Here is a 254,425-nt window from a genome sequence, read left to right as displayed (position 1 = left end):
CCTGCATGCATCATGGACCCGCTAACAAATTACATGGAGTAGCCACTCCGCTTCCCCTCTCACTCAGCTGTCAAGTGGAGCTACTGGAGCATTCTCCCTCTCCTTCTCCTCTCCACTTCCCTCCATCCATCCATCCATCCATCCATCCATCCATCTCGCCATCCAGCCCCCCCCCCCCCCCCCTCACCTCCTCGCCCTCGTGCTCCACCTCTCCTGCTCCCTCTACCCGTCCCTCCATCATGGCCACTGAAGGGATCCCCCTCCCCTCGTCATATCCCTCCTTCGTTCTAACCATCCACCCATCCATCCGTCCACTACTCTCCCGCAGCTCCGCTCTCCACCTTCCCAACCTCTTATTTGACACAGATGGGAGTAAGAAAGCAACTCTCTACTTTTAAAGGCATACTGCGGAAGCCTGTGTTTTCTCCTGCGCTTTCCCCGTTTACAGCTGTTGTCTACCTGCGTCTAGGGTTAGCGGAATACATCCTCTATCGGTTTCTCCATCCAGCTGTTTCACAGTGTGGGGCTTTTGTTCAGGACACTTTGTTGTGCTCTGAGCTAATTCCGCTGCTAAAAGAAGATCGGGGTTCAATTTACTCCAAATTTTCCAAATCTTTTCCGTCTTGTTCCTCTTAAGCCACAGCCTTAATGAAACAGCGCTATAAGTCGGCAGAAGTCGGCTCGTTTCCCTTTCACATACAAAAGCCACTGATTGTATGATGTAAAAAATATGAAAACATTCCTTTTTTTAGCTCACGCTCACGCTAACATGTAATAACTCCGAATGAAACCTATGATTTATTTACACAGCTATAAGAACAATCTGTTCAACACAGAGCTATATTGACATTTTTTCAGCAGTCAATGAAAGTATGTTTCATGAGTCACTCTGGCCGCTGATTAGCCGTCATGTGAGGCTACTATTGGCCCATTGTAATCTCACAATCCGTCTCCTTGGGTGTCACCTGACTGTTCATATGGCAACCAGTTGGGGGGATTTGCTCTTTGAATGGTGGAGGTCTAACCTGACACACAGACATCAAGGCTAAATACAGTCAGGCTCTATTTCACAGCAGGCAGGCAGAGGAGCGAGAGACAGCGCTGCGATTAATAGGCTGATGGTGGAGCCCTGACCTCTGAAGGTCGCCGGGTTATATCCTGTTTGAATAGACGCATGAGAACACACACACACACACACACACTCATAACCAGCGTACAAGAGTGTATCCCAGACTGTATCCCAGGTTTACAGGTGCGACATGGTGCCTTGGCTTTCTTTAGTATGTCATGTAATCATAACACCACACCCCGCGAAACGACACGTAACCGAGTCAACATCGTAAATAACGTGGAGCTGAAGCCTGTATTTCACAGCTAGGCATTAATTGGTGTATCGTCACATCGTCTTCTGTTGAGAGAAGACGGAGGAGAGAGAGAGAGGAGAAGGAGGGCAGGCTCCTCCTCGTCCATAAGTCAAACCAGTGGAGCCATCTGGTCTGAGTCATCATACCTAATGTCCTCCTCAACCTTCACTGACCTTGATGACAGCCATGTAGACCCCCCCCTCCTTCCCCCTCCTTCACCTCCGATATCAAAGGTGATCCGCTCCCTCGGCGCCTCCTTAATAGAGCCGCCCCATTGATATGCATTGCTTTTCGCCGGAGACGAGTCGATCGGGTCTTCCTGTGTGGGGCCGTGGTTGGTGGAGTGGCAGGGGTCGCGACCCCCCCTCCCACCCCAAAGCCAGGAAGAGGATGGGTTTGGTTCAGTCCAATATTTGGGGTTAGCTGCCTGGTATGTGACACCGACCGGGGGGGGGGGGGAAGCAACCTATGAGTGATCTTTCCCTCAGAGATGTGCTTTTACCGGGTATCAAAAGGGAGCGTCAAACCATGTTGGTATTTGGCAGCTGGAGTAACACTGCGAGTCGGTTCAGTTCAGCTACATTTTCCCATGGAGCTCAAACCCATTTGGTTGGTGTTTTACCTGCTGTGTCCCAGTGCTGTTTCAGTTTAAGGTGTTTATTCTTTTAAAAAGTCTTTATTTATCCAGGGGAAAGTCGACTTTTGCTGTTTCACAGTCATACACATTCACACCTGGGAGCTTCCCAGTGCAACCACAGACTTTCTCTGCTGCTTCACTGCAGCAGCTGGGGGGGTTCAGTGCCTTGCTCAAGGGCACCTGAACAGTAGTTGTTGAAGGAGGGGAGAGCGTTCATTCACTTTTCCCCACCCACATCTTCCAATCCAGTTGAGGGATCCGAACTGGCAACCCTCCGCTCACAAACCCGCTTCTCTAACCTCTAGGTGTGAAGCTGAGTTCTCCATGTCTAAATGTAGTGGAAAAACAACAACAGAGTTAATTGAAATCCTTTTAACAGCAACTGAAAAAAAAAAGTTATTTTCAGGTGTTAAAGCATAATTTGAATTTTCTATTCGTGAGTGAGTGGCACTAACCCTGCTACCGGAGGTGTGAAATAACAGCGAGAGCGTGTTAACCCTAGAGCAATCAGAGAGAGGCTGTCGTTTGCCCTGAGGGATACAGACACAAAGATGGCAGCTAAATGCAGCCTCTGGGGCTCCCCCAAGGCAAGAGCCTGGAGGGAACACACAGCAGATGTATTCATCAAGTTTTTTGCAGTTGAGGAAAAGGGCAGAGGAGGCACTTCCATAACTGTACACAGTAAGAGCCTGAACTTTGAGTTTTAACATTGTTTTGCATCACTCTTGGCACTGCACAAGGACCAGTGTGTATGTTAGGGTGTGAAACATAGCCTCTTAAAGCTGCTACGTGTAGCATTGTTACAAGTCAATATAATTGTTATATTAAATGTGATACCTTGGTATAATTACTGTAAACAAATGAGACCATGGTGGAAATGATTGGTAGCCTCTATCTCATGCCAATGGTATCAGACTTTAGGAGTTTGAAGAAATTCCCCATTCAAACCCGCAATAGACATTATCTCTCTCTGCACTCTGCTACTGCTAATAGCAGAATTTCCATATTTTCCATTGAATCACAATGTTTTGTAAGCTATCTTTCACTGAAAATGTAAACTCTATTTTATGATATTGTATTTTATTGATCAAACTACAAATTTGGACATCATCACATAGTGCACTTCTGTCTGAGCGGACTAGATTTTAGCTATATTTTAAACTTAGCTAAATTTGCTAGCAGACATGGCTTCACCTATCCCCTCCCCCCTGGCATCGCTCCATGTGCGTTTGTTTTCTCTTCAGCTGAAGAGGATGAACATGTTTGAAGTGATTTTTCCATTGGCCTTTCCACCATCTGCCATTGCAGGAAACTCTGAAAGTTTTAGCTCTGTGTCCTGTTTTATGCCACAAAGCAATCTGCCTTTGTGCTGTAAAGCAATCCAGCAGATTTCCCGCCAAATCCGACCCGGTGTTAACGCGATGTAAAATGCAGTGCAGAGGCTGCCAGTCTTCTCAGTGACGGTCTCGTTTGTTGACAGTAATTATACTAATGCCTCAAAACTAATGTCATAATGATTTATTGATGTTAAAATGCTACACATCGCACCTTTAAAGGAAGCTGTCAAGGAGTGATACGTGTTAAATGTTGTGTGATTTAAAGGGCATCGCAGCAAACTCCCAGAAGACCCCGCTACTCTAGCAACACACTCGATGACAGAGTGAACTAAATGTGTACGGCAATGACAGGCCCAGACTCTCTGAAATTGCCCAGTGTTCCCTGTCGTCCCAAGATGGCCGAGCCTGTTCTGTACTGAGCTGCAGCTGCAGGTAGTAATTACTGATTAGGCTCTGGAAAGTGGGGACAAATGCACTGTATAATCAGAGAGCCCGTCGACAGTGGGAGCCCTTCACAATGGCTTGTAATTAACAAGATAATTGGCGGGAGATGGCAATGATTTCTTGAGTTCTTCCTTATTTGCATGTCATTTTGCACAGAGTTCTTTATGAGTTTTTTTCCCCCCGTTTGTGAAGGTTGAGTCGCTAATGATACTGTGTCCTACGGTGTGTCTTGCTTGTGTTTTGGATTCAAACTGCGAGAGTACAAGCGAAGAGGCATGTGAAGCAGCATGTGCGGTATGCACCTGTATCCTAACAATATCCAGTATTTTGTTGTGCAGAGTAATCTGAAGTCATTTTGTATAAGAGTGCTGCTTACGCCGCTGCTCATCACATTCAAGTGCGTCGTATGAATGTGGAACGAGCCTTTTTAAGCATTACTTTATCCCATAAGAAAGCCCCAGAAGCAGGGGTGGAATCTGCCTTTCATGCATATGGATGCAAGCTAGGGATGGGATGATAGGCTTGTCACACAATACGATTCAATACACGATATGGGGTTCACGATTCTATACAACCAAGATATGATGTAATAAATAAAGTTCAATGACAACAAAGTCGGGACTGTGCAGAGTTATGTTTATTCTTGAGCCACAAATCTGTGTAGTGATGGCATCGGCTGCTAGAATGTAAACGCAGATTTAAAAATATCATTATAAAGTGCAAATAATATAATTTTGATGGAGAGCTTGTGGAATTGTGATGGTCAAGCCGTCTCATTTGTGATTACTACAGCAGAATAAAATGTAACTTATCGCGAATAATTTTTCTGCCCCGCGATACATACGTAGTCACATTTTTGTATTGCGATATATCATCCCATCCCTACTACAAGCTATAGCTGAGATCTCTGTCTACCCAACCCTGCAGGTCTAAAAGGGCATATATAATGACTTGCTAGCATATTGAAATTACAGTTAAAATTCACAACTGTTATGCTACAGAAAATGTTAATTCCCAGTTTTAGCCAAAATTTGGCGTATTTATTTACCAATTCTCATAAAGTCATGGAAGTGCATCAATATCACAGCAACGACATCATTTCTTTCCACATCTGCCATATTACACCAACCCTACAAATTCATTTTTCTAGATTTCATCATTACAAATTTGCCTTACTGTTTTGGTAAAGGTTACAATATATGCTTATTTGATTTAGGAGGCATTTGTTCCAATATTACTACACTCCAAGGGATTCTCTACATTGTTTGCCACGGGTGCCAGGCACCCACGGCACCCATTCGAATCCCGCCTGTGCCTAGAAGGCCGTCTCTACATCCGAGTTCCTCTGGGCCCTGAGGACACCTCTCCATATGTATTCATTAGTGTTATTCTTACAATGACTCCAGTAATGAGTGCTCAGGCGGCTTCCTTTCGAACACCGTACAGTACATCACACGCTCAGATAGGGAGATGTTTATCGGTCCTTTTCCAATTATATTTCTCCAGATTAAGGTGTCGCCGTGGCACTTGTTTCCTTGACAACGCCGTCGTTATTTCACCCTTCCTCCAAGCGCCCTTAATCTGAGCGGATATGAAAACTCTTCATGTTTTTTTTTTTCCAGTTAGCCACAGTAGTACCGTCTGGCTTACCTCATAAGCCCTACATCATGGGGTTCTTTTGTGACTGACTTAAATGGGTAGTGTAGGTTGATGCTTGACTTTCCTCTCTCTTTCTCTCTCTCTCTCTCTCTCTCTCTCTCTCTCTCTCTCTCTCTCTCTCTCTCTCTCTCGCTCTCCCTCCACTGAAATAGAGTTTGAAGGGCCCCCCTGTTGAATTTCATATGTGGCTATAGTCAACAGGAGCGGTACTTCATATGCTGGATTAAGAAAACCAAGGATGCCAAGAATAAACAATGTGTTTATTACATTTTGTCTCACAAAAACAGAAGAGAGAGAGAGAAAGAGGAGGAAAAAAAAGAATCTGCCTCGGTAAATTGATGAAGCATGAAGGGTGTTAATAATGTATAAGGTTTTCAAAATTCAATCTTGAAAATGTGTGTTGGAAGGAGGGAAAAAAAAAACCCAGAAAGCGACATAGAACAGAGTGTACATTTGACAGGTGACATGATTCTTTTTCATGTAATTGATTTGCTTTGCCATTTGTTTTCCCTTTTTTCATCTTTTTGCGGAACGTAGGAGGCAGCTCGCGTGATAGATGAACCTGGCGGAGTTCTCTTTTTTTTTTCTTTTTTTTTTTTTTCTTCTTCCTCCACACCTCTGGGTACAGGGACAAAGGCGCTTTCCTGTGCAGAGGCAGTAATGTCCCCCCCCCACTTACCGAACGCGCGTGTCATCCAGGCGGCCCGATGGCTCGTATTTTGAAATTTCTCTAAAGCGGGGAGCGAGAGAAAAACAGAAAGTGCCGTCTGTTTTTTTTTTTGTTTTTTTTTTTCCCCAGGAGGTTAGCTTTAAGACGGCATAAACGCTCTTTGATGTTCCGCTGCGGTTCATTATCAAAGACAGAGGAATTTTCTCGCAACTGTGAAAGTGTATGTGTTATTACATGTGGCGTTCAACGCTAATCAAGTCAAAGGCACCTCAGCACATATTGAACTATTGATGTGACTTATGCAAGAAAAAAATACTAATTGCTCTATTTCTTTCTCTTTCTTCCTTTGTTTCTTCATTGCCGCCTGCTGCTTGATGCTGTCCTGATCAGGTAAGCTCCCTCTTCTGCTCAGTCTGTGTCCTCAAGTGTGTGTGTGCGCGTGTGTGAACTCATTGTATTACTTGTGTTTGATCATGGTTGACACTTACATCTGCGCACTAAAAGGCCAAGGGACTGGTGTGTGTGCGATCTCCTCAGAATTACAGGACAACAGATCAGATGCATCCTGATGTGTCAGCTGGAGAGAATCCATGACATGTCACATAGCGGATGTTAGTAGTAATATATATATATCTATGGATATGGCTGTGAGAACACTATACAGCACAGTCTGCTTGTGATCTCTGACTCGAGCACCATCCTCGAGCTCGGTCTCCCTACTTGCCGTCGAATCATCCGTTCAGCTTGTTATCACGCGCCTCCTCTTCTTCTTCTTCTTCTTCTTCTTCTCTTCTCGCCTCACTTTCCCGCGGAAAAGTTTGCAGCCCGTGAAACCGCGGCGCTTTGAACGGGCCGAGCGCTCCGACAATTAACGGCTTGAAATAAAGGCGACGGCAATCCGCACTTCCACTTTTTTTTTTTTTTTTTTTTTTTTTGTCAAACCTCGCGCCTTTAGGTGATCGCCTCGCTCTCTCTCTCGGATTCTCCCTTTTTCAGTCTTTTGTTTTTTTTTCCCTCCCCTCCTTCCCTTCTTCTTCTGGGTTTTTTTTTTTTTTTCCCCTAGAATACTCATTCAATTTTTACAGCGGTATGAGACTGCGAACAGCTTGCGGGGCGGGAGCGCAGTAATTACCACGGTTATGTCAGGCGGAGCTGGGAAACGTAGCCTGGGGAGGAGAAAGGCCACTGTGCGGTGATGGCCCCCCGAAATTAATGGAGAATTGGAAATGAATCAATAGCTAATGAAAATGTGTGTTCACTCTATTACTGCTTTTATGACGGCTGCAGCCTCGGGCGGGGCGCTTTGTCACTCCACTACACGGGGAGTCTCTCTCTCCTCTCTCTCTCTCTCCTCTCTCCTCTCTCATCATATTCGTCTCTTTTACTCATTTCTCTGTGATGCTCGCCATTTCTCTCCCCTCGTCTCTCTTTCCCCCCTCCCGCCTCCCTCCGCTCCCCCCTCTTTTTCCTCTTTGGTCACAGATTGATCGGGGTTTTCATATTTTCAGGGATCAAACGATTGTTTTGGTCGACGCGAGATGTTAAGAAACCGAGACGCTTGGCTCGCGATGATATAGTGCGCCGTGTAAACGTCTCTCGCCGACACGCCGAATCACTCCCGGGGAGCAGGAGGGGGTAATTACCAAGGTGACTTTCAGACATAGCCAGGTTGTAAATGCCCGTCGGGATAGATGCGGCATCCAAACGGTATTCCAACCGTTTTTTTTTTTTTTTAAAGGATCGGGGGGCCGCAAAGACCAGGAAGAGATACGTGAACGGAGGGGGGGGGGGGGGGGACCTTTTATGTCACTCATCCAGGTTGTACAGGGACACAGAGCTCGGTGCACATTAGTCGGCCGCTCCCCCCCAGGATTCACGGATCATTTCTCTTCCCTGACATGGTACATGCAGCGCTGCCCCGGGGTGCCTGACAGTGCGTGACATCGCCTCTGTGCGTGTGTGTGTGTGCGTGTGTGTGTGTGTGTGTTGCAAGCGGGCCCCAGACCTCAACCCGTCACCACCTCCTGCAGACGACAAAACCCTCAGGGCCTCCTGCCATTCAAGTTAGCTGCCTCTCTTTGTTAACACGCTGTATGATGTTAGGAGATAAATGCAAACTAGTCTTCCAGAAGGTTGTTGAGTGTAAATAATACCGCAAGCGTGTTGCTGAATGAAGACAAACTCCGTCTTATCGCCCAGAAGCTGTTCAGATCATGAGTCGATGTAAGGCTGTCGTTGTCGCATTATTTGCTTTCTGTTCCGCCAGACAATGTAAATGTGTTTTATTGTTCCATAGAGTTCTGTTGAGTCACATCAATGATTCCTCATGGTTCAAGTGAATCGGTGTGGTGTTCATTTAAATCGAAAATGCCTCATGTAATCCATCTATTGATGAAATCACTGGAGACCAGTGTTTTTCGGTCTTTCCTGGTAAAAATCCTCTGCCGCACAGGAGGTAATGTGTTTTTATGTTTCTAATTTGTTTGGGATAAGTAGAAGAAGAACTGGGTAGTGAGCATGAGCAGTGATAGCCGCCATGGCTGCACAGACAAAGAAAAGAGGAAGTCAAACTGCATCAACGGAAAATCCAAGGGGAAAAGACGTCACAGTACTGGACACACTGTTTGATTGACAGGTGATCTCAGGTGAAGTGCAGTGCAGAGATGCTTTGTACCCATCGCTCCTTGGGATGTCTGACACTCGGTGTGGGACGGTACAGTGGTCAGGCTGTATGCACGGAGGACAGAAGGAGCCTCGGCCGACGCGCACATCTGTTCCATTAGTATGCCGGTCTGGGCCGGCTAGACCAGAGGAGGCGAGGCACCTCGAGGGGGTCAAGAGTCCCCCTCGAGAGATGAAATTAACCATTCACAGAGAGAGAGAGAGAAGGGGGGGGGGGAGGTGTAGTTGCCTTATCATGCCACAGAAACCTGCAATCATCCTCGGAGGCAGATTAGCGAGCGAGGCGAACCGGCCGAGCCCGTGAATACCCTTCACCGCCCGAGCAGGTGGCCTCCCATACCAAGTACAACACATTAATCCAGTCCGTTAACAAATAAGCAGCCTGGCTAATAGCGCACTGCCAGAGGCTTATGTTTCCTCCATTACGGGGGGACTCGTTTAATTTGTCTCCAGCTTTTGGGGAGAGAGAGAGAGAGAGAGAGGGATGGGGGGGGGGGGGGTGCAGGAGCAGAGAGAGAGAGAAAGGGATAGAAAGCGGGATCAAACGAGGTAGGGAGACAGGGATTGAGGGAGAAAGAGAGGAGGGAGGGAGGGGAGGGAGGGATGGAGTGAAGCGAAGGGGAGAGCTGAAAGGACAAAAGCAGCTGAAAAAGTGCCCAGCTTGGCGAGCGAGAGCGGGACTTAAACGGGCGGGTTTGTGTAGTCAGCAGTATCACACACAGCCTGCTGTTCCCTATGAACGTTCGGCTTGGCTTGTTGTCAGTCAAAAGCGCTGTTAAGTGAACGGCGCATAATGTGTCGTGTAAAAAAAGAAAAAAAAGCCCGAGTGGCACTAACTTGCCACTTGCACTCCAAATATTAGAAATGGACCCGTGCGGTTTGTATTTCAGGAGGAGGGATTATCACTGTTGCCTCTCTGTTTGTCTCTACACACACACACACACACACGCATGATGTAAAGTTATTCTGAGGTGTTAACTAGGGATGGGGCGATATATCGGAATTCAATATATCGCGATACAGAAATGTGACAATACATATCGCGGGGCAGAAATTTTTTTTATTCTAAGCATATCGTCCCATCCCTAGTGTTACCTGCACACTATACCCTGATATAACACTGGTGGCCTTCACAGTATTTACACCCAGTGTCCCGGCTCGCACAGCAGAACCGGCCCGCTCTACAAAGCCAGTGATTTATATGCGGGTGTCTATCGCGCGGCCACCGTTGTCCCCCTCTTAAGTCCTCCCTAATGGCCGCTGACATACGCTCGGCGGTAACGATCGCCCCCCGGGGGGGATTTCCCCCTCGGTCCGTCTCGATGACGGGACGCTGGCGAGGACAAATCAATAACCGGGGGCCCCCCGCCGTCGCCGCCGCCCAGGTTCCCCCCCCCGTTCTCATCTCGGATTTCCTCCTTGATTTGGACGAGCGCCTTCTACCTCGCCGCTTAGGGCCACTTTTCTTCTCATCTGCTGTCGCTCTCCCCCCCCACCCCCTCTCTCTGCAACAAAACGACCGAACAAACAGGCGCGTTCCTTGAAGTTGCTTTTTGGGGAGCCCTTTATTTGAAGCGTGCGAAGTAACTAGCAGCTGTCTGAATAAGCAAGTGAACGTCTAAATGAATAGAGCCAAATGTACTGTAACAGACTCCAGTCTTCTCCATGCGCGTATTACCATTCATGCCTGGGGGTTGTTTTGGCTTATGAGGGTGTAATATTCCACTCCTAATCACTTTAGCTCAATAGTAATATTGTTTTAATTCATTTTCCCCTTTCTGAAGGCAATTGAAAGTAATTTGCTTAAACTACTGTTGTATTAGATTACTGTCAACCTCTTTAGCAAAGACTGAAACTGTAACTGAATTAACAACATGATAATAAGAATAGTTCAATATGAACATTGCATCAATCAAAACAGAAAAAAAAAAAACCCTGCAGAGCTGAATGTAATGGATCCATGCATTTTAAATAAGAGACTCAAGTCAGAGCTACATTACATTGGCATGTTTGCCGACTACGAAATAGGAAATTCCCCCGTCGGTTTGAAGGAATAAAGTGACAGCAATTTTCCCGGAATCTTTCCCGGGAATGTCCGCCCGAGCTGTTTTAGCAATTAGTCGTGGCCTGGCCGTTGATTAGTAATTTCTTTCAGGGCCAAAGCAGGGCGTTCAGCGGGCCCGCTCGAAAATCCCCTCGTCTTCATCAAGCCTTATTCCCCACTAATGAGGTTTATTAGATTACAACTGTACCTCACACGTTTAACAAAAGATTAAATTGGCAGAACTCCGTGGGGAATATGTTTTTATAATACACCCGTAATGAGTGAAAGTTAAGGAAATGCGAAGCGCTAAGCAGGAATAAGTCATTGGACATGCTGAACTAGGCCGGGAGGGCCCCGGCGCTCTGAGTGGCGCGTAATGCTGTCGGATAGCTCCTAAATGAAAGTGACGTGACGGCGTTAATGAGACGGCTTCGCATTACGCGCCACTCCCGCCTGGGGGACACATTATAGCTGACTTAATGAGAGGAGATATTGTACACAGGCACTTTTGTCGTTGAGCGATGGGGGCCGCCGGCTTCGCTGCCGAAAGGTACAAGCCGCCGCGGCAGCCAAGTGGTTTGTTAAAGCGGCTGACAGTGGGAGCAGCGGGGGAGTTCGCCGGCTAAGCGCTCGTCGCCGTGGCGAGGGTGTCAGGGCGAGGACAGGTCAGGGATTTGCTAAAGTCTCATCCACATGTATGCAGGAAACACAGAACACACTGGGCTTATGATGGTTCGAGAAAAAGCAGTGGATGTCAAATAGAGCTGGAATAACGGACATTCTTAAACTTACTATGAAGTACGTGTTTATAGGACATTTTAAGTGCAGTACACCATCTGTAACGGCTATAGTCGGTGGTTCTCAACGTGGGGCCCGGGGACCACCAGGGGTCCTTGAGGGGGTTCCAGGGGGTCCCCAGCAAAATGATGAATTGTTAATCTTCAGCATTATTTCATTTACCAGAAGTTAACACAATTAGAGAATGTAGAAGAATGACTGTTTTGATCATAGTTTCTCTGTTATCTCTCTACCTATAATACAGACAGTCACGGGATTCTGGACAAAATAATATCTAACAATAAAAATATTTTCAGATTTGCGTCTGAGAGACAAAATCTCATCAAAAGGGGGTCCGTGGCCCTAATGTGGACTAAACTAGGGTCCTTGATATGAAAAAGGTTGAGAATCACTGGCTATAGTGATGCGTAAGTGGTTATAGAGCTTCTATAATTTCTAATGTTTTATAAATCATTACTTATAATGGCTTATAGAATATATTTATAATGCATTACAACACCTCCCATTGAAGTTGGGAAATGCTTTGAGTGGAGCATTCACTTAAAGCAGATAAAAAGCTTTATTGTATGCTAAGAGCAAAACATCTGAGGCAAGAGTTTTATGTAAAAATGTCTAAAAATAAAAGCCTAAATCACCAAGTTGGGACAAAAACACATGAACAGCTGGTCATAAAGCTCTATAATACCCTACAATCATAGAGTCATAATGCCCTATACATCCAAGGTGTGATATAAGAAAATTCATCGAACAGGTGGGTGTTGTAAAATGTAATAAACATATAAAGCCTTCATAAGCAAACACTAAACATGATGAATGAGCTTTGTAACCCGTTATAAATCACTCTAGGTTCTTATAGTGTCATAACACATTATGAACACGTTTATAGCCGCTATATAAACACATAGTTAATAGAAAGTGTAGTGATGGCGCTGGGGGAGAGGCAGTTTGGCCATGCGCTGTGTGTTTACACCCCGCTCACTGTGCTCTGGCCAGGGCCCCGCTCCTGTCCGCTTGACTGATAGATCTCCGACTTCTATTGACTGCAGAAGAAGAAGAAGAAGAGGAGGAGAGGAGAGAAAGGAGAGGGGGGTCACGGGGAGGCGAGAGGGGGAGGGAGGGGTATGATCGTCCGTCCGGCTCTCCACAAGACACAAGTCACACCTCATTAGCAGGTAGTGGGGAAAAGAGAACGGCAGTTATGTCTGCAGTGAAGGTACACACACACACACACACACAGACCAACACACACACTTCTACCCCAATTACCCCTATCCTGTCCCTTGGGCTTGACGGGTTGAGTTATGCTGACAGGCACCCCTCTAGAAAGTGTGTGTGTGTGGGGGGGGGGGGGGGGAGGAGAGAGAGAGAGGGAGGGAGGAAGGAGAGAGAAAGGAGGAAAGTGATGGAAGGGTGAAAGCTGTGGGAGTTCAGAGAGAGGGAGGAGAACAGAGGAGGGAGGAGAGAGAGGGAGAGAGAGAGAGAGAGGGGAAAGGGGGGAATCACATCACGCGGCAAGAGGCGGAATGAAACATGTCTCCCTGTCACCTGCCATACACTATAAATGGATGGCCCCGCAATCTTGCCATCAGCGACTTATCTCCCCCGGCCCGGAGCGGGGGAAAAAAGGAAAAGCAGAAAAAAAAAAAAGGAAGAGAGGGAAGCGAGAAAATGGTAGAGAAGAGTTTCTTCCGGCGCAACTCGCCGTAATTTGTTACAATTTCAAAAGACAAATATGACAGGATGGAATTACTCTGCCGCTACGGAGGCAGTCATTTGCAAATGCCATAAACTGCAGGTATAAATCTCCTACCCAGATCCACTTAATCTGAGGCTTCTGGGCTCTTCAGCAGCAGCCGTCTATTCAAGCATGTGTTTACAGCCCCTCTAGTGCTCTGTAAAAAGGTATCCTATAATAGCGGCTGGCGCGGAGCGGTGAATAAGGCTGTCGGTTTTGCGTGGATGCCAGGGAGCGGGGCAGCAGGCTTCGCGGGGGCCCGGCGGGGTCGATGTTGGCCCTCCAATCACGGTGGAGGGAATACACTCATAAGCCAGTGGCAAAAAAATCATACAAAACGGCACTTCAGATAGGAAAAACAAAGAAAAGTCTTCAACATGTTGTTATTTATGGCTGCCATCATTGTTATTGGCAGACAGTCACATTTGGATACCAGTGATTCATCATTGTTTTGGAGCACATAGGCATATTCCCAAATCTGTGGGGAAGCCTGATACCTAATGGTGAAAAGTAGGGTACTGCACTGACCATCTGCTATTGGCTGGTCGTTGTGCCAGGTGATGTCACCACCTGTTGTGCTCTATGGAAGATGACATCACCTGGTACAAAGACCAGCCAATAGCAGATGGCCAGTTGGGGTTTAGCTGCTCTTTAATCCTAAAAACGCAGGGATTTATAGCCCAAATACTTCGGAAAAGTGACTCAAGGAAGTGTCCAATGAATGGGTTGGAGAAATTAAAATTCAAAATCTCAACATGGCCCTCTGGCTTTCCTACTGCTATGGCATTAGCATAGTTAATGCAGGTTCAGCATTGGCAAAGCAAAGAAAGACACCTGCCTTCCATTTCTAAGTTTCGAGAAATTGCTTTTTCATGAGCATTTTCCCTGTAGGTGAGCAATTACAAGAACTACGGAACACGACAGCACAGGTGTTCGCTCACAATGTAGCATTAACAACACCGACGAGTGACGGCCGCACAGCGTACAGTATTATTAGCGCATCAGACAGTGAGTGATGAGTACAGTCGGTGCCTTCGTTTATGCTTTGCTACTTTGTCTCGTCGCTGCCGTTCAGCTCCAAGGATTTTAGGAAGGATGGAAGGAGGGAGAGAGCAGGGGAGAGAGAGAGAGAGAGAGAGAGAGAAATGTGACTGTAATGCAGCTTGCGAGTGGAAGCGTGGATTTTCCACTTCCTCTCTGACCAAATCCCACCATTTCAGGAGATTAACCTCGGCATGCGATAAATGTTCGACTTCTTCTTCCCCTCCAATTTCCTTGGAGCTAGAAACTCCAGAAGCCACCGCGGCATGTAAGATAAAAAATGATCACCTAATTCACTCAAGCACAAAATACAATTCCGGAGAGAGGAGGAAAAGCAAGAGAGAGAGAGAGAGGGGGGGAGAGAGAGAGAGTGTGGCACATGCACAGGAAGACCCCTACCTCGCGTTGGCTGCTCAGAACGCTCCTCGATCAATTATTATTAAATGAAGCACTTATTCAGACGGACCTGCGCATAGCAAATAGGCCGTGGCACCGCGATTGTCTGCGGAATTTCTTCTTTTTCTCTTATCCGCCGGGATTAATCGCGAGTCTGCGGCTCGCCCCCTCTACCCACAGTGCACCTCACATGGCAGCTGTGCTCCGACGCCGCTGATTGCTGAAGGTGCCCTCTGCAGATTGCCGCTTCCACTAAGCCATTTAAATGGAGTTGTTAATAAAAACGTAGCGATGATTGCCTCTACTTCCCCCTCATCTCTGGTTTGGCAGATGGTTGTCACAGGACTAATGCGGGATTGGCGCTCGCCCTCGACGCGTTCACTCCAAAACTATTCAGTTCTTTGGTGAGAAGGATGTACTCGGATGTCAAGGGCGCGTATCGGCACATTCGGGAGACATTTGATTCATCAATTGCGAGCTTTGAAAGAGCGTTTCCCATCAGAGCCTCTTGTCTACTCTAATTCAAACAGTCCACAATGGCCGCTGACATTACCTTACACCATCAGCACTGTGGGACCTCACACGCTCACTCCCTCGCTGACTTGTTGCGTTAACATTTGAATCGCTGCCGCAAGCCTATTCATAGCCATAGATTTTGCCTTAAGGACAGGCTGTGTGCAAAAAAAAAAAAACGTGTTTTGAATCTGTCTTTTGACTGTTTTTTTCTTTAGCCTCCATGTGCCAGCATCCTAGGAGCGCTGGCAGCCGCTCCCGATCCCTCATTTTACACCTCGTTGGGGCCGTTTATAACGCCGAGATGTCATCCAAGTCATTCTCATCAGCAAAGAGCTGACTCTAATGATCCATTAAAGCTCGGATGTGTTTTCCTCGCCAAACTGGCCCTACCCTCTCTTTTCCTTTCTGTCAGATCTTTTGCTGTTTGTTACCGTCTGACTCACCGACAAAGTTTCGTTGTCACCTGAATCATCGCGCTTCGTCTGCCGCTGAAGCCTACGCTCTAGGACTTGACTCGTTTGTCGGGGGAAAGCGCACACCGCCCAAGGTCTCGGCGCATCTCACGCGGGACAAAAGAAAGCGATGCGCGGGGCGTGATTAGCCGCCGAGCGCTTTCGTACGGAGGCGAGCGGCGGAACAATCAGTGTTTTCTTTCCCCGCCTGCCTCCTTACCTTAAAGCCAAAATACCACCTACACGATTGAATAATGCATATGGACGAGCGCTGGACTAATTAATGCCCACCAGCCTACCTCCGCCGCGAAAAAAAAAACCCAGGCTTCCCTTGACACGAAGGCGTTAATGAGCCCGCCGGTGACGCAGCCATCAGCGGTCTGTTGTGGAGGCGGCGAGCGGTGGCGAGGAGTGGGCGGATTATGACGATGATTAGAACCAGCGGGTCAGGAGAGCCTATTGAATTGTCATCAATACCCGCGAGATGAGATATCAGGCTAAAACAGCGCCTCGCCGTACCGCAGGCTCACACACACACACACACACACACAAACACGCGGAGTGCCAGCGAGCGGAGGTATTTGAATATTAACAGAGAGGTGGGAAATACATAAAAACACTCCATCTTGTTGGCAGAGCCTGTTTGTCTGGCCCTGCAGAGTGTTGAACGTGTGCCACGGCTGTGTCGGCCTGCATCCTTGTGATAAAAGGAGGGAAAAATTACACAGGCGCTCTCTTTGGCCAGCCGCTAACATATTCATTAGTGAGGAATGACTGACTGGGCCGGTTGAAATGTCACCCGGGCCGAACCCGCCGCCCCGGACTAATGACCCCCACGTCTGCGTGAGATGAAGTCATAACATTCGGTGTGTGCTGGCTGTTGCCGCCCACCTGACTAAGTAGCTGTGAGGTGGTATGGGCTGCTAGGAGTAGAAAGAGGCCAAGCGGCATCAGCTGACTGATAGCAGAGACATTTCAATTCTAAAATTCAAAAACAGCAAACAGTTCCCCCTCTTTTTGCGCAAACCACGAAAACAAAAACACGCAAGGAAATAGTACTTGAAGTTATATTTACCCCATTCAAATAACAGCTTAGCCCTTTCTTAGGTCGCGTTCATGTCATATTTGGAAGAATGGGATGACATCTTGTTCGATTGAATTAGTGTGAATTTAACTGATCATTTGGATTTTTATTACCTTGGATTGCTGACATCAGGGGGATTCCCTTCCACAATTTGTGATGCCAAGTGGGAGAAACCAAAGCCCACAAAAAGAAAATTCCCTCACATCCTACTTTTAATTACCACTCGGAGGTTGACGTGAATGTGTTTTTTTTCCCAGTTGGCAGCTCCTATTTACGGTAAATCCCATATGGTGTGAGTGTGGCATTAGACCGCCAGAGTCCATAGGTGTAATGTTAATCAACACGCTTCAGCTTCTTAGGTCAGCGTTTCTCAGCTGCCAGAGAATCAGGCGGAACTGATCTTATGAAAAAATAGGAATCTGTTGTACGCGGCTGCAGCCAGAACAACATCACTGGCTTTTGAGTGTCGGTGTAAACCCAAATAGCAGCAGGTTAAGCATAGACAAGTTGAAATAAATGGCTGTTTGCGTCTTTTTCTTTTGAGAGAACTCTTGAGAAGTAACTAACTATCTTAGGTCGGTCTCCAGGAACCAGACCGCGCGCGCCGTGGAAAAACAGCTTTTTGCAAATTGCCCGGGTTATGAGGTGTCAGGCGGCGTGATGAATAACCCTAATGATCAAGTGTGTGTTCTGGGTCACGGTACTTAAAGGCGGTCCCGGTAGAACAGAACGCAAACATGGCCGCGGCTTGTCTCGGGCGACGCGAGCGAGGTGAAAGCGTTTCCGGGGGCCTTCCGTGTTAATACACCTGACAGAGCGCTCCCTCGCTGATGGAACGCTAAAAGCCCCTCAGAGCGAAGCCAGACGGGTCTCTCTCTCCCCCTCTCTCTCTCTCTCTCTCTCTCTCCCCCTCCCTCTCTCCGGCGCGCAGGTGACTGCCGGCTGCCGCTGTCGGCTCCAATCACGGCGCCGCGGTACCACGCTGTTCCTCAAACGCCGGAGCCGAGCCGAGCTCTCTCCCTCTCTTCCCCTCTCTCTTCCCGCTCCTCTCCCACTCCTGTTGTTTTATTCATAGGGCTCAGGGTTCATTTGCCAAGTCCTCTGTTGTAGATTTAAGAAGACAAACAGCGCCGCAAATCCACCAGAACAGTGTTAGACTAAATGACATTTTGCTCCGCCGCCTGGCTAATCGTAAAGAAAACAGTGGCGGATCAGCGCTTAAACCTCGTGTCTTCGGGCAGATATCGCGCTCGGTATCGCGGAGGGATCCTTTGAAGTGTTTGTTGTCTTCCGGAGGGCCCCCGGAGGACACGCTCCCCTCTCTCTCTCACACACACACACACACACACACCCTGAGAGTTAGTTAACAGTAGGGTAGGCATTAAACAACACGCGCCTGTGTGTATTCCCGGTTGCGTATTGGTGGCGCGGATGGTGAGGATCCACTCTGCCACTTTAGCGCTACTATGCTAATGTCTCAGCAGCAGGATTGCATGGGAGGGCCAATAAAAGCATATTAGGCAAGCCGCAGTACACACCAGCAGCGTGCACACACACACACACACACACATACATAGACACGGCAGGAAGAGGAGCAATAAAAGCATATGAGGCAGGCGCTACTGCACATGCAAACACACATGTACATGTCGATAAAGACGCACAGTACCAGACACATATATGTAAATACGCGGACACACACACACACACACACACGGCACCAGGAGAGAGGCTATGAAAGCATATCAGACAGGAAGAAGCCTGCCAGGAAGAGAGCGAGCGACGTGGGGAAGAGAGAGCTGTGGGATGGCCTGCTTATCTTTGGGTGAGACTCAAGCTCTGCAGATTTGGAACAAGAGCTGCTGCTCCAAGAACTGATATTAAACATTTTTTTTTTTTTTTTTTTTTTTTTTGGTCATGGTTGGCCAATTAGTTGTTACTTGTTGAGTCACAATTTGAACCGCTGCCACGCGCCTACTCTTAGTTGCATATTTAGCCTTTCATACAGATCCTGCACGAAAAACAAAAAAACAAAAAAAGTCCTGATATTTTTTTTTTTTTTTTGTTCTCGCCTACCTGTGCCAACATTGTATGAGCGCTGGCAGCCGCACTCAAATCCTCATTTTACACATCGCGGGGGCAATTTATACTGTGTGATATCACTGAATATAGTGATAATAAGCTCAACATACCGGATTCTAAGTGCACTGACTGTCCTAGGGATAACAACCCGCTCCGTCGTGACACCTAAAATCACATTAACTGCCGACCCGGTGACCCGACTGCCGACCGTCTCTTTCTCTTTGTCGGCCGTCCCCGCTCCGTCCGGCGTCTGTCACCCTCTGACTCACTGACAGAAACAACTTTCGTCCCCCCCACCCCCCACCCCCGTTGTTTGTCTGTGGGTGCGCCGAACTTAGCGGCGTCAGGACGGTCACGCATGAAGTGTCCAATAAAGAGATACGGTGCTGGGCAGGTTGACACTCCTGTCAGTAGCCAGCTGTTTGGTAGACTGAGTGTGTGTGTGTGTGTGTGTGTGTGTGTTTGCATTTGTGTTTTGACAGCGAAACGGAGCGGTTGCATGTCCTCAACTCTCTATGTCTCCATCCATCCATCCATCCATCCATCCACGGAGTCATCCATCCACCTATCCATCCATTCATCTATTCATCACTGTTATTTAATGAGATCGCATTGTGCATCAAGGTTCATTTGCTGTGCGCAGACGAACCCAGATTTAATTAGGCCCCACCACTGAAAAAGCTTGGCCTCGCTAGCGAACGCGCCGGCTTCACAAAATAATGACACATTTACATTTAACCATTTAACCTATTTCTAATTAGTCAGTTGGGTTTTGGTTTTTTTTTTTAGGCCGGTGAAAAGTTCAGCAAAATGACAAACAGATGTGTTGCCAATTATCATGCATTCTGAACAGCTCATTATTTGTTCGTTTGTTTTCGCCGTCATTTTTTTTTTTTTTTTTTTTAATCTAGCTTTTTGGCTTTCTGTCTCGTACAAGTGAGCTTGTGTAGCCGAAAGCCTGGCAGGCCCTGAATGCTCCTCCTTGTGTCTGAGCGGCTCCGCGGTCGCACCTCCAGCCAGTCGAAATCAATGGGGGCAGTGGGCGACTGGGGCTCTGTGTGGGGGCAGATGGCAGGAGAATGGCCCTTCCTCCGAGGCCGGGCGCGCTCAGCGACATACAAATGGGTCGACTGCGATCGCCGGTCACATCATGTCACGGTCGAGCGAGCCGAGGGGTTCGGGATCAATCCGCTCAGACATATTGCGCTCAGATCTTGAGTTGTACCGCTAACTGGTCGGTAAAGACTTTGACTGCAAACGGTGGCAGCTGGTGTCCAGCGCGCTTACTGTATCAGGGGGGAGTGACACAGCCAAGTGAGACCGACCAAATTGAAAAAGGGGGTCAGGACAAAAACCGGCTTCCTCTTTACTGCCTCAGCAATCAGCCACGTTTGACACTTAAAACAGTCGTTTAGCACCCAGCAAATGATTTCATGGCTGTTAATCAAACTCTGATGACTGAGAGATGATAGCGGTGGCACGCTGCCAGGATTTCGGTTAAGCGTCTGTTTCCTACATGTAGTAACAAGTGTGGCAGCCGTTGCGGAAGACTCCGATTTGGTTGTATTAAAGGGACATTAAGTAAGATTTGACTTTTGTCCTGAAATTCCAGTGGGTGGGGAGATTTTGTCCCAAAACAGTACAGGCCAGAAAGTGAGTTTTGAAAACCTGAATTCTCAGCTCCTGGTGAAGTAATTGTTGACTCATTTTCAACCCTATCACCCCCCCCCACAGATATATTATGGTCATTTTGTGGTATGGGACAGTAAACATCTTACTTGTTGCCCCCACTTGTAGCCAAAAAACTCTAAAACACCAGCTTGACAGATCATAGGGCCTCTGGAGGCTGAAATGTGAATGAAATTGAACATTTTCCGAACAAAATTCCAACCAAAGATGCTACAGTGGAGAAGGCATGCAGTAAAAAGTGAGTCTTTAAGTACAGTAAGGGTGTTCAGTAACCCCCTAACACAGCTCCGTCATCAGTTTAGAACAGTTTTGTAACGTAATATTTCCCCACCCTTGACCTTTCCGCGGACAGCATTGTAAATCCACATCAATATTTACAAGTACATAATGAAGTAAGGGAGCGTTGCATATGTCCGCCAATGATTTATGGCTTTTCGACCGCGGCTGGGTCTTAATTGCTCGACACGCGTGTTAGTGTCAGCCTCGCCGCGGTGGATGGATGGCTGCCAGCACGACTCTGTCACACGCTCACCCTCATCTGTTTTGCTCTGTTTGTATGTATATTTCTCTTCCCTCGCTCCTCACTCCTCCTCCTCCTCCTCCTCCACCACTCCCAGCTTCTCTTCCCTTCAATCATCTCACTGTTTTCTCCCTGCTTCTTTTTCGCTCCGTCTATTTTTTTTTTTCCTTCTGCTTTTCTCTCAGCGCCTCGCCTCTCTCGACGTGTATCGCTCTCTCTCTCTCTCTCTCTCTCTCTCTCCGTTTCTCTCACTTTTCGCTTTCTTCCTCTCGTCTGTGCAGTCGATTGTCTCTGCCTGAGCAACATGTGGCAGGTGGTGAGAGGAAAAAGCGAGTGGAGAGGAGAGGAGAGGAGAGAGAAGAAAAAAAAAAAAAGCACACAGACAAAAGCTTCTTCCCCCGAGCTTGCTTGTAGCTGCGGAAAAAAAAAACATCAATTACCTCCGTGATTGAATGATGTTAGCACAACTCTGAGGATGTTGCCTCTATTGAGATGAATGGCGCAGCTCGCTCGGCGTAGATTTCTGTGTCGACTTGTGTTTGTTTTGCACATGCCGCCTCGCCATCAGCAATTATAGCACCACGCCGCCGTCTGACTCGGCCTGCCAATCAAATCATGAGAGAGTCACGCGCCGCGACATCCGTGTAGTGGCGGCCGACGCGTCCGACTCGGTACCGACTCCAGCAGCTCCAGCTCCTCTGCAGGGGCCCCGATGTTAAATACATATTGTCATACAGATACTCCGATGCTGGTGGTGACTCTTGTCAGCGGCAGAGAGCAATAGGGTCACATGCTGTTGCTGCATTGCTCCGTCTGACAGTGTACAATCTAAGGATCGACAGAGATGGGTTGAAGGCCGACACGGATACTAATATTTTCTGGATTTAAGCTGCTGCTGATTTCAATGTCTTTAAATTTGACTATTTTCATGGCAAAAAAAATATTCAGAATTTTATTCTTAGGGGGGAAAAGCCCCTGAAACCCCATTTAAACCATGGGACACTAAAACTCTCCATTGAAACCAAAGATACTACTATAACAACTACTACTACTACTAGCAGTACTACTACTACTACCAGTATTGATAATAATAATAGAAAAAAAATCATGCATACTTGGAGGATGCATATGTGGAATCCAATCAAAATGTCATTATAATCAATTCAGGATGCGTTCTTCCCATACACAAAAGTGTAGTTTTGATCAGTCATACAATAAATATGTAATCAATCAAACTGCATCATATCCATCATATCAGAGGTGGGTTACAGCGACTGGATGATATCTGATTTTTAATAAATGGCCAATATCAGCCAAATATATCGGCAAAAAGTAATATCTAACCCTAGTACAATTTAACTGTCGCAAAAGTATAAGTGTGTGTGTGTGTGTGTGTGTGTGTGTGTATTGTCGGGGTTGGAGGGTGTGTAGGGTTAAACCAGATTCTTGGCGCACGTTTCACACGACTCACACCGACTTGCATGTGGATGAGGCGGCCCCGGAACGCGAGACCTGCAGCGACGATCCAAAACCACATGTTCCTACAGATGTAATCCACATCTGGCCAGAGCCGCATGATTCGGGTGACAGACAGAGAGGAGCCTGCCAGCACTCACTACTGTCTGTGTGTGTCTGTGTGTGTGTGTGTGTGTGTGTGTGTGTGTGTGTGTGGGGTGCAAGGCCTCAGCCAAGCTACCTGCTTAGTTACCCTGTGTTGTGCCATGTACTTGCCTTCTCTCCTTTTGTCTCCGTCTCTTTTTGTCTCTCTCTCTCAGTCCTTCCTTCCCCCCCTTTTCCCTCTCGTCCCCATTTGCATATCCTTAGGTACACACCCTTAGATCCCTTTTCCGACTCTCGTATCTTTCCCTCCATTCATCTGTTTGCTCGCGTTCCTTGAATACTTGGCGAGATTGAATGTTAAGTAGCTCTCCTCGCCAAGAGGCTTGGGAGGCTTGGCAGAGATGTCGTCTGGAGATATTTAAGGGCGCAGGTCGGGTTAGCGCTGCGGAGTGCGCCGCGCGGCGGTAATTTGCGGGTGCACGACACCGCGGGCCACTTAACGCCGCACCAGGCAAGGTTTTTATGTAAAAATAAATCCGTCTCATCAGCCTCAATCACCGACTGAGGCCGCAACAGAGGAGGAGAAGGTCCAATCCCCAGTAACTGAGACGCCCTTTTATTCCCAAATGAATTCCCGCTCTCCAGTATGGACACTGGTGGGAAATCTCAGTGAACAGGAGGAGACAAATCGAAACTTTAAGAGCGCAACGCAAAACTGTCTCCTAAAGAAACCTAAAGAAAGTTGGACTCACCAATGATGGCAGAAGAAGACATTTAGTTTACTGAGGTCACATTACATGTTTTCTGGGTAATGAAGGGCTTCAAACTTTCAAAATTTCAAACAATTATCTCTCACTTCTACTTTAACGTGTACACACATGCACAGACAGACCCTCACACTAATCAATAATTGCAATGATTTGCGGTATTTGGGTGTGGTCAATGATAGTGGGGGATGCAAACAAAGTAGCTAATGAAAGAAAATGTATTTAATCCAATCAGATGCCATTATTTATCTCATTAGTCTCCTCTCACCTGGTTATTATGAGGAAAACACTCAATTTCTCTGCTTCCACAATAACTAAGAAAAATGACTTTAATGACACGGAGAAAAATGATATTGAAGTTTATGTTCTGCCAAAGTACAGACATTGACTGTATATTATTTAATAGCAGTTACAGCAATCTGAAACCTAGTCATAACCTTTGACCAGCATATATTTTCTGACACTCTTGCAGTTGATTAAATGAGATTAAAAGGTTGATTAAAAAGTTGCCTCAATCTCCGACCCAGGTCGACGTTCAGAATATGCCCGGGCGAGATAAACCTCATTATTTCATAGACAGCTGCATTGTTTGCCAGAGACATATAGGCCTACCTTTAGCCAGGGAATGACATTTTGCTGTTCTCCGCCGTTATCAATGTGCTAAACGACGATAAGGAAAACATGCATTAGGATGCCGACGCACAAGGTAATGATAACCTATGCCGATCCTAATAGACTGTCAGAAATCTTGATTGAAATCTCCCGGTGTGCTCGCTCTAAAAAGCCAATCAGCATGCCTGCATTTTCCCAACGTCTTTCCTCCCTTTTCCCCCCCTTCCCTATTGCTTGCTTTTCGGAGTATGAATATTTGTTTTGGAATGCATTGTCCATTATAATGGCCTTGGGCGGGATGGGAGGGGATGTCCCGCACAGCTCACAGAGATTTGGTGCAGGTGAAATAGTCCTATGATCGAGCCATAGTGAGAGTAAAGGCACTTTTTTGTGACATTGTCTTTGTAAGGCATCATCAGGAACCATAAGCGCATTATAAGCTTTATAAGAGGGAATGCCACTGTCCACTGTCCATTCCATTCCATTTATATTGAATGTAATTTTCGAATGTTTGATGATTATATTGTAAGAAAAGTGTATCTATTCTTCTAATGAGCCTACAATCGTTTTTCATGATGGCATTCACATCAACTTAATTTTTCTCTCTCTCTCTTTCTCTCTCTCTCTCTCTCTCTCTTCCTCTCCCTCTCTCTCCTCTCTCTCTCTGTCTGCTGTTGCTGACTCGGTGAAGCAGGTAAGACTGTTATTAGCTCTCTGCTTTCAGTTTGTGTGCTTTCGTACAGTATGTGCATGCTCGTGTAGGTGTGTATGTGCACGTGTATTTGTCTGTGTGTGTGTGTATATATAGGTGTGTGTGTAATATGCGTGTGCATGTACTTACCTACGTGTGTGTGTGTGTGTGTGTGTGTGTGTGTGTGTCAGCGATGAGTTTAGCTGAGATGAGTAAAGCTGGGTCACATGCTGTCTCTGGCGCTGCTGATATTGCTCCGGCTGTGGGGGGCTTACAGGGGGCACCGCCGAAAGTGAAAGAATTATGACACACACTCACACACACACTTATTCTCTCTCTCACACACACACACACACACCTCTAATAATAATGGACACTGCCCAGCAAACCGTACACCAACTATTGAACCGTCACAACTGGATCATTACTGAGTTGCAGAGATCGGTGTAACTATAGTGAGTTTGACTGCCTCATTCACTGTTGCTGGGCTTATGTGTGGATCAACACTCATTCTTTCCCATTAAAGTCATAGCTCCTATACTGTATGTATGTACTGGTTAGTTTGGTGTTAACATGAGATGATGCAGATGAAGAAATAGATGCCTGCGACTGAACTGTTTGTTGCTTCCACTTGGAGGAAAATAGCAACAATGGTCCTTTTCACACAAAAAGGAGGAGAAAGAAAGAGAGAGAGAGAAGCTCTGTGAATATGCAGTACAGCCAGTCTCCTTTCTTTAACATCCCTGCTTGGTAGAGCTGTCAGATTTCAATTTAAAAACCGGTGGCGTGCGTTGTAACATTATTTCCCACCATAATAGAAAAGGCAACCTGAGGTTACAATCAAATTCCAATGCAGGCGAAGGTTTGAGGAGTTTTCAACGAGCGGCTGTTATTTCCTAAATGGTAAAGGGGAGGGGGGGGGGGGGAGTGTTTCTTTTCTATTATTTCACCCCCTTTGTTTCGCCGTCGTCGTCTGAAGGTTGCGCATTGGGAAGGACCTTAATTAAGATTTTTGTGCCTGGGGCTCTGTTTGCAAGCTGTAGTACATCAGGAACGAGCGAGAGCCAGATACAGATCATTGGCTGCCCGGGTCAAGTCATGTGATTAGGAGAAAATATTAACATTTTCACCACAGTGACCCTTTTGACTTTGCAATCAAATAGGGTTTTTTGCAAGACAGATGGGGCGAGCAAGCCCATTCGCCGCCCCAGCGTCACCGCTTTCACTGTTTTAGGTTAGAGCGACCTTTAATTTGAAAAATGTGGAAAGGTTGTAGCTTTTCAGTGACTTGAATGTTTTGCTGGCATGCTGCAAAAGGTTAGTGTACACAAAGACGGAAAAGGAAGGACGTCTGCATTGAAAAATAAAACTGCTGTCACATCGATTGGTTGAAGCAACTCCTTGGTGAAGTACTTGTTCTTGCTATGAACAGAAGTTTTAGTTCTATAAACATTTCTGGGAGGCAGCGCTGCTCTGGGGGCAGAAATAATCTCATTGGTTAAGTCAAACCGCAGTGGGTGGAGCCAAAGAACTAACTGCCGGGCACCAGTTAGCTAACTGGCTAACTTGAATGGCAAAGAAGGAACATAAATGAAAATATAAATGACAGTGACTTATTTTTTTATTCAGTCATGACCATGGCATCCATGATGTTGGAAGGTCAGCAGCTAGCTAACTAGCTTACCTAGATAGCTATAAACTAGTATGGCTATAGTTTGAACTTGGAACATCAGCTAAGCTAACTAGCTAACCTAGTTAACTTAGTATGGCCAGGTTGCATGTTTCAGTTAGTAGCAGAGCGCTGGGCTTCATAATATTAGCTTTCTTTTCTTACCTCTTGCCTTTTTCACTGGGCTGCAGTTTAATGTTACTTAAACGGTGGTTCTTTGGTTTGGTTTAACTCAACCAATGAGATTATTTCTGCCTCCAGAACAACAGCTATTCCTCCAAGAAATGTTCAAAAACTCCTATCTGCTATACCTCCTTTCCCATACATTAGTTTTACCCTCATTTCTTACTCCAAACTCACAATTTAGACATTGTCTAGCCTTGTTTCCATGCTGTAAGATGGCGGCACCGGATGCCCCGGTTGCTCATGTGTCCAGGACAGATAAACAGATAAAACAGGCGTCCCCTCCACCCGCGGGTTAATAGAGCCTGTGATTGACAGCTGGATCACAGTATTGATTGAATCCTCTCGCTCCGCCCGAGTTTCTTTGTTTTGCCTTACCTGTCTCTCTCTCTCTCTCTCTCTCTCTCTCTCTCTCTCTCTCTCTCTCTCTCCTCCCTCCACCCCTCCCCCTCCTCCCTCGCTACCCCTCCTGTTTGTTTGGTTTAGTTTTGAAATTCAGGTTGGTTATTACATGGAGAGGAGAGAAGGTTATTGCCTGGTTCGAGGGGGGATTGACTTATGGTGGACACCTTTGGAGCAGCTTATCTGTCTCTCTCAGCCTCTTGCATCCTCAATCCTCTGTTAGCAGGCTGGATTCTCTGCAGCCTATATCCACTTGCATGGAGAGGAGGGGGTGGGTTGCTTTATGTGAATCTCACTGTGAAAAACCCTGATTGATTAGAAAGACAACACTTAATCAGCCTTCTTGTTGAGCAGAATGGACGCATTCATGTATTAGATGGTTGAAATGTAGTTCAGAATCAGCTCTTTTTTCATTATAAATGGTTTTTTTTGTCATCTTTTGCCAGTCGCTTCGACAAACAGTCAACATAATGAGCGATATCCATTGTAGATTTTCACAATGCTATTAGATTCAATAACCAGTGGGGCCAAGTGGGGGAATTAGCTTATAATTCATCACTGGACTGATTCATAAACAGGGCTGTGCCTTTTTTTTGGGTTTGACTGTAATTTACTCCAGCATGATTTTTGCGACATTGTCTAAAGCTTCTGCAAATACAGGCGTAATGGGATGAGAGGTTGAAAAAAAAAAATAGAATGTGTGAAAGTGTGTGTGTGTGTGGAGTGAGGGGAGGGGGGGTATTGGCTTGAGCCTAGCAGAGAACTGCTATTAGCTGTTAATTCTGAAACAAATTATGCAATTAGCTCTGGCATCAGAATGTAGGCCATGAGAGAGGACAGCATAACCTTCATTTGATCTGTTCTGCAGCGAGAGCAGGAGAGAGAGAGAGGGAGAGAGAGAGAGAGAAAGAGAGAGAGAGAGACCCATTTAATGGAAGAATTTCTTTTGCCAGAGCAAAGCGCTTGCAGTATCCATAAGTGCCACTTTAGCTTCCCTTTGAGTGCTTTCTTTTCCTTATTTATGGGGGATTTTCATAATGTGTGAGTGTGTTTTTTTTCTCTTCTTTTTGAGAAATACTCATGTCCTTAAAACAAAGAGGTAATTTGTCTGTGCATATGAGATAATATTGTCTGGGGAGCCGTGCGATTTGCTGCCCCTGCTTGACTATGAAACAGAGGGAAGGTGTTGATTTCAAGGTGTGTGTGTGTGTGTGTGTGTGTGTGTGTGTGTGTGTGTGTGTGTGTGTGTGTGTGTGTGCCACCATCAATAAAGGTCTCAACCAGCAGCGGAACCAATGCTAGCTCTACTTAAATGCGTGTTTGCCTGGTTCTCAGTGAGGATTGGTCGTTACCCTAACACAATCAAATTTGTCCACAGTGAGGAAGTCATTAATTCTAAGTGGACCATTCATTTAATGTTGTTAGGGAGCAGAGAGGCAAGAGTCCCCTGGCATTAGCGATGTGTACAACTCCATTGAAGCTTTCCCACAACAAACAACCACTACATCTAGCCCTTTTCACTTTAACAAGGTTAAAAAACTATGTGAAAAAACAACTCTATAACCATGTATTTTGAGGTGACACCTGACATTCAACCTCCAAATGATGTACTGACTCTATATCAAAAATAACATTGACTTTTAGAAAAAAAATCTCATATAGTGCATAGCTGTTTGTCTAAGGGCCCCAATTATGGAAAGAAATAGTATAAAGCTTAATTCTACAGTATAATAACAATAATGATGTAATAATAATAATGATAATGTACAGTACAGTAGTATAATTACAAAAGGTATTGGTCAGATATCAGCCAGTCATTGTCGTCCACCTCTGATTTGATGGATATGATGCAGTTAGATTGATTACGTATTTATTGTAGAATTGATCAATACTATACTGGTTGTCTATGGGAAGACCTTAACATGAAATGATTGGAATGTAACATTTTGAGCAGATTCCACACAGTATACATCCATATATGTTGTTGTTGTTGTTGTTGTTATTGTTGATGTTATTATTATTATTATTATTTGATGGGTTTTAGTGTCGGTCTATATGCTGTTTCAGAGGCTTTTACACCCTGACAAGAATACAACTCTGGAAGAAACACTGAATACTTGTATGAATACATTTTTTTCCATGAAAATGGTCAAATTTAAAGATATTGAATATCAGCACAACCACTGGCAGCTTCAATCCAAAACTATTGGCCTTGAAAAACCCATATCTGTCAGTTTGCCTGGTGACCAAAACAAAACCAACTTCTCTGCTTTTATATCCATACGTTTTCAACCAGTTTTTGTTCTCTCCCGCAAACACGATTGTGGCACCAACTTCCGACTCCCAACTCCCAACTTGCGTGGGTCCATTTCTAAGAGCTTAGCCCGACACAGGTTTGGGGTAATGAATTGGGATGTTATCGGCGCGGAGCAGGAAAGTAAACAGCGCCGCTATCTCCAAAGGGTTGGCCATATGTTAAATCAGTGGCAGGGGAGAGGAGGGAGAACAGCTGCTTCCCCCCACTGCTATCTGAACACACACACACACACACACACACACACACACACACCTGTCCATGCGCGCCCAATCCCCACCGCTCCCGGAATGATATTGATTATTCTACGTGTACGTACATACGCGTTAGAAGAGAATCAAACATGTCCTGAAAAATAATACACACTTTAATCTGTTACACTTAACGCTCGGCAAATAGCTTGGCCCTTTCCAGCTGGAGGGTCCGACGCTTCCGAGCAGACAGTCACTTAGATTCATTTGAAAAGTGAAGTGCAGCGGCGGTGTGTTCGGGTGACCGTGGTCGCAGCGTTCGGAAAATGGCAGACACACATGTGGGCGAGACATCTGGAAAGCTGAGCAGACCAGTGATCAAAATCAAGCCAATGTGTAAACAAAACAAGGCGGCGATGCAGTGTTAGCTGGCCAGCTGTCAGCCTGAAACTTGCGTAAATTAGTCTCTTTCTGTCAGTTTTCATTTATTTATTTATTTTTTTCGGAGACGGGGAAGATCACGGCAAAAGGAAAGGAAATTTATAGCCCAAAGTATCATTCAGTCATCAATTTCAAATATCAATCTTAATGTTCTTTCTTTATTTTCATAGGGAGGAGTAGGCGTTGGGCGTCTTTTTCTGTAAAAAAAATACTAAAATAATTAGACATTGCACAAAATGAATGACATGCATAATTACTGCGATGCTGTATTTGTGCAATTATCATACTGTTATCATGGAATTGTCTTGCATGTCTTCAGCGTTTTCACAGATGATTATCTAAGTGGCATAAAATTTCACACAGCGGAAAAGCTCAAAGACTCCTATTATGCACCCTCGCTTAATTAAAGTCTCTTTTCGCACTCATGAAATCCTGTCACAAAAACCCCTTTTCACAATTCCTACATGCAGTCCTCGCACGCATAATTGTATTACGGACTGCATTACATTGTCCCGCTTTAATTCACAGCCCGCGGCTTACAAATTGCGAAACAAAGACTCGAGCGTATGTGGGATTCACGATTTTGCCCCGTCTCGACGATCGCTCCCTCGATAGGCTGAAACCCAGCGAATCGCTTTGTCTATCAAGAGCTATGCCCTAAAACGAACTGAGGCCTCGACAGGGAAATCGAGAGGTCATGTCTGAGGACTCGGCCTCCGCTAAGGCCTCGGGTAGCAACATGAGAGCATGAATACACATATAGAAATACACATTTTCCATCCAAATCGCTCCAAATCTATGCCAAATCTATGAAATGTCAAAGTAAACCCTTCTTTACAGTTGTATTCTATTCAGGTCAATTCAGGTTTAAGCTTAAATCCCTTCTGATTGATTCATATCTGATTAGACAACCTTTGTAAATGAGGAAAAATAGATTAAATACTGAAGTACTGAATGTGGAAGATGTCACATTTAGAGTGAGTTGGTAGTGGCAGCTACTGTATGTAGGCCTAGTTTTCCTGCGTCACTCCCCCTGTCCTTCATTTTTCTTTCATCTAGGCCAACATTGCATCATTAGGGTTGGGTGAAGCACCTTAAGGTGGCTTCTTTTCAGGGACTGGGTAGGAAGCCATAGCCTGGTTGTGAGAAGATCAGAAGGGGTCCACAAATAACACTGGAGAAACAGCATGTCCAACTTCTGCAACATAAGACAGACTGGTAGAAATGGTATGTTATTGGGAACCAACAACATTGGTTTGGGATTTTGAGGGGGAAAAAAAACACAACTTTTGAAAACCAGCTCCCTCCTGTAAAACAGTTTGAAAAGCACCACCTCAGAAAGCTGAATCCCCACCTCTTTCCCAATTACGAGTCGAGTCTCAGTCCCTGCCTGCACGGCTCTCTGAAGAACAGCAGACGATTTAACGGTTTGGCCCCGGTACGCGTGCTCCATCAACGCCGCCGCCACCATCCGCACGGCAAACGCACATCTGGCACCTCGGCGTTCGCCACTTAGCTAAATTGCATTACTTCTACCCTAGTGCCTCTAACAAGGCGCCGTGTGTATCCCGCTCGCCGGCGGTAGGGGAAATCGGGAGCGAACGTGGCGAGAGACAAAGAAGTGGAGTAGCTAACGCGGTGTTAACAATTGCTCAGTGAGTTCCTCTGCCTCCCATTACACACACTCTGCACCTTTTAACCTTGTTAGCGGGCCGCGGCAGCGCGCCGCCCCAGAATGCTTGTTCCGTAATTAAGGGTGGCTCAGGTGCTAGATTTATGGAGATTCGCGGGCCTGTGATTAAAATTGAAATTTAATTCTGGTAATCTGGCGGAGGTGGGGGGGTAGAGGAATATTGAAAGTGAAAGGGGAGGGAAGCGCGGTTTGGGTGGCTGGCTAACCGTATATCAGTGGGAGATACTTCACACAGGCTGTTCAAACATGGACTTAAAACAGGCTTATCTCCCCAAAGGTTAATGAGGAGCGGCTGGCTGCGCCCGTTACCAACACACAACAGAGGTCTCATCTTCCACTGTGCAGCGGAGTGTCAGTCAGAGAAACACACACACACACACACACACACACACACACGCAGGCTGGATGAGCCGCGGGCATCACAAGCCCACAGCCTCACTGATAGAATTCTCGTTTCCAATAACATCCTCAGACGACTTAATTACTTTTCCTTTTGATGCGACTCACAAGAATAAGCGGACTTGAGATGGAATCTCTCTTTTCTCTGCCTCTGTCTCTCTCTCTGTCTCTCTCTCTCTCTCTCTGTTTCTCCCTCCTCAGTGATAGCTGATAATTCAGTTGTGGCATCTAAGATGGCTGAGCGTGACGCTAATTCCATTTCATTGAGTTGTCATACAGTTTGTAGAGAACGCAGTTTGCAGGCTAGAGGGAGTGTGTGTGTGTGAATTTGCTCAGGTCGAGCCATGTGCAGAATAGCGTGTATGAGACAGCTTGTCCGCTAGAAGAAGAACTGGGTAGTTAGCATGAGCAGTGATAGCCACCATGGCTGATCAGACAAAGAAAAGAAAAGAGCACCACCTGCAGAAACTTCATCAACAGAAAACCCAAGGAAAAAGACGTCACAGTACTGGCCACTCTTTGATTGACAGGTAAAGTGCAGTGCAGAAACACCACAGCAATCAGCGCTGAGCACCAAAGATGGAGATAAAACAAAAAAAAAAAGAAAAAATCTCGCAGATTACCACTTTAAGCCCCTAAGTGAACACACACACACACTTGCCCTCCTTTGTTAAGTAGGATGCAGCAGGTTAAATGGAGAAAATATGTGACCCTTGCCTCTTGTTCTCTTTATCTAACTCCTGACCAAAGTACAAGTGTGCCACTACGGGAGAGAGAAATGTTCTATTTTACCACGAGGTGCCCCATTTACCATTTTGAACTAACCCTTTTATTCCCCATGTGAATATGCGTTTCAGTCTATTGTTACCCCTAAAATGAATTGAAACTCTGATCCTCGTTCTAGGGCTTTAACACTGTGTGTATACCAGACCTCCGTAAAGACTTGTGTTGTTGCCACAGAGACATGTCATGTGTTGTGTACAGCTGTTCACCTGCAGGGTATCAAGTGGCCTATGTGTGTGTGTGTGTGTGTGTGTGAGAGAGAGGAGGGAGGGGGGGGGTCTGTGTTTCTGAGTGTGTGTATCGGGCAGATGTGTGTTTTCACGCAGGTGTGTGTGTGCGCTTACATGCTTGTGTGCATTTATGTACGCGCTCATGCTTGCACTCGCAGCTGAGTATGTCACCTTTTTATTTTTACCTCTTACATGGGGGAAAAAAAATAAATAAATCTTGCGGGACCTTTTAAAACCCAACCGTGGTCATTACTGGAAGCGTTTTAAAAGGCGTTGTAAAATCACACGTTTTTTTGACCTTTTTAGCGATGTTATGTTTGTACGTGATGGAGTGTATTTTGCGTGCTTCGCGAGTGTGTGTTTTCTGGGACTTTGTTTTTTTTTTTTTTTGCGGCAGCTGCATCAGCATCGGCGGCGGCGTCTCTCTGGCCGGGGTTGTGTCAGCCCGGAGAGATGAATGGCCCCCTGCTCTCGGCCCACTAAGTAATCCAGCCCATGATGAATCGCTGCTCTCACTGACACCCAAATTGGAATCATTGGGTCCGGGAGCCAAAGCGGGGAGGGGGCGGGGGGGGAGGGGAGGAAAAAAAAAAAAACGGGGGGCCTCTGGCGGCGGCGTCTAGTCATCTGTTACCGCGTCGCTCCCCCCCCCGAGGCCGCGCAAAAGGTATTCCCCCCCCCCCCCCCCAACTCTGCGTGCCCAAGGCCTCCGATAAACAGAAAAGACAAAAGGGCCTTTCACAGGAACGTGTCACACCGATATCCTTCCCCGTCAAAATGGCGCGACCGTGATATTCATTCCCCGCCCCGCCCCCTGTTTGGAGTCGTGTGGACCTCTGGTGGAGTAAAGGAAGTGAAGGGTCAGGTGTGGAAATGGTGTGTGTGGGGGGGGGGGTTTTACAGATTTTTTTGAGTTGTTTTCATGAAAATACATACGTCTCTAACTCGTTTTTTTTCCATATGCAAACTTCTCAACAGAGATGCTTCCCACGCTGTGTTTCCTCCACTAAAGCGCAGGACTACATTGCGGCAGCTCTGGCCCCGAGTCTGTTGGTGGCGCATGTAAAACAAATCCCCCAACACGAGGAATGACTTAATGAACTTAATGAGGTTTTCTAATTACAGAGGGGAAGTTAGCCCGTGTCAAATGGGCCTTTTCTGCCTTCCTTGGCATGGATTAACAGCCAGGCTATTAAATCCAGCCCTACATCGCGACAACAGAGGAGCGATCGGAAAACACAATCGGTCATATCTGGCGTGGCGTTGGCCTACATTCAGAGGCACGTTGCTTCATTTGAAGTGAATGAACCTTGTTTTATATTTGCTGCACTATTAGATGAGAGAGAGAGAAAGAGGACTTTGAATGAGCTTGAGGCGGAATTTGAACCTCCACTCGCAAACTCCTTAGGGATGGGGAACGGGGATTGAAAAGCAGGAACAGAAGTATTATAGTGTCTGAACCATGAAAGCCATAATCTTCATATTAATGGGCTTGATATAAAATAGACATTATTTTATGAGTTTTGGCTGCTACTTTCCTCCATTTATTCCCTGACACAAGTTCTTCTTTTCCTCTGCTTTTTACTTATTGACACTGCTTTCTGCTTTTCCTCATTCTCTCTGTCTCTCTCTCTCTCTCTCCTCTCCGTGGTAGGGAAGATGATTTACTTTGTCATCATTAACACATCAAAAGAGCTAAGTGTGTATTTCAAAGTCATCTGATAACTGATACTCTTTAATGGCGCACTGGAACAGTAATTAATTTCAAAAACATCCCATTTATTTGTTCTGGAAGTGAATGCTCCCGCCAAAGCAGCATAAATCCTGTCTGTTGCTGCAGCTCAAATTAATTTACGTGTTGCGTCTCCCCGCATCCTTTGAGAATTTAATTATCTCAGCAAACAGGCTCTGGGTGTGTTGGATATACATTCTATCAGAAGAGTTGTACAGAAGCCAACACGGTACAGAGCCATGTTGTTGTTTTTTTTTCTTCGTTCCGACGCCTCTTCCTCTTCGGTGTCATTCCAGGCAGTCGCTCGCACACGAAAAATGACGACGAAACTTTCCCAGATGGAACGGGGTTATTGTCATGTTGAACAGGACAGTGCAGCGGTTCACACTGTGAAAGCGGCCAAATGGGTCCATCTCTTTCTCCGCCGCTTTCTCGCCCCCCCTTGATCCCAGTCAATCCCGGAGCCTCGATGTTTGGGATTTCTGAGAGTAGCTTTCGGCGAACGGGGGGGGGGGGCAGACCCACTTAGGCGGCGGTCACCCCCGCGGTAAATGGAAGGATGGATACGGAATGGGGTTCGCGTCAGGTCGGCCCGGGGTGGGTTGAGGACGAGACCCCCCCCCCCTGTGCCTCAACCTAATATGGACTCAGGGGTGGTCTTACCATCAGGCAAAGGTAGACTGCCTCGGGCCCCACAAAAGACAAAAATAGAACTAATGTAAACTTATTTTTAATCACTTTATTATTGGAAAAACACCGCTGTTTTTGTCAGTTTTTTAGTTGAAAAGCGAGAGAGTTGAAGTTGTTGTTAGTTTTTTTGTTAAAAAGCGAGAGAGTTGGGATTCAAGGGGGCCCCATGCTTGCCTTTGCCTCGGACCCCCAAATCACTAAGTCCGCCCCTGCATTGACTCACTGACTCAGTTCACATTTGGAAAAGCGGTTTGCTCTTGTCGCCGTCCTTGCTGTCAGACTGAGCGGTGACGTGAGCGTTTTGAAGGCAGAGTCGTGTTCATTTCAGTGGTGAACTGATCAGTTTTCAAACCCGGTGAAGGGATACATCACTGAAGGGCTTGACCTCCATGTCAGAAGCCATAAGAATGCTGAAGGGGTCGTTGGCGTGCTTCTGTGTGTGTGTGTGTGTGAAAAGGTGGTGGTTAACAATAGGGGTTATCCAGATTTGTGGCAGACAAAGGTTGGGCAAAATCATCCAAATGGATCTGATATAAAATGAAACATACACACACATACACACACACACAGGAGTCGATTTCATGCAACCCTGATACACCTCAGTCTGTTTCTCACATGAATTTTTAAATCAAAATCAAATGGTGGCCTTTTTTGCGTGAGTTGAAGTCATCAACTTTTGCGTTGAGCTAGCAATACAACATGCCTTTACTCATTTATCTTTTATTGCATATTGATTTCACCCATCTGGTGTGTGGAAGTGACTTTACTTTACAAGGAACGCACATATTAAATCAGTTGTGAATGATGTATGTTAGTTGAAATAGTACAAATATGACCAAAAAAAACAGAGTTACAACTCCCTGTCATCTTTGTTTTGACAGAAGATACGGGACACACACACACACACACACACACACGCACATGCGGACACACCCAGACAAACAGACACACACCCGCGCGCACAATGTCAGCATGAGTCGGCAGGGATTTTCTCACAAATCGGCCCCCTGAGGGGAGAGAGGCCGGCATAAATCAGCTGGTGTCAGGGCTACAGACACCCACGGCTCCTTATCGCCACACACAGGCGGACACACTCACAGATTGATAGGTAGATAGCGCGCGTGACGGGCAGGACGACAGGCAGCCAGGTAGAGAGGCTTACAGACAGGCGGGGCGAAGGCAGACACAGGCGGACAGGACGGGGGGCATCGGCAAGGGGCGAAGACAGGAACACAAGGACACTGATCGAAAGCTGTATAATGCAATACTTAAGCTTGATATTACCTTGATGCCTATATTTTAAAGTACTAATCTGTGACATTTTCATATACATAAATAGAGAAAAACAGGATCTTGTGGATTACCACTCGGAAGAAAGCAAAAGGCCTTGCCAGCTAAGAACAGAGCGCCCTCCCCCCTTCGCTCTCTATCGCCGTATGGATCTAAACAGACAAAGTCTTGTATTACTGTCAGAGAGTATTTAGGACACACTGTATCATGCACAGCCATGTTGGGTAGCACTGCCAAACTCCATTTGTTTCCACCGATCAGAGTCTACTAGAGCAATACTAAGCTGGTGTTCCATTTCACGGACTTGTCTGTTTTGGGTCATGCACCAGAAGCAAAATGCTTTGCCTACACAGACAGCAGATAACATCTCTGATCCCATTATTTACTCTGTGGAAGACTTACACATTCCCGGTGATAGATGTGTTTTTTTATGTGTCCCCCCCCCCCCCTGTCTTTTTATCTTTTTGCGCCAGGTTACACAAGGGAGGGTATCACGACACGCTGCCTTCGTGTTTCTTTTTAGTGCGGCGACGTAAACAAGCAGAGCCTTGAAACGGCTAAATGTGTGATATCACCCTAGAAATAGCAAGCCTCCACCACTTGAGATCAAAGAAAAAAGAAACCGTACGGTGATTCAGTGCGGAGACATTTCAGGGATGAAACAGGAGGCTGAAAGTGGCGTGTCGTCATGAGCCGTGCAGAGAGTTGCCGGGTGAGTCTGAGGTGTTCTCGCACGCTTCTGTTAAAAATAATAATAATGTGATATGTTGTAGAGGCTTTGCAGTTGCGTCACCGATCTCCTAGCAACCACGGCTGGAGCCCCCATGGAGGTCCAGTGGAGAACTGGCTGTGGGCAAATAATGTCTAATTATAACAACCAAACGGATACCTGAAAAAGACTGTAGTGGTGTGTGTAGGTCAGTAATGTTGTTAACTTAGGGTTAGGGTTAATGTTGTACTTAACAGTTAAGTACAAGTGAATAGTCTGATGATGTAGATTTGTTTCCAAATGTAGGTTACTGTGTCACAGTAAACTGTCTTGTCTTTAGCTCTAGTCTCTACTCCAAAACACTCTGAGTTGTAGCTTGAGAACAGTTAACCTTGCCTGGGTCCAGACCTTTGAATCCGCCCATTCCACAGAGTCGACTGATTCTGGTCTGGCATCGTGACATGAAACAACGGTTTCTCGGTTGAAAAATGATCGGTCCAATGAGGGCCGGGGGAGACTAACGATTAGCCAATGGGCGCCACGGGCGGGACTAACGCCGTTGTCAAGCTGTGCGCTGGAACCAAGGAGTAATGACAACAATGGCGACCGCTATAGACAAGATAGACTCTGCTATCGAGGCTGTTCTAAATAGATTAAAAGTCGTCGTACTTTGTTTTTACTTGGCTCCGTGTTGTCAAAGATGCTCTATACTTTCTGAACCGTCTCTGGTGTTGTCATGGCTACGCATCAGTGTCGACTTAAAATGACGTTAGATTCAGGCGGATACGTTGGTCTCAAGTGATTGGTTAGGGAAAATCGAATCCCCCTCCCCCACGGAAATCGGTTAGAGTGGAGGCAATGTCAGACTGAAGATGGAAATGGAGTGTAACGAGTTGACAATTCTGTCTGATATCAGGCAACAGTTAACCTGAACAAACTGTTATGTTTAGCTTTGTTAGCTAGCTAATGACCCAGTAAGCTAATTTAGCAACAACCAACGTTAATGTTAACAACCACTTGACACTACCAACGTTTGCTTCTATTGGATAGGTGAGCTACAAACCAGATGTGTTTACAACAAGATAGCGATGGTTAGCTAACCAGATACTACGGTTAGCTAGCTAACAAGCTGATATTATGGAAACAGAAAATCGGTTGCTAAGTATTATATATATTATATATAGTATATATATATATATATATATATATATATATAGTATAAGTATTGAGAGAATGATCAGTTCACAGTCAAAAACAGCACAGAAGTTAACCATGTCTATTCAAATCTGTTGAGATGGCCAAGTTATGCGTTAGCTAGTCAGCTAGTCCAATATGGCTGCCAGAGGGTGAGTTATGTCGCCTGAAAGACCTTTATTGACCCCGCAACCTCCAATACACACACACACACACACACACACGCACACACACACACACACACACACACACGCACACACACACATACACACATATACAAACACATCTTTCTCTCCCTCTGTCTCTCTCTTTCTCTCAAATACACCCTCATACACACCATTACACACTCATGCCTGCAAAGAGAAACTTTGTGGGCGAGAAGGCTCTACACAGACACACACACACTCACACTACACTACACTACATCACACTACACTGCAGGCTGCCTCTCTTCCCACATTGCTTCCATCCAGCGTGTGAAGGAGGATTGTAGAGGCCCCTCTCAAAATAGATCAGCCTGCTTTAGCTTCAAAGAAGACGGGAGCGGAAATGAGCAGAAACACCAGTCTCCCCAATACGAGTCAGGTGTGCCGCGCACTTCAAAGTCAAAAGGAGTCGTGAATGCGGCACAAATGAAGCCTCCGGTGTGCCGATTCAAACTTCCACGTCTCGCTAATGACCCGCACTCTCCCCGCGCGACTATTCATCGCTCATTCAGCCGCCGCCGAGGTGGGAAGGTAGCGCTGGTTTGTGGATTCAAGCCTCTCAGAAGGTGATAGAGAAGAGTGTGTGTATGTGTGTGTGTGTGTGTGTGTGTGTGTGTGTGTGTGTGTGTGTGTGGGGAGGGGGGCGGCATGTGTGAATGGGAGCCATTTGGGGAAGTTTGGATATGATGTTGTGATGCCCCCTCAGAATAATATTGTACTTCGGTCTGATCCTTGCTTCACTATGTTGGGCTTCATTAGCTCTTTTTCATCCTTCGTTTAAATATGGTGTAATTGCTGAATGAAAGAGCTTCATCATATCACGTCATCAGTGATGGAGCAGTGAATTGTGATCATCATGAGGCAAACAACTGCCTAGTCAAAAAACAGTTATACTTTCAGAAAAACATGATTTTATGCTTTTTTTCCTGAAAAGACTCTAAATGACTTCTACTACATCAGTTTGACCGTACCTGCTATGATGCATACTGTGAATTTCAGTTCCTAATGGTTTACTTCAGCCTGAACAGGTGGTAAACTCTATTCATGCAAATGTAAAGGTGGGTGAACTGAGTTTTTATGGGTTTACTCTCCACTATATCCCTGCATATTGACACTGAATCCCTACCAGCTCCATGGTGCTGCTCTGTAGCTCACCTCTGACCTCTGACCTTTGGAGGGGGGGCAAGAGAAAAAAAAAATTCCCTCTTGGGGAATAAAGTATCACATTGTTATCAGCTGCAGCATTAGCTAATGCCATGATGCACCACTTAGGGCAAGATACAGGCTACAATACATGGGGACAGAGAGGATTCAAGCCACTGTTACATGATGACAGAGAACACATAAGTCCACCTCAATGGCCTGAGATAAAGAAATACAGCGAAAACCTTTTACCTTCCCTTCGTGCAAACATCCCACCACTCCATTATTCAGCAGACTTCTCAGAAAATAGGTGACAGTTTGAGAACCGACTATATCTTTTCTCTGTCTCTCTCTTTCTTTCATTCACTTCTGCTTCACTGTGCATTCCTCTCATGCGAAGGCTCTGATTTTTTTTTAACCAGCTGTGCATTAAACCAGCTGTGTGGTAATGTGCGCCTGAACGCAACACGCAGGTCATGTGGTGGAGGTGAGTGTGAGAAGGCCACGGGTTTCTCTGTGGGTCGTACCGATGCACAGTTACCCAATGAATCTGAGCAGTGGCCGATGTGTGTGTGTGTGTGTGTGTGTGTGTGGCTGTATGGGAGTTTGCTACATCTATTTTTGCCTTAATCTTTGCATACTCCATTTGAGAGCTGTGTGAATCTGATTAATATTGACTCTAACATGCTCCCTCTGTTAAGTGAACACATTTCCTTCTTGTGCCTCACTATAAAGGCCCTCCATTTTGGACTTTACAAAAGTCAGCCCATTGAATTGCAGCAAATCACATTTCCCCACTCTACCCGCCTCATATGTCGTTTTCAGCTTTCTCCACATAAATTTGGGAAAATTGCAAAATATTTTTTAGCTACTTTGGCCCAGATTTGGCTAATACAACCCTTAAGCAGCATGCCCGAGCTTTTCCCTTTTTCCATTTAAGTAAATGTAAAAATGATATTTCTAAGGCATTGAGTGCTCTGGAATTTTCCTCAAGTCCTTTTGCTGCCAATATTACCACAGCATCATCCTCCCCTGCAACATTAATGTCATTTTTAAGGAGCCAAGGAAAGTGCTCGTCCTCAGATAAAAGCTTTTTTTTTTTTTTTTTGTTCAGAGAAATAGATTTGTGTGCAAGCACCAAGCCATTTACATTTCACTCAAAAGCCCTACTTCCCAGTGCCCCTTTCAGTCATTTTCCCCCAGTGTTATTGTATTTGGGATGAAAAATACATCAGCAAGGGCGTGCATCTTATCCAGCTTATCCCATAGGTTTACTTTCCCCCATATGTATAGCGTGTTCTTATCTGTAAATATTCCCAGCAGTACAGTCTATGGACTGTGGGAGATGGTAGGTGTAAATATGGACATGCAGACCAGCATGTCTATGAACTAGTAAACTACCAGGCTGGCGCTTAATTTCCAAGTCTGGACGCATCAACATCAAACAGTTCTTTAATTGACTCAGAATCACGCTAAACGTAGAGCATGGAATTGGAAACGGGATATTATGAGCTGTCAGATTGCATTCATCACGTTTTTTTCTTTCTTTCTTTTTTATTTTTTTTCCCCCCGCTACGGGATTGTATGGGAAATATGAGGCGAGGGGAAAACCAGGGACGGGGAAACTGGTGGGGGGGGGGTTGTAGAAATTCCCACACCCACGCGTGTCAGCGTGTCTGCGCTGTGAAATGTTGTGGCAGACGAAATTATCACTCTTGTACCAAACCGCAGTCGTGCGCCGCGGCTTTTCAAACCATGCATCAGTCTAATAAAACCTTCTTTAATATATTCTTTATTTTTATTTTTTTTTAATGCATGCTTTTTTTGTGTGTGTGTGTGTTTGGCTGACTCAAAACTGAAAGTTATAATATCACAGTCAAATATCCCATCGGATATATTGAGGCTGCTGCTGCTCTAAAGCGAACAGCCTCTCTCTCTCTACTCTCTCTTCTCCTCCCCCCCCCCCCCCCCGTCCCCTCCTCTGTTCCGACAGTCGGTGTGGCTCGTGTGACTGAGTCCCGAGCGGCCCAGCCAGCCAGCCCGGGAGGGGGGGGGGCCCGCAACTTCTGACTAGCCATGTTCTTCAAACATCACGCCGCAACCAAAGCATGGCAGGATGACAGATAGTCCCTTCAATATATAGTGACAAACAAATTAGTGCAAAGATGCTTCTCGCTGCATACCAGATGTGTTGGGCTCTGCGGTATGGAACAGCCGATGAAAAACTGTCCACGTCCCATCTGTGCTTTGCCGGGACCATCGGTGCAGCAATTTGTGCTGAACAAAGTAGTGCAAACAGCCAGTCTGATTATATGTGTCATAATGTGAGGCATAAAAACGCGGCTGGGGGAAGATCACACGGGAGCTCGGCCGGTTTTTATTCGATGAGAGAGGGCCCATTTAGCAGAGAAAGAGAGAGACGGGGGATGCAGGTGAAATAACGAATGGGGGCAGAGGGAGAGGGGGGAGGGGTAAACAGGATGCGGGGAGGCATAGGTGAAAGAGGGGAGGAAAAAAAAGGGGGGGAATAGTGGTTTCCATCAGCCCCCCCTGCCGCGCAAATTGTGTTTCATATTAATCCAGACCGAGGGTTTTTTTTTCCTCTCTCTCGCACCTCGGGAGTGTTGCTTTCCAGCTCCGGCAGTTGTCTGGGCTTGAGGGGGGGCGGCAAGAACGGGCCAATTTGTATCTAACCTTGCACCTGCCGATTGACTCCCACACACTGTGGAATTGGTGGCTGCGCACTGGGGGGGGGGTCAGGATTTCAGCTCAAAGTGCAGGGACGGGATGAAAGTTGGGTGTATTTGACGTTCATCCTTTGCGGATGACGGCGCCGTGCGGTGTCAGGCTTGCACGGGGAAGTGGAGTGTGTGTGTGTGTGTGTGGGGTGGGGGGGTTGGGGGGGGTTGACTGTGGGTGGGAGATGAGCAACAACACGCTGAGAGGCAGAGACATCCCTGACCTGCTTAGTGTCATTACACCGCAGACTTATCTCCCCTCGCTCTGCCTTGTAAATACACTCGAGTGCTTGTTATCAAACGAGCGAGGCGACAAAAAAAAAAAAAAAAAAAAAACCCATCCACGTTGGCGTCCTTCTTTTTTTTTTTTTCCGCCGCGCGCTTGTAAATGAGTCATTCTCATGGATGACAGCCCGCGTTAATATTCTGTTAAGGAGGGAAGCGAGCGCGCATTAAATCTGCCACTTAACCGGGTAGCGATCGTGATCTGCGTAGCCCTCGCACAGAACTTTGAAGAAAGAAAAAAAAAAAAAGTTGCGTCTGTTTTCTGTTAATTGCCAGGAGGTATTCGCGAAAGGACAGGGGATTGATTTTGCTTATTCCTATTCCCATTCCGTCTCCAGTCCACACTGACATTTCATCTGGGGTTAAGTTTCTGGGGTTTTTATGTAAGTTAAGGCTTTGTCTGAGCGGGACGTCATGTAAGCTTTTCTCTTAACTTCCGCTTCGCTCTTTTCATAAAGCCTCTCCCCGGCACTCTCAGGTAGCGGCATTGTTCGGATTGTGCTATTTCAGCACTAAAAGCTTTCGCGGTAAAAACCATTCGAGGTGCGAACGCAAAAACACGCAATGAAAAATGTATATTTTTTTCATTAGCCCCCCAAAAAAACATCTACTTTTGTACAGCGCCAGCCTGAGATATGACATTGAAAAGCTTTTATCATGAGAGTGTTTTTCGAGTCTTCGCCCCGCATTGTGTCGAGCCCTATAGCATGAAGGCAGGACCGCCACTCAAAAAAGGTGAGTGGCTGAGTAGATGGGAGCGGCGGGGCGGCCGACAAGGCAGCACCTCGGTGTGATAATAAGCCCCCGCTCTGCCGTCACACTCTCTGGCCGGTCCTCTGTGACAATCCACAGCCGTCACACACTTTGAGCAGGTTCCTCAATGACGCTCGACCATGTCAAGTCCCCTCTCAGGAGCGCAAGAGTGTACTCGGTGAGTGTGTCTCCCTGTCAAAAAGCGGATAGCAAAAATAAAAGAGAAAGGGCCATGGAGTCAACTCCCGCTCAACAACATGATTAAGTGATTCACCGGCCGTCGCAGCTCTTCTTCTTGTACGGTCCACAGTGGGATACGCTGCGGTGTTGTGTGGCTTCTTCACTTTCACTCTGCTGCCAACACTCCCTATGACTCCCTCTTGTCTTCTTTTATTGTATTATATAGTGCAGGACAGCAGTAACCCCCCCCCCCCCCCCCCCCCCCCGCAGCAAATAGTAATAGAATACAGCAAAGTAAAATAGAATCTTAATAAGAATAAGGCAAAATGGGACAACGCATTAAGTGCAAATGTAAGAGTAAAAAACCTGAAAAATTTGAATTACAGCAACAAAATAATAGCAAATTATAAAACTTAACAGCTGTAAAGAATACTGAGGCGAAACATTTTGTGTGATATGAAAATAGACAAAAAAAATAAGAAATAAATGCCGTATGAGAAATGAAAACAAATCAAGATAGATACAATATAAATTAGTTGAAATGAGAAAAATATGAGAATATGAAGAAATGTGATTTTATTTCTAGTCAAGTTTATTTGTAAAGCCCTTAATCGCAGTTACAGTCACAAAGGCCTTCACACACCCATGTTTTAACACAATAAAATGAAAAGCGACGCTACCCCAACCGTAGACCCTCAATGAGAACAAGATTTTACAGCATGTGCCTTTTCCACTTGAAACAACATCTAGCATACATCACAGCGTACATCTCTTCTACATCTATCCATCTGAGACAGCTGAAATCCATCTATTTAAACCAAATTCCAGGCATATGTATTCAAGGTCAGAATGAGACGGACAGCAAACTGCTGCGTCATCCAACAACAATGATTCAAGGAGAATCCACTGGCTAAATTCACCCACATTTCCCCACAACCATCCAGCCAACGTGATTGGACCTAAAACTGCTTAGATTATCTGGCTAATTCAATCATGTGTTATGCCATATAAATGGATCAGGCAGCATGGTCCGGACAGACCGACCAGCAGGGTGGTTTAATTGGAAATCCCATTTGGTAGGGTTGAACCCCTTTCGTAGAGTGTCTCCCTTTCTATTTTCAGTTGGTAAGGCTGACTATGAAGAGTGAATCATATCCCTCCAGCACTGATCACGGTTTCATGAAAAAATGTCATTGCAATGTGATTAAGACAATACTGTGAGTAAGGCAAGACCCATGTAAACACCATGCTCTGATTATGTTCGTGCAGCTATGTTCTTAGTTGGAGTTAAGTGTAATCACAGTAACATATGTTGAGTAATCTGATTGTACTGGCATTGATAGAGACCAGTCAGAACGTAACTATGTCACATGAAAAGTGGATCATATGGGGTCTTTATAGAATCATGTAAACAGTTTAATGACACAACGGCAATAGTCATATTATTGTGTGCAAGTAAACAGCCATTGTCTCTCTTCTGAAGGAGTTAACACACTTGGTTTGTGTTTGTTCGGAGGCAGTTCTGGCGTCGTGCACAGATAACGGGCAGGGTGTGTGAGTCTACTGTCTATAGCGTAGGCTTTCTGCCCTTGGCATCCATGGCCAGGCGAGCAAATGTAAAGCAGATGGGCCGGCTACTCTGTCCTCACTGCTGCTAATCAGGTGCTAAATATCCATCAGTCTGCGCTGATACTCTCACTATCCCCCAGCCCCACCTCTCTTTCACTCCCTCCCATTCATCCAGCCTGGTTCCTCTACAGAACCGCCAACACAGCTACAGCAAGTCGCACGGAGTCGAAGTCGGATTCAAGTCGCACCGTGTAAAGCCGGTCTAAAAGTTTTATTGCTAGCGGTGAGCCCGTGGCATACCTGTTTGATGCCACTTGTCACTGTGATGATATACTTGGCGCACACATTCTGCTCAAACTCAAACAAACAGATCTACAGTGAAGCACAGGTGGAGGAGCGAGGCGTAGATGCATTCGCGGCCCTACACACTACTACGATACTGCAGTTAAATACAGTCGTGAATCATGGCGATAAAAGTTACGGTGAGCATGGGGGTTTTTATGTAAGCCCTGGATTTATGTGTTCACAAATGCACACACACACACACACACACACACACACTGGCACAAAAGGCGGGGGAAGACACTTAACACGGCGCCTATCTTTATGTAGCTCTTCTGCTTACAGATCAGTTGAGAGATGGGACAGAAATCAGATTTTAAGTGCCGCGGAGAAACAATGCTGCCTCTCTCATTTAGCGGCTCAGCGGCGTTCAATCGGAGGCGCGCGGGAAGGCGGCGAGAGGGAGATAGAGAGACGGGAGAGAGGTAGGCGGGTGGTAGAAGGAGAACGGGAGAGAAGTGGAGAAAGATGGTGAGAAAGGAGGAGAGAGAGAGAGTCAATGATTTCCCCCAGCGCCTGTTTCAATAGTGTCTCCCGTCGCTCATCTGACCCATTCGTTATGCTGAGCCACGGGGAAATCTGATTGGGCTCATTACCCTCTCCTCAGAACTGACATAGGAAGTGCAAGGAGAGAGAGAGAGAGAGATAGAGAGAGAGACCCTCTTATCCAGCTCATTGTGAATGGGCACCACCGCCAACGTTGTCACTATCAGGAGGGATATGGCCATCTGCCAAGGCTCCCCCTATCTAACCTGGCTCTCCTCTGCCTCCCCGCCTTTGTGCGGTGGAAACAAATGAGTGTTGTCTCCTCTCACTATGTCATGGTGCAGTGGGGGATGGACTTAGTGAACTGAGACTATTGGCTCGCATTGTTTGATTCATTCGGCCTGCTGGTGAATGAGCGGGGTTGGAGGGGAGGCACCGTGAAGGGCACGTAAGGTAACAACGTCCAAGTCCGGGGCGGGGATGTACATTTGCCAAACTTTAAAGCTGCACTAGGCAAGATTTTTATATTAATAATACGCCTGTCTTATCAGCCTGAAGCACAAAGTGAGGCTGCAACAGGGAAGAGCGTCCCATCCCCACTAATTGAGATGCTGTAGATTTCCCCCTATTTGGCCAAATTAAATTCTGGTGTCGGTTGCGATCACTGGCGGGAAATCTTCTCGGCGCACAGAAGGCGACAAATCTAAACTTAAGAACAAAATTTTAAACGCAAACCTCTTCACCCCCTCCATCCACTGAGAAGAAATGTAGGTCCTATGAGTGGGCAGTTTAGTGACGACACGTTAGGACTTCAGGTGACTAAATGCACTCTGCAGGTCCTCAGCTCTTCAGCAACAACAGCTGTGAAAAGCTGACTGCATTTCTGTACAACATGGCCGTCTCAACAGAATTCAAGACATGGTTAATGGTTGGTGCTGTTTTTGACTGGCCATTTCACCACTGATAGTGTCAGCTTGTTAGCTAGCTTGTCAGCTGACTGTCTTGTTGTGAATACATCTGATTTGCACACTAGCTTACAAGTTAACATTAGTAGTGGCTAGTAGTTGCATGTTAACATTAACAGCGGTTTTGCTAAATTAGCCTGCTGGCCAGTTAGCTAGCTAACAATCCCAAAATCCTTCTCAGGTTAACTGGGCTGATCATCTTTGGTCTATAGAACCAACAGGGCCAAGGCTAAAGGGAAGACAGTCTCCTGTGTCACAACACAAATTTGGAAACACATCAACCTTATCAGACTATTTACTTTTATTTGTAACTGAGAAACAACATCCATGACGAATCAGGTAACCAACATCACAGGTAACCAAGATCAGGCAATAGCAGATTTCAATTGCAATGGTTGGTTTTTAACCAGTAGATGTCAACCTGAAAAGTAGTCTCTGTGTTTGTAATTTAGGTTAAGTTAAGCAAATGATACGTTTAGAATTTAGCAATGGCAATGTCTTCTCTTAGGACTTTGTGCTATAACAGTACATCAGTACAACAAAAAAGCAGTAAAGTTGTGCTACAGAATTGTAGAGCACCTTGTTTAACATGCCCTCTACTATTTCAAATTACGAGTCTGAAATATACAGTATATCTCTGAGAAAACCAATCATGCTGCATAGTGTAAACCTCGGACAAAAACTGTTTGTACACAGCTCATGAAAAGGACCAATGTGTACTCGTACCATGTAATGCCTCACAAACCAGACCGTCAACAAACGATCGGAGGAGGCATTTCAAAGATGACCTCCAACCACACTCCTTACCACTGTGCAGTTGATTCATCCTCTGAACGATTGAAAACATCATTACTACTCAAGAGCGACTTCTTGAGACATTTGAAATGAACTGTTGTCCACTGACAGCGAGAAGAATAGTATTTGAGTGTTGCTTTGAAATGATATAGACCTGAAGAGCTCTATACAGAAGAGCACTGTTCAGTCTGTGAGCTGAGTCCTCTAAATAATAAAGATACAGAATGAAAAGGGTCCATTCATCCTTTCTGCAGCTCTACAAGACAACAAGAAGAGGACAGTACACAGAATGTGTTCCTTGTGTATTTATTTGACTTTAACTGGATAATAGTTCAAAGGGCGCTTATTAGGATCAGGCCCAACTAAACATGTTTATAACAAGGGAACAAAGCTTTACTTGATATCATAATCCAACTGACAAATCATCTCTGGTCATATTTGGCAACCAGATGGAAAAAGAGTGCAATCCCACTTTTTGGAGCCATCACCTGGGTGGTTGAATGAGTAGAATTTCTGTTGCTTTTCTTCTGAAATACACTCTACTCAGCTCTGTATTCACCTAAGAAAACTAGTGAATACTTCTCTTCCAGGGGATCTGCACAGCAAAGCGGGTATATAAAATATCAAGCTGCTCACTTCTCCTTTTGTATTCTAAACCTACAAATTTCAATGTTAACAGCATCAACTTCTCTAGGGAGACTAAATCTGCTTATAGTTGCTTTCTGGTTTTTGAAGCCGATGACATATTGTACATACTGTGCAAATCCGTTGGCATCGCGCTCGGTATCTCATCGCCCAGTGGGCCCTTCGACTTGGCAGAAGCTGTTGAGTGGGTGGTTTAGACCCTAGGCACAACAGGATGATCAAATATACATTACAGGCATTTCAGGCCGCAGTGTGAAAGCTTAGGCTCCCGTGTGTTAATTGCCATCCTCGCTGTGTTCTGTAATTTCATGCTTGATGTGGACATTTGTCATTCACGGTCTAAAGGAACTGGATATATTTTGTCTGCGAGTGCAAAAAAGAGCTAAGAGTGATGTCTGATGTACTGTACCTGGGTTTGTAGTGGTTGCCAGTGGCCCCTTAAACACCCCTAATTTTGCCATTTCTGTAAACACACCAGACAGACGTGCTTTTTACTGTAAATTGGCCTTTAGGGGCTCAAAAACAATACAGACTGATTTGAAAATCGTCTGGATAATGACCCTGTTGGCCGAGGGAGTCGTTTAGGGGCAAATTGCTGCTTGTGTCGGTCTTTAGTCCGTAATTAGGTCAGAATGCAAATGCCTGTATTGTGATGTTGGGGCCCATGAGGACCGCACGCACGGCTCCAGCCTCGGTGTTTAGAGTGTATCCATGTGTGTCGGAGTGACTCATTGAGCCCCTCTAGTGCTATCGAGCTGTGAGGAGAGAGAGAGGGAGCGCCGGGGAGACGAGCTCATTCACAACCTCGCGCTCTTATCAAAACGTGTTCATTGCGCCGTAATGTGGCGCCCCGTTTATGCGGAATTCGGCTCGCTGTAATTGTTGGTGCTGCTGCTGCTGGGCTCCGGCATTGGCGCGGGGAGTTTGAGGGCATCTGTGACCTCCGGCTCACCCTCCTCATCCTCTGGCACCCCCCTCCCCCTCCCCTTGTCTTCCTCTTGCGACAGCGCCTCATCCTTTTCCTCCTCCGTTTACCCCTCTCCACCTCCCTTCCCCCCCCCCCCCCCCCCCCCCTCCTCACCTCTCTCTCTTTCTAACTATTGATCATTAGCCGATGTTGGGAAGAGAGAGGGGTGTAATTAGGGAGCCAGACTGGTCTGTCAATTCTGTTCAGCGCTGCATGGCGAGCGCCAGAGCGAGCGATGGCCCTAATAGGGCTTCACACTGTAAACAACACGCACACCTGGACAGCAGCAGGCACCAGGGGGAGAAGCGGGAGAGAGCCGGCGTCCACAAGTTAGCCGGTTAAAGTGAAGAAGTCTTTCACTTGTGTGTGTGTGTGTGTGTGTGTGTCTCTGTGTGTGCGTGGGTGTATAGGCGTGCGCTTGCATCCTCGTATGAGCATGCACGCCGTCTCGTCCATGCGTGAGTGACGGAGACAGAGAAAACGAGAGAGAGAGAGTACAGTGTGCATACGCCCGCTCGCAAATGTTTGGCCTCTGTCCCCCGCGTTGCGCCCGATGCCGATCCGGCGCTTCAATCGATAAAACTATCAAAACATCTCGTCGGCTGCCCTCTTGTTGACTCTGCGTGTCTCTTGTCTCTCCTCCAGAGAAAGTCAGTATGCTGTCAGCATTGATCGCTCCCTTCAAGTACATGAGCCCTGGGACCAGCAGCACAGAGGACGAGGACAGTTTAAGTAAGCTGCCGCCGCTTTTCTTTCTCTCTGTCAGCACGCCGCCGCACTAACTCCCTCAAATGGCAGGTCTAATATGAAAATGATCTCTCTGTCATCCACGTTATTAATTATTTGGGAAATGCGCTATTTGATTACTCGCTGGTGTCAGATTGTGCCATAGTGCTTAAAACCCCTATAATATTATGAAAGCGAGCTGTCAGACATTCATTTAGAATTTTCTGTGATAAATAAGTCATTATGTAGGTACATGCTGCCATCGCTGAAACACAACTGCATGCCTTATCATCTAGTTAAACTACACTCCACTTCTGCCCGCCAGTGAATGTCAGCACTTGATCCCAGTGTCCCATTTCACCATTAACATTCCTGTGACAAGATCTGAACGCCCTATTTTTGTTCATTTCCCATCAGAAATGCAATACACCACCACTTCCCCGTAACTAGGTTTGAAGAGCGTGTCACAACTGTTCAGACTTTTGCGCTCGTGGAGGAGAGAAGTGTGAAATAAAGCAGGCTAGAGACATTTCTTTCATCCTTTCTCGGAACGTCTGCCACTCGATGCAATCCCCCCCCCCCATTACAAATGGGATTGATGCTTTGCATTGGCCACAGGGACAAATGTTTCCCACTTACGCCATAGATTCAGAACCAATTTGGAGGCAGATTATGGAATGATTTAGCAGATAACGTCCCCATTTTTAGAGGATTTGTATTTGTATTTTAAAACACTTAAATGTGATGGAGCCCACGGTATGAAGTGGGCTCGGCTCAGGGAGATGATTGTAGATTTGTTCATTATCATTTCATTGTGTATCAAGTGGCTCAAGCTGCCTTGGGAGATTTTCCTTGGTTCATTTTGTTCTGCGCAGGATAAATGTGAATGTCAGCCCTCACACAATAATGACTGCATTTTTTGGCTCTTGTGTTATGAGTAGTTTTTATCTCTCTGAATTCCAATGTTCCTGTTTTTACTGTTTTTATCGCAGGCACCAGCAGTGCAGAGGTAAAAGAAAACCGGAACATCGGTAACTTAGAGGATCGCTCCATTGGATCCGGTGAGCGGCAATCACTTTTTTGCTCCGACTCGGCGAGAGGCGGGACTTCCGGTCTGAAGAGGAAACGGCCGCTGGAGGAAGACAACAACGGGCACCTGTGTCAACTCCGCCTGATCTACAAGAAGCTGTCCTGGTCGGAGGCACCAAAGAACGCCTTGGTGCAGCTGAACGAGCTGCGGCCGGGCCTCCAGTACCGCATGGTGTCCCAGACGGGCCCGGTCCACGCTCCCGTCTTCTGCATCGCCGTGGAGGTCAACGGGCTGACCTTCGAGGGCACGGGACCCACCAAAAAGAAGGCTAAGATGAGGGCTGCCGAGCTGGCCCTCAAGTCCTTCGTCCAGTTCCCCAACGCCCCGCAGGCGCACCTGGCCATGGGGAACCTCTCCAACCCCTCGGCCGACTTCACCTCAGACCAGGCCGACTTCCCCGACACGCTCTTCAAGGAGTTCGAGTCGTCGTCGTGCTCCGACGGCCTCTCTCTCTGCGCCTCGGCGGCCGAGAGCGAGCTGCTGTCCAGCGAGCTGCTGAGACACGGCCGGCTGCTCCGCCACACCTTGGACCTGATGGTGCAGGCTCAGCAGAGGCTGGGCGGGATCGTTCCGGAGCCCGAGGCCCCCAAGAGCCCCGTGGCGTTGCTCAATGAGCTCCGGCCGGGCCTGCGCTACGCCTGTCTTTCGGAGCGGGCCGAGGGCCGGCGGCTGCGCAGCTTCGTGATGGCGGTGCGCGTGGACGGGCGGATATTCGAGGGCTGCGGTCGCAGCAAGAAGCTGGCCAAGACCCAGGCGGCCCAGTGTGCTCTTCAGGCCCTCTTCAACATCAGGACGGCGCCTGAGGGGAGGACAGGCCTCAAAGCCAGCAGGAAGAGTTGCCCTCATTTACCCCAGGTGAGTACAGACACATCCCCAGCGCCTGTCTTCAGCTTAGCTTCCTTGGCAGCCACTCCACTTCCTACAGGGGCCTGTAATGACCAAAACAGCAGGCGTGCAGCGGAAAGCCAAACACCTTCCAACAAGTAATTAAGGAGGAAGGGAGATAGGGGCTAAGAAGAGCAGGGGATGAAAGGAGGGATGGTGGCGGTGCTGATAAAGGATACGTGTAAGCAAGTTGGCATTTACTTTTGGCCAGAAAAAGTATAGTGAATATGGTGCAAATGCTCAAATGTGTGTGCGTGTTTGTGTGTGCACTTGTGCATGTGCGTTGCAAGGCCTGGGTTTTGAGTAAACAATATCTGTTTGCTGATCTGTTCAAACAGAAAAGCATGTAAATGAAGCTAATTATTGTCCTTTTGCCTCTGACACAAGAGAAATCGGCATCACTCCCAAAATTAGTTTTTTTTCCCCCAGTCTTGTGTGTTTGTAGAGCTGTAATTGGGAGAGTTTTGTAATTTTGCACAATCTCTTGTTTCCTCATGTGTGGCATCTCAGTGTCTACAAACATTAATTCAATCTGTTGCCCAAAGGAGATAGAAAAGCAAAGAGCAAATCGACAAACAAACCACCGAGCCCAATCCTGTGTTCATTTACCCAAATATGTAAATAGCAATCAGAGTGAGGAAACTAGTTTTTGAGGAACTTGTGGAAATTGGAGAGCCTAAAGACACAGTGGCTGGATTGGCTGGCACTCGTTGACAGCCATTTAAAACTTCATTTCAGCTGCAGAATTTCATCTAAAGTAAAACTGCCCTGCGTAGATAGTCACACTGATTTATTCAGTTGTTTACTAGTTAAACTTGCACATTTGTATAAGACAGGAACATTGTATCCAGGCAATCCAGGTCGTCGGCATATAATTTAGCGACTGCAAGTGGAACTTCCTCAAAATGACATTCACTATTCTTTATTTTCCATCTAGTACCCAAAGCATATAACACAAAACAATATAATATGTATAATACAGTATATCAAATGTTGTGTATGAATCTAGAAATTAGACCATACACATCCAAGGCATCCTCCCCTTCAAGTCTTCCCTTGAAGGCTTATGTCGACACACACCACAACGCTGCGCTTCTCCCCCCCGTACTGTAGGCTATGTGTCGTATTAACATTCTTTTCCTGCCTTGAAGCAATAAACTGGCAAGAGTGTCCTTCCCCAGAGCACGACATCAACCCAACAAACCTGCACATGTTTGCCTGGGAGAAACTTTTTCTTTTTCTCCCCGCTGCCACGGTGTCTAAAAGGATTTTAAGAGGATTTGCCGCACCCGTTTAGTTCCAGAAAGCACTCGCTTGTGGAATTTCTTGAAAGTCAGCCGTGCTGTCTGCCAGACAGAGGCATTTTTTTTTTTTTTTTTTTTTTTTGAAGTGGCAAAGGACAAAAGCACACATACACATGCATGGGCGAATAAACACGTGTGACCATGCACCCTGGTTTGTGTGTATGCGGTCTTACATGTCTAAACTGTTGGGCGCTGTAAACCGGATGCCCCCCCAGCTCCAGCTACACACGCATACATGTATGTTTACATGTGCGCGGATCCGCATGCCAGGCACTGATTGCAAGGGCAGCGGTTGACTAGACTGGAGATGTGAGGCACGGCGGTGGGTGGTTGCCAGCTGTAGCCTGGGGGTAATGCTAACGCTATGGTGCTGTGCCAAGCTGCGTGTGCCAGCTAGGTCAGTTCTCTTTCCCAGGAATTCCCTCAGGCTCTACCTGTCGCAGGCCAAAGCTACGCTGATCCCCTACCAAGCACACCTCGCTTTCACTGCGTGTGAAGTATCCCGCCGCCTTGCACACACTACTTACATTATAGCCGGGACCAAGGACTCTCTGCACTAGCATTCGACGAGAAAACCGTTTGCCAAAGGTTCAGTGTGTGGCATAGTTAAACATCAATATATTTTACCTTGGTATAATTACCATAAACAAATGTGACCATTGTTCGAGACGATTGGTAGCCTCTATCTTATGCCAGAAGTATTGTTAGTGCTTCTCAAAATTAAGACCACATTTCCCATAAACTGTGTTGCTTTCTGCCGCAAAGGGGATGTTGCGAACAAAAAAGCGCTAGCTCCATTGGCACTGGAAGAACAGTGCCCTCTTCCTGTTTTGTGCCATAAAGCAATCCAGCAGATTTCCCGCCAAATCCGACTCGGTGGCACACAATGTAAAATGCAGTGTAGAAGCCAGTGGAGGCTGCCAATCTTCTCGGGGATGGTCTTGTTTATTTGCGGTAATTATACTAATGTCTCAAAATGCATGTGGTAATGATTAATTGATGTTGAATTTAATATAAACAACTAACTGCATGCCTGTACCAGTGCTCCATATGAGTCAAATTTCTGATCTAGGCTGAGTGACCAACACCCCAGGGTCTTTCCTAATGGTCATCTGAATGGCAATACTACTTCTACATCACTGCTGTTACTCTGAGAAACTTAATACCAGCCCTATTGTCGAAGATGCACTGCACTAGGAAATAGTCCTGGCTTTGCTAACAGACCTTGCCTGTAGAGACTCCTGCATATTTACACAATAGAATTCCTCCTAGGAGGAAAGGAGGCTACGGGTCATTTTAATCATTCCCTATGGTGGCGGAGAGCTTTCATACACACCCTCTTGACTGATTGGTTTACCTTTGATACAGACTCACGGGGGAAACCACTGGCAAATGTCTAACACGGGGTCAGAGGCGAGGCGAGGGGTTAGGACAATACGGCACCTTGCCTCTTGTAAAAGGAAGACAGGGAGGGAGTGATACAGAGAGAAGAAGAGAGAGAGAGGCTGCACTTGAATGTGGCGATGGGGTGACTAAGACAGGCAGAAGGAAAGGGACCGCTGCATGAAAAGGACAGGGAGAGAAGACAGAAGCAAGGGTCACCTTTTCAGAATATGGCATTAACCCAATAGAGTGGAACATAAGGATGAGGCATTGTGTTAGCCCTCCATCACTGGATGACTAGACTCGGGGCTCAGCTGAACTCCACAGTCCAGCTCCCAACTGAAAAATTGAACCTCACCACGAATCGCATGCCGCTGTATTCTTCTCGCGCCTCCCCGGCTACACATACATAATAAGGAATAATGCAGCAAGCGTACTGGATTGTGCTACATCCATACATGCACTCACACACACACCTCACCCACTGTAATACAGCGAGTGCCTTGTCTTTCCTCCATCCCTCCCACACTCATGTGCATGGGGATTGATTTTAACAATCGCACCAGAAATGAGGCGGCGGGCCTAAGGAGCCGACTGCTTGGCATTAAAGGGCTGTTTATCTTTCCAGCAAGGAATTTTCTTCTTGATTCCTTTGTTTAACCTTTATTTATCCAGGGAAATTGAATGAGTGCGCATACTCTCCTCCAGCAGCACATCATACCTGCCATTCATTACCAGTACAACCACAGTCTTCTAGGGCACATCTACAGTAGTGGTTGAGGAAAGGGAGAACTCTACTCATTCACTTTCCCATCCACATTTTCCCTGCTGGTCCGGGGACGCGAAGCAGTGACCTTCTGGCCACAAGCCCACAAGTCCATCCTCTAGGTCACTGGTTCTCAACCTTTTTGGTTAGTAAAACGAAGTGATGCCAACTCGCAACCCCTCACCACAGGCTGCATATGCAGAGAGGTGAGCAGTTCACCCAAAGAATGATTTTCCCATTCTCATTTGATTATCAGAGGTGGTCTAGAGGCTGAAAACTATTCAGCATTTCACAAGCAAAATAAATTTGTAGAAATATGTTTTTTTCCTTATCTTGCAACCTCCCCAAAATTACACCTAGACCGCCTGGGGGGTCCCGACCTCTGCCTCTAAACCTAACTTTCCTATATGAAACACTTCAGTCAGTAGAAAGCTGTTCTTCAATAAAACCCCACAGCACTCGGCAGTCATAGGAAAACGCCTTTTCCTTTTTAAAGCCGGCACAGCGGAGTGAGAAAGTGCCGGAGTAATCCTGACACCCATATTACCAAGTGGAATGATTACCCCGCTGTTCAGGCCTTGATTGGCCACTTAATCTCTCCTCGCCGTGACAACGCGCCGCGGTGTTGCCAAGTCAACCGAGCCTGAGACTCGAGTGCGGCGCCCGGGGAGGCAGGGAGTCAGCGGGGCTGGATGGAGGGACAGCTCTGAGGTCAGTGGTCAGGATACCGCGCTCTGCCACCTCGGATTAAGGGCCATTTGAATAGGGAAATTTGCTCGGTGGCAGAGCCGAATGAAAATGAGGGTTAATGGAGGACGAGGGGGGAGGAGAGAAAGTATGAAAAGGCATAAGGGACAAATTGCTGATTAAGAAGCGGGTATATCTGTCTATTTTTGGCATTTACAAACATTAGAAGTGCTGCCTGATATGCATTTTTCATGTCCGCCGAGATCAAATGGCACTGTATGTTTTCCTTCTACTTCATCGCGGCTCTATATCATTTGATTTAGCTGTCTCTAAATGCTAAGCGGTGCAGATAGGGCTGGATACGGACTCGTCAAGCGCAGTTATTTCCCTGCCTCCGCCGCGGCAAATTGAATATGATTTCAGACACGTGAAGGTGACCCCTGTCAGCCGCCGAGCCTTTCCCCCAGATTGTTTTCTTTGTCTAATCTCTCCCACTTCTAATCTGTCTCAATATAAACAGCTGTGACAGGCCGATCATTAATTAATATTGCCACAACAAATTAGCGACAGCGATCGCCGGGCCAAGCGCCCTGTCTAAGATAGAAATTTACCCGGCGAGGGAGAGGGAAGAAGGTGTGAACAACACATTAGAGAGGAGTTGATTAACAGCTTTGGAGACCTTGCAGACAGTGTTACAGCCTCAGCAGTTGGACAGCGATGGCAGTAGATACACACTTACAGACAGCTGCCACAGCAGATTTCACTCACAGATCAGCTGTGATTATCGCCATAAGTGGCGCAGTGCAAATAGTGGGGGACTTGATAAAAACATCTGTATTCATCGTTTTTCTTCAGATGCAATCAGATGAGATGCACAACTCGGAGGGGGAGAGCGGGGCATGTTGCAGAGGAGATTGCTGGAATGAGTGATTATGGTGTTTCTTAAGGCAGGATGACACATGATGTAGAAAAATATCTTGTCGGAAATAGGAAAACTTTATTTTTTTTTAAGCATTCACCCTGCTGAAGTGATTTCTACCAGCTCCACTTCGGTTCTGTATCCGATCCTGACCTCCCTGTAGGGGAGCAAGCAACAGGAGAATATCCTTATAGGGATCCATATAGTATCACATTATTTTTATAGTGTGCCAAAATAATAAGTGCAGAAAGCCATCGTTTGCATCTGGACTGTGAATCTTGGCCCGTGTCATGGTGCCCTTTTTAGCAGCCACTTACCTCACCGCTTGGTATTTAAAGCAAACCCACATGGAAGAGTGGAGATTTGTGTGTGAAATTACCGAACAATAATGTTTCCCCGTCTGAATGGGAGCACTTTGTACACGGAAAGGTTAGAATCATCCTCAACTGTCTAATATGTATGCAAAATATGACCTATGAGGCTGCAGGCTGTTGAATCTAATGTACCGCGTCAGCATGCAGCTTTGAGGGAAAATCCCTTAGCAGGGTGGAATCGAAATGGGGTTGGTCGGGTCAAGTCACCTCACATATACAGTAAAACGCCCCTGTAATCTATTCCAAAGGAGCGCGGCGCTCCTGTTTGCACCTCCGGTCACCCTACAGTATCCTGAGTCCCTGGCACTAAGTCTTCATTCTTTCTGACAGTCCCTCCATTCCTCCCTTCCCCTCCCTCCCTCCCTCCCTCCTCCTCCGTGGCCCCTAGCTGCGAGCGGGAGCATGGCTATAATCATTCCTGAAGAACCTCTCACACTTCATTAAAAGCATAATCAAGTTCATTACAATTTCATAGGCGTTCAGGTACCAAATGGCTTCCGATAAATCATGGCTATTGGTCCTGTGTGGCTGGCACGTGTAGGTTTATCTCTGGCTCTCAGGCAGGAGGGCGAGGGGAGGAGGAGGGAGGAGAGAAGAGAGAGACAGAGGAGAGGTCTGGATGTCTGGCCTTTAAATGACCTTCCAGCCAGGAGCAATGGACCGTTCTGACAGTTATACATGCAGACAGGAGACGTGCATGCACCCAAAATCAGTGGGGTTTTGAAATCCGGCTGTTCTTGAACCTTACATGGGGACATGTGTAACCAGACCTGCAGATTTTACGCAAAAGTGAAATACTGCTTCAACATCAACATGCAGGAACCTACAACCCACAACACCCCCAAGACACTGAATCTTTTATTTGTTTGCTGGATTATTTTCAGCATGTTTAGCTGTTAGGATTATTTGTTGTATTATTGTCAGTACTCAGTGCAACCAGTATGGGTTTTGACGGCTTATGCCGACATTTTTGGATTGAAACTTCTGATAGCTGACATTTTGTGCCCATATTCAATGTCTTTAAATTTGACTATTTTCATGCCAAAAGAAACTGTCACCAAAAAATAACATTTTGGTGACAGTCCAGTACCTGCAGCTGAAATAGTGCCAGACTTATTGCCATTTGAAAAATTGTCAATTTGTCCTGATGGTGGTGCTATTCAGCAACTTCTTTTGTGCTTCAAATGGTCAAATGGTTACAAGTATCAAAATTCTGTGGTGTAGGCAGTTTAAATATGCTGTGTGTAAAAAGGCAAGGAGAAATTTAAGAAATAGTTGCTGTTGCAAGGTTGGCCTGTTGGTAGCGCTATGAAGCGCAACCAAATGTGGTCTGTCACACTTGGTCCATCCTAGATATATATGTGAAATTTGGTTGCTCTACCAAATGGTTTGGATTTTCAAAACTCCGTAATCTAGGAAGTCCATATATGCTGTGTACAAAATTTCATTTTGAGCCAAGGAATCTGAGGAAATACATTTTGATTCTAGACTTTACGGCTCAGGAGTTATTGGCCAAATGTAGTAGACAAAAGTTGCTTGTTATAGCGCCACCATCTGGCTGATCTGTGTATTTTTTGTCGCCTGAATAGTGGGGGAGATTTGAAACCCCTCCACCAAATTTGGTTGCTGTAGCACCTACGGTCTCTGAGGAACAGATCGTTTTAGCTACAGAAAATTACGAATAAACAGAAGAATCAGCAAACCAATATATCGGTGTAACCCTAGTACACACACATACACAAATCCCTTGATAGTAGTTGTCCCCCTCCACCCACTCACATGCCTGGATGAGCATTTGCACCCACTGGGCTCCCAAACCCTCCAGAGATGTTTCCCCAGGGTGCCCCCCCCAACCCCACCCCCACCCACACTCCTCCTCCTCCCACTCCCAGGCCATAGCTGAGGCAACATGTCTTGTTTTTGTTGATATGCTCTGCTTGGCTCTAGAGGAATTAAAGCGGAGGTCTTTCTTATGTTAAAATACTTACCTTTGCATTATATTTGCTAATAATTGTCTCTTTCAAATCAGTTATTACAGTCTCTTCATAGCGTAACTACATCTTAAAAACATGAAAATGGAGGCTTTTGGAAGCTGTTAGTCTGCTGCTAACTGGCGTTTTCAAGCCCCATATCGCAGTCTGCATATCTCAGCATACCTACATACTGGAAAAACATGCAAGTCTCCCATAGGAGTATAATTAGTACAGTACCTTGAATAAATATAACAACAGCCTTGCGTTTTCGCTGTTGATTAAATCGCCCTTAAGACGGCAAAAGGAAAAAACATACACCCCCAAAAAAACAAAAAAAAACAAACATCTGTTACCTCTGTCCTGCTCTTTGGGACTGTACCCTGCCTCCCTTGGGGGAAGACAAAATGGGAGAGGGTGGAATAAGGTTTGTGTGTGTGTTGGAGGGAGAGGGGGGGGGGGGGGGGTGCATGAAAGCGAGCTGGCAGGGAAGGATGAGAGCCAGGCCGGGCTGAGGGAGGCGAGGATGGATGGAGTGCAGTGGGGGGAAAAAGAGAGGAAAACCTCAGCGGAACAAAAGACCTTCAGGATTAATTAGGCGTCAGATTGGTTGCAGGGCACAGCGGGGAGAGAGAGAGAGCGAGAGAGGGGGAGAGGAGAGAGAGAGAGAGAGTTTAGCATTCTGGGAAGACCTCTTGTCCTCAGCCCTCATATTTCAGCCTGCCTGCCCATGAGTATACAATAGCTACCTAGTTAACGCCTGTGCTGTGCCGGAAACCACTGTCCACCGGGTTATGGATGGAGCCCGTTCCCCCGTCTTCATGTATTTTTATGCTCTCCCACCGGGCAATGTGAGGCAATGCAGGGGGGTCATACATGTAATGCATAATGTTTACATGATGCTTTTTCCATGCTAGCTGTAGGTGAAGGTTTGGTGTGCAATCACAGCAAAATAGCACTCCGTATAGCAGCATTTTCTCCATGCTCACCATAGCTGAGCTCTGCCAAATTAGAGTATACATGCACGAAATAAATGCAGCTGAACTCTTACTGAACTCAACTGAATTCTTACTTTCTCTGCCCTTATCAGCTGATTTTTTTATTTATTTTTTTGTGTGTGTGTGTGTAACAATTGCCTCCAGAACAGCTGAATCGCTGATTCGGGTCACTCGCGTCACCTCTAAAATTCGAGAAGCGGACCCGGAGCCGCTCCGTTAATACCGGCCCCGTCGTCATTGTCACCGTGGGACGTTTCGGGGGCCCCGACCTTTGATGCCACTTCTTCCCCTCCAGTACAGGAAGTGCTGAACTCCGCATACAGATGACAGCCGGGTTGCCATGAGTCATAATATCTCCTCCCCGACACCGACTGCTCGCGAAAAGCACTTAACAGATCAAATAAGAGCCGTTCTCCAGGCTAGTGCAAATCATGCCCTCGGAACATTTGCACCAATCATTCACATCGTCCCAGGGGCGCCTCAGACATAACTTGAAGATATTTCCGTAGCCTGAACTTTAGAACAAAGTCTTCTGGGTAGATTGGCTGATTAGCCATTCGATTGGCTATGTAGAGCCGTGATAAAGCTTTGACAGATTCTGTTATTTTGAATAAGATCCAGGGCTCGCAGCTTGAATAGTTATCATATGCTTTAGTCAGGGACTGAAAGGAAAAGTTTCCTCTCCCGGTGACTTTTAAGCTTTCGGAATAAGAAAAGTTTGACCCAGCTCGCTCAACTTATCCATCATATTGGGTAAAAGATGATGAATTACTAATAGCGCGGTGAGAGTGGCCCTCGCTTTCACATGGAAGTGTAACTGTCAGGGCAGAAAGCACACACTTTGACTTTTAAAGCACTTCTGCCATTGCTTTAGCACCTGGTTGTACGTCAGCAGGTACATAACAAATCCATTCCTGCTGCTCTGTTGCCTGTCTTCTGCGCCAGTCAATGAGCTAGCCCCATTCCTGCTAATGGAGAAATGAAGAACAAGTCTTTATTTCTTTATTTCTCCATGTAACTCAAAATATGCATCAACGGTGATTGAATCAGATTTTTATGATTTATGGTTTTCTAGCGCAAGACAAACATATTAGCATGCATCTCACAATCGTATGTAAGGCGTACACAGCATCGAATATCGTAAAGTCCACAATCCAACAAGAACAGACAGAGAAACAAGCACAAAGATCAGGGAGAATAAAGATAAATACGTGAATAGAAAGTGGAGAAAAAAAAAAAAACAAAGAAGCAAAAAAGCGGGGGATTAGCCACAAGCAGAAAGCGTTAGCATGGAGCGTTAGCCGACGATCTACCGGGGACACGTGTATTATTTTGGTGTCTATATTCTCATGACTTCAACCTTGTGAACTCGGTGCTTTCCTTTAAGCGGGCAGAGAAAATGAATGACGAACATTGATTGAAGGGTTATTTTGAAGGGTTTAATTTGCTGCATCGTTTTATCTGCTTTTTTTAATTGCTGTTTTAAAAAAAAAAAAAAAAAATGCTGCGTGAAATGTCAGTGGTGAGAACCTTGCCACCGCACTGCTGTATTGCCTCATTTTGATGTCTTCTCAGTCTCCCACGCTTTCACCTGTATTCAGGTGCCACTCACACAGGTAGACACACACACACACACACACTGTGCTGTCATACACATGTATGCATAACACACTCTACCCCTTTCTCTTGCTTGCTTCCTCTTTCTCTCCCCTATAAAACAACCCCGTGTCAAACGTCTTCCACTCCGAAGCACTTTATAGGAAATGCATTTCCAGCTGTGACTTGTTTGGATGTGGCAGCCACTTCTAGGCAGACAGGCAGACAGACAGACTGACATTCAGTGCTTTATCTCAGCGCTGTTATTGAAGGCTAATCTAACCGGCGGTTTGAGGATGACACATCCGGGGGTTGAGGAGGTGGAGAGACGATGATCTCTCTCCGTCCTCAGCTGAACCGGCTTTTATATTTTCCCGACCGCTTTCCTCTTCGCTCTCTCCATCTCTCTCTCTCTCTCTCTCGCACATAACAATAGCGCGCATTGTGAGCAACAGGGCGGACCGGAAAACAGAAAAAAAAAAAAAAAAAAAAAGAAGAAAACAGATAGCTAAATCTTCCGTACCGCGCTCTTAGTAGCTTGACATGCATTCATTAGGGAGAAACTCTGTCTGACACACTAGACAGCGGTGGGGAGCGGTGTGTAATTTTCAAAAGGAAACATAGACTTAAAAGTACGGCACACACACACACACACACACTCATATACCCAAGCGCATATGCACACAAGTGCTCACACACACACATAATAGGGATATGCCTTCAGTGTCTCTTTGCCTTTTTCTATTGAGTTCGATATTGACTCTCCTCTCAGTCTATTCTGATGCCTCTCATGCTCTCTCTGTTGCTGGGCTGCAGGAGCTTATGAAGTGTGTGTGTGTGTGTGTGTGCGTGCGCGTGCGTGCGCGTGCACTTGAAAGGTTTTGGCGGAAAGGAAAGAAAAGGTGACAAAAGAGAGCACGGCGCATTTGTTACAGTGTATCCGGCATTCTGCTTACTCGGCAAACGCCACGTGATGGATTTTTAGTAAATGTTAAAAGAGCAGGGGCCACAGACTGATTCCTCTGGCACGCTCAAAAGGCTTTCTCACACGGTTATTTGCATTCATTTCATCCGCGGGCTGTGAAGTGCATATTATATTGTGTCGCATAGGCGGCTGTGTGTGTGTGTGTGTGTGTGTGTGTGGTGGCTGGCAGCGAGAGGGATCACGCACTGTTTAAGCCTCTTCTGTCGGGGGGGGGGGATGTTTTTTTAGACGCCACATTCATCAGTGCAGAAAAGAGCAGTGCTATTTTTTTCCCAAAAGGGCAGGTGTGTACCTTTTTATAGCGAAGGTACGCAAGGTAAACATATCGCTGTCGTCGGGCGAAAACCTCGGATGTCCAGAATGTCAGCTGAGCAGAATTGTTTTCGGCGTGATGACCATACTTTTTGCAGTTTATCCACCTGGTTGTGAAATGTCATGGTGCTTTCTCAGCCCATAGAGGAGCATGTCTTCAGATGGAGTTAAAATATGAAAATCACCAAAATTGGAGTTATGAGATTTTCTCCTGATGGCGATATTCAAGCCTCTATATAGGGCAAAACACATGTATGTTCACACTTTGGCGCACCGCTGTGTGTATGAGTCATGCACACACTCTCACACACGGCAAAGGACAGACCATTAGCGCAAGACGAAGTTACCTGCGCCGGCCGCCTCCATTATTTTTACCAATCTCTCCCCGTGTCACTCCGGCGCCCCCAAACCAACACAACATTGACATTTCCCCCTGATCCCTTGTTGACTGTTAGGAATTCAAAAAGAGCACCCAGAGCTATGAATCAAATGTCAGACGTTGGCGCCGCGGTGGAAACCATATCAATATCTGATGATGTATGGCCGGCCGCGGGGCCTTTAGCCACAGCGGCACCCGTAGACATGACACAGAGGCCGGGCCGCGCTCAGTCACCAGCAGAGGCACCGGCCGGTGGATAAATGACTCTCTGGGCGCTGTATGTACTCACCACACTGGGGGGAAAAAACCTCCAAGTCATAAAGTCTCACGTTGAGTCGTAAAATCTTAAAACGAGCAAAACAAATGGAAAATTCTGCCAATGGGGTGAGACGATTCCACTTGTTTCCAATGCAGATTCACTTTTTTCCAAGAATGCCCTAGAAAAAAGTGTCAGTATCTTGAAACAAGGCAGCTCACTCCAATAGTATCAGGGAGAATTCTTGAAACAAGTTGATTTGCATTGGAGACAAGTGAACTTATCTCACCCCATTGGCAGATTCTTTCACTTGATTTGAGAGAGAAAAAAATAAATAAACTCAATATTAGATGAAGCAATGTGTTAAAAAGCTATTTTTTGCAGTGCAGAGCTTCCATATGTAACCAGTGCTGTGAAACATGTTTCCGTTGTGCTATAGCCTTAAACTTTGCTCTGATGCTGTTTTGACTAAACACACGATCATAAGGCTACAGTACATTAATCCTGGCGTTATATGCTGTGCAGTTGGCTGTCGCATTGGGAAGCGTCTGAAAACACTAGCCCCCCCCCATCCCCCCCCCCCCCCCCCCCTCGTCCTCGTCTCTAATCTCCTCGCCGAAGCAGAAAGGCGGCGCTTGGCAACCGGACGCTCTCGGGCCGCCGCTCAAAGGGTGGGGCTTTTTTGAAGTCTCGCTCGATTGCCGGGGTCGAGACCGCCCCGGAAGAGCCGCCGCCGTATCTTCAAGAGCAGCAGAGACGGAGGAGCGGCCGGCCACCCAGACACGGTCGCCACCCCCCCACCCCCCCCCCCCCCCCCCCCCACCCCCCGTTGGTGGGAGCCATCAGCAGCAGCTTCACAGGAGCCGTTTGAACGGCTCCGGCTCTTTCAACACTTGAAAGGCGACGCTAGATCCCGCCGTCCTCGCAGATGTTTTAAAGCCGCCGCTCTCCCCGCGTGTCGAAACGGCAAACGGCGTTTTGTTGCCGTTATTATTTCATAGGCTCTCCAAATGTTCCGGTCCGCTCCTGACAGGAATGAAATATTAACTGATTTGAGACAGACCTCCTCTGTTGTTGAAGAGATTGACAGCGGGGTCAGACCGATATATCTGTTTGCCGATGTATCACGCCGGTGTTTTGACTTTTATTGAATATCGGCCGGTCAGCGGCGCTATGATGGAGGTTCCTCCCTGACCACAGCTAGTGAATATTATTTTATTATGATTATTAGTTTTATTTTCGACCAGAGGAAATAAACTTTATTACTGATACGTTTCAGTCCTTAGACGTTCATCAGGTTTTTTTTTTTTTTTTTTTTTTTAAAACCTGATGAAGGTCTAAGGACCGAAACGTATCAGTAATAAAGTTTATTTCCTCTGGTCGAATAAAACTAATAATTCTTCTCTTGCCTATGGACATTTCCTCCTACGCACCTGTCTACAAGAAACTGAAGGTGTCTACAGTCAAGATTTGAACTCAACAGTCTGTAAAAGCTGCCTCACTCTGCCTTAAGGAGCTGCTAACCCACCTGAGAGAATTTCATCATTCTGGGTTTCAATGGAGAGTTTTAGTGTCCCATGATGGTCTAAATGCTGTTTCAGAGGCTTTTCCATCCAGAAAACTCTGGAGGAAGCACTGAATACTTGTCATTTTTTTTTTATTTTTGGGCATGAAAATGGTCAAAATCAAAGAATCTCAGCTGCTGGCAGCTTCAGTCCAATCCAAATTGTTTATATCGGTCTTCGAAAAGTCATATTGGTCCAATCCTAATTGACAACCATAGTTGCGAGGTCTTCGGCATATGTGTGGATTTAGTCCGATCTTGAAAATGAGTCATGTAAAAGTCATGTACACAGTAAATTCTCCAGTGTTCATAAGTATTGATTTTTCAGTGGCAGTTATTATGACTTCAGTGTTGATTTGAGGTCGTTGAGAGCTGATATGGCTTCTGGAGCAGCTGTTCCAAACTATTAAAGGTCTTAAAACACTGGCATAGTGCTGATTTTTAACACTGACGATTTTGCTGTGTGGGAATTTAGTAAACACTACTACAGTATATCGTATCTGAGATGCCACTGCCTCCACAAATGGCTTTCCCGCAAATGTGTGTTTCCTTAGCCTCTCTCTCTCTCTCTCTCTCTCTTTTTCTGTGTCTCTCTCAGATTAATGGGAGTCGTGTGAAAAGCCCTCTGGGGCCTTTGGAGTGGCGAACCTCCCACCCTCCTCCTCCTCCTCCTCCTCCTCCCCCTCCTCCATCCCCTCCCTCAGTCAACGAGATGATAGACTCTTGTTTAAATCCTCGTGGCTGACCCTCTCATTTGCTCCTCTGCCTTGATCCGGCCTCTTTTCCTCGTGGCCTCCTCCTCTCCTCTCCCTCTCTCTCTCTCTCTCTCCGTCTCTCTCGGGGGTAGGTCATGTTATCTTTTCGCAGGAGTCCCTCTGCTGGCCTTCGGTGCATAATGTATAAAGCCGGCCGGTGTGTGTTTTACACCGCGCCTGACATTATTAAGTCGTTTCAGGCATATCGCTGCTTTTATCTCCACCAGGGAGGTTAATCAGAGGGGATTGATACCGCGAAAGACTTAGACGCGCTCCAACCTTTTTTTTTCCCTTCCCTTTCTATCATTTCCCATTTCTCTGGCATGTGCATATTTTAAAGGGAGACTCAGGAATAGGGTGTTAGTTATGTCTCTTTTCAGTCTCTAGTACTCTCTAGTAAAGCAGAAGTGGCATAAAAATAATCTTTAAATGGTATTTCTCCAGAAATGCCAGGGGGTTCAGGGGCATGATGCTCCCCCATGGAGACATTTTTTAAAAACTCATTTCTGGTGAGTTTGGTACAGTGACATATTACATACCCTTTCAAGGGAGAAAATACAATTTACTGTGCTTGATTATTATGTAATATAATCTAAAAATTACACATATAAAATTAAATGTAATATGAAATTCAACAAGTCTGAAAAGTAGTTTTTTGGTTTAGCAAGATAGTTTCTATTTCGATTTTCCAGAACTTAAAAAAATGTTTAAAGATTATGTCACTCGGTTTATACAAAATAGCTAGTGTTGGTAATGAGTAATTGAAATTTTCATTTTCATCCACAAGTTGCACTGTTCTTTCAATAAGAATCAATGTAGTCGGTTTATTGATAGTTCAATTCAGACCAAAAGTGATCACACAGTTAACAGTGTGAAAATTAGACAAGCGACATATATGTAGGCCTGGGTTTAACATTGTGTTTACAGTCCTGTCCTAATAGTTGCTTCTCAGTGCAGTTTGGCTTCTCTCACAATTTTGTTGTGAGAGAGTTTTTTCATCTAGAGAGCTCCAGACATTTTAACTGCACACTTTGGATAAGAGAAGGAGATAATTGTCTTTTGATTTTATAGAGAGGATGAAAACATTCATGTGGCCTTAAATGCTCACTGCTGACCAATGTAAGCTTTTGGAAGAGAGGTGAGGCGTTTTTACCAGGTTTGAACAGTAATTGCTAATGTCAACAAGTTAGCCAAGTAGCCTAACATTATCGCTTTCTCCATAGAAGAGATGAAGGCAGCCGATGAGCCAGGGAGCCAGAGAGCTGAGATCACATTCAAATAAACTAATCGTTAACCAGATCTATATGTTATCGCCACAGGTGCACCATGGGACTTGTTCTTCATGCTGACCCGCACTCCTGCCTCTCATCCCTGACATTACCCAGGAATATTTCTCACGCCTGAGGCTGCGGTTCAACATTCCCCCCCCCCCTCCGGCTAACGGTCTGGTTTTAAAACCTGGAGCGGAATCAGTGACGGCTCAGTGGAACGACGGCCGCCGTCTCTGGTGAACCGCGCAGGGAAGCGTCCGGAGGGTGGGTGGGTGGGTGGGTGGTGGGGCGGGGGGGTTTGATGAAGGTTATTTGGGGACCTGGCAAGCGAGGTTTCCAGGTTACAACCACACTGAACGCGGGCCCCCACAGATGGGCCGGGCCCCGATAGCGGCTGTGTTGTCGTAACTGGCTGCGTTTTGTTTGATCAGATGAGGAGAATTTAGGCTGATAATGAGTTTTAGAGGCGCTCCCGCTCAACATCTGCGGTTGGTGGTTATGATTCAGTGGCTTCGGTTCATTTTGGCCCGGTTAGTCGAGTTTCATTTCCCGAATTAATGTTTGGATTTAGGCTAAGAGCGTTAGCAGCTTTGAGCAGATGTAACCAATCAGGGGACTTTTGACGGGAACTGTGGCCAAAGTTTGAGTTGGACCATTTCATTGTAGATTCACATTATGGAATCACAATCGGTATACTGCATGTGAGCAGTAGAGTAATGGTGATTTACTGATGTCACACCTGGTTATCTCTATTTACACCCGGTTTTCTAAGCTGGACATAAAATAAAAAAACATGTGTTCTCATTATTTGTAGAGATAAAAATGTCTATCATGATACCTGACGTGCCCTTTTCTCCCCGTTACGTTCTGAAATGTCTGAAGCGTCTTCTAACGCTTCTCTGTGATCCCGTCCAGACGCCATGTGACAAGCTGACAAAGGCTCCGGCTGCACTTGTCACTTCGACGCCGTTTCTGAGATCAGATTCTAAAACTCTGGATCGCACGAGATCACATCGCTGTATGTCGACACTTGGCCTGGAAACGTCTGTTAACGCCTCTCCTGTGGCTGTACATATTTAAACCTGCCTCTGCTTTTCTTTTTCCCCTCACTCCCTCGCCATCTCTTTACATTGCCTGTACGCGAGTTGAATGAAGAATTCCGACACTTCCATACCTGGATTCAAAGATCTGGTAGAAATGTGAGAAGAATCTGATTCTCGTATGTCCAGACTCGCCAATGTGTCCTGGTGTGAGCGGACGGTGGAAGTTGTGTTAACGGAAGCGGAGCCAACGGACGCCACCTTCCAAGATTTCCCCTCACAGTCTTTCATGGTTCCTCACGCAGGAAGCGGCCCATAGGGAGAGAACGTGGGGAAGAGCGAGAGATAACGATCCACTTCTATGTTTAGCGTCATCACCAGGAAGTGATGTCCTTGGTCTCGTGGATGAGGAAACCATTCTTGTGGTAGCTCATCCTTGACTCCTTGATTCTTACCACGTGCACCAGGCCTATCGTCTTGGTTTCCAACCTTTTCGAGACTAATGAGGAAGCTCGGCTTGAGCTCCGCTTTGCTGCTGGAAACCCGCGGCGCGACATCCCGTCTCTCCCCCTCGCCGACGCCGGGGAAACGAGGTGGGGCTCGCTCTGGAAAAGCCAGATCAATTGCTCAATCTCTGTTGCTCGCTCTCTCTCTTTTTGCTCCTTCATCTGCCTTTGTTCTCGCTCGGTAACATCAAGCATGTGGTTTGAAAGGGGGGAGGAAAAAAAAAAAAATCTTTTTGTGATGATGACGGCCGCATGGCGCAGCCAGGCTGCCTGATCTGACTGACAAGGCCCCGCTGTTCAGGCTAAAAGCTTGACACACACACACACACACACACACAAACACACACACTGAGAGAAATCTGTTCCACGGGCTGCAGGGCCATCTGGCCATAGCACGGGAAAAGGTTGGACGTAGTTGGAGGCGAGGTGCTGGAGCGTTGCGCCGCACTCTCCAAATTTGTACACAGTTCATCTTCTCTGGCCCCGCGCTTTGTTGTTGTCACATGACGCCAGGCCTGCTCTCGTTGCTGGCGAGGAGGGGGGGGGGGGCGAGACAACGGAGCGAGATCCAAGGAACGAGCGGCGACGTATCGGTGCTTCTGTCCTCCGGGCGATAAAGATCTGGAGGAGAGCGAGAGAGCGACGAGAGGGAGCGGGGAGCGATTCCGGAGTGAGAGCAGTGTTACGTGTCACGCGGAGAACAAACAAGAGGGAAATCTGTCTCGCCGCGAGGAGTCTGGCTCTTTGAGAATCTAAAAAGCCCCCAGAGGCAAGGCTTCCACCAAATGAATAGATATCCACTTTCAAAAGGCTCACGCGTGGCGGCAGGCGAGGGACCGGGAGAGAGAGAGAGGGAGAGAGAGGGAGAGAGGGAGGGGAAGATATCGAGGCAGAGGGCAGACGCTATTAAAACTCGGGAGAATGAATTGTTAAATACCTCTATAAAGAAATATAAGACATGGCCCCGTTTTTATGCAGCCGGGGCCGCTCTGCAGGCGGGTGATAAGGTGGTGGCGGCGGCGGCGGCGGGTTGTAGTGTGTGTGTGTGTGTGTGTGTGTGTTTTGAGGAGGGTGGGGTTAAATCAAACCCCCCCCCACCCCGCCCCTCTCTTGCTCCGAACATGAGCATCAATGTTCGCAGAAGAACGACACATTTGGACACCCACAGTGGACACGGCTGCTCCTGTTGAGCATTTCACCCAGTTAACTGAATTTGGATTTGTAGAATCATATGAGATTGTCATGGAAAGCCTTAAAATAAAAGTAATCAGTTATGAATTTGCAGTGTTCAGTCACTCAGTTGCCAGTTTCCTTCATCGTTTCCCTATGGGGCCTTCAAACCTACATAATGCACAGTAAATTAGACCGTTTACCAGTTCTTCATTCTGTCTGGTCCTGCAACACACACATACACACACACACACACACACACACACCCCACAGACATGCACAGACTTCTAGGTCAGGCATCAGCGGAGAAAATTTCCCCGTTGACATTTTGTGTTTCTGGCACAATATTGACTTCAGAGGGAAGGCATCAGGAGAATTGTTGGTGACATTCCACATTACCTTGGAGATAGACGGCGAACTGTTTACGTGTACAAGGAGTTTTGGGGAGGTGGGGGGAGGGTGGACTGATAAAAATGCAGCAAAAATGAGCAGAACAGGCCAGAAATGCATTGGAGATCTTTATCTTTTTTTTTTTTTGCACTTTCTGTGCTTTTCTCATTTTCACTACCGGTCTCATACTAAGAACCTGTTACATCCCATTACTCTTTTACTCTGCTCAGGCAAGTCCATCTTATGTTGTTTTCTTTAGGAAAGCTTTTCTTAAAGTTGCGCAATGCAATTTTCACACATTGGCACCACCAGCAAGAGGTAACTATTTGAAAGACTTAAATACCCAGAAATTTGTGTAATGTGATGTAAATAAACTGCATTCAGGAGACAGTTTTTGCGCTTCATTTTTAATTTGATAAGTGTACATACACAACACCAGAATTTAATTTAGGGAAATAGAGCGACTATACAAGGTCTCAGTAAGTGGGGATGGGTCTCTAATGCAGCCCTGCTTCATAATTTACACTGATAAGACTGAGGTATTATTATATGAAAAAAGGCCAGTACAAAGCAGGGCTGTTTTACTGCTTTGCACTGGCTGTTCTTCCTTTTTTAAAGTATTTTTGCCTTGGGAGCCCAGTCCTCTTTCCACTTTTGACCTTATATTATGACATGAAAATCTCGCCTAGTGCTGCTTTAAATATTTCTAAACAGATGTATCATGAATGCACAGGTTATCACAACGCTGTCCAAATCTTATTCAAACAAGTTCTTCAGTTACAGTACTAACATATCCCACTTTTTACATACTCACTGCACTGCTGCTCCATCCCCAAGAGGCCAAGAGTTTGGGGAATCCAGCGGTACAAATCCAGGAAAGACACAACGGCTTTCCACTTGAGCCACTTACCTGTGACGCATTCCAACCGGAGCTTACATCGGTTACCTTAAATAGATTTTGAACCCCCCCCCCCCCCACCACCAAAAAAAAACATCCCAGATGCAGCTAGCGGAGCAGCGTTAACCTTGTTGCTCATCCAAGAGGAAGCCAGCCAGCCAGCCAGGAGCACGCTTGGCCCTCCTCTTGCTGTGCGGCAGGTTGCCGCGATGTTCCGTCTGACTGTGGAGCGAGATCCTTGGCCCCGTTTTTCTGCCACATTAGGCCCACACTGAAGGTGGCACTGAGCTCGCCCGCTAAACAGAGAGAGAGAGAGAGAGAGAGAGCAGAGTGTGCGTGTGTGTGTTATTATCTGTGTGTCAAGAGGAAAGGACAGGAGAATGGGAAAACAAGAGAGAGAGAATGCAAATACTGACAGATGTTTAAGCTGATGTGGTAAACAGAGAAAGAGGACGGGGCTTATTTGTCGATAGCTCTTTTCTTTTTGTGTCAGACGGGTGTTGTGGGTGGATTATGTTGTTTCCCCACTCCGGCTGACAGGATGAGGAAATGATAGGCTCTGACTCACTGTTGGCTTCTGAGTCCTGGCACATCACTGCCCTCTATCACAAAACAGACTGAGAGAGAGAGGGAGAGAGAAAGAGAGACTTGACAAAGGGGGAGGAGGAGGGATGGCGATGGAAAGGAGAGAGGGCGAAAGGGGCGACGGGAGGGGAGAGGGTGGAGAGAAGGGGGAGGAATGAAAAGCCACGAGCGGGGTCGGAAGAGTTGCATCGAAAGAGACGGGAAGGGAAAGAGGAAGTGAGGGAGAGAGGTGAAGGGGAAGGGAGGAAAGAGGACGAGAGAGTGCGAGGGAAGAACAAAGGGGAGGAGGAGACAGGAGGAGGAGGGAGGGGCAGAGAGCCGGGCAGTGTGCCAGGGTCTATTCCACCTTTGCTCTCCAGGCCTTTCTCAGCTGCCACCTTCTCTCACCTCTGTAATGTCATCAATAAAAGGCCTTTAAGAGGGATGGAGGACTTGACTCCGGGTTCAGATTGTGACCGACACCGGCTGACGCTGCCAAGCCAAGCAGGGTTCTGTTAGAATTAATTGGATGTCACTTTCAGGTACAAGGGACAAGGCAGATTTTTGCACGTTTTTGTAACTCTTGCTTTAACTCCGACTGAAGGATTACATTCTCCTCTATGGGTTGAGGAACTTCTGCAGTGCTTGGGCTGAACAAACCCTTTCAGAACCCAATGGATGAACTCAGAAATACATTGTCATGACGCTAAACCAAGGCTTAGTTCCTGAAAAGTTGATATTGTGGAGATACAAGGTTTTCACCCGATGGCAACAAAATGGAAATTCATCATATGATGATATTAAACACACATGATCCATCCTCAAAAGTATTACTGTTCTTAAAGAGTAACTAAACCCACAAAACCCAAATCTGCATAACATCTGATGGTAAAAAGCTACTGAAATTACATCTGCTATTGGCTGATCTTTGGTACCAGGTGATGTCATCACCTGTTGTACTCTATAGGAGGTGACCTGGCACCAAGAAGGTGACCTGGCACCAAAGATCAGCCAATAGCAGATAGTAATTTCAGTAGCATGATTTTTACCATTAAATGTCAGACTTGACACACATTTGGGTTTGGGGTTGAGTTACTAATCCGTCAGATTCCGTCAGTTTTTCTTGTTTCTGGCGACACCTTTGGCGATAAGAGGTCAATTGATGTTTGCTAGGCACTGGCCCAACAAACCATATTAATAAAGACACTAGACTGTGGCTTGTTATATCTCTTCTATCTTTTTATGTTTATTCTCAACAAAGCACTGTTGTTGCTTTTGACTGTTGATCTTTAGAACAGCAAATGTAAAAGCTTTCATGAACTGGGTATAGGTTGAATCACTATTGTACGGTCTCAGTTGGTGATAGAGAGTAGCAGAACAGACACTTGCCTCACTTTCATTCAAGCAATCATTTTGTCAGAGGAGGTGTCACTTTTTGAAAAAATCTTGTTGTGGAGTGAATCTAGGCCTATTATCAATGCACCAGTCCAGACCAGTACAGTTTGGTTTCATCAGCGTTGTGGACTTCTGACATACTAGACTGCCATGCCACATCAGGTGAGCTTCCCTGATGCATTCAGGCTGCCAGAGACCTACGTCATTCTTGCTTGTTACCTGCCGTACAGCTGCGAGGAGCAGATAGCTTGGTGAGCACCTCGGGGGGCTCCTGAAATAAAGCGACGCCACACCGGTGTGCGTTGGAAGTGCCAACGCTCATTTGGTGTGTTTCAGTGTCTTCTCACCGTCTCACCTTTCTGTCACCTGTCACCTGAACTGTAACACTGTAAATGCGGCAAATGAGTCTGAATTCAGTCCCACTGTGGAGTATGAACACATGCCTACTGCTGTCATAGCTCCAGAAAACTCTGTTTCTCTATTCTATTCTCAAAAAACCCTGCAGGCTAGCACTAGTGTCACAGCAGCCACACATGCACATACACACACTGTTACACACACACACACACACGCACACACACACGCACCACCCACCACCACCACAAGCTGTGAGCACCCCGAACACCGGTTCCAACTGTGAGAGAATTTCACAGCCCCGACGAGGGCTATAAAGTGCAATATGCTCGCTAATTCAGTTGCTCTCTCTCTCTTTCCTTCCCCTCCTCCCTCTCTCTCTCTCTCTCCATCTCACTCGCTCTATGCGTCCGTCATTGTGGCATCTGTTAACGTCCTCTTAGCTATCAGGGGGCTCAATCTGTCCAAAAGGCCCACTGGCTGCCACTCTGTCGCCCTCTCCTCGTGATCCATTGATGCTCCGCTGTTGGCACGAGGGCCACTTGGAGACTAAGCCCATGATTACCACTAGAATAAAGAGCATTAAGGGGGGGGAGGGGTGTGAAAGCGATGCGCGCGGCTTGGCAACATCTGCTGAACAGTGTGGGACTGATGGGTGACCGGTGAGCAGTGCCGGTTTGGATGGAGGGACGGATGGAGCGATGTGTACTGTAGGTGGGATAAATGAATGGAAGGACAGAGGAGGGGAGGAGATGAGTATTCCCCATCCCAAGTAAATATATTGTAAGCTTGCATCCTAAGTTTTGACTGACTAAACAAGATGATCGTCCACTTCTCCGGGGTGGCTTCCCAGCAGCAGGGAAGCCACCGCTGCTGAGTGAATGTATAGGGAGCAGTAAAGAGGGATGAAGGGAAAGAAGGATGAGACGAGGCAGAGAGAGTGTGGAATAGTTGGCAGGGGGGGATGGATGGAGGGAATGATGGCAGGGTGGCTTAGGAGAAAGATGAAGAGCCGATCAGAGGCTATGATATATATCTGTGGGGCACATCAACAAGTGCCGATAAATGAGTCTTGCCTATTCATTAAGGTGCACTGGACAAATGGCCTGAAGTAGGGAAAAAATCTGTTTTCCGTTTTTGGTGGTACAGATTAGGGCTGGTAGGTAGGCTGAATTTAAGCTATAACAGTATGAATCCACATAAAGGTATGCATTTTCATGATTGATGTTGATAACAATAACAATTGTATTATTTCATTCAATAAGGATGCCACGTCACAGAATATTTTGTACTGGACAAAACACAAGAAACATATTTTACACATATTGTGAAATATCATTATACTGTCAAAAAGTGACAGAAAATGACATAATATGATATTTTGGCTACTTCAGCCAGTCCTGTGCAGAGGCATCCTGTTGTTTGGCTTTTTGTGTGTGTATTTATTTTGAATTGTGGATTGAATTCAGATTAATAACAATATCTTGTATGCGTGCATTCATTCATGTGATTATTTAATCATCCAAAGTTCATTTGAACTGCTCAGTCTCTCACCTTTGACTGGCCATGTACTGAACTGTAAACCGGGTCCTTGACAGTTAACATCATGACATAAATTATCCTAAAAGTTTTTGCTCAACTTTGTTCAACTTTCCCATTAGGCGATGAGAACATAGACACCAACATCATCCATGTGTCCCCAGTAGATCATCGGCTCCAGTGCTCCATGCTAACACTTTAGCAGACAGTGTTGAGTGATAATAGGCGACTAGCATTATCTCAAAAGTGAGAAAATGAGAACTTGTAGAAGCTCTAAAGCTAAATGGTAGGCTAAATACTCTTAAATGATTTGTGGCTAGGTTTGTGTGGGAGATTGGTACATTTTACACAAAACATGAAAAAAATTTGAAAAATAGTGTGCAGGACTACTTTACCTGTTTCCATAGGAAGTCAATGTGGTGGTTGATGCACAGTGGATGAATACGTGGTTGCTCACCTGAAATAGTTGGAAAAATAAACCTGGCTAGATCAGCTATATTGTGTTAATATTTCATTTTTAAAATGTATGAATCTACAGACCATATATTAAAAACCACTAACAACTTTTTATCATTAAAAGGTCAGTCTTTTTACTTTAAATAATGCTAGTCGCCCACTATCACTCAACATAGTGTCTGCTAAAGTGTTAGCATGGAGCACCGGAGCCGAAGATCTACTGGGGACACATGGATGATTTTGGTGTCTATGTTCTCCCAAAAACTGGGCATAATCCTTTAACAGTTTAGAAAAAAATGGAATCTACACGTCAGTCTCCATGGATTGTGTAACCAGTGGAAATTAAGGGAGCGCTTGTGTTTTTCAGGACTTTGCCGATTCAATATTCCACTTGGTGAGGGAGAAGTACTGGTCGCTGGTGGGCGGCTGCAGTCCCGCGCACGCTCGACACAAATCCCTGGCAGGCATCGTAATGACCCGAGGTATGGCAAGTTTCATTGACTTTTATATATCACTGTGAATTATTGAAGTGGTGCAATATAGAGTGTGAGGTGGGGAGGGGGAGGGGACGGAGGGAGGGAGGTAAAAGAGAGTCAGAGAGAGAGAGAGCGGGAAATGGGAAGGGGAAGGAATCCTAGATTGAGAGAGAAATGATAAATCGAGGGGAGGGAGGGAGGGAGAGGGAAGGAAGAAAAACAGAGAGGGAGAGATATGCCACTCCATGCCGTACCTTGCGCTCCTGCAGGAGAGTATATACCCTCCTGATGAATTATTGACTATGCCGAGTCTCTGATGAGAATGAGACATGGTTGTGAGTGTCAGTCATCCCGCTGCATGCTGGACTTGCTCAGGCGGCTTTGACAGGAGTTCCAGATGCCACAGTGGGAATCTTAACTAGATCAGCTTAAAACTTAATCTGAAACCTGACTGAGTGACACACTGAAGGAACAGCCATGGGAGAGGGGGGGTTCACACTGCGGCTCTGCTCCAGCATGAAGAGCATGAAACAGTCAGGCATTACTGGAGATTGTATTGGTTTATGCTCATTGCAGATGTGTGTCGATGTTATATATATATATCAGGTGGTAATGACAAAGACACACACACAGACAGACATGCACACGCTGACAGAGGCACATACAAATGGGCGGCCATGCATGTATACATGAGCTCACACTTATACACACACATACACACACAAACATACACAGGCCCATGCATATAGGTGCTCACACATACACATATGTATGTATGTATGAGCACACACACACACACACACACACACAGGCCCACTTATAAATGTGCATAAGCACACATTTACACATACACATATGTATGAGTGCGCACACACACACACACACACACACACAGACACTGTCACACGCATACATATACAAAACGTGCAGCGGCCACAATCATACACTCATATACACTTGCAAATGTGCACACACTCTCTCTCTCACACACACACACACACACACATATGGGTGCTGACACATACACATACATATAGAAAAGGTGCACATACTCCCATGTACACACACAAGCGGCCACAAACATGCACTCACACACACACACACAGGCCCACACATATGGCCGCTGATACATGCATATATATACAAAACGTGCACACAAGCGCCCCCACAAATATACCCTTAGACACACACACCTGCAAATGTACACACACTCTGACACCCACACACTCTCTCACACACACACACACACACACACAAGAGCGTTATCTCCCTGTGTGGCTGCAGGCTGTGGGGGGAGCAGGGGTCAGTGAGGAGGGATCGGTATCTCTGCTGTCTTTGGAGAGCAGCAGCTCATCAATTTAGACTTCAGTGAGACGGGCGCTCGCCCTGACCTAATCCAATCCCTCTCCTCTCCTCTGCCGCCCAGTAATTGCTTCTGTTTGTTTATTAATAGCAGGCGTTATCTTCAAAGATCCAGACGTAGGGCTGCCCAAGTATTCACAGTGTGGCGGCGGCGGCCGGCACCCATGCAGTCAGACACCGAACTTGACAGGAACACTGGGGAGTCCTGTTCTGCTCTCCCCCTCTCTCTCTCTCTCTCTCTCTCTCTCTCTCTCTCTCTCTCTTTGTCTCTCTCTGCCTCAGGAATATTAATCGGGGGTCCGGCTTTGAACCGGAGACAGACAGCGACCCCCCCCTCCCCGCCCCACCGCCCCTCCACCCCTCCACCCCTCGTCCCGTCGAGACAGTTTAGCCCCAACCTGGGCGAGATTAGCCCCACCAGCCGGGCTGCGAGTTGTGAGGCGGACGCCAAAGCCGAACCCCCGCCCGGCGCACGCTGTCAGATGGCGTGGAAAATCTCATTTGAATCGATCTGCGATAGCGTCAGGGCGTCTGGAGATGGTAAACAGCGTTCAGATGTGCTCGGAGACATGAAGAATCAGGAGCGGCCCGCGTGACAAAACGCCAAAGAGCTCCGTGTTTTTTTTTTGTTTTTTTTTATTCGTTCGAAGTTTTCTTGCGAGGCTGCTTTATTGAGAAGCGGGGAGAAATACCACAGGGACTCAAAGGAAGAGATGAGAGCGAAAAGGGTTTCAAACAAGTTGATTACAAATGACGGTTAAGCTATGGTTCTTAAGTCTGGATATCCGTTTTTCAAAGAGGGATTTTCCTTTACTCGTTATCTGTTTTTTTCCGGGGCCCCCGCCGCAAAAAATTTCGACGTTCAATAATCACATCCGGCGACAAAACCCGCTCGCTAAGAGAGAAAAAAATTATCAGAGATGTGCCCAGGGTGTGCTGCGGCAGAAAGAGATTTGAGAGCTTCAGTAGCATTTCACAAAGACAACCTTATATGTTCAGAGCTGCTTGACTGTTAAAGCTAATAAACATTCAACAGGGTGCATTCTCTACTCTTGCCAAGTTGTTTTTTTGTTTTTTTTTTGGATAGTGCAGAGCATTTTCAGAGATTTTCTGCGATTCAAGCGACACACGTTGGCTGATATCCGCTTAAAGTATACATGAAACGTTTTATTATTCAGCTAAATGGCATATAAATGAGTTGACGAAAGGTTGACCTTGGGAGCTCATTCTGCTTCAAGAAAAAAAAAACGTTTTAATGTCGGCTTTATGGTGCTCAGATATAATGAGTCGCTTATCAGGAAACATATTCCTCACTGTTTTATAACCATAAAGAGCAAAGAAATGCAGGTAATAGATTTGCAGCGAGGTTGTCTTGTGTAATTATAGATCATTGTAAAGTTCATGGTCATGCCATTTACATAGATCCTCTGTTTGAAATATGAATCAGGCTCCCTCACAATGATTCCTTATGATGATTGCTGGATAAAAGCACTCGCACCAATTGGTCTTTTCAGATGAAAATCACTTAGGAAATACATGCTTGTTGGCTATTTTTCAGTTTTATCCCTAATGTCTCCTAGATATTTGCTTCAGTTGATCATCAGTCTTCTGGATTGGCTAGGCCAGATGTTATACAACCTTGTATTTGGTTCAGGACTCTCTGTGTTTCCTTGGCTTTCTTCTTCTTCTTCTACATTATTCGTTACTCATCACTCATTTCAAAAGCTCTATTGTTACTTAACTTATTAATTCCCTGGGAGCAGTAATTCATTACACTATTACTTTACCGTTACAGCCCTAAAATTGTGGATTGCTTGGGATGGAAGTGGGCTATCACTCTTAGATAATTCAACTTTATTCTGATATTTAGAGGGGCTGACAATCAAATGAACCACTTATTTGTTTTATTGGTAACTGTAATACGATTACTGAAATTGAAATAGCAACTTGTTACACTACCTGTTACTGGGAAAAGGAGTAATTTTACTCTGAACCCCACTACACCACACTCTGCTCTCCCAGGAAGGGACCAGCCCCTTGACTCGGCAGCCAGGCCCCCCCCCCCCCTTAAGTGGAATGTAAATTCAGGTGAGGCCGTCTCAACAAACGGCGTAAATGACTGGCTCCCACACTGCTGCAGCGCTGTGTAATGTAGTGTGATGTGGCCTGGTGGCAAGAGGCCATTTTGCCAACATGCAGACAGAGCGTTGTGGGGTGGAAGTAATGCCCCATTAGCCTTAGAGCAGAAATGCAGAGGGGATGCATATACAGTAGCTGTTTGATAAATGTGTTGACTTGCATTCTGACTAAATCTAGATAGATACATAGATACATACATACATACATTATTAGGCAAAGATAGATAGTTCTACTAAGAATATTAGTAAATGCATTAAAATATGAGATATAAGTTAGATACAAAGAGAGCCATATGAAGACTATTTCAAATATCTTTTCATTTCAGTCCCCATCTTTTTGAAGCTGATCTTTGGAAATGACAAAAATGTGTGACAGCATAGGCCAATGCATGGGAGATCTTTGTAAATATGCATTAAGATAAATCAAAAGCAGTTGTTCCCAGCAAAAAAAAAAAAAAAAATCCAAGGCATCATTGCATACTTCCCATGCATCCCATGCCTATTCTGACTCAGCTGTTACCTACATCCAAAGAGCACATGTCCATTCAACATTAAGGATCAAATGCAGCGCTCTTCCCTTCTGTTTTTGGACAAAAAAAAAAATTGACATTTCCCTGTTGTTTTGGTTCTCAGAGCAGACCAAGCCTGTACAGTCTCAAGGTTCAGTCTCTGGTTTGTTAGAGGAGTCATGGTATTTTTTTTTTAATGTTTTTTTCCTCCTGGGTTGCTATAGTGAGGGGACGTGTGCTGTCAGTGGCCGTCGACAGCACTGTGTATTGGACGGTACTGTGCGGTTGCCATAGTGAGTCGACATGCGGTCTGGGTCTGTGATGTATATGCTTTTTGACAGCGCCGTTATCCCGGGGTGTGACACCCTCGAAACACCAGTAATCAACAGATGTGTTTGTGTGTGAAGAGTGCCTCGGGCCTTTGACTGTACGCTACCTCCTTCCCTTTGACCCTCTCTCTCTCTGTGTTTCCGCGATGCAGCTGATTATTCCTGGTTTAAAAACAGCACAGCCTGTGGGGCTCTCTATCTATCTCTATGTCCCTCCCTTCTCACTTCTCTCTCTCTCTCTCTCTCTCGCTCGCTCTCTCTCTCTCTTTCATTCATCTCTCCTCCTCCCCTCTTCTCTCCTGCAAACTGAAGGGAACCTCAGTGCCAATTTCATGGCAGGGTAGCGAGCAGCGCGGCAGAAATTATCCACTGCAAAATTGATCTAAACAATCGCAAAGTGGAACAGCAAGGAAAAGCAGGAGAATGAAATTGGGAGATTCTGTTGCCTTTTTGAACTTGCTTTATCACTGGGGAGGAGTGGTGGTGCATTGCTTACAGGCAATGTTGGTGGTGTGACTCATGATATAGAGATTCTTTATCATACTGTACTAGCAGGTCCTAAATATTCTATGTTTTCTCACTGTTACACATTTAGAGGCATTATAGAGAATGCTGAATAGTTTCCAAACCTCCTCCATCACCAACATTTTTAAATGGTGTTGTTTTATCAATTGTATTTTCTGCACTTGGGAAATGTCGCTGAATATCACCAAAGGGATTGAATGATGAGATTCTATGGCATTTAATGCTATAAATGGTTCTTGACTGTGTGTTTATGTTGTATATTGCAGGATTTCTTGCGATTGAATGATGTATGGTAATGTATATATTGTGTGTGATTACAGTATTAAGTATTAATAGACATTATTATCTAACCATTGACGCACCTTCCACCGTAGTCGAGTAGCGAGTGCAATGATATCTGTAAACAGCCATTCCAGACTTAACTTCTATAACTGGTACTGTAGCTTTTAAAGGAATATCTTCAGCTCGTAATGGTCCATCAAAGAATTTGCAAGAACCAAGCCGAAAATGTATAATCTGTTAAAACATGTTGGAACATTTTGTGTGGAAAGAAGAGAAATCCATGGCACTCCAGAAATGTGTCAAAAAGCCTTGAAAAGCTCCACATGATTACCAGGGGAGCACCCCACCCAACCAGTCTTTAACGTTAGAAGCTCAGAAGCATTCCAGCCTTCCATCTGTTTTCTAAATAATTTTCACTCAGAAGTAACTAAGTACAGCTTTTAGTGAGCTATTCTTCTTCTATGACTTAATTCAGTCTGGAAACAAATGTCAGCATCTTGAAACAAGGATAAATAAGGCAGATCACTCCACTATTATCAAGAAAATGGCACTTGATGCAAGACAATTCAAACTGATTTGCATTGGAAACAAGTAAAATAGTCTTACCCTGTTGGCAGAAGAAATATGATCTTACAACTCCACACTAGATCAGATTTGTTAAAGTGATAACCCGCAAGATTCTTGTTTTTCTTGAATTTGGCGACACATTTGGTGATAAGTGGGCATTGCTTTGGTGTGTGGAACAGCAAATGTTAAAGCTGTCATGAACTGGCTATAGGTTGAATCGCTGTTGTGCAGTATCCATCGGCGATAGAGAGTAGCTGAACAGACATTGACAATATTGAAAAAAGTTGTGGATTATTACTTTCACATGGCTAGTATTTGCAGTATTTTTCTCGACAAGTAGCCCAAATAAAGTAGCAATAGTTCTACTTGAGCAACAGTTGGACTCTTTGCGCCTCTTCGTCCCACTTTCCTCTCCTTTTTCTATCCATTCTCTTCCTTAACTGCCCACACACACACACACACACACGCCACACACACCCCTCCCCCCCCCGTCAGTGGAGGTGTCAGGACTCTGCCGCCGCGGTGCCATCTGGGCCGAGGCTGATAAAGGCTCATGTGCCGGGCCGGCGGCGCCCGCAGGTCTGCCAGGAGCCAGCGAAGCCTGACTTTTCAGAGGCGATGGGAGAGATTTGCGGCGGCCGAGGCAAAGGGATGGCATGCCGTTAAGCGGGCTGAGCCAGCCTCCCCCACCCCCCCACCCCTCCAACCTCCCCCCCCTCCCCCGCACCACCTCTGTCTATCTGTCAGTCAGTCAGTCAGTCTCTCCCATGGCCCTGATACCGGCCTGAATCCTCACAGAGCAAAGCAGCGCCCTCTTCCTCAAACGAAAACCAGCAGCGGGGGAGGGAGGGAGGGAGGGAGGGGGGATGGGGTTTTGTGATCCGTGTCGTCTGTCAGATTGACTTTTTTTATCCCGTTTTCCCTCATATGTTTTGTTTTCCTTTGCGCGAGCGGATGGGAACTCGCCCGCCTCGTCAGATCAAGTTACGGACGTGGCCACCCTCACTTTTAAATCCCTGTCTTCCCATCCAGCTATTCCTGCTTGAGCATGTCGTTTGGTTTCAATTTGTTTGACTAATTTCACACCGCCTGGCTCGGCATTTAACACTTAAGCAAGTCGATCGTATGACACACTGCTCTGGTGACGAGTTTGGCTTGAAGTCGGCTTGAGTGACGTCACGCACCACCTTTGGCTGTTAAGTGGCTTGCAAGTCAGCATGGAACCAGTGTATGCAGTGTTATAGTTTAACAGTCTGTGTTTTAACTCATTTATGAGTTATGGCATTGCTGCTATTTTAGCAAACCAGTTGAAAGTGCAGGTACTGCAGGCAAAAGATGATAAAATAAGTCACTATATCTTATCAAAGACTTATCTTTTTTGTACTTCATTTTATTCAATGCTAAAAAAAAATACTTTCCCAGTCCTACTTTTTACATATTTGCGATATAATGCTCCCAGCTCCCCTCTAGAAGAATTATTTAAAAAATCCTGCAGCACTAATGCAAAATAGATGGGGTTGCTGGGAGGACTTCTACCGTGGCTATTGCTGTGTATGATTTTTCATGTGCACCCAGATGATCTATTCATGTCCTCTTCCAATATGTTCAAGCACAAAAATCACAAGGCCATCATGAATTCTGTTCTTTACCTAGCCCACATAAATATACTAGAGACACAGAAATATTTGTTTGATTTATTGTCTGGGCAATCTTTCACTTTTGACCTCCTTACCATCAATGTAAATTGCAGTGTGAATGTCTGTGTGTTGTAGTACTTCTATTCTTGTGAGTAAAAAATGAATGAATGAAAAAGAACAGAAAGATGGGTCTAGGTTTAGGGTTAAGGTTAGGATTAGGTTTAGGTTAGGGTTAGGATTAGGGTTAGTCTGGATGGAAGGTCCTCACAAGTGTGTGTGTGTTACTGTTCAACAGGTCTGGACCTGAGGCACGCCCAGGTCGTGGCGTTATCCACGGGCACCAAGTGTATCAACGGGGAGTACCTGAGTGACCAGGGACAAGTGGTGAACGACTGTCATGCTGAGGTCACCACCCGGAGAGCCCTGCTACGCTTCCTCTACTCTCAACTCGAGCTCTTCTTGAGGTAATGGATCTACCTTCTGCTGTATCTCATGCCCAAGCTCTTCTTGAACGGCAGGTTTAAGCCGTGTTCATGAAACTCATACAGCCATCGTGATGTGATACTGAAATGAGAAAACATGAATGGTGGATTCTTTAAATTAGTTGTACCTTAAATAATTAAAGGACTATGTTGATTTTTGGGAGTTTGGCCCATTGGTCACCTTGCCCAATATCTGACAAGAGGATTGGCACCAAAATCATCTGTGTGTGTCTGGTAGATAGTTCTGTCTGGTGTGCATGCTAACGCTTTAGCTTATAGTATGTTAAATAATTGTAGGTGACTAGCATTATCCAAATCTGAAGGTAGACATTTTAGTAATCCAACGTTGGTATTGGTTTTCATTCTTTGGCGTATAGATTTATAACTTTTGAAAACAAAATGTCAACCTTCATTATTAAGTCCATTACTAATCAACAGCGCAAAAACTTTAGCTGTCTGGCTAACTTCACTCACTTCCAAGTTACCTTCAAAGTCTCATGGGAAGGGAGATGTTTTGCCATTGAAAGTAGTTCCAAAGAATGCATTTTTTGGCAAATGTTATGTCTGTTTTACCAATCCACTAAACAAGCCTAGCAGTTTTAGACATTAAAATAAAATAAAGCTGCTACAAGTTATCATTTTCCCACTTTTGGGATAACTCTAGCTGCTTATGTTTAGTTAACATAGTGTATGCTAAAGTGTTAGCATGAGCACTGGGCAGAGCTATCTACCAGAGACACAGAGATGATTTTGTTGCCAAATCCTCTTGTCACATATTGGGTAAGGAGACCAATGGGCTAAACAATGCAATATGAGACTGGTGTGGTCTCATATTGTGTGAGCTGAGATTTGAATCTACAGCCATATGGCTCTGTAAGTCTAAGTTGGTGCTGATGATCACTATAATGCATGTCAACATAAGTAGCTGAGAAGAGCAGGCTGTTTCTAATGTGCTCTTGGCTTTTTTTAGACTTGTTTCCAAGGTGCCTCCAGCAATTACATCAAAATGCATTACACTACATTATGGATTACAGTATGGTTAATAAATATCTCTAACTTGTGGCTTGTTGTCGTGACCTAACATTACAGTGCCAAAAAAATGTTCTCTCTAATAAGCTCCATGGAAACAGCAGTGCTTTGTTCACCAGAGACTTTTCAATAATCAATAAGCCATATGTGCGCTGTTTTCCCCAGCTAACTAAACATACTGTCACACACTCAACTGTTTCAATTCAGGGTCTCAGTGGTCGATTTGTTTTTATCACTTTTTTAACTGTATCTACTTTGTGTGCCTTTGGGACCGGTGCAATGTGCTCTTGTGCACACCGGCTCTCACCAGGATTTCTACCTGTATCAAGAGACAGTCTTGACTAATTTTGACTCCTGACTGCCGCCATTGCATAAGCATTTATTATGTTTCTGAGCTCCCCGAGGAACTCAACAGCAAGGCTGATTCATCAGATTAGTGGCTAGAAGTCTAGATCCTTGAATGTCATATTTGCATACACAGCACTGACTTTTTGTCTTAGCACAATGCTGGGTGGCAGGTACGGAGACTTTGCGGCCGAGTAAAATGGCTAATGGGGAAGATAACTCATAATGAAATGACCAAACAAAATGCCAGAACTGCCATATTTATACTCACTGAAAGGACATGGGAGACAGAGAAGAGGTTATATAAAGAGTGCAGGCGTGCTTTGCATTGTGATGCATAGGTTGGGCATACTGCAAGGTGCGTGTATGTGTGTGTGTGTGTGTGTGTGTGTGTAATGAAAGCCTCATTCCCACTCACAGCCTCCGAGGCTATGACCCAGCTGGCTGTGTGTATCTATGAGTGCTTTCAGGTGACCTAATGTGCCCTCTGGCGGCATAATGGACGTCCTCAGCTCTTGGCAACAATGGCTGAGAAGTGAGAACAGCGAGATAGCTTTTCTAAACGTATGACCCGGCCATCTCAATGGAGTTAACCATAGCCCACATGGTTAATTTCTGTGCTGTTTTTGACTGGGAACTGAGGATTTTGCCACTGATACAGCCGACTGCTTATTGTGTTTAGTGCAGCTAACTAGTATCTGGTCATAGCATCTTTGTCTTGTTGTAAACACATATGATTTGCACAAGAGCTAATGCTACATAGCTAGTAGCTAACGTTAGTGGTGGCTAGTCGTGTGGTAACATTAGTGGCTTAAATTAGCTTGCTGGTTCATTAGCTAGCTAACAAAGCTAAAAATAACCGTTTGTTCAGGTTAACTGTTCTCAAGCAACAACTTAGAGTGTTTTGGAGTAGAGACTAGAGCTAAAGACAGTTTACTGTGTCACAGCTAAATTTGGAAACAAATACTTAACAGACTGTTCACTTAAATGCTACTGAATGGATCTACACCCACACTACACTCTTTTTTTTTTTTTTTTTTTTTACATATGTGTCTTTTTCTGGCCCTGTTGTGCTATATTTAGTCATTAGCACACAGGCAATTCTCCACTGGACCTCCATGATGGCACCAGCTGCAGTTGCTAGGAGATTTGTGATGCAACTGCCAAGCCTCTGTAGACCAGCAGGTTAAAGCAGTGCAGCTCGCCCCCCCCCGTTTTCCCCCTGGGACCCGCGGGCCGGCCTCCCAGCCTGAGTAATGTCCAGCGCTCTGTCTGACAGCAGCAGAATGGACCCTGCTCCGTGTTCATCTCTCTCCATCTATCCCTCACTTCATCATTGGAAAAGGAAAGTGGAAAAGTAGCTTCCTCCGTTCGCTCCGCTGTGATGAATGGTGCTCTCTTTCTCATCTTGTTGTTTCCTCCCCCCCCCCCCCTCCTTTTCTCTTTCTCTCTCTCCCTCCCGAAGTAAAAGGCCAGGAGACTGGGAGGAGTCGATATTCGTGCGGCACAAGGAGTGCGGCTACAGGTTGCGAGACAACGTCCATTTCCACATGTACATCAGCACCTCGCCGTGCGGGGACGGCAGGCTCAACTCGCCCTACGAAATCACCACAGACCGTAAGACACCAGGCCTTCCTCTCCTTTTTTTTTTTTCTTAGTTTTATAACACTTTAATAACCCTTTTCTCTCTTTTTTTAAAGATTAGATTAGATTAGATGAAACCTGTTGCAGCAGCAAATAGTAGGACACAGCTAAGAAAAAATATAAAAAAGAAAAGAGCCAGTTGGGGGAATTAAACATGACGCAACAGACACAGCAGAACCTAAAAGCAAAAGTGAAAAAAATACAGATAATAAATAAAAGAAATCTAAATACATAAATAGCTAAATAGCTACATAAATAAATAAAATAGTAGGAATATTTATTTTTTAGGCATGGAAAAATATGAAAATAGACAAATTTAAAGCATATTTGCAGGGTGTGCAAAGTGGAACACACGGAGACAAAGAAAAAATATTTATAATATGAAAATATATGAAAATACAGAAATTAATTCACTCTCTCTCACTATCCCTCTCTCTCTCTCGGTCATCCCCCAGTGTTAACCTAGGTTTATAGAGTGATCATTTTCTCTGGCAGATATTCCATTTTTTATTTTTTTATTTTTTCTTCTCCCCAGACACTGTCAAGAGGCTGGCATCCTTTTCATGTCACATTACGTCTTCGGGTCTCTTTCAGCCGCGCCGTGCTGACTAGATGACATTTTAGTGCTTACCCGCCGAAAATAAAATGTAGATTCATTTCGACGGTTTTGCCCGGCGTTTTTCTCCGTGCGACTTAACGCGGTTAGAAATGTAATCTACATTGCAGGTTTTCCGTCAATAAAATGTATACGTTTCATCGTTTCACCGCGGCTGCATCATTCAGTCGATGATGAGGTGTTCATGAAACCAGTGGGGGGGGGGGGGGAGGGGGTGCTGACATCGGGACAGGCTTTGAGCTTTGAACTCGACTTTTCTCGGTCATTAAACCTTTTTAAATGTTCCGCAGTGCGCTTTCGCAGATTAGGAAATTACTTATTACCTTTTTTTTCCCTCACTTTCGGAGCTGGAAGTCGAGGCTTAAAGTTTTTTTTCGCTCGTCACATCAGCCAAAGCAACAGGGAGGGAGTAAGAGAGAGAAAGGAAAGGGGGTGACAAGGAAGGAGAGTTATTAAGTTCTAATATGAAATCTATCAACACTGGATCGCAATATTGGAGGGATATAGTGTTATTTACAGAGAGCGGGAAAAGAGAAAAACATCTGTAACCAATGCACTTTTTTGTTATTGGTCTTTTTTACTCATTTAATATTTAAATTTGTCCTCTTTTTGCATTCTAAGCCTCTGTTTGGGCATTCTCCTTTTTTCCTAATAGCGTGTAGATTCTGTTTCTTCTGCTGATACAATGCAGTCTATTCATATGTATACTCTATATTGAATTAAGGGAACAGTATTAGCTTCCCTCCCACAGCCCAGACTTTCCCTCACAGCCAGCAACAATCTGGTAAAAAGCCTCCTTCATTAACAATTAGGCAGCCAACGGTCCCAATATAATCAGATGTAACTTCTTAAAAGAAGCTATTTGCTTCAATTAAATTATCTTTTCATTTAGCAGGAGTGTGGTGATATTTTTTCCTTCACCGCAAATTAAGGGATTGATGAATAGATTAATGCAGCTGTCTGAATGGAAGCACACTCTCGCCGGACAAGTAATAATTCAGCGCAGCATGCTGGAATTGCAGCTATCACCTTATTACTACAGAAATTATTAAAGTGTTATTGCTTGTCAGCTGATCGTGACATTGGGTAATCCTTTAAATTACAGGCAGCTAATTACACATGAGCACCACTAATTAGTAGCTAAGAGGATCCCTAATTGCACAATCACCAACAATAACTAGTACATAAAGGGAGTGATATGTAAGGGATAATGATACATATTTTTATATATATATATTTTGCGATAATGACTGGCTCCCTGTACATTATCCTGCTTATTGCATTGCAGGACCAAAGACATTAATCATTTGACACAAAATATTGACTTTATTACAAGCTACAGTAATTTACAAGCTTCTGCCAAGAAGTAGCCCAGCAGGAATGAACCATAGAAACACAGCAATGATGATTGGATGTGAAACAGCATGTGATAACTGACCTCAGGAAGCATTCACTGGCCAATCAGAATTGAGTATCCAACAAAGCCGTGTAATATTAGGAATGACATGACATACTGTGATGGGACCCGTGAATGTGTTGTGTTGGCAGTGCACAGCAGCAGACACCTCATGAGGAAGCACCACAGCCACCTGCGGACCAAGATCGAGTCGGGCGAGGGGACGGTCCCGGTGCGATGCCGGGGGCCCGTCCAGACCTGGGACGGCGTCCTGCAGGGCGAGCAGCTCATCACCATGTCCTGCACCGACAAGATCACCAGGTCAGCGCTTGTAGGCATCGCCGGGGAGGGGGGAGGGGGGAGGGGGTGAAGACTATCTGGTTGTACGTACGCACTTACTGTTACTGTTTGTCAAGGTGATGTAGTTTCGCTCAAAATCAAAGTCCCCCCCCCTTTCATTCTACCTTTATTCCACTTGCTTTTGTTATCTGTCCCCTGGGTGAGAACTAAATTAGGCAAAAGCGCTTCTCCATGTATGCATTCTGCTCCCTCTTCATCGAACTTTCTGCAAACTGATTTAAAGCCGAGCGAGCCGGTCTCTCTTGGTGAGTTTAAACTGATAATCTAATCTGGTTATGCCAGATAAGGCGCTGCTCTTGCTTTGTTTTCTCGAGATTAAAATAGGTTTGGCCTGCAGGTTTGATATTGGACTATTGTTGTTTGGAGCGCTCTTACAGAAAATTAAACTTTGTTCTCTCTTTTATGCAATTTTGACTGTATTCAGACTTGATACATTGTTGTGTGCTGTTGGTCTGCAGCTTTTGTGTTTGTGTCGATGCTGCTTTATTGACCAGGTCTCCCTGGAAAAAGTGGTTCTTAATCTCAGTGGGACTAACCTGGTTAAATAAAGGTTAAATAAAATAAATGATCTGTTCCTCTTGTAGCTATCCACTCCATAGCCTTATGTGCCACTGATAGTCTCAGGTAGATCAAAGAGAACAAGGAAGTCAGAGGAGTTCAACATCACGTTTCTAACAATGCTGAAGCCCTTTAAGGTCACGGTCAAGGATTCATTTTTTAGCGGTATATACTGCATGGTTGTGTTGACTGATTGTGAAAATATCCTGGTGGATGGACACAGCATACCTTTGCATGGACACATGGAAAACCAGAGACGGAGATATGATGAACACAATACATCCCAGCATGTAAGATGAACTGATGTGCTGAGGGAGAGCAATAGTCTTTCACTCAAGAGGTCTCTCTCCCCCAGGTTTGTTAAAGAAGAGAGGGAAAAGGTCAAACATTGATGGAAGGGTTAACTTTATTAGAAGATTAGCTTCCTTATGAAAAGGAGAGATCTCTGGTTAAATAAAGCATTTTAAAAGGTGCTTTATGAGCCAGGGAAAGGTTTGTCTGATATTTACCTTTGTGCGTCTGAGAGATTGTGTGTGTGTGTATGTGTGTGTTGGGGGGTGTTGGAATGGGACAGCCACGCTATATGCCAATTCTTTTGTCATCAGGCTGTTGACTATTGATTTCCCATATGTGCCTTGAACGGCTAATCCCATTCTAATGAATTAGTGTAGTAATCACGTCATTGTTTTAATCCCCAAATCTGTAGGCCTGACTCCCTTCCAGCTAACATATTAGTCATACGACCCTTTGGTCTGGCTTAGATTTCCCTTTTCTCACCACACAGCAGCAACAAATTGACTGGATAACAAAACATGGTGTAGCTAGTTTAGCTTGATGCTAACAGTGTGAAAACTGTTGTACCAGATCTGTGACAACAAAAGGGATTAAGCTACCTTAGCATTTTGAATGTTAGTTTTATTGTTCCTTACCAGATACATGTGACAATGTGAGAAGAAGATTTCTATATTGGCATTTCAGTTAAAACAAAAAAAAAAGTAGGACTGCTTGTTTCCCTTATTGAAATCAATGGGATGACATTTGTAGCATATATGCTAACTCTTTGCGCGCATGCTAGCTCAGTAGCGGCTGAGCGGCTATCCATTGGCTTCACTGTTGAGTTCTATCCATGCTAACAAATTAGAATGTAGCAAGGACAAATGGTGATTTTTTTTTATGAAATGACAAGAGTCTAGCAGAGAAAAACAACAATTATGGTTCAATCTACACATTTGTATAAGTAGACCAACTGAACAAGCAGTTTGGTTTCAGATCATATTTGTTTTGGATCTGTGGTGTGGAAGAAAACCCTCACAGATTAGCATTGGCTACACTGCATAAAATGTCATAAAAAGTCATTTAGCCTTTTAAAAATCTTTTTTTTTTTTTTTTTTAACAAATGAATGATTTCACCAATGGGGGAGATAGTTCCACTTGTTTCAGTTACAAATTCCAATTATTTCAGGAATCTTCTAGAATCAAGTGTCAGTATCGTAAAACAAGGTAGAATAAAGAAGATCACTCCTCAAGAAAATGACACATTATTCAAAAACATTCTTGAAATAAGTTGAAAACAAGTGAAATTATCACTCCCATTGGCAGTTTTACACTTGTTCTAAGAAAAGTACAATTGACTAGATGACATGGGTTGTTAAGATGGATAATATTTTTTGCAGGATACAGTCGCGTTGCTACCAACCCGATCTTAATGAAAGGTTACAGGGAAAGGATAATGAAAGGTTACAGGGTCTGACATGAGAGTAGACAGTAACACTGGTAGCTTTGGTTAAGAGGGGAATAAAATCACTCTGGAGCTTGTGCTCTCTGTACTGACGTTAATGTATCGTCCCCATGTTGGCAACCCGGCGCAGGCCAGACGGCAACGCTAAATCAAACAGCTTTGCTCCTCCGCCTCTGTTTTCACACTGTCTTCATCTGTGAAGAGAGAGGGCATCAGTGTCTACACATTGGAGCATCTTTTCCACCTTATTTGCTGGTGTGGGAGACACATGGACACACACACACACACACAGTGGTTACTACAATGTTCAATATGCTCTTCCTGGATCTTGAATCAATTGCGTAATATGTTCTCAATTTTGCAATGGTTATACGTTATTATAGAGGATTGATGATTATATACTATTGTATGGTTGTTTTAAAACCAATTAATTCATCATCTCAACATGATTTGAATGTGTAAACTGTTGTTTTTTGAAAATTTACTATTGCTTTGGAAATAGTCATGCCTGTAAATTAATTGATTTTAATGGTATTAACAGGGAGAAAAAAAGTTACTGAATTACTTAAAAAAAAACAATGTTGTTAGTTTTAAGAAGAAAAACTACAAATTGAAGTGCGTAAAGTAAAGAATCAACAATAATTTAGAGACATTAGTGTTGGTTTCTGTAAAAACCCTCCCTCTTTTCTTCACCAACATACCCAAACTCTCTCAAGATACTCCAAAAGCACAAGTACACCAAAACGCTACTCAGTTACAGCATCCAGAGTAACCGTAATTCATTACTTCCAGCCTTGACCGTGCATTTTCTAAAAGATCTAAAATCAATTTCTAATATAGCCCCATTCTGTCTGCCATGACTGGGCCTCAACAGGAACCGAACCCGTGAATTTAGCTCGGCAAGCGCCGTACTGTGCCAACTGAGCCATACAGGACCACAGCTGAGCCATTGTTGTGTGTGTGGGGACGGATTGGCACAAACACACACACACACACACACACACACACAGACAGAGAGGATGAGGGAGAGAGAGAGAGAGAGAGAGAGAGAGGTGAACCCTTCTCCTGTGGAGCCGCTGTTAATTTGACCAATTTGATTCAGTTGGCCAGGGCTGGAGACGGTGTGATTAAATCTACCCAGGTCACCAACGGGGGTGAAAGCAATTACTTTACAAAAAAATAGAGTGACGGGGGAGGGAGAAGGGACACCCTGCTTTTCTTCCCTCCCCTCCATCCTCTCTCCATCCCTCCCTCCACCCCCACCCACCCCCACCAGGCCAGACGGCAGACACACTCTCTTCCGTCCGCAGCTCCTCTTTTCGTTTTCTTTTTTTTATTTTATTTTTTTATATCGCTGTAAATGATCGGTGGCCGTCGTTAAAGTGAGTGGGTCACCGAGGGCCAGTTTATCAAGGTCAGGGTGGAGGGTGGAACTGAGAGGAGCTTAGGACCGCAGACTCAAAACACACACACACACACACACACACACACATACAGAGCGCCGCAATCTAAAAGTGATCCCCCAGATACGCATTTTGTCCTCTGTCACACTCATTTTGCAACCTCCCATTACTTTATTTTCCCCGCTTCCTTCGGCCGGCGCTTTATCCCAGCTAGATCTGGCTTGACCACAGGGGATTTTAGGATCTTTACTCTCATCGTGGGCTTTTTGATGATAACCGCCGCGAACCCATCATCGCTTTACCTGATGATCTCCGATTGTGTTTTCTTAAGGCGGGCGGAGCGGCGGCGCCCGGCGACGCTCCTGAGCCGATGTTTGATTTAAGTCGGCGCCCGGATTTTAATTGAGGGCCCTAAATGGCTTTCATATAACGATGATCTTTCCTATTCCGCCGCCGTTTTATGTAGATGAACACATTACTTTAATGGTCGGCGTTTACCGAGCACGGGGAGGGAGGGAAGAAAGGATCGAGTTGGAGAGAGAGAGAGAGAAAGAGAGGAGAGGAGCGGAGAGGTCTCTCCCCTCTCCTCTCTTTAAATGCACACACCCAAAGCCAGATGGCTGTCTTTTCTTGCATGAGATTAGAAGATGTTTCTAATTCACGGCGTCGCTTTCTGGGTAAATTAATATTTCAGGCTAAATTATTTCTGTTTTGGTGGAGCACTGGGGTTGTGTGTGTGTATGTGTGTGTGTGTGTGTGTGTGCTTTTGAATAAAGCTCCCTCTCTTTGTCTGAGAAGGAAGGACAGATCTTGCCGACAGATTGCAGGTAAAGCACGGGCGAGCGGGCGGCGGCTTGAGAGCCCGTTTAGCGAGTGGCGGAAAGCCGCTGACGTTAATTGACTGCTCAGGAAGCAAAAGAAGCTGTAATGAGTGATTATTAAGTCGCTGGGGGGAGGGAAAAAAACCCAAAAAAAACCAAACCAGGCATCCGCCATAATTGCGTCCACGATAAAGAGACATTGATTAACAAAAAAGAACAACGATGTAAAAATTAGTAGCATAATGTTGTGCCTCTGATTACGCCTCTCATAAGTTCATTAGTCCAATGCACCGGAGAGTATACAGCACAGGTACACAAGAGGCATTCGCTTTGTTCTCTCTCTCTCTCTCCCTCTCTCTCTCTCTGAAGGGCAGGAATGATAATAAACACGGTAATTATCATTTTCCATCCATAAATTAGCATCTGCTGGTTAAATAGAGGAGATTTCAACGGTAGGTGGCTCGGGTCCAGCTGGCTACAGTATCAGGCGTCTTTGTGGCTGGCAGGATTAGCCCTGTAATGATTTTGTGTCACTTGTGGATCTTCCCCCCCCCCCCCCCCCCCCGAAACAAAACCCTCCAGGTGCTCGCCCCTGTCCCGCAAAGCACGCGGCCCCTATGCAGTGCATTAACCACAATGGCACTGATGAATGTAATGGATGGTGAGGTACTGACCCTCGCTGGTGGTGGTGGTGGTGGTGGTGGAGAGAGGGGGGGAGGAGGTGTGTGTGTGTGTGTGTGTGTGTGTGTGTCAGTCCAACGATGGCCGTGAGCTCATCACGTCCCACGCCAAGATAACGATCAAATTGTCTCTACCTGTCATTGACGCTCTTATGTGTCCCCTCTCTCTCTCTCTCTCTCTCTCTCTCTCTCTCGCTCTCTTTCCACCCCAAATCCTTCCGTTTCTCCTCCTCGCCCCACTCTCACCTCTATTCTCCTCCATCTCTCCCTTCATTCCTCCTCTTATCCCACCTCTCCTCACGCTCTCAACCGTTTCCTTCCTTCTCCCTCTCCATCTTATTTCTTCCCACCTCCTTTCTCTTTTTTCTTTCATCCTCTCCACACCACTCTCCCTCCTTTGCTCTCACCTCCATCATCTTTGCCCTTCCTTCCCTTCTCCCTTCTCCTCACCCACCACTCTTACAAGCCCTCCTTTCTCAAACCCTCACACCGCTTCCATCCCCTTCTTCTTTCTCCTCCTCTACCGACCATTCGCCCTCCCCCACTCTACTGTTTCTCTCTCCCCCTTTCCCCTCCCCTCAGGTGGAACATCCTGGGCCTGCAGGGGGCGTTACTGAGCCACTTTGTGGAGCCGGTGTACCTGCACAGTGTGACGGTGGGCAGCCTGCGGCACACGGGCCACCTGGGCAGGGTGCTGAACCAGCGGCAGGAGCGCCTGGGCCCGCTGCCCGCCACCTACCGACGCAACCAGCCCCTCCTAAGCGGTACGGCTGCGGTACACACACACACACACACACACACACAGACACACAGGCAGATAGGTGACATTTACACCTGGCAGTAACAAGTCTTCTCTCCACATTGTGTCTAGACATGACTTAGCTAACCCTAACCCCGAGAATACTGTCCCTGTTTCCTCAGGGAGTGAAAGTGATGGGAGACTGTGTACAGCTAAAAATCACTGCACAGGGTTTTATGATCCCACAGGCCATATAATGCAAATATAATGCTAGTCACCTGCTATCACTCAACACAGTATATGTTTATGTAAAGCAAATGATTTTTCTATTTTTTACTGACTTTTACGGAATCAGTAAAAAGTTTTATGGAAAGGGGGTCACTGACACACAAGTACATATATGTTCATACAGGCATACGAACACGCATATATATTCACATACATGCATTCAAACAGAAACACACATGCACATATCGGACATGTGGTAAATGAATCATCAACACATAGCCGCTAGTGTTTTAAACTCACTAAATCAGGGGTTCACAAGGTGGTTGGCGGACCCACTTGGATCCTTTTACGGCTTCCAAGTAGTCCTGAGAAAATGAGATATGGGTTTGTTTGTTTTTTATTTCCCAATGACAGGCTGTTTGCTTTTCTCGCCCTGCCTCTAAACATTAACTAAATAAGTGCTAAATAAAAATAACACAGTTTCTTCCGATAGGGCCACCCCAGATGGAGTTCCTTGGCCAAATGTGTATCTATTTTGGGGGATTCCTTTTAAGAAATATGTCTGAGAAAACCCCAGACCAAATGACACACAAACCGATTACAGATGCACACACACACCCCCCCACACACACATACTCACACACCCCCCCCCACACACACACACTCACACACACGCTCGGCAAACTCATGTACTCATTGCTTCTCTCCCCCTCACATTGTGCCAGCCAGACAAGCAACAACTAGGAACTTGTCTGGCACGTCTGCTCGCAGGGCTCCGCTGAGACCTCCGGCTTTTCGTTTGTACCGAAGATGAATGCTGGAACAGGATCTGAATGACACCCAACTTGTAGAAAACCGCATCAGCCCGTCACATCAGATCTAGGGCAGACGCAGAGGCTTGAACGGCAGAGGCGCGCGGCGATGTAGGGCACGTTCCTGTTGCCGGGGATCATCGATACGAACAAAGCCGGTGACAATCACATCGAAGGAAAGACGTTTTTTTTTTTTAAAGAATACATCGCGTTATATCATCTCAAACGCTGATACACAATGGATAAAGTGAAAGCCGACTCGTGTATCACATCTTTGACAGCTTACGAAAACTTTGTATATTATGCGGCATACTTTTGCCAGGTTTTTCCTATTTCCTAGTACAACGCTATTGTACTTCCCGTCTTCTTTGACACCGCTTGAAGGGCATATCCGCTCTTTGCGGAGCGGAGTTGCAGGGGACTGCTCCGGGTAATTGGGTGCCATGAGGATGAATATTTTGTGAGGCCTATCCTCATCAAGATTGATAATTGTACCGAATTGTCCTCTGGTGATGATCGCCGGAATGAATTTATCATTGAGCGCCCGGCCAGCGCCGCGGGAGGCATTTTCATGATTTGTTCAATGGCTTTCGAAACGGAGTCATTTCACTTGACTTGAATGGAGTTTTTTGGCTTGCTTTTGAATGAAATGAAGTAGATATTACAGGCTGGCAGTTAATATTTTGAGACTTCTCGTCAGGTATGAACAATTTAATCCGTCATTCATACTTACTCGTAATTGACTCCATCTGTAATAAACCGCGCTTTAGGGAAAGTACACAGTTTGTGTAATGACCGTAGACATTCGTAACAAAGAAAATCTTTCCCTGGGCTGCCGAGTGAATGTTTTCCCCCAGAGAAAACCACAAGGAGGATGCTGCAGGATGTCCTCTGAACTATTTTTCTGTGTTGTGGGTTATCCGTGTTGACAAACGGTATAGACATGACCTTTACCAGCAGACATCCTCTACCCTCTAAACAGAGGTGGCCTCCCACGTCTGCCACAAACGCTCCGGCCCTCCCCTCCGACATGCCTCATAATGATTGTGTGTTTTTGTGTGTGTGTGTGTGTGTGTGTGTCACAAACTGTCAGATCTTCGCTCCTGCAGCGCCTTGAGTACAGTCTATTGAAGGCTGGAAGGCTAAGGAAGGGGAGGAGAGGGGAGGAGATGGGCAGACAGTGGAGATGGCCCTACACCAAATCAATGTAATCACAGCCCTTATCGGACAGCCATTCAATGTGAAGGGAGCTAGGAAGGAGAGAGAGGGGGAGAGAGGAGAGAATAGAAAGAGCAAGCATTCAGACGTCTGCATGCGTATCCTTCCCCAACCCCCCCCCCCCCCCCCCCCTCTCGTCTCCTCCCCCGGCCCTTTCATTGGCTCTGATGAGATCCCCGGCTATTGTGCGTCCGGCCTCTTGTTCGGGGTTATTTTATTTAAAAGCGACACCACAGAGGAAGCCGGAGTTCGTGGGGGAGCGCAGGGGGGCCCTCTCTCTTATCGCGCACCGCCAAGGCAGCTCCCCCTGGACCCCCGAGGGCCAAACACATCGATGGACCGACTTGTCCTTCACTCTCGCCCCCGCCGGTCACTTCCATCGCAGCAGGAACGGGACAAGTAGATGCAGGAAATGTTCATGATGATTCCCACACCTTCTGCTGTCTTGCTCTCACCACTTGTGGGCAGTCACAAGCATGTGCAGATTCTATTTTAATCTTTATTTAAACATGGAAAACTTCCCAATACAACCACAGTCCTCCACTGTTGGCCAATGAGCAGCTTCACTTAAAGCATAACTTTCATCATACCGATTGATTCTGACCAAAGTCTCATCAATTGCTATGGACACCAAAAATCAACCCAAAAGCCCTCAAAGCTTTTTCAACATATCAACGCTCTCTATAATGAGTACATGTATATATTTAATTTTCAGTTTGTCCATGACCTGGCAACTTTCACTATTTATTTAGCACTACTTTATACAGCTGAGGCACACAAGGAACGCAATGGCCAAGGTAGCATCAATACTTTAGGTCACTAGATCATTTTTTTATCAACATGTCTCATTACAGAGCGATCAATCAATGTGTTGAAAATGAATGAATGTTTTGGATGCTTTTGGGTTTGATTTTTAGAGTGTCCTTTGGCCTTATAAGGCTGTATTGGAGAGTCGGGGTAAAGTGCTTTCCAACCAGTCTAGGGATTCTAAACTGACCATCCAGGAGGAGCAATTTCTACAATGGTTACCTTACATATAAACACACAGACTGTGCTATAGCATGACTCTATAGCAGCCCTCAACCTCTATATGAACACTGTACAGTTATGAATCCCATAACTAAAGCCTCTGATTCGCCCTCTTTCATATCCGCCAAACACTGCCCAGAATAGAAATTGATCAAGTCTTCAATGAGGGAAAAATCAAATTGGCTATTACAGAAACAGAGGAGTCAAGTCCATTGAAGGGATCAAATGAGCCATGAATGGAGCGAGAGAAAGGAAAGGCAGGATGGATAGGGGGGCCTTTTGTTCAAAGAGGTGCGTCTGCACAAGAGAGAAGGGACGGGTAATAAGAGACTCGGAGGATTGTTATTGTGGCAGGCAATTCATTCCGGCTCCAAGGAGCTACAGAAAAGAGGAATTGAGATTGGTGAACGGAAGAGTGAAGATGGGAAAATGAGTGTGGCAAAGGGGGAGATGATCCGCAGGCATGTATTATGGTATTGTACATCACACATTGTCCTGTAACAAGCTGTCTGTCAGACGGTGAGATCAAGGGCGACTGTTGTTCACGCGTCTTCGATAATCCGTCAGGTGATCTCTATGAAGATGCCTTCACCGTTGGACGATATAATAAATAACTGGGTTAAAGTCAAGGTGAAATCCGAGAAACTGATTCCCTTTCCGGAGACAGGTTGACAGCTTTAGAGGATATAGAGAATAATGTTCGGAATCGCTTTTAAACCCGCTCTTATTTTCACATTTTTTGCTAGCCTCGGTGCTAACGTGTGAAGCGTGTGCCCGGCATTGTATGACACATAACGTCACCCGGTATTTCTCCAGTATGTCCCCCCAATAAAACCTCTAGAGGATGGAGCGACAGCGCAGCGACAAAGCGTCTCGGCTCGAGGACTTGAACCTCATCTCTTCGTCCGTGCCTCGACAGCGTCACGTAATCCATGAGGATGAACTGAAGCAGGTGTTGACAGGACAGCGTTCATGTGGGGACAGCGGCCCGTCAGCCAGGGTAAAAGGGGACTTTCGCTCCGTTGATTTTTAGGGGCATTTCGGTCCTTTTTGTGGCCGATTTTATTGAAGTATCAAATAACGCATTTGCTTTGGATATTGGCAAAATAAACACTGAATCTGTACCACTTTTATTATACCACACGTTCCACTTATTTCCCACTTCTGGAAAGCTGGCAGCAGGCCTTACAGAAGAGGATGGTGTCGTTTTCCCCTTTCGGTCCCCAACCGGTTCATCTTCCATCCCTCCATTGTTGAGTTTTTTTTACAGTATTGGTTGCTTTATGTTTTGTTGACGCAGTGGTTTGTGCGGTGTTGGCATTTTCTTCTACCGCCGGCCGCGTGGTGCCAATACTTTCTGCCGCTTCAGGCTGCGTGGTCGGTCGTTTTCTTATCGGATCTGTTTTTTCTCGCCCCAGAACACATCAGAAAGGGTAGCATTCACATGTGAATGTGACAACAACATTTTTGGGGGGATTTCGGGAACTTTCGAGGGTTTTTTTCTTTCTTTGCCCTGAGCCCTCGTTCATTCCGGACCCCGCTATCAGCTCTGTTCCCGCCATAGGAGCGTCACCCTCTGCCAACGCTAATGTGCACGGCTAATTCTCCGTGCGCCAAGCCCGACGTGACCGCCGCTCACCTCTGCTCCCTCTCTCCTCCGCCGCTCTCTTTGTGCGGGTTTGCTAGCGAGGCTAATTATTTGAGAGACAAAGGGAGGGAAGGCGGGAACGAGAGACAGACAGAGAGAGTCCGATGCGAGGGGAGGGGGAGGGTGTCATTTTTTTTTTGTGTCTGGAGAGATTGTTTACAGCGAACATAGCCGGCAACACTCAAACACCGCTATTAGCTGCAGGCGTGCGAGAGCAGACGGGCACAAACACACACCATGGCAGCAACACATCGCTCACGTTCTCGACAGCCCTCTCTCTCTCTCTCTCTCTCTCCCTCCCTCCCTCTCTCTCTCTCTCTGAGGGTAAATCAAAGCTTCATATAAACAGCCATGCACTTTCAGGCCCAGGTTGACTTGGCTTTTTGCAGCGCTGCAAAACTTTACGTCTGTCGCTCGCCCCGGGGAGAGCGCTAGGGAAGGGTGGAAGGAAGGTTAAACGAAACAAGCAAGCGCAGGTTTGAAGGGGAAAAACACACAGCCGCGTTATTTCCACTCGGATGTTTGTGCGTGTTTTATCGACGAACGTCAGATTGGAAACATTCTCATGAACTGTGATTTGCCGTGGCTCCATTTTCCCCCAAAGCAACTTGATCGTTCGTCTTACTGTATTAAAATCCTAGTCACTCTGCTGCAAATATTATCATCTTATTACAAAAAGCTACAAAAACACCCTCTTCTCTCCCTCCCGCAGGCCTGAGCAGTGCCGAGTATCAGCAGCCGGGGAAGGCCCCGTGTGTGAGCGTCAACTGGACGCTGGGCGACAGCCAGCCGGAGGTGGTGAACACCGCCACGGGACGGCGGCGGGACTCGGGGACGCCATCGCGGCTCTGCAAGCACGCCCTGTTCACCCGCTGGAACAAGCTTTACCGCAAGGTGAGGGCAGAGATCCATACGGAAAGGTAAAGGGGCAGCGGAGTGGGCTGGACTATATTTATCAACGGGGAAGTGTTAGGAAGAGGGAGGATCTGCAGTATGAAAGGAATAGTTCTGGCTCTCGGTTCTGATTGGCTGAGTTGCATTCCATGCTGTTGTAGAATACCCAATGAATGCATACTTTTGGTCTCATAACAGCTCATTTGAATGCGATAACTGAAAATCACCGGTCATACTGCTACTTATGTGTCACTTGTAATTATTATTTAATTAATTTATGATTTTTGCTACTGTCGATTGATACAACACAACAGTGATTCGACCTATATCCAGTGTAAGTACAGGTCTATGTGTTAATAATTGTGTGCTCACAAAGGGCCACAGTCCCTTGGCTCAGGGACTGTAAAGAACAGTATTCAATCCATTATCAGGAATCACATGCTGTATACATACACATGAACACACACAGAGACTAATGCAGAAATATTAATAGTGCATGCCAACATTCACATAGACAAAAATGCATAAATACGTATTCATATGACGCAAACACACACACACACACAGAGAAGCACCCTGGCTGCAGGTGAAGGCTCTGTGGAGATGTGCAGCCTCTTTGCTCCTGTAGATAAATCGGTCGGCCCGGCAGCAGCTGCCGTCTGCGCCGCTTATCAAAACCTGGCGGCTGGGTTCTTTAACGGCGGCACGCCGACCGGCCGCACTTTCATTTCCATTCTGAAACTTTTATGTAACACACACTGCCTGCGTCGCCAAATGGCGGCCGTTAAAGCATAATGACTATGAAACCATAATTATTTGGAGAAGCACTCGAGGAGGCCCCCGCCCTAAGTGCTCCCCGCGCGCCGCATAGAAGGGCCACGCAAGAGCAGTCGCACTAATCTCCAAAAGAAACTTTTGCTCTCTCTCTCTCTCTCTCCGCTTGTCTCTCCGCCTATCTTCTGCTTTTTTGTTTCTCCCCCCCTCGCGACAATAGGAATGCACAAAAAGCACAGAGAATGTTCAATTGCTTGTGAAATTTAAATGGGGAGATTACACAGCTGTTGAAGTCCCACCCCGACCCCCCCCATCCACACACCCCCCCCCCACCCCAAATGCGTTTGTGCCGGCTCATTCGTTTTGTTTTGCTCGCTCTCCTTCTTTTTCTCTCTCTTGCGCACGGAACCTTTACCCTCTCTCCGCCCCGGCTTTGTTTTCTCTCCGTATCTTCGCGTCTCGTCTGTGTGCCGCTTTTAAACCGCTCTCCCTCTCTCTCTCTCTCTCTCTCTCTCTCCCCTCGCTCTCCCTCTCCAGCTGGGGATGCACGCGTGCGGCTCGGCGGACCGGCAGCTCATGTACTGCGAGGCCAAGATGGCGGCGCGGCCCTACCAGACGGTCAAGCAGCAGTGGGTCAGAGCGCTGCAGGACACGGGCCTCGGCACCTGGGTGAAGAAACCGCCCGAGCAGGAGCTCTTCCTGCTGTCGGACTGAGGAGGGGCGCGTGTGTGTGTGTGTGTGTATGTGTGAGTGTGTGTGTGTGTATGAGTATTTGCGTGTGTGTGTGTGCATGTGTGTTTGTTTTTTTTTTACCTTTATTTAACCAGGGAAAGTCGACTGAGCACCTCGCCCTGCTTCACAGTCACACACCCGCCCACATGTCAAGTCAACAAGGTCACAAGCCTAGGCTACCACCGCTCTGTGTGTGTGTGTGTGTGTGTGTGTGTGTGTGTGTGTGTGCGTGTGTGTGTGTGTTGGATGCATCATCCATCGACCACCAATCCAAAAAAGACAAGCGGAAGGTCAAACGGAAAGGCTGAAAGGAGTGGGGAAAACGAAAAGGAACTCGCCTTCCAATGGATTTTTCTTCTTCTATGACTCGCCCTACTTTGATGCAACGCAGACACACACACACACACACACACACACACACACATATACGTATATATATATATATAAAGCCCGCCCACCCCACACACACACACCCCCTCCACCCCCCCAGGTGTGGTTTGGCTGTCAAGGCGGGGTGGGGTAACCTTGAGCGGAGTGAAAGGCAGCCGCTATCTTGTCATCAGCTATTTCCGGGCCCCAAGGCTCCTGCTGAGGAGCGGGAGCCACTGGAGGGAGAGAGAGAGAGAGAGAGCGGGGGGGAGAGAGAGAGAAAGAAAGAGGGCCGCGTCCAATTACTGGCCCTGTCAGGGTGACGGGTGATAGAGGAAGGGAAGCGATGGAGAGAGAAAGTGAGAGAAAGAGGCAGAATTCAACATGTAGCCTCACCTCACCTCAAACCAGGCCCATGTCATCTTCTCTCTCTCTCTCTCTCTCTCTCTCTCTCTCCTACCTTCCTCCTAACTCTCCTCTGACTCACACTCATCTTACTCACCCTCTCAGCCTGCCCACCTTCTCTTCTTGTCTCCATCTCTTAAGCCCTTTCCTCCTTCCCCTGTTCTGCCTTTCTCTCCCCCCTCCTTCCATCCCCCCCCCCTTTCCTCCACCTATTTTCTTGTTTCTCCTCTTTGTCACTCTGTCCTCTCCCCTCCCCTCCTCCACCCCCCCCTCAGGCCTCTCAAGCACCCAACAACAGGCGAGTTTGACACGACGCGACGACAGGTTAATTCACCCTTCCACCCTTCTTTTTTTTCTCTTTTCTCCCCCCCCCCCCCCCCCGACAGGTAGAGAGAGGAGAAGAATAGAGGTGAGGGGCGACGACGGAGGCAACATAACCGCAGCCATTACGGCTTGTTGCCTAGGCAGAAGTGCAGGTGATGGAGGGAGGGAGGGAGGGAGGGGGGGGAGGGGGACGTTTCTATCGTTTTCCCACCGTTTATTCCTCTCTTTCACAAGCTCCGCTCCCCGTAATACATAGAGTTGCGGTCGTGACCGCCCTGAAGAAGATAAAAGATGATGTAACGGAAACTTCCATACCCCCGGGTCACGGCAACCCCCCCCCCCCACACACACACACACACACACACCACCCCCCCCCTCAATAGTTCAGCACAGATTTGAGGGTTTTTTTTTTTTACACACAGAGATTAAGATTAACAATACAGACCTCCTAGCTCATTACCATGTACATTTTTACCCCACTTGTTTATTTTTTTTTTTTTACATACTTCATGATGTAAACATACAGCCTGCGTGTGCAGACATCAGAGCAGACATTTTGATTTACTGATGCAGCTAAATGTTTATATTCATTGTAATCATGACTATATTGTTCTCCGTCACTGCTGAAGAGCCCCCCCTCCTCCCTCTCTCTCTCTCTATGCCTCCCTATTAAGAATTTAGACAAGGCGTCCTAATCGCCAGCAGCACGGGTCAGACAGCTGTACAATAAAAGTAGTGAGAGTGACATCTAGTGGTGCTTTTCTGTTGTTGTTCTCCCTGTTTCTATGGCCTCCGCTCCCACTGAGCTCCTGTTTCAGCAGCATTGTACGCACCAATGGGGCAGCTGAGGATACAGTAGCAGCTCAGACTGTTCACTGTCTCTCCAATACAACTGAACTCAGATGTGAAGAAGAAACAATTCAGTGTGAGGAAGGTGATTTGTCACATAGGGCAGATTTACACAAGAACCGAGAACTTGACCCACATGTGACCCAGATCTGGGTTTCCATTACGGTTCGACCAATGTATTGATCAGCCAATATTCACCTTTTGTTAAATATCAGATATCGGCCAATCAGTGTCGTCCACCTCTGATGTGATGGAGGCTCCTCCCTGATCACAGCTACACGAAAAGTCTGTAAAACCAGCAATGAAATTAGATTTTCTTGTATTTATTCATTTAATTGTCCAATAAAGTTGTTGTAAATTAATTGATCATTAGGTGCAGTGGGTCTCCCCGCCTTAAAGAGCTGCTAACACTAAAATAATTTCATTAGTCTGGGTTTCAGTGGAGAGTTTTAGTGTCCCATGATGCTCTAAATGCTGTTTCAGAGGCTTTTCCACCCTGACAACAGGATTCTGGGTGGAAATGCTGAATATTTGTAATGTTTTGGATGTTTTTGGCATGAAAATGAAAAGAAAGATATTAAATGTGGGGAGAAAGTGTTGGCTATTGGCAGCTTTAATACAAAAATGTCAGTATCAGCCTTCTAAAAGTCATAGTCAAACCCTAGTTTCCATGTTAAACTGGCAGCGGAAAGAGCAGATCTGCTTCCACATAGGGTTAAAAATCAAATTTGTGTTCCTGTGTAAATCTAGAGAGAATCAATGTTTGTCTTTCATGTACATGTGGTACAGTTTTCTTTTTCGATGTATCATCTAGTCCACAAAATAATTTCTGTTCCTTCGATGATCCAGACTTCATCGTTTGTGTACGCAGGTTGTTCGCATCATGTTTCATAATCTCCGTATTACTCGTTCGCGGTTATGAGAGCCCACTCATACCCACAACACAGATTTGCAGATTTATTTTGAGAGATATTAAACAGTAAGGCATGTCTGAATGGCAATATTGTATCTATGAGTGTACATATGTAAAAAAAAAAAATGTATAAAAGATGTTAAAAGAAGATGTGAGATCATAAAATGTCTGATTATGATGTAAATTAAAGTATATGAATAAATGCTGCTAAGGTCTGTAAATTGCACTTCAGTAACACCTTAAAAGTGAATGTTTGTATATGTGAATAAAAACACAAAATCTTGTCATTTTATCTTGTTTTGATATTCTTTTTTTGTCAGAATGTGGAGTCCATTTAAAGAAAATTGCAATTTTATGTAGAAAAAAAAGAATTTCTTTGTATATAATATTGCAAAAAAACAACAACCCAACATTACTATATTAGATTTATTATTCGTATTATTCCTATTATGTTTAAACATTTAATATCGGGGTTTTTTTTATACAGTATATTTTAAATATTTTTTCAGTGCCCAAGTGCATTCTCCTCTGTCCTCAGAATAAATACCAAAACCAAATAATGAGCGGTGATATAGACCCATTTCCACTTTGCGGGCTTCATGAACACCTTTCTATAGCCGTGGCCCTCAGGAGCATCCAGACAAATATTAAAGAGGCCTCCTCTCTCCCGGGGGAAATCCATGGTGGAAATGGTTATCTCTGCCGGGCTGGGTGGCAGGTGTCATACAGACCGGCCGCCAAATTAGCCGGGAGGAAGCATGAAGCGAGGAAGAGGAGAGAGAGAGAGAGATGGAGAGGGACAGAGAGAGAATGGGGGGTGGGTGGGGTGTATTTGGAGGTGTGCCTCCTCAGCAGTATCCCCCCCCCCCTAAGGCCGCATGGAGTCGGCTGTGTGCTCTACAATAAACATCATAATTGACAATTTGCTCCAGTGGCTGGTCACGGCCAGCCAGCTATAATCTAATGGACGAGTCCAGAGAGATAAAACTCCATGGAATATTCTCTCTCTCTCTCTCCCTCCCTCTCTCTGTGTCACGCTGTTCCTCAATGAAATCTAGGAACCAAACACCAGGAGCAAACGTCCCCAGTTGTGTGCTGGAGCAACATAATGGGCAGTTATTTGTATCATAACATATATAACATTGCATCACCATAGGGTTAGCCTGATATACTGGTTTGCTGATATATGGGGCTAATATTGGCCTTTTATTAAAGATTGCATATCAGCTAGTTAATGTCATCCACCTCTGATGGATATGATTCTGTTTAATTGATTACATATTTATTGTAGAATTGATCAATACTACACTGGTTGTTTTTGGGAAGACCTTAATATGATTTGATTCTAATGTTTTAATCAGATTCCATACCAGTATGCATGAATATATTATATATTATAATATATTATTATTATTAGGAGCAGTAATAGTAACCTGGGTAAGAGTGGAGAGTTTTAGTGTCCCATGATGGTCTACATGTTGATTAGGGGCTTTTCTACCCCAACAAGAATAAAATAGTAGCAGAAACGCTGAATCCTTGGAATTTTTGGCATGAAAATGGTTTTCTATTCTGTTACAAAGTTCCTGTTTGAAATGAATACATATGCATTCATAATTAAGACATCTTCAACTTGTCTAACACAGCATATTCTGCCCAGCGACTGGATTTGCATCCAGATTAATGAAGTGTGATACTCAAACCGATACGTATCTCCAGCTGAATGGAATAAAATCTGTATTAAATAAGGTGAAAGAGAGACACGAGAGGCTGGAAAAGGAAGTCACACATTTTATTGGAAAGTGTCAGAGAGGATGTACCCGCCACAATGAAGTATGCAAAGTAGATCAAATAATGAGGTTTGCGGTGAATATGTTTCGCTAGAATGGAGCGAAGCCTATCCATACTTTTTTTTAATCTGGCGCACCTTAATTCAAAAGTATCCGTCCAAAATCATATTTCCTCGGACTCTCCTTTCTACCCGCAGATTGAAAGTGGCGTCGAGACCAGCGGGTGAAAGACTGAGCTCCCTGAATGAAGTAGCGATAAAAGTCCTATCTGCGCGGTGCAATGGAACACAGCTAGTTATCTGACATGCATTTGGAAAAGTGCATTGATGCTCAGATGGATACGGCCGGCGAGGCTAATGCACGTTTCACTGCAATGGTAAGGCATTTCAATAAGGTTAGTAACTTTTTCGGTACATGCTACTTCAAATCTGACTCTATTGATGGTAGAAATAGTAAAGTGTGTAGTTTGAAGCGTACTGTGGGGTTAAGTCATATATATCTATGTACACTGAGCTACATCTACACAGCATCGCCACCACATCGTCACAAAGGGACATTAAAAATCATTTCTACGGGATTTACAGCACGGAAATAAGTTATTAAACATCTGGAGGTCAAAAACTACAGCATGACTTCATGGTTGCGATATTGCACGACTGGAACGAACGAAGAGTGTCCTTGGAAGCCGGTCAAGCCCAAAACCTTCGAGACAAGGTACAGTAACCTCAAACTGAGATTCAGTGTGTTTCAAGTCATGTTCACTCATTTCCGGCTAAGAAATGGGCTTCGCTTTGCGGACCGGAAAAGGAGCGGCTGGGTTTATTGCTTCTGTTTGGATCGAGAGCGCTCTTCGTCGACAGAAAAAGCGCTGACTACAACAAAAGGTGCAAGACGTCGTACGAGGCTAAGGTTACAACGCAGAGTGTAAACACTGTAAGTTCATATAGACGGGCTCTGACTGAAGCACAGAAATAACCGGTAACCAAGACCACATCATCATGATACACGTTCACCTCATGATGACACACTACAGCAACACGGGGCCTGGAGTCGGCAAGGTTGGCGAGTTGCCAAGGAAATATGGGTGGAGAGTATGGCTAAAAATAGTGACATCGAAAACAGCAATATTATATTATGATTATGTTGAACACACCGCGTTTACACACCTCTAAAGGATTCGTGAACAACAGAAATGTGGTCGCTTTCCCGTTATTGCAACGTTCGCGATACACTTTGCATGCGGACAGAACGACACGACAGAGAGACGGCATGTAACGGAGACCGACTGTAAACATGTAAACGTGGAACAAGGCAGAGTTAACGGTATCACGACTTCGACGAAGACACAGAGGCTGGCTGTGAGTTGTAAGGATCAGAAGGCGACAGGCGAGGACTCGATCTGTGAAAACGTCCGGACGAGGATGGCAGATCCCGCGTGAAATGGCGCGTTAAGACAACTGAACGGTGGTGGCAAGACAACCGACCCGGCAACCCGCCCCGGCCTGGAAATGATATGTTTCGTACTATGGTGAGGGAGTGCGACCGAAAAGGAGGAAACGTCTCACAGGACCACATCGTCTTTGCTAGACGGCGACACTCAGCGACTAGCAACCGACCGCACCACAGGTCACTTTATATCAGGCCACGAGATAATATATGCACAAGTTCTATATACTGTATTCTACACACGTACTCGCCCTTATATAATTGTTCTCTCATGACTTTATAGGTAACACTCGCGAACCGAGTTGATCTACATGCAAGAGTAACCGATCAGCAGTAACCAAACGACAGTGATATGAATAGCAGCCAATGACTTTGGAGCCAAACAGACAATGTTTTTTACATAGAAATCTAGGAACAAATGTCTCATCCTAGCCGCTTCACGATCCATGCTAAACAGGTGGAGGGGTCAAACACAGAAGACCGGCTCTAAGGCCTCGTACACACTCGCGCTTTCAAGCTTTAGAACCATTTCAGTAACTTAACGCAAATCCACACGTCCAGCGGCTGCAGAGAGGGATGGGACGATATGCTTATCTCACGACACGATTCAATACAATGTAATAAATAAAAGTTCAGTGACGACAAAGTCTGACTGTGTAGAATTATGTTTAATTCTGAGCCACGCATCTTTCTAGCGACGGCATTGGCTCGCTAGAATGTAAACAATTTAAAAATGTCATTACAAAACGCAAATAACAACATTTCTAATGGAGAGCTTGTGAAATTGTGGCGGTCAAGTCGTCTCATTTGTGATTACTACAGCAGAATAAAACGGAGCTAATATCGCGATTCATTTTTTTGCCCCATGACACGTATTGTCACATTTTTGTATCGCGATGTATTGAATTTCAATATATATCGTCCCATCCCTACTTGCAGAGAAAATTCACTTTGAACCGCCGAGGAGCTGCTGTTTGGAAACGTTTCAAAAACCGCCGCAGGGTTTTAGCTGCACATGTGCACAAAGAATGAGTTTTGAAATGTGATCTGCTCATGTCGGGCAGACTCGTGTGGACTGCACGAAAAACAAAGTCTCACCTCTGAAAGAAGAGATCAATATGGTGAGTTTTCTTCAATTACGACACTTATTCTTATGACAGCTGCTGGTTTTCACATGCGCTAGTATGTACGAGGTCATAGATTACAGTGTCTACATGAACCGTATATACATGGAGAGTTTGCGGTGAGTGTCCGCCGTTTCGCTGTGTGTTTCTGTTTGCTTGCCATTCTTCGTCTGTGTGTGTGTGTGTGTGTCAGTGTGTGTGAGAGTGTGTGTGCCTCAGTAGCATCATTTCTCCTGCAGCAGGGCGGGGATGTTGATGTTCCAGCCGATGGCCTGTCGGTCGAAGCCGCAGGTGAACAGGTTGCACGACTGGTTCTCCTCGTTCCACGCAGAGCAACACACCATGCGCCTGTGGCCCTGGACACACACACACACACACGTGTATATTTATAAAATTCAGTATTTTTCCATTTTTGGTTTTGATCAGCTGGATATTGTGGGAAAAATCACCTCTTATTCAGACGTACATATCTTCTCTCTCTCACCATCCTCCCCATCTTTGCATCACACACACACACACACACACTCCTTCCCATCCGCCGTTCCCCTCTCCCTACCATTCTGTTGCTGCGTGGCAGTCTGGCCAGCCTCACTCCGCTCATGTCAAACAGTCGGACTTGTCGATTGTCGTGTGGAAGAGCGATGATCCTCTGGTTGGCGGAGACACTTATCCTGAAAGATCAGACCGGTGTGACACTTTGAATCGGGGGCTCGTTGTGTGCGAGGACGGCCGCGGTGACTGCAGTTTGTCACAGGATGTGGAAGTGCACTTTCACACGAGGTTGGAAAGTGATATTTTTGTCATCTTGCAAACACGCTCCGGTGTTGAAAGTTATCTGTGTCGCTTCTCAATGGTTTGGTGCCAGCAGCTAAAGCATGGCCGACACTATAAATGTAAATTCCAGTATTCTGTGCGGAATTATTCAACATGGAAATTAGAGGGATATTTCAAGCGCTAATTCAGCGTGCCGCAACATTTTCATTTTTCAAGCGTGCACAACTGCACATGCATAAACAGTCCGGCGCCGACATCAGCTGCCCCTGCAATCTGTATTCACTACCGCCATTCAGGCTGGTTTCAGAAAATTGTGAGGAGGGGGAATTATTGATAAGAGGATAATTACTGACAATTGTAAAGAGGCAGAATTTCAGTAGAGCGAATGTGGACACATGAAATACTGCTTCAACATCAACAGGCAGCAACCTACAAACCACAACGCCACTAAGACACCGAACCTGTATTTTTAGACATGCTCTCTCGTCCAATCAGCTCGCTCCCTTCCCCTACCTGTTGACGGCCGAGTCGGTGCGGATGGTTGCTATGGGCGACCTCATGTTCTTCAAATCCCACACCTTGACCGTGCGGTCGTCACTCCCCGACACCACGTTGTCGCCCACCGTGAACACTGCCGACGTCACCGTGCTGCAGAGGGTGGACACACACACAGAGAGAGACGGGGAGAGAGAGAGAGGGGGAGAGAGAGAGAGAGAGAGAGAGGGAGAGAGAGGAGTGTTATTATGCATAGACACCAACAATACTGAGATACAGTGGCTATAAAAAGTAGCCGCCTCCCTTGACTTTTTGGAACTGGAATCAAAAGTCTGCCATATTTAACACAGGTATTCACTACATACTAAATCCCATTGAAGTGTATTGAAGAGACCTAGTATGAAACCTCCTAGCAAGGAAGGTAAAATTAAAGCAATTTTGAGGGGAAAACGTGCTCAAAAACGCTTACTGTTGCCTAAAGCTGAAGGATGAATAATATATGTTATGAAACATTTTTTGCCAGTGCAACAATTTAGTGAGTACAAGGGGTGAATACTTTTGCAAACTACATTTCTCTGGTAGTGGAATTTTATATTTGCAATATTTTTTTTAATTGCTGTTCCACTTTGATACAAAAAAGAAATAAATACTAAAAGATTTTAGACCAAAAATCCAACATAAATGTATTTTTTAACATATTTTGTAGCACAAGAAAATGTACAAAAAGTCAAAAGCGGGTGAATACTTATGTATAGCCACTATAATCTCTCTCTTTTGACTCTCTCTCTCTCTCTCACAGATTGTGTTATAACTCATGCCTCAAAGGTGAGATATAGATCTACACATACGTCACAAAGATATGTTAGTCTATGACACTGCTGGAACCCACAGGGGGCTGCATCAGGTGCCGCGAGTTAAAATAGTCTGATTCTTCATTTAAAACGAGCCATATGTGATGTGAACGAGTGAAGATGTCACATTTCCTCCGGGGAAAAGATGGGTAGGCAGTATCACACACGTGACGTGGGAATAATGACTTGCCGGAGCAACTTGATGGCTAAAAGAAGCCGCTTGTTCACAGGTTCAAACTTTGAGCCGTCTAGACGCCATGAGTGAAGTTTCTTCGATTTTGGTTGCTCCTTACCAGCTTTTTCACATTTAACACACATGCGCTTAGTGAGCATGTGAGTTCATGTTTTACAGTAAATCCAACACTGCAATGTCAACCACAAAATCCAAAAAGTAGTTGTATCCTATCATGGCATTTTAGATCAGAGTTCAGGAGGTCTAAGCCATATTCAATGTTCTAATAACCTGGCTAAACTCTTATGCCAGTGATGGGAAACCTGGATAAGGTACTTGGGACATATAAACATGTTATTCCATTTACCGTTTTTCACAGTCCACACAAGATACATTTTGCACAACGTCATGGGTAGTTATTCAGTCAAACCTTGGTAACTCCAGGCCCCCTCACTTCTGGAGAGAAGATGAAACTGAATTCTGTCTCTCTGTGTTGAAAGACATTACTGTTCTCAATTGTTTGGTTGGGGGACGGCACCACAGTACTGAGAAATTTATTTCAGGTGATATGCTGGGTTTCCACAGACAACTGAGCAAGTCAGGTCATTCTGGAGATTACCTTATGGAGCTAAGAATCGACAATGTACAAGTGGTTCAGATCCACTTTAAGTGTAGTTGTAACTAGCTTAATTTGCTAGCTAAATCACTGACAGGAGAACACAGACAGTATTTGACAGTAGGTTATTACAGGCACATATAAACAGACCTACCAGAATATCAGTCTGTACCTGTGTGCATGTAAAGCCTGGTTAGCCTGGGAATGCTAATATTAGCAACAGGTGGCTAGCATTCACTAGACCCCTGGGGTTAAGTCAAGTCCTGCGGGCTAATGTTAGAAGCAAGAGCACTGGGTCAAACGGATTGCATCTTTCTGGCTATTGCTGCTATTAGTGCTGGAATGTACCACTGTAAGAGCTATATTTAATGTGTAATGTAGCTAATGGAAGCTTCATTTCAGCCTACATACCAGGAGATAGGCATTGAGGCAGAAACTGGAATTATACAGGACATATACAAATACTGTTATACTTGAGTCTTATGCACTAGTCACTTTACAGTACTATACTCTCATGCACTGCGTAATCCCTGCTGATTAATATCTTAATACTGTGATTCGACTATGCTGAAGTACTTGAATTACAATCACTTTTACTATTACTGTTTGTATTGCAATACTTTCCAATTCCAATTAATTACAATTATGATTACGTGCGTCATGAAGCAAGTTTTTTGGGCACTGCAGGGAGGAACGTCTATAAATTTGAATTGAACTGAACTGAATTATTCTACATGGCGGCTAAATAGAATTGGTATCCTTAGGGGTAACTGGCCACAGGGGAAAAGGTGAACAGTATTGGGGTGAGATGTGAAGTCACCTCTCTCCTCAAGGGGTCAAGAGAAACGGCTGAAGGAAGGAAAAAGAGAGAGAGAAAGAATGATAGAGAGAGAGAGAGAGCAAGAGAGAGAGACGGTGGAAATGCCCTCCTCAGCATCTCTCTCTCCCCCCTGTCATCCAGCTAGCCGTGATGTGGCGCTCCCTCTGACAGCACTTAAGCACTTAGTTCAGGCCTAGCCATTCATTTAATAGACCTTTAATATTTCCAATCTATTATGTCAGTCGCCCATGTGAGGTTATTTTTTTTCTGCCACCCCCTCTATTCCTGTTTTTTCATGGAGGGAAGCTGTGGAAAGAAGCTGGATGAGATTTCCGTCACCCACCCACCCCAACACACACACACACACACACACACAGCCGTCGTCGGGGGTTAGCTGTACTTGCCAGGCCTGGCTCCCCCTTAATTCAAATTGACATGGTATTAAGGGCTAATTAGGGGACTAAACGTTGTCGTATTAGAGAGGCTGAAGCCCAAGGAAACCGCTGTATCGTTACAGGCACCTTCTGACATTGTGGGATACAGCCCACCTGGGAATGCCTGGGAGAGGGAGGGAGGGAGGGAGGGAGAGGGAGAGCGAGAGAGAGAGAGAGAGAGGGGGGAAGTGTGTGTGTGGAGAGAGGGGCACGACGCAAGGTAATAGATTAAAAGGTTGATTAAGGTTAAAGGTTTTTTAGAATGGGCATGTGGAGGGAGGACAGTATTCAGTGCTATTCAACGGCGTCTTTGACAACCAAGGTCGAGACTCCTTGCTACAGAAGACTAGAGGAGTCGGGGTGAAAGAGAGAGAGCATCATGGCACATCTCGGCAGTCAGAGAAGCTAAGGAGAGGCGAACGCGTCCTTAACCTAAAGCCTTAAGGCCTGTTAAGGTGCCATACTAGAGGTCAGACTATTTCTCTCTCCTCTCTCCAGCATTTCACACTCCTTCACACTACATTTCCCGCCTGGCTCTCATTTCTTTACCTACCACTTCTCTATCGTTCATAAATCGGCTAGTTAAACTGGAATATTTGTTACAGCTCTGTACATCTCTTGCCTGCGCCCTGCGGCTTTGACCCTTGCACTCCTCACTACTGACTCCTTTTAACGTCGCAGATGCATGAATTTAACTACTGATGCACTCATTGTAAGTCGCTCTGGATAAGAGCGTAAGCCAAACGCCTGAAGATGTAAAAAAAAAAACGTAAATGTAAATGAAACAATTTCAGGTGCAAAGAGGTTTCAGAGAGCTCCTGTTATTTTGCCGGCAAAACTGACAGTCGCGGAGAACCTGGTAAGTGCTGGTGTATCCCTCCGGAGACAGGGTGTCAAATCTGCATACAAAGACACTCACACACACACACTCTCTCTCTCTCTCTCTCTCTCTCTCTCTCACACACAGACACACAAACATGCATTTCTATCAACTGCGATCAAATGCCTCCGAATGGCGTCGACGGCGGGAGAGACAAACGCGACATGGCATCCCGTTTGTAGAGCAAGTCCGCTGTCACTTCTCGTTTGCTCTCCGCCGTTTGTTAGCTCACGTGCGGTTGTCATTACGCTGCAATTACGGACGAGAGGAGGGGGTGGGGGGGCGGGGGGTGGAGCGGGCTGGGCGGGGGGGGGCTGCACTTTTGCCTGCCGCGGCACGCTGTCAGGGAGCGTTAGCTGTAATTGCCGGTGAAGACGGTGCAAACGAGAGGCTCTCTCTCTCCCTTCCAGCTCTCCTCCTAAATCATTCACACCCTCCTCTCCTCTCTTTTCTCCCCCCCCCCCCCCCCCCCCCCCAGGTGAGGAGGGATGGACAGATTATGTCGTTTATGCCACGTGGTTTTGATACATTGGAGATTCTGGAAGACGATCAAACCAGAAGAACGGCAACTTGCTATTGTTCTAGGATATGGTGGAATCCAACAATCTTCATACGTGGGGAAAGCATAGCTATATTGAATCGACAGTGTGTGTGTGTGTCTGTTGATGGGACCTCCACCAGACCAGGGGTCTCCAGTCCCTGCCAGGCAATGTGTGTGTCTCATTCTTGCGGTGTAGGCCAAGCGTTGCCCTCTAACACACACACACACACACACAGAGTCTATGGTATTCCCCCGACTTCTCCAATCATTCCCCCTGACCCATCCACCCTTTTCCTATTTCCTCTTCACACACACAAACACAAAGATTTTGTTATGTCCACATATAAGAAGAGACAGGGACAAAAAAAAAATACACACATGCGCACCCTCCACACTACATGCCAATAACAGCAGACACTGAACAATATCTTGGGGGCTATGTTGATGTAAAACAATGTATTTACCGCAGAAAACATCTAACATCTGTCTGCATTAACATGCAAAATTCCATGACTTTTCATAACTAAGTGCTTCCATGACCTGAAAACTGGGAGAACAGTCTGCTGTCTACTGCAGCTGTGTAGAACCGGCCACACAATGTATAAAGCCAGCTGAAAACCACCTTCTAATGCAATAAATGTGTGAAACAAGTTGTAAAATACATTCTGCTATATTCCGGTAAAGTGACCCATTTGTAAATTCCCTGATTCCCAGACTATTTATCAAATTCCCGGACTTTCCTTGTCTGGAACACACCTCTCTCCGGGATATCAGAAATGCTTCAGTAAGTCGGCTTCACTTCAACCCTCGAGGTTTGTGCTCACAGACTCTAACATCAAACTGAAAGGCCTCTCTGTGGGTAGATCATTACCACGCTAAGACACACAGAAGCAAAGCGCTGGATACGCTCTCAAAGGCCTCCTCGGAAATGCCGGAATAGGTAGGGTGGGGCGGGATGGGTAGCGCGCGTTCTCGAAAAAAGAAGCGAGCCATGTCTGACGCTAGACATGTGACGCACGCTGCCATTCTCCCCGCTTCATTCATTTCCGCGAGTCGCTCAAAAAACGGTCTCTCTCCTTGAAAAAGACCCGAGCGATGACACGGTGGCAGATGGCTCAATAAAAATGGCGAGGCGCTTTGGAGCGTCTTGCCACCAACCGTAAGGAGAGTTTCAAGTGGCAGCACTACACTTACATAAGACTGACTGAAGCTAAAGAGAAAGGGCTTAGTTGATAAAAAAAAAAAAAAAACAGACTTCCTATCTTTGTTTTCGTCTGACAGGAGAGGCTTTGGGATAGTGTTCCGTTTGCCTGAGAGTCCGCGTTGGTGTGTGCATTCACGGAAGGTCATGAACTTTCGTGCTAACAGGTATCGACACCCAATCGGGGAGGAGGGAAGGAAAGGAGGAGGGAAGGCTGTCGTTCACTGTGAAACGGCAGTGCTTAATCTCATTACGCCGATTGTCTATGGGAGAGAATTAGAGTGGGATCTGTAGGAATTATACATGTTGGGGTCGCACATAATGAGCGCTACGTAATCCCCCCACTCGCAATCAAAAGGCTGCCAGGGAGCACCAGCCAGCCGGCACACACATGGGGAGACACACACACACACACACACACGCACGCACACACACACACACACACACACACTTCTTCCGCCTTTAAACGAGCGCTGCCATTGAAATCCACAGACAAGCCTGACAGTCGTCGTTTTGAAATGAGCGACTCCAATTGAGCCTTAACAGCGAGCGAAGTGCCAAATTACACAGAGTGGGGGGATTAACGCAGAAACGGACAGATAAACGAGCAAGGAGAGCGAGGGAGAGAGAGAGAGAGATGTGGAAAAACAAAGAGAGGGAGAGAGAGAGAGAGAGGGAGGAAAGAAGAGCAAACCGTTGAAGTGAGGAGAAGCGCTCAATAATGAATGAGAGGCAAGTGGAGGATTTGGCTTAGAGCAACAGGGTCTGTAAATTAATGTGGCACTGTAAAAAGGAAAAAGGAAAAAAAAAAAAAGGCGGAAAGTGCTTGAGAAATTCACACAGGGGAAGTGAGGTGTTATAGCACCATCGTGTGGAGGAAGAGTGCACCACCTAGCCTGTCAATAAACAACATGTCAGTCAAACTGCACAGCGGAGTGATGGAGGTATATCATAGGCTAAAAATTAAAGCCTCACCGGGGATGAGCTGATATTACTAGTGTGTGTGTGCGTGTGTGTGTGCGACTGACTCAGTGTGTCCCTGGAAGACGTTGACGGAGTGGATGGACGGGTCTCTGAAGTCCCACAGTCTGAAGGTGGTGTCTCTGGACGAGGTGACCACCAGCCGCTGGGTGGGGTGGGTGCAGCAGTGGGTCAGCTCCTGGTCATGGCCTGCGTGCGCGCACACACACACACACACACACACACAATATTGATCATGACCAACTCAATGCTAATGGCTCTCATTGGCCTGTATCTCTGTGTTTATGTGTGGATGCAGAGCAAATGGAGGGTATTAAAGGGATAATTCACCCCAAAATGAAAATTCTGTCATTATCTACTCAAATGAATTAAAAATATGTATGATATGATGTATGAAAATGGGAATATGTTATACCATATTGTGCCATATTATGTAGGCCTGCTGCATGTGTATGGTTGTGTGAGCTTACCAGTGAGTGTGTGAACCAGTTCGGACGTCTCCACCTCGTACAGGTTGGCGGCGCGGTCCCAGGAAGCCGTCACCACCTGGCGGCCTCCCACCAACCAATCCGCCGCGATCACCACGCCCTGGTGGCTCTTCAGCGTCGCCGTGGCGACCCGGACGGTGGGCACCTCGAAGGGCCCCTCCCCGTCCACCTCCCCTTCCTCTCTGTCCGACGAGTCCTGGTCATCGTCGCACGGCGCCTACGGGTGCACAGAGGAGGACGTGCAATAGTTCAGTCAAATTATATAGAATAGAAAACCAGTGACAGCTTGGTTCTGGTTTTGGTTTAGTTTATTTGTGCTATATGGGTCTTTGAGACTGATACAGATACCAGAAGAAATTCATACATAGGCATCAACTTCACTATTTATATTTGTCTAAGCAAATTTCAAGCATTTAAGCATAATTTATTCATTCACACTCATTCTGACCAAAATGTTGCATTAGAATCAGTTTGGGTTAAAGGCTTCCCATAGACAACCAGTGTTGCACTGCATCATATCCATCACATCACAGCTGGACGACACTGACTGACCAATATCAGATTTTTAATAACAGGCCAATGTCAGCCTGATATATCAGAAAGTCAATATATCAGTCTAAGCCTAATTTGTACATACAAATGATAAAAACACAAAAGGAGAGAGAAGAAAAACACAACAGTAATTATGCAGGTGAGAAACAGAAACTCTGCAACATTGTTCTCAAAAGAGAAAAAAAAAAAAAAAAAAAAATCAAGATTCATTGGGAAGGTGAGAGTGTGAAAATGAATAGAGGGGGTGGTGTGTGTGTGTGTGAGGAAGTGAGAGAGAATGTGTTAATGAGCGAAAACTTCCAGAAGTTAATAGAGGAGAAAGTTTGTTAGTCTTTATTTGAAGTTTCTGAGAGATTTTAATTAATTAGCATCAGGCAAATGCAAATTGAAAAGGTCAAAATAATGGGCAAAATATTGTTTTGGAGTTTGGAGATTGGCTGACTGACTGGATGAAGAGGAGGTCTGTAAACACAGGGTTCCCATTGTGGCCCTGATGTAAATTTCCATGACTTTTCTATGACTTCCCATTACTAAATCAGAGTGCTTTTCCTTCCTGTTTTGTCACTGCTGTTTTTCAAAATTGATAAACAGTCAAACAATACATTCTGCAGTATTCCTGAAACCCATTTGCAAAATTCCCTGATATTCCCTTGACTTCCCCTGTCTGGAATACACTTCTCAAAAGTCCAGGATCTTCCAGGAATCCCATGACCAGTGGGAACCCCGGGAACAGGACAGTGGGAAGTGTTACTCACACTGACATCTGGTGGTGGCTGGGGGGCGGGAAGCTGCACCATGTAGCGCCAGATGTGGGCCGTCTGGTCCCCAGAGGCTGTGGACACACACACACACACACACACACACACACACATATAAACTCACACTGTGCTGACATCATTGCTTGAGAGACAATAGAGGGAGAAGGATGATGGTCAAAAAGTCATGAGAGAATTAACATAGTGACACATACAGTATGTATATCATCACAGCAAAACTCAAAATACACACACACACACACACACACACACACACACACGTACCTGTGAGGGCCATCTGCTCCGTGGGGTGGAACTTGATGGAGTTGACTGTGTGTGAGAGAACATTCCTCATCAAGACATCTTCCTTTATCCAACAATCATCTACAAACTAATTTCTATCATTATACAAAGTGTGAATGTATAGATATACTTTTTATTATATACTTTGAAATGTTTGCACAATTGAAGATACAATAATGTCAAGGAAGGATTTTTAGGAATTCGGTCCCAGGTCTCTTACCTGATCCTGCATGGCCAGCATACCTCAGCAGACATTTCCCAGTCTCTATGCTCCACAGCAGAGCTGAGTGGTCTGCAAGGGGAGAACAAAGGTTCACCTCCATGTGGTCATTCATATCATTTAAGACAACATGCTTTTATCAGCTGAGGATTTTATAGGAATGGTTGATTAAAGGTGCTACCTGTAGCATTTTAACGTCAATAAATCATTACCACATACATTTTGACACATTAGTAGAATTACTGTAAACAAACCAGACCATCACTGAGAAGACTGGCAGCCTCTACCGGCTTCTACTCTGCATTTTATATTGTGTGCCACCGGGTCGATTTGGAGGGAAATGTAATGATTGCCTTACAGCACCAAACAGGAAGAGGGAGCTTTCCTTCCAGATCAAATAGAGCTAAAGTTTTCAGGGTTTCTGGCAACAGCAGATGGTGGAAGGAGTGAAAGGCCGATGGATAAATCACTTCCAACATGTTTATCCTCTTCAGGAAAGCCAAAGAGAAAACCTTTGATTGAAGAAGCAAAGATCCTCTTTGAAACCAGAACTAAAAGGGTTTATGGTGATGTGGTCTTAATTTTGATAAACACTGGCTGTAACAATACTACTGGAATGTGATAGAGGCTACCAATCATCTAGACTACAGTCTCATTTGTTTTCAATAATTACACATTGATGGAAATGCACCTTTAGTCTTGACTAATTATTCACATTAAAAATGACTAAATGGCCTGCTGGCTGTGTAGAACAATGCAGCGGTTGATTTAAATGGTAAGTCCGGTGTGCTGGTGTACCTGCGGAGGCGGTGCCCAGGACCACCGGCTGAGTCCTGGTGACGCTCAGGTCCCAGATCCCGTCCCGGTGGCCCACGTACTCCTTCAGCAGCTGGCACAGCGCCCGGGAGCCTGTGGTGGCTTTGAAACTAGACACAATCTGAACAGGGAGGGAAGAGGAGAGGGAGAGAAAGAATAATAGAAAGAGGAAAAATAGAAAGAGAGATAAGAATTCTTCCTCCCGCTGAACTAAGGCCAAACCAAACACAGTGTCACTAAAATTAGAGCCCAGCTAAAATTAAAGTAACTAGAGGTGCACCAATACCAGTCTTTCCAGAACTGATAAAAGTAGAGTACTTAGGTAAATCAGCTGATATGAGTACCGATCCAAGTATTACTCAATTTACAGCCATTCATGCCACCTGATATTGGCCTATTATGAAACAGGTACAGGAGCAAGTGCATCAATTGGGTTTATGTTTGACAAATGATAATAAAAAAAAAACAAAGTTGGCTACATAACATAGGCTAGAGGATATAGCTTTTTTCCCACTAGTCAAACACAGTTTATTGTTAGACTCTCAAAAGCAGTTTAAGAATAGGTTAGCAGATAAGGAACAGTGTGGCAGATAGGGCACGCTGCCTCCCACACTTCATTTGCAGATTCGTGTGGGAGCTGGATCGGCACCAAACCTGGTAATAAAGATACTGTTGGTGCACCTCTTAAAAAGAAAACCCACTAAATAGTCTATTTACACATGGCCTTTTAGTGGCTGTTGGCTACCAGATGAACTATGCAGGGAGAGAGAGTAAACTGTGGTTCTATCTGTCACGGTGCAGGCATCAGTACATTTGAGAGGACCGTCGCCAGGCCGGCCTGTAATGTACATGCTGCTGCGTGCTGAAGGCTAACCAAAGCAGAAGGCTACAGCTATTTGTCATTAGATGCAGCAGCAAAGCATCTAGGTTCACTTGTGTCAGAATGTGTTAGCGTACGCTCTCATTCTGTCGGGGGGAGTTTACGGTCAAAGTGCCAACAGTCTTATTTGTTGCCTGTGATTAGAACACAATGAGCAATTACATTTAACCACATGACAAGGTAATCAGGGAATATAGTTAGTGCGCGTCGTTTGCATTAGTGCCGAGTCATTTCAGTCTCGTCAAAATTAGTTTTTGGTCATGTATCGCAGCCAGATGATAGGTTAGCTGTATATTATAGCTAGTTTCGTCAGGAGGTTAATCTGAGTAGTCCTCCCTTGATCCCTTGGGTCCTCTTTCCTAACTTCCGACTCATAAGGAATACACCAAAAGGTTTGCATAATCCTTTAAGGCGTGGTCAAAATCACAAGCCTTTCACCCACAATCACTTTAGAGAGGGTGTAGAGCAGAAGAGGAGAGCAGGAGTCAAGGTCAGACTTCAGCGAGGAAACTCAGCCCACTGCCGTCTCCCGTCACGCTTGGTGACAAGCGGAGCGTTGAGGAAGTTACCCATGAATCTCCACCCCACAACTCCCACGAGGCCACGCTGAAGTTGCGAGGTCCGCCTACTTTGCCGTGGAAAGTGTACAAGCGCTATATCGGCAAGAGATTGAAAGGGAAGAGGTCATTTTTATTTTTAAATCCACCAGAATACGTGGTAAACGCTGACGACCACACATTACAGAGTTTAACCTCTTTGTCTGATGTGCTGTGCTTTGAGTTGAGTGGGAATTTAGCATGAAATGTCTGTATGAACTGTGTGAATATTCATTTTCTGAATCTAAAACTCTGTATTCCTTGTCCTTAAACCCTGTAGGCTCAAAATCTTATTCTACAAACACATTATTACTTTAAACAATTAAACAATGTAGACTAAAAATGAGAAACCTATACTCAAAAAATCGATTGTTAAAATGTTTCTATTGATTGCCCACTCTTTATATATCATGACCCTTGATGAAGAGGAAAAGCCAGTCTTCCCTCCCCTCACTGAGTAACAAAGGGGCTTTTGATAGTCTGTAATCATTACCCCAGGCCTAAATCCAAACTGTTCAAAAACGTACATAGATTACATAGATGTGTAATCTTATTAGCTCTACAGAGTGTGTTTACATCGCTAATGGCAGTTACCTTGCTGGTGGAGGCTTTGTAAGTTGTCTTCAGCTTCTGTGAGAGTTGACTGGTGCTATGGCTGGCTGTGTGGTGGAGAGACAAAGAGGAATGAGTGAAATTCACCAGTGTCGACCTGGTTTTACTGCCGCGGCTAGTAATGGCCTAATAAAGTGGCATGGCTTTTAACTAGATACACCTCACAATGCAAAGCCTTGTGGTTTATTTCTAGTTGTTAGTTGTTAGTTACTGCCTACATGGCTGCTTGCAGTGGAGATGCTGCCATGTGGACAGCAGGGATGAAGGGTATCACAGTTAGGTAATATGAGAATGGAAAAATGCTTGGACACTTGGTGTTTGTCTTGTGTAATCTACATCAAGGTGTATTCTGCTTCTAGATACATTTATGTTACCTTCTTACCCCGTCACTGGGCTTTCCGTCACCTCCATGTGCAAGCAACTGATAGACCTTTTTCCCAAGGCGGCCATTTTGAACACAGTAGGAAACACTACTCAGAAGAGCAAGTACAGCCCTGCTAGGTCCTACTGTTGTGTACCAAGATGCACATCATACAGTTAGAAACAAACGGATTTCAATAATCCAGAGGGATACAGGTTCACATTTTAATGTAATATATTTGGCCAATATATTCTGGCCAGCTACCAGAATCTAGCCTAGGTAGCTAGCTAGTAGCTACCTAGCTAACACCAGCTAACTTCCCTGATAAATTCAAGCAGTCATTGTAGTTGTTGTTCCCAAGATTCCTTGCTAATTTGGTAACTGTTAGGTCTATCTGAAGTCCTCATTCGTAACGCTAGTTTAAATATATATGACAACCTCCCAGGTAGAGTTTCCCACCCTGAATGTTCAAAATGGCTGCCATGGGGAATAAGGCCTACCGACATTTAAATCATCACATAAACCCCATCACTATTTGCTATTTGAATTTCAAGAGAAGCAAGGCTCTCTTGTTAAATGTTTTGCAGTACATAGCAGACTCCTGTGTAGAAGATTGGATACTAGACCTTTTGTTTTCAGTGCTCCCTTGGTCGGGTCTCCTCCCTCAATAGTCTGTCCATCTCCTGTCAGACGCTCGTTCAGAGAATCGATTTCCCGGCGCACTGTAATGTTAGCACAGTGACAGGGCCTTAGTAGACAAACACCGCTTACACCCTGAAACCATTTGGCTAGCCTGAAAGTCAATCAACACCTGGGGGTCAAGGAAGTGAGGTCTGTGCCCGAGAAAATAAAAGTCTGAAGGGGTTAATATGAGAGGGAGTTGATCATCTAAAAACAGAACTCTTTGCTACTGAATGGAAGGAACTCATAAACCAGGATTTCAATGTTGCACTGCATTTGTATTCTATGTATTTGGGTCATAACTTTAAAAAGAAGGGTTTTTTATGATACCCCTAATAGATTTCTACTGCATTATCAGTAACTCACATTCTAGGTTCTCAATGTAGAGGTTTTCAAACTCGCGCTCAATCTGGCCGAACAGGTCAAGGAGATTGTTCCGTAAGGATAGGGGCAGCTTGGAGTCCTGCACAAACACAAAGACAAAACAGAACAAAGCTTTGATAAACTCTATGGCAAGCTGCCACATAGGCCTGCAACTCCTCTATCATATTGGAATAGGAGAAAGAGGAAGCCATTTTTATCCCCTCCCCATTGCCTTCATTGTATTCTCTCTCAATTAGTAAGAGGTAAAAATTGATAGCCATTAGTTCTTATGTGACCTGCCTGGTAAAATAAGAAGAATCAGAAATTTTACAAAACTATTAACTTGCGCACCATTTTCAAATATGATCAGACCGGAAAATACTGTTGTTGATGTAAGGGAATACAATTTTACAACACAATGTGACAATAAGTACCTAATATAATGTCTTATGTTTTTGGCTTAGTAATACAATACATACAGTGCAATACACACCAGGAACACAAGCCAAAATAGTTACACTCTATTTGACGAAGCATCTTAGCTGTAGCAACCAACAGAAATCTCTTGTTAAACAGAGTGCATATGTGTATATACACACACACTCCCACACATTCACACACACAAACCACACTACCTTATCTAATGTACGCAAGGCTCCATTTAGCAAGTGTGAATACTCGGCTACAGTTTGTGCTGTGAAGCTACCACTGTACATTGTGAGCTACAGTATGTTTGTAACACAAACTAGAACTACAGACTACAAGATTAACACAATGCTAACTACACTATAGCCAAGATCCAACCAGCCAAACTCTACATTTCAACTGACTTACCTCCATAGTGAACTGTTACCAGTTGACCACCAGACTACACAGCATGCAAAGAGAAGTAAAGGCTGCCATGAAAACAATGGATTCAAAAGCCTGGGTTTGACAGCTCGCCTTGAGAGCTGCTGTCCATTTCTCTAGAGACCTGAAACACGAGGAAACCAAATACTTGACTGTCAGCCTGTCTTCTGGCGCCCGTTCAAGAGCGAGAGTGTGTCACCACGACGTTAACCGCCTCTCCGTTCTGTCAGTGCCACATGTAAACACACGTTGCAAAAAAAATAACAAAAAAAAACAGGCAATTAGCAAACAACAGCCCACCCTTATTCATTCAAAGCCGCTCAGTCGTGGCCCTTAAGTCTACAGTGCTCTATGGCTAATGTGCATAATGACAGCATTGAGAGACTGGGAGAAAACCCTACCGGATGTGATCTGTATGGGTCTATGGAGAGGTTTACAGTGTGTGTGTGTGTGTGTGTGCATGTGTGCCTAGCGTGTGTGTAGAACTTGTGCTGGTGTGTGTGTGTGTGTGTGTGTGTGTGTGTGTGTGGGGGGGGGGGGGGGTATAGCCTAATGCACATATAATGAGCCAACAGGTCTTGGCAATGGATAAAGAGGCCCAGTGAAAAGACTAATCAGACCTGGACAAGCAGCCCATATTAAAACTTGATGAGACAACAGGCCGGTGCCAGTGCTGAGCTCTTGTTTTAGTGTCTGATAAGTCAAGGACACCGTTCAGCAAGAGAAAGTGAACGGTAAAGGACTTGCTATAGCCAAAACACCAAATCCACAGCCAAAATCACATGTTCTATTTCAAACAAACAAACCAAAAAACACCTCTTTCTCCCCCTTTTTCGTTCTACCAGCTTCCATGACAGAAATACACGATACAATCCAAAACACTTGCTAGCTCTTATTCACTCACACACCCCCTTGTGTAGCTTTTCTGACAGAGGACTCTAACAGGGTCACTTTGCAGCCAACTCCCAAAAGTTAACAGCCAGGATGTTCTTAATCACACAGTAAAGAGCTTTTATTATCTCCAAGGTAAAGAGGCCAGACAGTTGGCTACAGTTGGCTATATGGGCGCTTATCAAAGAGCTCTTAGTCTCCTCTCTGGGAGAAACAAATCAATTGTAGCTGCAATTTAAATACCTGTTTGGAAACAGTTAATCACTAACTTGATGGTACCAGTCAGTGGCATTCAAAAATCCACAGTAGATTCCTTTGTTTTAACACAAAAATAAATAAATAACCAGTGTGCACATCCACATCAGCCAATTCATGAAGGCTTACTAGTACATTAGATATTAACACTTTTAAACCAAAATAAGTTCCTATAATAATCTACAGAACTAAAGAACACTGACATTTTCCCTGGGGGAAGTACATCTCATAAACACACTGCAGCGTGGGAGCTGAGTGGAGTGTGGATGTTGCAACACCAGGCAGAAAATAAAAGCAATGCTGCTCAACCGGCTGGTACTGTACTCTCTCTTTCCTAGACTGGAAGAAACCAGCCTCCCACCACCACAGAATACAATCAAAATGCTAATCAACAGAGAATATCCTCCTGCCTCGGTGCATGTTGTTTGTGAGCCGATGCACAAGAAGCTCCATGGGTCCCGCCTACATGTCAGCACATTTAGGTTTATTACTAGCAGTGTGTTTACCAAAATGTTAGTCTGCAACTGTCTACTCTATGCATGATATTTCATGTCTTTGTCTTTCATGTTTACCTGAACTATCCGTGCTGGTGTGTGTGTGTGTGTGTGTGTGTGTGTGTGTGTGTGTGTGTGTGTGTGTGTGTGTGTGTGTGTGTGTGTGTGTGTGTGTGTGTGTGTGTGTGTGTGTGCATGATTGATCTCTGTGGATCTCCCTCACCTGTCCCTCCAGCATGTCTCCTCTGTGGGTGCCGGGTGGCCTCTCCTCGGTGCTGTTGGTGCGCCGTATGGACAGGCTGTGGGCCTTGCGCTTCTGCTTGGGGTGACGGGCAGCCGAAGCAGAGCCGCTGCTGCTTCCGCCCTCCACGGGCATCCCTCCTCCTTCCTCGGTGGCCCTGCCCCTGCTCACCTCCTACCTGAGAGGCTGGCTGGATAAACAAAGGCCAGGCTGCTTGTTTGGTTGGTTGGCGGGGGGGTTGGGTCAGTTTGGTCGGTTAACAACACCTGCCTGCATGTGAAAAGGAAGTTCAGTTCATGTTCACAGTCAATTTCAGGACTGCTCAGGATAAAGGGTAGACGTGTCTGCACAGTACAGATCAGGATTGATAAAGATGGACGTATTAATGGAGACTGGACTAGTTAATAGTGCTTGTTATGGCAGCATCTAGCCCCAATATGTGCCGTTTTCTTGTATGGAGAAAACATTACTCCAAACTCCATTCAGAAATCTGATCATTTAATGCTGTCTTGCTTATCAGCAAAAGTATAGACCTGGTAGAACATAATTTAAGAGCTTTTACAAATCATTAAGAGACACTGGTAAATTCGGGATGCAGCACTTGGTAAAATTTCTTGGAGTTAATTCACCAACCACAGTTGGTGGAAGAGGTGAACCAGTTCTGAAACTTGACATTCTATTGAAATACAGTAAGTGCTGCTTGGTGGATCATGTATACGCCGAATTTCCCGGTGGCTAATAACGATTCGTAAAAGGTCTTAAGTTATGTTCTACGCATGTATGTAACGTTACGTTTGATGAAAAGCAAGGCAGCATTAAATTGACAGATTTTTTTTATGGAGTTTAGCGCTTCACGTTCTCTCCATACATAGAGAACGACACGTATCGGGGCTATGCAGGTTCTTTGCCATCATTACCACCCAAGCTTTGGTGCTATCCGCCATAGCTAAGAAGCTGGACTAAGAAGGACAACAAAATTTACAAGCAAAAGACTGAAAAATAAAGGATGTCATGCGCGCTAACACACCTGAAATAGCTAATTATCTACAACTAGCTAGCTTAACACTAGCTAACACTGATAAGCTAGTTTACAAGGTTAAGATTTGACGTTGCTTTCATAACCTGCATCCCGTTACCGATATAATTATGTTACATACGAAAATAGATATCCACTCAAGTGACCCTCCAGTTACTTCAGATTTAGCACGGAGGTGTAGAAACGAAATTAGCTGGCCGTGGCAGGCTAGCAGAGGACTAGCTGCCACACATCACCTTCCCTGCGGCACCTCGCAACTTTCACCACACAGCAGCTAAGCAACAATATGGATGGGCTTAGCTGGCCTGGCTCGAGACTAGTTACATGATGGAAACCAAGGTATTTATGATTTTTCAACGTGTTTGTGAATGTAAGAGTTTCACATTGCCGGGTGACACCACGCTCAACTCCAGCAAGTATCACAATTTTAATTCTATTTTTGACACATCACTTATTTTTCTAGTGCACCGACTTCCGCATCACGTGTATTGTGTTTGCACTGTGTCAGCCAATTGGGTGTCACGCCGCGGCGTCGGGAGCCAATGAGAAGCTGGAACGTAAGAAGTGGGAAGTGGAGACTAGGAGGATCGTCAACTGAGGGTGTTCCTCTCTGACAAAACCGTCGTAAACAAAAGTAAAAACGAGTCAAAGGAAGTCGTTTATCTACCTGAAAGACCAAAAGTCATTTGTAAGTAATCGGAGATTGTATCGGTTTCTCTGTAGATTGTGTTCGTGGCTGACAATGTGTGCATTAAGTCCAATCAGGCTTGTCAGAGGCTGGGGTGGTGCAGGCGGTGCAGTGGTCTGATGGCGTGGTGACAGGGTCGGTGTTTGGGGTAAAAGACGGAGTGGGTTCTACTGGAACGGAATAATACGACATCTATTCATTGCCAGTGACTTTCATTCATTGTTTTTGATAAATTATGAGAACATTTTTGAGAAAATTCACATCAAGGGAGCATTCAGGACCAATGTTCCCTCTAATAATACATTATCTGTCCACTTGATCCACTTGTTCCCAGAAATATAGTTGATGTGAGCTGGTTAGATGCAGAGACTTTGACACAGTTTAGGTTTTAATGAAGAATAAAAAAAAAAAACCCAAAGAAAATAGTGGTTAAATGTGATGTAGCCTCTGGGAGAGTTATAGCCCGCAGCCACAGTGAAAGTTTGCACCTATTTGAGTTTAATAAGCTTGGAAGCTTAATTCAAATTCTGTGGTTGCATGCTGTTTGGCTGCACCACGCAATCTGTGCTGACTCACAGACCTCCAGACTGCTTTAAGAAACACCCAAACCCTGTTTTACTGTGAAGATTATGAAGCACACCATCTCAAATATTCATATGGAACAGAGGAACTAAATTGTTATATCTTCAGAATAATGTACTGTAGTATGATCTCTTATGGTGCTTGGTTTGTGCACACAACCTGCTGAAGCACATACATGATCAAAGTCTGACATCCATAAGATAAACAACCATAAATATAAACAAAAATCTCTCATATTTTCAGAAAAGGATCTTCCCAGTCCTTCCTCAGTGTAATCAGTAGTGGAGCTGACTGGGCGTGATCCACTCCGGCTTTTACCAACACCTACGTCTTCAACCTGTGTGATTGGTTTTCTATTTTGGTCAGGCGATGGTGCGGGCTTTGTGGGCGGTGCTCCGGATGGTGTCCTGCGAGGGCCCCGCTTTGTTGAAATCAAACGTACCTGGGAGAGTGAGTGCTGCAGCTGCAAGGTTCCCACCATCCCACACACCCACTTCTGTCTGCTGCAGAAATATATCGAGGTAGGTCGCTGTAGGTTGTTGCCTCTTTTTTTATTAAACAGTCAAGTCGTGTGTTTTGAGGTGAAACAACAAAGTCAGAGATAAGCCTGTTGATCCTAAGCTGTTGAGAGACCCAAAGTCTCTGTCTGTTCTATTGATAGTTCTGCTAACGTTACAGCCTGTTTGTCTCCAACCCTGGTACATGTCTTGTATGGAGAGAACGTCACGCCAAACTATTCAAAACTCTATTCAAAATCTGCTACGTTAACGTGGGTTTGTTTATCAGCTGAAATACACACTTAATAATTATGATTCAATACCTTATGTGAATCGTAAGGAGCCACTTTTCAATTCGGGATTCGGGCTTAGTGGATTATGTATATGCCGAATTGAAGAGTGTATCCTAACGACTTAAAAGCTCATAAGTTATGTTGAACGACCTGTGTACGTTTGCCGTTAAGCACGGCGTTATTAAATTGCCATATTTTTAAACGGAGTGTTGTTCTCAGTAGAAGAGAACGGCACGTACCAGGCTGTGCTAGACAGCTTGTTACATTATTAATTGGATGTGTTTCAGTCTGTCTCACCCATGTTCCACACAGCCTTGTTCTGCTGGACTAGTGTGTGAGACCACAAAGTCTATGAATAAAATACAACTGGATCAATATCAGTATCACAATATCAACAAAACAACGAGGATGTTCAAATGGAGCCAAAAGTACTCCATGTTCTATGTAGTTTGTCTGTTGGTCTTGTCTGGTTGACTGTTTGAAACCTTAGTGTTTCTATTTGCATCATGATATTTACAAAAGTAGTGTACAATTCTCGCTCTGTTCTGAAAACATGGTGCAACCTGCTCACTGACTGCACTGAACCCTAACCGTCCACTCTGTCCTCCGTCCAGCCAGGTGAGGAGGCTCCAGTGTGCGGCCAGAATGCCTGAAATAAACACAGACAACCTGGACGAGAAGCAGGTGCAGCTGCTGTCCGAGATGTGCATCCTCATCGACGAGAACGACCGCAAGGTTGGAGCGGACACCAAGAAGAACTGCCACCTCAACTCCAACATCGACAAAGGTGAGCCTGGTGCCGCCTGTTACCACGCACACATCTGTCCTGCATGTATTACATAAGCGCTTACTATGTTGCTGTTTGTGTTGGCAGGTTTATTACACAGAGCCTTCAGTGTCTTCATCTTCAACAGCGAAGAGAAGCTGCTGTTACAACAGAGGTCTGACGCCAAGATCACTTTTCCAGGTGAGCAGCTAATCCTTTCTCACCTTTGGGTGTGACCCTTATCAGAAATACGTAACATATCAGCAGCATTAGTAAGCAACGTTTTTAAGCCGTCCCCTTTCTCCTTGTGTGTGTTTGTGTGTGTGTGTCTGTGTGTGTGTGTGTGTGTGTGTGTGTGTGTGTGTGTGTGTGTGTGTGTGTGTGCAGGCTGTTTTACCAACACGTGCTGCAGTCACCCTTTACATACAGCCAGTGAGCTGGAGGAGGCGGATGCAATAGGAGTGAGGAGAGCAGCTCAGAGGAGACTCAAAGCTGAGCTCGGCATCCCCATGGAACAGGTATAGTGTGTGTGTGTGTGTGTGTGTGTTTGTGTATTCATGTGAGTGCACACATTTCCAGACTGTTCCTACATTCTCTCCGCAGACCAAAATCCACATTTGAGCTTTGAACCACTATCAAAGCGTTGTTAAAGTGGGGTCCCGGGACCCCCAGAGGTCCTTAGCTAAATGAGGATTAGTTTAATTTCACTATGATTGAATCCACTAGAAATGATCCCCATTACAGAATGAATGACTATTCTAATCATAGGCTTACAATTCAATACCAAATCAGCATCAGCAGTCTTCCCCTATGGGTCACTGGGACTAAATTTGATCAAATGGGCATCTGCGTTCATCTCTATCTTGATTCTCATGTGTGTCTATCTAGGGTCTGTGATATGAGCCCCTGTGTTTTATAACATGTAGTTTGAACCAAGCAATCTGATTGGTCGATACGTTCCAACCATGCTGATTCCCCTAACCATAGCTATCCAAAATGGACTTGGTTGCTCTGCTCTTGTAACCACTGAGCTAGTTAGTGATCTTTCTTGTTTTCTCCTGTTTTGTATTTTTATGTATGTCCAGACAGACATTCATTATCACTTTTCAGACAGTAGATATTAGCTGATCTCTTCTTCCCTGTCGTGCCCCAGGTGACGCCAGATGAAATGACGTACCTCACAAGGATCCACTACAAGGCCCAGTCCGACGGGGTTTGGGGAGAGCACGAGATCGACTACATCCTCTTCATGCAGAAGGTAGCGCTGTTGTTAAAGTTAGGGGTTACCGTTTTTTTTTGTTTTTTTTTTCATATCATATTATCACCACATTTCTCTTCTCTCTCCGCTCGAAGGACGTGGAGGTGGACCCCGACCCCAACGAGATCCAGAGCCACTGCTACGTGACCAAGGAGGAGCTGAAGGAGATGCTGGAGAAGGCCAAGCGGCAGGAGCTGCTGATCACGCCCTGGTTCAGCCTCATCGCCGAAACCTTCCTGTTCGAGTGGTGGGACAACCTGCACAGCCTCAAGCGCTTCACGGATCACGACCGCATCCACCGCATGTAACCGCAAACCTCCGAAACCATTTGTCCGTACTCACCCGGCACTTGGAAAACCTCCTCGAAAATACTCAAAAGTAAATTGTTCACGTCGAGTTTTGTTATGGATTTCACAGTCGTTGCCGTCGAGGGAGGAGGATTTTTTTTGAAGTGTAGGTTTTCTTACACTGAAGCTGCTATGAGGAGGGAGTAGAGAATGTGTTTTTACTGTTGCTAAACGCGGTTCACAGTAGCTTCGTAGCACTAAGAGCATCCATCATCATAGTGGATGAGAGGCGATCCTAGTAGAGCTAGTTCAGTGTTTTGGGATCGATCACAGCTAGATAATCAGTCAACTCTGAGAAGTTGCACACCGTATTTGCATTTTTGTTTGTAATTCCTGAACAGAAATGAAGACAATTGAGAGTTAAATATTCAACTCCCATCTTAACAAGAATTTAAATTGAGTCATTTATTAGGCTCTTTACGGTAAAATGTAATGTTATTGTTGATATCTCCATGGAATGTATAGCCTATTTTTGTATAAAATCTTCAAGTGCCTGATTACAGGTCATTTAGGCTGAGATGAATGTTGGCTACAAGTAGTTATAATAACAACCTCCATCACACCGTATGATACTGTTGACACTGGCGGCAATGAGGAAGCTGTTTCTTTGTGATCTTTTATGCAATAAAGATTTCAAAGTGTTAGATTGCTAGTGGATGGTTTTATTGCACATGTATCAGCTCATTCACTGTTGAAGCATTTATTCAAATAGAAAACAAGCAAATAGTAAACATGTTGTCCCCCACCAGTGATTTAGTTCCACCGTTGGGTCAGTCAGTGATTGCTGTGTACTTGAAATATGAGTGAAATTGTATAAGCATTTTCATATGGGACAATGAAAGGACAGATTGATCATATATATCTGTTGCCTGCTCTCCTCAGAATTAGGCTTCCAAGTGATATCTTGAAATGTAGTAACTGTAATTGTCCTGTTTTACTCAATACAGAACAAAATATAAGAACTACAATACACAATAAATACAATCCGTACATTACACAATGTACCTTAAAATACAATTTATAATACAATATAACATACAACACCAGGAGCATGAGTGTTATGAATAATATAAATGCTAGAAGTGATATATGGTATTGCACAGTAGGTAAGTGGTAATATGATATAAGTAGTCAACACTGATGGCACAGTGGTAGTGCAGTGATGATGCAATAACAGTACAACAGTCCAACAACTGGACAATAACTACAGTGTCTTGTGGTTAGAGGTTTGCCCAAAAATTCTCCATTGACTCACTTCAACACATCAACCCAGTCTGATGTCTCCAAGTGTGTAGCGTGTGTAGACTATTATGTTACCTATGATAACTAACTGTATTGCTTTACCACTGAGTCCCCATTCATTGTCCCTCACCTTGTATGATAACTTTAACTGTATGACCTGCTTTACCACTGAGTCCCCATTCATTGTCCCCCACATTGTATAACTTTAACTGTATGACCTGCTTTACCACTGAGTCCCCATTCATTGTCCCCCACATTGTATAACTTTAACTGTATGACCTGCTTTACCACCGAGTCCCCATTCATTGTCAGTGCCGCCCCCTAGCGGCACAAAGTCAACGTTACAGACTAACAAACTAACAAACTAAGAGACGAACTAACTAACTAACGGAGGGAGACCGATCTATAGTCCCCCCCTTTGGTGGGGGAGAATGAAATGATGTTTTGGCAAAAGATTTTGATTGCATGACTAACATTTCCTCATTCATTGTTCACCAAGTGTAGTGCATGCTTTGCATGTATGAGGCCCCGGGTTCAATCCCTGGCATCTCCAAGAGGTTTTTTGTTGAAGAAGACGACAAGTCCTGTAGGAGACCAAACAAGTACAGTGACATCCACACCAAACCACTCCTGAGCTGTGTCTTACGCACACCTCTCCAAAAATGTTAGTTCACGTAGGGCAACGCATGACCGCAAGAACGGTGATTGGTCTGCTTTGTTTTTCTTCCTACCTGTATCCGGTTGCTGTCCACCAATAGTGAAGACAATGGAGCAGATGCAAGAGAGATGAGCTGCAAATATATTGATTTGTAGGACACTTCATCCCCAAATTATAAAGACTAGCAGATGTCACTGAATTCATGGTGAGAAATATCCCAAAACAGAAGCTTCAGAGAATGTAAACACTACTACTTGTTCTGGCATTACTTCCTCGTTAACAAAGCACACTACAGCCGTCTACTAGTAATTCGGTGGAGTACTGCACAGTCACCGACGGAGAACCATAAATGCTTGGACCGCCCACCGCTAATTTGGGCTTGATGATCTGCTGATACAATACTGTACAGTAGATTAGAGGATTAGAGTTTGTACTCTGGAGAAAGCAAACAGACACTTTAAACCATTTATCCCCAACAAGAGGGTTCTTTTTCATAGTCCAATTTTAATCCCAAGAACCCGCACCCACTTTTCCTTGCAGGAAAATTAAGTGGAGTACAAAGGGACTGACCAAAGGGAGACTAAATAACACATTTTTATTTTTTTATTTTGACCCCCCCCAACCTAAAGATTCGCAAGAGTGATGTATGTGTCACATTGGGCCTTAATGAATAATAATAATCTAATAAATGGATAAGTCATTTTAGGTCTTCCATATTTGAAGAGACAGAGAGGAAAATAGAAAAATCAGGCCGCTCTTCACTGCTATAACTGAATATATGAAATAGTGTCTGTGTGCATATGCATGTGTGCACGTGTGTGTGTGTGTGTGTGTGTGTGTGTGTGTGTGTGTGTGTACTTTACAGCAGATGGTTGATCTCCCCATCCTTCTGTAGTGGTGTCAATCGATGACTCTAAAGGCAAACACTAGGGCTGATATTGACAAAAAAATCTAATGCCTATTATATGACTATATGAATATTGCAATTGCGGCCTCTTCGATTTGGAAATTGCAGAAGTTCATTTTTTTTTATTAATTGTTCAGCTCAAACAGACAGTGTCAAACATACTACCATTTCATTACAATTAGGGTTGATGAATCACATCCCACACTGCAATATCTTTCCATTCTTTCTTTTCTACTCCACACACCAACAATTGATAGTTTAGTTATGCAGTGGAACTTACAATTCTCCACAGAAATAAAAAAAAAAATCAAATTAGCCAGTACATAATTTTAGTGGGTAATTTTATTGAGGGAAAAATAGGTAGGGAAAGGGGTTTGTGGGAATTTGATGGTGAGTGGGAGGTGTCAGGGGTGAGCACAGGTGAAATGTGCTCAGGTTCTTCGCTTGAAGCACTGGAGGAATTTGTTGGAGTCCTTGTTGGAAGTGGACTCCACCTCACCTTCAGATCTTCAGTTCAACACATCTGTTGCAGCTGCTGTGAATTGATGAGTCGGTGAACAGGTTTGTCTTATCCATACACAAAATACCCTGAAAAGCATCTGTATTCATTTTGTTCATAGAGAACTACAGCAAGGAGCAAACAAAGCTGAAACAGATATTTGTCTTTTATTCTTTTCTCTTGAACAGCTGAAGACGATGCGCATCTTCACACGTCAGTTCCTGTAAGTAGAGAGAAAACTTGTTATTGATTAAATATTTGACATTCAGCAAATGTGATTCATACTGGTTATTTGCTGTTATTAGATATAACACTGTAATACGCTACAGGGAATGTGAGTAATGCGGAAAGCTTATTCTAGGGAATTCCATGCAGTAACTTAATTTAGTGCAATTACTTTATTATATCAGATATTACAGCCACATCGCCAAATGGCTTGAGGAGCAAAACAGCAAAACCAGCTGAGCAATTAAATGACAAACAGCAACAAACTGTAAGGTTTTAAACACATGACAGGATTCTTCAGTGAATTTACTGCATGGAGTTCAAATACGACAAACTCATATTCAGTGTTGTGTGACTGCAGTTTTCCTAAAGTGCAGCTGTAATGTGCTGTTCATCTCTGTCACTAAATCTCTCCAAATCCCTTTGAAATGTCAAGTGGCTTCAGATTTAAATGCCCCGTCTTGTTATTTAAAAACTCCCATTTCTTTCCCCAGCATCATATCTGCTTTACCAGGGACACAGGAGCCTTTGTTGCTTCCTGATCTAAAATCTACACAAAGTACTTTTTTCTATCAAAGTGGAATAGCAATTTAAAAAAGATATACTGTATGTGAAAGTATTTAATAGCAAAAGGTTTCACCCCCTTTACAACATATTTTATTCACAGGCAAATAATTAATACTCCAGCACACACCAGAATTACTTAGATTTTATTGATCGGCTACATAATAATTGTTGGCCATAAAAACCAAGGAGTAAACAACGTGTTTTGCATGTCGTTCATATATATTATTCATACTTCTTCTTTACATTGTAGGTAGAAATACTGAATACATTTTCTCATGACAAAATTTAATCTCTAATTTTGACTTTATTCCTTGCCAGTAAATCTTATTCAGTCCCATTCATACATCTTAATGGGATTTTAAGTTGCAGGGTGTATTCTGCTTCAGGTAGGCAGAGAATGAAGTTATATCTTATTTTATTAACAATTAGGAACATTTAGCATTAGCTGATGGCAGCTCCTCTCCAAATATGGTAAAGGTGTTTAAAATATCACCAGGTGTCTCTTTCTCATGTTGAATGTTGACTTACAAATCAGCTCTTAGGCTCATTTTATGGTCAAAGAGGTTAGCATGACAGACTAAAAATATATTGTGTCTCCTCATAGGTTACATAAAATCCTGCTGACGACACTGGGCTGTTTAAATAGTTATAGAGCTCCAAATGAATGAATAAAATTGCAAATGGTGATTTGAGGGCTTTCTGAGCCTAATTCTACTACAGAGGCTTAACTAGTTTGTGTTTTACCAGTGTGAAGCCAATAGAATATAGACCAACACTGGTAAGATCCATACTCCAGAGAGAAGTAGTTTATCATAACACTCAAATCCAAGTTTCACTTTGTGTTGAACTTGCTTTAATGTGAGTTGTCGTGGCCGAGTGGTTAAGGCGATGGACTAGAAATCCATTGGGGATTCCCCGCGCAGGTTCAAATCCTGCCGACAACGACTGACTATAGACCTGAGTAGTAATTCTGTGTAAGGGAATGATTTTGATCAGATAATGATAGAATATTTGGAGTGGTGATGGCTGCCATGTTGGAGGTGACAACAACACATCTGACATACAGACCAAATTAATAATCGGTTTATTTGAACGTGATCTCAGCTCTCTGGCTCTAGTTGATCAGCTGCTCTGATCTCTTCTTTAATGTCAGTAATGTCAGTTGTTGTTAGGACTGCTGCTGTCCCTCAGCGATGGTGGTGTAGTGGTGAGCAGAGCTGCCTGCCAAGCAGTTGACCTTGGTTTGATTCCCGGCCATCACAGATAGTGCTATATCCTTGGCTTTGTCGCTTGGTATTTGTGTCAGTGATGTTAGACTGTATCAAGCTGGTTAAAACTGTTGTAGAAATGTTTTCTCAGATCATTCTCTCATTCACAGGTTTTTAAAACCACCTACTTTCTGCAGGTTTAGATTTACATTCATTCTTCCCAAATCCATTTGAAAACCTCATACATGTATTTGTGAATGTTAAGTAACGTAAACTGAATTTCTAGTGTTGGAATAAAATTTGTGAACACTAAAATGTAGTTTTATTACCATTTAGGTATGCAGGGAGTAGGGAGTGAATCACTGATGAAGAAGGCTACTCTGGATGTAGAAGTGTTTATTCAGTTACTGGACAAGAGAGGGTCTTTGGGTTCTGAAAACCTCTCGATAGACACCTCTATCATCCTCCCTGTGTTTTCTTTATGTTCCAGTGCAGACCGGTCTAGACTGAACCATCAGCTCTCTGTCAGTGTGAAGAACAGAAAGGCAGCAGTCAGACTAGGAGAACTGGGAGAGCACTAAGACTATTCTACTGAACTCTGAGCCTCCACACCAGAGCAGGTGGGGAGAGTTTCAACTATCTTTGGCATTTGGCTTTGGCTGATGGAACTCAACACAAATATGGTAAAGGTGTTTGAAATATCACCAGGTGTCTCTTTCCCATGTTGGGGTGGGGGAGAGGGGGGGGTCTTTTTGTATTTTTCCAGTGTGTTTCAACATGTGACATGTTTCAACAAAGTAACCAGTTGTTTTGGCCGCAATTAGGCTACATCATTTTGACTATGTGCACTCCTTTGTGTTTGTTTCCACATTAAGTCATTGTATCAACTGTAACCAGTCATGTCATGCATGCAGCCTGAGTGTCACCAGTTGATTTTGGACTATGTGTCGTTTTCATGGTGATCTGAACATGAACTCTTTAGTAACTTGTTCACCTTCCACTAGAGAACAAAACACCAACTGTTTATGGTAACTGGTCATTTCACAACAACTATCCACATTATGGTCTGCCCAGTCACCTGTTATGATTTTACAAATATAGTCAAGGTAAATATCAGCAAGTATGGGTTGGCGTTGGCAAATGGCAAGTTTCTGTTCTATGTGTAATTCTTTGTGATGTGAGTTGTCGTGGCCGAGTGGTTAAGGCGATGGACTAGAAATCCATTGGGGTTTCCCCGCGCAGGTTCGAATCCTGCCGACAACGTGCAATAATCATGTATGTTGTATCCTGTAACCGTAGGAAATAACTCCATGTTGGAGGTGTGCATGCTTCTATGCTATCTTGTTCTCCATAAGTAAAGAAAATGTCAGCTGACTCAGCACTTGTAGGATTGTCATGTCCAGCGTTCTGTGAAACTGAAACAAATGGCTGTTATCGAAGTGCTTTAATTGACAATTTTGTTTTCCAACTGATCATGTCCATCATGAACATTTTATCTTCTTTATGGGATTATTGCTATGTGAAAATTCAAGGGTAACATCAGCAAGCTAATGCCAAGTGTGTTTCTCCCATGGTGAAAACTGACCTGCTGCAGATAGGTGCTCCAATATGTCCACATAGACAGTTGTCGTGGCCGAGTGGTTAAGGCGATGGACTAGAAATCCATTGGGGTTTCCCCGTGCAGGTTCGAATCCTGCCGACAACGTAGAGAAGTTTTGATAAGATAATGATGGAATGTTTGAAGAGTCGTGACAACTGCTAACCATTGGAAACACTGCTATGTTGGAGGTGACAACAACAGCAGATTCTGTTGTCTCTGGAAAAAGACTAGAACATGTCAAGTTACTCTGCACTTGAGAATTCACTGTGGGAGAATAAGTGGTTTGTGAGGTGAACAAGTACAGACTGTGTTCAGCCCCACAGTGACATACAGACCAAATTAATTACAGGTTTATTTGAATGTGATCTCAGCTCTGTGACTTGGTTCCTCTCGCAGTAGATCACACTGAAGCCCTGCTGCAGGACAACTGATATAATTTAGTAAATCCTGTGCTTGGATTTGTCTTGGTGTCAGTGGTGCAGAGAAATATTGACATAGTGACACACTGTACAGGGACAGGACCTTACAGACAGTGCAAGACAGTAGACTACATTTATCCATTTGCTATTCCATAGCTAAGTGCTACTGACCTGCTTGGCATACAGTATGTTGGCCTGTACAGGGAAGTGTGGTGAGCAGAGATGAAGCAAAATTCTTTTTTTTTCCTGAAAATATTATTGATTTTTGCTTCTACTGGTGGTTATTAGCCTTATGATTATCACTGACTGGAGGTCAAAGTTTACTCACCTTTTTATTTACCACTACATCACTGAGTAATGACACAAAAATGACAAAAGTGCCAGTTCTCAATGGTGATTGGCCACTTCACGCCTCCTATTCTCACCCAGACAAGCCTGTCTGTTCAGCTGTGTGGAGGAAAGCTCTTTCTTTTGTTGAATCTATTGTTCCAGTGCTTTGATAGTTATGTGATTGTCCAAATTATACTGTGAAAGGTGAGAAAGATCAGGCAGGAAGACGAGACAGTCTTCCCTCCTCCAACATGGTGATATGTTCCTCATAGGAAAGGAGGTAATGGAGGAAGGGAAAGGAGGTGATAGTGGAGGGAAGGAGGAGAGATTACATTACATTACATGAGAGATTTCAGGGAAGTCTCCTTGGTTTTAGTGAATGAACCTTGAAGTCAGTGGCAGTCAGACAGTTCTGTTTACCTGCTGCTGTTTCTGTCAGACTGGATAATGCAGCCTTCATCAGGGAAAGAGGAGGTACCAACTTTTACCCTGAAGACAATTAGAATATGAAATTATGTTTTGGCAAAACATTTTGATTGTATGACTAACATTTCTTCATTCATTGTTCACTGAATGTATGTTCCTATTGTGTCCAGCAGGGGGATGTAGCTCAGTGGTACAGCGCATGCTTTGCATGTATGAGGCCCCGGGTTCAATCCCCGGCATCTCCATGAGGTTTTCTGTTGAGGAAGACAAGTCCTGTAGGAGACCAAACAACTACAGTGACCATGTTGACATGCAGCCTGGAGATCTGCTGATACAATACTATACAGTAGATTAGAGGAGTTTGTACTCAGGAGAAGCAAACAGACACTTTAAACCATTTATCCGCAACAAGGGAGTTCTTCTTCATAGTCCTATTTTAAGGGCAATATTTCTCTCTATTCTCCACGTTTTACATTCTCAATAGAGGCCTGTCACAGAGGGTTTGGAGAGTCATTACCAATGAGGGACTCGCCACAAGAGAATTTTTGATAATTTAAGACTATGATAAATTTTATTCATTCACATTTGTTCATTCACATTTGTTGAGAGGATATTTGTGGCGCAGCTGATTGCATCCCTTAAAGGAGGTTTAAAAAATGGTGGACACAGAACCAAACATTCCAAAAAGTGATGGGGACATGTCCCCAGCATCCCCAGTGTAAATTACGCCATGTTCCCCGCACAGGTTCGAATTCTACCGACAACAACTGACAGTTTTCATGCAGTAATGGTAATCATCAATCAGAAATGCTATATGAAGGTGTGTGTAGTGATTGGTTACCAGTGGGAAATGCCTCCATGTTGGAGGAGTTACAGCAAAATAGGTCTTTCTGACTTTGTAACCTATTCCCCATGATAATTTAAAGAAAATCCCAGCTTACTCAGCACATCAAGGGTTGTGTCCTTCTACGAAACTGAACTGAAACAAAGAAATAAAAAAAACAAAGAAGCAGAAACAAAGAAAGTGCATTGGGCTGACAATGACTAGCTCTACTGGCTTGGCTCTATTGAACTCACAGAGGGCTTTGTAGAAACAATTGTCTAGAGCCCACTGAACAGACCACAGAGAAGCTTTTGATTGGCTGCAGCAGGTCACATATCCAAACATGTAATTTACTTTGAGACTTGAGACTGTCATTTCCTCCACTACTGAGACTGCAGACAACATGGCTGCATGAACATCAGTTTCTGGATCACAAAGGACAGTTGGACGACTGTATTGATCTGAGTTAATGATTTGATATTTTACCTTGTGTTGTCTGAGCAGATATCTCTGTACTGATGTTGAATACACAAATACACACAGGGCAAGACATATCAGACATATGAGATGTTAGTTTGACCTGTTTGATCCCAGAAAGCTCTTCAGTCTCTAGTCTGAAGTGGTTTGATTTCAGTTTGTTTTGGAAGCACAGTGTGTAAAATCAGTAGTACTGTTACTGTTAAAGACTGATCTTCTCTTCTCTTCTCTTCTCTTCTCTTCTCTTCTCTTCTCTTCTCTTTGCTTGCTGTTATACCTCCCCCTTCTCCTCCTCTCTCCTCCCCCTCCTCTTTCCCCTCCATTCTTTTCCCCTGCCTCCTCCTCCTCCTCTTCCAGTTGAATTCCTGACATAAACTGCTGACTGTGCAGCAGCAGTGCTGTTTTTCATCAGCGATGGTGGTATAGTGGTGAGCATAGCTGCCTTCCAAGCAGTTAACCCGGGTTCGATTCCCGGCCATCGCAGAACTTTCTTTTCCCAGGTAGTACTTATGAACTGACATTAAAATACCTTGTTTCTGTCTCTTGGTTTTGGTGTCAGTGATGTTCAGCTTCATCAATCAGGTTAGACGTGTACTAATTCATTCTCAGATCATTCTCTCATTTACAGGTTCTTAAAATCATCTACTTTCTGCAGGTTTACATTTGCATTTGTTCTTTCCGAATCCACCTAGGAACCTCATACATGTATTTGTGAATGTTAAGTAATGCAAACTGAATTTCCAGTCTTGGAATAAAATTTTTGAACACTAAAATTCAGTGTTATTCCTATTTAGGTATGCAGGGAAGTAGGGAACCAATCATTGAAGAAGAAAACTAGATTAATAGACAATGTTTGATGAATAACAAATCTGTCCATTCAGCCGTCATGATTTTACACTATTGTGCTTTGAGTTTATCAGTAGTTTAACTCCTCTACAAATATAGTCAAGCTGATTAAATATCAACAAGTATGGGTTGGCAGATGTCAGGTTTCTTTTCTATGTGTAAATTTCTATAATGTGAGTTGTCGTGGCCGAGTGGTTAAGGCGATGGACTAGAAATCCATTGGGGTTTCCCCGCGCAGGTTCGAATCCTGCCGACAACGACACTGTTTTCATTGTGGGGAGAAACAGCCGACGTGGACAAAGGAGAACTTTGTAGATGTTGTATCTCAAACACACAGCTTCGCCTGGTCTACACAGCAGCTTACCAGAAGTTGTTCTGAGGAGAAGGTACAGACTGAAATCCATTCCCAGCCCCCTTCACACCTCATTACATCAGGCCAATTTCTGCAGAGGTGGGTGGTTATTTCTGAACTTTCTGTTTTGGACAGTCACATTTTCAAACTGCATCGCCCCCCACCCAAACAGAAGCCCTGTCCAAACTTCAGACGACCTAAAACCCTCTCAGAACTCAACATAAACCAGCCTTAAGTCTGTTTGGAAGTGTTGTAGAAGTCTTGTCTCAGCTCAGACTCTGGATTTGACCTTGAACAAGGCAAACAAAGGTAATCACAGAGCCCTAACCCTATATTTAGCATTTTCTTTTATAAGCAATGGCAAAAATAATGTCCTCAGAAGTAGTGGTAGTTTAGTTGACTTTACTGTTGAGGATCTCTGGGTTTTGTTTGAAATATCACTAAGCATGGATTGGCTCATGCCAGGTGTCTCTTTCCCAAAAAGAATGTTGACTTACAAATAAGTTCTGAGGCTCATTTTATGCTGTGGGTTGGTGGTTGAGAGGTTAGTGTGAGTTAGTGTGACTAAAAAGCTGTTGTGTCCCTCGTACGTTTAAATCCTGCTGACAACGCTGGGCTGTTTAAGTGGTTATAGAGCTTCAAATGACTTTATAAAATCTCAAATGGTGGTTTAAGGGCTTTGTGTCCTCATTCTACTACTGAGGCTAAACTACCTCGTTTTTGCCAGTGAGAAACCAATGGAATATAGACCAACACTGGTAAAATTCATAATCCAGGAAGAGGGTTAACACTCAACGGCAAGTTTAATTTCTGTGTCGGTGTTGTCAATAATGTAAGTTGTTGTGGCTGAGTGAAGGCGATGGAGTAGAAATCCATTGGGGTTTCACATGGAATGTTTGGAGAGTAAAGTGCTAACTGTAGGAAATGCTTCTGTTGGTGGAGTGACAACAAAAGCAGATTCTGTCGTCTTTGTTTGTCCCTAGACAGGACAAGAAAATGTTCAAATTCTCTGCACTTAAATGTTTCTTAAATTATAATGTAAAAGGCTGAAAACATTGAGGGAGGAACAGCTCTTTACATTACAGTCTTCACTTTTTTGTCACTCCTCCAACATGGCTGGATGTCCTGGTAACCACTCTTAACTCCTCCATGACAGGCCTCTACTGAGACCATAAAACACCAAGAAGAGAGAGTAACACCGTCCTCACTTTATTTATGTGTAAATTTTGAGCTGTAAAAAATGTTAAGGAGAATTTATGTGTAAATATATGTTACATTTTCATACTTTGAGCTTATTACAGTAGTAGTTTAACTGCTCTGCAAATATAGTCAAGGTGTTCTCAGAGAATTCAGTAGTGTGAGTTGTCGTGGCCGAGTGGTTAAGGCGATGGACTAGAAATCCATTGGGGTTTCCCCGCGCAGGTTCAAATCCTGCCGACAACGAGATATGATATCACTAAGGTATAAAACAGTCTTTGTAGATTTCACAGGCTAATACCTAACACTGCAAGTTTCACTCAGTGGATAATCAGACATTGAAGGCTGTTTTTGCAGACAGGGATTACAGGACCTGGAGTTATGAATGCTCTACAGTAATGACATTTTCAGCACAATCAAAAATTAGGGGAAAAAAAGGTCCAGTTTGAAAATAAACAGAATTATCTTTTAAATGGAAATAACAAAAAATGTATTCCAAGACTAGAAATCCAGTTTGCATAACATTACTACAAACATTGCTACACCTCTAACCAGACTGATACAGCCAAATATCTCTAACAAGGTATTTTAATGTCAGTTCATAAGTAAGTACTACCTGGGAAAAGAAAGTTCTGCGATGGCCGGGAATCGAACCCGGGTCAACTGCTTGGAAGGCAGCTATGCTCACCACTATACCACCATCGCTGAGGAAAAACAGCACTGCTGCTGCACAGTCAGCAGTTTATGTCAGGAATTCAACTGGAAGAGGAGGAGGCAGGGGAAAAGAGGAGTAGGGAGGGAGGAGAGCAGGAGAAGGGGGATGTACAACAGCAAGCAAACAGAAAATAAGAGAGGTGTTTTAAAGCCCTGTGTGTAGAGGACAAGCCTACTTTTGATTCTCACCTCATATACTTGCAAATGAAAGCATCCTCTTTTTGTCAGCAGGATCAAACCATCAGCTCCAGCTCCAGTTACATAGAGCCCAAAGTGATGCTGAGCAGCAGGCTGCTCAGATCAAAGCCTTTGAGGCAGAGAAGGAGGCTGTTCAGCACACAATGGAGGAGCTAAAAGAAAAGCTCAGTGCAGAGAAGAAGCTCAGTGCCCAGGCTGCAGCGAAAAGTGAGGCAGCCATCCTCAGCCTGCAGGCCCAGCTACTGGAGCAGGGCATCAGGGAGAAGCAGGCTGTCTGCGAGGCAGAGGAGCTCCGTGAAACTCTGCAAAAGCAAGAGAAGAGAGAGAAGGCCCAGAAGGCTCAGCAGGAGGGAAGTGCTGCAGAAAACAGCATCCTCCAGTGGCAGGAGGAGAAGACCGAACTCCTCAGGGCCAAAGATGAGAGCCAGAAGGTCCTGGAGGAGAAAGAGAGAGAGTGGGCCGAGACAGAGAGAAGCATCATGGAGAAGATTGCTGATCTGCACAGGGACGTCTCTGAGTTTTCTGGAAAGGAAAAGTCCAAGAAGCGTAGCTGGCTGCGCAAACTCTTTGGTGCCCCAGCCCGCAAAGAGGAGAAGAAGGAAAAGAAGGAGAAGAAGATGGAGGCCAAATCCAGCAAGGGCTCCAAATTCCACCAATTCTTCAAGTGAAGAAACTGAGCGCACCGACACCTGTGCTCACACACACACAATTTCCTTCAATAAACGATATCTACAATGATATCTAAAATCATGTACTGCCTGTATAGTTTTATTGTAGAGAGTGGTAAATAAATAACTCATAGCTGAATTTTCAGGTTGTTTCATTTGATTAATTATCAAAGGAGGCCAAGAGGCTGAAAAGTATTCAGTTTTTCAAAAGCAAAAAAGCAAAAATTACATTAGATTAAAAATAGATACATTTGTATAGAAGAAATAGATATTTTTTCCTATCCCATAAATCATCTTGCGACCACCCAAAATAACAACCAGCCATTTCACAGTGATGTAGTGGTAAATAAAAATGTTAGTAAACTACAGTATGACCTTCAGTCAGTGACTGTTATTCAGGGTTTCTTTCTGATTTGGACCAGTTGATTATCTTAAAATGCTCTTTACTGCATTTCAGGAAACTCACTGTACCAACAATGATTATACTTCCTGAGAAAACACTTGATAGAGACTTGAGATGTTTTAAAAATTAATCTTCTGTCATGCTCTGAACATTAACTATTTAGTCACTTCTCTCTGTCCATTCACCTGTCATGATGTTACACTCTTGTGCTTCATGTTTATCAGTAGTTTAACTCCTTTACAAATATCAAGGTGTTTAAATATGAACAAGTATCACAAATACCAGGTTTCTGCTGTGTGTAAATCTTAGAGGTGTGAGTTGTCATGGCCGAGTGGTTAAGGCGATGGACTAGAAATCCATTGGGATTACCCCGTGCAGGTTCGAGTTCTGCTGACAATGTGCGGCTGTAGACCTCATTAATAATGCTGTACAATGGAAAGTTTGCTACCAGCAGTAGCTATAGGAAATGCTTCCATGTTGCAGAGGAGTGACAACAGGAAATAACATGAGTTTCTCTGCACTTGAAGCTTACTATACTACTTTCCTGTGGTGGTTTGTGAGATGAACAGTACAGACTGTTGTTGTGTTTTAGGCTATAAGCATGTGGATCATGTCACCTTGTGCCCACTGCATTCTTCTGATTTTGGCTGCAGGTGGTGAGAGCATTGTGTCGTCTCCTAGTGAAACACTGCATGTTTCAACATTTGCTTGATTCCCTATCCAAGAAGAGGAAGCTATATCAATTATATGTAACCGTCAATATTCTATAGACAAGCTTTGATGTACAGCTTAGAGTTTTTTCATGTTTTAACAGTTGTAACTTTGAAACAGTCAGAAATAACAGCAGTATGAGACAACATGCAGAAGGGTTGGAAGTTTTTCATTTCATTAAGAAAATTCCTTTTCCATACAGTTCTGGGAAAGAGAATGTCAAGGAAAGAATCAACAAGCAAAATAAATCATTATCTGTGCCACAAAAACTGTGCTGTCAGAATAACATGCCATGCCACAAACAACAAAACTGAACTGAAACCTTTTATCTTCTTTATAGGATTATTGCTATGTGTAACACATGAAGAATAACACCAGTCTGTCTCCCATGGTGGATACTGAGTACAGATAGATGATGCATGTGTATGTTTGTGAGGTGAGTTGTCGTGGCCGAGTGGTTAAGGCGATGGACTAGAAATCCATTGGGGTTTCCCCGCGCAAGTTCGAATCCTGCCGACAACGATGTCCTGTTCTTTGTAGACCTTCCTTCTGTCCTAAACACACAATACCATTGCAAATGGACTTTCTAACCCTGATGATGTGAAACAGTCCACTCAGCAGCTCAGATGAACGAGAACCTTTGTGTTTGATTGTCTGTTGCTGGCCATTTGCATAACGATCATGCAATTAACTTTATTGATTTACCTAGAGATGTTGTGGCTGAGTGGTTAAGGCCATGGATTAGAAATCTATTTGGGTTTTCTTTCTGATTTGGACCAGTTCTGTACCAACAATGATTAAACTTCATAGTGAAAAAACACTTGATGGAGACTGTATTGACCTGTTGTTCTCATGAGTTCAGGATTTGATATTTTACCTCATGTGTTGTCAGGAGCGGTTAAAGAGATTTACTAGAAATCCATGAGCGTTTACTTGTGTTGGTTTGAATCCTGCTGACAACAAGAGGATGCTTTCATTTTCAAGTACATGAGGTGAGAATCAAAAGTAGGCTCCTTTTCCTCTTCCAGTTGAATTCCTGACAAACTGCTGAGCTCTTTCTCCTCAGCGATGGTGGTTCGATTCCCGGCCATCGCAGAACTTCCTTTTCCCAGGAAGTACTTACTTAAGAACTAAGATTTAAATGCCTACTTTCTGTCGCTTGTTTTTGGTGTCAGTGATGTTCGGCTCTATCAATCAGATTAGAGGTGTTCTAGAAATGTTTGAAAGCTCTACATTGCAAATTTGTTGGATCAACACAGTCAAGTCAGTAGAGTCGGCTGTGTCTCCCCACAGTGAAAACAGTGTGCCGTTGTCGGCAGGATTTGAACCTGCGCGGGGAAACCCCAATGGATTTCTAGTCCATCGCCTTAACCACTCGGCCACGACAACTTACATCAGAAGACATTTCTATGTGTTGGTCTTATCAGTAGTGTGAGTTGTTGTGACCGAGTGGTTAAGGTGATAGACTAGAAATCAGTTGGGGTTTCCCCGTGCAGGTTCGAACCCTGCCGACAACGTTGAACTTTATACAGTAGATGATGAGCTCAAATTGTTGGATGAATGTTTGAAGACCAGAGTGTAGGAAATGCTGCCAGGTCCCTGCTACCGAAATAAGATTGTGAACATGTTCAAGTTCTCTGCACTTGAATGTTTCTTAAATGATATTGCAAAACATTGAGGGAAGAACAGCTCTTTACATTACAATCTTCCCTTTTGTGTCACTCCTCCTATATGGTTGGATGTCCTGTGTAACACTCTTTAACTCTTCCATGACAGGCCTCTACTGAGACCATAAAACACCAAGAATAGAGAGTAAAACCCGCAAACTCTTACAGAGAGTTTATGAACAAGTGATTTGTGAGGTGAGCAAGTATAGACCGTGTACAGTCCTACAGTGTCTTCATGGCAGTGACAGAGATAGACTTAGACTTGGTTAATTATTATTATTTGAATCTTATATCTTATTTTATTGACAATTAGGAACATTTGGCTTTAGCTGATGGCAGCTCCTCTCCAAATATGGTAAAGGTGTTTGAAATATCACCAGGTGTCTCTTCCCCATGTTGGGGTAGGGGGAAATGTTCTTTTTTATTTGGACTAGATGGACTAGAAATCCATTGGGGTTTCCCTGCACAGGATCGAATCCTGCCGACAACATGGAGATGTTTTGATAAGATAATGATGGAATATTTGGACAGTGGTGACAGCTGCCAAACTGCTAGACTACATTTATCTATCCACTCTTCCATAGCTAAGTACATACAGTATGTGTGCAGCTGTACAGGGAAGTGTGGTGAGCAGGGATGTAGTGGAGGGTAAACCCACATAAACTCTGTTTGTCTGCCTTTTTTAGGCTGACATAAATCTGTATGACATAAATTATAGTAAGTAGCCTATCAGAATGGTGGAAGTTGTATAAGGATATGGTCTTTTAAGGGGGGGAAAGAATAAATTAATGTTTTTTTCTGAATATATCATTCATTTTTGCTTCTACTGGTGGTTATTAGCCTTGTGATGATCACTGACTGGAGGTCAAAGTTTACTCACCTTTTTATTTACCACTACATCACTGAGTAATGACACAGTATCAGTTCTCAATGGTGATTGGCCACTTCACGCCTCCTATTCTCACCCACACAAGCCTGTCTCTTCAGTTGTGTGAAGGAAAGCTCATTCTCTTGTTGAATCTGTTGTTCCAGTGGTTTGATAGTTATGTGATTGTCCAAATTATACTGTGAAAGGTGAGAAAGATCAGGCAGGAAGACGAGACAGTCTTTCCTCCTCCAACATGGCGGTGTGTTCCTCATAACCATCAGTGACCGGTAGGAAAGGAAAGGAGGAGGTGATGGAGGAAGGGAAAGTAGGTGATAGTGGAGGGAAGGAGGAGGGATTTCAGAAAAGTCTCCTTGGTTTTAGTGAATGAACCTTGACCTGCAGTAAGTCAGTCATTTCTGTTGCCTACTCTCCTCAGAATTAGGCTTACAAGTTATATCTTGAAATTAGGTCTGAGCAATTAATCAAAATTTTATCGAAATCGCGATATGGCCTACTGCAATTTTCAAATCGCAGGAGGCACAATATTTGTTAAAGGCGAAATGTGTCAAAATACCATTTTAAATGAAATATTGTGGCGCTGCAGAGATGTCCTGGCCTACACATCATATTCTACAGACTTAAGAAAACATCTTTGTTTGGTACAGATCCCCGCAAAAATCACACCATAATCATTTTAATACGTTTTTCAATGAAAATGAAAATAATTATGTAAAAATTATCATTCCCTCTAATTTCGCAAATCATATCGCAATTGCAATATTAGTCAAAGTAATCACAATTAGATATTTTTTCAAAATCGTTCGGCCCTACTTGAAATGTAGTAACTGTAATTGTCCTGTTTTTACTCAATACAGCACAAAATATAAGAACTACAATATGCAATAAATACAATCCGTACATTACACAATGTACACTACAATACAATGTATAATACAATATAACATACAACACCAGGAGCGTGAGTGTTATGAATAATATAAATGCTAGAAGTGATATATGGTATTGCACAGTAGGTAAGTGGTAATATGATATAAGTAGTCAACACTGATGGCACAGTGGTAGTGCAGTGATGATGCAATAACAGTACAACAGTCCAACAACTGGACAATAACTACAGTGTCTTGTGGTTAGAGGTTTGCCCAAAAATTCTCCATTGACTCTCACTTCAACACATCAACCCAGTCTGATGTCTCCAAGTGTGTAACGTGTGTAGACTGTTATGTTACCTATGAAAACTTTAACTGTATCGCTTTACCACTGAGTCCCCATTCATTTTCCCCCACATTGTATGATAACTTTAACTGTATGACCTGCTTTACCACTGAGTCAATGCCGCCCCCTAGCGGCACAAAGTCAACGTTACAGTGTGACTAACTAACGGACGGAGACCGATCCATAATCCTCCCTTTGGTGGGGGACAATGAAATTTCAGACAAATGCTGTTCTGTTGACTGTCCAGAAGGTGGCAGCAGATGCCTGAAAATACTTCAAAATAAGAGTTGATAATTTCTGCACCCACCATGCAGTAGGTCAATCTGTCATTTGAAACAGTGTATCCTTATCCAAGTGCTAACAGAGTTCACTATGCATACCTGGCTATATATAGAGAGATAGATGCATTGGTTGATATGGTACTCTCTTTAAATCAGAAAGCATTTCAATTGTCTGAGCAGCAACAAACACAATAGACACAATACTGTCACAAAACATGATTCTCATCATGTGGACAGAGTGTTCACAACCCTGGGCTTACACAGCGGCTGATGAAAAATGATATGAAAAATAAATTCTTCTCATCTTATCATCCTATATTTCATGCGTTCATGCTGATTTTTATTAAGATACGTGTTGAATGCCTCTCCCTGTCTGTGGAATTGCAGGGATGAATAATCAGAGTGACCACAGTTAGTGTTTTTAGAACAGAGCGGCAAAAGCTGATTACCTGCCAGCGTGTGTGCGCTTTCTTTTTTCCAGGGTAGTTTACCAGCCTGCAGGGAGAAACCATACAGCTGCAGTGTTACTAGTGAATAGACTTTAGACTTTCTAAATCATCTACAGCTTTACATACCAATTCTGTTAAGAAGCCGTACAATACCAGCTAAGTTTCATAATACCATGTCACTAAGTAGAAAACAACTATATACATATATGATTTGTTGAAGTTAAATTTTCAGTTTTTATTTAAATTGCAGTTAATTGTTTTTATTGATTTGTGCTTTTTAGTGTTACTTGTAATATTTTTTTCCAGGATAAATTGAATCCTAATAAGCTACTGTCAATATTCTGCAAATATGTAAATGCACATGGTAAAAGAAATATCAAAGTATATAAACTTTAATTTTCAGTTTCTAGGAAAGAGGGAGAATGCCTTCTTGTCCAGATGATAAATAATTAAATTCAGCAGTACCTCCATTAAGCACATTCCAGCCACTATGTTACTCCATTTTAACTCAGGCAGTTTCAGCATTTGGTCATTTGCAGAAGTGCACACTGTTGAAGAATGACCATGAAATGTACTGAGTATGTATTAATGCTATAGAATGTAATAGAGCTGCAATAATCCTGTGACAAACAAAACTGAGATCCATTATGAAACCATTTCCAACGGGATCCAGAGACCTCGAGATCATCATGCAGGAATAATTTTATATCCTTCAGATGCTGCTATATGTTTGAGGCAGGTTTCTCAAAGCGATCAGGAGTAGTACAATATTCCCCAGCCTCAGCAAAGACCTCTCCACTGCCGGGTGCATCTCAAATGTAAATGTAAAGTATTTTCCTAAACCTACTACAAAGAGAAAGAACTTCGCATATATTTGCATTGAATAAGAAACATGTTTTATTTGCAATCTATCCTTAACAAGGAAACAAGCGTGACTTACTTTGTGTCGACACTAATAAGGCACATGAACCCATTTTAAGCTTTGCATAGCAGTAAATAGTTGGTACATAACAGCATACAGCCACTACATGTGTTTTATAGCTTCCATTGTATATCCATATAGAAACATCAATGACTCACAACAGAAATAAAAAATCCAGTTGAACTCTTCCAGTAAACATGGGACAAATCTCAATATGCAGCACTGTATTTATACAGTAACAGCATGATTAATACTTACATATATGGCATCTTTACCAATCTGAACAGTCATGCAACAAGCATTTTATAAGTGATGACGCTGATACTATACAACTACCTTGGCTATGAAAACTACATTTGTAGTCTAATTCAACATTCGACACTCAAACATTACCATTCATAGTTCTTTTAAGGTATGACTTGCTCTGGGTTGATATTTGGTTCTAATCTACATATAAAAGGAAGGTGTTTGGCCATTCATTATTATGAGTAAATTGACTCAATACTCAATCTTAACAGTGCATGCGGATATAACAGGTTAGTACATAGGATGGCATGTGCAACAATTTACATTAGGCAAAAATATACTTAGTGTGCAACTACGAAGCTATTTGGCTATATGTACATAATGTACATAATCATGCTAATAACTGTAGATATTTCTCTAACAATGTAATCGGCATATAGGCAACTTAACAAACTTAGTTTATCTCCTCAGTCAAACCAGGTTCCCATTATTAACCCTATGGCATTATTTGTCATGTAGCAGGCAAACATTTTTTTCCAAATCTTTCCATGTTAAACACACTGTTACTTTATAGAATAGTTTCCATTTCAAGCTGACAAAGCGTTATGGATAATAGGTAAAAATAATGCACGTAAGCATGTTAATATCTGACAATGGCTAGATCTGTTTGGACATGGTTCACCATGATTGGTCAACTGTGTGGAGTGCTTAAGTAGGAAGCATGCGGACGGTGTCTCATCATGGGGTCGCTGTGTACAACTTTTGGCCATTGTTGCACAAGAGAGAGAAAGGGTTGAGGAGGGGAGTTTGGGTAATTGGGTAATGAGCTGAAAGAGGGCGAAAGGAGGCGATTCTCTGTGCTGGAAGCGTGATTGGTTATATTGGGTGTTGGTCCCCAATTGGGAAGAGCAGGCTCTCATCTGTGGTTTGTTCCTTGTCGTATTAGGCCGTCCCAGCAGGGTTTGGTGCAGAGTTGTTGTTGGGTGGGATCAGCTTCATGGTATTGAAAAACCCCACCACCTGACTGGGAACTTCTGCCAACACGCTCTGTGCAAGTGCTTCTCGAGGAGCCTGAAGTACAGAGGAGAGAGAAGTTCAAAAAGGGATGAGTGTGGGACGAGAGCAAACAAATATAAGCAAAAATATGAGCAAAAAAAATAGTGATGTGCAAAATAGTGAAGAGACAAAGAGAGAGAAATTAGCTTATTGTTGCCATTGATCAGATTCGATAAAGGGAAAATGTTTGAAAAGCCAGAGAAGGCAGAAGTTTATGAAGGTGAAGAAAATTAGTTTAATGTAAGTTAAAGATGTCAGTATGTTGCTGAGATTTGTCATGCTGCTGAGCTTCAGACAGAAAATACAACAGAATTTGCTGTACCGCTTTCTCACACAGCACTAATGATGAACCATAGTAAGTAGTAAAATAGTTGTCATGAATTGGATATGACATGTTAAATATGCATTTGTAAATAAATTCCCCTATAAAAACCCCATTTACAATGTTTTGATTAGAGTAGGATCGCAAAGTCAAATACAGCAGAATAGCAAGCACTACATGCAATTATTCATGCGATGATTGACTGAGGCAATCATTCATATAGGCTAAGGAAAGGCTGGGGGTGGTGTTGGGGTTTATGACTGAAATATCTGGGGTACCCCTATGAAGGAGTAGGCTCGTGGGGAGGCTTCAGTTTGAATGAACTGAAGAAGGAGGCCACTTGCTGAGGTAACTCGGCCAATACGCTTTGGGCAAGAGCCTGTCTTGGTGCCTGAAAAGAGATGGATACACAAGGCACAGAGAGAAGCTCGGTGAGCACCAGGTTGGGGAGTTGGGCAGTGTATGGGGACAATACTGTGCTACGCTTCCCATTTCTAATAAGAAAACCCGTCGAATCAAAGTGTAAGATAACGCAGTGCTTCCAATGCTTGGAAAAATGAGGCTGAAAGGCATGCAATTTACTGTAGCAATGAGTTGGCTTACTGAGAAAAATCAGCTGAAACCATAGCAAAAACCATTCACTTGTGCATATCACACATCAAGCCAGTCATCACATAAATTGAGGCGGATGTTGTCGCTGTTGCTTACATTTTGGAACTGCCTGAAAGGCACAAACTGGACGATGTCCCGCATGGCGGTCTCGCCTGTCTGAGAGCGTAGACATCCATCGTCTCCGTCCAGGAACTCCATGGCGCTGAAGTCTGCCCCCCCCACCCCGATGATGATGATGGACATGGGCAGGCGGGAGGCGTTGACGATGGCGTTGCGGGTCTGGTCCATGTCTGTGATCACTCCGTCCGTGATGATGAGCAGGACATAGTATTGCTTTGGGAAGACAGCGACAAGAAAACTAGTAAAATAATTGTCATGAATTGGATATGAAATGTTAAATATGCATTTGTTGATAAATTCCCCTATAAAAACCCCACTTATGTATCCAAGTAAACAACACTACTACTACTACTACCCTAACTACTCACTGATGCAGTGGTCTGCTGGAGGGCTTGCTTGGCGAAGCAGGCTACATGATTGATGATGGGGGAGAAGTTGGTTGGACCGTAGAGTTTGACCTGGGGTAGACACACCCTGTAGGCCTCCACCACCCCTTCAATCCCTAAACACACACACACACACACACACACACACAGGAGAACAGCAGATTACACATGTATCAACACACACACGCAAACTCGTATAAGCCAACAATAAGCAGCAGAGTTGGAAAATGACTGGAACTCACCCCTATCGCCAACATATTTTGCAAATCTCTCTAAACTTACCTTCCCTAATTTATAAACATATTACCTGCACAAAATGGATCTGCTGGGTTGAAATTGAGAGGAAACTCATGGGAAACCTGTAAAACGCATCAAGTGAAACACAGTAGAATTAGAGATTTCTTCTGTAGCTAAACAACCCACGACTCTTCAATTCAATCTGTATGCAAAACTGCAATCTTATCATTTGCATGTAGTGTATTTGTAGCCTTATGTGAGCGTCTGTTTACCTGCCACGTGGGAGGGATCTGGGCTCCAAAGCCAAAGGCAGGGAACATCTTGTCACTACACAGGAAAGAGAGAGGACATTACCCAATGAGTAACAGAATGTAGTGTCATTCAAACGCAAACTAACAAACCCTCCACTTCTTGCTTTGAGACACTATATGAAAACACAGAAAGGTAAATGGACGTGGCTTAACCTGACACATTTGTGAATTCACACCATCTTCCTCACTACATACTCTATGACGCTTATGAACATGCGAGTCTGGGTTTCACATGATACGTACAGTACAGGCATCCCAAACGCGAACATGGCTGGTATGTGTGCGGTGGATACCTGTCATAGTCCTGGATGACGTTGCCCACGGACCAGATAGCAGTGAGGTATTCGTTGACGCCCTGAGGACTGATGTAGTGTAGAGACTGGGGGGACTTGGGATCCCCGTTGGAGCCTGTGAAGTCAACCGCCACCTGCAAAGACATGGAGAGGTTAAGTATGAAAGTAATACAGGGGTATCTGCAGGTTTCTTTTTAAGAGCTATTTAATGCTACCTGGAATTGGATTTAATACCAATTTAAAAACCAAAATAATCAAAAAAGCTGGCTTCTGATTGAGTATAGTCAGTGAATGCTCTGACAGCAGTATAAGAAAAAGGACGCCAGGAAATTAAATGTTTAGTGACATGAAGTCCAACATGGTATATTGTATTAATCTAAGAGTGGACATGCATGTGGGTCAAACTTAATAGAAGTGCTAGTAAGATAATACAACATAAGAAAATAAATCCTAATAAATCCACTACTGCTGGTCACATCTTTTGGTGAAACTACACAATTCATGGCATTTATCTTATTTCTTCTGCCTTACTTCTGAACTCTGCCATAACTAGATATCACTGAATGTAAAAATCTGTCAATTTTCTAGTTGCATCAAAATAAAAAATAAACCTGCATAACATGGTGGAAAAATTAGACATCCAATTACGGTAGTTTAAACAATTTAATGCTTTTTAGAAGGCCTTAAATGTAGAAATTTTGACTATTTTGGACTTCTTCAGGACCCACAGTGACCTTGTAATACAGATCGGTCATTACTGGAGAACCCAGAACTCACAGTGAAGTTGAGCTGACAGCCCCCCATGATGTAATCCAGGAAGGTATACTCCTTCACCACCTGAAAGGTTAAACATCCTTTTAATGGAATGGTACTGGAGAATATGTCATCTCAACTGTAGACTACTATACTTATGATCGTAAGTGGTCAGACTGTCCACGCAAGACAGACAGTCAGACAGACACAGTACCACACCTGGCATAGCTTCACGCTCACGACACCAGAGTTTTTGTAGCCTTTCTTCTTCTGTTTCTTTTTACTGTTGATGCATTCAAACTCTGCCTGAGGAGAAAAAGCCACAGCATGGGTGTCAGTGTCAAAGCAAGAAAAACACCAGGACAAAACCAGTCTGTTAGAGATTTACATTTTGCTTTTAGCTATTTAGGTGGCGCTCTAATCCAGAGCGCGCACACACACACACACACACACACACACACACACACACACACACACACACACACACACACACACAATCTGACCGGAGAGGTTCGTGAAGCCTGCTGGAGGTGTGTCAACGTGGTCTCAAAGGTTCCAATGAGATCATGTGAGCCATCGTTGTCATAGTCATAACACTCAACCTGGAAAAAGGCAGAAATGCTTAGCCATGTGGGACTATAAAAAAATAAACAAGCAAGAAAACTATTAATCATTCACCTAGATCAAAAATCCACCTCAAGTTTATGAAGAACTGAGGTGCGGAAAACAAAACGCATGCAATGGGAAACATCCAAAACGCAATCCTGTGTAGCACAAGGGTAGACGAGGATAGAAGCTTGCATCAAGTCGATTTTTGAAAAAACAAATTAGTCAAAGAAGAGTATTTCTAGTCTCAGATGGAGGATCGAGAGGATCCTCTATGAGGCGATCGAGTCGGGTGAAGAAAACCGCGACGGGCCAGAGACCCGGCTGAGGATGCAAGTGTCTTCTACTTCCCATCTACTCCCTTCACACACTTCACCCGTTAAGTGATGGCAAGTTGGACAAAGACACACACCGCAACGCGCTGGGCAACTCACTTGTCCTGCAACCTTGGAAACAGCTCCCTTCCTGACACGCTTGCTTCAGAAGTTGAAAAAACACGACCAACATAAAGCTAGTACTAAACACACACTACAATCAGTTAATATGATCCAAGACCTCTGTGATAGAGATCCATAGAATTTAGCTCTAAAAACATCCACCTTTCCATCTCTAAGAAAGGTTCAAAGGGCTGTATTAGGTCATTAATACGCAAATAAAAAGTGAGACTGAAACCAACCAAAAAATATCAAAACACGTGTGGTTGTCTGTGGTATCTGCTGAAAAAATAACATGAAAGAAAGAAAAGCTCTAAGCAGAAGAAGAAGATGTTAAAAAGGTATTTAGGATACCTTCACAGGTTTCTCCATGTCTCCTCCACAGAGCGACTGCAGGGGGATTCGGAAGGGCCTCCATGTCGGGTTCAGGTTGTTCTTCACCACCTAAAGACACAACGAATGAAAATTATACATGTGGGGAATACTCCACCGAGAACCAAGTTAGATAGTAACTTCTCCAGATTCTTAATTGTTAAAAGATTTCCATGTCTGCTTTTAAGTATTCTCTATTCCTTATTACAAGGACCGGCCACTAACTGACTTTATGAAGTATGAAGCATTTCAACCCGTTTCCAGTGTTTCCATCTGATCCCAATTTTCCTGTGCTCTTGATTTACCATTTTATTGTATAGATTTATCTATGTCATATTATCTGCAGGTGCTATTCAGCCATAATCTTGTTTAGTCAAGGGTCTACTTTCTGCATTTCTTTCCACTGTCACATGATTGGTACATGCTTAAACAAGCTGCTTACTCACACACTCACACACTCACACACACACACACACACACCGTTATTCACCTCCACAGCCTGTTGTAGAACATGCATGTAAGCTAGCTCAGACGTTACTATCTTCTCTAGTAGGTATATACACCTAAAATCCTGATATCAAATACTAACTCCTTCATTACATTGGCATCAAGGCATTATGCTCAAATAGAAGTGTACAACTGTAAAATTTCAACCAAGGTGCTTATTATTGTGGTAAACAGGAAGCCAGTGTGTGATCTTGTCTTACTTCCTGGTCCTGTGTATGTAAACCACTTTGAGGAACACTTTCATACAGTCATGGCCCTTCACCGTCAGGCCCGTTTGGGCTGGTGTCGGCAACACCTGCACTGGAACCTGAACATGTGGAGGAACGTTATGTTCAGCGAAGAGTCCAGATTCTGCCTACGGAAGTTGAATCGTAGGGTCAAAGTGTGGAGAAGACGGGGAGAACGCTATGCTGATCGCTGCACCGATAGAGTAACACCTTTTGGTGGAGGCAGTGTGATGGTGTGGGGCGGCATCTCCATCACTGGAAAAACGAGGCTTGTCATCATTGGAGGCGATCTCAATGCAGAGAGATATCGAGATGAGATTCCGCAACCGGTGGCGATCCCATATCTCCACAGTCTGGGACCGAACTCCATCCTCCAAGATGACAACGCTCGCCCCCACAGAGCGGGGTTTATCAGAGACTACCTCCAGAATTTGGGAGTAGAGAGAATGGAATGGCCTGCCAACAGTCCTGACCTCAACCCAATTGAACACTTATGGGATCAGCTTGGGCGTGCCGTTCGTGCTAGAGTGACCGACACAACCACGTCGGCTGACTTGCGACAAATCCTGGTTGAGGAGTGGAATGCCATCCCACAGCAGTGTGTGACCAGGCTGGTGACCAGCATGAGGAGGAGGTGCCAGACTGTTGTGGCTGTGTATGGTTCTTCCACACGCTACTGAGGCTCCTGACTGTTTGTTAAATGAATAAATCGTAAAATTGCCAATATGTCTTGTTTCTTCCTTGTTACTGATAGACTTCAATCATCCAATCCACCAAACAACACCAAACAAGAGTCAATAGCAACAGCAGAATAAGCTGTTTGGCATTGGCAGAGAAGATTTGGCAAATTTTACATGAGCGCAACCCACATACTCAGCTGTGCTGCTCATCCCACAAATGCATGTTCCTTACAAATGAGGCACCATTTAAAAGGGAAATAAACAGGCTTTCCAACGGTATAAAATGTATTGCCAAGAAGCATTGTTACAACAGAGAAATAATCTACCAAACACAAAGTTCCTAACTTTTTGTTTGATGTTTATATATAGCGATAATGTTTAAACGCTCATAGCTTTCTTTCCGCATTAGTTATACAGCTACTAGTGACACTGTCAGTTGCGTGAGTTTGTGTACCTCTGTCCTGTGGGCCAGCTGCCACCCGGTCTCTGTCTGCTTGTGGAATTCCAGGTACGGGTCGGACTTCCCGAAGAAATCCTGAAAGTGAATAAAGACAGAAAGAAATGCACCAATAAATAACATGCATCTTTATTATTATTTTCTGCAAAACTGAATCTTTGGGCATGAAATGACGACACTTAAGATTTCAAGCTGAACTGCCCGTACCTTGTTGTCCAGTTTCCTCGCTTCCACCTCAAAATTCGCCACCCTGTTGTCTTTGATTTCTTCAGCACTGATCTACAGGGGAATAGAAGAGAAAAAAATGGCCAACCACATGATATGGTATCTTTATTTTTTTATAAGTATTTCTCTCTCTCTCTCTGCCACTCACTGTGATAGTCCCTTTTCCTGCAGGCTTCTTATTCTTCAACACCAGTGGCCGGGTCAGTTTTCTACTGGACACAACCTAGAAGCAACAGTTATACACAGGAACTTAATACAGGCCCAATCTTCAATGTAATGGAGTAATATCACACAGCAGTCTTCTAGACCACAAGACCGCTGACATCCAAAACAAACACGCAAAATGAAGATGTGCGCTCATATTACACTTCCAAAAGTGTAATATACACTTATAAGTGTAATATACACTTAAGTGTAATATACACTTGTAATATACACTTTGGAAGTGTAATATGAGAGTCTAAATAGCGGTTGTTTGTCAAGGATGTTATCGCTTTATCTTTGACATGAGTGCCAATAAGACAGTGGTGTCTTATTGCACCACCAGTATGTGTCTGACTGACAAGATTGTGATTCCACTTTCCGTTATGTACATTTAAACTGTAGAAAACCTCAAACTGAAAAGGGAAAAACGAAATTTATTAAAATAGAAAGTTATGGCAGAGGACCGTTAAGTCAGAGTGTAGCATGTGAAATTATTTATTATCAATGTTAGGGCTTTATAAGCTATGAGAAGTCCTTACAGCTTCTTCGACTCACACACATGCCAAGACGAAAATTAATAAAAACCTTACACAAACCTTATTTTTTAGATAAGCTGAACATAGAATGTGAACAAATTTCCACAGAAGTCACATTTCCGCAGAAGAAAAGAAGAGGAACCTCACCTGGCCCAAGGTGCACTCCAGTTCCCCCAGGAAGTCATCATCACTCAGGTCGACGGTCTTGTTGTCGATGTCGTAAATCCCAAACTTCAGCTTCTGCACAATCTCAAAGTAGTAGTCGATGACAAACTTCTTGGCAAACTTCGGGCTGAGGCAATTCTGGACCTTCTCTGTGCGCCCCAGCTGTTGAGAAAGTGCAGAGCTTTTTGTGGTTGTTCCTATAGACACATTTCATCATGGCCGCAACATGATACAGGCTACAAGTCTGAGCAATAACTCATCATTATTGTAAACTTTCAACAGAGGTTTAAAAAGACATTTTCATCCTTAATCCTATACATACACTGATCAAACATGAAATACAACTGACTGCTGATTCACACAATGTTGAATTTTCCATAAGAGGGTTAACAATTAACACTGCTCTGACATTCCTCCTGCAGGAGCAATGTGACGTACCTGCCACACCCAGGTAAAATGTCTGATGTCAGACAGCCCAGCTATGAGAATATGTTTTTCAGAGGAGGGGTGTTTGGATCTAGAATTTGTTGGCTTCTTAAAAATTCACTTTTACATACATGCTTTTATGTCATGACTTTGTATTGTCTCTGATCTCCCATGTATGGCAAAGCTCATTTATTACCCTGCTCTGTTCCAAGATACATTTCTGGCAGATTGACCTGTAATGGCCATGGGGCCCTGGCCATTATATAATCATAACTGGACAGCAGCTCTCTGACATCTGTTTGATGAATCCAGATCCGGCAGTCCTACTGACCTCATACCACTGGGACGCGGAGCTGTTCATCAGCAGGACACACAGGGGGTCGGACTTGGAGCCGATGTCTTTGTCCAGGAGATTCTCACAAGACACAGTCAGCTCCACCTTGGTCACACACTGGGCGGCCATGCCTGACTGTCAACACACAGGCTGTAGCAACAAGGCAGGCAGGTTTGGAAGGGTCTGGGGAGGTGGGGTGGGGGAGGAGGAAGGAACATTGTTTGTTCTTGTCATTTGTTCTTATAAAGAAAACTAATAAACATTGTTTACAAAAAAAAAAAAAAAAAAACAAGGCAGGCAGAGATGAACACCAAGACTGCAGCATTTCTACCACTCTACCAACCCATTATGTAGCATTTAGGAACAACCGTGCCATTAGTAGACATTCTTCCAAGCCCATCACACATCATAAACAAACACTTATATATTGTAAACATAGACCAACTGTACTTACAGAGAAGCACTAACTTATATATATTCTCATATAGGACTCTATATTTATATGACTTACATCACTTTGATACTACTTACTATAATGTATACTTTGAATTTAGGTCCTACAGATTTATGTTAGTCTAAAAAGGTGGGTACTGCAAATAAAAAGTTGGGTAAATTGGGTTTAAGTGAGGTTACCCACTACTTCCCTGCTTCCAAGAGGTCTGATATATGTTTTGTTACTGAGTCTTTCTCTGTGTTTGGCAGCACTGTATACAGGTATCTTGCATTGGTCAATGTGGCTAATGTGCAAATCTTGAGCAATTGTATGTTGGGCAAAGGACATTTCGCAGAAAACATTTTATTTTCCTGTACAGCAGGTTCCTCCTTAAACACATTCTTCATTTTCACTTCTATAGCTTGTATTGCTCAAAAAACGGCTTTTATTTTGACCATAAGACTTTCACTACCTAGCTTAACACTGGTGCAGGAAGCACCACTAGTGACATGCAACTGCAAACACAGTGGTCTCTCTCTAGCGTGGCCATGTTTAGTGAGCCGGTAACATTAGCGGTGCGTTTCATTAGTCATTTCAACCGGCCCTCGTTGACTTCCCCTGGACACTTCCCCAATTTTTTTTATTAATTATTAGGCCTGCTTAAGGGCAAGTGCTTTCCGTTTCAAATATTCTGCTCTCCCTCGGACCCTGCCCCTCTGCTCTGCAAGTGGCCACTCGCGTTATGTATGGTGCTACGTATTACCAAGTGCCATGGGGAAGTGAAGGAGGGCTGATTAATTAAATGACTAATGAAACGCAGCTTAGGTTGTTTCCTGACATAGTGGAAACTGTGAGATATTGAGCAATAAACTGAAGTGTAGCGGGTGGGGAGCGTATGAGCTAACGTTTACTACAAAAAAGCTACGTTAGCTAGCTAGCTAGCTATGAAGAAAGTGATACTATTTTCAGCACGGCGACTTCGGCAAGTAACTTTTATTTAAAGCTTAAAAACTTACCGCAGAAAGTCTGAATAACGTCAGCGGAAGATGTCCCTTTTGTTGGGTGATGCAGCTAACTAAAATAAAACGTGATAAAGGCAGCTTCGAGGAGGTTTTTTACAGAGGATTGGATGGCTGTCAGGCTCCCAGTGCTCCAGTACGGCCGTGTTTCGGGAGGTCAGAGTTGTGTTGTGAGGGGCGGAGTCAACACTGACAGCGGGGTGCGCTCGTTTACGTCACGGATGCCCCGGGGAGTCCTGCAGTACAGAGTGATCTGTGTGGTTGTATTTCTGCATCTGTATCATGGATGTATAACTGTATGCGTTACACCGCTTTGTGCTGAAAATAATTTGTTATTATTACAGTGTCATTACCAAGATTATTGAAACTGATTGAAAGTGACAGTGAATAATTGTATTATCCTCTCTACTATAACAAACCTTGAGGTGTTTTATAGATAATGGGAAACAAGGGCAACCAGAATGTAACCTTGCTAAAATCCCATAACAATATCAATAAAAATGAAACATTCTAATGTAATTTCCATAATTTCATGACAGGAAGAAATGAGAAAGAAAGCAGCAGCATTAACAGAAAGCAACAAGAACCACATTAAGGCTTTCCAATTATCCAGTAATCTTACATAAAAGGAAACAAAGAGGATAAATAGACACAGAGCTTTCAGTCTGTCCTTTATTGTTCTGGAGGATAAACCAAAGTGGAAACCGGCCATTATGTTCATAAGCATTGCATTACCATTATTATACTCACATAAAATATTAATAAAATCAAAGACCACGAAGAGGCAAAGTATATTTGGCACAGCAATGATGCATATTTCATCAGTGCAAACAACTAATCTCAACAATTATAGATTATACACTATTGTGACATGTATTAGGCCATTTACTTAACAGTCACTAAAGCAGTTGACAATTGCACTTCCCCTTGGGGAAGCAACACTACTTCCTTTTTAAACCAATAGTTAGTAGATTGCGGTTATAATCTACATACATAGAAACATGCAGGTGTATTTTACCACATAAAGCTCTCCACTGATGATAATGTATAGGACTACTAGAAATTCTCCTTAAAGTGTTTAAGATATCGAAGCACCAAGTAGTATTAAATGTCACAAATGAAGTATATAAATCTGATAACAAAAATGAAGAGAAAAAAAATATTTTGTGGCAGAAGTACAAAACAGCAGCAAGGAGAGAATCTAACGCACAAAAGCTTAAGTGAAAAATGTACAAAAAGCATATAAGGCATAAGTGTATCAAAATCATTTACCTGGGAACTACTTTAAGTAGTTACCTGTAAACAGTTACATTAGTGAAGTCTAGAGTATTTGGTGCAGTATCACTGGCTTCAAATACCGTATGTGGCTATAATGATTCAGTCCTCATGCAGTGCAATTTAACACAAGAACAAATTATTTCAATTCTTACCAATCCTGGCACTTAAGTCACATAACATTAAATAATCGAGTTACATGCATGTTAATAAATCTTGAGGCATATGCAGGTTAATATCTGTGTATCTACCGTGGCTTTACATTATAACAGTTGTTGCGATATGGTATTGGCACCACACACAACACACACAATTTTGCCTCAAATGATAGAGTTCGACAGGCTGATTAATTCTGTGGAGATTGTTAGATGTGACACATTTCTACCAGTATGTGAAGAGATGATTGGCAGACTGGGTCCTTGAGAGATTAATACTCCTCATACTCATCATAATCCCAGAGCTATAGGTGGGATTGCATACGGCCCGGGTATTTGCAGTTGGTTTCTTGAGGAAGGGAGACTGGGATCACTGTGCTCAGGATGCAGCGCTGGGGGGCGCCGAGGCCGAGACGTCCGGGGCGGCGTTGGTGTCGGCGTTGGATGGCCTCAACTTCATGGTGCGGAAGAAGTCCACCACCTGACCGGGGACCTCTGCCAAGACGCTCTGAGCCAGCACTTCTCGAGGACTCTGGAGACAGAGGGGGAGGTGAGGAATCAGCAAAAATGACAGGATTTAGAAGGAGATGGCTAGGGAAACTGGTACAAGCAAAAAAGATTAGAGAAGCAAGCAGGAGGTTGCAGAGGTGAGATGCAGCTATCTAGGATTATGACACAGCATTGGTGAATACTCAATTCTGATTGGCCAGTGAATGCTTCCTGAGATCTGTTATTTCTGAATAACAGACAGCCGTTTCACATCTAATCAAATCACTCCACAGTCCAGAAGTCCAGTCCATTTTGTTGATTTCTAATCAAATGAACTAGCAACAGCTGGTAGCTTAAACACATTACTCCTTGATTACTGCAGACACACTTGGAAGATTTTTCCAATATTACTTTCATTTTATTCAGAGGTCAGGAAACTTTTTATTATTGTTTAATGAACTATATTTTGGTGGAATCTTGTAATTTAGCTTGCAATAAAATCATTTTAAATCAACATTTTGTGTCAAATGATTAGCCGACCATTATTGCAAAATAAGCCTTGAAAGGGTGAACAAAGATCCCACATCTTCACATAACATATGGGTGGTATTTATATGACCTAGGCATCTTAAAGCATTAAGCAGTTAGAGCGGTTTTCAAGAAAATCAGTTTTTACTCATTAATATGCAAATATATGCAGCAAGGTGCTCCATAATGAGATAATCTACTCTATTCATAGTATTCTGTTCCATCACCACATGGCCATCTTGGTAGGAAAAGAACTGTAATAAATTAACCGGTGATTACAATCAAATGACAAACACAGCCAATGAGATGTGTGTGTTGTTAAGTGCCATATTGGTGGGAAATGCTTGTGACATCATGGGAATATTATGAATAGAGGGAACCTGTGGTGTAGGTTAGTGTTAGTGTGTTCATAAGACACAGACAGACAGACACAATGACAACATAATGTCCCGCATACTATGTACCATGGTGGTGGAACATAAAAACACGAAGGCACATTAATGGTATGCTGCTATGCATTACTCTGCTGGGTTTCTACTCAAAGCCATGCAGCTGTGCATTAGATGCAGGGCGGAAGCTGGGGGAAGGTGCTGTAGCCGAGTCAACTGGGGTACTCCTACATTTCTAGGATGGACTGGGCTCCTTGGGAGGTTTCAGTTTGAATAAATTGAAGAAGGAGGCCACTTGGTCAGGCAACTCTGCCAGCACGCTTTGGGCAAGGGCTGCAGTGCCTGCCTGAAAGGAAATGTGTAGACATTCAAATGAGTGCATTATTTAAGCAACAAGCCATGAGAGACAGCGATTTTAGGAGCACCAAGACAAATAAAACCCCACTGAGGCCGGTTTACACTACTGCTTACATTCTGGAACTGTCTGAAAGGCACAAACTGGACGATGTCCCGCATGGCGGCCTCGCCTGAGGCTGAGCGCAAGAGCCCGTCGTCTCCGTCCAGGAACTCCATGGCGCTGAAGTCTGCCCCACCAACCCCTACGATGATGATGGACATGGGCAGGCGGGAGGCGTTGACGATGGCGTTGCGGGTCTGGTCCATGTCTGTGATCACTCCGTCCGTGATGATGAGCAGGACATAGTATTGCTGCAAAGAGACGTGAACAATTCAGTGAGGTGGTGAAAACACTGACATATGGGGGAACAGCTTAGCTGTAGTTGAATTACTGTCTGCACAATATTTAGCCAAAAATATAAATATATTAAAGGATAATTCCTTTTGTTTTCAACCTGGGACATCATGTTTTTACCTTTATGATGATTGTGTTAAAAATTTCATCACTTTCTTCACTGTGGAGCTTTACCTCCGAGGAGTTATTGTGTTGAAAAGGTGTATTTTAATCACTTTTTGGGTTCATCTGTTGGAGCTTGCTTTCGCCTTTTTGGTGCGCATTGGAGAGCAGTGAAGTGATGAAATTTTTAACACAGTCAATCGTCATGATGGGAAAAACTAGGAAAATAAGGCCTAAATTGAAAATAATTATCCTTTAAACACAAAATAGACATCTACAACAGACTATTTCCATGTAATTCAGCTTGCTAGCTACTCACAGAGGCAGTTTCCTGCTGGATGGCTTGCCTGCCAAATTGGGCTACATGGTTGATGATGGGGGCAAAGTTGGTGGGACCATAAAGCTTCACCTGGGGCAGACACTGCTTGTAGGCATAGACCACACCCTCTATACCTAAAGCACACACACACAGATGGGGGAATAAGAAAGAAAGACAGTGAAGAAGGTGGAGAAGGGGTGAGCAGAACATTTTTTTGCTGCAAATTAGATGGGAGAGAGAACGAGGATGAAGGTGTGGAAAGAGGAATAGTGGGTCATGTGTGCATAGACTAAGTGTGTGTAGGCATACACCACCCCCTCAATCCCACACAGTAAGTCCAGACTTGAATTGACATTAGTTTAGCTCTAACATACCTGCACAAAATGGATCTGATGGGTTGAAGTTGATGGGAAACTCATGGGAGACCTGCAAAACACAAATCAGACATATGAAATGAGCTGAATTACAAAAAGCCCATAAAAGACACAAACTTTTTCATGTATTAAAAATGGAATGATGTAATGGAGAAAGGGCTACACAGATATGAATATATTTTTTTACAGGAAACATTACCTGCCATGTAGGAGGGAGCTGGGCTCCAAAACCAAAGACGGGGAACATCTTGTCACTACACAGGGAAAGACAATGAAAAGGTTTTACTGGCCAAGTAAGTTTGCACATACAAGGGATTAGACTTGGTGGGTTGCTCATGGAGTATATACAAATTTTAAAAATATGCATTTAGGAAGTAGGTCAAGCAAGGAAGATGAAGCTAGGCACAAGCCAACTACCTACTACTTGTAGAACTTAAGTAACCAAGTACTACAATGACATCTGAAATGCCATAGAAGGGTATCTTTTAGAATATTTTGATTGTAAACTTATATTCTGCTCACACTATTAGTGCATCAAACAAGGCATTAAAGGAAAAATCCATCCTTGGATGCTCTTACAATGTTAATCGTCAATCTGTGACGTTCAATGCATTCCAGGTTTATTTCATGATCAAGTGTCATAATTTACTTTTTTGTTGTACCTTCTACTTCAGTGATGTCCTACGTTTCCCAGAAAGCCTTTCAACAACTGCCAGAGAAGGAGCGTGAACTTGTTGAATTCAATTAAAGGTGAGAGTATGGGCATATAAACAGCTTGAAAATGAGATCATTCAGCTGTAGGTTTTACATGTCTATGATCACAGCTGCGCTACTTACTCAAAACTCAACATGTCTTGTGGCTGCATTGCATTCTGGTCTATTGAGGTTACTGTTGGAGGAGAAATTGGTCTCTCTGCCTCTTCTAAGATGGATTTCTCTGTTTGATTGTTGAACGTCGGTGCAAAATAGTGAGTCTAGAAAGAAGCCCTCGCTGTTTGATTCTGAGACACTGACATTTACTGTTGATTTCTTTTAGATAGCTGAACATTTTCCTGCTATCAAACTCCACTGTAGCTGAAATATGTCAACGTTTGGCCTTACTTACCTGTCATAGTCCTGGATGACACTGCCCACTGCCCAGATAGCTGCCAGATATTCATTGTAGCCGTCAGGGTTGATGTAGTGGAGGGACTGGGGCAACCTGGGATCCCCGTTGGAGCCTGTGAAGTCAATGGCGATCTGGCCCAGGGGAGAACACACAGAATATCAAATTAGAGACACAATGTTTACTGGGCACAGTTTTAATCTATTTCCTAAATATGTGGAGTGTAATTAAAAAAACCCCCAAGAGATTGGAATATGAGGGCAATGCCAATACCAGGAGACTTAACATGAATCATCAGTATGAGGAAACAGCAAACCTTTATTTCTATACAAGTGAATGAGTGATGACAAAGACTTGTGTGTGAACCCAGAACTCACAGTGAAGTTGATCTGGCAGCCGCCCATGATGTAATCCAGGAAGGTATACTCCTTCACTATCTGCAGATAAACATTAGTGACAAGAACCCATCATTTTCCTAACAATTCTAAAATTACTAACACAAGATCTATTCAACCACTACTGCTATCAGTGTCATAGCACTGGATACACTAAACCAGAACCAACTGGCTTCCTTATCTGGAATAACAATAAACATAAAACCACTGTACCTCGCAATGTCTTATAATAATGACACCAGAGTTTTTGTAGCCCTTCTTCTTCTGCTTCTTTTTACTGTTGATGCATTCAAACTCGGCCTGAGGGGACGACAAAGAGATGGAGCTCTGTTGACTTTCAATCCTCATTTAAAAATTATTCCTGATGCACACATAACACACCACACCAGGGTCAGGAATCAACGAGGGCTCGGGGCATTTCACCCGGTTCACATTTTCTCATACATACACTCACACCTGTACACCTGCTTACTCATGCAATTATCCAGTCAGCCAATCATGTGGCAGCAGTGCAATGCATAAGATCATGCAGATAAAGGTCAGCAGCTTCAGTTAATGTTCACATCAAACATCAGAATGGGGAAAAAATGTGATCTCAGTGACTTTGACTGTGGCTGGTTTGAGTATTTCTGAAACTGCTGATCTGCTGGGATTTTCACACACAACAGTCTCTAGAGTTTACACAGAACGGTGCGAAAAACAAAAAACATCCAGTGAGCAGCAGTTCTGTGGAAGGAAACGCCTTGTTGATGAGAGAGGTCAGAGGAGAACGGCCAGACTGGTTGGAGCTGACAGAAAGGCTTCAGTAACTCAGATAACCTCTTTACAACTGTGGTGAGCAGAAAAGCATCTCAGAATGCAACATGTCCAACCTGGAGGCAGATACCTACCCAGTATTAGTACCGAGCACTTTATTAGGAACACTGTGTTCCTAATAAAGTGCTCAGTGAGTGTATATTCACATGTGAATGAGACTACTGTCCCCCATGGGCCACCGTAAGTGATTCGTGGGAGCCCGAGACCGGCCGATGCTTTCCAGTGGATTCTGGGTGTGAAAAATGGAGCAGTTTTTGATCAGAAAACAACCGCATATGAGCAGTAGAAAATGTGGCACCACGCTGCCAGCAGAAGAAGAAAATACTGACCGCACACAAACCACTGCGTCACCAAAAATAAAACAACCAGCAGCGTAAAAAAACTCAACAATCAAGGGGTTTGCAGCACACACAGTTTCCAGCAGTGGTAAAGAAGTGTGGGACATGTGGTGTATACGAGTGTTTCTTTACCAATGTGCAATCCAAATGTATTATTTCATAGTTCAGTGCCCTCTAAAATTTCTTACCAAACACAGACTGATGCACACACACACACACACACACACACAACTCACCGCGTACGCCTGTGTTGCCTGCTGGATTTGGGCGAGTGTGGTCTGAAAGGCTCCTATGAAGTCGTGAGATCCACTGCTGTTGTAGTCGTAACACTCCACCTGGGGAAGCAGAGAGTCAGGAGCAACAAGACAAAGCCAGCCTAAAATCAAAAATCTCTCTTATATATCAACTGATGATTATGATCAGTGTGGGGAAATCAGAGGTGAGAGAAAAGGATACTATGGGGAAGGGCTTATCGACTACTATGGGCTTATCGAAAACGATCTAATTTACATCAGGAGCGGGACCTTAATCTACACTATAGGCCAAACCAACTGTATAAGCAGATGTTCTGAGTTCAGTCTCTGCTGAATCAGAAGTGCTGTGCGTTTGTCTTGCCACTATATCTTGCTTCAAGTTCGAGATTTTTTCCCCTTACAAATGGGTAAGTAGGCTCCTCTGTTATTTGTTTAATTGAAAAATATTTTGTAAAACTGCATGTGGATGAGCGGTCCGAAAAGTGAAGAGCTGTACCAAGGAAGCAGTCGCGTGGTATTTGTTTACCCTCGTTCAGAGAGAGAGAGAGAGAGAGAGAGAGAGAGAGAGAGAGAGAGAGAGAGAGAGAGAGAGAGAGAGAGAGAGCACAGAGCTGGAAAAATACTGCCCTTCACCTGATGTTCTTTTAACTTATAACTTATTATGCTCAGGTAGGCGGTGTGGCCCGGGCGTTGGTGTTGGAAGCAGGAAAACACAAACGGGTTGAGACACAGTAAGGAGCAACAGCAACAAGAAGACAGACCATCTGATGGCAAAGCAGTCATTGTACTCAGCCCACATGTTGAATCGACAGTAAAGCTCATGGATGGCTGACAGCAATGCATCTTAAGTGAGTACAGCACGTTTTTAGAAGATTGTCCCAATGGTCAATTCACCAGCTAATTGCTCTACCAGGGACACATGGATGATTTTGGTGTCTATGTTCTCATCATTTAACAGGTATGTTGACCAGCGGGACAATCTCCCAAAAACTTGAACAGATGCAAATGCAGATGTGTCTAAGACTTCATCCTCTCCTGTTACAGACACTGCATCCTCCATGTGAAGAACACACACAGTGGGGATAGTTCACTCACTTGCGCTGTTGATTGGAAAGCATCCCTTCCTGACAAGCTTGCTTTAAAAGTGTTAGGGGATGGGGGAAAAAAATCAAAACACATCAACTAATGCTAACACACATTTGATTATTTGTTTCAAGAACACCTAGCCAATAATTGCAGATGCGCAAGAGGCAATGGATAGGTCATACACAGAGTTCCCATCACGGCCCTGATGTAACTTGTAAAATACATTCTGCTATATTCCTGTAAAGTGACTGATTTGGAAAATTCACTGATATTCCCTGACTTTCCGTTTAAATTCCATGATATTCCAGACATTCCATGAACAGTGGGAACTCTGCATATATAGCAACACACAGGATGTTGAGGACAAGCGTATCTAAAATCAATAAAAGTCAGAAAAGCAATAATGAACAATGCTCTTCTTTTAAGTTGTCATTTATGATTGTGTCAAAGGGAATACATGAGTTTAAAACCAATTAAACAGAGCTGAGTTTAGTCAAATAGTAGGTTAGTGTGTGTGTGTGTGTGTGTGTGTGTGTGTTGTTGTACCTTCACAGGTTTCTCCACGTCTCCTCCACAGAGGGACTGCACAGGGATGCGGAAGGGTCTCCATGTGGGGTTCAGGTTGTACTTCACCACCTGCACAACAGCACAGATTAGTGGTCGTTACTGTCTGTTTTCCCCATGCATTGTCCAAGATATTTTCCTCAGACCGGACAGCATGGAAGCAGAACGAGTGAGTCGGTGGGTGTCTGTACCTCTGTCCTGTGGGCCAGCTTCCATCCAGTTTCTGTCTGCTTGTAGAATTCCAGGAATGGGTCAGACTTCCCAAAGAAATCCTGAAGATAAAGGAGAAAATAATATGCAATTCAAGACTTCCTCTACAAATCTTAAAATATAAGCATTTTCTCCTATACATTTTTGGCATTTAGTGGACTCTAACAGCAGACAATAATGTAAGAGCCATGCGTTGCAGGTGCGATGATATGATGGAGGAGGTCATCAAATTTCACTTAAATTTAACAAATTTCATTTAAATTGCCAAACATGTTCTGCATAGACAAAACGAGAGAACAACATTCCCCATCTTACATTCTCAACTTATTTAAAGGGCGCATGTACTATCTTCTTATCAACTTTCTGCTTTAGTGGCGATTTGGAATGTATTAGTAAAGTAGACATTCCTTGTGAATTCCTGAAGAGAATTCAAAAGTACTGAACTGTACCTTTTTATCCAGTTTCCTAGCTGCGACTTCAAAATTCACCACCCTGCTGTCCGTTTTTTCTTCAGCACATATCTACAAAACATAAAAAAAGCTGTTATAAAAACACAAACACCCTGAAGAACACATGCAAACACACACACACACAATTGAGTATCAGCACCCTTAACCCTTAAAAATGAAAGCGACTCACAGTGATGGTCCCTTTCCCTGCAGGCCTCTTGTTCTTGTCTAGCAGAGGTCGAGTCAGTTTGCTTGAGGACACGATCTGGACACAAAATTACTTCTCAATCACACAAAGTATTGCTGGCTGTCACTGGAAATGCTACGACACCAACACCAATTCTAAAATGCTATATACGATTAATTCTTTTGTCATATATCCGTACATGGCATGTGCTTTCCCACGTAAAATCCAAACACTCTTAATTGATTTCCTAAGCAAAAATGTTCATAAAACAATAAAAGAAAACACTCAACCTCAATAAAGAGCAAGCAGCATAATGAGTAACTCTGTGTTGTGGTAAAAGGAGCGGGCTGACCTGTCCCAGGGTGCACTCCAGTTCTCCCAGGAAGTCAGCATCTTTCAGGCTATAGGAGTCGCTGTCGATGTCGTACAGCTCAAACTTCAGCTTCTGCACCATCTCAAAGTAGTAGTCGATGACAAATGTCTTGGCAAACTTGGGGTCGAGGCAGTTTTGGATTGTCTCTGTGCGGCCGACCTGACGCAAACACACATTTCAGAGTCAAAGACACTTTTTTACTCACAGCAGATACAAATATTACTGAGGTCTCAGCAAATAAAATGGAGACTACCTGATTGAAAAAACACCTTAACTTTAGAAACAATTCTTTCACACAAGCCTATCAGGGAAACATGAAATGGATTTAAAGTAGAGGTAGGCCGACAGTATCTGTAGTGTCAGGATCAGCGCTGATCCAGCTCCCAAATACTCTGATTATCAAATGAAACTGTCCTGATATCAGGTCTTTAATAGCAGGCACTTTGGGGCAATACAAAACTTTTCCTGTGGGAGTAAAAATCTCCTGATAAATGAAAACCTATTGTTTAGTAGAGGGGGCTATGCATGCTAAATGCCATTCTGTTTAAGTAGGCCTAGCCTGCCACACTGTTCTTTATCAGTTAACCTATTCTGAACAAGCTATTCTTTGTTTGTTAAAGCTGTACTAGGCAACTTTGTATGTTGGCGACCACAAGTGGAAGTGAGCGGAAACTATTCAAATTTCTTTATTGATCACAGTCATAGTCATGGCATAATTTGTTCAAATGTACAAAGGCAACAGATGCACTTGTTCCTGTAATTGTTTTATAATAGGCCAATACTACACTGTCTATTTAAAAAAGTACCAAGTGAATAGTACATGGTCGGTTCTCCTATTGGTCAGTCTACTGGCACAGCTGCACCTCCAATCTAAAGTGTCACTGAATAATTGAGTGTGTGTGTAGCAGAGTGACCTTCTGACCTACTGACCTCGACCCAGTGAGACCCTGAGCTGCTCATGAGAAGCACACACAGCGGGTCGGACTTGGAGAACACGTCCATGTCCAGCAGCTTCGCACAGGAGACGCTCAGCTCCACCTTGGTCATACAGTTTGAGGCCCCCGGTCCCGGCACTGGGGGCCCGACTCCCGCCATGACAGCCTGTAGGACAAACACTCACACAACACACACAAAACAGTCACACACACAGACAAGCAGACCTACAATAACAGAGGGGTTTTTTTTTTATTTAAACACACATAGAAGTTGTCAGACAAGTTTTGAGCTATGGCTTCCACTAGGTTCCACTCATAGAGATATAACACACTGGGCTGGAGGCATTTGCATCCTTGCTACAGAAAATGTTTTGTTCAGTCCAACTTATGCCAAAGTTTCTCGTTATAACGAGATATGTTGGTATGTCATTATAACGAGAAACGTTTCTCGTTATAATGAGATAAGTTGGTATGTCGTAATAACGAGAAAAGATGTCATTATACCGTGAAAAATAACTTGTTATAACGAGAAAAAGATCTTGTTATAATAACGAGAAAGGTTTCTCGTATAACGAGATACTGAGCCGATTCCCACTGATTTCCCCACTGTGGCATCAATACGCTACCGTAAGTTAGTTATCTTCACCGGATACGTGCCGTTCTCATATGGAGAGTCACGCCACACTCCGTTCGAAGAACACGACTGAATACATTTTCTGATTCGTATGGTCTTGTAAATTCGGCCTAGAGATGACCAACCTGCCAGCACTTTATTTCAGTAAAATCTCTCGTATTTGGCACTGCTGGCTACCGCCCTTAAACGGTAATACGAGTTCGGTGGAAGATTGTGGGAGTACAGGCAACCCAAAATTGGAAGTAGTGCCGCTTTGCTAGATACCGAATCGATGGGCGGCTACTAATAACTAATAAACGTTCATAAGTAATGTTCTACCAGGCATTTACTTTTACAGATAAGCACTGGAACGTTTAATTGTCGGTTTTTAAATAGTTTGGTGTGACGTTCTGACGTAACGTAATTTAGCGGGGCTAGCTGTAATCTTAACGGTACTGAGTGTGCTCGTACCTAGCATGGTTAACTCATCATGGCTATACGAATAAAAATATACCATGTCAGTCATGTAGCACTAATGAAACCGATAAAGTTATTGCTATACTTGGTGGCGAAAATGCCAAAGTGTCCCAACAAACACGACTGAGCCTTTACATTGTGAATTCCTACCTTGTGGTCTCTGCTGTTTTGATGTTAGCAATGACAGGAGGGTAAGACAGAAAAGCTAGCTATAGGGCTATGGCTATACTGTATGAGATGGGCGGTTCCTTGTGCGCTTGTTTCTTGTTACAGGGCCTCCCGATTGCCTGCTAGACCTAGACAGCAAGGCACACATCGTTTTGTGATCGTTTTTTATTTGTCGACAACAGGGGGCATTAAATACATAAAAAAACAGATTAATAAAGCTTGCAAAGACACATAAGGAAACACACACTTGTATACATCTGTTGGTTTGCTCTTTCTGTTTAAAATGGTCACAAACACACATACAATAATATTTGAATTGCAAAAAAGAAAATTTGCTTCAGTCATGAGTTCAGTGCAGCCTCATTATTACTGGCATGCAGACATTCACCTTTATTTGAAACTCTCGATCCATTGAATTGGATTGTCTGGTTAAGAGATTGTGTGTATCACTGAAAGTCATGCAATGAGGTTGAATTTTCCAAGACCAGTGTTGTGTGGTAAGGCATTACTCATTGACATGTTACAGGACTATATTACTTTTACCAGGGTGAAATCCCCCCGCTAAATGTGAGATCAAAACTATATCCCACCACTGTCACTCCTTGTTCCTTTTCTTTTTATTAGTCACCATCGACTTTACACTCAAATTTACTGATCTGGGCTAGATGACAAATGGCAGTAAGGTTTACTTTCTCTGTGTGGAAGTATTCCCACTTTTATCAAGCAAAAGCTTGACAAGAACAATGAACATCAAGGCTGTTTTGTGACTATACAAAGAAGAGAGAATTTATCCTGAGGTTTTAAGTTCAGAGAGAATATTCTGACAGAAAAGTAATATAACAGGTAGTGTAACGAATTACTGATCCCAGGGAGGAATAAGTAATTTTACTTTCCAAATGAGTAATGGGAGTAACACATTACTTTGAGTATGAAGCCCAACACTGGCCAAGCCACAGTGAGAGCGACCATGCTAGTAACACTGAGATTTGGCTCCTTTAGGAAGAAAGGCCTGTCTGTGAGACAGTGAAGGTCTGTAGCTCAGAGGTAAACCCAGTCCTTGTGGATCAGTGAGGTCTGAAAGAGGAGCAGCGTCAGTTCAGTGTCAAGATGTTGATGTTGACACAGGTTGTCCGACACTTGACCGAGAACCTTCACCGGCACACTGCAGGACACAAACACACCGCAAAGTGCATGACAAAGATACACAAAGCTGTCTCAGTTGATTTTAATTAAAATTACATAAGCTCAGGCTTTAATGATCCCCATGGGGATATTGGGTCATTGCAGCGGCAAATAGTAATAATAGGAAACAACAAAGAAAAAAAGGATTTAACAAGAACAGAGCAAAATGGGGGATATTTAAACAGAACGCTACAATTTCAACACCAGAATGTGTTATGTAGAAATGTACCGATGGAAAGTATGAAGAAAGTCTGAGGTACAGCATTAAGAAGGTGTGCAGAATATCAAATACATAATTAACAAACCACAAACTTGGAAACTAGGATTTGTTTGCAAGTTTTACCCTACCTTTCTAAGAAGGGCCGAAAAGACTGGATTGGTTGGGAGGCTTCAGCTTGTAAGAGTTGAAGTAGGAGGCCACTTGGTCAGGCAACTCTGCCAGTACGCTCTGGGCGAGAGCCACATTGTTTCCCTGCAATGCCAGATAAGGCATAGAGCGTGTTAAAGTGCGCTTTGTCCCAAGAACGCAACACAAAATTCGAGTGCGAAATGCTTGATAATAAAGTAAAAGGCATTTCAGGAGTTTTATTAGCGTTAAGATATTTGCTTAAAACGGAGTAATCTGTGTTTTTGAAATATTGAGTACTGAGTTTTAGTTTACTTGGAACGTTCTGAAAGGCACGAACTGGACGATGTCTCGCGAGGCGACGTCGCCCCACGGTGAACGCAGCAGCCGGTCGTCGCTGTCGAGGAACTCCATGGCGCCGAAGTCTGCCCCGCCCACGCCGACTATGATGATGGACATGGGCAGACGGGAGGCCTCCACGATGGCGGTGCATGTCTGGTCCATGTCTGTGATCACTCCGTCTGTGATCATGAGCAGGACATAGTATTGCTGCGGATGGAGGGAGAGAGGAGAAAAGACACAGGTCAGATGCCGTCCAGTGCCATGGCATGTTTGTGACCTAATGAATTTATATTTTATTTGAATGTGATCTCAGCTCTATCTAAAATTGCACAATGAGTACTTGTGTGATACTGTTGTTTTGTGAAAAGGGGTCCGCTACTTACCGAGGCCTTATTCTGCCGGAAAGCTTGCTTGGCGAAGCAGGCTACATGGTTAATGATGGGGGCGAAGTTGGTGGGACCGTAGAGCTTCACCTGGGGTAGGCACTTCTGGTAGGCAGCCACCACCCCCTCTATACCTACAACACACACACACACACATACAGTACATACACATACACACGAGAGCGGTGTCCATGCACCAATATTGGACATTGGAAGTTTTAACAGCGAAACACAATTTTGGGTGTAAATTTAACTTACCTGCGCAGAATGGATTTGCTGGATTGAAATTGATAGGAAACTCATGGGAAACCTGTGAACATGTTTCATGAAATAAAAGCTTTAGATATTAACTTAAGATATTTTTACACCAATTTTAAATTTCAAAAAGGGAACAAGTCAGGTAACCACTGTCAACTTTGTCATATGTTACTCTTATGTCCTTGAATGTTTTTCTTGTCCAAGAGGTGTACAGTGTTATTCAGTAGCTACAAATATGATTTTCCATCTGACTCAATTGATGTCACCAACGGAGCAATGACTAAGCTGCTCCATTGAATAAACTGCGTACACAGTTTATGGGCAAAACAAAGCTGGAGACAAACCCTGTGTATCACAAACTATGTAATGGGAAACTTTCTTTTCAGTAGTTGTCACCTACAGAAGTGAGTAGTCCGTTCACATATATAGAGTGAGCTATCCTGCGACATAGGAATGACATAAGCATTCCTCTTGTAATGGAACAGACAATGTGTTCACCAGACTCCCATACCTGCCAGGTGGGAGGGATCTGGGCTCCAAAACCAAAGGCAGGAAACATCTTGTTACTGCAGAGGAAAGGCAGATAACATAAAGGTATAAGTGTGGTATTAGCTCATATTAACCAAAGCACATTAGTCAGTAGATCACGGTTAAATTGGCTTTCACTTTAAATGCCGCAGATTGAAAACAGAGCATCTGACTGGCCTATTATGAGAAGTGCTAAGGAAGGAAATGGAGGAAGCCGAGAAGTAGGAGTGGTGTTTTTTTGGGGTTTTTTTGCTCTAGATGTCTAAAGCACTATTTGAGCTGGATTAGTTTTACTGGGGGAGGTCCTGTAATGTAATTATGCTTTCCAGACATGGCAGATTCATACTGGATTAAAGTGACAGATGCCATTGGTAATAACTGCAGTTATAGGAACTTAAAACTTGCCAAAAGAGCAATACCAACACATTTTGTTTCTAAATATAACATTTTACCAAACTGACTTACAATTCCAAATTTTCAATAGTGTGAAAAGCTGGTTTGTTGTTAAGTAGAGAGCGGTGGTATGATGTAGGATGGGGCCGTGTCTGGGTTTACCTGTCATAGTCCTGGATGACACTGCCCACTGCCCAGATAGCTGCCAGGTATTCATTGTAGCCCTCGGGGTTGATGTAGTGGAGGGACCGGGGGGATGAAGGATCTCCGTTGGAGCCTGTGAAGTCAATGGCGATCTGGCCCGGACCGACAGAGGACATGGATCAAGAAAGGGAGTTGGACAGTGATCAAAAGCAAATAGAAGACACAGCAGTATTTACACGGTGTCTGCAAGTCTCAGAAAGACAAATTTCACACTTTTTAAGACCTTAGGAATGCTACCTGGAATTGATTTTAAGACCATTTTAAAAACCAAAACAAAGCTGGTAAAAATTATTATTATTTCTATACTAAACTATTACGACTATTTCTGATTGAACATGTCTAATGAAATTTCTGAAACTATAAATGGGAAACATAAGAAAAATAACAAACTTATTGGTAAAGGACATGAAGTCTAGTTGTGTTTAGTAAAGCAGATACAGTGCATGTTGTACTGTACTACTAACCCTGTTCTGGATTCATCTAAGAGCAGACATGCAGCACAAAGAAACCTGTCATTGCATCGTGAAAGAAAAATATATATTTATATGTATTTAAGACATAATACTTTTTAGGAGCCTTAAATTTAGATAATATTTTACAACTTTTTAAGGACCTGTGGACACCCTGATTTAAACAGACACACCAGTATATCAATCATGAATGCAGAAAGGTTGTAGGGTGTGTGTGTGTGTGTGTGTGTGTGTGTGTGTGTGTGTGTGTGTGTGCGTGTGCAGGCACTTGTTTTTTTATGATGGACTGTCTGACATTCCCAAACTCACAGTGAAGTTGAGCTGACAGCCCCCCATGATGTAATCCAGGAAGGTAAACTCTTTCTCCACCTGAAGGGATTAACATCATGCAAGCTGTGTTAAATAATATATAATGTACAGAATTGCAACAGGTTTCGCTATGAGCAGTAACAAACATGAGAATCAACATGAGAATTATTTCTTGTGCAGCCTCCTTTTAAATGCATGGTCTAAAACTCACACAACAAAAAGATGTGCCAGTGTAATAGCTCATTAACAGATAAAAAATACAGAAAGACAATCAAAATAACATGGGTTCAATTTCCTAATAAAGAGAATCAGTACCTGGCACCGCTTGATGCAAATGACCCCGGAGTTCTTGTAGCCTTTCTTCCTCTCTGACTTTTTTGCGTTGATGCACTGAAATTCAGCCTGAGACGAAGAACAGGGGTCATATTTATTTTATTTATTTAGATAAAATAGAGGTATAATAGTTGACGGGTATCATGATGGCAGAGTTGGGCTGTAAACACACACACACCCAACACACACACACACACACACACACAGTCTCACCGGGGATGTGTATGTTCCCATCTGCAACTCTGAGAGTGTGGTCTTAAAGCTCCCAATAAGGTCATGGGAGCCATTGACATGATGGTCATAACAGTCAACCTGCGGACGGACAGAAAGACTTGCTGTAGCAGGTAACAAAATAAAAGCCCCCCCAAAAATAAGAGTCCCTTAAATCAGAAACAATCAACTAAATATCAACATAGAATGAATAAATTGGTGTTAGAGCAACACAGGTTTTTGAAGGCAAAATACCAAATTTTTTTCCACAGGACCACTTTCCTGATTTTCAACCTTATCTCTATATTTTTGTCATATGCCTATACACACCATTACACATATAAATACTCTCTGTATCTCAAAGGAAGGCTCTATTCATCTCCCAAATCCTACACCTGATGATACAAGCATAAGCTATCTGATATAAAAATAAACAAATAAATAAATAGGCTAGCTGTGATCAGGGAGGACTCTCCATCATATCAGAGTTGGACGAGATTTACTAGTCAATTTTTAATATAAGGTAAATATTGGCCCAATAATATATTGGTAAACCAACATATATCGGTCTAACCCTAGAATAAATTCCAAACAGTCATGCTTGGCATCCATCAACAACCAATCAAAGTGCGGAAACTCAAACTGAATAAGTGCAATGAGAGCAGCTGAAAGGACAAATAAGTAGGGCAAACAAAAATGCGCACCTTCCCGTGATGACGTCATGAATCAGGCATACACACACACATCGCGAGAGGTAACTCACTTTTCCAGCTGGGTTTGGGAGTATTGTAAGTTGAAAAGAAAATTGCAAAAATATCAGGTGAAGTCAGTTCATTAGTACGTTAGAGTGGCAAAACAAAACAAAAAAACAGAAGAGGCAGTAAACAATAATCTACTGTTTCACACTTCAGAGCATTCTTCAGTGGGCGTTAAAGGGAACTGGTTATGTTATTGAGATGCAATTTGCATGTTAATTGGGATAACTAAATAAAGCATAGTGAGAAGATCATTAGTGTGTGTGTGTGTTGTACTTTTATAGGTCTCTCCACGTCTCCTCCGCAGAGAGAGCGCAGGGGGATCCTGAAGGGTCTCCATACGGGGCTCAGGTTGTTCTTCACCACCTACATGAGACAGGTAGGGATGAGCCAAACATCCATAATAACTCTATGGGGGCAGAGTGGGTGAGCTGCCGGTGGGTGTCTGTACCTCTGTCCTGTGGGCCAGCTGCCATCTCGTTTCTGTCTGCTTGTAGAATTCCAGGAAGGGGTCGGACCACCACAAATACTGAAAAGCGATGTCCAATTAGTACTGAACAAGTTATTTAACGTAAATCAAGCGACAATGCAAATAATCAAGAACCCCACATTGAGGTCTCACTGCCTTCAGTACCTTCTTGTCCAGTTTCCGGGCCGACACCTCAAAGTTTGCCACTCTGTTGTCTGTTATCTCTTCAGCGCAGATCTATAAAAGAAGAAATTAACAATCTTAAAGCCACACCAGACACTAAGAGGAACACGTTTAGGTCCAAGGAGTATGCAGTTAACTGATGTCAAATTACATGACTTCTGGATAATGAAGTCCTTCAAATTTTTAATAATTCAGTTATCTCTCGCTGGCACTTAGGGCCGCCAACGTCCAAAGTTGCCTAATGCAGCTTTAAAACCCATTTTTACAGACGGCTTTCATGTAAATTATTTGGACTTAGTTTATTTTATTATTTGCAAAAAGCATGTGTAACTCTTTCGAAAAATTATTCCAATTAAAATTATTTTTTTATTGTAATCATTTGTGTCTGTAGGTTAAATACACCATCGAGGACTCCACTCACTGTGATGGTCCCATGTCCTGCGGGCCTCTTGTCCTTCAGCAACAGAGATCGAGTCATCTGCTTACTGGACACAATCTGCACACAAAACTCATATGAGTAAATATGAATGGTAATTGCAGGTAGGATATACGTGATTTTTTGAGGGCTCCAATATCTCCCACCTGGCGTCATAAACAGCAGAAATGTGTCAACACAAGCAGTTAAACATAGCAGCAAATTCACCGATGTCGTCAATCCAAGGTGTTACAAATCAAAATGAGTTATATTCACGCTAATAAAATCAACTGTGCTTACGTAAAGCAAGAAATATCTGCTGTAGTTTGTTTATGGCTGATTTTAATTTCATAAATAGAAATTATTTTGAATGTGGGTGTTCCAACAAGTAAAACACAAATAATGCTTTCAAACTGAAGCAACAAAATCCCATTCTTCTGCTTCTTCCGCTTTGACGTGAACACGGCAGAAGACCGGCAGGGAGCCAAATAAACAAGGAAGTGTGTGAGCAACGTTAAAAAAAGTATCAAATGGACTATTATAACTGAAATGACATGACAATTGTTCAGTCACAGCTATTTAAGGTGTGAAAAGGTAAAGCTCACCTGGCCCAAGGTACATTCCAGCTCCCCCAGGAAATCATCATCACTCAGGTCGTAGGTGTTGTTGTCAATGTCGTACACGCAGAACTTCAGCCTCTGCACCATCTCGAAATAATAGTCGATGATAAACTTCTTGGCAAACTTTGGGTTCAGGCAGTTCAGGACCATCTCTGTGCGGCCAAACTGGGTCACAAAGAGGAAACATAGAAGATAATATAAGATGACTCAGGATAAATTACAAGCCATATACACATGTGGAATATATATAACATGGAACATCATTCACTACTGTGCTTAATTCCATGCAGAAATTAAGCCAACCAGCTTGTGATTTACCTTGCAGTCAGTAAAAATGTACACAATTGCCCTATGGGTTACAGTCATTATGGTTCTGCTTACTGAACCTGAGCAACAAAAAGTGGCTTTTTAACCCTTCTTCTGCCACACCCTGCTACAGACCTCATACCACTGGGAGCCTGAGCTGTTGATGTACAAGGCACACAGAGGGTCGGACTTAGAGAAGACGTCCATGTCCAGGAGGTTTTCACAGGAGATGGTCAGCTCCACCTTGGTGGCCAACTGAGCCCCCAGCACCGGGGCCCCGGCTGAGGCCATGGCAGCTTGTTGAACACGCAGACACACAGATACAGTATGGCCCCCACTGTGACACAGATACAGTAAAGACAAATAGACGAAAAACTGTTGCAGTGGTATTACTATGGAATAACTGTCATTGCCTGTGAGGGGTAAGGAAAAGTTTTCTTGAGGTCTGGAGAGGTCTCGAGAACGTAAAGCCAAAGTCCTTTCAATAATATGCCAATTTAATGTGTCTTTAAAGGCAAATGTAGTCTACATACCAGGTTGAACATGACTTCAGAGACGGTTTACAAATAGTTAGAAGCCACTCTTCAGTTCGGCTTATGTCCAACCCATCAAGCAGCACTTATTTCAATAGAATTTTAATTTTCATAACTGGTTCGTCTGTCATTCCAACTTATTCTAACAAGACAGACCGTGGTGGGCGATATCAGTTATCAAATTAACATTTAAATTAAATAAGAACTGGGTGGATGGCCTATCTGCCATTTTTCCCATAAGAACCTAAAGATTCATTATAAGGTTTAAGTCATGTTCTGTGGTCTACCAGGTATGTAACTTTGCCGATAATCAAAGCAACATTAAAATGCCAAAATTTTTGAACGGCGTTTGGAATAACGGTTTCACCTACGGTGCAAGCGGGACGTTTCAAGGCTAATTACGTACACACAGAAGACGGGAATACATTCTCCCAACAAATACACTCTCACAAGAGGATGTTTCATGTCACAACATATGACCACAAACTATTTATTGCAAAGCTATCTATATATTAGCGTATAGGGTTAACGTTATATCATTTGACACGCCAGCACTGACAGTTAGCTTGGTGGGTGTGGTGATGCCTGCGCCACTAAATTGAGACAGCCAACCAAGACACAGTTCCCAACGGCATATTAACGATTTATGTGAGTTGAAAGCTTACCCAAATTGATTTGCCCGCTTGCTTGTTGCGAAAATAAACTGTTTTGTCAGTCTCTGGTCAGAAATACTCGTAATGTGACAAGAACAGCTGGGCTGAGTGACAGCGACTTGTGGGCGGCCCCGACAGTCAGCTCTGACAACCCACTTGCTGTAACGTTAGTTATCCAACCGGCAGCTAATACTCTATCAAATTACTTTATTATTGAAGCTACAGCGCCTGTATATGAGTGTCTGGTCTATTTGTAAGTAAATGAGGAATTACACATTATAATAACATCGTGACATAAAATTACCAAGGTAATATTACTCGGAACGCCCATAGCTCGTGTTTAGTTTCCAGTCGACTGGATATGTTGAGGACGCATTTACCCGGGTGCATTCAAGGTGTAAAAAAGTTCTGTATAGTTGCATATTGTTCATTTTAGTTACTGTATGTTTTATCGATGCAGGATAACTAGAGTGTAGGATATACAGTTTAGATATTCAACTATATGTTCCTTGTTTTGTCTTCATGACGTTCACAACATCCGCTTATCGCAGGTTTGCAACGTTTCCGAATTAATCGTCTTGAATGCTCCACGTTTACATCTGCGTACCTGCCCCTTGTCACCTGGTTCCTAAGCATTCGGCGTTTGGACGTTTGACATAATGGCTGGGATAGTCTCCCTGCGATGTGTGGCGAGGACTTTACTGTCGGCACCCAATGCTAAAGCTCTCAAGATCAGAGGGGCGAACCGGCATTACTGGACAGCTTTAAAGAGGACCACCGCCACTGCTCTGACTGTGAGGAACGATGCGTTTACTTTCTATTCATCTGTCACTGTTGCTATCCTGTGGGCATTGTTAGGGTCACCCACTGTAGGGTGCTTTCATTGATGGTCGAGTTCAAAGAAAAGGCATACAGGCTCCTACAGTCACAAATACAAAATAACGTTTGTTATTATGTGGGGAAGCGGGTTAAGCGGGCGCTTTAAGCTATGTAGGTGAAAGGGCAGCAGGGTATTACTGCAGTCAGAGCGTCAAATAGCTTATTCCACACCAGGAATAAGCTGTAAGTTATAGATAATAAGAAGCAGAGACAGATTCTCACCAGGCACAGGCTCAGTGACCACCAATTGGCAATCGAAACAGGAAGACATAAGAAATCATGGCAACCAAAAGAAAACAGAACATGTGGTCACTGTTGGACAGGTGAGGTCGAGACGGAGATGCACTTCCTCCTAAAATGTGAAAAATTTAACTCAACCAGAGAAATCTACTTTAACAAGTTCAGCTCCCAAGTCTCCCGCTTCAGAGAGCTTGATGATCAATCAAAGCTGCGACTTCTACTAGGAGAGGGAAACACAGCAGACCTAGCGGCTCAGTTTGTAGAAACTTGCCACAACCTGAGGAACAGTGAGTGACCAATACACTTTTATTTTATTTTATTTATTTATTTATTTAATCATTTATTTATTTCATTTTTCTTTTCTTTTTTTATTAACGTAATGTTAATCTCTCAATATCTTGAAACCCCACATATTTGATATTTTTCTCTTTGAATGTTATTGTGTACTGCATATAAAATGTGTGTAACCCTTGTTACCAACAAACATTAATTCCTTCACATAGTTTACTGATCCTCACTCTGTGATGGAGGCTCTGGGTACGGGAGCTGAACACACAGCAACCCAGTTCCTCTGTCCAGGCACTGACTCTCTCTCACACACACACACACACACCTAGACTGATATTCATGTTGGTGCTTTGGCAATATTGTCTGTGAACTTTCATGCCAATAAAGCACATTGAATTGAATTGAATTGAATAAGCTATGTGATCCTTTCCATATGATGATGGTGCTTTTGTGTAGTCTGACTGCATTTATGAGTCCTGTGTCCTTAAAGAGTTGAGGTGAAATCCCAATATCCTGCACAACTAAATCATCTGATCCACCAAGTTCGATATATTCCCCTGCCATAAACAGCATCTAATGTGTGTGTGTGTGTGTGTGTGTGTTTGTGTGTCACGCACAGAGTGGCAGGGCTGCATTCCTCCTGGGCCTCCCCACACTGTCTTATCTGGGGCTCGCAGCTTTCCAGAGAGCGCAGAGTTCAGCTGTGGTGCATGCTTTAGAAAAAGGTGAGTTGCACAAAACGTCAGTCGTGAGTTATCGTTGCCAGTGTGCATTTGGGAACACGAACGAAGTGCAAAAACCAGACTGGGAGCAGCCATGGCTCTATTGTGTCATCAGTAGCTTTGTAGACAGTGTGAGAGAGGCGGGAGAGAGACAGACCGCAGTGTTTGTTTGTTGAGAAGTCAAAGTTCAGTCACTTTTTTTGATATCATTATCTTTTTATCATTATTAATAGTAGTAGTATTGTTGAATTGTATGCTGATAAGGTAAGACAGTTGGCAGCACTACAATGAAAAACACTCATTTGGGTGTAAAAGCTCAAACAATATTCTCAGTTGGCTGTTCTAAGTGAATTTGCTGTTGTTGTGTGTGAGCAGAGGAGGTGTTGGAGCACGCAGACTACCTGTACAGCTGTGCCGAGACAGAGAAGCTCTACCAGCTCCTGCTGCAGTACAAGGACAGGTGAGCAGCCTGTATCCTGCTTTCCCCCTGTCCTCATTTGGACCTTTTCCCCCTGTGTGCTCCCTAGATGCTCTTTCGCCAGTTTCTGTTTCAATGCCGTCCTCAATGGGTAATCAAACGCCCTTGCACTAGCCAGTTGGTACTGCATTCCTGTTCAGCATTAAAATCATTAAAAATGTTTTGCCAGTTATAAAACAGAATGTGTTCTACAAGTCAAAACGGGCTATTTAGTGCCATGTGGTGGACACTATCCAAAATGTGTTACAGTATCATAAGTGCATACCTTTTTTTTTTTTTTTTTGGCATTAGGTGGTCCCAGTGGGAATTGAACCCCTAACCTTGAACATTTTAGTGCCTTGCTCTAGCAATAGAACCGGCTTCTGATCACTTTATTGAGGCGTTCACTTTGTAAGATGCAAACTAAGTAGCCTACATTATAACTATGATGTACACAACTGAGGTATAAAAGACATTCAGCATAGTAACTAATAACTAGCAGTGTTTATTTGATCAAATCATTAACTCAGCCCCAGTTAAGACCTGGTAGACCCACAACTAGGACGTTTTTTAAACGTGCATACACACTCAATTTTAATGTGACATCACATCGCTCTATTGGAATCAGCTTTGGGTCAATATATAGTCAGAAAAACAAATCTAGCATTCAGGACAGCATGCTCATATTTCACTGTGGCTCTTGCTTTTACTGGCATTCCACCACTGTCTGTGGGTTTGATATTCATAGTAGGTTTTATACTCACACCTTCTCCACTATGGTGCATTGTCATGACATTATGGAACAGAGTCATCTTGTAAGATTTGTAACTGATCTAACTCTATGACTGGAAGAAAGGAATAGCTACCTGAGAAGAGCTACAGAGATCAATAATAGTGTTACACATGTTTTTTTTCATGCCAAAAAAATCCTAAAAAAGAGATGGGATATTTACACCATGGGACGCTAAAATTCTCCACTGAAGCCCAGTATGATAGTAATAATGATAAATAAAAACATATTTATTCGTCTATATTCGTATTCGTATATTCATATTCGTATATTTATCACTGCAGTCCCGGGCAACACGAGGCCAACTTTGTGAATAGGAAATCTTTTCACAGCCTAAAATTGACACAATATTGTATCAATGAGAACAAAGAGCACAGTGTTTTAATGGTTTTCCTCCTGACCTTGGCAGTAGCAGTGTCACTGTCATAGTGTCTTTTTTACTGCTAATTAGAACAGTTTGTTGTTGAGAGAAGGACAAAATGTTACCCATTAAATGGGTAACATTTAACGGTTAACATTAATGGTTAACATTTTTCTGGCAGCATGTTTACATGCACCCACAATTATTTATAGTGTATTGTTTTTATTGATTGATTAATTTTTCAATTTTCTACGATTTTTCTTGCTTCTTTTTATATTCTAGGTTTGTGCTTATATGATGTTTCCTTTTCCCCGCTGAATCATATTACTTTTGCTGCTGCAATGACCTAATTTGAATAGTTTCATCTTAACTCATTAAATATGCTGCCAAGAATCTTTCTGCCTTCCTCTCCTTTCTTGACCTGGAGAACATTATTCATGCTTTCATTTCCTGCCGCCTCGCCTCGATTATTGCAAATCCCTATGTTCAGGTATCAGTCAGTCCTCCCTGTCCCGTCTGCAGCTGCTCCAAAATGCTGCTGCAAGCCTTCTTACTGGCACCGGAAAGAGGGAACATAATTTCCCCTGTCCCAGCCTCTCTGCACTGGCTTCCAGTACGACAGCCAATTGAGTTTAAGTTTTTACTGTTTGTTTTCATGATTTGTTGTCAGGATTCTAGCTCTGTACACCGTTTTACAATCCCAATGTTATAGCAACAACGAAGGGAAAGGCGGTAGGGGGGGAAGGGTGGCAGTGGGATGTGCTTGAGGGGAGCGGAGGCGGGGCCAAGCCTTGATTTGTTGTTGTGATGACATCGCTGAACGATAGAGGTCAGCATTGGGCCAGAAAATACACATAGACCCTTTAAGGGCTTCCCATAGACAACCGGTGTAGTATTGTTTAATTCTTTAAATTAAAATGTAATCGAACAAACTGCATCACATCAGAGGTGGGTGACACTGATTGGCCCATATACACGTACTGTATATGTTATGTGTGTGTGTGTGTGTGTGTCTCCAGTGATGACGCAGAGTTCCTGTGGAGGCTGGCCCGGGCGTCTCGCGACCTGGCCCTCATGCTCAACGTGGCGGCCGATCGCAAGAAGGCGCTGACGTTCGAGGCCTTCGAGTACGCCAAGAAGGCGCTGGAGAGGAACGAAGGCTGTTTCGCAGCGCACAAGGTAAGACCGGAGCCAGAGGCCACGACCGGTTCACCTCGGTCCGGTGGTCTATCGCGGAAAATAAAAGCAAACCGGAACGTCAGCCTGATCTGCCAAAGACCAAATGTCTTAGCACTCTCCAATCCAGGCATTTAACTAGTGCTCTTATCCGGAGTGGCATTGAGTGCCACAGTAGAATAAGGTTCCGTTTTTGGATCACCGACATTACAAAGCAAACATCAGTAACAAATGCAAGGGTCAACGCCCTAAGGTAACCCTACCCAGTGAGCATTTCACCAAAAACACCAAGTTTTCGCCAAGTTCAACAGCAACCAAAACAAGTGCAAAGTTTTCACAATGTGGTATCGTGGCAGGATAAAATTCAACTCAAACACAAAACGACGCAGCTTTCATTCTGGTGCCCTGCTCCCGTTTGACACCAACACTAATCTCTCTCAACCTGCTTTCTCTCTCTCTCTCCTATACACACCCACACACACACAGTGGTACGCGGTGTGCCTCAGCGACATCGGAGATTACGAGGGAGTCAAGGTGAAAATAGGAAACTCGTACATCATCAGGGAACATCTAGAAGTAAGAGTGCGTTCCGGTCCGTGTCTCATAAGCAGCGTCTCACCGTTCAGTTCGATTCTGAAGCAAAAACGTGTCCCTTCCCCCCCCCCAGAGAGCCGTCGAGCTGAATCCCAAAGACGCCACTTCCATACACATCCTGGGCCACTGGTGAGTCATTTTTCAGCCCGGGGTGACACCAGTGGGAATCGAAACCCACAAAGCCCTGACAGCGATAGCATCACGCTCAACTAATTCTAAATCATTCTGAAGCCCCCAAGGTAAACGCGCCATTGGATGCAAAACATATGCAAGGAAAAGTTCTTAAAAAAAAAAAAAAATCTTCCGTGAGGTCTTCAGAGTTTTCCTCGTATGTTATCTTTAAGGGGCAATAAATATGATTTTTACTGCCCCCACAGCCCTAAATGACAAAACTTTACGATCTGCGCTCCATTTTGGAAGAAAAAGCGCTTGTTGATATTGCAATTCCCACTGGTCACCGATGGAGGTCGAAGAAGTCATAGATTACACAATGTCCCTTTAAAACCCTGAAGTGGGTTTGCTTAAGGCTTTATTATGCAGGGAAACCTGGATCTGTCTTCTCTTTCTCAGGTGCTTTGCTTTTGCTGAGCTGCCATGGTACCAACGCAAGGTGGCGGCTGTAGCCTTCGCAACGCCGCCTACTTCCACGTACGAAGAGGTGACGACCTACATACCGACATGCATCGGCTGTTAAGAGCATCAGTAGAGCAGCTTCAGGCTGTACTGGTGTCAGTTATTGGACACTTGCTGGTTTCTGGCTTGTAGAACGTGTTAAACCACTTTACACATTTGGAATAACACATTTTTTTCTGCCTTTTTCAGGCTTTGGCATTCTTCCTGAAAGCTGAAGAAGGTAAAACACTGCATATGAATTATGTTGAAATACAGCCAGCGGTCAAAACCTTTAAGTTTGTAATATAAGACGCACTTATGTAACCTATGATCTCCTGCGAGACAAATCATCCTAGGGAACAATGAAGAAGTACTGTGCGTGCCATTATTTCTTTAAAGGTTCAAAATGCATTGAACTCAGTAACACACATTACTTTACTTTCCTCAGTTGACCCGAACTTCTACAGTAAAAACCTGCTAATGCTGGGGAAGACCTACATGGCCATGAAAGACAAGCAGAGCGCTCTGCTCTGGCTGACCAAAGCAAGAGACTACCCCCCCCACACACAGGAAGACAAAGAGGTACGACGCAGCGAGGCTAATCTATTTTTTTTAGTATACAGGAGAACATGAGTGTTTCACTGTGCGGAGACACTCAACCCATGCGTTTGTTCCTCCGCAGGTCCATAAAGAAGCTGGCGAACTTCTGAAGAAGCTAGGATGAAGATGAAGTGAGAGTGGAATATGATGCCTATCAAGAATACTGATATTTTTCCTCAGAATGTTGTATTTTTTCTAACTTTGTAATTATGAACGCAGTAGCACTGTTTATGGCCTTACAAAGAAATACTCATGCCTTTTGAGATACCATGATTTACAAACAGAGCTTGCAGTTAATTTAAAGCTACAATATGTAACATGTTTACATAGAATAACAATAATCAGATAGGATGCATTATACATTATCGGTCTCTGTGTTCATGCCTAACAAGACACTTTAATTCTACATTCTATTACTAGCAGTATTGTAATGAAGAGATGTGACCAAGTGCATCACCAGGCTTTTCAATGCAACATCTCAGCACATCGATATGAATTGCTCCTACTAGCAATTCAAACATACTGGGCTAGTAAATGTTTTTTATTCAACAAGTATGTACAAGTACAGTGATTTGTTTCCCCCCCCCCCCACTTCAATCACATGGAGGGCTTTACGGGGATAAAAATAAATAAAACATGTTTCTGTCTCTTCCAAATTTTCATTAACTTCCATTTTGCCACGTCAGGCAGTCGACCTGAACGCAGCCTTGAACTTGAACAAAATGTTACTTGAAGGGATTCTCCAGGAAACCAGTGCTTTATGGGAGAGGTGATTAAGGGGGAAACTTTGTATTCCCTTCGGTAAAAATGATTACTGGTACCCGACTGTAATATGACCTGAAGAAAGAGGGTCAAATTTCCCTTCCAGGCCCCTTACCAGGAATATAACTACATCTCATTGCAGCTGCATTTATTGAATTACAGCCAAACACAAACAATGAGGATTTTATTAAAAATGAATTCAAACCGGCTGTAAAGATGGTCAGATACATTTATTAAATATGGTTCTTTCCACAGGCAAGATCCAACCAAAACAAAAAAAATGAACCAAGAGGAAATAAAGTGTTTTATTTTTCTTTAAGAACAGAATAAAAATAGCCAACAGTTGTGTGTGTTTTTTTTTTTTTGTGAATCCTGAGCAGAAGGCCTCATCCCCCATGATTCTCACAACAGAAAAGCATGGAGGTCATGGGGGGGTTTATTCACTTATATTTCACTTGTATTTCATAAATCCATCTCTCTTCATTAAAATGGGTTAAAGCAGATTAAAAATGAATCTTCTATACACATCGTCTCCAGTAAAGGGGCATTCTGTACAGTGTAGTTGGTGTTTACAGTGTGTATCTACACGCGATATGTTACAGTTTGGGTATGTTTCAGATCGCCTAAACCGCAGTCAGTGTGGGACTCAGTTGCGTGGCTCATCGTCAGATATTGGATTGATATACAGTATCGTGAACGGGCTTCGTTTTTGGGGCACACACCTATCCAGGTGCTGCACGATCTAGCAACTGGCTGCGATGAAGGCGACCTGAAACCTCCCCTCTATTTCTGATAAGAACAAAGGCATCACAGATTTCCATCAATGGAGCGGCGGCTCTGTGTAATTAATTATAATAATTAAGTACTTTATTTACTTTTCATTTTCTTTATACAATGAATATTCACATACACAGTTGATTTTTCTTTGATTACGGATTTTTGTTCAAAAGGAAGCACGACATTATGCAGTTTTGACTTCGCTCAAGAGCTGGCTCCTTTTGCCACACAGTAAATATTCCTCTTTACTCTTATTTTGTCGTCCCGCCTTGCATGTCCGCTGGGACAGCTGAACAGATGTTATATACATGACTGATAGCTTGACTGATCACATGAGCTCCTCCTTGAAAAAAGTCTTAACATAGCCTGCTGCTGTTTGCAGTGGTCTGAACACACAAAGCTGGAGGAAACATCAAGACAGAATGGCCTGCCACTGCCATAGCTTTTTTTCTTCTTCTTGCTTTTAGACCATTGAAAGAATAAGCACCAGAGTTGTTGGTTAGAAAACGACGGAGTTACAGACTTCACATTTTGAAGGAGAGAGAGCATGTCACCTGAAGCGTTGAAGGAAAGGAAAATCGGCAAAGAACAAGGGGAGGGTGGGTGAAAATAAAGACGACCTAGAGCGAAGCAACGCATCATCGGGCTCGCTGCTGTGTAGGCGACCGGACAGGATATTTCCACAAGTTGTTCCATTTGGTCTGTGGCACAACACGGAGATTCATAATCATCATTTGTATGTGAATTTTGTTTTTTTTCTGAGAACAGCCGCCACTTTGCTTACTCGTCCACACAAAATTTTATCAAAACAAAGGTTATCTCATCTTTTAAGACAAAAAATGACACTGAACACGGGCTTAATAAATTAAATAATCAAAGTCTTGGGGAAGAAGAGAAGCAAGGTGCAGCACTATGGCTTGAGAAGGCAAGTTCCAGCTCAGCCACACTGCAGTCACGCTGTTGACTGAGCAGCCAGATATCAGATACATACTGGATATGACAGGGGTTGTTTTTTGTTACATCTCAGGGCTCCAGACTTGAAGGTTTTTGATGCGGCATCTTTTTACACTTCTGGTTTATTTTTGCTGGAGCCGCTTGTGTCTGTGAAGCGGTGGAAATACACTATTTTGACTTCTGCGTGTATCTATATACAATAAAGACATAGAAAATCAATATATTATATGATCTCTTTATTTATTGCACCAAAATTTCAGTTTCCCAATTGAAACCAATGATTAAATGATGATACCCACTCACTATAAACCATAGACACAGATATGTCCCTATAGTAATATTACAGGAATATTATAGTGTTTTTGTGCTCTGAGTTTTTAGGCTGCATTTTAGCCTACCTTGTTTTCTCTGGGTTTGTTTGGTCTGTAGTCTAGTTTGTTATCTATCCTATCAGCTCTATAAATGAATATAGCCTTAAGTAATCTTTTTATTGTTCCAGGAGGTCAGTGTCCTGATTGAAGCCACAGACTGAAATGAAAAAATGGGACATGACCGCCACGCCTTCTCAAAGCGCCAAGCTTATCACGAGTTACGTGCTTGGTGTAGCTTAGTGCCTCTAATATCCTTTATGGCTCTTAAACAAATGAAAACAAGTCTTAAATCTTTCTCATCCATGGAAACACTCACAGCCAAGACCTCATAAGCGGTTGCTCCGAGGAAAATATCAAAAAGGGATATTCTGGTTAAGGTACATAATATAGTAGTAAGATAGTATCATCTTGCTCTCTGATATGCTTTTTTGCATTTTTTGTGTTTTTGAATTGTGATGCATTTCCCCACAATTCAATGTTCAAAAGGAAACTTGCCACTGGAGACTAAGACAAAATGAATACCTGCCATGCAGTCGCCCTGATGAGCACTTGGCCTGCCAACTGGAGCCCTTCGCCTATCCTGCTGCTCTGAGATCTGGCAGCTGGCTGCAGTCTAGGTGGCCTGGAACGAGCCCAGAGTCTCTGGCGTAAACCTGTTGCTGCTTAAAGGATAAGGCCGGTGTTTTTTAATGCATTGCTTACCAACAAATCCTATGAAAATAACAAAATCAACAATGCGTTTGCTCTACTCCCGTTACTTTCTGACTTCCCACGTACCGTTTTTAGCCGTCAACCTGAAAGTCATTGGCTCCAACTGTAAGCTAAAAACCTGGAATACAGCTCACAAAGATATAGTTTCAATTAAAAAAATCGCTAACTGTTACCATGAAAAGTCAGACTGTTGTAGTTATTACCAAATCAAATTCAAACAGGAACAAATTCTTTATTACGCCGGGGACTATTTTCGGTGCTACTTTCCTGAGATCGCAAACATGTTTACAGCCGGCTTATTAATTTGTTTGAGGAAAAAGTTGGCCGGCCCGGTGCATCGTGATGATGAAATATGCTGCCAGAGCAACGGCATGGCTCTGTGACGGGTTTTTAATAGCTTTTTTAATACAATGAAGTTCTATGGCTACCGGGACATGGCTTTATTGGGCATCTGCTACATGGCATCGGCAAAACAAAATCATTGCTGATTTTGTTATTTTCATAGGATTTGTTGACGGTAAGCAAGGCATTAAAAAACACTGGCCTTATCCTTTAAGCTTCCTCAGCTTCCTGGCCTGAACCATGAATACTGCTGCCACCACACACACACACACACACACACACACACACACACACACACACCATTCACTGCATCTTGAAACACTTCATCCTAGGAGGGTGGGGGGGTTTCCTTGAGTCCCCGTGTCCTCTTGATCGTAGCCCTCCTTCCAAAAGCTTTAAGATGGAGAGGCTGTGAGGGCGGCCCAAGTTCAAGTCTTTCTTTTCTTTACTGGTGTCTTTATCTAAACAGGAGGAGCAGATGACATCTCTTACTTAAGGCCTTAAATCCATAATATGAGGTGAAAAAAAGAGAGGGTCATTCTCCGGTTCGTATCTTTGTGCAGGAGTTGAAGAGGCTGGAGAAGAGATCAGTCCATCCAGAACACTGGTCTTTTTTTTTTGATGATGATGGTAAAAGCTGCAACACTGACAGAGGGATAGCAGTCCATGCCGAAATGAGTTTGTGTGTGTGTGTGCGTGCAGTCTTTTCTTCTTCGGAGGCAGCCATGCAAGCGCGCAGCAACAATTGCAACAATTACTACGGGTCCAACGAAAAAAAAAAAGGAAAAAAAAAAAAAAAAAAAAAAAATTCTCAGGCACCGGACCCTGACACTACACTCACCCTTTAAAAGCTCTATAGAACTAGAGCCGTAAAAAGAAGGTTTCGCTTCAACTATAAAATCCTCTCAAGAACACTTTCAGTCTCCTTTTAAAAACCCAGCCGGGAGAGGAGGGGGGGAAATAAAAAAAATATATCATCATCCATTATTTCCGTTTTTAAAACGAGGGGGAGAAAAAAAATGCTGAAATGCTTGCATATTTCATGATGGGGTATAATATAATATATAGGGGTTGGGGGGAAAGGGAATGCTGCAAAAACGATGCTGCGAATTAAGATTTGGTTTAAAATGACAAAATAGCTTATATACATTGGTAGTTATCTGTGCAATTCTTCCTTTTTTGTTTGTTTTACTTGGCTGGATAAACAGCGGTAGGGGGAGGAAGAGAGATACAGGAGGACTCCTCTCTCTCTCTACTCTTGGCCAAATCCTTCTGTTTCCTCGATGGCAAACAGCAGCTTCTCTTTCAACTGTTCGAAGCTTTTGTAAGGGGGCAAGTCCAGCCGGTTAAAGCTAAAAAGACAAGAGGGAGGACAGAAGATTAACACTTGAGGGACAGAAGGTTGACTATATCAGTGTTTCACATACAGAGATTATATTCTAGCAGCCTGCCCAGGTACATTAACCACCTAAGTAAACATTGGTTTTATTTTTATTTGTTTGTAATTAGCTCTATGTCTATTTGCTTCATAAAACTAGTTATTATATGATGGGAGTATAATAGTTGGCTAATGTTGCAGTAGCAAGTTAGCTAATGCCTCATTAGTGTGAGAGACTTGCTTTAAAGGATAAGTTCATTGATTTTGGACCTATATATAATTTATCTCTCACCTAACTGCAGTACTTGGACCAGCAGAGACTACATAATCAGTATTACAGGTATGCAAGAGACAAATTATATATAGATCCAAAATCGATTAACTTATCCTGTGCTGGAGCTAAGATATGATACTAAACTTGCTATATGAAATGCAATTAAAAATGCACCTACTTCAATATGTACAAACACTATTTCAAATTGATTCGTCTGATTAAAACAACTGTGAAGCCCATCATTATTGGAATAAAGGAATAAAGAACATTTCACATAATCAACTGCCAACCTGTGGCAAACACTATCTAGTAATATTTAGGAACAACACCTGGGCAAAATGCTAGTATGTGGGGGGAAAAAACCCCGTAGATCAGAAGTAGAGTAGCCCACTCACCATGTATGGCTCCGAGGAAGCCAGGTATCCTTCCCCACCTTCTCAATGCAGAACTTCTGGGGCCCGTTACTCCCTACACAGAAAAACAAGACGAAAGGTGAGACGACAGAACAATGCACGTGCTGTTGCATCCTGACGCCACTAGAGAGAGCCATCGGCAGGCTTAAGCCGCTTGGGCAGGTTAAGAGAAGGGTGTTATTGGCCCGATTAGCTGTTTTTAATCATGGAGAGGTAGCCACAGCTGTGTAGCATCACACTAATGAGGAGCGACCTACTTTCAAGCCTCTTAAGCAGGTGGAGGAGAGAGGCGAGGCAGAGGATACCCCACCACAGATAGTAGGACTGCGAGTACCAGGGTTTGGACCGCTCTGAACTGTCACTGAATTGTCTCTGAACATACTGGGAGCCCTGATGGTCCTGAGAATACCCCAACCAGGAAGAACCTTGGTTTCGATTTGGCCCTTTTCCCCTTCCCCTCACCATTATTCACCTCGACTGTATGTTGCCTATTTTCTGGAATGTCCTGCTGAACAAAAACCCTCAGGTAGTCCGAGTTTACCACGGTATGCAGCTTGTATCTGTCGTTCTTTGCGTCTGTATGTGTGCCTTGTGCGATTATGCAGTAAATGTGTTGTCCTTGGTGAGTGTGTGTGTGTGTCACTCACCCATGAGTTCAGCGAAGCCGCCCAGGGGAAGCCTGCAGGTCCCGGTGACAAACTGCATGAGTCGAAGTCGCACCTCGTTGTCCACCTCCTTCACCAGCTGCAGGGGAGAAAGCAGCAGCACACACACTCATCAGCACCCACTACACCGTAATGTTAGGTTTTTTTAGTCAGAATCGTGACCCTGATTACGTAACAGAACAGATTTAGTTTTTAGAAAGACTTCCACTGCTGTAGGTGTCACCCTAGAGATCATTTCATTTTCAAACAAAAAGGAGCAACATGAACTCAAAGTACCGTAAGCTTTGAAATTCGGTATTAAAATATAACTAATTTACATGAGAACCTCACTAGACACTACTCAAATATTAAATCGGAACTGAGCCTGTTAATGCGTGTGTGTGCTACATTTTGCCTCGATCAACTCACTAGAGCAAAATGTGTTATTCATTTCCTGTGTGTTGTTTTGTTTACAAGTTATTGCAAGTTTTTTCAGTTCACTGCAGTACACAGGTCTGGATTGTTTATATTTTATTTACCCAATAAAAACTGTTTTTGGCTCAATTTGTTCCCTAATCCATACTAATAATGCAAACAATCATGTATCACAATGCTAAAAAGATACATTGTATAGTTTGTATCAATTTGCTGCACATTTCAGTCATGTATACAGCATACAACATTGACACTGATGTAATATCATAGCATATCCCATAATATCTAAATGGAATTGTATGGTTATAGTTATTGATGTCACCCAGCCCTACAACAAACAATGATGGTTACTAAAATTCAGTCCAGAAATTTGCCCCCCACCTCTCTTCTCTGTCCCTCTCTAGCTAAAGCAAACAGTAGGGGGTAAGGACCATAGACACAACATGTATATTTTGTGTGTGTGTGTGTGTGTGTGTCCCCGTACCTGCCAGAACCAGATGATTTGTTTGCTGTTCCTGGTGTAGTGGCGATACACTGTGTTCCTCTGCCAGTCCTGCAGGTCCACCTCCTGCATGCCACACAGCATCACCTGGACCACACACACACACACACACACACACACACACAGGCACGCAGAACACACAAACAGACGCGAATGAGCCAGTAGAATATGTCACAACACTAGCACAGGGGAATTTTCACACAAGGAGAGAGAAGAGGGAAAAACAAAAACTCCTTTCTACACACATCCACACCATTTCATTTGATTTAATGTAACATTTATTTATCCAGGCAGGGCAATTGGGAACAAAGTCATATTTACAGTGACGGCCTGCCAAAAAGTAAAAGCCTTTTGGAGTAGGCCAGGGGGTTGGGATTAAAGTAAACACACAACAGAGACATGACGATATAAGTCACCAACAGCACTCAAAACAGAAGAGCACTTTTATTATTATTAGTGCAGCCCCAGCTGTTGGCATGCTGCTCACCTCCAGCTCCTTCTCATCAAAGTACTGGAGCCACTGGAGGGGAACCACCTCGTTGAAGCCGTCCAGGAAAGCCTTGGTCTGCCCTTCGACCCCGCGGGAGAACCTCCACTCTGCCATCAGACTGCAAACCAGACGGCACAAATGAGCAATGCAAGTTGAGACGTACTCACTCTCTGTCTAGCTCGCCTGCAGACTGCCACCCTGCCGCTGTTGTCTGCTGCCATGAGTCTTGCCGCTTTTGCTCACCCACCTCCTCCCCAGCCCCACTTGCTTAGATCTGCTTTTATGTACTATATGGGGGACTACCTGACTAAGGCGTTCAATGACTCTTATATTCTTCAAACTCTCCGATGAGAACATTGTATCACCCACAGTTGAGTTCTATTTTGCACCTGTTATGTTTTAAAGATTTATTTTTTTGCATTTTTATGCTTTATTTGAGATATATAGTGAAAGAGAGACAGGAAGGTATGGGAGAGAGAGCGAGGGGAGGACATGCAGCAAAGGACCACGGGTCGGATTCGAACCCGGGTCGCTGCGGGAAGGCCTGAGCCAAATGGTACGCGCCCTACTCGGTGAGCCACCAGGGCGCCCCACCTGTTATGTTTTAGACGTTCCTGGAAATTCTATGTAATTATTCTGTGAAGTGGACAAACATGCAAAAAAAATATACTATTATGTTTTCAAGCCCGAGGAAAGTAGTCAGTTTAAGCATTTACATGGCTATTAGCTGCTAATATTCTCCAACTGGACAGGTTATCAAAGGTTTATGCCACTCCCTTTGAGGAGTTTACAAGAGGCATTTATATTTGAATTGGGCTATTATTCTGATTTATAATGGAATGCAAGGCCCCATCTAAACTAATGTTTCAAAGTTTACGGGCTGTTAATAATTGTCTTCGTGTAACAGAACATCTGAGCAAGTTTCCTGGAATATCTTCCAGGAACCTTGACAATGAAGATGACTGTGGTTCAAGTTTTGCTTGAACCACAGGCCTGGAGGATAGCTACAAAATTATCTTTATTGCTGATGTGTTGTGCAACAAAGCTCCATTACGGGAATACGCTGGTTTTGAGAGGTTAAGAACTAACATAAGGATAATGTTTCCTGAACTAAAAAAACACTCAATGGCACGTTTGGCACTCAACCCGGATGATGAATCCTTCCAATAAGTATGGAAATGATCAAGAATTGCAAACAGGACTCCAATTTACCTTTTTTTATTTGTGTGCAAATGCCAAAGACTGTTCCTCCGAGTGCAAGCTGGGAAGCTGACAAACACACACCATTCACCCGCTCAGCGAGTGTTGATGCTGTTCATCGTTCTTGATAAAGTTTGTCATACCTTATATACTCCTCCTTGTTCTCCTCGGTGACTAGGACATTAGTGCCGTCAGGTTTCAGGTCGTGGGAGGTGATCTTCCCCAGGATCTCCATGTCCACTGAGAAGTACATCTCCAGACCGCACTCTTCAATGTTGTTGTCCCTGAGGGGAAAAGAAGAATGCCGTTGTAATCATAGTATTATAGAGTGTGGACTATAAATCTTTAAAAAACAAAAACATAGGGATAGAATAGTGAGGAATAGTTTCACTACACTTTAATTGACTGAAAATGATCCCAATTACAGAATGCAGAAGAATGACTATTCTAATCATAGGTTTCTCTCTCCCCACTATTTTCTCAGCTAGTATACTGTAGACAGTTCTACAACTCAATACTAAATCAACAACAAAAATCTTCCCATATGGGTTCCTGGGACAAAATCTTATCAAATGGGGATCTGTGGTCTAATCTGTCTATTTGGGGTGGATGACAAGGAAATGTTTAAGAACTCCTGCTCTAAAGCCCCACATAGACAGCTTCATTGACACCCTCTTAAATGTATAGGGACAGGAATAGTGATCTGCTTAACCAAAATGAACACTACTTTACAGCCATGCCCTCTATTGTCCTAAGGATATACATATAAATATCAGCAGTGACTGATTACCTGATCCAGATGAGTGAGTTGTAGAACTCGGGGTCGATGGACTCCAGGTCTTTGAGGATGAGCTTCTTGTTCAGCATGCGCTTGTAGAAAGGCAGGGAGAAGCCTGTGTCAATGAATTTGCCATGGAAAAGTGCCTGCAGCCAGAGAGATGGATAGAAATAGATGGTGTTATTTTACTGTGCTGGTCAATCTGAAAGCGTGAACACATACAGATTGTGTACAGTCCCACGGTGCATTTGTGGCCAAGAAAAATGGACCTAAAGAATTATACATGTATTTGAATGCAATCTTTCTAGATCCCTAGTTGATCAACTAAATCATTGCGTACAGGCATAGAGGAGTGAGAGGTCTCACCACTGTGGACCACTGCTTTTGCACTGATGTTGTAAAGCTACATGTGTGTGTGTCTCTGGACTTACCTCTCTGTCAGCCTGTCTGTTCCCAAAGCTTTTTCTATTTGTGTAAGCAGTAGTGATTAGCAACTCTTTGTGTGTGTGTGTGTGTGTGGGCAGTGTGTGGACTCGCCATAGCAATGAAGCGTCCTATGAAGCAGAAGTAGGAGAGGTGGTCGGGGTTGATGGTCGAGGCCGGGTTGATCTGCAGACAGTAGTTGCTCTTGCCGGCGTACTCAAACAGACAGTACATGGGGTTCAGCACCTCGTGGGATAGCAGGAAGAACCACTCCCTGGAAGATGAGGGGCGGGGCAGAAAACAGAGAGGGAGAAGAAACAGAAAAGCAAGGGCAGTAGGAGAGGATGAATGAGGAGTGGGGAGATTGAGGTGAATTGGCGTTTAATTAAAGGAAAAAGATAGGGATGGAGAGAGAGAGAGGGATCCAATCCATTAGTACACACAGTCTACAAATACACGGTACAACTGCAGTGTGTTTGCAGTGTGTGTGTGTGTGTCCATCTTACCGGGCTAAGCCACCATAGTCTAGTCCCTCTTCCCCTCTGAAGATGACATAGAGTCTCCTCCTCAGGTCGTAAGGCTTCAGGGCCATAATCTAACACACACACGAGAACATTTAGCAGATAAAACATGATAGGAAACTGACATATGAGTTACATGCGGCAATATCATGGCATGAATGCATTTGTTTTTGTACACAGCTCAGGCACATGCACTGCACACACTGTACTAGACTCTTACTTGCTGGAAAGAGTCTTCGAACAACGTCTGTCTGGACACGGTGATCTTCACATGGCTGGGGAGTGCATTGGACTGGGGAGAGGAAGGCAAAACATTGGCGTGTTGAAGAAAAATGACACATAACGCCACCGAGAACCCCACAACTGCGGGAGAGGGAGAGAAAATTACCTGGCACAGGTAGCGGAAATGGGCGAGCTTCCACCTGAAGCTGCGCTCGTAAGCAATCTGAGGGCCCTTGGTGCTGAGACGAGCAAAAGAGAAAAGGAGCAAGTCAGAGGTGATGTATCTTGTGAAAAAAAAAGAAACAACAGGCTATTTCCTTTACTATGGGTGTACTTGTAATAGAAACGTTTTTAAATGAAATGTAAGTGGAAAAACATGTACAGAATTTTGTTTTTTGGCATGTGTTCTTACACAGAGGACTTTCCAGTGCGTGGATCACTGAAGGTGGTGGTTCGGGTGTTGTGATCCACAAAGTAGCGGACCCCTTCCCTTGTGTACCGGATCTCCCAACCTTCAGGCAGAGGGTCCTCATTCTGTAGCCTGTACACACACACCAACACACCGATACACATACACACAAAGAGGAGAGAGGTTAGAAAAGTATTACGGCTTTATTGGGAAAGACATTCCAGCTCTGCTTTGAAGCTTTTAACAACACAGTGTTGTGCTGAGGTTGCGTGAGTAATAAATCCAAAGCCCCTCATCAGGTTGCTGTGGCGCTGAGCTCACCCTTGTGTTCGGGGGTCTTCCCACTGCGTTGTCTTGGTGTTGTGGTTGACAAAGTACACTCGGTCGTTAGAGTCCACACGCCTCTCTGGAGTTGACATGCACACAGAAAGGAAACAGTACCTCAATAAACCAAATTGACACCAGGTTGCACTGTGGATTGGCCTCAGTGCTGAATCATACTATAAACACAGGCTTATCTGACACACTGTCATCTGTGATCTTTGTGTACAGCAAGTAAGGACAGAAGAGGGAAGGTGTGGAAGAGTGGGAGGCTGAGAGGAGAGCAAGACCCACACAATAAGCAGGCCACAATAGAGGTGGCCTAAAATTAAAATGGATTTGGACATAAAAAAAACCCCACTGTTTGGCATGACTGATATCACATGATATCCGTGTGATACTTTCATATTCAAAGCCATTTTTGCACTTGAATAGGTTCAGCAAGAGGAAAACTTGCACATCCCAAAAAAAAGGTTAATGCACGTGCGTCGGGGAAAAGCAGTAGAGCAAAACCAACAACACTAGTCACTAGTCGCTAGTAGGGCTGGGCAATATATCAATATTATATCGATATTGTGATATGAGACTAGATATTGTCTTAGATTTTGGATATCGTAATATCGTGATATGGCATAAGTGTTGTCTTTTCCTGGTTTTAAAGGCTGCATTACAGTAAAGTGATGTCATTTTCTGAACTTACCAGACTGTTCTAGCTGTTCTATTATTTGCCTTTACCCACTTAGTCATTATATCCACATTACTGATTATTTATCAAAAATCTCATTGTGTAAATATTTTGTGAAAGCACCAATAGTCATCCCTACAATATTGTCGCAATATCGTTATCGAGGTATTTGGTCAAAAATATTGTGATATTTGATTTTGTCCATATCGCCCAGCCCGACTTACAACTGAACATTTAGCCCACTTTTGTAGAAAATACCGAGATATATATCGTGTATCACCATTCAGCCTAAAAATACCGAGATATGGTTTTTGGTCCATATGGCCCAGCTCTAGTCGCTAGTCTGAAGAAGGTCCTGTTGGACTGAAACTTTACTTTGTAATAAAAGGGTGTTGCATTGCAAGTAGTAGAGTGCGGGAGCTTCTTCCATTGTTTATTGCACTTGAATAGCTACAATGCATATTTACACATTTCTGTAAATTGTTTCTCCCATATTGGCAATAGCTGGTGACGCACACTAGCATATCAGCCACAACCTATAATCCATCAAAGAAGAGACACTATCTATTTCTCTCTTTATTTGCTGTATTAATATGTGTTGATATGTTCAGTGGTGTGATTACTGTTAATTTATTGTCAGTACTCACTTTTTTTTTTGTCTTATTTATAGTTATATCCTTTTCTCTGCTACTGCAACGACCCAATTTCCCCATAAGAATAATTAAAGTTTCATCTAATCAAATCAAAGTATTGCCGTTTCCATTTTCCATATCCATACTGACACCCATTTCTAATGTGTACATTGATTAGTTGGAACTGCAGAGCTGAACTCACCCCAACCAGGAGGCAGCGGGCCCAGAGGATCGTTCTCAGCAGACATCATGGAGGCCTGGAAACGAGGGAGGCACACATGGACATCCATTTAGATCCACCAGGGAGACACAAACACAGAAACCCAGTCAGAAATATTTCCAAGTTGTAGGATATTCCAAAAGAAAAAAGAAAAATAGATTCCAAATAGGAGCTAAGCAGAAAATAGATTCCAATACAGGGAAACGGGTTAATAATCCAAATGAATTCAATGTATTCATATGTTGCTGGCCTCAGCCTGCCTCTGTGGCTGACTGGTGTTGAATACTCTCCAACTCTGCTCCTGTCTTTTGATTTGAGTTGTAAGCTAATCATCATCAAGGAAGATGAAGTCACCGCTCAGATCAAAGGCTCAGGAGAGGGACCCTCACAAAGAGCACCAGATTAGAGCAGGACCCTGAGAGGAAGGGGGTAGGCAGGCAGGTAGAGGCCGGGGGCATGTGTGTTTTGTGCTTTGGCTAGGTGGGATTCCCTCCTTCGGGCTGAGTGAGTAGGGCTAGAAAGTGAAACTCTGGTCCATTCGGGTGATTGGGTTGTGAATCAACTGCACCCAGAGATTGGAGATTCAGTATGTGGGGGCCTGTGTGACCAGCACCACAGGGTGGGGCCTATTACTTTTAAACTCATCAGGGTGATAAGATTGACAATAATCTGTTTACCCTTGTCAATTAGGAGAGAGAAAATATGAATATAAAATACCATTCAGATTCTCTAAAAAAAAATAATGTGGCTATTAGTGAGCTCAAGATAAAAGAAGAAGGGGTTTGGACCACTGCAATGCACCCAATATTTGAGTTATTACAGACTGCAAAGAAAGGACAAAGTAATTTTCCGGTGATCCCAGACATCAGACCTGTTGTGACCAAATTATCTTTGAGGAGATTTTTAGAGCCGTTCTCCCTGAGCTTTGGTCAGCAGGCCAGATGTTTGCTCTGTTTACACTTCTGCAATATTGGGTGATGATGAGAGTGCTTTGAGCTGAATGCACATTCTGTGACGTGACGGGCTGATAACGACTGAGAGCTGGCTAGTTCCAGTGTGATCAGGTGATTCAGTGAGGCGGACAGTTCACATTGCGTAAAATGGAAAGATTGTAGCTCTGTAGGTGAAGCTTCACAGATGGCCAGCAATTATCTTTTGAAAGAATTTAAAGCACTCAATCACCACACTGCTCACTTCTCTTGGTGTCCCTATGAGTGGGGTAAGAAATAAACTTATTTTCCAGTGGGATATTTTGACCCCTTAATCTGATTTTTAGGGGCATTTTGGTCTTTTCTGGGGGCAATTTTATTGAATATTGAAATAATGCACTTGCATTGCACATTGGCAAAAAAAAAAATCACTCAATTTGTATCAGTAATGTTTGTTTTACACCACACGCCCCACAATTCTTTCCCACTGGCAGCAGGCCTTACAGAAGAGGATGGTGTGGTTTTCCCCTCTCTGTTCCCAACTAGTTCATCTTCCACCCCTCAATTGTTGAGTTTTTTACAATACTGGTTGTTTTATTCTTTGTTGATGCAGTGCTTTGTGTGGGGTCAGCATTTTCTTCTACTACTGGCTATGTGGGGCCACATTTTCTACTGCTTCAGGCTGTGTACTCGGGTTGTTTTCTGATGTTCCATTTGTCTCAACCAGAATGCACTGGAGAGAATCCCCCAATGACAGGCTCCCACAAATCAGCTGCGGTGGCCCATGTGGGACAGTAGTCGCATTCACATGTGAATATATGACAACTCAGCTAATAAAATGTGAACAGAGTGAAATGCAAAAAAGCATTATCGGGGCATTTTTTGTCCCCTCATTTTTTATTTTCATGGGCATTTAATGAACTTTCAAGGGTATTTTTGCCCTGATCCTGCATTAATTTCTGACCCTGCTTTTGAGACAGACATATAGCTTCAAATTTCACCAGATAGGTCAGAGGCCAGTGGGTGGTAGGGGTTCACCCTGATGCAAATATGCTTTTCAATCTCACACCATCTCAAGGCAACTGACAGTTGTTGCTAGCTTACATATACAAAGAGCAACTTCTAAGGTAAGAGCGGGTTCAATTCATCTAGATCGGTCCTTTCCTGGACAGGCCTCACTGAAAGTTTGGGAGCCAGGGATAAGTTACAAAGTCAAAGGTTACATTTTATAGACAATCCAAATGTAGCCACTGAAGTATCACCTTTTTATAATGCCTGTGGGGAATTTGCTAGCTATCTTGTAGGGGAAGTTCAAACACAAATTTGGAATGCAAGAGAAGAGATTAATTAAATGCTTTTGTCAGGTCTTTCCTTTTTAATTCCCTCTAGTCTCACTGCTATGAAACGATAAAAGACAGACGGGTCATATGTCAAACTAACAATAAAAATGACTAGATTCTCTGTAAGTGAAGGCACTAAGTCCCTTTTTCCATTCTGGAGTAAAACACTAAAAAAGGGGGTTGATGATGTGAATTATTCACATGTCATTTATTGGGCAGGAGAGGACAATCTGCAACAAATGTATTTGACGAGGGTAAAAAGAAGGGGGTGTTTCCTTACGGAGTAGAGGTATCTCTGGTTGAACTGGTGCATAGCTCCCTGCAGCTGGCTGCGCTGGCTCTGCCACTGCTCAAAATTGCGGACCGACTCCATGGTGGGACGCTGCCATGTGGTGGTGCGGGTGTTGTGGTCCACGTAGTAGATCCTGCCCCGGTCGTCCACCCGGCGCTCCCAGCTGGCAGATCGATGGGAGACGGGCGGCGTGGCACACAGAGAGACAAACAGAATGCAGGTTGGTAAGCAGATGGATGAGCCAGGCAGGAAGACACAGGGACACCTCACAGTCTCTAAGAATGCAGTGTTTCTGCAGGTTTCAGTAAAGCCAAATTTAAGACATCTGCATCTTTCCATGGTCTGTGATCATTGGTCACATAACTGATGCAAATGACACGTGAAAAGAAAGCAGTATTTTAAGGGTCATGAATTCAATCAAACATAATGAAAGCAGCATATTTAACACAAACATGGGAATAACCTTCCTAATGTGTATAATACTCCAAAATGCTGGGCAACAAATTACCAATCGTGTGTGCTTGTGTGTATGTATGTGTGTGAGAGAGACTGACCCTGGTGGTAGTGGCTGCGGTCTCTCCCAGGTGGTAGTCCTGGTGTTGTGGTCTACATAGTACGTTCTCCCATGTGGGTCTTTCCTCTGCTCCCACCTGAAAGACACGAGATCAGCAACAACAACAACAAAGGAGGTCAACATGGTCAAAGGTCAACATGTTAACCTGACATGATCTTACAGATAGGAAATGTAAACACCTGTTAAAAGCTGGTACATGGTACAATGCTGGTAAGTTTGTCTACTAGTCTACCAACTACTTAGCAGGTAACCAAACGTTCTATTTGAGTTATATTCTATTTCTTCTTGTATTCAATTAAGTCAATACGGCTGATAAAAACCTGATGTAGCTTATTTTTTCTCTGCTACACCTAAGCATTCACTGTCTCTGTCAAATTAGTACTGCAGCGCACAGGAATTACTTAAATTGACACTTTTATTGATCGGCTACATAATAACTGTAGGCCATAAAAACCATGGAGTGAACTAGTTTCTCTATTAAAGTCATTTTGCCTTTAATAGTGACCGAGATCTATATAGTTAGCTCCACTATGGATAGTAGCTAGGTACTTTTAAGGTAATTTGTCCATCCATCTCCCTCCTTTATTCCTCCTTCCATCCTTCCTTCCTTCCACTCCCTCCCTTTCCTTTATCCTTCCTCCCTTAATCCCGGTGATGGTTTTTACCCTGGTGGCAGAGGATCTGCTCCAGCGTTGGGGGCCTGCTGCCTGGGCTTGGCCCCGTCCGTAGCTGCGGCTCCACTGCTACTACCGCTACCACCGCCGCCTCCTGCAGCCGCTGCCTCTCCCGGCGCTGCGGAGGAGGAGGACAACGAGGAGGCTGTGGCGGTGGTGGAGGTGGTGGTGGTGGTGGAGGTGGTGGTGGTGGTGGTGGTGGTGGTGGCCGCCTGGGCTGGGGAGGTGGAGGGGGCAGCAGCAGCAGCAGCGTCATTAGGCTTAGCAGCAGAAGAGGAGGCTGGAGCCGGTGTGGAGGAAGAGGTGGTCAGGGCTGGAGTTGTGCTATCTGCCGCCGCGTCCGAGTCCGGCAGGGCGGCTTCTTGGCTACAGTCCTCATGGTCGTCTGCAGGGGGCAGCGCATCGTCTGGTGCAGCAGAGGGGGGGCCGAGAGCAGCGTCACAGGAGTCCCCGTTGACTGCAGGCGACACAGAGAAAGACAATGGTTACGCTCACATGCATGGAGTAACCCTGCTATCCATGACTTGCAGTGATGCAAGTGTTTTGTTGTCGCTGCCATACTGACTCCTAGACTGACTCCTGAGACAGCGTGGCATTTTAAGCAAAGACTGTATAACAAGCAACCATGAACAAGCAAACGTCTCACCAGACTTGGCACAACATACGACAGGCGTTATAATTCGTACTCGTTAAGTTAAGCGTGTTATTTTTTTTATGTATTTTTTTTTTTATTTTAGGCATTTTATGCTTTATTGATAGAGACAATGTGAGAGAGAGACAGGAAGGTATGGGAGAGAGAGAGGGGAGGACATGCGGGAAGGACTGAGCCTTATGCGGTACGCGCTCTACTCGGTAAGCCACCGGGGCGCCCCCGTTAAGCGTGTTATTTAATAAAACAACAATAGGTAGGCACTTTCTCTCACTAACTGTGATGTTAGTGAGTGTGTTTGGGAGTCAATATGGCGGTATCACCAGAACAGTCAAGGCAAGCAATGGATTGGCTGTACTCCAGTTAAAGTCTTATTAGGATTAAGCTGTTTACATGAACCTTTGATATCCTGCAGCTGAGTCTCCCAGTCGCCACAGTAAACTGTAAACCAGTTATCAGAATATTCCCTCTACCTCTTCGACTGAGCAATAACCGGTTATTTCTACTATAGGGGAAAGATATGATGACCCCAATACTAATCTGTTCTATGTTTTGGTTGACGCCAAAATGTACCCAATGCTGCGTGTGTGGAGTAAGATGTTCCCATACAGTAAACCTTTTAATAACAGAGTAAGCCAGGAGTCTTGACTGGGTTTCTCATAATCAAAGTATGAGCTTACTCGCGTTATTCTAATTGATTTATGAAATTTGCATGCATCTGGGTAAAGAATGGATTTCTTCACGCATGTAAACGTATCCACTGATAGAGAGAATCAAAAGATTGAAAAGCGGTACGCAACTGCACAAACCATGGCTGAGCTCCCCTGCTCCAGAAGTCGGTGTACTAAAGTCTGTGCTCCTGAGTTCAGTGCAGCCAACTGTTATTTCCCCGAGTCTGTGCTTTCGCATACAAGTAGTTAATATTCTCTAGTCAAGTTTGGCTTGGTCTATGTGCTACTGCTGCCCTGCCTGCCCTCAACAGCACACTGCACTCTGTGCTTTCCCTCTCTCTCTTTCTCTCCAGGGAGTTTTCGACAGAGGTGCTGACAGCAGCAGAGATTACAGGCCTCTCTTAATGAAAATGAATCTACTGTTCTGCTCTGCTGTTCCCTAGGACCAAGTCAACCATGAACTGCCCTGAAGATAAAGGCGGGAGCACAGCGGCAGGACACTCTGCACAGTGAATACCTGCTGGGCAGATGTACACGCACATATAACCGAGGCACTCTGGGGGCAATCTGCATGATTCCAGCTTGGACCCGAGCCTATAACTTATCAGATGCATTTGGTAAATATGTTCAGTTTCTGATTCTCGCTTGAATCATATCCAGAGACATTTGACCTTGCTATTTATAGTGGATTATCCCAGTAACAGAGAGAAAAATACAGTGGTATAACGAACATCTTGGGAGACCCTGTAGTTAAATGTGTTCTGTTGAACAATGGATGCTGGTCTTGCCAAAAATATAAAAATTAACTCCTCTAATTCCAAAAATCCCACACTGTGTAATAAAATCTTAAGACCCTGCTCACCAGTCTTGCTCTCCGTGTCGCTGTCCAGGGGTTGGTGGGCCGGGGTGGAGTTGGGCGTGGAGTCTCCATTGACCACGGGGCCGGGGGCGGGGCTGGAGGAGTTGGAAGGCGCCTGGCTGTCCACACCGTTGGAGGCCGAACAGGAGCCTGAGCCTTGGCCCAAGTCTGTACCGTTCACTGTGCTTCAGGGGACAAACACACAAGAGACGAGACAGTCAGGCAGTGGCACAGATCGGCGGGGTTTCGATGTTTCTTGAGAAAGACAGACACAACAGATCACAGCAAAATCATCACAAACTAGATAACAAACTAAGTCATGTTACAGGACAGGCATTCAAAAGCCACGCTTCCCAAACATACTGGCACAGGTAATTATGCTCAAATGTTTGTGCACTCCTTGATTTCTGCACATTCTGCTGTAGCGTAAAATTTAGAATGAAATTATTTTGTTCCAGGTTTTTTTTCCTGAGATCTACAAAAGGTACTTTTTTGGATTAATTCCAGCCGGTTTCAAGTAACAATAAATGTCAAAGGGATTGAGATGAATGACAGAAAACTAGCTGGGGATACTACGATGTGTGAAAATACATAGGTGCGCTTTACTTCTAGTATGGAAGTCAAGGGGAAACTTAGACAAGAGAAACGCAACAAAACTGATGCAATTTAGCCCAAAATAAAAATAAAAAGTTTGAGTATTTTGCACATTTCTTCCTTTTAATTCAATTACATATCTTCATATAACTTTCTAGAATTTAATTTAAAATTTTTATTTAATTTAATTCTAATTCCTCTTAATTTTCATTTTCATGTCTTCATATATATTTATTGAATTTCATTTTCACTGTGAAAGATCTTGTACCTCAGGTAAATCTGAGATTTAAAAAAAATACTTTTAAATTATTTGTACAGGATAAATATGTGCAAATAGTGAGGGGATGGACACATTTTTGAGCATGACCATATTTGCTAACCCTAACCCTAAAACAGAGTCAGGCTGCTGTAAAGTCAAGACAACCTGTATTTATACCAACATTACAGCATGAACAGGAAGTGAGTGAATTCTATTGTGGATAAAATGTTTAAGCACTTTCTGTGACTGCTGCGGTAACAGAGGGCAAAGGAGGCCATCCTGCCCCCTGCCACCCCCTCACACACACATAGACAGAGGAGGCAGTGGGTTAGACAACCCGCCTCCCCCTCCCCATAGAGGCCCGTCAGTATGTATCTCCTCCAACACAAAGGGCCAATGATAAATGTGTGTTTTAATGCTCAGCTAATAACAGAGCATGCCACTGTCTGTCTAATGCTCTGACACTGATTGAGGAGGCGACTGGATGGCTGAGAGAAAGACAGGCGGTGTGTGCGTGTGCGTGTGTGTGTGCGTGCCTGCGTGTGCTCCTCATCATGTATCTGAGTAGCATGGACCACACTATAATTAGGCCAAATTTACAGCCGGATGTCCAGGCTGACACACACCGTGGCACCTCATAGAAGGCCTTGAATCTATAATCATGCAGCAGGCTTGAATCGTGTTGTGTGCCGTGTTGCTTCGCCTCCTGCTTTATTACCTACCAACCTATAAACCTCTTCCTGTTTATGTGGTTAGCCTGCCAGCTGCGTGGCTTTGTCAGGGTGAGGAAAATGCATGCTACGTGCACTGTGCATGTGTGTGTGCGTGTGAGATAAAAGACACTGCCTTGTGACATTGAGACTATTGTCTTGAAGGGGTAAAGAGAGGGCCCAATAGGATGGCATGGTGACGTAATGGGTCCAGCTGAAGGGGACCCATTGTTTGTGAGCCAGCAGTGTTCAGTCGCTGCCACAGACTAGCCCACGCCAAGGCCACCGTTTGCTACAGGTCAAAACCTGCCTGGACTGGGTTTGGGCTTTGTCTGGACGGGTGTGTAGCCAGCCACCAATAAGAAAAACTACAGAGTCATACACGGTCACTCATGTAGACATAAAGAAAGGACACATACCATAATACAAATTAAAGTAATAATCCATGACGTTTTCATACAAATAAAGCCTGTTTCTACTCTCTATCTCCTGCTGACACAACACATTAGTGATTCAACCTATAGTCAGTTCATCAAAGCTTTTACATTTGCTGTTCGAAACAGCTGGTGTCTGGTAGCTCTTTCCCGGGAAAAATCCTCTGCCGCATAGGAAGTGATGGGTTTTAGGTTTCTGGCAGCAACAACAGCGGCTTGTTCAGAATAAATAGAAGAAGAACTGGGTCGTTAGCGTGAGCAGCGATAGCCACCATCGCTGAACAAAGAAAATAGCGCCACCTACAGAAACTCAAACTCCGCATCCATCAGAAATCTGTCACTCCAATCAGTCCCGCTTTCTCTATGTTGCCCTAAACCCACCCCTGAGAAGCCACCAAGACATGAGACTGGGAGCAAACACTAAGGCGCATGGGCAGACAGAGACACACACACACGCACACAGACAGAGTGCAGTTGCTGCCAGCATGGGGGCAGTATGAAGTGTTTTGTCAGGCTGTGGGACCTGGGGCCTCTGGCTCCACAGGAAGGGTCTCCCTCCTTTGCCATTTGTGGATAAACAGTAGAAACACCAGCTGACAGAGAGAGATGGAGGGAGGGAAGGAAGGAAGGAACGAAGGAGGGGAAGGGCAGCTGAGAAAAGCACAAGTGAATGGAGGGGAGAAAGAGAGTAAGGCACAGGAAAGAGACAGAGAGATTTGAAAAGAGAAAACTAACTGGAGGGAGCAGGGAGGCTAAAAGAGGCGTATGGGAGAGAGGTAATGGAGTGACGACAGCCAGAAAAGGCACCGGAGCATAGCGGTGAGATAAGACCATGAAGGAGAACAAGCCAGAGAGAAAAAGAGACACAAACCGATAGAGGGAGGGGGCACGCTACCAAGTTTTAAGGATGCCCCTGTTTGTGTTTTGCAGTCCTCTCAGCAACTGCAATGCAGATGGCAGCCAGGCACCCCCACCCCCTCCCTTCCCCGTCGCCCCCACCCCGCCCCCACCCCTTGTCTGGCGCGATGTGCAGACGGGTTCCCTCCCTGGCTTTCCAATAAAAGGCCCGTTAGCCTCGTTGAAGGGCACTTTTACACGGTGTTACAGATAATAAAGATTGGCACCGGTGTGGCAGCCGCTGGAACGGAAAGCAGGACAGACGGAGGAGGGAGAGACGGAGAGAGAGAGAGAGAGAGAGAGAGAGAGAGAGGGGAAGGAAGGTGAAGTGATGGGATTGAGGAAAAGCAAGACAAGGACAGAGTCAGATGAGAAAGAGAAAATAAGAGTTTAGAGGGAGATGAATGGACAGGCAAGGAGTTTGAGACAGGGCAGGAAAAAGCTACAAATAGAGAGAGAATGAGAGAGAGACGATGACCATGTTTACATGCACAGAGAAGTCTGTTCTTAACACAACAACAAACTGGTTTTGTCAGAACTGGGTTAGAATAACCTGGGTAAGATCCTACTCCAATTAGGAGAAACCTGGTTAACATGCCTGGCTTACTCTGATATTAAACAGTTTACTATGGCATGGAAGCATCTTACTCCTTTCACTTTTGGTTTTCACTGTCTGTACAAACTGACTCCCACAGCATTATGTGTACATTTTTATGTCAGCAAGAAACATCACTCAGATTACTACTGGGATCATCACTTCTTTCCCCATGTATTAGAATTAGCCTACTGTGGCTCAGTTAAATAGGGAGGGGGGAATATTCTGTTAACTGGTTTATTCATGGCAACAGGGAATCGCAAGGTATCAAAGGTTCATGTTAACAGCTTAACCCAAAAAAGATTACCAGAGTTGGACTAACAGATGGGTAACTGTGTGCATGTAAGCATAGCCAGAGAGAGAGAAAGAGAGAGAGACAGAGAGAGAGAGAGAGAGAGAGAGAGAGAGAGAGAGAGAGAGAGAGAGAGAGAGAGAGAGAACAAGAGCATAAGAGGAGAGAGAGTGACAGACAGAGAAAGTGAGACGGACAACAAGGTGAAAGCTCCAATAGCCTCCGCCTTGACTGGGAGAGCTGAGAGACAAATATAGTCCCTCAACGATGATTTGGGGTAGGATGCTGCAAGGACACAAGTGTGTGTGTGTGAGTGTGTGTGTGTGTGTGAGAGAGAGGGTCTGTGTGTGGGTTGAAGACAGAGAGAGAGAGAGCTTTCAGACAGAAACCCTCTCACTTTTCACAGCCCGTCTTCAACGTAACTCGGGCAGATCAATTGAAGTTCATGATCGCGTCTCACACAGCAATCCATTAGCGGAGTTTTCTCTGTCTATCGGGCGGCCCACTCAAGTGTTTTATTCTGACCACTGACAGCAGAATGTGAAATATCCAATAGATTCTGCATCTTTTCCTAGCATAAGGCTTGAGTGTTTTCCAATAGGCCTGCATTTGCTCCTAGAGGCTATGGTAAGTCTTCAACCTGCTCACCTCCACGCAAAAATCCACTCTGATGGTGACATCACCACAAAAAAGCAGGACATGAATTGAAGAAAGTAGCAAAATTTGAAAATATTTTACTGATCTCAGTGAGCTGGTTATGTTTTGTCACCAGAGACTTGACACATTGTGGGAAAAACTCTACATCTGCTGCTTGTTAGCATTTCCAGCATTCCTTAGCCCCTTGGCTTCAGTGAGCTGTCCTGACCATTCTAATGACCATTTTAGGAGAACTGGAGGACATAGAAACTGCTCCCTGTGATATGTATGGAGGAATCATCTGGATTAAATAATTAACTGTGGAATGTCGTCATAAATAAATATAGGATATGTATGTCACAATAATTAAATTGTGAAATGTCAGCATAATGTATGCATCGTCAAATAAATGATTGAATTCATAAATAGCCAATACATTATATCTATATTATTTAATTATCTACTCATTTATTTCGGTGTTGCAAGGCGTGACGCGTACAATGAAATAAATATATCTGTCAACTTCATTCATCAAAGTTGGACAGCTGAATGATTGGTTACACCTCCAGCAATCAATTTTTGTGCATTAGATTGGCATGTGACAAGGCATGGAGAGATTTAACTAATGCTATGGAGGGATAAGCTAATGGTTAACTGCAAAGTGATGGCTTCCAAAAGTTGCCCCGAGTTACTTCGGGAAGCAGCTAGCTTGATACCAGAGACTGTTTCATGAATTTTCAACCCACGTAGCACATAATGCCCAACTGATGCAGCAGAAATGAGGGGCATCCAGTATGGCATCATCACTGTCCTACTGAGAGAGGGCCAATATCATTGCAAATGTTTCAGAGAAGCATTCAACTTTAAATCAGAAGAATAATCAATTGCTTCCATTTTGTCTACTATAACGAACATATCTCCCACTATCTCATTCAAAATCTCTAAGCATTTGCCCTGGGCGCCACTATTTTGAAGTAGGCATGAACAATCGATTGAAGTTCAACCACCAATCAAAAGACAGAACCAGTTAGAACCCGTCCTTTTGCTTTGATGGATGAAGTTGCCAAATTTGTCCTCCACATGTTCGTAGCAAAGGAAAATGCCCAAAAATAGTTGGTGAGTTTACTTGGTTTACCTGTTCGCAGCCCTTGAGGAGGAGGAGGAGGAGTCTCCTTCATTTTCATGGATGGCATCGCCGTTCTGTTGGACTTCTGTTGGATAGGAGACAGCGCTGTTAGCCTACAACTAGCAAACTGTGTGTGTGCGTGTGTGTGTGTGTGTCTCTATGTGTACATTTAGTGACTTCTTTCAAACAAGTAAAAGTAGAAATTGATGTGAAAGTATAACATTAAAATAACAGAGAAATCTAGTTTGCATAAGTGTTCAACCCCTTTGCTTCATTTGGGCTAATCTACAACACTAAAACACTTCTCAACATGGCATTCGAGTCCACTTTTTTTTTTTTCCATTGTTTTCATATAGTTTCCGATCACTATAATTGAAAATACTGATGGTGCAGTTTCAGTGGATTTTTCCAGTTCATTTTTACTATGGAAGTCAATGGAGAAATTGGTAAAAAAAAAACACTTTGTATTTTCCCAAACTGTGAAGGGAGTGTGATGATTTATATTTTCTCTGAAACTTCAAGAACTGGATGGTTCTTGGAAATGACAGCAGGTTATAAACCTATTTTAAATCAGTTTTATGCATCATTTTTTATCCCTGCGTGTGCTTTCCCATTTGAGGGTATTGCAGTAGGCAACATTTTACACTACTAAAGGTAATTTAAATTGGCAAAAAACTGGCAATGGAACGTCCACCTCCCCCAGCCCTAATATGTAAATATATAGCTCACTGGTGGCGTTTGTTGTGTTGCCGTTGGTGAGCGTTGCCAGCGCCTCCCGGTCAGCGACGGTCAGTCCATCCAGGTAGACTGTCAGCTCCCCAGTGGGTACCGAAGCTCCCTTCTGCTCCACACTCAGCTTCAGCACCTCCTTCACATTCTCCACTGTGGAGCCAGAGCAGAGACAGCGGGGAGGAGGAATTACAACACAGCAAAGTTTGGCATTACATCTTTTTCTCCCAGAATGGTGAGTCAGACAAAGGAAGTTCTTGCTTATTCACTACTTCATCTTCATTGGAAGAGGTGACAAGAGGAGCAGCTGCACGAGGGTGTGTGGCAACATCTATTTTGCTTGACATTTCACTGAAAGGTTACTTGGAAAGGAAGACCGAGGGAAAAGGTTGGAGTACATGATACTGATACTGGCAAAGTCTAAATAAATTGTAGCCTAATGCATCTACTCTTGTCTGGCAGTGACTGTGCTAGAGCTATATTTGCAAAATTAATGGACAGGAGCCACAATACACTTTCTTTTATGTTGGGGTTGGAGTGTGTGTGTGTGTGTGTGAGTGTGCATACATTTTCTGTCATGCTGCTCCAAGGCTTGTACGAGGTTAAGCGTGGCTTTGCCCAGCAGAGCGTCGGCCTTCAGGGTGTGGTGGCTCCATACCTTGAAGTCCACCTGTGTGTGTGGTGTTACATTCCTATAGGCACAGGAACACACACACAGAGTATGTTTAGATAACTGTGTCATAAAACATGCACATTGAACAGGAAAAACACACAAATGTGCAGTGTTGCCAAAAGAGACACAAACATAGACAGCAACATGACTGGAGAGACGTTCCTTGTCCCAACTATGCTGAAGGCATGACATTGGTTCATCGTGTTCCTTTCTTTGGTGTAGAGATATAAATAGCTAAAAACCAGACATGACAGTGGTATACAGGATAAACAGCATCTATTACAGACAGCCAACTATCAGCATTACACAACACAGGCATAGCCATGGCTCAAATTATTGAGCAGAATTTCATGTGGATATAAGTATCCAGAATAGTCTAACAAAAAACACACAATGGAGTTTATTCAGCACAGCCATGCAGCATTAAATTAAAATGGCTGTGTCTAGCAGAATGAGCAAATTAAACCGCTGAATAAAGTTAATTATCATTCATTTCACCACTGAATCTATCACTGTGAATATGATCTTGGCCCATCAACGTTGTAGCATAATGCCTCGATCAGAATGTGGTGCCTAATGACAACTGAGTGTGCCAGTTTGATGATGCGATTTGTTAATTATAGATCGATGTGAACGGTCCCCCCTCTTGTTCAAGGGAGCACTCCACTTGCTCAAACACAAACACACACACACACACACACACATCCAGTGTTCAAGCAGTTCAAAGGCTTTCAATCAATCACTCCATATTTGTGTCTTCACAGTGGGGGTCCTAGAGGATCAATATTGGCCACAGTGTTTCCGACACTCCTTTGATATCACACCATGGATCTGCCAAATTCCAAGTGGCTGCCTGGCTGTGAGCGTTATTGATTTAACACCGAGATCAGTTGGTGTTTAATACTGCTACCACACCTAGCTAATATCTGAATTCGCTCTTCTGAACTCAGTAAAAAACACTTTTGAACTTAATCATTTGAAAGAAGGGCGTGCATCATCATCTGTGATTTCTACAGATTTAGTGACACTGAGATGAAGCTGGCAGCAATCGAACTCCTAGCAGATCAGCCGCTGGCTAAAGACAAAACACCTCTTTCCCCTTTATGAATTCCCTAAAAATTGTTCAGTGCATCTATTCAGCTAGACTTCTGTCAAGTCTTGGGCTTCCTAATCTGTATTGGTAGAATTGATTTACAACCAGGGGAAAAACTCTCAGTAAGTCTGCATTCTGCTGTGGGCTCTGGTTAGTATTCCTCACACAGGGCAGGGAGGAGCAGAGCACTGAGCACTGCACTCCTCCACCCCGTCATTTCCAGCCTATTTTCTCTGTATTAACTCTCTATCAGAGGGGGCTGGAGTCACCGGGAAAGCACTGCCACTACTGCTGCTGCTGGAGAGTCTGGTTTAGACTGCAGAACGAGGGGGGAGGCAGCGGTGAGCGATGAAGGAGAGAAAGGCAAAGATCGAGATTACAAGACTGGGAGAGAGAAAGGAGGGGGAGAGTGAGGCAGCTTACAAGCAATGTGTGACTTTAATATTTCCTCTTGTTAAGCACACTGCCCATATGAGCTCATGAACAGGTTATCACCAATATGAGTTGTCCCAGGTATTTGTAGTGATGTCATTTAATTATTTTGACTACGAATTCTAAATGAAAACAAGTAGACTTCTAAACATATATACAGCCTACAATGATGCAACGCAGATGACACTGCTGGGTGTGATAAGAACAATGCAAAAAATGCAGGAAGACAGCAAAATGGACTCGCCATCATAAACAATTGTGTCCAAGAAAAACTGAAATATCACCCATGAATATGTTTTCTGTGTTCTGTATTGTTGCTTTCAAGCAGTAATTTTGCCTTTTTGCAATTATCAATAATGAAAGTTGGAAAAAAGCCTGGACGCTGGTGGTGGCTATAGATTCCCACAGCAAATGTGACTGGTGACGGTGACTGTTCATGAACTCATATTGAGATATGCCTTGCTAGAAAGGTAACTGTTCTATCACAGTGTAAGAAGCAGGTTTCAAATGGTCAGGGAGAACCAGTGGAGAAACTGAGTGTTAGTCTGGAGGGCATAAAGAAATAAGGCGACAGATGTACCACATAAAACCATTGCTGTAAAAATATTGGGAGGTCCTCCAGTTCTTCTCATTTTTTCAGCATGTACTCCCCCTCAAAAAAAAAAAAACACATAAAACTGAGCAAGACATAAAACCACCGCTATTAAGATATTGTTAGGTCCTCCAGTTCTTCTCATTTTTCCCAATAACTACTCCCCCTCAAAAAAAACCATGAGAATGTCTTGGCCTTGCTGCAGGCCGCGCCACTGATGCACTCCGCTCATACAGTGCAGCTCCCTTGTGTTTTATGTTCATAAACGCAAAATGGAGAAGAAGTACAGTACAGTCATTGTATTTGAGGTCGAGCGAAGTAGAATAACCTAGGAGTATAGCCTGAAAGCCATGGGTTGGAGCCATAACCGCTTGCAAAACGTGCAAACACATGATCGCCAACACAACAGGACTCTGTCTTGTCAGTGATAATTACCCAATCAGGGCAATTAGCGTCCGCAATGACATGTCTCTGGCTTTTGGCCGAGCCATTAAGAAGCCAGAGAGCCATAAAATTCTGCCCGTTTACAGGCTGCTGGCTCCACTAGCAACTCAGCAGATGCAGGGGTTCTGAGTCTTGTCTTGCAGCATTTTCCTTTGCCTATTTAAATCTCAGACAGGTCACCTGAGAGTTGTTTTTGTCATGAAATTTAAAATTTTTGTTGGATAAGGGCGTCTTAAACATGTTATGTTTGTAACACAAGGTTTGCTGTCAGATAAACATTAACCCAACATTCCCACATCTAACGCAGCCTGCTGAAAGACCTCTTAGAGATCAAGAACGAGCTGTCACTCCACCTTTCTCTCCCACTGCTTTTCATAGAAGCAGCAGCCACACGGAGAGCAAAGCGCAGCAGATTCTTTCTAGGAACGTTTTGTGGCGGCTGTGAGAAGAAAGAGATTCATGGTAGTCTTAACTCAGAGAAATCCTTCCTGTCTGTGCTTCTCGTTTTGTTTTGTCCAAATGATAAGGTGTCTGGGGATTCATGTGCTTGCCTCCCACACTCATTTCTGGAATACATTAGGAACCTGAACCTGTGTGTATTATAGAATTAGACTTAATGCACATATCAGAAACACAGACAAAGGATGAGGGATGGAAGGAGAGAGACGTAAAGATAAAGAAATTAAACGCTATGAGATACACAGACACACAACCCAACAGTCAGTCAGAGGATTTGTTGCTTCTTACAGAGTGAGCCTCTCGTCCCATTTGGGGTTGGAGGAGCTGTGCGACTTTGCTGTGCGGCGCGACTCCCCCTCGGCTGTCACCTCCACATAGATGGCGGTCCCAAACAGGCTCTTCTTCCTCTTGAGTTTGGCACAGGAAACTGGCCGTGGGTGCATGAGGGAAGCAATGACACCAGTGAAAAATTTAACATTCGCCAGTCCATTTTACATTTTCGGCATTTAGCTGACACTCCTATCCTGAGCGACTTACGCCTGGTGAGCATGCAGAGGGTTCAGTGTGTCTCAAGGACACTTTGACAGGGATTGAGCCCAACCTTTTTGTTATGGGACTGTCGGTGTAACCACTACAGCATCCTGCTGCTCAATCCATATCTTCAGTTCATATTATATCTATTACTATATCACTGTTATTACTATACTATTATCTATTATTATATCACCTCACAGCCATCTTAGTAAACAATCTGTCGGACTGAGTGTCCACAGCACAAGTAACACAGGATACAAGCTGTTGGAGGTCCATTTGAAATACAGTACGAGCAAAGACAGTTCACCCAGTGCTGAGACCAGTTGCCAGTTTGTCACCATTGGAAAGTTGGCAGCAGCTAAACATAATTGCAAAATCACCCATAAACAGTCAATTGTGCTAAAGTTACAATATATTCACATTAGCAGTCCCTTTGCTTAAACTGGCCGTGGACAATGCTATTTGGACCGCCAACAGGGATCTAGAATTAAGACAGCCACACAGGAGGGCACGGCATGCAATTTTATGAGAACTCTATATGTATTGTCAGACATGTGTATGATGTTTGATGTGTGTATTCAGGGCCTGGGGCAAAATCTTGTTTCGCTTGCCCCCTCCCAGGAAGACCAGACCTTATGGTCAGCTGCAGAACAGTGCCACTGCAGCTGGAGGGGATTCAGTGTCTTGCTCAAGGACACTTCAGGAGGGTGGATGCTGGCTGACAAGGGGGCTTGAATCCACTCTCAGATTGAAGGACAGTGTCTAGACCACTAGGCCACCCTGCCATTCCCCCACATTATAGCAAATTGTGTTTGGACTCACCGCTGGCATGGAGCTGTGACGTTCCTCCATGGTTATGGCTAGAGTCTGCTCTAGACGAGGCCGTGGCCATGTCATACACCACAGTGGAAGCCTTTGGACCCACCACACAAACACACACACACACACACACACACACACACACACACACACACACACACACACAAAACACACAGATCAAAAACAGGTCAACTTAGTCACTTGGTAAAATGGGCGAAAAGCCAGTTGTCTTTGCCTCTCTACTCTGCTATTGGCCCACTCTCCTCTGTTGTGCTTTTTTTTTTGACAAATTAGATTTGACACCAACCCAAGGATAGTTAATAGAGTTGTATGGCAAAGATATGGTGCCAGATACTTCAAATTACTAAGTGAAAAGTAAAAGATTGTTTCTTTTGTAATAGAAGCACTAGTTCCCTTTGGGTTAAAAATGATGAATAAGCCCTGTACAGTTAATCAGCAATTTCTGAGTCAGGCAGATTTTTGAAGGTCTGACAATTACTGCAAACACACAGTCGATGGCCGCAACAAGAGCCGGCTGTATGTTGGCAAAGTGGCAAGCTGACAAACCTTATCAGGTCTGAATAATGCGCTGACATTGTTTCACTGGCTTGCATGGACTTGAAGTCCATCAAGTCCATACAAACAATCAGTCCAAATTGTCTCATGCTTGTGACGCAGCATGACACAAACTGTACTGATCTGTTGCGCATGTTCTGACATGAAGATAGGCAATGAGATTTGACCAAGGCCATCACTGATTGATATGGACTGTTTGCTACACGGCCTATCAACAGATAATCCCTTATTTCTAACATTTCTAATAGAGTAAGTATAGTATAGGTTGAGTTAAATATCACTGAGAATCCCACTCCTTGGTCAGAGCTTAAATACACAACAAGGCATAATGTGTAGAGCCAAGTGTTTCTTTCACCAGTGGAAAGATCATGTATACTCACGATTGGTGTGTGTTGCTAGCCCTCTGGTTCAGCCCACTCCGTGTCCCATGGTTCCCCTGCAAGAGGAAACAGGAAATTGTTAGGGCAAGGCTGAGCTGAGCTGAGCCTTGTTAGCAATGGTTTAATGTCTTTCTCTGCAGTAATAGTCTTCAATTATTATTATTAATGTATTCTAACGATGTAAGGTTGAGCAATTGGTTAGATTTTCAAAGTCATGGTCTCTGAAGGTCTTCAAAGGTTAATGTCCTAAAATACACTGCATTGTTTTGCAATAGTGTCTATTGGTAGTTTAGTGGTTTCTGTAATGGTCCAGTATATAGGTTTGATGGTAATTTTGCTCAAACTAGGTGCAAAATTACTCTAATTAGTGATTAGAATAATAGGCTGTATATTTAATTATACTTGCCCTCAAGACCATTTCAAATCAACATAAAATAGCCTTGTATTTTAACCCCTTGGGCATTGTCAGCCTCCTTTCAGTAAGCTGTGGCAAGAATGCCATCCTGATCTCAGATAAAATCGTCCAGTCACCCAAGCCTCCTCCTCAGCAATCATAGAGGGAAACAGGCAGAGAACTCAGAAAGAAAAAGAGAGTCTAAAAGGTGAAGACAACATGCCCATTTATTGACAGAGCCACAGCTCCAGAAGCCAAGGAGCGAAAACACCCACTGCCTCCTGATCCTGTACAAAGGTTCCAATTAGGACCAAGCTTTTTGATATGACTTGATGATCACAGCGCCAGGCTGACACACAGTGGCTGGCTGATTCGCCGATACAGCCCCCGAGTCTGAGCAGGCGGCTTTTAAGCAGCTTAGGAGGAACCCAATTAAGAAGATAGGGGCAGTCTGTGCCAGAACTAACTGATAAGTGGGCAGGCTAGGGCAGATGGGAAGAGAGAATTATCCATGTCAGCAGCACAGTGCCAGGCAAAGCTGCCTCTGCTAACCTGCTGCAGTCAGAGAAAAGTCCCATACCAAGTTGTGGCGATGAATTCACTTGCTGGTTTAAACAGTCATTTAAAATCAATAGCTGAGCCCAAATCTGAGATTTTTTTCTGAAATATATCAATTATGGCTGTAAACACACATTGATTCTTAGAAACTTCCAGAGCCATACATAACTCAACACACATGTCCATTTTACCCCAGTGTTCAGTAACAAACCAAGCCATTTACAGTTTCAGCCTTCATTTGAAACCTAATTTTAATTGTTACATAGTGTCAGACAGGAACTCAGTCAATCAGCTGAGTGAAAATATTACATCCTTCAATGTGATTAAATATGCATAGCCTCAAGTTTTGCTCATTTTAGGAGCGAGGGAGGGGGCACAGGTAGTGCTACGCTCCTCTTCCACTTTGGGTCTTTAAATAAAATGAGAAGCAGTGATTTAAAGGTCCAGACAGAGGATGAAAGTATCACTGGTCTGATGGAAACACCCACAGACCCACAGGAACACTGTGTTACAGGCGAGGGAAGCAAGAGGTGCATTCAGAGGTCACACTATTACCACCACTGAAAGCAGAGACACACACACACACTCAGACACATCAGGTTTTCACCATAGGAGGGTTAAAGTGCTGCCGGCACAAGAGTTTGTTCTGGCTACTTCAGAAAAATCTTTAAAATTCTCCATGTTTTGTAAACTTCTTTCATAATCCTTCTGAATTGAGTCCCAATGGTGCCTTTTCATTTCTAGATCTCCTAAATAGATTCCAACAGCACCTCCATCTCTTTTCTGTGTGATTTATGGCAATCATCAAACCCGCAAACCCAGGCCAATTGGCAATGTTACCAACTAACTGAAGGTGGGAAAGCCCTTGTACACATGCCAGTCGTTTCTGCATCACACTGTAACAGTCAGAGTATCACATTTGGAGGAGGGAGGTGTTGTGAGTAATTCAACCAAACGTCTGTGATGGGAGGTGCCCACTAGATAACCCCAATGACATACTGTCACCCACCACCTTTCCTCTCACATCTGAGCCAGGTTTCCACTCATCCTAGATGGCACAGGGAAGGGAATGTCTCTTATCAGATCCCGTGTAAATGACCCTGAACAAAATACTGACTGTATGAATGTCTGGGATGCAAGTGAGCACTCTATCTAAAGGTGTCACTTGTGGTGCGTTTTTGGGTCAAGCATCAGGTTTGTTTAACATTATTTATTTATGTAGACCTATTTTGTATTTTACTTCATTATGCCCAATTAACTAATCTTGAAATTATGCTTTACCCTAGCAAGCTAGCTAGCTAATAGGGTTGGGCAACTGGACAAATTCATCGGGGATCAGCGATAGGCTGAATCTACTGTGGGTGAAAATTCCCTTGTTGATTTTTTTGCCAATTTAAATTACCTTGATATTTGGTCGTTTAAAATGTAGCCTATACAAGACATTCAAGGTTTCCTGCAGCGCTGGACAAGCATAGATAGCTGCCTTAACAAAAGAACACCCCGCCTTGAATGTAAACCCTAAAAAAAAATCCTAAACACTTTATTTTCACTGGGATGAGCATATTTTGGGAGCAAGCATCAACTCGTTTGAGTAAAGTTAACCAATTGTTACAACAGCATCTAAAACATTGGTATCTAGGTCTGTTAACAACCTCAATTTAATTCATTAATTGCAAACCATGATTGCACTGCCTTTCTCCCTGTATTTACCAGTATACTTCATTAGCCTTCAAGTAAGATGATTCAAAGTTGACTTCTCAAACACAATGCAAAATAATTTGAGTTCATTTGCCCTTGCACTCAAAGACGAAGTGGAACTCCGAACAATAATTTAAAGCTGCTACAAGCAAAAGTTTCTGACCACTAAGATTATTGTAAGACCGTCATGCAAAGGCGTCATCCTGTTACATAAGAGGAGACAATAAGGTCAAGTGTTAGTGAAGAACAGGCCTTATGACAAGGTCACTGACTGACACACGCATGTACATGCAAGCTCAACCAAAAACACACAAACTTCCAGTGTCTGGAGCTTTTCTAAGTGAGTAAAGCTGAGCCAGGGGGCTACCAGCTGACTGAGGCTGAAGGGCTGTTTTATGTAAGAAGAAAAAAAAAAAAAAAGATGTCATTGTGCTCCTCTGTCTCCCAGTAGTTACAGTACATCAAAGTAGTTTCACTGATTCAGATTAAATAAAAGACACATTTAATGCTACCTGGAACTGAATTTAAGACTAATTAAAAAAATAAAATAAAAGCTTGAAAAACAGCCTACTTCAGATTGAGCATAGCTAATGAAGTTCTGAAACTATAGACATTTTAATACTTTTTAAGGCCTTAAATTTAGATTTAAGACTTTTTCAGACTTTTAGAAGACCCACAGTAGGGTTGGGTGATTGGACAAATAATTTAAAATGTAAAAATGTCCCTTTCCTTGCCCATTTAAAAGCAACAGTACAATTCAAGTCATCACGCCTACTCCCCATACAATTTGTGTATGTCTGTGTGTGCGTGTCTTTGTCCAACATGAACATATGTATCGGGCCTACATGGTGACAATTCATTGACAGGAGTATGTACACTAGCACCAAAGCCTAATCCGCAGATACCTGTACTAAATCTTCTCCAAAATAAATAAATAAATAAATAAAAAGTAGAAATCTTGTCCAGTAGGTGTTCCAGGCCAAGCCATCTATTTGGCACCCCTACATATGAAAAGTCTGAGAAAAAAAAGCTCTCTTGAAGCCAAGCAACCTTTCTGGGGAGACAAAATGTTAGCAGTGATTGTACTGTAACAGGGTTTACTTACTGTACTAGCAGCCAAGTGCAATAGACCCATGGGAGTGAAACGTGAACCAAAAAAGAAAAGAACAGGTGGGAATGACCACAGAGAAAGGGAGAATGGGAAGGGAGAGAAAAAAAACCCCAGAAAGACGTGGCTATTTCTCTGTTCAACAACCAATTTCCCATATTTCTCCCCACAGGTCTAATTAACATTTCACCATATAATCATATAGTCATCTAATCTAATAAACACTGGCATAATCTCTCTCTCTGTGATTCGGTAATCCTCTCCTCCTCTCGCCTTCACTCCCTGTGGTTTCATGAGGAGAGAGGGTGTGTGGACGTTCACACCTCGTTTGTTTTGTGAGAGAAAGAGAGAGAGAGAGAGAGAGAGAGAGAGAGAGAGAGAGAGAGAGAGAGAGAGAGAGAGAGAGAGAGAGAGAGAGAGAGAGAGAGAGAGAGAGAGAGAGAGAGAGAGAGAGAGAGAGAGAGAGAGAGAGAGAGAGAGAGAGAGAGAGAGAAAGAGAGAGAGAGAGAAAGAGAGGGATCCTGTTTGTATGTGAGAGAACTGTGCGCGAGATTATGAAGTGACTCAGGCGGGACAGCAGCTACAATTAACCTCTCACAACCTGTTCGGTCATCATGACGACAACATAAAACAAACTACTAGCCCAGCGGCCAACAGCCGACACAGCATGCCGACTGCACCTCGAGAGGGCTGTCTGAAAGGCACCTTGACGAAGCAGCCGCCCACTCCCAGGAAACACTGACAAATACATGCTCCTGTGTCCTTTTATACAACTGCATAGTGAAAAACACAAAGCAAAACAGCAACAAAAGCCAAGACATTACTGACTTGCCAGATATACTACCAAGAAAATTCATTTTACTACTCTCAGAGTAGTGTGGAGGATAAATGAGGGACTCACAAAACAACCATGAAATCAATCACTCAGCAAAACAAACCATCCTGACCCGTAGTCTGGTGACTGGTCGGACAATAAGGAGCAGCTTGACTCTGCTTAGCTGCCCTCCCCACAGAGTAGGTAGGGTGACAGCCAGAAAGCAGGAGGATAAATGATGCGGGACTGGGACTGTGTCCAGCGCTCATCTGCCACCACTCTCCAGGGCCCTGACTAATGACTAATGAAAAGGGATATTAGCCAGGCAATAGACTGGCCCCTAATCCCCCCGGCACTGCGGATATAAATTGATTGACACGGGGGTCAGCAGGTCAGTCTGGCTACTGGTCCAGTATACCAACTAGATGAGGAACGTGCCAGGACAACCGAATATTCAAATAACTGTTGAAGAGTCTTGTGGCTTGGCTGACTTGTAACCACAAGACTCTTGAGTTGTGTTTGAAGTGGAATGTTGTCATACAAAATGCTAATTGTGGTTGCAGCAACAAAGTACATCCGTTTTAATTAAAGGAAAAATCCACCCTAAAACACTTTACCAGCTACTGGCAATGTAAATTACAATTCTGGGCCCATTTAGTGGTGTTGTATTTTTCTTATCCCTGACAGCTATCTAAAACAGCAGATTTTGGTGTCAGTCTGTGAAAAGGTGTGACTGACACAATGTGCATGAGTCAATGGTAGTATGAGGTATCCCAAGTAGGGTTGCAAAATTCCGGGAATTTTCAAAGTTGGAAACTTTCCATGGGAATTAACGGGAATTTATGGGAATTAACGGGAATTTATGGGAATAAACAGGAATAAACCAGGAATTTACTAAATTGAAGGTATGCTCTTAATAGGGAACTTAAATATAGTTGGGGAAAATATATTTCAGCATAATCCTGACTAAAACAACCAGATATCATGCAAGTACAGTTGAATATCTATGCTATTCCTCAATCACATGCACACATAGCACACTGCTTACTGCAGGGCTATTGAGACCACGCCCCCTACATGCACTGTGCATTCCTGTGCATTTTTATTAATTTTTGAATGGGTTGGGTCGGGGGGATGACTAATATTTAACTCAACCATGTTTTTGTTCTTCAATGAAAGAATTGATTGTTCAATAAAATATTTAACACTTGATAAAGTTCTACTTACAAATAAATCTGTTTTAATTTTTTTTTTTTTTTGGATGGATGTCTGCTTATAACAAAACAAATATTTATGCTTGGTAAATTATACCTTTCCTGATACCTTTCCATTAAATTACCCTCAATTCCCAGTAAATTCCCATAAATTCCCATTAATTCCCATTAATTCCCATAATTCCCATGGAAAGTTTCCAATTTGGAATATTTCCAAAATTCCCCAGCTTAACTTCCCATGGAAATTTACCGGAAACTTTCCGGAAATTTACCGGAAATTTTCCACCCCTTTGCAACCCTAATCCCAAGACACTCTAAGTTCTGTATTTTTTAGTCCCATTTATTGAACCAAAACAAGACATTTGCGCACATAGTGCTGATTTGCCATGTGGTGTTGTGATAATTGGCTAAAATGCGTAAAAGTAGCTAGAATTTGAACAGGCAGATCTCATGTTCCATTTCAGGCCCAGTCATGAAAATGTTTGCATTTCCTGATGTGAAACAAGTTGGTAATGGGGCATGGAAGAAATTATTAACTTGGTGAAAATCTGACATGTGGAACTGGCATATATTGACAGTTGCATGGCAGAGGTATGCAGTCTACCAAGTGCCATCTAGATGTAGCCTACTGTATGTTACAATTACCAGGCTGAAGAATTGTATATTTATTCGATGTTCTAATTAAACAGCTGAAAAAGCTTAATTGTGTATTGTTTTTCTTTATTATGTACTTATTGTTTGTACGTCAAAAAAAAAGGATTAAATATTAATTGATTAAACATTTTGGGAAAAATGTATTAATCATAACAACAAACTGGGCTAATCCTGGCATAACATAGGGAATAGGCTACTTGAAATTGTAAGGCAATGGCAATCATCTTTCAAGGAATCAAAGAAAGAGATCCCAGCCACTTACAAATATCCCTGCTGGGAACAAATTAAGTGACAATAGTGACAAACTTGGCTGTCTGTTCTGGTCCTCTTAGCCATGAAACAATGAGTAAAACTGGATTTGAAAAGCTACAGAATGCCTCAACTAGGACTGTGTTGTGTTAGTCTATGCCACAAACTGGTGTCTATAAAAGCATAAAATTGGAATAGAAGGGGTTTGGGTATTGAATTGGCCTCGATGACAAAGCAAGACCGGTCGTGCTTAGGCACCACCTAGGCCTCTTTTTGTGCCAGGAATAACCCTGGTCAGCCCCTTAGAATTAAAGAGCAAGGGCTTATTTCTAGACTCACCACTTACACTGACGTTCAACAATCAAACAGGGAGGAATACATTGTATTTCTATTCTACTGTATAAAGACAGAGATACCAATTTCTCCACTGACAGTAGCCTCAATAGACAAGAATGCAATGCAGCCATTGCTTGCATCTTTGTGGATCTGTGTTGTGTGGAATGTTTTGCAATTTGTTTTTTTTGTTTTTTTTTAACAACCATGCATAGCACACCACAGCACTGGTCTCTCTCCACTCTCACTTGTCTTGGTTCTCACTTGGTTGTCAAAGGGCATTCTGGGAAACTAAGAAATCACTAACTGAAGTAGACGAGGCAGGTTGAGGGAAAGGGGATACACCAAAAGTCATTCAAGTCATTGATCCAAGATGATACAAAGAATAGCCAATTGTCAAAAAATAGGCTTTTGCACTTTTTTAGTCTAGGCATGTATTGATGTGATCTAGACTGCAGCATTTTCTATATTACCTATCTTGTTGTGAAGTCACAACCTCACCTGTCCGTTTTTGAATGCCTGATTTACATTTCTATAAAATGTTCTACTCAAGATGCTGATTGATTTTGCAACTCGATCTCTACACTGTTTTCCTCATCTCTCCTAAGTTCCTTCTCTCTCACTCTATCTCTCTCTCTATTTGCCTCCTGGCTCGAGGGAAGACTTTTACTTCTCCTGCTGTGGCATGGATGTTACAGAGCGGAACTTGGGTTTAACTCTCTTCGCTTCCAGTACTCCCAATTCAAGAGCTGCGATAGTTTGTATAGTGGAGAGCTCTGTGAGTTTGAGACCAGTGAAACTATATGAAGTAGTGGTGGTTAACCATCACACAATCCATTATCTATAAGGGCCGGCTCAAAATCTATTGGCCTATAGTCTCTGATGGGTGAGACATAGGAGAAGGTGCGTCTGCCTCACTATTTTGCACTCCCAGTAATCTCTTTTGCTTTCCCACTGTTCCTCTCAATAGCTCTTTCTATCTCAACGAATATCAGGAAACGAGATGGAATGGGTTTGTGTGTGTCGCAGGGGAGGAGGTTACCTATAATGAGAAAAAGAGCATAGACTGCAGTGCTACCTCCTCTCCTCGCCAACTCAAGCAGCTATCCTTCTCCTGCAGTCCCCAGCGTATGCCGATAATTGTCTTTCCACTCCAATCAACACAGAAGTGCATGCCCTGCAAGCTATGCCTGGGCTCAGCCACACAGCATGACTCTTTTCCCACACAGATTCAGCCCAGTGATACGTGAGCTGTGATGGCAGCAGGGCATATGCAACAAATATAAATAAGTGTGTGGGTCAGTGTATGCTACGTGTATTTAGTCTAGCTGTATAATACATGCCTATTTCCAGTTTGCTCTGGCCTCTAGCCAGAACCAGAATCATAAGTTAGTGGTTAGTCGTGTCACCTCACAACAAGGACCCGTTCAGTTCCTGGCCCCAGACCTCTCTTTGTTGAGTTTGCACGTTCTGTGTTCGCCTGGGTTTCCCCCAGGTACTCCAGTGTCCTCCCACAGTGCAAAGGCATGCAAGTCAGGTGGAATGGAGACTCTCAATTGCCCTAAGTTCCAAGTGTGGACCCAGGAATACTAGGAGACGCTAAGGCATCAGCTAATGAGGATCCAAATAATTAACTAAATTATATGTTATCAGTAGAAGGAAAAACAACCTTTAACAAAAGACAGAAAAACTGAATCTGAATTTGCCAAAAGCAAGCACAATAATCATTGCCTGGTGTCCAGCCCCCATGAATCACAGTCTTTAGTTCTTTTTAATTTACATGCCGATTCATAGGGGTCTGGACGCAAACCTGTTCACCGGCAGTTTTTTCAGACAGACACTGTCCAACATACCTGATTGGGTGGTCAATGTAGGCGGGACAAACCTACTTATGATGAGTGTTACAGAGCGCAACAACAACTACCAAAATGGCAGCACCAGAAAAAAGTAATTGGATGATAACAAGCTAGATTTAGCAATCTCGTCATTCCTTAAAAAACTTAATGGCATCGATGAATTAAAACAGAAACAATCAGCATGTTTAAAAGCTCGGAATTTAACACCGCCATGATTGTTGTTACTCTGAGGCAATTCCAGATTACGTCAATCTGCTTTGCTACTGTGATTGGTCAACGATTTTGACAACTAACAACTAACACCAACCAATCAGTTGGGGCGAGAAATTACATCAGTGAATGACTTGTGGATAGGCTTGCGTCCAGACCCCTATGAATCGCCATGCAAATTCAAAAAGTGCTAAAGACTGTGATTCATGGGGGCTGGACCCCAGGCAACAATAATCAGTGAGAATCCCTGAATGACCACGCAAAGGCAAATTTTCCTCCATAGTGCATCCCAGGAAGCACAGGGCCTCGTTCTCTTTACAGGATCATAACACATCAGATCTCAATTGTCTAAACTTGAGTATTTGCACCCAGCTTGATATCATTTGATTTATCTGCATAGTACAAGCACCATGCCAGAACCACAGACGAGTTACCTGTCTTGTCCATTTCACTTGCCTGCCTCTGATAACGCATGGCAGATGGCTAAGGAGGCAAAACCTCAGCCTCCTCCACTCCAATGCCTTCTGAAGAGGACCAGCAGTGCAGGCAGACAGGATGTGACAAATCGATGTATGAAAGACTTTTGGACACTTAACCACTGTCAGCAGATTAGTCATAGAGAACAACTGCCTGCAAACAGACTGGTTTCCCTAAAGTAATACAGACTATGCCTCCAGCTCTAAAAAAGCATCATGCACACACAAGCAAGAAGTACCACCTCAGTCAGCAGTCGGGGCAAAACCCTAACATGAATCATCATAACACGATCACCAGAAATTCTGCAGTTCTGAAAGTCTTCAACTACTCACCAGCTCTTAGCTCCATTATATTTGTGCTCTAAAACAGCAATTTTGCTGAGGGAGTTAATAGTTTGAGGTGAAGTGTGACTTATTGGATAGGCTGGGCCTTGTATAGTCCGGCTAGTTCTATGATGTATAGTTTAACCTATGCTAGGCTTAACTCTGAATTAAGCTAGGCATATCTTTTAAGGTTTGCACAAAAAATGTTTTTTTAAATCAAACAGGCAGGGAGATATTGACACCCCAAACACAGTGTGTTTGAATCAAAAGCACTTGGCTTGCCTTTCCATTTAGCTTTGATCATGGTCTGGAGGTCTAAATATTCTCTGATAAGCCCGTTTGCCCTTGAAGGAGAATATCGATTGTCTCAGCTCGCAGATATAATGATCATTATCACACACATAGCAGAATAAAATAAACATTAATTTGTAGGATCGCAACATGGTCAGGTAAGAAAAGCACAACTCAGGAATTGAAAGAGCAATTTATCTGGCAATCTGGCATTGACATGGCTTTAACCTTGCATCTAATGTTTGCTTCAGTTTTCCTTGTGTCATTCTGTATGACTGGGTCCTCATAAAATGGTGAATACTGGGAGAATATTGTGAAAAGGGAGAGTATTTTCAAGAGTCTGGCTCATGCTGTCCTGATGTGATGGTCGGCCTGTAAGAAGGAAAACCAGCAGTGTTTGTACGGGGGCGGATTTGCTTACAAAACAGCTAGCGCCCCGCTCACTGTTAGACAATGCATTTCACATTTTGTGGTATATTTGTGTGTGTGTGTCTGTATGATGCACAAGCTTCTTTGCAAGGGAAGGCTGTTGACAGACCTAAGAACTTGGGCTTATACGAGGAGCGTAAGGTTCTCTAATTTCACACACATGACAATTTACACACAAATACACACACACACACACATACGCAGTGTGAGAGCTGCACTCACCAGAATACATCAGGGGAGACCATGATGTCAGTGGGGGTGTTCCCTTACATGAACAGGATTTAAGTCTCTCTCTAAGCCCACACCCCAGCTCCACAAACCAGGGCGAAAAAGCCATGTCATAACCTCTGTATCAGAAAACAACACCAACAAGCCATAACACATTCTAGTCTTGCCTAGGAGCTTTATTCTTTTGCCTCTGTTCTGACTCAGAGTGAATAAAGACAAATCTCAAAGCATTAAAACCTCATTCTGATTTAATGCAACTTACTAACAATAAGACGGAGGATGAGCTTTACCTCTATCTGCCCGAGGTGTCGATCAATCCGTCTAGACAGTTTGGGCTGCACTGCAGCAACTTACTGACCATCAGCCACCCCAAACTTGTGATCATTGCTGAGTTTTAGCCACGGTAATGAGAAAATGACTGGACTGGCCATTTCCCAGCATCAAGGTTGTCCATCTGTTAAGTGATTTACAAACCTTAACCTGCCTCTTGCCCACATCAACAACAATCAATCAGGAGCTGTTTTGCACTTGTACAACTTTTCTTTAACTTGGCATGAACCACTAGCTTCACACAGTGAGGGCAGGCTACAACTCTTGCTTTCCCCACAGCTGTTTCCTTCCTTTCCAAAGGTCAATGTGAGAGTGAGAGTGAGTGTGTGTGTGTGTGAGAGAGAGAGAGAGAGAGAGAGAGAGAGAGAGAGAGAGAGAGAGAGAGAGAGAGAGAGAGCAAACAAGTATATTTCAGGGCCAGCCAGCCAAAGTTGCTGCTCAAGTGACAGCTTCCTGTAAGTAATTCTCTCCCAATGTGACACTAATACATATATGGTGTTTCATCCAGAGCCAACAGAACCACTGTTAATGGTTGGTAGAGACAGCATGATGCTCACAAGCTCCCATGGTCCTGAAACACAATAGCCAAAAGTGTATAGAAGAGCTTAAACAGCAAGTAAAGTAGCATTTGGCCATTCCTCTTTCAGACCAAGCCTATCTGCAAACTTGGGACTGGAAGACAACTGGGCCTCCTATTTACTGATAGAGCTCGTCATTAGATATTAAGTCAGCCAAATCGAACTTCACTAAATTGACAGTGTGCTCATACTTCTCTGTCCTTACCATTCAGCAGCAATGTTCCTCTATGTTTATAGAATAGACGCTACTGATATGTTGTAGCAGTGCGCCTCATGCCAGGCCTGTTTACCTTTATCTTAACTCGGATACGGTACATGACCAAGCAAACACCGTATTGACACCAAACGAACGTCAACATTTGTAAAGTTAGTGCGAGACGAAGGGTCTTTCTTGCTTTTAAGGTAGCAGAGCCTGCATAGCTACCAACCAAATAGAGCACAAATTATTAGATAATCAAGGAGCAGGTCGCTCATACTTTTTCAAACTTCGTGGAGGCCATAAGCTAACACCTTGTTGATATTTCATAAGAAAACCAATCAGAACGTACTAACTGACATGGTTCACTCACATTAGCTAACTTCGATTAATTTGCTGACACGTTAACGTTAGCTAATAAAGTCGGTTGAACTTGATAGTGGTCTTCAGATAGTTACCTGCTAAAACTGAACCTATGTTTATGAAGCTTTTACGTTACTTGCACCAGAATTATCAAAGGGGAATCTGACAATCAAGGATAGCTAACGTTACTAGCTAGCCATGTACTAGCACTACATATCCTTAGTCTACAACGTATGCTTACGTTAGCTAGCTAGCAACAAGCTAGCCAGCTAGCTACAGGAAAAAAACAATGTTAACGTATTAGCTATTTGCTTGAGTAACTAGCTTAGCTAACTAACTTACCCAACCAACTCACATCATGTTATAAAGTTGACTCGGTTGGTAGCATTTACAAACCAATGTAACATTTAATATGGATGTTTAATCTCTAGAAATAGCTAGCTAACTTGCAATAGAGCTAATATGGCCAGTTTAGCGAGCTACAAACTTAGCTAGCTAGCTATTATCCAACTGCCTCCTGCTAGCCGGCTAGCTAACTAGGAGCAACTTAGCTAACGTTAGATGTCCGCCATCATAGAACTAGCCAGACAGTTTGATTCAATGTGGAAGACAGACTGGCAAGAAATATTTGTTGACAACAAGACAAAGTCGTCCATAGTTATGGCACTAAGCTAGCCACCCAGCTATATTTTACCGTGCCCGCTGCTCCGCTCCTTTCCGACTCCCAGTGTCTCTGCGGTTCACTACGGTTGTTGGTAAAATGCCCTGCCGCTTTGCCTTTCAGGCCGAACAGTCTGCTACGGTTCTATTGCCATCTCTGTCCAGAAGCCTCAGACCAGCAAAACATACAGGCGACAGGCGCGCCACCCCAAATATTGCTGTGTAATAACACTGTACATACCAGAGTTGGCCTTCAGATTAAAGTATGTAATGTTGCAACTGCACACCGCCACTTTTTCTGTACATATGCTACCTCAAGCAGGACTTTTTGATAAGGCGGACAGCTAGTGATGAACATATCCAGATCTGCACGTCCAGTAGGCTACATGTTATCTACACTTGTAATTTCACTAGGCTTTATTGTTAACGTGTGTAGTTTTTCATAATGCACGACTACACACCTAGATACAAGTGTTTGTAACTTTGTAGACACGTTAATGTGACTCACTTATTTAACTTATTTCCTAATGTTATATTCTAATATTATATTATTTTTCCATTCGTTTTTTTTCTGTCTCAATAAATTCTACTGCTGGTATTTTGCACACTGTCCTACTGTATTCATACATTTCTGCTTAACATGTTCTATTGTTGAAATTATAAATTGTGTATGTTTAGGCCTATATAAAACCCACATTTGCGCTAATCTTGTTTACATTCTATTTTCCTTTGCGGCATCCCTCTGCGAGACCCAATTTCCCCACAGGATCATTAAAGTTTCATCCTAAATTGAAATGTATTGCCTGACAGATATTAAAATAAATGAAGACTGCTATTCTTCAGGGTCAGTTAATGGATTTGAGATTCAAAGTAGAGTTGACTGAGCAGGTTTTGTGGCATGTTTTTTTTTTAAAGTGTAAAATGTAGCTTAGCAAAGTTACTTTTTCATTTTTTTAGTGTTTACTCATAAATTAATAAAAGTTAATCTCTGAATCACAATAAAATGGATGCCAGTTCAGGATGAGCTGTTCCCAGCCCCTAGGCTCAAAGGAAGAACTGTGCAGAATCAATGGAAGATATTCCCTAAAGGAAGAATGAGCCGTGTCTCCCTTTCTCCGGCTCTCTCTGTTTTCACAGGCTTGGAAAGGCCTGCTTGTGGCCTCCCATTGCTTTTTGTTGGGACAGCATGCACATGTGTGAAAGCCGGCCACAGCAGGCCTTGGAAAACAAACAGTCAAAGGTTATACAGATTCTATGGACACAGGCATCACGCCAATCCCCAAAAAAGTGATTTCCTCTGACGTCTCCTTAGTCACTTTGCAAATTATACCGTGTCCTTTTTGGACTATTATCCTTGACCTAGAGCTATGTCCAACACAACCATGACAGTAACTATACTCCTGTTACTGCAGAATGTAACACCAGTGGAAACCCCTCAGCAGCCGTCAGGAAAACTTTTGAAAAGATGAGTTCCTTGAAGAAGTTAGGATGCTAAAAACATTCCTGGAAGAACCATTTTTTGACAACAAACCCCACATCCTTGAGTTTAAATGTGTTAAGGTGAGACCAGAGATGACACAGACGGAGTTAAAAGACCCAACAGTGACAATGGAACCCCAAGAGAAGCAGTTCAGCAGGCACAGTCAGCGCTCAGGCACGAGGACTGGGACTTGGCTTGGGGCAACTTTTATGGAGCAAGGCAACTCCAACAGGAAAACAAAAGCTTGTTGTTCAGCAAATAGATCAGCAGGAAGACACAGCGGGGTGTGCTAAAGCAAACAGGGTCAGTGGATAAATTGGGAAAGTGTGGAGAGGAAGAAACTTGGCTGGAAGATGGTGTGGGGTATGGAATACGATTCATTTTAGCTGCATATAATGTGCTACCATCCACCCAGAATCTCAGTCAGCAGGTAGGTGAGAAAACCCTTTGTGTGTCTTCAGGTAGAGACATATTTTGTCAGAATGCAAAATTGGTCCGTCCCAAGGATGAGACACCCGGAGACATAACCAAGTGCTGAAGTGTCTATAGCAACAGCAGTTTAGAGAGAAAAGTGATTACGATTGGTTTTGTCCATGAGGGAGATGGCAGTATTTGTGGAAACAGCAGATAATCCCGGAGGAAATGGTGAGCACTACCTTCAGACCAGACCCGGTGTTGTGGTCAGAGGTTCAGAAGATAGTGTATTTTATCGATCTTACAGTGCCATGGTAAGACGTGATTGATGAGGCATATGGACGGAAAATGCTTAGGTATCTTGACTTGGCAGCAGGGCTGGAAATCCAAGCTCTGTCCTGAAGTTGGACGCTGGGGGTTTGTAGCAAAGTTCACCTTAGCAGTGAATTATGCATTTGTGGACGAAGTTTAAAGCAAGCAGCAAAGCCTAAAGATGATCATCGAATCCCAGAAGAACGCAAGCACAGAGACCTTTAATCTAGCATCTGTCGTCACTATTTGTGGGTTAGTACATTATTCTTTTGACATCTGAATTGTGCTCCTGTATGAATGCTCGCTCTGGAGGCTGGCACAAAGGATTGTCACATGACATCCTGTGTGTTGATAAATGTCACTACAGTGGATATCAAAAGTCTGTAAACCCTTTCAAACTTTCTGGTTTTTATTGCCTTGAGGGATATGAGAAAAACCAAACATGACTTTTTTTTCACTTTCATTTGGAAATAATTACCAGCAAAAAGAAGGTCAAAATAAAAGGGGACTCATTTCAGACAACTGAATAAAAATAGCAAACTAAAACACCTTGGTTGAGCAAGTGAATAAACCTTTCAATTAATACTTAGTAGAAGCACCTTTTGCTTTGACAATAGCAGTAAATCTGTTCGGATACATTTCTACCAATTTTGAAACTGTATATTTAGGAATTTTTTGCATGTAAAACGATTATACTGGGAGCCAAGGACAGTGTATGGCTATCAGGGTTGGGGCCATTCATGAATTGAATTGAGAGTGCATGGTAAATTCCAATTCAGTTCCTGGAGGTGGAGTTGGAATGTCACCCAGCTGTAAGGAAACAGAATGTGAATTGAAATGGAATGACAGGAAAAATAATTGAATTCCATGAAATTCCGGAGTTTGTCTTGACTCGCTAAACATTCTAAATCAAATTAAAGACAGTTCAACAAATCAAATACATTCAATCATAATGTATGGATTACCATTACATGTCATGCATCAAATACCACCTGAAAGGTCCCTTTAACATTTTATGATATTCAGTATTAATAATACATAACACTATTTGTAATCTCAGATATGTGGTAAGAAAAAACAAAAAACATTGATTGATTCACTGAATTTAATTGAATCAAATTCAACTTCCAATTCCTCAGTTCATTTATGAATTGACCCTTCAACCCTGACGGCTACCCACTTCTTCTACCACAGCTATTCCATCACATGATATGTAATCCCCTTCTCCTTGTCATCTTCATCTGGAGATACATTGTCATACTTAAGACCCCAGCTGGTGTGCTTTGTTCTCAGCCAGAGGCGCTGGCTGCTCTTTTCGGCTGCTTCAGAAAGTGCCGCTGTGTGCCTGACGTAAGCCCCGACCACAAATCCCTCACTGCCTCAGTAAATGGGCAGTGGATATGGTTACAAATCCACTGCACTTCACTCTCAAAGGACGCACCCTGGCTCTTCACCTTGAGCGCTAAATCCTCTCATATGCCCCGTCTTCACAGTGAGATGAGTACTGGACCATAACACCGGGTCAAGTCTTAAAACCGGTGCTCATTATTTTTGGTGGGACTGTGAACTGTCGGCCTTTGTCTGCTCACATTTCCAAACTCTTGTCTCTCCCCAATAAATTCTATTGCATCTGCTTTTGCATAATGCTTTATGCAATTTGGATATTTGAATACAGAACAGGCAAAATCTAGGACCGACCTAAACTATGTCCGTGACAGCTGATTTGAGTTAGTCCAATTTAAATGGCCATTTTAGTCTAGGTCTAAGTTCAGGAAGCTGTAGCATAGCGTTTCATAAATGTAATAAGTTCCCGACCTGCTGAGTCATTTTCAGCATCGCAGGGGGGCAGAGCCTATCCCAGCATGCACTGGAGACACGCTGGACAGGTCGCCAGTCCGTCACAGGCCTAACATGGATAGACAGACAATCACTCGCACTCCCATTCACACCTGTGGCCAATATACAGTCTCCAATCCAGCTGTCTGTTTAAATGTGGGAGGAAACCGGAGCAGCCCGAGGAAACCCACACAAAAAGTGGGTTTGCAAACTCCATCCTGTAAACTACATTCCTGCAGTAAAACCTTCTCTAAATGAAAGGAAAGACAAAATGAAAATGATGGAAATGGTAAAGTTTGTCAGTATAATGTTTAAAAACCACAGGGAGGACATTTTACGATTGACATTTTACGAACAAATGATTGATTCTCAGCTGATATGACGTAACATTTTCTTTACAAACACCCAAAACGAACAAATGAATTGCATGTGTGTCTGAAGTATCCTGACCATACAGTCATCTTGGACACTGGCATGGTCTGGCTCCCTGGGGTGGGGTGAACCAATGCCCCCTCAACAGGACCATCACAATGAGCGGGGAGATCATTGGAGAACCCCAGACCACCCTCACAGCCATATTTGAAAAACAAGCCATCAGGAAAAGCATTTATTGTTTTTATGTATTTTTTCCTGACTATTTATTGCTGAATGTATGATGTATGACTTTGCCTTTTTTCTCTCACAGGAAAAATGTTTTTTGTTATGTATGTTGTAGGCCTTATCTAATCTACTGCAGACCTATTGAGGCCTAACTGTTCATTTTCTGCTGCTTATGAAAGCATTTATGTAATAACATACAAGTATAGGTGCATTATTGAACTATTGTCTTATTAGGGGATTTGTGTTTGAGAGTGGGAGCCAGAAAGTGAGTTTTGAAAGCCAGAAATCTCAGCAGCTGGCCAAGTAATCATTGACTTCGGGTCATACCAGCCCCCATTAACCCCTGCTGATATATTATGGCCTTTTTGTGGGAGAGTAAAAATCTTAGTTGTTGCACCTGTAAAACCAATCACTAATTTGTGCTTTCACCAGCTTCAGATTTGCATTAGCGTGTGTTGGATCAGGTCACGACTTCAACTTTCACCTGCTTTTTTTTTTTTTTTTACCAAATATGGTGTTCTGGAGCCTTAAGGAGCTTGTAAAGGTTCTTGTAAGAAAGTATGTAGAGGTTAATGATGTTAAGGACACAGGTGGGACCCAAACGCAGGACACGGACAGGGTGGTGTGGCTAAGGAAAAGGTTTCATCATAAGGGAGGAGCATGGCTTGGAGTGAATGTGGGATGATAGTTGATAGATGATAATTTCCATCTTCAATTCCTATATAAAATGGACCAAATCCTGTGAATGAAGCCTCACTGTCATGACAGATAGAGTCTCGCATTTCTGTGGTTTGTTGTTTCTTTTCTAGTAGGACAGTTATAATGCTGCTCTTTCAATTTACTGCAGAATGTGATTGACAGCCCTTTTGACTGATATTCTGAAGTTGCTTACTGTGATACAATCAGATAGCTGTAATCAAACTATAATATGTGACATGTCAGACCATAAGCTACATTATTGCATCATATGTAGTAAAAATCTCTACATTTCCTTTGAACCATCACCCATGTTGTATCTATCATTATTAACAGAAAACTCAACCCATATCTCATATGTGGAGCAGTGAGCATGTAGAAAATGAAAGCTTTTATGGTGCCAAGGTGTGTGATGTGTAAAAGACAGTCTCTCAAACTACTGTGCATAAAACATTTTTGCTGAAGTATTGTACTTAGCTACATTTTCAGAGTACACATTTTGTAGCTCTCCATCAGCATCAGAAACTGAACCATTGTGGAGCGATTCACAGCGAGAAGAGCAAACTGTCTTTACTTTGTGCGCTATATTTTGGAATTTCCAAATTTTCCAATTAAAAGAATCTAGTTTGAACTCTCTCCTCTCGTCATGTTAGAATTGCATGGAAAAGATCTAACAAAGTTACCTTTTCTAAGAAGTAACTCAGTAACTTTTACTATGAGTACATTTTAAATGAGACACTTTTTACTTTTACTTGAGTAGATCTTACCTCTACTACTCTAATTTCTTATACATTGTATTGTGATGGCCGTCAGCCAGATTTTTTGCCTGTTTGTATATAGATTATTGTTATGAATGCAGTATCTACCTTAGGTGCGCCTTTTGAGCCATGTGACCTTGATTGAGGATGGCCTACAGGTGTCCCCTTGGGAATAACCTCCCCTCATTGGTCTGTAACCTCTTACTCTGCCCTATATTTTCAGCTTAGCTTTTAAATAGCCTTCATTTTAACTGTTTCTGTTCAGGATCCCAACAGAGCTGACAAATCTCCTTGCAAGTATAGACAATGTGCGGGATTCTATTCCTTTCCTCTTCTACTCTAAAATCTCAGCAAAGTAACAATACTTCTACTTGATTAGGACATTCTAGTACTCTTTCCACCATTGATAATGGGTTATTATATTGCAATAATAAATCCTGACACTCCAATACTGCTACTCACAGCTCAGTTGTAAATGACTAGTTCAGAGAGGTGTTCATTTTAGCGTTGGGCTTGGTGGGTTGGTTGCCAATCATTGTTTTTATATTAGCCACATGATAGCCAAAGCCGTACACAGGGGCTTGTGGTCAGGGACCTTCAGATAAACAGTATGTGGAAGAGAGGAAAGATATGGTCCGGTATCAGTATTCACTGGCAGCCAGGCAGTGTAGGAGAGGCCGTTTTATTTATACTCCTGAATTCTTTATGTTCACAGTTATAGTAAATTGTTCACATATGGACCATTGAGCTGAAGTAGCAAAATTGAGCTGAAATTGCAACATTTCTGACAGCATCTCTATTGTGTGTGTGTGTGTGTGTGTGTGTGTGTGTGTGTGTGTGTGTGTGTGTGTGTGTGTGACATACCTGGACCACCAGAGGACGCCATGGTCTCTTTTTTTTTTTTCTTTACTTTCACATTTGCAACCTCACATGTACTCAAAGTCTATACAATACAAGTTTGAATACAACACAAAGACAATAGATGCATTCATCTGTCAGCAAACAACACTGCACCACTTTAATCCGCTCCATAGGGACGCTTTGCTTGCCAGCTATTGCAGATGAAGGAAACTGAGTAGGTGAACATGCACTCAAGACGGTTCCCAGCTCTCCCCTGCGGCGGGCATTCAAGTTCAGAATTCAATACACTTATGTATAAAACATGTGGAAAACATTTGCATGATTGAAATAATTTAACCTTTGAGTTTTTTTTATATCTTCTATGCTTTGTTGTGCTGTTTTATCCAAGTCAGTGCGTATTAACGTTTGTTTTGTTTGGACCAAGTAAACTTGTTACAGCCTTGCTTTATTGTTTTTCCTGTGTCATAGTTTAAAGTGGGCATAAACCTTTCAGAAGCATGTTATATTATACTAGATCAAGTTAACATCAGGCCTTTAGGTAGCTAGTAACAGACCTGTATTGCACTCATGTTATCCACATGGTAAAATGGTCTATGAGTTGAACATGCACCAGGGGCTTGTTAAAAGCGTATGTTCACGACTGCTGCAATATGTTTCAGATGTATGAGCAAGGCAGTCTGTGTAGCTTGGGGACACACAGGGTTAACGACAGTATGTATTACCTATTGGGTTTGGGGAAGAGCCTCACTAAAAAATAATGATAAACTTTATTTGCATACTTTTGCTTTACAGTAATGAAAATAACAATAAACAAGATACGATAAAAGTGCCAGACAGAATTCTGCAGAGATGCTAAGGCTTGGTTGAGACAGGAAAACAGAGCATTATAATAGTTAACACATGATGATATAAAAGCATGTATGTAAGTCTCTGTGTCACTGAAAGGTAAAACCATTTTCACTTTTTACAATGCTCCAAATATGGTAAAAAAAAAAAAGCATCTCTGAATGTCTGTTTTACAGTGTTGCTCAAGGTTTAAACATGAATAAAAGATCAACTCTAAAAGCTTAGGTACAGGCTTGATGCATGGAGTTAAAGGATCAAGAGACAACTGAATTTGACAAGAAATATGCGGTCCAGTAAGAAGGACTGCACTTTTGTTTTCAGCTTTCAAATTCCATGGCTAAAGGAAATATTGGCATCAACTAGAAAGTGCTACAATACTGCTGCTTACTGGAATAGTTGAGATACAGCTGACAATCATCAGTATCATCAGAAAAGAGCTGCTATAGCTGTATGTCTAATATGGCCAAGCTGTAATAGAAAACAGCATCAGTACACACAGTATCGACCCAAGAAATGAGCTGCGAATTCAACGACCGAGGGAAATATTAGGGGAGAGCGGGGGAAAGTTGTCACGTGGGTAAGTTGTCTCAGTGGCTTTATTTCTGAAACTAAATATTTTAGAGCCAAAAGTCCAACTTCAAAAATGTTTACTTTATTAATAAGAGGTTAATTACAACAGTCTCAAAAGTCAAAACACTCTAACATAAAAGCAATTTCTATACCTGAAAGTAAATAATGAAAATCTTTGTGTTCTTCTTCTCATTTCTTCCTTATAAAGGAATCAAAATGATGATACACTGTGACACATAAAAGCAAGGGTCAGCTATAACCTGATAATGCATTTGAATGGTTTAGTGAAGCTCTGTGCTCAGAGAGGGGACCTTTGTTAGGAATGCCTGGGTGGGGCGTGTTGTCACACTGATTTCAGGATATGTTGTCATAACTATCAAAATATTTTTTTTGATTTGAAATAGCTTTACATTCATTCTCTTCTGAATAAATACGATTTTAGTACATTTTTAAGTGACTAAGAAGCCATTTTACATAATAAAACATGACATTAAATGTATACATTACATGTACATTAATATCATACTGTTAGAAATTGTATCAGAATTTATGCTAGTCTGAGCATCTCAGGATAGCTGAGGGTTATTTTACCTGGTGTGTGGTGGGTGTTGTATGCTGATGAAGTATGCTGTTTGTGTATGTTTTTCATGTTCTTATTATATACTTCAGGGGAAATGGAAACACAGCATACTTGTCTATGTGACAAGATGCCCCATGGGGTAAGTTGTCACAAGTTGTCAAGTGGTATTTCATCATTAATAACTTTTTCTTCCAGTAAATTATTCAAAATAAAAAAATTACCCTGTTTTAGAGAAGACCTTAATCTAAAGGGTCTTTGTAACATCTGACCTGCACATCAAATAATGATGAAAAAAATGTAATTCCCATATCTTCTTTTGTAGCCACAAATATTTAAAGGTTAAAGGCAGGAAATGTCTTATTAGTCCTGCTCTCTTCCCCTCAGTTGATCAAGGTCCAGTGTCTGGGGGACATTTATACGTCAATGGGGACACTGGGCAATAATATAGCACCGCTAGCTTGCTATGGAGAAAACACAGCAGAGTGGTTAGCACCCTGCATGTTAAGCAGAATACAAACTAGCTCTTTGTCGCTTCTCAGCCCTTGATGGAACAAGCACAGATCCTCCACAGACCCACGGCGTGTGTGTTCAATTCACTGCACTGAAGCATCATGACACAGTTATCAGTTAAATCATTCCACTAACCACAGGTAATAACGTTACCTAATGTTAAATTATAGGGCAACGAAAGACATGGATGTATGTAAATTAACGGCAGGGAGTGGAGCTCAGTCTAGGAGCAATGCTCGGTTAGCGCGACACAATACTACGTATTACAATTTACAATTTCACATTTGGCAGACACTTTTATCCAAAGCGACATACACATGAGATTTTAATACAACACAAGCAAGGATCTAGCCAGGAGAGAACAACGAGAGTAAGTGCCATTACTACGTATACTATGTATACTATGTATTACAGGTTTTGTCTGCTGCATGTTCAGCTTTGCTGTACTTTCTTATTTTACTGCTTTCCTCCATTGTTGTTGCTATATCTTCCCTGCCCTGTGGCCGCTAGCCTCACCTTGATAGCCACAACCAGCTCATTACTGGCCACAACCACAGCAAATGGTTTATGCCCCAAAATGTCCTGAACATCATTGAAAAGCTCAAACTGACAAAAACGTAATAAACTACTAAAAAATGCACTATCCAAAATGGAATTAAGTTGACCTACCACCAAGCTACTGCAAAATGCATTTAGTTTACTGTACAAGTAAAACTGCTCCCCAGCACCGGTCATATTATGCACGAATACTGTTACTAATTGCATGGACTCCCATGCAACACATCCACTTCTCTGCTTTCTCTCATTAAGTTCTTGACTGTCAGCAAACTATTGAATTTGTCTGTGTGTACAGTTATGTGAGCAATCCCTGCATCCCTACCATGCCTCCTATAGAGGCTTCATACAGGTGCATGTGTTGCTGTGTCAGACCAGTACTTGACAGAGTAATCAGCCATCATGTAAAATGCAAAATTACAGGTTTTACAGGTTGTTTAGCATTCAGATCAATTAACCCTAAAATACATAAAATAGATAAGATGTTTTAACTCATATTATCTTACTGCCCATGCAGATAATCTTGCTGTTTTCAATAAATTTAAACTGTTTTATGATAATGTACTGTAACAGGCAATTATTTGGAGTAAGAGCAATTGTGTTAAAACAATAGTCTCATAAAAAAAATTTTTTGATCGTCTGTGAGAGCAGTGAGGTCATTTGACTTTAAATGTCTTAAACTAAGTTTGATAAGTCTGAATACAAGGTAAAAAAAATACATAAAATAAATCATTTTAAGCCAGTGATAAATGTATTTGAATTGTCACAAGCCTCTTGTGTCTCTAGTTCATGTATAGGAGGAATTTATGTGGGTGAAGCATGTTATTCTGCTGTTTGGCCAGGCCTGCAAACATAACATCAGTGCTGGCGTGTGCCAATCAGGCACCCTGGGCAAAACTATAAATGCTGCCCATCCACATATTTTATAAGCTATTTCATGTAGGGTTGCCAACTCAATGTTATTTTGCGGGTGGGGGTGGGTGGACCAGCAAAAAGTCATGAAAATAAACCAAGTAAACTGCAAAGGCATCTTACCTTCACCCGTACCTGCACAACATAGGCCTACCCAACGCACACACATATCGCCCTTGACTGGTTAATACATTACGCTACATTCAAAACAATTTAGTAAATCCTCCCCAGTTGTGTCTCATGTCACTTTAATCAACTCACGTAGCGCAATATTTATTATTACTTTACTGAAAAAGGACTTAAGAAAGAATAGTAGGTTTATTTCTTTCTTTGTAGATCGCGGTAACTGTATTTATGCTGTGTCACCCAGTGTCACCCTAGTAACAATCAAATTAAGACAAGTGTGGACAAATTTGGCGCCCCTAGTGGCGTGGCGCCCTGGGCAATTGCCCTGTCTGCCCCGCCCACGCGCCGCCACTGCATAACATCTGTATCAAACTGTAGCTGAAAATTTGTACTGAAAACAATTGCAACTGTTCCGGTCCAAAGCTGTCTGAGGAAATGTCCAGTGTGCGTTCTGGCAGCTGGCAGCAAACCAAAACGTTGAATCCCATCTTATTCTCATGTGGCAGAAAGTTGTGTAACCTCTAGTCCATCTGCACTCTGGATTTCATTGGGGTCAGGAGCATTTGACGTCAGATGGTCTCCACAGCTTTGTAAAAAAAAGATGTCCTAAGACGGAAAATACGTGTCAAGAACTTATGAAGGCATAAGGAAAATGTGTGGAAGAGATGAAAACGAGTTTTGGGGTATAAAATTTGCTGTCCATGAGTCCTTGTCTACTCCCAAACTCATCCTGTCATAAACTGAACCACCTTCCAGGCAGTGACAGGCTATCTATCTCGCCTATGATGTCCAGACAGCTGTCACCAGTCTCATCCATCAACTTAACTCACTCTTTATCATGTTTAAACTCACCGAGCCAAAAGGGAAAAGTCCGAATTCACCACAGTTCATATCAGCTAGCAGCGAGTGTGTAAGGCCTGTGATGATCAGGACAAACTTATCTTAGTCTCTTTACATTCCTCACATCCCTTAATAGAGCTGAGCATTGATTTTAAATGGATTTTAGATTTAGAGTCATCTAAGCAAAAAGTGTAGCTTTCTGGAAAGGCGCCATGAACTAGAATTGCCTATGTATGAAGTATAAACCAAATGTAACAAATGTGGACATCTTCCGGGTCATTGTGAATGGAGCAGCACTGCCACCGAACTTGAATGGATAGAACGGTCCTTCCACTATTTGCCATGGTAATTTGGCTAGTAGCCTACAGCGATGGCGATTATAGAATATTAAGTGTTGGTTGCTATGGTGACAATGCAAGTCTGGGCATTAAGGCCATAAAGTCTGACACATTCGCTTGAGAACTGTCCAGATGGACAGTGACCTAATACCAGCCTCTGTCCAGATGGACACTTCTCAAGCACGCAGAGACAATACTCTCTCCCGGTCAAGAACAAGAGGAGACAGACGCAACAGGGAGTTAAGAGGCACTAGTGGGCACATAGGGAGAGCCCCATGGTCTCCAACATAATCAACCTATCCAGCAGAGTTGAACCCTGCTGAAATTTCTGTATTGTCTAAGAGTTTGTCTTTTGTGCCCTTTAAGGAGGCTGATGCCTTTACTACAAAAGTGGAACTATTCCACTGTAAACACGTTCCGTAGATTGGTTGACCAAGAAGTTTCTGCTCTGTTTTCCTCTGCTAAGGACAATAGGTGTTACTCCAACCTCTCTTCTCAAGAATGTAAAGCATTGTCTGACCTCTCTAAAGATGAGTCCATTATTATTCATAATGCTGACAAGGGGGGTGCGGTGGTTTTGCAGAATATAGAATCGTATTGAGCAGAGATAAGAAGACAACTGAGTGACGTTAATTTCTATACCCTGTTGAATGGTGACCCCACCATCAGATTTCGCTTGATGTACAGGTTACTAAAAGTGATGGGTTGAACACTGTACCATAAAAAACCTTTTTACTATCATCCTTCCAGCTTAAAAAGAGTGTTACCCTACAGTCAATTTCTAAGAATAAAAAGAGTATGCAGTACTGAGGCTGACTTTGAGACACAGGCTGGATGACCACTTCAGGTCCAAAGGATATGATGAAAGTAATCTGAACACAAGTTTATCCAGAGCCAGGGAGGTTCAACAGGACCAGTCTGCTCACCCCAAACCCTCTCCCCCTAGTGGTCAGTCTGTGCTATGTGTCAACATAGCACAGACTTCTCTCCTATCTCTCAGGATATTAAAAATAAAGTGAAGAAAAGCATTTTAATGCCACTGGACATGATGTATGCAGACTGAGATTCCAAGGTGTGGAGGTGGTAAAACCTTTCGGAGAGGTGGTGATGGGACTGCTTACTGGTACAAAGAAAAGGCCTTTTGGATCCACTCTCTACAGACGGAGTTTTCAAGGGGTCTCACTGAAGAATTACTGTTGAATTGTTTTTTGAAAAGTATGTGTTTCCAAATTGTGGAGCTCTTTTATCTATTACCTTCTTATGTATTTTGTAGTTTTAGTTGTTTGATATTGTATTTGCTCTATATATTCAGTATTTTATATGATATTGTTAATCTTAATCTATCACACAGTTGCAAATTACCAGAGTTTATGGATAATGGGAATTGTCTAGTCACTGGAAACGCTGATGAAGGCTTAGTGCTGAAATTAGTTCATTTCTTAGCTTTCTGCTATGCGTACAATAAACTTTTGTAATTAATTTGGTTGTGTGGACATCCATTTTTTGAACTGCAGATGTATCTGTTGCACGAGTGCCTAGCAAACTGTCGAAACTCTACTGAAAGAAACATTAGCAACAAGGCTATAATAGCATTATCGAAGATTGTGCTTCTCTCGCTAGCTCTTCTAGTCAACATTAGCATATTAGCAATTGACAGAGAAACTCCTTTGGTCCTTGCTTCAAAACCTCTTGCCTCAGCAACTTGCCATAAATTAGTATATGGAAGCTAGCCAAGCGGTACACATAAAAATGGCGGCTGCTCCGACCATCCTGATTTGAATAGGAACGACTGGTCTATCCAAGTTCTGCTAACACTGCCGAACGGTCCAACATCATCCAGACAGTGCGTAAATTCATTTTTACCTTGGATTTTCCCTTTGCTGGTGTGCAGACATCTTCTTGACTGATCATATGACAGGCAGAGAAGGCTAAGAAGAGGACAGACTAATTATTAATTCGGACAGTGATAGGATGAGAATAGTAGCTGAACTGCGTGAGTGATGGAGTCTATCAGTCACTCTGGCCAGAAACCTGCTGCTAACGAGGGTCTGGATATTCCAGCCTTGGTATTTATGATTTTGCAGTCCAATTTCCCCCGTCTCTTTTACTCCCTCCACTTAATATGTCCTACACCCATCCATATTACAATTACAATTACAATTTCACATTTGCCAGACGCTTTTATCCAAAGCGACTCACACATGAGATTTTCATACAACACAAGCAAGGTTCTAGTTAGGAGAGAGCAACGAGAGTAAGTGCTATAAAGCTAAGTTCTGGTCCAACAGGACATAGGTGCTACGAGGCAGTGCTACAAGGCAGTGCTATGAGGCAATGCATAGAGTGCATAGAAGCAAATTTGTTTTTTTTTTGGTTACCCGGGCCATTAGGTGAGAAGGTATTCGCTAAATAGCTGGGTCTTTAGCCTTTCCTTATGAGGGAGTTCAGGTAGGTCGGAGCCATTTTGGTTATTGTTTTGTAGGCGAGCATCAAGGACTTGAACTTGGGAGCCTGTGGAGGGATATGAATAGCGGAGTGACGTGCTCTTTTGGGCTGGTTGAAGACCAGACGCGCCGCTGCATTCTGGATCATCTGCAGAGGTTTGAACGTACATGCCGGGAGCCCTGCCAGTAAGGAGTTGCAGTAGTCAAGGCGTGATATTACAAGAGCCTGTACCAGGAGTTGTGCTGCATGCTCAGACAGGTAGGGTCTGATCTTCCTGATATTGTACAGATATTGCTCACTAGACACGCACACACACGCACCCACGCACCCACACACACACACCGCATAACCTTTCGAGCAGTTATACAATTTAATGTGCAGTAACTTAGGCCTCACAATCGTTGAGGGGCCCCTTTCACACCCTGTACTGGCTGTGATCTTTAATCCTGTTTATGAGTTCATTCATGCTCAACCTGCCATTGCTGTCAGCACAGATTAACTCCATGTCAATCATGTTGATGAAGTTATTCTATATTGAAAACTAAGTGGCAAACCAAGTTCAAAACAAAGCTGTGTGGGAAACCAGAGGGTTCCTTTGAAGAATCTTGTGCCAGTCCCAGGGAATCACCAGTATAATGAAGAACAGTTTCACTCCCATGTATCCACTTGAAGGTCCTTTTATATGAAGGGTGAACCTGCCAAAAAAAAAAATCCTTGCTGCGAACAACTAATCATTGAGAAAAGCAACGTATCATTTCAGGAATATACAGGATTTTAACCTTACCTCTCTCTCTTTCCTGGATCCCAGTCTAGTGGATTTCCTTAGTGAATCACATAAGACACAAATAGTGACATGGTCAGATTGCATCGTCCAAATGATCAGTCTGATTTCTGCAGCAGGCACTTCTAGCACTTGGTACTAAGTCAAATTTAATTACCTGAGATAATTGCATCATCATGTCGTTTTGGAAAGAAAGCGGCTGCTGTACTGTATCTCAACCAGAGAACAGTAAACGAAAACTATTGTTTCCACGGTAGTGACACCACATTGAACACATTATGGCGTGATTGTTTTTGCTTCATGTCCAGCTCTGTCTCTCCTTCTTGCCCTAGTTTTTCTACCAAACTTTCTAGGTAACCATGTTTTTATTATATTTCACGAAATTGTGTGAAACTGTAATCAAATCACCTTATTCAGTACAAATCTGCACAAAGCATGGATTCAACATTTCATAGTAACACTTATGATGAACCCGCTTACTCTGATTAACATCTGATTAACATTATGCACTGGTGTGTGCTCCGAGGCAAATACCATGAAGGTGTTTTATGCAGGTCTTTTTAGCAGAAAGGTCAGAGCTCAGCTAATAAACACATGAAAGTTTTTTTTTTTTTCCAATTAGTATTTTATTGAAAGTACATGTTACATCATGCGTCTATCATGAATCCCGTTCATTTCTTTTATACAACATACCAATGAGAAAAGAAAAACAAAAACAAAACAAAAGAAAAAACAAAACAAAACAAGACAAGAAAACGGGCGGCTGTGGCTCAGGAGGTAGAGCGGGTCGTCCACTAATCAGAAGGTCGGTGGTTCGATCCCCGGCTCCTCCAGTCCACATGTCGAAGTGTCCTTGGGCAAGATACTGAACCCCAAATTGCTCCCGATGGTTGCGCCAGCACCCTGCGTGGTAGCTTGCCGCCATCGGTGTATGAATGTGTGTGTGAATGGGTGAATGCAGGCATTGTAAAGCGCTATATAAATGCAGTCCATAAATGCAGTCCAAAAAAAATATTAGTAATAATAATAATGATGAAAAACAAAAACACAGCTCTTGACACAGTCATATGGTCTGCTTATGATTTCATGATTGACAAGTTGGTGATATCATAGTACGTTGTCACTCCGCTAACCTTAGTACATAAGTTCAGCATTCTCTGTAGCCACTTTGTTCTCTCTATCCCTTATTATCTGTTGTCCATATACTTTAAGAATAGCTGCCATTTCTTTTCAAATCTGTTTGGAGTGCCCATTAATCTATAGGAGGTTCTCTCATACGCTGCAACGGTACTGAGTTCAAAGTCACTCTTTGATAGTGAATACATTTTCAGACTTCCAGTGTCTCATTAACAGTTTTCTCCCCACCATCAGAGCTGTGTGCACCCATTCAACTGTATTGCCAGGTAAACCTTTTGTTTGTAGTGGGTCACACAAGACAAATAGACGAGGGCATTGGGGGTAAGTTAACATTAACAATGTGTTTTATAGTTTCCTGTACCCTCTGCCACTCACTTTTTACTTTTGTACAGTTCCAAACGCAATGCAGCAGAGTGCCAACCTTCTGCTTACATTTCCAGCATTGAGAGTTCTCTTTAAGGCCAGCCCTATGAAGCTTGTTAGGTTTCCAGTACACTGTTCAAAATCTTAATTTGCGCTAGTTTAGTTTTTAGTTCTCTGGACAGCTTTCTGATATTATGTAGAATGTTGGACCACTCTTGTGTAAAACTTATTCCCAAATCTGCTTCCCATACGCTTTTTAGTTCAGTCCTACTTCCATATGCTTGTTGCAATAGGGTGGAGTAATATTTGGATGTTTCATGACCTTTCCCAAATACTTCAACTAACTTTTTAGAAAAAGGTACCTCTTGTGGGCCAGACGCTGTACCGATTACTATGCAGGTTAGATGCTTACTTTGAATGTACCTCAAAAACTCAGAGGGTGGAAGGTGAAATCTAGTTTGTAATTCCTCAAAAGTTAGAAGGCGATCACCATCATAAAGGTCCCCTAAGCTCAAACTCCCTGCCCGAACCCATTTTGGCCATAGGAATAGTTTCTTATTGATTTTTAGTTTGGGGTTCCATAGTGATTTTGAATTTATATATGGATCAAAGTGGAAGAGCCATTTTCTTCCAGACCCATTGAAGATGTGACATTATGGGATGGTTAGATACATCAGTTTGGCACTTTGTTGATAGATAACTCACAGGGGGAAGAGGGTCACAGATTGCTCTTTCAAGGTCATCCCAAGGGGGAGCTCTCTCTGGGGGGAGAGACCATTGAGCTATGTGTCTCAAACAGAAGCACAGCACCGCACACTGTTGTTGTATAATATGTAATGTTATCGTGTACTGTATATTGTGTATATTAATGTATACATA

At 43.7% G+C, this 254,425-nt stretch overlaps 8 protein-coding genes and 12 non-coding genes across 25 annotated transcripts; 13 read left to right on the top strand and 7 right to left on the bottom strand.

Annotated features, from left to right (window-relative positions):
• The first annotated feature begins 11,358 nt into the window (after window positions 1–11,358).
• On the top strand, window positions 11,359–103,259 carry adarb2 (adenosine deaminase RNA specific B2 (inactive)). The gene is made up of 11 exons (XM_071513016.1): window positions 11,359–11,387; window positions 50,246–50,268; window positions 50,420–50,506; window positions 51,493–52,445; window positions 76,674–76,788; window positions 84,427–84,595; window positions 87,453–87,604; window positions 89,796–89,964; window positions 95,786–95,967; window positions 101,590–101,771; window positions 103,083–103,259. The coding sequence occupies exons 1-11, from the start codon at window positions 11,359–11,361 to the stop codon at window positions 103,257–103,259; spliced, it is 2,238 nt and encodes a 745-aa protein (XP_071369117.1).
• A 4,659-nt stretch (window positions 103,260–107,918) lies between these two features.
• On the bottom strand, window positions 107,919–129,502 carry LOC139638974 (WD repeat-containing protein 37-like). 2 transcript variants are annotated; one of them, XM_071513017.1, is made up of 14 exons: window positions 129,320–129,502; window positions 127,599–127,886; window positions 124,890–124,986; window positions 124,469–124,564; window positions 123,464–123,528; window positions 121,376–121,514; window positions 120,578–120,649; window positions 120,340–120,384; window positions 120,055–120,131; window positions 118,730–118,964; window positions 118,307–118,448; window positions 111,782–111,916; window positions 111,051–111,165; window positions 107,919–110,850 (listed from the first exon to the last, which is right to left on the bottom strand). In XM_071513017.1, the coding sequence occupies exons 2-14, from the start codon at window positions 127,749–127,751 to the stop codon at window positions 110,719–110,721; spliced, it is 1,503 nt and encodes a 500-aa protein (XP_071369118.1). In that variant the 5' UTR covers window positions 127,752–127,886; window positions 129,320–129,502; the 3' UTR covers window positions 107,919–110,718. The 2 variants fall into 2 exon arrangements, with proteins under 2 accessions (XP_071369118.1, XP_071369119.1); XM_071513018.1 differs by lacking the exons at window positions 127,599–127,886; window positions 129,320–129,502 and adding an exon at window positions 125,721–126,071.
• On the top strand, window positions 129,195–133,705 carry idi1 (isopentenyl-diphosphate delta isomerase 1). Its single transcript, XM_071513019.1, has 7 exons — window positions 129,195–129,340; window positions 130,289–130,443; window positions 131,327–131,499; window positions 131,587–131,679; window positions 131,866–131,996; window positions 132,632–132,736; window positions 132,832–133,705. Exons 2-7 carry the CDS (start codon window positions 130,292–130,294, stop codon window positions 133,042–133,044), a joined length of 867 nt encoding a protein of 288 aa, XP_071369120.1. The 5' UTR covers window positions 129,195–129,340; window positions 130,289–130,291; the 3' UTR covers window positions 133,045–133,705.
• A 4,338-nt stretch (window positions 133,706–138,043) lies between these two features.
• On the top strand, window positions 138,044–138,125 carry trnas-aga (transfer RNA serine (anticodon AGA)). Its single transcript has one exon. It is a non-coding gene; the product is annotated as a tRNA-Ser (tRNA).
• A 1,445-nt stretch (window positions 138,126–139,570) lies between these two features.
• On the top strand, window positions 139,571–139,652 carry trnas-aga (transfer RNA serine (anticodon AGA)). The gene has a single exon. It is a non-coding gene; the product is annotated as a tRNA-Ser (tRNA).
• A 360-nt stretch (window positions 139,653–140,012) lies between these two features.
• On the top strand, window positions 140,013–140,094 carry trnas-aga (transfer RNA serine (anticodon AGA)). The gene has a single exon. It is a non-coding gene; the product is annotated as a tRNA-Ser (tRNA).
• Window positions 140,095–141,337: 1,243 nt separating this feature from the next.
• trnaa-ugc (transfer RNA alanine (anticodon UGC)) lies at window positions 141,338–141,409 on the top strand. The gene has a single exon. It is a non-coding gene; the product is annotated as a tRNA-Ala (tRNA).
• A 1,466-nt stretch (window positions 141,410–142,875) lies between these two features.
• Window positions 142,876–142,947, top strand: trnag-ucc (transfer RNA glycine (anticodon UCC)). The gene has a single exon. It is a non-coding gene; the product is annotated as a tRNA-Gly (tRNA).
• A 540-nt stretch (window positions 142,948–143,487) lies between these two features.
• Window positions 143,488–143,569, top strand: trnas-aga (transfer RNA serine (anticodon AGA)). Its single transcript has one exon. It is a non-coding gene; the product is annotated as a tRNA-Ser (tRNA).
• A 1,454-nt stretch (window positions 143,570–145,023) lies between these two features.
• Window positions 145,024–145,105, top strand: trnas-aga (transfer RNA serine (anticodon AGA)). The gene has a single exon. It is a non-coding gene; the product is annotated as a tRNA-Ser (tRNA).
• Window positions 145,106–145,492: 387 nt separating this feature from the next.
• On the bottom strand, window positions 145,493–145,564 carry trnag-ucc (transfer RNA glycine (anticodon UCC)). Its single transcript has one exon. It is a non-coding gene; the product is annotated as a tRNA-Gly (tRNA).
• Window positions 145,565–147,159: 1,595 nt separating this feature from the next.
• trnas-aga (transfer RNA serine (anticodon AGA)) lies at window positions 147,160–147,241 on the top strand. Its single transcript has one exon. It is a non-coding gene; the product is annotated as a tRNA-Ser (tRNA).
• Window positions 147,242–147,993: 752 nt separating this feature from the next.
• trnas-aga (transfer RNA serine (anticodon AGA)) lies at window positions 147,994–148,075 on the top strand. The gene has a single exon. It is a non-coding gene; the product is annotated as a tRNA-Ser (tRNA).
• A 785-nt stretch (window positions 148,076–148,860) lies between these two features.
• Window positions 148,861–148,942, bottom strand: trnas-aga (transfer RNA serine (anticodon AGA)). The gene has a single exon. It is a non-coding gene; the product is annotated as a tRNA-Ser (tRNA).
• A 46-nt stretch (window positions 148,943–148,988) lies between these two features.
• Window positions 148,989–149,070, top strand: trnas-aga (transfer RNA serine (anticodon AGA)). Its single transcript has one exon. It is a non-coding gene; the product is annotated as a tRNA-Ser (tRNA).
• A 4,860-nt stretch (window positions 149,071–153,930) lies between these two features.
• cpne3 (copine III) lies at window positions 153,931–164,082 on the bottom strand. Of its 2 annotated transcripts, XM_071513026.1 has the most exons (17): window positions 163,932–164,082; window positions 162,480–162,665; window positions 161,705–161,884; window positions 160,966–161,040; window positions 160,800–160,871; window positions 160,590–160,670; window positions 158,704–158,793; window positions 157,813–157,911; window positions 157,529–157,615; window positions 157,334–157,393; window positions 156,557–156,690; window positions 156,225–156,279; window positions 156,023–156,074; window positions 155,698–155,831; window positions 155,306–155,542; window positions 154,876–154,988; window positions 154,156–154,290 (listed from the first exon to the last, which is right to left on the bottom strand). In XM_071513026.1, the coding sequence occupies exons 2-16, from the start codon at window positions 162,609–162,611 to the stop codon at window positions 154,878–154,880; spliced, it is 1,599 nt and encodes a 532-aa protein (XP_071369127.1). In that variant the 5' UTR covers window positions 162,612–162,665; window positions 163,932–164,082; the 3' UTR covers window positions 154,156–154,290; window positions 154,876–154,877. The 2 variants fall into 2 exon arrangements, with proteins under 2 accessions (XP_071369126.1, XP_071369127.1); XM_071513025.1 differs by lacking the exon at window positions 154,876–154,988 and having other exon boundaries at window positions 153,931–154,290.
• A 519-nt stretch (window positions 164,083–164,601) lies between these two features.
• Window positions 164,602–175,839, bottom strand: LOC139638978 (copine-3-like). 3 transcript variants are annotated; one of them, XM_071513022.1, is made up of 16 exons: window positions 175,024–175,839; window positions 174,073–174,252; window positions 173,724–173,798; window positions 173,534–173,605; window positions 173,066–173,146; window positions 172,857–172,946; window positions 171,207–171,305; window positions 170,030–170,116; window positions 169,799–169,858; window positions 169,422–169,555; window positions 168,516–168,570; window positions 168,317–168,368; window positions 167,943–168,076; window positions 167,242–167,478; window positions 167,002–167,116; window positions 165,756–165,896 (listed from the first exon to the last, which is right to left on the bottom strand). In XM_071513022.1, the coding sequence occupies exons 1-15, from the start codon at window positions 175,186–175,188 to the stop codon at window positions 167,006–167,008; spliced, it is 1,632 nt and encodes a 543-aa protein (XP_071369123.1). In that variant the 5' UTR covers window positions 175,189–175,839; the 3' UTR covers window positions 165,756–165,896; window positions 167,002–167,005. The 3 variants fall into 3 exon arrangements, with proteins under 3 accessions (XP_071369122.1, XP_071369124.1, XP_071369123.1); XM_071513021.1 differs by lacking the exon at window positions 167,002–167,116 and having other exon boundaries at window positions 164,602–165,896; XM_071513023.1 differs by lacking the exons at window positions 167,002–167,116; window positions 173,534–173,605 and having other exon boundaries at window positions 164,602–165,896.
• A 624-nt stretch (window positions 175,840–176,463) lies between these two features.
• On the bottom strand, window positions 176,464–185,235 carry LOC139638977 (copine-3-like). The gene is made up of 17 exons (XM_071513020.1): window positions 185,191–185,235; window positions 184,128–184,329; window positions 183,672–183,851; window positions 183,073–183,147; window positions 182,634–182,705; window positions 182,451–182,528; window positions 182,276–182,365; window positions 181,248–181,346; window positions 181,017–181,103; window positions 180,702–180,761; window positions 179,881–180,014; window positions 179,309–179,363; window positions 178,798–178,849; window positions 178,540–178,673; window positions 178,130–178,363; window positions 177,817–177,940; window positions 176,464–177,448 (listed from the first exon to the last, which is right to left on the bottom strand). The coding sequence occupies exons 2-16, from the start codon at window positions 184,281–184,283 to the stop codon at window positions 177,821–177,823; spliced, it is 1,626 nt and encodes a 541-aa protein (XP_071369121.1). The 5' UTR covers window positions 184,284–184,329; window positions 185,191–185,235; the 3' UTR covers window positions 176,464–177,448; window positions 177,817–177,820.
• A 188-nt stretch (window positions 185,236–185,423) lies between these two features.
• On the top strand, window positions 185,424–195,740 carry rmdn1 (regulator of microtubule dynamics 1). 2 transcript variants are annotated; one of them, XM_071513014.1, is made up of 10 exons: window positions 185,424–185,972; window positions 187,205–187,310; window positions 187,683–187,767; window positions 189,935–190,094; window positions 190,578–190,667; window positions 190,759–190,814; window positions 191,226–191,343; window positions 191,508–191,538; window positions 191,746–191,879; window positions 191,980–195,740. In XM_071513014.1, the coding sequence occupies exons 1-10, from the start codon at window positions 185,838–185,840 to the stop codon at window positions 192,019–192,021; spliced, it is 957 nt and encodes a 318-aa protein (XP_071369115.1). In that variant the 5' UTR covers window positions 185,424–185,837; the 3' UTR covers window positions 192,022–195,740. The 2 variants fall into 2 exon arrangements, with proteins under 2 accessions (XP_071369115.1, XP_071369116.1); XM_071513015.1 differs by having other exon boundaries at window positions 185,425–185,972; window positions 191,256–191,343; window positions 191,980–195,733.
• On the bottom strand, window positions 192,481–236,794 carry LOC139638971 (NEDD4-like E3 ubiquitin-protein ligase WWP1). The gene is made up of 25 exons (XM_071513013.1): window positions 236,621–236,794; window positions 223,624–223,679; window positions 222,671–222,761; window positions 221,603–221,741; window positions 218,189–218,313; window positions 217,622–217,774; window positions 216,902–216,977; window positions 211,353–211,534; window positions 209,162–209,627; window positions 208,477–208,572; window positions 207,911–208,085; window positions 205,344–205,398; window positions 203,825–203,909; window positions 203,507–203,635; window positions 203,261–203,333; window positions 203,093–203,164; window positions 202,858–202,946; window positions 202,466–202,625; window positions 201,941–202,074; window positions 201,294–201,434; window positions 199,948–200,068; window positions 199,443–199,547; window positions 198,527–198,623; window positions 197,862–197,934; window positions 192,481–197,166 (listed from the first exon to the last, which is right to left on the bottom strand). Exons 3-25 carry the CDS (start codon window positions 222,738–222,740, stop codon window positions 197,067–197,069), a joined length of 2,916 nt encoding a protein of 971 aa, XP_071369114.1. The 5' UTR covers window positions 222,741–222,761; window positions 223,624–223,679; window positions 236,621–236,794; the 3' UTR covers window positions 192,481–197,066.
• Between the last annotated feature and the right edge of the window lie 17,631 nt (window positions 236,795–254,425).

This window comes from Centroberyx affinis, unplaced genomic scaffold, assembly GCF_046629955.1.
Source record: "Centroberyx affinis isolate AG114_WGS23_722 - 3 ecotype Tasmania unplaced genomic scaffold, CSIRO-AGI_Caff_v1 ptg006716l_1, whole genome shotgun sequence".
Lineage (NCBI taxonomy): Eukaryota > Metazoa > Chordata > Actinopteri > Beryciformes > Berycidae > Centroberyx > Centroberyx affinis.
Note: the sequence above shows the minus strand (reverse complement) of the source record. Positions and strands in the feature narration are given on the sequence as shown.

Coding starts and splice junctions, on each gene's coding strand:
- adarb2 (XM_071513016.1), top strand. CDS start 11,359: ATGGGGGCCGCCGGCTTCGCTGCCGAAAG. Junction 50,507..51,492: donor AGAGGACGAGGACAGTTTAA/GTAAGCTGCCGC, acceptor TTTTTATCGCAG/GCACCAGCAGTGCAGAGGTA. Junction 89,965..95,785: donor TGCACCGACAAGATCACCAG/GTCAGCGCTTGT, acceptor CCCTCCCCTCAG/GTGGAACATCCTGGGCCTGC.
- rmdn1 (XM_071513014.1), top strand. CDS start 185,838: ATGGCTGGGATAGTCTCCCTGCGATGTGTGGCGAGGACTTTACTGTCG. Junction 187,768..189,934: donor CTGCTGCAGTACAAGGACAG/GTGAGCAGCCTG, acceptor GTGTGTCTCCAG/TGATGACGCAGAGTTCCTGT. Junction 190,815..191,225: donor ATACACATCCTGGGCCACTG/GTGAGTCATTTT, acceptor TTTATTATGCAG/GGAAACCTGGATCTGTCTTC.
- cpne3 (XM_071513025.1), bottom strand. CDS start 162,611: ATGGCCGCCCAGTGTGTGACCAAGGTGGAGCTGACTGTGTCTTGTGAG. Junction 158,794..160,589: donor AGCTGGCCCACAGGACAGAG/GTACACAAACTC, acceptor TTGTGTCTTTAG/GTGGTGAAGAACAACCTGAA. Junction 157,394..157,528: donor TGAGCGTGAAGCTATGCCAG/GTGTGGTACTGT, acceptor TTAACCTTTCAG/GTGGTGAAGGAGTATACCTT.
- LOC139638977 (XM_071513020.1), bottom strand. CDS start 184,283: ATGGCCTCAGCCGGGGCCCCGGTGCTGGGGGCTCAGTTGGCCACCAAG. Junction 182,706..183,072: donor CAGGACATGGGACCATCACA/GTGAGTGGAGTC, acceptor CTTCTTTTATAG/ATCTGCGCTGAAGAGATAAC. Junction 181,347..182,275: donor ACGTGGAGAGACCTATAAAA/GTACAACACACA, acceptor GTCCGTCCGCAG/GTTGACTGTTATGACCATCA.
- LOC139638978 (XM_071513021.1), bottom strand. CDS start 175,188: ATGGCGGGAGTCGGGCCCCCAGTGCCGGGACCGGGGGCCTCAAACTGT. Junction 173,147..173,533: donor CTAGGAAACTGGATAAAAAG/GTACAGTTCAGT, acceptor CTTTATCTTCAG/GATTTCTTTGGGAAGTCTGA. Junction 171,306..172,856: donor ACGTGGAGAAACCTGTGAAG/GTACAACAACAC, acceptor CTGCTTCCCCAG/GTGGAGTGTTACGACTACAA.
- LOC139638971 (XM_071513013.1), bottom strand. CDS start 222,740: ATGGCCACGGCCTCGTCTAGAGCAGACTCTAGCCATAACCATGGAGGA. Junction 216,978..217,621: donor CAACACAACAAACGCCACCA/GTGAGCTATATA, acceptor CCTATCCAACAG/AAGTCCAACAGAACGGCGAT. Junction 209,628..211,352: donor CGACACGGAGAGCAAGACTG/GTGAGCAGGGTC, acceptor TGTCGCCTGCAG/TCAACGGGGACTCCTGTGAC.
- idi1 (XM_071513019.1), top strand. CDS start 130,292: ATGGTGCGGGCTTTGTGGGCGGTGCTCCGGATGGTGTCCTGCGAGGGC. Junction 131,680..131,865: donor CGCCAAGATCACTTTTCCAG/GTGAGCAGCTAA, acceptor GTGTGTGTGCAG/GCTGTTTTACCAACACGTGC. Junction 132,737..132,831: donor ACATCCTCTTCATGCAGAAG/GTAGCGCTGTTG, acceptor CTCCGCTCGAAG/GACGTGGAGGTGGACCCCGA.
- LOC139638974 (XM_071513017.1), bottom strand. CDS start 127,751: ATGCCCGTGGAGGGCGGAAGCAGCAGCGGCTCTGCTTCGGCTGCCCGT. Junction 123,529..124,468: donor GGGAGCACTGAAAACAAAAG/GTCTAGTATCCA, acceptor TCCACCACACAG/CCAGCCATAGCACCAGTCAA. Junction 118,965..120,054: donor AGCCACCACCAGATGTCAGT/GTGAGTAACACT, acceptor GTGCACCCGTAG/GCGCCGTGCGACGATGACCA.